At 43.1% G+C, this 288358-nt stretch overlaps 1 protein-coding gene across 3 annotated transcripts; it reads left to right on the plus strand.

The window, feature by feature from the left end:
* Window positions 1-44036: 44036 nt before the first annotated feature.
* RPRD1A (regulation of nuclear pre-mRNA domain containing 1A) lies at window positions 44037-234033 on the plus strand. 3 transcript variants are annotated; one of them, XM_073630775.1, is made up of 8 exons: window positions 44037-44370; window positions 118729-118858; window positions 144051-144157; window positions 164427-164548; window positions 165888-166014; window positions 166103-166278; window positions 166483-166565; window positions 233610-233636. In XM_073630775.1, the coding sequence occupies exons 1-7, from the start codon at window positions 44220-44222 to the stop codon at window positions 166546-166548; spliced, it is 879 nt and encodes a 292-aa protein (XP_073486876.1). In that variant the 5' UTR covers window positions 44037-44219; the 3' UTR covers window positions 166549-166565; window positions 233610-233636. The 3 variants fall into 3 exon arrangements, with proteins under 3 accessions (XP_073486876.1, XP_073486874.1, XP_073486875.1); XM_073630773.1 differs by lacking the exon at window positions 166483-166565 and having other exon boundaries at window positions 233610-234033; XM_073630774.1 differs by lacking the exons at window positions 166483-166565; window positions 233610-233636 and adding an exon at window positions 211486-211590.
* Window positions 234034-288358: the final 54325 nt, after the last annotated feature.

A 288358-nucleotide genomic window follows, 5' to 3' on the forward strand; every position in this document is an offset into this window, starting at 1 on the left:
TTGGGGGGAGGCATCAATTTTTTTTGGTATTTTTATCTATATTGCCGGCATCTGACAATACATTACAGCCACAAGCAGTTTTAAGTCACATTTTTTTCCTTTAGAAATGTCATTTTGTTGAAGCAAACATGGAAAAGATGCGCTACTTTACAGGCATACCAAGGACACCCCCAGGCACGATATTTAAAGGAATATTTCATTTTTATGGTTTCACTTTAAGCATTAAAAAAAATCACTGCTCCCGAAAAAACAGCTCTTGATGTGGTGTAATCTTTTTTTTTAATCTGGTAAATAACATTTTCTGTCCCTTCATAACTACACATATTTCTCCATTGTATCTATGAAAGGAGTCATGGCTGTCACGCAGACTAGCCTTTAAACATGTCTGCCTTTATTCTTCTCACTTACATGTATAGTTAAAAACCTCCCATATACACAATCCTATAACCACAGTTGATTCAGGAGGTAAGCAAACACCTCCCCCACACCCCACAACCACCACCACCAAAAAGCATGATTCAACTTGCAATTGGCTATTCCATGGTTCAACTACCCCTGGTGTTACTACCTTTAAATGTTAGTATCCATTTTTGTGCTTTTAGGAAAGCATCCAGCTCTTTTTAAAAGCAATCTACTACGCAAGGTAGAACTATTTTTTAAGGAAGTCCTTTTCTCCAAACATAAATTGCGAATTGGATGAGAGTTTCTTCGCATCCAATTTGCATGTCAGGAGATTGTGACCTGCTCTCTATGGAGCCGGTTCACACATCTCCGAAGCGGCTCCAGTGCAAATTGCACAGGAGTGTCCCCTTGTCCTCTGTAATGACCTGAAAATGAATAAGGCTGGGTTCACACAATTCCGAATTGGATGGTGGTTTCCCTACCTAACCCAGTGTGAACCCAGCCTAACTCAATATCAAGCTCACTATATGGACCACTTATGTGTTTGTACATTGTGATCATATGCCCCCTTAACCACTTGCCATCTGTGTGAATTTTGACATTTTTAACATATATGTTAAAATCAGGATTTTTTGCTGGAACATTACTGGAACCCACAAACATTATATATTTTCTGAAAACAGGGGCCCTGTGGAATAACATAGTGGCTGTGGCAATTGTTTGTTTGTTTGTTTTTTGCAGCTGTTTATCAAATGCTATTTGTTAGGAAAAATACACTTAAATGTATTTCATGACAGTGTAGTACATATGCATGTTGAACCTATGTTCGTGGTTTCATTTGTCCAAGAGCAAGGGAGGACAACGGTGCTTTAAATCTTTTTTTTTATATTTTATTTAAATGTATTTTTCCATTTTTTTTTAATTTAAGTTTATTCCTATCACAAGGGGTGAACAACATCCCTTGTGATAACTTTGGGCAATGACAGATACTCTTCATGTAGAGATCTGGGGTCTACACTCCAAACATCACTATTAGGCCCCATGCACACTGCTGCTGTTAAACTCAGTTTTGTGAGTTTGGGCATTTTTATAACTGCCCTTAAACTCCCCTCTATGTTATCCTATGTGTCCATGCACACATGGACGTTTTTGTAGCAGTGTGCGTTTGCGCAAACTTATTCTCACGTTCTTCTTCAGCAGATTGTAAATAATGCCTATTAGCGCAATCGCGCGTATTTGCACGCACTTATGCGCATATAGGAGTAATTTACTGACCAAAAATGCCGATTTTTAGATATTTCTTTTTACTGAAGAATACATGGCGCTTGTTTATGTGCCTGTGTGCATAGGCACATTACAATGAATGGGCTGTATTTTAGCTCAGTAAAAAAACAAGCTGCAGTGTGCAAGAGGCCAAACAATCCAGGCACATTTAGCACTTCAGCGTTTATTTCTTTTAATGGCCAGAATAAATTAAAATTCTGACCAATGAAATAAATAAACCCAAACTCTGTTAAACTCATCTAAATTGTTTGGAAAAAAAATGCACCTTAGGTAAGTTTATAATGCCGATTATCTCCTGTCAGGATCAACAGCATTTACAAGAAACCAGTGTGCATGAGGCCTTAGCTGCATCCTCAACTCTGTCCCCTACTCCACCCCCATTCTCAGGAATTCTGATTTTCAAAAGTTTCTGGGTATGGAAACTCACCTCTAAAATTTAAAGGGAGATGTTTTGTAGTCCAACAAAGAAGACACGTGCAGCAGAGAACCATCGTCAAAAAACAAAAGACTACTCCACTTTTGTTGGAAAGAAAATATTGCAAATGAAAAAAATATTGCATATACAATAGCGACACAAGCCACGTAGTAAAATAACATTATTAACGCCCCCCAGAAATCTCATTCCTTGCTTGTGTGATTGGCCCACTGATTTTCCCAGAAGTCTGCAGTAAGATACTTGTATACTTGTACACTGTGAGCACCCCCTGCAACAAAAATGTAATTTTTGGTGAGATACTCCCAAAGGGAAATCACATCTAAAGAGATTCAGACTTTCTTCATTAGAACCCTGCAGGTGCAGCCACTGATTGACAATTATAAAGTCACTCCCATTCACATTCACTTTGCACATGGTCCAGTGGCTAGGTGAGGAAAACATGAAGAATGAATCATACTGTATATTACATGCTTACGAGCGCTGACATCAACTCTGCATCTCAGGGTATAAAATTTAATAGTGAGAAAAAGCATTGTATTAGGGTTTTTAAGGATGGAAAGCGAAGATGCCTTGACTAAAACCACAATTTCTCTCAGACTAATGCCACGTACACACGGTTGGAATTTCCAACAACAAATGTTCGATGTGAGCTTGTTGTCAGAAATTCCGACCGTGTGTAGGCTCCATCGGACATTTGTTTTGGAATTTTCGACAACAAAAATTTGAGAGCTGGGTCTCAAATTTTCTGACAACAAAATCCATTGTCGTAAATTCCGATCATGTGTACACAATTCCAACGTACAAAATTCCACGCATGCTCGGAATCAAGCAGAAGAGCCGCACTGGCTATTGAACTTCATTTTTCTCAGCTCGTCGTGTGTGTTGTACGTCACCGCGTTCTTGGCAATCGGAATTTCCGACAACATTTGTGCGACCGTGTGAATGCAAGACAAGTTTGAGCCAATATCCGTCGGAAATAAATCCAGGATTTTGTTGTCGGAATGTCCGATTGTCTGTACACGGCATAAGGCCTAACTCCAGGCTAAATACACTGTTGAAATACATAAATTGGGCATGCTTACCCTGTCAAAGGGTTTGTAATTCTGAAAAAATTAAAAATAAACAAATGCAGTGCTATGTTTTATATCACTCACTCAGGTTAAAATATATATAATTGCTGTGGGTAATGCACGACTGAATGTTGGAGCTATTTGAATTCCCAAACAAAGAATATAAATGGTGAAAAAATATGTATAAATGAAATAATTGTTGTCAAACAAGTGCACACTGAAAGAAATATAAAAATATTGAAGTAAACATCAAAAATTCTTATTTTCAGCAAGTCCACAGTGAAAAAAAAAAATATAATCTAATGTCCCATAAAGTGACTCTGTGATGATGATCCAAATAATATTAACCGTGACTTCACACATATGCTCTCCCCCCCCGTGTGACTGCGCTCACCTTCAATTGTGTGACAGCTAGGGATGGGCGGACGGTTCGGTCTGAGCATAAGTTTGGGCCGAACATTGGTTGTTCGTATTTTATGCAAATATTGAACAATATTCGAAAGCCACAGAACACCGTTAAAGTCTATGGGACACTAACATGAAAAATCAAAAGTGTTCATTTTAAAAGCTTGCAGTCAGGTCCATAACTATTGGCACATCAACACAATTCTAATGGCTCTTTTTGGCTCTATTATCCCTCATTATCCCATTTACAAGGAGCAGATAAAAGGTCCAGAGTTCATTTCAAGTGTGCTATTTGCATTTGGAATCTGTTGCTGTCAACTCTCAAGATGAGATCCAAAGAGCTGTCACTATCAGTGAAGCAAGCCATCATTAAGCTGAAAAAACAAAACAAACCCATGAGAGAGATAGCAAAAACATTAGGTGTGGCCAAATCAACTGTTTGGAACATCCTTAAAAAGAAAGAATGCACCGGTGAGCTCAGCAACACCAAAAGACCCGAAAGACCATGGAAAACAACTGTGGTGGATGACCGAAAAATTCTTTCCCTGGTGAAGAAAACACCCTTCACAACAGTTGGCAAAATCAAGAACACTCTCCAAGAGGTAGGTGTATGTGTGTCAAAGTCAACAATCAAGAGAAGACTTCACCAGAGTGAATACAGAGGGTTCACCACAAGATGTAAACCATTAGTGAGACTCAAAAACAGGAAGGCCAGATTACAGTTTGCCAAACAACATCTAAAAAAGCCTTCACAGTTCTGGAACAACATCCTATGGACAGATGAGACCAAGATCAACTTGTACCAGAGTGATGGGAAGAGAAGAGTATGGAGAAGGAAAGGAACTGCTCATAATCCAAAGCATACCATCTCATCAGTGAAGCATGGTGGTGGTGGTAGTGTCATGACGTGGGCATGTATGGCTGCCAATGGAACTGGTTCTCTTGTATTTATTGATGATGTGACTGCTGACAAAAGCAGCAGGATGAATTCTGAAGTGTTTTGGGCAGTATTATCTGCTCATATTCAGCAAAATGCTTCAGAACTCATTGGACGGCGCTTCACAGTGCAGATGGACAATGACCAGAAACCTACTGCAAAAGCAACCAAAGAGTTTTTTAAGGGAAAGAAGTGGAATGTTATGCAATGGCCAAGTCAATCACCTGACCTGAATCCGATTGAGCATGCATTTCACTTGCTGAAGACAAAACTGAAGGGAAAATGCCCCAAGAATGAGCAGGAACTGAAGTCAGTTGCAGTAGAGGCCTGGCAGAGCATCACCAGGGATGAAACCCAGCATCTGGTGATGTCTATGCGTTCCAGACTTAAGGCTGTAATTGGCTGCAAAGGATTTGCAACTAAGTATAAAAAAGTGAAAGTTTGATGGATGATTGTTAATCTGTCCCATTACTTTTGGTCCCTTAAAAAGTGGGAGGCACATATACAAACTGTTGTAATTCCTACACCATTCACCTGATTTGGATGTAAATACCCTCAAATTAAAGCTGAAAGTCTGCAGTTAAAGCACATCTTGTTCGTTTCATTTCAAATCCATTGTGGTGGTGTATAGAGCCAAAAAGATTAGAATTGTGTAGATGTCCCAATATTTATGGACCTGACTGTATATGCAAGTTATTGTCATAAAAAGTGTTTGGGGACCTGGGTCCTGCCCCAGGGGACATGTATCAATGAAATTTTTTTTTTTAAAACGGCCGTTTTTTCAGGAGCAGTGTTTTTTTTAATGCTCAAAGTGAAACAATAAAAATTAAATATTCCTTTAAATATTGCCTGTGGGTGTCTATAGCATGCCTGTAAAGTGTCGCATTTTTCCCGTGTTTAGAACAGTACCACAGCAAAATGACATTTCTAAAGGAAAAATTGTCATTTAAAACTGATCGTTGTAATGAATTGTCGGGTCTCGGCAATATAGATAAAAGTCATTGAAAAAAAAGCATGGGATTCCCCCCAGTCCATTACCAGGCCCTTTGGGTTGGGTATGAATATTAAGGGGAACCCCGATCCAAAATTAAAAAAAAAAATTTGTGTGGGGGTACCCGTAAAATCCATACCAGACCCCTCAGGTCTGGTATGGATTTTAAGGGAACCCTGCGAAAAAATAAAAAAAAATGGTGTAGGGGTCCCCCAAAAACCATACCAGACCCTTATCCGAGCAAGCAACCTGGCAGGCCGCAGGAAAAGAGGGGGGACGAGAGAGCGCCCCCCCTCCTGAACCATACCAGGCCACATGCCCTCAACATGGGGAGGGTGCTTTGGGCCTCATCCCCACAACCCTTGCCGGTGGTTGTGGGGGTCTGCAGGTGGGGGGCTTATTGGAATCTGGAAGCCCCCTTTAACAAGGGGACCCCCAGATCCCGGCCTCCCCCCCCGTGTGAAATGGTAACGGGGTACAAGTACCCCTACCATTTCACAAAAAAAGTGTCAAAATGTTAAAAACGACAAGACACAGCTTGGGGACAAGTCCTTTATTAAAAAATAAAAAATAAAAATGTCCCAGGTTGTCCATTCATCTTCTTCTATCTTGCTGCAAAGGACCGAAAAAGAGAAAAGAAATCTGCAACCTATCCTCCTCTATGGGAGTCTCCCGCCATGTGGCGCTTCTTCGCTGATGACAGTTCTTATATAACTGAGGGCGAGGTCACCCAATGACGTACCTGGGTGGCCCCGCCCCCTCTGACGCCATGACGACTTCCCTATGGCTTCCCCGTGGTGTCAGAGAGGGGCGGGGTCACCCAGGTAGGTCACCAGGTGGCCCCGCCCTCAGTTATATAAGAACTGTCAAAGGCGTGAAGAAAAAGATGAATGGACATCGTTGGACATTTTTATTTTTTTATTCTTTAATAAAGGCCTTGTCCCCAAGCTGTGTCTTGTCGTTTTTAACATTTTGACACTTTTTTTGTGAAATGGTAGGGGTACATTTGTACCCCGTTACCATTTCACACATGGGGGGAGGCTGGGATCTTGGGGTCCCCTTGTTAAAGGGGGCTTCCAGATTCCGATAAGCCCCCCACCCGCAGACCACCACAACCACCTGGCAAGGGTTGTGGGGATGAGGCCCTTGTCCCCATCAACATGGGGATAAGGTGCTTTGGGGGACTACCCCAAAGCACCCTCCCCATGTTGAGGGCATGTGGCCTGGCACGGTTCGGGGGGGGGGGCACTCTCTCGTCCCCCTCTTTTCCTGCAACCTGCAAGGTTGCGTGCTCGGTTAAGGGTCTGGTATGGATTTTGGGGGGAACCCCTACGCCTTTTTTTTTTTAAATTGTGGCGCAGGGTTCCCCTTAAAATCCATACCAGACCTGAAGGGTCTGGTATGGATTTTGGGGGGACCCCATCCCATTTTTCTTTTAAATTTGGCGCAGGGTTCCCCTTAATTTCCATATCAGACCCAAAGGGCCTGGTATGGATTTTAGGGGAACCCCCACGCAATTTTTTTTTTAAATTTTGGTTTGGGGTTCCCCTTAATATTCATACCAGACCCACAGGGACTGGTAATGGACTGGGGGGAACCCCATGCTCTTTTTTTCAATGAGTTTTATTTATATTGCCGAGATCCGACAATTCATTACAGCCGCGATCAGTTTTAAATGACAATTTTTCCTTTAAAAAATTTCATTTTGCTGTGGTACTGTTCTAAACATGGGAAAAATTAGCCACTTTACAGGCATACTATAGACACCCCCAGGCACAATATTTAAAGGAATATTTAATTTTTATTGTTTCACTTTAAGCATTAAAAAAAACTGAAAAAACGGACGTTTTTGTTTTTTTTAATTTCATTGATACATGTCCCCTCATTGATACATGTCCCCTTAGAAATTTATTGTAAGTAAACATCAGGGTACTCACACTTTATGGGTGCTTGCAGGCTATAGAAAACATACAATGTTAAAATCCTCTTCAAATGGTTTGCAGGCTTGTGTGAATCAGCAGCTAGTTCAGAGAGCAAGCGACTGTCTCCTCCACCATCCTGGCCTCTCCCCTATGCGTGACAACATAGGGCAATCATGTGTCTTCCTCAGGGGGATCTGGTTGGATGGTGGAAGCTGCTGAAATATATATTGCATCAGCAGCCATTAAAATGAAGCCATGATGCGTGCCATTTTGTTGTGGGCCTGTCTATAGGAAAACCCCAGCTGCGGCCATGATATTGGAGTCGTTCATGCCAATAGTAACACTGGTCACAGGCTCCAAGTGTATATCACGGCGACCATGATAGTGAAGCCCCAGCATGCACCATATTACTGTGGGCAAAAGAAAACCCTAAACAAACTACTATTCATTTCTTTAATGAATGCAGGATGGGGAGGACACACAAGAGCAAAAACCCTTCGGAGAGAGAGCACATATATATACAAACATATATTTACACAACCTGCACACTGTAAAGATGTTCTAAAAAATAAAATTAAAATTAAGCAGTGTACACCTAACATCTGATATTCATCAATGAGAGCAACAATGGATACCGAATCTCATATTATATAAAAAGTATATATAAAAGAGTAGTATATATAAAAAAGAAGTGTAAAAACAAATTATAAAAATAATATATACAGTACCTCACAAAAATGTGTACACCCCTCACATTTTTGTAAATATTTTATTATATATTTTCATGTGACAACACTGAAGAATGACACTTTGCTACAATGTAAAGTAGCGAGTGTACAATTTCTATAACAGTGTAAATTTGCAGTCCCCTCAAAATAACTCAACACACAGTCATTAATGTCTAAACCACTGGCAACAAAAGTGAGTACACCCCTAAGTGAAAATGTCCAAATTGGGCCCAACGTGTCAATATTTTGCGTGGCCACCATTATTTTCCAGCACTGCCTTAACCCTCTTGGGCATGGAGTTCACCAGAGCTTCACAGGTTGCCACTGGAGTCCTCTTCCACTCCTCCATGATGACATCATGGAGCTGGTGGATGTTAGGGACCTTGCGCTTATCCACATTCCATTTGAGGATGCCCCACAGATGCTCAATAGGGTTTATGTCTGGAGACATGCTTGGCCAGTCCTTTACCCTCAGCTTCTTTAGCAAGGCAGTGGTTGTCTTGTAGGTGTGTTTGGGGTTGTTATCATGTTGGAATACTGCCCTGCGGCCCAGTCTCTGAAGGGAGGGGATCATCCTCTGCTTCAGTATGTCCCAGTACTTGTTGGCATTCATGGTTCCCTCAATGAACTGTAGCTCCCCGGTGCCGTCAGCACTCATGCAGCCCCAGACCATGACACTCCCACCACCATGCTTGACTGTAGGCAAGACACACTTGTCTTTGTACTCCTCACTAGGGATGAGCCGAACACCCCCCGGTTTGCGGCAGAACATGCGAACAGACCAAAAATTTGTGCGAATACGCGAACCCCGTTAAAGCCTATGGGACTCGAACGTGAAATATCAAAAGTGCTAATTTTAAAGTCTAATATGCAAGTTATTGTCATAAAAAGTGTTTGGGGACCAGGGTCCTACCCCAGGGGACATGAATCAACGCAAAAAAAAGTTTTAAAAACTGACATTTTTTCGGGAGCAGTGATTTTAATAATGCTTAAAGTGAAAAAATATTATATAAATAATATTATATTCATATAAATATTCCTTTAAATATCGTGCCTGGAGGGTGTCTATAGTATGCCTGTAAAGTGGCGCATTTTTCCCATGTTTAGAACAGTCCCTTCACAAAATGACATTTCTAAAGGAATAAAAGTCATTTAAAACTGCTTGTAATGTTGCCCCCACCCCCCCAGCCCATTACCAGGCCCTTTGGGTCTGGTATGGATATTAAGGTGAACCCCGCACCCAAATTAAAAAAAAAAAGGCGTGGGGGCCCCCAGGCCCTATATACTCTGAACAGCAGCATTATACAGGCGGTCCCCGGGTTACAAACAAGATAGGGACTGTAGGTTTGTTCTTAAGTTGAATCTGTTTGTAATTTGGAACAGGTACATTTTGTAAGTATAGCTCCAGCCAAAAAATCTATTTTTAAGCCTTTTGGATAACATAGGGAAGGGTTATCATTACCCCTGTAACATTTGTTTTGCTGTCTGTGCCCCTGTTCAGAAGATTTCACCTCACTTTCTGTCCCAATGACAATTGTATTTTGAAAATTTTGGGTTATTAGGGAAACAAGTATTGGTGATAAAGCATCAGTGGGGAGACACCTTTTTCCGATATTAATTCTTACAGGAGAGAATTTCACTTCCTAGGGGTAGATTTCCTCTCACTTCCTGTTGTCTCCCTCCGTTTGTAAGTAGGAGTCGTTTGTAAGTCGGATGTTTGAAAATAGGGGACCGCCTGTATATATTATATGGCCTGCCCTATACACTCTTTGGGGCTTTAGGTGTTGGTGGTACCAGAACACTGTAAGCCCTCACAGTTACTTTCGTTGAGAGCAGGAACAGGCTCTGTCATGAAATATTGGATCAAAAATTGTAATTATGCGCCCCTGTTAAACAGGGGCAGAAAAATTGGGCCTTAGGCAGTGGTGGTGGTGGGGGTGGTGGTGGCACAACACTGTAAAGCCTCACAAATACTTTTGTTGCGCGCCGGAACAGGCCCTGCTGTGAAATATTGGATCGAAAATTTTAATTACACACCCCTGTTAAACAGGGGCAGAAAAATTGGGCCTCAGGCAGTGGTGGTGGTGCCACAACACTGCAACCCCTCACAGATACTCTTGTTGAAGGCAGGAACGAGCCCTGCTGTTAAATATTTGATCAAAAATTGTAATTACACGCCCCTGTTAAACTGGGGCAGAAAAATTGGGCCTTAGGTAGTGGTGGTGGTGCCCTGAACCTAAAACGTTCTTAGAAGCTATCATCATGAAAATTGAGGAGGAATAGGATAGTCACTCAGCATAATAGGATAGTCACTCAGCATATTTAGTCTTCAAGGAATCCCACATCCATAGAAAAAATCAATCTGTTACATCAGCATCAGGTGCTTGGTAGCTGGTGATCCAAGACTGATTCATTTTTATGAATGTGAGCTGATCAACAGAGTCTGTGGACAGGCGCACTCTGTGATTGGTTACAAAGCCTCCAGCAGCACTGAATGTGCGTTCAGAAAGAACACTGGATGCAGGACAGGCCAGTAGCTCAATTGCATATTGAGCAAGCTCTGGCCAGTGGTCCATCCTCAAGACCCAGTAACCCAGTGGATATTCTTGGTGGAAAGGTCTCCAAGTCTGATCTTGCCCCTTGATATTCCTGCACCATGTAATAGAGACGCTGGCGATGGTTGCTGGAACCGATCAGACCTGGGCGCTGAGGACTGAAGAATTGCCTGAGGGCATCGGTCAGCCGGCCACCTTCTCCGCCGCTCTTCCTCTGACTGAACTAAGCCTCAGCAACACGTTGTCCAGCACCAGGAAATTATAACCTCCCAGGCTCTGGAAACGCACTGCACAAACCTTTCTACAAGGCCTCCCAAAGATGTTTCATCCTCTGCTCCCTCTGCGAAGGCTGGATAAATTCTGCAACCTTACCCTTGTGACGTGGATCAAGAAGGGTTGCCAGCCAGTAATGATCCCTCTCCTTAATACCACGAATCCTAGGGTTCTTTCGCAGGCTTTGCAGGATCAGGGAGGCCATGCAGCGTAGGTTTGCAGAGGCATTCGATCCTGAGTCCTCTGGGTCACTAAGGATCACATGATCCTCAACCACCTCCTCCCAGCCACGTACAACTCCATGGGTTTCTGGGGACTGCAAACGATCCCTTGAAGACTGCAGCTGATGCTGAGTATTATCCTCCACCTCCATGCTGACACAATCCTCCTCCTCCGCTTGATAGCTTTTCATAGGGATCAGTGTGGAAAGGTAGAAAATGAAAAAACACCCAGCGTAGTGATCCTCCACCACCTAAAATGCGCGCTTACCAAATAGCAAGCTCAACAGGCTCTTCGGTAAACCAGAGGCCGGATGGACAGTGGGTGTTCAAGCATCCCTCTATGCACTATAGCAGGTGGCAGGCAAGCTGGGTACAAGTGGGACCTTGGTATCAAATATCCAACCAGCGTTAGGGCATCCCTCTAGCGGCGTAGCCGCGAGCATATATGGGGGGGTACCAATGCCCAAACCACAGACAGAGGAATAAAGAAAAGATGTCCATAGTGTAACTCCATAAAACAGATTCATTAGGATAAAGTAGAAAACTTACAATTTTGCAGTTTAAAAAAGAGCGAAATCGCTGGCCGGCTGGCGAGCGCCCGTCCAAGTTGAAAAGCGATGACGTCAGAACATCACCCTCCCATGGGAAATTACCACAGACTTTCCTGGCCTGCCTCAGGAGATCCTGTAAGCCCGGGTAGCTGCTCAAGAACCACTGCACCACCAAATTCAGGACGTGAGCCAAACAGAGAACATGGGTCAAGTGTCCCTGTCAGAGGGCGTAGAGGAGGTTGGTGCCATTGTCTCATACAACCATTCTTGGCTAAAGCTGGAGTGACGTCAACCACCTCTGAGCCTGCCCCTACAGAGCTGACAGAATCTCTGCCCCAGTGTGGCTCCTGTCCCCTAAGCAGACCAACTCAAGCACTGTATGGCATCTTTTTGCCTGAGTGCTTGCATAGCCCCTTGAATGCCTATGGAGCACCGCTGGTTCAGAGGAGAAATCTGCAGAGGAAGAGGCCATAGGGGAAGAAGAAGAGGAGGGGGTGGAGGAGAGAGCTGTGGCAGAATCACCACTAGCATTTTGGAGGCGTGGTGGCGGAACAAGCTCCAACAATACTGAACCCTGTCCTGCATCCTTCCCAGCTGCAAGCAGAGTTACCCAGTGCACAGTGAAAGAAAGGTAATGTCCCTGTCCATGCCTGCTGGACCATGAGTCAGCAGTAATATGCACCTTACTGCTGACTGTCTTGTCCAAGGAGGCCAAGACATTGCCTTCCACATGCTGGTAGAGAGCCGGAATGGCCTTCCGTGAAAAGAAATGGTGAGGTACCGCACATTCCACAAATTCACAAAAGGGGGCAGAGTCTACCAGCTGAAAAGGCAGCAGTTGCAGTGCTAGCAATTTGGCCAAGCTAGCATTCAGAAACTGAGCATGTGGATGGCTGGGACCAAATTTTGTTTCGACGGTTTAGCAACTGGGGTAGGGAAATTTGCCTGCTAAAATCCGATGGAGGTGTACTCATAGCAGATTGGCTGCAAGTACTTGGGACACCTATTGCTATACTTTCATTCCTCTCAGGGCAGTTTTCTGAGAGGACTAGAGGTATAGTGGGGTTGGAGAACCCAGCTGATGAGGAGCAAGGAGAGGTCCGCCTTGTTCTTTGATGTGGGTCTCTTAAGTGCTGTTGCCAACAGACTGCATGGGAGGTCGTCATATGTCTGGTCAAGCATGTGGTGCCCAAGTGGCTGCTGTTTTGGCCACGCTTGATACACTTCAGACACATGTTGCAAACAGCAACGGTGCGATCTGCTGCACATGTGTCAAAAAAGGCCCACACCAAAGAACTTTTCAAAATATGTGGGCAGTCAGCAGCACCCTGCACCTGCTTAGCTCTGTTGTGTGATCCAGTAGGATGGCTGCCCTTAAGCTGCCTCCTGGAGGGCATCCTACCTCGTTGGAGATGTGCCTCCTCCACTCTTCTATCAGGCACCCAAGTTGAGTCAGTGACTACATCATTCCCTCCCTCCTCATCACTGGAGCAAACTTGGCAGTATGCTGCAGCTGGAGGAACATGATTGCCAGTTTCTTGACCTTCTTGGACACCCCCTCTCTCTAGGCTGATGTTACTCCCTTTCTCAACCTGGGTACCATCATCGGAGCCTTCAAATCACTGCGCATCCTCCTGCAGCATGTACCCAACACTGTGGTCGAATACTTCGGGGGACTCCTCCGTGCATGATGGTGGGGCTAGGGAAGGAGTGACTGTTGTCATGGAGCCGATGGAATAGGCTGCTTTGGCAGCTGCATTGGCAGGCAAACTACTCTGAGCCTGGGTGACAGAGGATGAGGAGGATGAGGACAGCTTTGTTATCCATTCCACCAACTCTTCTGCAGGTTGTGGCTCAATAACACGGCCAGCTGCAGGAAAAAAGGAAAAGCGTGCTCCACGGCCACGTGTTGAGGATGCACCGTGTCCACGACCAGCACTGTCGACTGTAGACACAGAGCCTGCTTGCCCTCTTTTAGTGGCCTGTGAGCGTCTGCCTCTCCTTGGTGGCCTTTCGGACATGCTGTAAATTTTTTTTAGCAAAAAAAGACTACACTCTATTGTGTACTGTGTACACCACCAGGAAAGTAGTAGCAACTGCACTAGGGGTGCACAGTACTGTGTACGCCAACAGAAGCGTAATAACAACTATGGGTGTACTGTATGTATTGTGTACTGTCAACACCACCAGAAAAGTAGTAGCAGTAGCAACTGCACTATGGGTGCACGGTACTGTTTAAACCAACAGAGGTTTAATAACAACTATGGGTGCACTGTATGTATTGTGTACACCACCAGGAAAGTAGTAGCAACTGCACTAGGGGTGCACGGTACTGTGTACACCAACTGAAGTGTAAGAACAACTATGGGTGCACTCTATGTATTGTGTACACCACCAGGAAAGTAGTAGCAACTGCATTAGGGGTGCACGGTAATGTGTACACCAACAGAAGTGTAAGAACAACTATGGGTGCACTGTATGTATTGTGTACACCACCAGGAAAGTAGTAGCAACTGCACTAGGGGTGCAGGGTACAGTGTACACCAACAGAAGTTCAATAACAACTGTGGGTGCACTGTATGTATTGTGTACACCACCAGGAAAGTAGTAGCAACTGCACTAGGGGTGCTCGTTACTGTGCACACCAATAGAAGTGTAATAACAACTATGGGTGCACTGTATGTATTGTGTACACCACCAGGAAAGTAGTAGCAACTGCACTACGGTGCACGGTACTGTGTACACCAACAGAAGTTTAATAACAACTATGGGTGCACTGTATGTATTGTGTACACCAGCAGGAAGGTAGTAGCAACTGCACTAGGGGTGCACGGTACTGTGTACACCAACAGAAGTTTAATAACAACTATGGGGAGAGCATACCACTGTTGTCCAACCAGCCTGGAACACAGATTCTCAATAGAAGAAACCATGGTGTGGCACTAAAACTAAGCATCAGCCTATCTACTCTGTAACTCAGTCCCAATAGTTTCAAATTTACCATGCAACTGGAACTCTAACTACCAGAAGTGGCTCTAGCCTATGATGGTTATTGAACCCTGAGCTAAAACTAGCTATAGAATCCCAGGCCAGAAGGCACAAGGTTAAATAACATAACAGGAGCTGTGTATAAACTCTATTGCAATAAACAGGTTTACCTACTAACATACAACCAGGTGACCACTACATACACATACCTTATCACAGACTTGATCTAGTATAGCGCATGTGATAACAAGGTGGCACATATACTCTTTCACCAGTCTTTAAATATATACACCTATACACCCAGAATCTATTAAACATAGGAACACTTGCCTAATAACCCCTGGTTCTGGCCTGGGTTAGTAGCTGATCCTGCATAGCAGGATATATGGTATCAGAATCTCTCTATTTACTTCCTCTATCTGGGATTTCTAACACACACCCAAACACCCAGAGACAGGAAGTGATATGCATAAAGATCTCTGTGAACATTAAGCAGCACAGCCACTTACAGACAGTAGAGGGCAGCAGATTCCTGCAATCATTTAGATTCAGCTCTGGCTCTCTTGTCCCTCATTATCATTACATGGTCTGTGTGTAACATAGTCATCCTTATTGGGTACTGTAGCAGGAATACCAGCACAACAATAGAGCATCTACAGCCAATCAAAAAACATCTTGGAAATATATAGATAGACATAAGGTACCAACAAACACTTATAAAAGTATACTAGCTGCTTCTCCTGAGTATGGGGATACTAAATGATATATTGCTCAAACATGCCATGGGCATATGTGGAATTACACCCTTAAAATACATTCTGCTACTTCTGAGTACAGGGATACCACATGTGTGGGTCTTTTTGGGAGCCTAGCCGCGTACGGGGCCCCGAAAACCAAGCACCGCCTTCAGGATTTCTAAGGGCGTAAATTTTTGATTTCACTCCTCACTACCTATCACAGTTTCGAAGGCCATAAAATGCCAAGATAGCACAAACCCCCCCCCCCCCCCCATGACCCCATTTTGTTAAGTAGACACCCCAAGCAATTTTCTGAGAGGCATGGTGAGTATTTTGCAGCTCTCATTTGTTTTTGAAAATGAAGAAAGACAAGAAAAATGTATTTTTTTTTCTTTTTTCAATTTTCAAAACTTTGTGACAAAAAGTAAGGTCTGCAAAATACTCACCATACCTCTTAGCAAATAGCTTTGGGTGTCTACTTTCGAAAATGGGGTCATTTGGGGGGGGGGTTGCCATCTGGGCATTCCATGGCCTCCAAAATTGTGATAGGCAGTGAAGAGTGAAATCAAAAACTTACACCCTTAGAAAGCCTGAAGGCGGTGCTTGGTTTTCGGGGTCCCGTACACGGATAGGCTCCCAAAAAGTCTCACACATGTGGTATCCCCATGCTCGGGAGAAGCAACAGAATGTATTTTGGGATGTAATTGCACATATTCCTATGGCATGTTTCAGCAATATATCATTTAGTAACAACTTTGTGCAAAAAAAAAAAAATTGTCTTTTTCCCGTAACTTGTGTCACAATATAAAATATTCCATGGACTCGACATGCTTCTCAGCAAATAGCTTGGGGTGTCTACTTTCCAAAATGGGGTAATTTGGGGGGGTTTTAAACTGTCCTGGCATTTTATGCACAACATTTAGAAGCTTATGTCACACATCACCCACTCTTCTAACCACTTGAAGACAAAGCCCTTTCTGACACTTTTTGTTTACATGAAAAAAATGTTTTTTTTTCAAGAAAATTACTTCGAAACCCCAAACATTATATATATTTTTTAAAAAAAAGGCTCTACAGATTAAAATGTTGAGGTGTTACATTTTTTTTTTCACACAGTATTTGCGCAGCGATTTTTCAAACGCATTTTTTGGGGAAAAAAAACACACTTTTTAAAATTTTAATGCACTAAAACACACTATATTGCCCAAATGTTTGATGGAATAAAAAACTAGATCTTAGGCCAAGTACATGGATACCAAACATGACATGATTTAAAATTGCGCACAAACGTGCAGTGGCGACAAACTAAATACATTTTTAAAAGCATTTAAAAGCCTTTACAGTTTACCACTTTAGATTTACAGAGGAGGTCTACTGCTAAAATTACTGCCCTCGATCTGACCTTCGTGTTGATACCTCACATGCATGGTGCAATTGCTGTTTACATTTGATGCAGGGGGGGACAGGGGTGCTTTTTTTTTTTTTTTTTTTGTTATCTCAGGGAATGTAAATGTCCCCTATGATAGCAGTAGGTAGTGACAGGTACTTTTTTTTGAAAAAAATGGGGTCTATTAGACCCTAGATCTCTCCTCTGCCCTCAAAGCATCTGACCACACCAAGATCGGTTTGATAAAATGCTTTCCCAATTTCCCAATGGCGCTGTTTACATCCAGCGAAATCTAAGTCATAAAATGCTCGTAGTTTCCGGTTTCTTAGGCCATAGAGATGATTTGAGCCATTCTGGTCTCTGATCAGCTCTATGGTCAACTGGCAGAATCACCGGCTGCATTCTCAGGTTCCCTGTTGGGACAGGAGAGCCAGAGAAAAACATGGAAGACGGTGGGGGGAAGAATTCCCTCCCACTGCTTGTAAAAGAAGTCTAGAGGCTAATTAGCTGCTAGGATTGCTTTTACATGAAAGCTGACCGCTGGCTGAAAAGAATGATACCAAGATGATACCTAAACCTGCAGGCATCATTCTGGTATAACCACTCAAAGTCCAGCGACATACCAGTACGTTGCTGGTCCTTGTTGGGCATATATTGTAAACTTTTTTTTCATGCAGCCTGTGGGCTGAACGAAAAAAAGAGATTGATCGGTGAGTATGCCCACCATTAGAATACCTCCCTTCATCCACCCACTTCCAATGATGGGCATACATGCACGTATAAAAAAATTGCATACCTGAAAAGCAAACATGATAAAACATAATAACAATAAAACATTGCAGAATAGAATACAGTAAAAAAGAGCAGAACAATAGAGAGAGAATAGAGAGAGAACAATAAAACGACAACTATTTTTGTATTTTTATATTATATATATTTTTTTGTGTTTTTTTTTTTTTTTTTACACTTTTTTTTGTAACTGTAACTTTTGTAACTGTAACCGGTTCCAGGTTCGGGTCTCTCAAAATGCGATGGCATCTTGGGAGACCCTGTGAAAGTGTGCCTAGTCTGTGTAGTGCTGTACCCTACGCTAATACTCAACTAGTGTATGGTAGCGTTCAAAACATTCCAATGCAAAGACCAGGATTGTCAGGACAGAAGGGACAATAATAGCGAGTGTCACGCCTATATCCGCGCTTGCTGCAGAAACAACATCTTTTTTGGGGGGTTGGTTGGGTAGGGGTACTTGGGAGGACATAAAGAAAATGCCTCTCATGCAGCCGGCTTACTGCATTTGGTTGGGGACGGTGAGGTGGAGCACCGTCTGGAAATAGAAGGGCTCTGACGATCTCTTCCTGGAATTTAAGGAAGGATCCAGTCCGTCCTGAAGCTCTGTATAGCACATGAGCATTCAGCAAAGCCAATTGAAATACATAAACAGACACTTTCTTGTACCAGCCTCTGGCCTTATGGGCAACTAGGTACGGCACCAACAACTGGTCGTTGAGGTCCACCCCTCCCATATTTTGGTTATATTCGTGGACACAGAGGGGTTTCTGCACAACACCAGTCGCCGTAGTAATTTGGACCGTCGTGTCTGCATGAAGGGAAATAAGAACAAAAACATTCTTATTATCCCTCCACTTCATAGCGAGCATTATTACACTTGAAGCAGGCTCTCTCCCCCAGCCTAAGACGGGAATCTACAAGCCGCTGGGGAAAGCCCCGGTGATTAGGTCGCACGGTGCCACATGCTCCAATCTGCTGATCAAACAAGTAACTAAAAAGTGGCACGCTCGTGTAATAATTGTCCACGTACAAGTGGTACCCCTTTCCGAATAAGGGTGACACCAAGTCCCACACAATCTTGCCAGCGCTTCCTATGTAGTCAGGGCAGTTTGTCGGCTCTACGTGGCTATCTTTTCCCTCGTAAACCATAAAACTACATGTATAGCCTGTGGCCCTGTCACAGAGCTTATACATCTTGACACCGTATCTGGCACGCTTGCTGGGAAAGTACTGTTTGAATGACAAGCGGCCAGAAAACTTAATCAGGGACTCATCAACGCAGACAACTTGATGGGGAGTAAACAAGTCTGCAAAACGTTGGCTGAAGTGGTTTACGAGGGGCCGAATTTTGTAGAGCCGATCGTATCCAGGGTCTCCACAAGGACGACAGAGTTCATTGTCATTGAAGTGCATGAACCACAAGATCTGCTCATATCGTGCCCTGGTCATGGAGGCAGAGAACAAGGGCATATGGTGAATTGGGTCAGTGGACCAATATGACCGCAACTGACTCTTTTTAGTTATGCCCATGTTGAGGGAAAGGCCCAGAAAGAGCTTAAATTCAGAAATTGTAATTGGTCTTCAATCTCTGGCAAGGGAGGACTGGGGAATAGTGGCGATGTGTTGACCAGCGTACAAATTGCTTTGGTCCACAATAGATCTATAGAGATCTTCGGTGAAAAACAGCAAATAAAAATCAACTGTTTCCACGTGAATGCCGGGTTGGCCAGTGAATGGGGGAAGTACAGGTACTGCAGAAGTGGTGGGTTCCCAATTAGGATTGGCGAATGCAGCAGGAAGGGCACTATAGGGACGATGGGCCTGTGTTCGTCTTCTTGGTGGTAGCAGGACACTACTTGTGCTTGCCACCTCACCAGCTTGAACTGCACTTATGGGACTCGCCACGTCACCAAGTGTTACTGCAATGCTGGATGTATGACCAGGATGTACTAGGCCATTGGTGCTTGCCAGTTCACCAGAAGGATGAGCGGCACTAGTACTGCTCTGCTTCATATGAGGGACCTGCGGTTCTTGCACATCAACGACAGAAGAAGAAATTCCGGGTCTGTTACGTCTGGTGAGCCGCTGTGCTTTACAGGATCGTATTCTGAGCCTGAATCTGACAGAGTGACTTCCTTTTCACTATCTGTCATGCTCAGAAACATGTAGGCCTCTTCACTAGTGTACCATTTTGGGCTCTAAATTTAGTGGTACACTAGTGAGACTCACAGGTAAAAAAAGCTCCTGACTGTTTGCGACTATATAAAAACGCTACCAAAAAAACTGTTAGCGATCGCAGGGATCAGGCCTGACTCTGTGAACGCTGCAGTTCTGTGTTTTTAGTGTTTTGTAAGTGACAGTGACCGATCGATACTGCACTTGGGTGGGCTGGGCTGGGCTGAGGGGCAAAAGGCAGGTGCTAGCAGGTATCTGGGCTGATCCCGCTAACACTGCGTTTTTGGGAACCGATCAGATCAGATCAGATATTGATCCGTTCAGATACTATACCACTAAGGGAGGTGTATGCTGCGTGCGTGGGTGTTAGCGGTACTGGCACTAACCTGACGCTGCCTGGGGCAGACCCTATCTGACCCTAAAACCCAACTTGTTTCACCCGCCGGGGGATCAGGGGGTTAAACCTTTATTAGGTAATAAACTGACACTATGAAAAATAAACTAACCAGCGTCACCCGTAACAGTTATACGGTGATCACTGGTGAAAGGGTTAACTAGGGGGCAATCAGGGGGTTAAAACCTTTACTAGTTAGTATATGGAGGTCCCTGATGCTATAAAACACTGACGGCGAACCTAAATACTTACCTCCCTAACTAGCATCACCTGTGACACTAATACAGCGATCAGAAAAACGATCGCTTAGTGACACTGGCGATGGGGGGGGGGGGTGATCACAGGGTTAAACCTTTATTAGGGGGGTACCCTAGACCTAAAGGGGCCTACCACTAACTGCCCTACCACTTATAACTGTCACAAATGACACCAATGCAGTAATCAGTAAAAAAAAACAAAAAAAAACTGCTATTGGTGTCACTGTGACAGGGGGTGCAGGGGAGGTGATCGGGGGGTGATTGGAGGGTGAAAATTGTGCCTAGAGTGTTCTACTGTTCGTGTGGTGTTTGGTGCACTTACTTGGATGTCTTCTCTTCTCTGCGCCGGAACAAAAAGACCTACACGAGGAGAGATGACATAATTTCCTCTGCCGCTGCTCACATTACAGCAGCAGAGGAAGATTGTCATTCGTTGGGAGCGATCGCGAGAGGGGTGGCCACGAATGAGTGGCCTCCCCCTGAGCACGGATCACTCCCCTAACGATGCCGACCGCCTCGGGCACCGGGGGGGGTGGCGCGATGTGCCCACCGCCCGCGGGAGGCAAATCACATATCAGATACGTGATTTTGCCTGCCCGTGCCATTCTGCCGAAGTATATCTGCGTTAGGTGGTCAGCAAGTAGTTAATTTAGGCTTCAGTTTGGTAATCGATTATTTATTGTCCATCTAAATCTACTAGTCTATCTAACATTACCTTCTTCACAGGTTGACAGTGCTGGGAATGTTTAATCTAGTGCAGCATGGTTGCATACTAGATATTACAGTATACAGTAAACATTTCAAAGGAGAAGTGCAGCCAAACTTTGTTTGGCTGTACTTCTCCTGTTGATCACAGGAGTGCTGTCTGCTCTGCGCTCCTGTGACCCATTTTCAGCAGACAGACGGTCTAGGCTGGTCAGACACAGAGCCGGTCCAGGCTGGGAAAAAAATACTGCGACCACATGGTCGGGATCCACCAAGACACTTGGACCGAGTACCCGGCTCAACTTCTCAGTGAGCCGCTGAGAGCCTAAGCCAGCCGCTCCCGCCTCTTCCACAGCCCAGCGTGGAGGGCAGAGAAGAGAGCTGTGACAACAGTCACCGGCTTTCTGCTCCCGTAGCACTGAGAACCGAGCAATCAGTGGTGTTTGATCACTCGGTTCTCAGTCTTAGAGCTGGCAGGGGGCAGATGCAGCACCGCACTGATGCTGCATCCACCTAGGTGAGTATTAAAGTTTTTTTTTTTAATCCTTCTCTTCTCTTTTAATCTTCAGCTGGGCTTTAAAGCTTAGTTCTTCAAGTGATTTCAAGAACAACAAAAAAAAGTCTCTTTTAAAGTAACATTTATCCTACCTAATATACCTCCTTGCACTACATCAGATGGAGCCGAGGAATGGGGGGGGGGGGGTGGACAGCATGTTTGTTTTATGTTGCACATATACCCCTGTAATTAGGGGTGCTGAAATGAATCGCATCGATGCATGGCGATTCGGGTGTCCCCGGTGTGGCATCGATGCATACGACCGGAAAAATCGATTGGAGTCATGCCGTCTTGCCCGGCCCCTCCCAGAAGAGCACTCTGAGCGTATTGTTGTTAAAATAACTGTGTTTCAATAAATCCTGTGTTACAATCCATTAAGTGCCTCACTATATGTGCTTTTTAAAAAATATGGAGCTTTATACCGCATTTCTCAGTGTGTGTATTGTAATGTTTGGGGGACCAGCTAGATCGCAGGACACAGGCTTTTCACTCAAAAGGAGATTTATTGAACTTAAATAGCTTTACAGCAGCAAAAACAAAAGAAAAAGGTTTTAGTCTCACCGACTTGCAAAGTCCAGAACTGCTATCGCAGTTAAACAGTCCTTAATTTCTGTTGCAGGTAGCTTCCCCTGGCAGGAGACTTCCAGGCAGGACACTGCTATTCACTTTTGTTGCTGCACAACAAACACCATCCACCATCCACATTCTCCTTTACACTCCTCCACACCCTCTCCAACTTCCTGTCTTGTTTTAAACCCACTTCCTCTGACAGGTGAGTTAACCCTTTTTGTTCCCTTAAAGGGACCACAGTCCAAACAGAGGGGAAACATAGCGTCCTTCCAGGACCCAGCCACGGCGTCCTGTACATATCCCCCCCCTGTGCCCCAACGCCATGGAGGTGGAGGCAACAGTGGAGCTCAAACAATGGACTCGGGAGAGGGCATCTGCATTTTGATGCAGTCTCCCGGGCCTATGCTCCACTACAAATTTAAATTCCTGGAGTGCCAGGAACCACCGAGTAACCCTGGCATTATTCCCTTTACCCTGTCTCAACCATGTTAAAGGGGCATGGTCAGAAATCAGCCTAAACTTCCTCCCCAAAAGGTAATATCTGAGGGATTCCAGAGCCCACTTAATGGCCAGACACTCTCGTTCAATTATAGCGTAGTTTTTTTCCGCTGGTGTTAACTTCCTACTGAGGAAGACTACCGGGTGCTCCTCTCCATTAATAACCTGTGACAACACCGCTCCCAATCCTACATCAGAAGCATCAGTTTGGACAACAAACTCTTTTGAAAAATTGGGTGCTACCAGGACAGGGTGTTGGCACAGTGCCGACTTGAGCTCCAAAAAGGCCTTCTCAGCGTCTGCATTCCACTCCACCATGACCGATTTCCGACCCTTAGTCAGATCGGTCAATGGAGCCGCCAACGTGGCAAAGTTGGGTACAAACCTCCTGTAGTATCCCACCATGCCCAAGAATGCACGTACCTGCTTTTTTGTGAGGGGACGGGGCCAACTCTGTATAGCCTCTACCTTGCTGACCTGAGGTTTCACCACCCCTCTACCCACGATATAGCCCAGGTATTTCACCTCCTCCATTCCCAAAGCACATTTTTCAGGGTTTATTGTAAACCCCTCCTTCCAAAGAGAGTCCAGCACTGCCTGGACTTTGGGCAAGTGTGATTCCCAGTCTCGGCTAAAAATGACTATGTCGTCCAAGTACACTGAGGCATATTTCTGGTGAGGTCGTAAAATCCTATCCATTGCTCGCTGGAATGTGGCTGGAGCAGTTTGCAATCCAAAAGGCATCCTTTTGTACTGAAAACTCCCCTCTGGGGTAGAAAAAGCAGTTTTCTCTCTAGCAGCCTTAGTCAACGGAATTTGCCAATATCCCTTGGTAAGGTCTAATGTAGTGATATACCTGGCTGGACCTAGTCTCTCAATAAGCTCATCTACCCGGGGCATGGGGTAGGCATCAAACCGTGAAACTTCATTAAGTTTCCGAAAATCATTGCAGAATCGCAGAGTCTCGTTGGGCTTCGGTACCAACACAATCGGGCTCGACCACTCACTCTGCGATTCCTCAATAATCTCCAGGTCTAACATCTTCTTCACTTCCTCTGAAACAGCCTTCCTTTGGGCCTCTGGGATGCGGTAGGGCCGGACAAAAACTTTGACTCCTGATTCCGTGATGATATCATGCTCTATGGTACTCGTGAGCCCTGGCAAGTCTGAAAATTTTTCTTTATTTCTCTGCAAGAACTCCTTTGCCTGCTGGCTTTGGGTTTTAGACAGGGTATTTGCTACTTGGACACTCTCCACCCCAACCCGAGGCTCCAATCTTGCACTAGCCAGGGAGGTCACTGGTTCCCTCTCTGTCCAGGGCTTTAACAAGTTTACATGATATATTTGATAGGGTTTCCTCTTACCCGGTTGGTGGATTTTATAATTCACCTCTCCCACTTTTTCTACAACTTCAAAGGGGCCTTGCCACCTGGCTAAGAATTTACTTTACACAGTGGGAATCAACACCGCTACTCGATCCCCCACTTGGAAATTCCTTATTTTAGCAGCCCTATTATAGACTCGTCGTTGAGCCTCCTGAGCTTTTTGTAAATGTTCCTTGACTAGTGGCAACACAGTTCGGATCCTCTCCTGCATTTGGGAAACATATTCAAGAACACTCTTATGCTGACTAGGTTCACTTTCCCATTCCTCCTTAACAAAATCCAGTAGTCCGCGAGGTCTCCGCCCATATACCAACTCGAAGGGCGAAAACCCAGTGGAGGCCTGGGGCACTTCCCGGATAGCAAACAGGAGAGCTGGTAACAGACAGTCCCAGTCTTTCCCATCCTTTTGTACAACTCTCTTAAGCATAGATTTAAGGGTCTTATTAAAGCGTTCCACTAACCCATCCGTTTGGGGATGGTAGACCGATGTGCGCAGCTGTTTAATCCGGAAGAGCTTACACACGTCGGCCATAACTCTCGACATAAACGGGGTGCCCTGGTCCGTTAGTATTTCCTTGGGAAAACCAGTCCGTGTAAACAACTGGAATAATTCCCGGGCAATAGCCTTAGAGGAGGTATTTCGCAGGGGTAGCGCCTCAGGATATCGGGTGGCATAGTCGAGAATCACCAGTATGTAGGAGTGACCTCGAGCCGACTTCACCAAGGGACCTACTATATCCATGGCTATCCTTTCAAATGGGACCTCAATTATGGGCAGAGGGACCAAAGGATTCCGGAAGTGGGTCACCGGAGCGGTCAACTGACAGGTGGGACAAGAGGTACAGTATCTCCTTACCTCTGCTTTCAGACCTGGCCAGTAAAACCGGTCGGTGATCCGTGCCTCCGTCTTTTCAACTCCCAGGTGTCCCCCTAAAACATCATCATGGGCCAGGTCCAGGACCTTGCGTCTATACTGTTGGGGTACCAATAATTGCTCTACTACATTTTCTCTCACTTTGGTAACCCGATAAAGCAATTCATTACATATTGCAAAGTGTGGCCACCGCTCATTCGCACCTGGCTCTTGGGGAACCCCATTTAATACTACCACCTGTTCCCGTGCATGGGCCAAAGTGGGGTCCTGCATCTGGGCAGTACCAAATGCCCCCTGCGGAACACCCAAATCCGGCAGGGCAGGGGTAACGGCCACTTCCTCATCCTCTTCCCCCAGCATTACCTGAAGTGGGAAAGGTTCCCCCCCCTCTTCAGTGTTCAGGTAGGTCTGTGAACCACACATTTTGACACCCTTAATAACATCAGCACTACTTTCATCACCATTAACCAAATCATTAGCATTTTCAAGAACATTCGGCATTTCAGGGTTATTTCTCTCAACCGCAGGAACAGAGGGACTAGATTCTCCCCAGTCTCTGGACCGTTCAGGTAGTTCTCCTTGTCCCCACAGTTTTGCAAATAACGGACAGTCTCGTCCTATGATAACATCATGTACCAAGTTTTTTACCACCCCCACCTCTTGAGTACCAGTGCCACATGCTGCGGAGATGGTCACCGAGATGAGAGGGTACTCTCTAGTGTCCCCGTGAATGCACACCACCCGTAAAGTTTTTCTTACCGGACCGATCTTCCCAATTACCCTAGGATGGATCAGGGTTACCATGCTTCCGGAGTCCAGCAAAGCCCGGGCAGGGAGGTGGTTCACTTGGACTTCACATTCGAATTTCTCTTCTCCAAGATCGATATGTGTTGTACATGCTTTATGGGCATAAAAAGACCCCCTCCGAAGAACCCCGCATTCCATGGGCTCCTCTTGCAGTGGGCAGTGGGCCCGGGTATGGCCCCAGGAATGACATCGCCAACATTGTACATCCCCTCCTCTCCGAACAGGAACAGGTCGCTGAGAAGGTATCGGGAGTGACTCTTGACCTTCTGGGGTGTTGGTTCCAGGGCTCCGGGGAACGTCCTTTCGAAGTGCAGCAGTCGAACGAATAGGCCGTGGCAGACTGGGTCCTTGGCGCTTGGTAGGGCCAAGCAGATCCTCCACCACTGTGTATCGTTCTACCATCTCGACAAGGAGGTTCACTGTTTTGGGGTCTCCATGGCTGACCCACCGTTGAAGGTCGTCTGGCAGTGACCTTAGGTATCGGTCCAGCACGACCCGCTCCACCATTTGGAGGCCAGACAACATTTCGGGCTGCAGCCATTTTTTTACCAGTTGCACCAGGTCATGCATTTGAGACCGTGGTGGACGATCTGGACGATACTTCCATTGGTGCACTCGTTGGGCCCGAACAGCTGTAGTTACCCCCAAACGAGCCAATATTTCTGCCTTTAATTTTTGATAGTCTTTAGCGTGATCTGGTGGCAGGTCGAAGTAGGCTTTTTGCGGATCTCCGGTTAGGAAAGGAGCAATTAGGCCGGCCCACTGGTCCTGGGGCCACCCTTCTCTCTCTGCCGTCCTCTCAAATGTAGCAAGAAATGCCTCTACATCATCACTCAGGGACAATTTCTGCAAAAAATGGCTTGCCCTCACGGTCACCTGGTTGCCAGGGGCAACAGCCGCTTGCTCACGGCCCTGAGAAAGCTGCTGCACTACTTCTTTTAAGGCAGTCACTTGAGCCTGCATAACCTCTTGCTGGGTCGCTTGCTGGGCTGCCAACTGGGCCACCAACAGGCGAGTGTTTTCTTGCTGTACCTCATGGCGAGTCTGCGCTTGTATATTAGCCAAGGACAGCTGTTTAATTAGCTCCTCCATTGCTTCAGCTTTCAGGGTTTGTGCGGCTTTAACCCAGGACATAAATCCACTGTACTGTCCCTTTAAATGTCAGTTTTAAGTCCAATACACAAAAAAAAAAAAAAAAACAGCAAGAAAAATGCCTGTTACTCTGTCCTGCCCGCATTCGAGCACCACTTGTAATGTTTGGGGGACCAGCTAGATCGCAGGACACAGGCTTTTCACTCAAAAGGAGATTTATTGAACTTAAATAGCTTTACAGCAGCAAAAACAAAAGAAAAAGGTTTTAGTCTCACCGACTTGCAAAGTCCAGAACTGCTATCGCAGTTAAACAGTCCTTAATTTCTGTTGCAGGTAGCTTCCCCTGGCAGGAGACTTCCAGGCAGGACACTGCTATTCACTTTTGTTGCTGCACAACAAACACCATCCACCATCCACATTCTCCTTTACACTCCTCCACACCCTCTCCAACTTCCTGTCTTGTTTTAAACCCACTTCCTCTGACAGGTGAGTTAACCCTTTTTGTTCCCTTAAAGGGACCACAGTCCAAACAGAGGGGAAACATAGCGTCCTTCCAGGACCCAGCCACGGCGTCCTGTACAGTATACACTGCTCATGTGACTGCCCGGCCTGCCTCTCTCCTCTCACGTCTCTCCTGACGTCAGCGGGGAATTCTTAGCCCCGCACGGTGACTGTAGCTATCAAATCAAAAGAGAGGCGGGCGGGGCTGAGAATTCCCCCGCTGATGTCAGGAGAGATGTGAGAGGAGAGAGGAGAGAGGCGGGCCGGGCAGTCACATGAGTGCCGTGTACACACACTGATAAATGCGGTATGTAGCTCCATATTTTTTTAAAAAGCACATACAGTGAGACACTTAATGGATTGTAACACGGGATTTATTAAAACACAGTTATTTTAACAGCAGTAAGTAGAGTACATATGAGTTTGTACTCTACTTACACCTCTACACACTCCTGCAGACAGTTCCTCATTTGCACATTCCACTGTGTTAACTCCTAGTGTGCTTGAAGGTGCATACAGGAAAGCCCAAGGGAACTGTCAGCACAGAGAAAGTACAGGGAACTTCACAGGGCTGTTTGTCAGCTGTGGATTCTAATCCCTCCTGACCTACCAGCAGCAGTGTGTGTAAATGCCTGTACCCTGTAGTGCACCGTATTAGTGCACTTTTTAAGTGAGTGAGGTTATTTCTTATTCAAAGTAGAGTTCTAATCGATTTTTGTAGCTGCTGACTTTTAATAAACACACACTCACCTGTCCCACAATGCATCGACGTTGCCGCCCAAACCCTCCATTCTCTCCCCTGCCTGTCCACGGAGCTGGCAATACTATTGTGGGCAGTGGCACCCAGCTGTGACAGCTTGCAGCTTCACAGCCGGGTGCGCATGTCTCACGGCGCTGTCCTGATTGGCTGGGCAATCTTCTGGGACCTGTGACGTGTCCCAGAATGCAGGGAGGGAGGGAGAGGCCGCCTAGGCGGCCTGAGCGGAAGTGGAAGCTGGGTACCTGTTAAAACTAGGTACCCACTCCCCACCAAAAAATGACATGCCAGTTGTGGCATGTAAGTGGGTCAGGACTCCTTAAAGTAGAAGTTTCACTTTTGGGTGGAACTCCACTTTAATAAAATATGTGTATACAGAAAGTACTATGACATCCCCAACCCTGGACTCCAGGAGGAGACCATCACACCCCAACCCTGCCATGTACACAGTAGGGATGGGCCTAACGGACCCCTGTTCGGTTTGCACCAGAACTTTCGAACACCGCAAAAGTTCGGACCCGAATAACGAACCCCATTAAAGTCAATGGGACCCAAACATCAAAAATCAAAAGTGCCCATTTTGAAGGCCTATATGCAAGTAATTGGGCATACAATGGTTATAGGACCCTGGGGGGCCTGTAAATAAAAAAAAGTTTGTGAAAAACATCATTTTTAAATAAGCAGTGATTTTTTTATTTTTAAAGTGAAAGCATAAAAATGAAAAATTCCTTCCAATATAGTGCCCAGGGGGTCCCCATGGTCTACCTGTAAAGTGACAGATCTATACCATGTCTAGAATCTGCTGCAGCAATAATTGCATTTATAAAGCCAAAGAAAATGACATTTTCCCTGCAAGCTGCCTTTATTTTGCTCAGAAACAGCCAGTGTGTATGATGAGGCCACAATGTAGTGCACTGGGAACATGATTAGAGATTTTTTGGATACATCCTGGTGTCACTTATACTTTGGGTAGAAGTAACGGGTGCGTAAAAATTGGTCTTTGGGTGTCGGTGGCGCCTTCCCACGGTAACCCTATAGAGGTAATCTTGATGAAAGCTTTGAAAGGATTGGCCTTGCTGTAAAAATTGCAATGATATGCACCTGTCAAACAGGTGCAGAAAAATTGGTCTTTAGGTGTCATTGTGCCCATACCAAAAACATTCTTCCAGATGAAATGATTGAACACCCTCAAAGTTAGGCAGCCTCGAAGTCCTGCAGAGACTCCACATCCCAAAAAGCTTCATAGCTGGTAATCCAGGACTGATTCATTTTTATAAAAGTCAAACAGTCCACAGAGTCTGTGGACAGACGCGTTCTATGATAAGCAACGAAACCTCCTGCAGCACTGAATGCCCGATCTGAAAGCACGCTGGATGCAGGGCAGCCCAACAACTCAATAACATACTGGGCAAGTTCTGGCCAGTGGTCTATTCTCATGACTTCACAATGCCCCTACTGGGCTGACCCAGAGTATTTGAGGGGGCCTGCCCCCTGCCAACCCTTCTGTTGGGGGTTGGTCAGCTATCTCCTCCTGGACTCCTCCTATCTGCTTCTGGAACCTTCTCCAAGTTTCCAGCTAGTAGGGAGGAGTTCACAAGAGAAGCTGCTGATGAGTCATCCAGCCTACCTGAGTCACTCAAACCCTGACCCAGAAAAACACACAGGCTTGGCTGAAATTTACCTACACTAAGGGCTCTTTCACACAGGCGGTCCGCCCAATGGACTCCGCTTTGCTCAGCGGGGGATCGATCCATGGATCCCCACTGAACAGGCGGATGACAGGTCCATCTCCACTCACTGTGATGAGACAGACCTGTCAGGGCCCTGCTCTCCTCTATGGGGAGATCGGATGAAAACGGACCGCCGGTCTGTTTTTATTCGATCCTATCCGATCCGTGAAACGGATGGAAAATAGGGTTTTGATCCATCTGGATTTTATAGACAAGATCGGCTGGCAGCGGGTGTCAGCGGACATGTCACCGCTGACATCAGCTGCCCCATAGAGGTGAATAGAGCGTCCAAACAGGTTAGGCTTGCCATCTGTCTGGTTTTGACCCGGACAGGCCTGGTTTTGACACATGTGCCTGAGTTTCCACCCGCCGGAAACCTGGGCACAGGTTTCCTGTGGCCAGTGGCAGCGGATCTCTGGCCCCAGCCGCAACATCTAGAGAGGCGCCGCGCATCCCGTGCCTGCTATCACTGTCACACATTGCCGGAACATCGGTTCGCTCTGAACCCAGCAGGTGCCCTGTGATTGGCCAAAAGGGTCATGTGCGGGGCGGCAGACATGAGGGTCTGTGATTGGTCCAGCGGAGCTGGTCACATGTGGAGGCGGGGCTGGACTGTGGATAATCATGCCTGCTTGCTCCCGGGGTCCTGCCTCACGCTGTGTGTCTCCTGAGGTTGCTCCCATCTGCTGTGTCAGCCCCCCTCCTGTCAATCACCCTCCTCTGTCAGCCCCCCTCATTTCTGTCAGCCCCCTACCTCTCTGTCAGCCCCCCTCCTCTCTGTCAGACCCCCCTCCTCTCTGTCAGCCACCCTCTTCTCTGTCAGCCCCCCTCTTCTCTGTCAGCCCCCCTCCTCTCTGTCAGCCCCCCTCCTCTCTGTCAGCCCCCCTCCTCTGCCAGCCCCCCATCAGTCCCCCTCCTCTCTGTCAGCCCCCCTCCTCTCTGTCAGCCCCCCTCTCTGTCACCTCCCTTCTCTCTCAGGCACCCTCTCTCTCAGTCCCTCGCTCACCCACTCTCTCGCACCACATTTCTTTCTCTCATCCCCCACTCTCTCACCCCCACTCTCTCACCCCCCTCTCTCTCTCTCACTTACCCGCCTCTCTCTCTCTCTCTCTCACACCCCTCTCTCTCTCTCTCACCCCCCTCTCTCTCCTGCCTCCTCCCCCCTTTACCTCACCCCTCACCTCCTCCTCTCACCTCCTCCTCTCTCTCACCCCCCCACCACTGCCTCTCTCACTTCCCCCTTTCTCACCTCCCTCCCCCCACCTCTTTCCCACCTTAGGAGGTGGGGGCCCCATGAGGTAAGCTGTATGGGGCCCCAATAATTGCTAACAGCAGCCCGATGAGTGCACCCGTTTGGATGTCTTGATTCCTGTGTCACACTTCTCCCCAAGGCCCCCCACACAATGGAAGGAAGGAAAATAGCACTACAGTAGAGGAGCTCCACCCCCAAACTCCGGCTCCCACATTTCCTGGTTCAAAGCTAATGGGAGATTTTCGGGGGAAGGGGACACTGATGGGTGGGTTCCTTGATCTAATCGAGGGGGGGGACCGATATAAGGGAAGGGGAGTCTGTGGGAAGGGGGGGGTGCTGACTGCCGGTGACCAATTGGATCAGCAGTCAGCACCCCCCTTAGAGACCGCCTATTATTTCAGCAACCCCCCCCCCACTCAGAGACCTCTATTTGATAAGGGGAACTCTCCTTATATCAGCACCCCCCTTAGAGACAAATGGCTGGTCTCTAAAGAGAATCGGATATAGGGGGCTCTGATCTAAAAAACAAAACACAAAAAAACAAAACAAAAAATGAAAAAAAAAAACGAAAAAATGCAGTGCAACCTCCTCCTATAATTATAATAATTCAAATGTGAAAAAAATAATTGTGAATGATGGTGGAAACCCCAAAGGATAATCCACGTATTAATACAATCTTCTTTAAACATACAGTATATACTGTGCAATCTCCATGCACATATAATACTGTATGAATAGTGGTGCAAATCCATTCCAAAATGTGCTGTGTTAATATACAACGTATCCTACTCAAAAGGAGTTTATAAATTGGATATTAGCACATTTAACACATTTTGAAGTGGATTTACACCAATATTCATACAGTATTATTTGTGTTTGATATATAGATATAGATTGAACAGTATATATGTTTAAATAAGATTGGAGTGTATTAATACTTGGATTATCCTTCGCGGGTTTCCACCATCATTCACAATGATTTTTTCACATATGAATTAATATAATTATAGGGGGAGGTTGTGCTGCTTTTTTTTAATTTTTATTTTTTTTGGGTCTCTAAGGGGAGCACTGATATAAGGGATTCTGATCTAATGGGGGTCCTCTATTTGGGCCCCTGTATTATGGAGGGCATAACACTGACCCCTATATTATGAAGGGGGTGAAACTGACCCCTGTGTTATGGGGGGGGGGGTAACACTGACCCCTGTATTACAAAGGGGGGGCAACACTGACCCCTGTATTACAAAGGGGGGTGACACTGACCCCTGTATTATGACACGTAGGATTGCCACCTGTCTGGGATTCCCCTGAACAGCTCAGGTTTTAAATCATGTGTCTGCGTTTCATTCTGCCTAAAACCCAGAGACATTATTCAGACCAGACTGTGGCTCCCCAAGTAACCAAGATAGTCACACACCAATCTGTTGCCACCTGTTAAGGCAAATTGGTCACACCCACTGCCAATGTGCGCTAAGCGTGATGCATTTTTGCTCTCCTCCAGGTCTTTAAAATCCTATAGTGTATACCACAAAAAAATTTGCCATGCACCGCTAAAGTGTTCGGGTTTGGCTTGAAGAAAAGGTGGCAACCCTTCTCGCCTGAAAAACTGACAGGCAGACCTGATCGGAAAGCCTGTGTGAAACAAAACAACAATCCTAGCACTCTAGCAACACAGCTAGGGGGTGCTACATAAAGATGGGAGGTTATTGCAAGTTAAGATGTCCAAGTCTTCATAAATGTATAATGAGAATCAGTGCGAGTGCTAGAGAGCTGTTCAGTAATCAGAAATCCAATCCTTCTGTGCATAAACTCTCTTTATAAACAGGATAAATGGAGCTTTTTTCCATAAATAGGCTTTATTTATTTATTATTTATTTCACCAGCAATATGAAACCAGCTCATTTCAATGATCTTATTGAGCTTGTTTAGTACATAATAATGCATGCCAGGGATCATTGAAAACCTGAGCATGGAATAGCTTTGTCCAAAATCGGATCACAGGACAAATTATTTTATGATACTGATTATGTGGACAAACACTATATTGCCCAAAGTATTGGGACACCTGCCTTTACATGAACTTTAGTGGCATCGCAATCTTAGTCCGTAGGGTTCATTGACCCACCCTTTGCAGCTATAACAGCTTCAACTCTTCTGGAAAGGCTGTCCACAAGGTTTAGGAGTGTGTCTATGGGAATGTTTGGCCATTCTTCCAGAAGCGCATTTGTGAGGTCAGGCACTGATGTTGGACGAAAAGGCCTGGCTCGCAGTTCTATCGGGTTGAGGACAGTGTAGGCCAGTCAAGTTCCTCCACTCCAAACTCATTCATCCATGTCTTTATGGACTTTGCTTTGTGCACTGGTCCAAATCATTTGGTGGAGGGGGGTTATAGTGTGGGGTTGTTTTTTCAGGGGTTGGCACTATACAATCTCTTTGTGGGATTTAATCATGTGGTAAGGAGCCTATTTAACTCTTTGTTGGAGTGATCTGGTGGCACCTTCCTTTCTCAAAAAAGAAAATTCTATTCAAGTATGTATTGTATTCTTAACTCAAAAAGTACCCTCTGTTGTTCTCAGCCTCCTGCAAATTCCTTTTTTTTTTTTGGTGTTGTGATCTGACTTCCTGTTAGGGTGTGGTGACATTCAGTCACCATGGTCCCATTGTATGCGGGAGCATAGCCACCTTCTCTTGTTCATTCCTGAGGTGGCCCAGGGACTTTGGACTATGGGACATGTAGTGAGTGCATAGAGCAGTGCACATGACCGTAACTAATGGAGTGGAGTGGGATAAGGAGAGGTTTGGGAGCTCACAAAGAACATTAGAAAGAAACAAAAAAATGATTACAGGGTCAATAAGTAGTGGATGTGCATGGATTATTATTTGTAAAAACAAGGATATGATTTAATATCAATGTATAATAATGTCATTTTAATAAATGCACATTTTTTGTGGACTGGTATATGGAGGACTACCAGTACATCCTACAGGAACTACAATATGCACACTACAAATCCCATATTCCCTAGTCAGCAGCGAGCAAGAGAGGGTGGCTACGTTCCTACATACAGGACAATGGAGAATGAGCGTAACCACCCTCTAGTTGGATTACAGCAGCAAAAAAAAAAAAAATGGAGATTTGGGCAGGGTGAGAGCAATAGAAGGTACTTTTGAAGTCAAAGTGAAAGAAAGCCTTATGCCGCGTACACACAAGCGGACTTTTCAGCATCAAAGGTCTGACGGTCTTTCCGACGGACTTTCGACAGAGTTACGACGGACTTTCGAACGACCGGACTTGCCCAAACATGAACGGACTAAAGTTCATTTGAAAGTCCGTTGGTTTGAATGTGATGATGTACGAAGGGACTAGAATAAGGAAGTTCGTAGCCAGTAGCCAATAGCTGCCCTTGCATCCTTTTTTGTCTGTCGGACTAGCATACAGATGAATGGATTTTTCGACCGGACTCGAGTCCGTCGGAAAGATTTGAAACATGTTCCAAATCTAAAGTCCATTTGATTTTCAACAGAAAAAGTCCGCTGAAGGTCCGATGAAGCCCACACATGGTTGGATTGTCCGACGGATTCGTTCTGTCGGACCAGTCCGGTCGAAAAGTCTGGACGTGTGTACACGGCTTAAGTCTAATGCCCCGTACACACGGTCGGATTTTCCGATGGAAAATGTCCGATCGGAGCGTGTTGTCGGACATTCCGACCGTGTGTGGGCTCCATCGGACATTTTCCATCGGATTTTCCGACACACAAAGTTTGAGAGCAGGCTATAAAATTTTCTGACAACAAAATCTGATCGCGTCAATTCCGACCGCGTGTGGCCATTTCCGACGCACAAAGTGCCACGCATGCTCAGAAGAAATTCCAAGACGGAACAGCTCGGTCTGGTAAGATTAGCGTTCGGAATGGATACAGCACTTTCGTCAGGCTGCAATGTAAAAAATAGTTTAATACAGCGCACTCTCTTCTTCTTCTTTATAATGTGAAAAGAATGAAATAGTTTTGCTGCTCATATTTACACAGACTTCTCACAAACTTCTTTCTTTATTATTTATCGGGATTCCCTCAATATATTTAGATTTGTCACATCTGCCCAAATTTGTTTTGGTTTGTTTTTAATTTTTTTTGGTTTTCTTCCAGGCTGGTTTTGTATTTTTTGGGGGATTTGTTTTTTTTTCAAGGCTGTGTTTTTATTGTTGTTTTTGTTGTGTTTTACTCTATAATATTTTTGTGTGTGTTTTGTGTGTCAAGTTACCACAACACCGTTATTATCTTGTATTATTGAATCTCAATGAGATTGTTTGGTGTTGGTGTCCCTTGTTAATTTCACATTGTATTTTGAAATGTACCTGAATCCTCACAAACAAACTGTCCTTTTTGAAGGAAAACACACATAGGCGAGTATAATTGATCAAAAAATTCCTTTATTAAGGGCTCACAACTAAACAAAGAGGGAGGCAACGCTGGAGAAACAGCTGAAATGTGTGAAGCCTTTGGCCCCCAGGGCACACATCAACTATTTTCAAGCAAAATTGGTGGCCTGAGGAGTCCATATATAAGGGAGTGCAGTCTGGTCCAGAAGTCCCAGAGATCCGGAAAGCAGCAGATGACATCTGTGTCCCCAGGCTGTGGTCATACAAGAGACTGCATCTTTTGTCAGACCAGACTGAACCCTGGGTCATAACTCTCTGGTCTTCCTTCCACGCTTCCTTCCACGCTGTGGCTCTGGTGGTGGAGTTGTGGCAGCAGGAGGAGGAGGGGCCAACTCACTCAGGTGGGTATTGGGTGTTAGTTCCCCACTCACCCCCTTACTTAGGACTTTATAAAGCAGGTCCTCACATAGCTTGCGTTGACCCTCCTGCATGCCCTGCAGTTTTGTGGCAGCCATGCAGGCAAAGGCCTCTTCAGGAGTGGGTAAGGCTCTGAGGGATGCAGAAGCCTCCTGAATGAGCCTGAGCGCTGAATCCTGCATGTGAGTTGCCTTTCTCGCTCTTTGGTATGGAAGGCGGAGGGGAGGAACCTGCTATTCTGTCAGGCTGCGACTGGTCCCAGGCTTCTCCTGGCTGACACTTAGCCCCCCTCCTCCCGGCTGCCACATTCCAGAGCCTCCTCCTGGCTGAGGTCTTCCTGTGTATGAAAAAGGGACATAGTTTTAGTTTTTTATTCATCAATCACACACAATTTTCACCTCCTGACTGTTGCAACTTGAATGTTAACAAATATAACAGACTATCATTCTAAGCCCAGCATTTTTCATTCTTGTCCCAATTTTTTGTGCCCACTACTGTCTATTGATATGTAAAACACTTTTTTCAATCAGCAATTAGTGATCAATAATAACATCTAGTAAACATCATTTATTTATTGACCAGAAATCTGTAGAAGAATGCTATACCTGACTCAAGCTGGGCTCCTCCACTTCTTCCTGACTGGAAGGCCCAGGTTGGACATCGGAAGCCTCAGCTGGGGTGGAAGGAAGAGTGGAAGGAAGGGTTGAGAGGAATTCCCTGACTTCAGTGTGGTCTGACAGAAATCGCAGTCTCTCATAGTACCAGAGCCTGGGGACATAAACGTCATCTGCTGCAGCTCCGGATCTCTGGGAATCTGTGACCTTCTTGCGCTCCCTTAGATAAGTGCTCCTCAGGCCACCAATTTTGGTTTTTAAATAAGGGATGGTTGCTGTGGGGACCACCGGCGTCACCAACTCCAGCAGTTTCTCCAGCGCTGCCTGCCTCTTTTGTTTATTATTATAATGAGGATGTCTCACCTGCCACAGACAGGGCAGCTCCCTGTATTTGTCTATGAACAGGGGCAGGAAATTGTGGTCGTTGAAGCCATCCATTTTCTCTGCAAGACACAACACAAGACAAACCCTAATGTCAGGCTAAACTCTCCTAATCTTGTTACAATATAGGCATCAATTTAGAAGCGGTATAGGCCCAAGTTTAGATCTTACCTACGTTTTCACGATCGGCGCCTCCGATACTCCTTCCCCCGCTCACAGACTGTACGTACTACGCACGCGTGTTACGCTTTATAGACACTGCGCATGCGTGTAACTCTGCCCGCCCCTGACGTTCTTTCTAGTCTATTCCCCGCCCCTTTTCATTCGACGCAGTGGGGGAAGAATTACAGCAACAAGGAGGAGGAGGAGGAAAGCCCGGATCCGGAAACGTCTGGATCAAGAAGGAGAAGATTTAAGGCCTCAAATATGTCCTTTGGGGAGATGTTGGAGATGGTTGACATCCTGAAGAAGGCCGACTATGATGGAAAGTATGGACCTTACCCCAACCCCAATATCAGAAAGGCCAAGATAATGGTGAAAGTGGTCAAGAGCTTGCACCAGAATTTCGGGGTACGACGATCGAAAGATCAGCTCAGGAAGCAGTGGTCGGACCTCAAATTAAGAGAACACGAGCAGTACAGAAAGATCCGGAGAGTGCTGCAAAAAAGTGAGTAGTTGTCCAGTGTTCCTATTCTTTTTGTGTTTATTACGTTCGTGCTGCTCCATGTGCTTTTAGGAACTGTTGTACAGTTTAAAATGGCAACTTTCATGTTCATGGGCACATTATTCGTTCGTATCAAACATTTTTCTTTCGGCCTATAAAACACCATTGTTTTTGCCATATGCATTTGACCACATTTTTTAGGGCCTACTTGTATGAAACTAATTTGGTTGTGTAGATGTGTTTGTTACTAGAATGAAGTGAAAACTAGATTCTGTGTAAGGAGAGGACACTCAGCAGCAGTTTTCACATCTGGACGCTGGAGCACTAGTGTGGGACACAAGAACACCCTTTTTATTAGGGGGCCCACACAGGTGCTCCAGTGTATACTATAGGGGGGTCTCCATCTGTGAAGCTTGTGCAAGACAGGTGAAGTTTTGAAGCTTGACAAAGGACAATAAAAATTCTACATCTTGGAACTCAAAATAGACAATTGTACCCCACTTCCAAGCAATGTTTCATATTTATAGTTCTGCCATCAAATATCTGTGTGCTAAGTATACCTTTTTTGTTTCACATAGGGGAGAAAAGACTCGGAGGACACCCCTCATCCGAGGAGACCAGAGACCCCCCAACTCTGGAAGAAGGGGAAATACCCCAAACACAAGAAGAGCAGGAGGAAGAAGACGTGGTGAAACTAGTCACCACAACAGGTGAGTGTCTGCGACCACAGGCTCAGGTAAGAGATGGATGACGTCATATTTATAATACATGGTTTTTTTTTTTGTTTCTCTCTTTTTAGGGGATCGTGATGTTGTGGATCCAGATCCTTTCACCTCGAAAAGTGCCCAGATCCTGATTGGGGAGATCATGGGGTGTAATGTTGCCTTGGAAAACATCACGAAAAACATCAATGATGTTATTCAAAAAAATAAGAACATTATTGATGTTTTGGGGTGAGTTTAAAACCCCTCCAAAGCCCTTTCTTTTATGGTGTACTACAATTTTTATTTTTTTTCCAGAATTGGAGAAAAGCCAAATTTTGAGGATGCACACAGTGTGCCAACATGTGCTATCTGCCATAACGGGAGATCAATGGACGCGTTTTGGGGTGCAACCCCTTCCTCAATAATAAAGTAGCTGTGAGGAAGGGGTTGCACCCCAAAAACACGTCCCTTGATCCCCTGTGATGGCAGCTAGCACATGTTGATATTCCTAAATTGGTGTGCATCTTCAAAATGTGGCTTTTCCTGGGGTGACTTCACCCCATCTGAACGCAATATCAAACACAGTTCCTAAATACTCATGTCTGATATTGCCTTCAAGTTCTACCAAATGTGAACTTTGTAAGTTCAAGATTTGTGTCTTTCTTGTTGGTTTGAAACATGCCTGTTTTATCTTAAATGGACATTTCTACTTTTTCTAATGCCACCCCAAAAATTGGTATACCACAAACATGTTGTTTTGTTTTAAAAACCTTTTCTAAATGCACATGTGATTGTGCTGGTATTAAAAAGATTGTTAATCAAGATTGTGTGGATTATTGTCTCAACGCTACAACACTTTTGTGGTGCTCCAATTGCTGCTTTATGTGACAATGGGGATTATTTAATAAGGGCAAATCCACTTTGCACTACAAGTGCAGTTTCAATGGAGGTGGCAAGTCCAAGCTGCCATTCTGGAGACGCCTGTAAAACTCAGTCTGGGCGCCCCTCCGCAGTTAGGAAAGTCCCACCGCTGGGCAAAGTGGGAGGCCACAGTCTGCCATTCATGTGGCGTGGAAGGAAACTGTTGAGGAAAACAAAAAAAAATTAGTCTTTTTGCACATAAACATGGAAAGCAGATTAGACACAAAACTTCTTGGCCAACATCAAGATAACATTTATTAATGGGAATTTTTAAAGACCAAAGTATAAGGTACACCTATCAGATTCCCCCCCCCCCCCCCCCCTGTCATGGGCCATTTCTAACTTTATAGGGGGGGAGTTCTTGGACAGGTAACCCTCTCCACTTCATTGAGAGATGAATGCCTAAATAATGGGTATTACTTTGAACAGCCCCTCCTTAGTTACACTATTGGCAGCCCACTGGACAGGTAAGAAGTGTCATAATACAAAGATATAAATACACATTGTACACATTTGAGCACATTTGGACATTCTGATATTACCTAGCAAGATAATAATAGGATACAAAAACTTTAAACAGTACCATTTAAAAGTATACAGGCAAGCCCTTGCACTACATGCTTTGGTGAATTCATCCATAAATCTGACCAGTAAAGAGATTGGTATAGTGTGTATGGGTTTGGCAAAGTCAGCAGATAGATGATTGAGGATAGATAGAGAATTGGTATCAGCTGACTTAGCAGTTGGGGGGAGGGAGGGTTCCAAATGATTTGGGAACCCCCAAAAAAAGCCTCTGGCACTCTGCCTGAATTTAAAGCACCAATTACATTTAAAAACATTTTAGGGGGTGTTTGGAGTAAAGCACTACTATGGAGCTGATAAAATACATTGTTAAGTGACTACATGAGGTGAATATAGGGCCAGGAGAGCATGCTGGGGAGATAAGTGAAGGCAAATATGTATGAAGGAAAAAACAAAATAATTACATAAAAATCCAGCATGCATGAGAACAAAGGGGACATTCACAGCATATTACAATCATGGTAATTAGGGAATGAGGAAAGAAATACAATATATTATCAAACATTCAATACAATAAAAGGTGATATTAAAGGATAAAAATCTTACCTTAATATACTCCTTCTGCAGGACCTGTATGATGGCAGAACAGGTCTCTGGGATAATGATCCCCAGAGCCTGGGGGAAGATGCCTGTCGAGAACTTGAGGTCCTGCGGGCTTCTCCCCGTCGCCAAGTACCGCAGGGTGGCGACGAGCCTCTGCTCTGGAGTGAGGGCTTGCCTCATGCAGGTATCCTGCCTGCTAATATAAGGGGTCAGCGAAGCCAACAAACGGTGAAATACGGGGTTCATCATCCAGAGAAAGTTCCTGAAATCATCAGGATTATTCTCACGGATCTCACGGAGCAAAGGCATATGACAGAACTGGTCACGCTGAAGCAACCAATTCTTGGTCCATGAACTCCTCCCCACCCTGTTCATGGACTGGGCTTGTGTCAAGGTCAGGACCCCAACACCAAGCCCCCGCACAGCACAAACTCTACGAGGAGTACATATACGCAACATGGCTAGAAAACGGTCGGCTGCTCAGAACAAAGTAACAGAACGCACTGAAGAACAGCAAGGCCTGTGAAGAGCGACCTGAAAAACAGTTTACGAACGAACAAGAACACAATGACAAGTCACGCGTAGCTTGCTGCATGCACTGAAGAGCAGATACAAACCCACAAGCACAAACTGAACAGCAGAAAACGATCTGAAAACCACGAGTCTGAAAAAACGCGAATCGTCTCTCACAAAACTTTTACTAACACGAGGTTAGCAAAAGGAGCCCAAAGGGTGCCGTGCTTGGTTCTGAACTGGCCTTTTCTAGTCTCGTCGTACGTGGTTGACGTCACCGCGTTCTTGGCAATCGGAAATTCCGACAACTTTGTACGACCGTGTGTACGCAAAACAAGTTTGAGCAAACATCCATCGGAAAAAATCCTAGGATTTTGTTGTCGTAATGTCAGATCAATGTCCGACCGTGTGTACGGGGCATAACTATTCCTAAAAATGTTCTCTCCCCGCTCCTCCTACTGATCCTACCTAACCTGTATAAAAAAAAATATATATATATACTTTTTTTTACACATTGTTGTAAATATTTTATTATATCTTTTCATGTGACAACACTGAAGAAATGACGCTTTGCTACAATGTAAAATAGTAAGTGTACAGCTTGTATAACAGTCTAAATTTGCTGTCCCCTCAAAATAACTCATTACACAGCCATTATTGTCTAAACCGCTGGTAACAAAAGTGAGTACACCTCTAAGTGAAAATGTTCAAATTGGTCAAAAATTAGCCATTTTCCCTCCCCAGTGTCATGTGACTCGTTAGTGTTACAAGGTCTCAGATGTGAATGGGGAGCAGGTATGTTGAATTTAAATTTGGTGTTATCGCTCTCACTCTCTCATACTGGTCACTGGAAGTTCAACATGGCACCTCATGGCAAAGAACTCTCTGAAGATCTGAAAAAAAGAATTGCTGCTCTACATAAAGATGGCCTAGGCTATAAAAAGATTGCCAAGACCCTGAAACTGATCTGCAGCACGGTGGCTAAGATGATACAGCGGTTTAACAGGACAGGTTCCACTCAGAACAGGCCTCGCCATGGTCGACCAAAGAAGTTGAGCGCACATGCTCAGCGACATATCCAGAGGTTGTCTTTGGGAAATAGACGTATGAATGCTGCCAGCATTGCTGCAGAGGTTGAAGGGGTGGGGGGGTCAGCCTGTCAGTGCTCAGACCATACGCCGCACACTGCATCAAATTGGTCTGCATGGCTGTCATCCCAGAAGGAAGCCTCTTCTAAAGATAATGCACAAGAAAGCCTGCAAACAGATTGTTGAAGACAAGCAGACTAGGGACATGGATTACTGGAACCATATCCTGTGGTCTGATGAGACCAAGATAAACTTACTTGGTTCATTTGGTGTCAAGCGTGTGTGGCGGCAATCAAGTGAGGAGTACAAAGACAAGTGTGTCTTGCCTACAGTCAAGTATGGTGGTGGGAGTGTCATGGTCTGGGTCTGCATGACTGCTGCCGGAACTAGGGAGCTACAGTTCATTGAAGGAACCATGAATGCCAACATGTACTGTGACATACTGAAGCAGAATATGATCCCCTCCCTTCAGAGACTGGGCCGCAGGGCTTTATTTCAACATGATAATGACCCCAAACACACCTCCAAGACAACCACTGCCTTACTAAAGAAGCTGAGGGTAAAGATGATGGACTGGCCAAGCATGTCTCCAGACCTAAACCCACAAGCTCCGTGATGTCGTCATGGAGGAGTGGAAGAGGACTCCAGTGGCAACCTGTGACGCTCTGGTGAAAAATAATGGTGGCCACACAAAATAGTGACACTTTGGGCCCAATTTGGACATTTTCACTTAGGGGTGTACTCACTTCTGTTGCTAGCGGTTTAGACAATAATGGCTGTGTTTTGAGTTATTTTAAGGGGATAGCAAATTTACACTGTTATACAAGCTGTACACTCACTACTTTACATTGTAGAAAAGTGTCATTTCTTCGGTGTTGTCACATGAAAGCATATAATAAAATATTTACAACAATATGAGGGGTGTACTCACTTTTGTAAGCTACTGTATATCTATTTTAAAGCATTCTTTTGCACAGTACTGTACCTTAACCAGTTCTATATGCTATAGGCCAGGAGGGACTCTCCCCCTTCTGGGCAGACGTTATATGATGTCCTCCCAGTCATGCTGATTGTGCACGAAGTGTGGCGATCAATGGTAAGCCGTGTCCCACAGACACAATGCATCACCGATCAGGGTAAAGAGCAAATTACATTGGGTCTTTACCATGTGATCAGCTGCGTCCCATCACAACTGATCCCATGTAAACAAATGCCCAGTTAGCAGCATTTTTTTCCCTCATCGCTGTCACTGAGTGAGGAAAAGAAAGCCAATAACTGGCTTTCCAGTGACAGTAGACATTTACACTGATAATCAGGGCATTGATGATCAGTGCAACCCCATCAGTGCCCATCAGTGCAGTATATCAGTGGCGTCTATCGGTGCCCATCAGTGCAGCGTATCAGTGGCGTCTATCAGTGCAGCATATCAGTGGCATCTATCAGTGCAGCCTCATCAACACACATCAGTTAAGAAAAATGATAAATTTACCAAATTTTATAATGAAACCTAGGAAAAAGTTTTTTTTTTTTTTTAATTCAAAATTTTTGGTTTGTTTAGCAAAAAAAAAAAAAAAAAAAAACAGTGGTAATTAAAATACCACCAGAAGAAAGTTCTATCTGTCTCAAAAAAATGATAACATTTTGAATTGGTTACATACAGTGTTGCATGACCGTCAAAGCTGAAAATTGGCCTGGGCAGGAATGGGGAGAAAGTGCCAAGTAATTAAGTGATTAAACTTCTTTTGCTTTTGTTTGTTTATAAACTATTTTATTCAGAGAAAATGGTGGTACAAGTAAATACAGATCATCAAACAAAAATGCTTTGTACAAAAAAAAAGAGGGGCTTGAATGTCAACGGAGGGAGCAGTGCATTACATAACACTGATCACTAGGTGGCAGGGGTGCTCTTTAGAATCCGGATTCCATGGGTGTACCAACATGGCTGTTAACCTCTTCCTGGCAAAAACAACACTCAACACATGTCCCAACGTCATTTCTGCCTTTTCTCGACGTCATTTCCGCCCTTTCCCCGCATACTGTTTCCTGCCTTTGGTGAGATAGCAGCGTTAGTGTTCAGTAGATATGTTTGGTTATTAGTTAGAAGGCAGCACGGCCAAGTATCTGTCATCCGCTGTGTGTGAAGGTCCAGCGGTGCAGGCAGTGAGTGGGGAGCAGCTGGCCGGCATGTCTGCGTTCTCTGAGGCGGCCCTGGAGAAAAAGCTGTCGGAGCTGAGTAACTCCCAGCAGAGTGTGCAGACCCTGTCTCTGTGGCTGATTCACCATAGAAAACACTCCAGGGTTATTGTCGCCGTGTGGGATAGGGAGCTGCGGAAAGGTAAGGAGGGGTGGGGGGCTGGGAGGAATGTACTACCATAGAGCGAGGAATGTACTACCATAGAGCGAGCAGCATGCCAAGCACATGATTTCATTGCTGTGACAGGTGCTTCATGTGTCTGGAATGCCTAGCTTGCCTTTTGTTTCCCCCAGGTCTTAAGCACTGTACACTGGATACATGTGTGTTGTAGAGAGTATTTATTAGGCTTCATTTACACAGGTGGTGGAGGAAATCAAGCGTTTTGAGCGAAACTCTGGACAACCTCTCCATTTTTTTTAAATTCATTTTTTCCTCCGCTTACCTAATGGCGGTATCTGGACATTTCAGATACTCGCCCATCCGTTGGCACTAGCAATGACCCACTTAGATCATCTCATGCCCAGCCACAGCGTCATCCCGTGCCGCCATGTTTTCTCTGATGTCATCGAGCGGCCCACCAGCTCTTCCGGGTTCGGCGGACGGGCCTCTTGATGATGCACTGATAGGCCCGCCCCCTCCTGTTTTTGAATTAAAGGCGTATGTGACGTACATATCCAGGGAGGTACAGCGGGCAGTGTGCGTATTTGCCTAAGGCGAGTGACATGCATGGGGAGGCAGGGTGGACTTTACATTAAAAAAAAAAAATTAAAAACGTAAACTAAAGAAGACAAAAAAACTATGCCCTATTCCTGCAGAGGTGGAGAGGCGGGATCGACCTCAGGAGGGTGAAGACCAGCTTTAAGCTGCAGTATTAGACCCCATTTGCACTTTGCAATTTGGAATTAATTCCAAATCGTGTAGAATCAGCGCAGAACGTGTGTTTGGGTTCCATTCATTTTATCTGGTACCCCACGTGCAGTACGATTTTGCAGCAACATCCAGAGGTTCCAATTGCCTTTTATTAAACACTGTGATGACACCAACATACAGTCACGTAGACACGTTTCACAAATACTTCTTGTGCTTAATCATTACCCATATTTTGCAGCAATTGTCACATGACAGAATCATGCCACAATCATGGCAAAACATGACTTTAAAAACTGCGCAAAGCTTATTGCCTAAAAAGGAATAGGAGCGTCTTTTGGGGGACAAATGCTCATAGGGCAGCTGACTAACGTGAATGGGCTGCCTTATGTGTGACACGCCAAATCACGTGAAAATCACTCATGCAAAATCATGAGCAGGAACGTGAAGTGTGAATGGGGACTTACCGCCCCTCCGCAACTTAACATAGCCAGTGGCCATGTTAGTACACAATGCCACGGTTGCAACACAAAACGATACCACCTATTGTTATTTGGCAGGCAGAACTGCCACCATGCCCGACCTATTCAAATACACAGGACTGGTGCTGCGGGCTGTCTATAGTTAGGCAGCCCATAGGTTAGTGTGTGTGTTTTTTTTTTTTTTTTTTTTTTTTTTCTCCAACCAGCGGGTTGAATGAAAAAAAAAAAGCGACTCAGTTCCCCATCCACACACTCAATGTGAATCTGAGAATCTTCCCTGCTGAGTTATTGCATTCTGTTGGCTGGGAGCCTTCCCCACCTTTAGAATACACTGATCAGTGTTGCAGGCTATAGCATACAGCACTAATTAGGCAGGGAAAATCAAGGTGGCTGCACTTCTGTACAACCCCCCCGCCCAGACATGGATCAAAACTCGTCCGGTCCTTGCTGAACTGGACAAATTTCAGTATACGTATGGCCAGCTTTAAGGGCTCATGTACACTTGCAGCTATCATTGCTGCTCCTTTTGAAAAGCAATGTTTTCTCACCTCGCCTTCCAGGACAGCACCTGGAGAGCACTTCCCAGGAAACACTGCAGTCATTCCTTTAAAGCCTGGACACTTCCACCATGGCCTCAGTTGTAGTGTTTCCTCCAGCCATGGTGCTGCAGTGGACCAGGGGTGTGCTGCTGCTCTCTCCAGGTGGAGTATGGTAGGAGCATACCTGATTGTGTTTTTGTTTTTTTCTGATCCTACGGCCAGCCCAACCCCCCCCCCCCACCCCCGACGGGTGGGGGGTATTCCGGTGTCTTCCCACTTCTCGAGCCCGGCGAGGGCAGAGACTGACAGGGGTCCTGCGCCGATAGACTGGCGGGCGCGGGCTGAGGGAATCTGCATGGTGCGGAGTCTCTGGAGTCTGCACTGGTCCGGTCCAAGTGGCAAGTGACATAGCTGCTGGACGGGGCGGGACTTCCGTCAGTGCGCGGCGGCTCCCAGTTCCGGCCGCTGGAACGCAGAAGGGGGAGGCGGCCTCGGTGGTTGATTTTCCAGTCCACGCAATGGCGAATGGACCAGGAAAAATTGAAATTAGAAGCTGCCGGACGGCTGCTGAACACTGGGAGAATGGAGCCAGAGGAACCAGCAGCGGTGGTGGGAGCAGGAGCCACGAGGTAGGCGAGGCAGTGGTATCTGTTAAATTACCTGTGCTATATATTTTTTCTGTCCCTCTCTTTCTCCCCTGTAGTGGGAGGGAGCCTGCCTCACACTACACAGGTGACTTCTCTGGGGAGTGTGCGTTTTTTTGCAGCAGTGCTTTTGTGGGGTATGTTTGTTGCACTGACTGTTGTTTGGGGATCTGCTGGGGAGGAGATCCAATGCACAGTATATTTTTTCCAGGTCTCTTAAAAGGAGATTCCCTTTTGATGAAGATAGCGCGCAAGTTTGGAACAAGAGACTTAAACTTGACTCAGCTTTCTCGCAAGTTTCGCAAAACACTGACTTAGCTTTTGAGGACATGGGGATCTTAAAGGACACTATGGACAAGAGAGCTGATTCTTTGTTAAAAAAGGCTTGGGATTCTACACTGGCTAATCTCAAACCGGCGATGGCATCTACAGTGGTAGCCAGGAATTTAGAACATTGGTTGGAACAACTAAAGGGCCATATTGAGGGAGGAACTTCTCACAAAGATTTGCTGGACACTCTTCCAGTCCTACAAAAGGCAGTAGGTTACATGGTGGCTGAGTCGGTGAAGATGTCCGCAAGATCTTCAGCATTAATTCAGCTAGAAGAGCTTTGTGGGTAAAGACCTGGTCAGGCGATTCAGCCTCTAAAGTGAAGCTGTGTGGTCTACCCTTTGAGGGGGATGTGGTATTTATTCCCGATCTTGACGCTGTTCTGGACAGAACAGCAGATAAGAAGAAAGCATTTCCGGCCAAAAAGAAAGTTGCACCACAACCAAAAAAGAATTTTCGTCCTTTTTACCAGACCTGGGACTCAAAGGAAACAGGACAAAAGAGACCTTGGCAGTCCCAGAGGGGTCGGGGCAAGTCGGGGGGGTTGTTTCGTCCCCCCAGCCAACCCGCAAAGACCTAGTGGTGGTCTCCCGACTGTGGGAGAAAGGCTCCAGTCCTTTTTCCTGCAGTGAGAGGGGGCGACGTCCAGTGCGTTTGTTCTCAAAGTAATCTCGGAGGGCTACGCACTTGGAAAGTCTGCTGTCTCGATTTTATGTGACATAGCTCCCCAGAGATCAAGAGAAGTCTTTTGGCGATGACATCACTCTTGCAAGAATTCCTTCAACAGAAGGTAATCATCCCAGTACCCCAGGAAGAGGAAGGAATGGGGTGTTATTCGTATGGTTTTTCTAGTGAAAAAGCTGTCAAAGTTCAGGTTAATACTGAATTTTAAAGATCTTAAACCGGTCCATTCGATACAAAAACTTTTGTATGTACACAATTTATTTGGTGAGACAACTTCTTCCCGTGGGGTGCTTTCTAGCCTCCATAGATCTCAGGGACGCATACTTGCATTTTCCCATAACACAGACGTCACAGAGATATCTGTATCTGGCAATCGGAGCAGGGGGAGTCGTGTCGCACTTTCAGTTCAGGGCTCTCCCGTTCGGTCTCTCCGCTTCCCCCAAGGATCTTCACGAAGATCATGGCAGAAGCATTGGCACAGCTTAGGTTTAAGGGGGTATCTGTAGTACCATATCTGGACAACCTCATTTTGTTCGCCAGCTCAAAAGACCTATTATGCAGGGACTTGAAAAGGGCGCAGAGCCATTTAGAAAATTTGGGTTGGATTCTGAACAAAGAATAATCAAACCTAATTCCTTCTCAGGTGATCATTTTCCTTGGCTATGTCATCGACTCGGTACAGAAAAATATTTTCCTCCCAGAGGAAAATATGAAAATATGATAAAGGTGCAGGCTGCAGTAAAGAAAGTGCAGACAAATCTATCTGTTACAGTTTGGGCAGCCATGTCCACGCTGGGGTTTCTCGCAGCCTCAATCCCAGCTGTTCAGTGGGTTGGCCTCCATGCGAGAGACCACCAACAGGCGATTTAACAGAGTTGGGCCTACGGGAGAGTCTTTGGAGAAACAGATCAGGATCCCATCTCCAGTTAAAAGAAAGTTATGGTGATGGAGGAGGCAAACGAATTTGAGCAAGGGTTTGTTCTGGACCTTTCCCGCAGCAAAAATCTTAACAGATGCGAGCTCCTGGGGGTGGGGTGCACATCTTGAAAACCAGATGACCCAGGGGTCCTGGTCAGTAGAGGAAACCAGGAGAGAACTGGAGGGAACTAACAGCCATTTTCCTGGGGTTGTGGGCCTTCCGATAGATGATCAGGGGCCAACACATCCAGGTGTTGTCAGACAATGCCACGGCAGTGACTTACATCTCAAGACGGGGTCACAAGAAGCAGGTGTCTTCTAAACTTGGCCCTACAGACTCTGACTTGGGCAGAGGACAATGTGGCATCCTTAACAGAAGTGCATCTGAAGGGCAACCTAAACCAGATAGCGGACTTTTTAGGCTTCATTCGGACTCTAGCACCCTTCTTCTACTTAAGTCCGAAGGTTTTTCAGAGGATAGTAGACAGATGGGGAGCTCCCCAGGTAGACCTTTTTGCACCATAAACAAATGCAAAGGTTCCGGTCTACTTTTCTCTGAACAGGCAGGACCAAGCGGAGGGTCTGGACGCACTGGCTCAGAGCTGGACCTTCCACTTGTGTTACGCTTTTCCCCCTGTGGAAATGATCCCTTTAGTGCTCAGGAAGCTACAGGGAGAAAAGACAACTCTAATTCTACTGGCCCCGTATTGGACCAAGAGGCCTTGGTTTTCAGTCCTACTAAAGTTAGCAGTAGAGTCCCATTGGTCTCTTCTGGTCCGAAAGGACATGCTGACTCGTTGTCCCCTTCTGCATCCCAACGTAGGTCATCTCAGGCTGGCAGCTTGGTTACTGAGGAGCAAATCCTGAGGAATAAGGATTTGTCCAATAGTTTAATTTGTGCCCTGCTATTTAGCAGGAAGAAGGTCACAGGGGCCATTTATTTTAAAACCTGGAAATGCTTCAATTCCTAATGCGTTTTCAAAAAATTACTCTCCACAGGAGAACCTTTCCGTTCTGGAATTTCTCCATGACGAAATGTTTGGCAGCAAGCACCTTGAAAGTTCAGGTAGCTGCACTATCTGTTTTTCTAGAGAGAAGATTATCTCTAGACCCTTGGATCATCAGGTTTTTCAAGGCACTAGCTAGGGCTAGACCAGTTCCAGTGTTTTCCTAAATGGGATTTATTGATTGTTTTTCAGGGTCTGACTAGAAGACCTTTTGAACCACCAGAAGAAGCCACAATTAAATTTTGGTTGTTAAAACTAACACTGTTGATAGCAGTCACCTCGGCTAGAAGGGTCAGTGAACTTCAGGCGTTATCTATCATTGAGCCTTTCTTGACAGTTTTCTCAGATAGTTAGTGGGTAATTCTAAGGACAGATCTGGGTTTTTTGCCGAAGGTTGCTTCAGTTTTTCACAGATCCCAAGAGATAATTCTACCAACGTTCTGTCAGGTTCCAACATGCTCTAAGGAAAGAGATTTTCATAGTCTGGACGTAAAGAGATGTGTTTTATGCTCTCTGGAGGTAACAAAGTATTTGTTTTATTTTCTGGGTCTCGTAGGGGTTACAGAGCTTCTAAAAGCACGATTGGTAGGTGGCTTCGGATGGCTATCCACGAAGCTTATAGGGCTGCGGAAATAGAACCTCCCACAGGGGTAGTGGCCCATTCAACCTGGGCTGTAGCAACATCCTGGGCGGAACGACCTGGGGCTTTGCCAGGGCGAATCTGCAAGGCGGCCAAATGGACGAGTTATTCCACCTTTACTCGTAACTATAGGAAGGACCTGCACTAGGCAGCAGAGCAATCGTTTGGTAGGAAGGTCCTGCAGGCGGTAATCCCACCCTAAGAGTAAGTACTCGTTTATCATCTCCAGGTGCTGTCCTGAAAGACGAGGTGAGAAAACCTTAGCTAGACTTGCCGGTAACAGTATTTCTACGAGTCTTTCAGGACAGCGCTGTTGACCCTCCCTTGTTTATAAATGTTAAAGTGTTGTGGTTGCTATGTTCTGCTTATATAATTTCAGCATGGCTGGAGGTACTCGGTAACAACTGAGGCCATGGTGGAAGTGTCCAGGCTTTAAAGGAATGACTTCAGTGTTTCCTTGGGAAGTGAGTGGAGATGCACTCTCTCCAGGTGCTGTCCTGAAAGACTCGTAGAAATGCAGTCACCGGTAAGTCTAACTAAGGTTTTTGCTTTTCAGAGGCATTTGGCGAGCAGCTTAGAAGTGATATGTCACCCTTGGGACACCTGTTTTAACGCTTGAAAGCCAATAGCACCACATCTGTGTGCAGTACATTACAGTTTCAGTGCAGCCCCATTCTCTTAAATAGGTTGTGTTTGGCAGAAGTACTACCCACAGAACATGACCCGTGGCATGACTATTACTGCAGCCGCAAAGTAAATCATTGCGGCCTGTGTGAACCCTCCCCTTCAGCAACCATGTTAGGTTAGGCAGGGTTCATATCATCTGTGCGGTTTTTCCACATTGCAATTTACACGCATATAGGAGTGATTCCATTAAACTCTATTAGAATGCATGTTTAATGATAGCATACCAAAGATGCAGCATGCAGGACGAAGATATGCTTTCATCATAATCGCGTTTACAGGCAGTGCACCGAAAAACACTACATAATGGGCTAGTATGCATGTGCCCGCGATGTCCCCGCTGGTGGCCGCACCCATCTTCACCTCTCTTCCTTCCGGGGCCGTGGACTCCAGCTCTTTGATTGGCCGGAGTCGCGTGACGTCACTCTTGCGCATGCGCACGGGAGCTGACAGTCATGGCATGGGCCCTTTCTTCAGTGCGCATGCGCCAATGACGGCGCAAGCGTATATGGTAAATATCTCCTAAACTGCAGGTTTAGGAGATATTTCCAGTACCTACAAGTCAGACTTATTATAGCCTTACCTGTAGGTTAAAGTTTACAACCACTTTAAGGGCCAGAACACAGTGTGCCACAACTCAGTTTTCAAAATGAATAGGCTGTCAGGATATTCACGTTTCAATGCAGAAAAAAATAGTTCCTGCTGCATCTTGTTTTTTTTATGTAATGTTGTGTGGCCTCTGATGCAGCCACATTTTGGGATGGCATTCTAATGCAAATCATTGTAATATCACACATTGTGGTAACACTCATGTTTTACTTTATCTTACAGCAATGCAATGGGGTAGATTTACTAAAACTGGTGCAGCTGAACATGGTAGCCAATCGGCTTCTAAGCTCAGCTTGTTCTATTAAGCTTTGACAATAAAACCTGATTGGTTTCTATTCAGAGCTGCACCAGAGTTTCCACTTTTCCAGCTTTAGTAAATGTTTTGCAATGTATTAAGCCATAAAGAGGTGCTGTTTCCTCAAAAAAAAAAAATTCAAAAAGTAAACACAGTAGTTAATGGCCAGCGTAAGGGGACACACAGTAGTGTAGTGGCTGTGGGGGAGCCAGAGAACTCAGCAAGGTGAAAGTGTCAGATGCTGAAGATTTGTTTTAAAAACTCTATTTGAATTGATTAGGATACTTGCCAGTGCAGCATGAGGGACTTTTTGCAGTGCATTGGTGTGGACAGACTCTAGGGGAAACAAATATATGTTTTGTCTTTGCTGCAAAATACATGACAATGCACCTGGTGTGACTAAGCTCTAAGAAAAAACATATTTCCATTGTGTGGGTGTTTTAAAATGGAAAAATCTGTAATTCCTTTGGCGCTGCAAAGGGTTTATTGCTTATTTTTGTGTAAGGTACCTTAAAAAAACAAAAAACATTTTTACTTACCTTCTTCCTCGCTCTCGCAGGCTCCTCCTTTCAACATGACAGAGCACCAAAGAAAAGCAGCTTTGGGTGACCAGTCTTTCGGTCACACTCTGACATCAACATGTACAATGGAGGACCATTAGTCCTGCATTGTAAGTGAGGACACCAAGGGCCCCACCCACAACCCAGAGCATCGGAGGGGAGAGGAAAGGCTGCCAGAGACGCAAGAGGTAAGGTAAGTAAAACTGGTTGTTGTGTTTGTTTTTTTTTTTTTTTTTTTTAATGTACCCTAGACAAAAACAAACATTTAACCCTTGCAGTACATGGGGAGCTTTAAAGGAGGGGAAGATTTGTAATTTTCCCAGCTTTCAGTGATTTTGTCACTACATGGTCACAACATAAAAAAAAAAAAAAAGCCTATAAGACTTCCTATACTTGGCCTTTGTGTGTCTCTGGCAGCTACAGGTAACTCATACTTTGGGATGTGTCAAATACCTGCTCCCCAGCTGATTGCTGTGGTTTGCCTTGCTTGTACATCAATTAGTGATAGAAAAACCGTGTCACGTGGCAGGGGAGGGGGAACAGGTATTCACCACACCCTTGTTGGATACATGAAGAGGCCAGAGAACAGCAACACATCAGTATTTTAGTTGGCACCTTGCAGTGACAAGTAAGGTGTATTTTAAATCCCAACTCCAGCCAAAACTTTTTTTTTTGTTTTAGACAGATTGGAGAAGGCGGAGAAGGCTGAAAACCTCTTTCGTGACTATTGCTTTTTTGTCCTGTTGGAGATATTTTTCTTTAATTCTTGTCGAGACAAGGCGTAATGGGAGACACGGCATGCAAAACAACACTTTTATGTAAAATGGGGAAATGATAGAATCTCTGAGGTTATTACTGATACTTTCTCAAATCATCTTTCAGAACAGCACCTGAGAGTGTAGCTCCACCCACTTCCCTGGAAACCCTGCAGCACCAGTTCTTTAACCACTTGCTGCCCGCCATATAGCACTATGATGGCGGCAAAGTGGTTCAGTTATCCTGATCGGACGTCATATGACGTGATCAGGATAACAAGCCTGCATGCAGCGCGGCAATCAGAGGCGCTGTGTGTCAGTCTGACACACCGCAACTCCGATCGTGGTATGGAGCCCCTGACAGAGGCTTCTTACCACGTGATCAGCTGTGACCAATCACAGCTGATCATCGCGTGAACCAGGAAATGCTGGTAAATGGCTTTTCTCGGTTCACGTTGACAGGGAGATCCGATAGGCAGATCTCCCTGTCAGAGGGGGAGTCTGCCCTGATAATCGGCCCCCATCGCCTGCCAGCCTGTGCCCCATAATAAACGCCTGTCAGTTCCCATAGGAATGGCAATCGGTGCCCCATCAGTAATGCCTGTCAGTGCCGTTCAAATGCCACTCAGTCATGCCTGTCAGTAGCTCCTCATCAGTGCTGCTTATACAGTGCCACCCATCACTTTTTGTTTTTTTTCAAAATTGTCGTTTTTTTGTTTATAGCACAAAAAATAAAACAGCAGAGGTGATCAAATGCCACCAAAAGAAAGCTCTATTTGTGGAAAGAAAATTATAAAAATTTTGTATGGGTACAGTGTTGCATGACCATGCAATTGTCATTCAAAATGTGACAGCGCTGAAAGCTGAAAATTGTCCTGGGCAGGAAGGGGGGAAAGTGCCTGGTATTGAAGAGGTTAAAAAGGGAGGACGCTCCACCTAGGCATAAGTTTGTGTTTTTTCCTCAATGGTGGGAGCACTGGGCTAGGAGCCATAGGTGGCTTTGTGTTCTCCCTGGGTAGCTGGTTGAGGGTCAAACCAGGCCATACCTTTTTTCGTTCGTTCCCCTCTTGACCACCCAAATGCTGGATTACTGATCGAAAAAGTCAAAGTCCAGTCAACCATGGTACTTCAGTGCAACCAGAAATTATCGATAAGATCAACAATGTCAACACTAGGCCTACTGACTTTGTCCGACAGTTCAGTGGGCACAGTTGCACATCTTTCCACTCCCACAGATTATTATTCGAACTGGAAGCGACATCAACAATCCCTAGAAGATGCCTTCAAATTCTTCAGCCAAGTGAAAATATCCCTTTGGTGGTGGAGGAAATGAGACAACCGGTCAATGGGGGTGGTTCTGGTTCTTTCCAAGTTTCAAAAGGCTCATGAGAGATGCAAGGGTATGGGGCTGGGACATGCATCTGAATGGGGAGATTAATCAGAGTACCTGGGCAAAGGAGGAGTCCGCAAGACCCTCCAGTTGGAGGGAACTGAGAGCAGTAGCTCTAGCCCTCCTATCCTTTCAACGGTTGCTTCAGGGACAGCATGTTCAGGTCCTTTCAGGCAATGCCTCAGCAAGAGCATATATCACAAAGCAATGGGGGACCAGGAGCTCTCCTATTTCTAGTGGGAGTGATTCTAAAGTGGTCTGAACAAAATCGGGGATTCTTAATGGCAGTGAACCTACAAGGGAATTCAAACCTTGTAGCAGATTTTCTCAGCAAGCATCGAGAATTGGAATCAGAATGAACAAAGCAAACTTGGAGGTGCCAAAATTCCTTTCCCTGTTCAGAGATCAAGCCTTTGGGAGTCGATGCTTCAGCATATCCTTGGGAATTCCAGCTGGATTACGCCCCCTCTCCCCTTTTTAGCTTATCTGGGTTCTAATAAAGTTCCAGGCAAAGAGGATCTCTACTCTCCTGAGCCTCTCAGACCTTTCTCATTGATACTTGGAGCTCCTGTTCCAGGGTCCCTTGTTCTACCTGAATGTCAATTTCCTAAAGTCTTGCAGAGGATCCATTGATTGCAGGCTTTGGCCAAAGAGACTTTTGAAGATGCAGTGTTCAGATTGCCCATGTTTAAGACAGTACGTTTGATAGCAGTTCAGCCTAGAGAATCTGTGAACTTCAGGCTTTATCAATCTGTGAATCATTTTTGACCATCTTTCCGAATCGGATAGTTTAAGACCGATCCTGGGTTTTTGACTAAAGTCCTCAACTTTCCATCGTGCGCCTTTGATGTCAGGAGTTGCGCGATTCATTATCTCAAGATCACTATAGGATTCAGGAAGTCTAATTCGTTGTTTGTGCTGTTTCCAGAAATCCATAAAGGGCAAAAAGCCTCTAAGAATACCATAGGCAGGTGGCTTAATTTAGCTATTAAACAAGCCTACGCTGTCATAAATCTGGGAGCTACCGCAGGGATTGGAGCCCATTATACCAGGGCTGTGGTTATGCCTTGGACAGAAAGGGCTGGGGTCAGTTCAGATTAGATTTGCATAGTAGTTACTTTCATCCGACCTTACAGGATGGATTTGTTATTGGTTAGGGATCAGTCATTTGGCAGGAACGTCCTGCAGGCTGTTGCCTTTCCCCACCCCCCTTGATGATTATCCTCTCAGATGCTGTACTGAAGGACAAATTTGGAACATCTAAGTTAGTCTTTCAGGACAGCAGCTACTGCCCACCCTTTTTTTTCTTGTTATTTATGACTTCTAGTATGCCTTTAGGTACTCTTCTACAGCTGACACATAGGCAGAGGCTCCCATTTAGTGTTTTTCCCAATTTTTTAATAATTTCAGTTACTTTTATGGGTTCACACTGGAGTATTTTTCTTTTTTGGTCACACTGCTTGACTGCATGAGAAACTCGTCTTGTTGGTCACATCTGCAAAATGTCTATCTAAGCCAGCCATTGGACGGAGGGATCATCTTCTACTTTGGTCAGAAGTACAAGCGTGGATGTCCCATGTATTGGTGTTTACACCATAAGCTTTGTTGACTCATTGAGCGTATGCCCATTTGAGTCTATTCACCCCAGTAAGCCTTCTCACAACTGGTGGTGGTTGCTTTGTATATTCACTCAACATTGATGTCACAAGGAACACGTTTTTTTTCTTCACTTGATCCAGTTCATTTCTTTTCACCATTATCTATTTATTCACTTTATGGACTTATTAATTTCAGGACACTATATGAACTCATTTCGTGTTTAATATAAAATTTGTGTTTGCATTTATTTATATTGATTTTGAACACATTATTTTTACACACATGATTTTTTAGTACAGAATCTTTAGCGCTACACTTATTTTTATTTCTAGTTAGATTTGCATTTGTCTATTTCTGTGCTGGTTGCTGTTTGAAGCTTTTTGGTGTCAGCGCGATATATACATAATTTTCCATTCTACAGCTGACACCTAGGTGGGAAGGTCCTCCCTTTTAAACGGTTGGTGCTCAGGGTTTCCTGTAAAAAGTGGGTGGAGCTACATGCTATCAGACGCTGTCCTGCAGAACTGGAAATACCATTACCAGTAAGTCTAACTTTGATTTTTTTTTTTGGCCTAGTGACAACCAACCCCCTTATTTCTTGTGCTCATATCATAGGGACAGAGGAAGTTACAATCTTCCAGGTGCGCTCATAGTACAAAAGCTTGTCTGAACTATTTCATCTTCCCAAACCACTCTAAAATATAAACAAAATTGTGGCAGTATGCTGCATTAACTACAGCTAATCATCAGGCCTGGGTGTTGTCATGGTTTAGGTGGTGGATGGGCCTGATGGTGTGCATGAATCCGCTTTGAAGAAAAGTGAATTTTTGACAATCTTTGCAGGGGCTTCAACAAGGATCTGGACAGTCAGCAGGATTGGTGACAGTATACACAGTTGGACAGTATTTTTCTTACCTTTTATCCATAGCATGTGAACTTTATTCCAGGAAGCTAACCATAAAATTCCTTTCCCCCTAGAAAATGCATGAAAAAAAATGATCTCAAAATGGTATCATTGCCCATCAAAAATGCAATTTTTTATACTGACATACGTTTTCAAATGATCTGAGAATGCAGTGTAAAAATGTTGCAATGTATCTTATACAGCAGCATGCATTTGCATATTTTGTTGGTTTTTGCCATAAATTGCATCATTTTTTTTCCTCCATACAAATCATTGTGAGTGAACTTGTACATGACATGTACCTAGAAAGATTTGAAAACAATCTCAGATTAATCTAAATTGCAAATATTTTTATTTTTTTTTGTTTTGTGAAAGCTAGTTTGACTTCTAAGGCTACTTTCACACTGAGGCGCTTTACAGGTGTTTTAGTGCTAAAAATAGCGCCTCTCCTGTCACTCCAGTGCCCAAGTGCTTTCACACTGGAGCTGTGCGCTTGCGAGGCATTAAAAAAAAAAAAAAAAAAAAAGTCCTGCAAGCAGGATCTTTAGAGCGCTTTAGGAGTGATGCATACATTAGGAGCGATGTATACACCGCTCCTAAAGTGCCTCTGCCCACTGAAATCAATGGGCAGTGCCTGCAAAGCGCTTTGGCAGCGGCGCTACATGGGCTACATTAACCCCTTAATCGTCCGCTAGCGGGGGTTAATAGTAAAGCACTGCTAAGAATAGCGGCGCTTTACCGCCAACGCCCCCACCGCCTCATTGTGAAAGTGTCCTAAGGGTGTGTACACAAACCCTTAAAAGATAATTGTAGTTTTAGAGCAGTTACCTTTTTTTTTAAATATGCACCTTTTCCCCCCGTTCTTATACTTGCTCTAAGATCTTTGCTGTGCAGCCTGCTTAGAACCACACATCATCCTCACCCAGAGTCTCTGCCAGGCTCTGCATGCACAGAAGAATCTCCATGCATTGGAAAGGTCTTCAGCTGGTGGAAAAATTATCTTCCCAAAGTACTGCCAAAGGTAGAGCCTGACTGGGAGCCTTACATCAGCCATCTGAGAGTAGTGAGGATGGCTAAGTGTAAGACTTAGTAGGCAGTGCATCTGTGTTCTATATCCAGCACAGTATGTCATGCTGGACAAAACCATTCATTTATAGTTCTTCCCAAACCATTGAGTTTTGAGTATTTCTTCTCCATAAGCTGTGACAGAAACAAAATCTGGGAACAATCTGTGCCGCGGGGGGGAGACAACACGCCCATCTATTAAGGTACGTATATAAAAGAGGTGTGGGAGTGTGGATCAACAGATTCCAGGGTAAATGCACACAGTATAATGTAGGAGTATTCTGTGCGAAGCAGGTACAATATGTTAGCTGCTTGCCAACCAGCCACCGCAGTTTTACCTTACATCGATTGGCCTTTTGGCCAATAGGGCCGTGCGCCCGCAGCATGTGGCCAGAGCCGATGCGAGTGCCCGGAGGGCGCAATCGCTCGTGACAGAGCGAGAACCGGGATCTGTGTGTGTGTAAACACACAAATTCCGGTTCTTTCAGGGGAGAGGAGACAGATCGTGTGTTCATGCTAAGTATGAACACCGATCTTTCTCGCTGCTCCTAGACAGTCCCATCCCCTCTACAGTTAGAACACACCTAGGGAACACAGTTAACCCCTTGATTGCCCCCTAGTGTTAACCCTTTCCCTGCCAGTGACATTTATACAGTAATCAATGCATTTTTATAGCACCATTTGCTGTATAATTGTCAATGGTCCCAAAAATGTCAAGTGTCCAATTTGTCTGCTGCAATATCGCAGTCCCGAGATAAAAATCACAGATCACCTCCATTACTAGTAAAAAAAAAAAAAAAAATGCCATACATCTATCCCCTATTTTGTAGACGCTATAACTTTTGCGCAAACCAATCAGTATAAGCTGATTGCGATATTTTTGTTTTTTAAAAAAATACATATCGGTCTAAACTGAGGAAAAATTATTTATTTTTTTAAAATGTGGGATATTTATCATAGCAAAAAATAAGATATTGTGTTTTTTTTTTTTTTTCAAAATTGTTGCTCCTCTATTTGTGGGAAAAAAAAGGACGTCAATTTTGTATGTGTACAGCGTCGCACGACCGTGCAATTGTCAGTTAAAGCGATGCAGTGCTGTATTGCAAAAAATGGCCTGGTCATTGAGCAGCCAAATCTTCCGGGACTGAAGTGGTTAGTGGATAAAATTCAGTATGGATCATGGGGGGCCGAGTGGCCTTTCAAGAAATGAAACTGAAGTTGGGGGGTGGGTAGGGGTGGGGCTGGCGGCTCAGAGAGTAGTTCTACAGAAGCAAGTTGCTTCAGTTATGGGCGCAATAATGTTTTATCAAAACCAGGGGGTAATAAGTGGGTTACCCAAGGGTTCCCAGAGTCTTATTTACTTTTCCATTGTCCCTTTTTAAAAAAAAAAAAAAAAAAAAAAAAATTTTTTTTATCACTTTTATTTATATTACAAAGAAAATGTAAACATCCCTTGTAATAGGAATAAGGCATGACAGGTCTTTTTTCTGGAGTTCATAAGACCCCATATATCTCCACTGGAAAGCAAAGAAAAACACCGATCTCTGCTTTCCAGTGGAAAAAAATACCAGTGTTTACATCTTCCTGAGCCAGAAATTACGTCATTTCTGGTCTCCCAGGATCTATGATAACCCGCCACCGGATCACATCTCCGGCTCCCTGATCGCATGGGAGTGCCCGAAGAAGTGCCATTGGGAGGGACGTCACCTCCCGCTGCCTGCAATCCCAGTGGCTAATCATCCATTAGGATGGATTTTTACAAGAGAGGGAATCGCCAGCTGAAGACAAAGATGTCTGGATAATGCCTGTAGCTGCAGGCATCATCCAGATATTTCCACTTCAATGCTAGGGTATCGTATGACGTCCTGCAGTCAGGAAATGGTAACTGAGTAGGGACTGCTGCGTCACACATTTCATAGAGACTGCCTACTGTACAGATGTGCTGAAAGGAGATGTTTCAGGAGGCGGAGTCAATGCAGGAATAACTGCTTGCAGGTAGCAAGGTACCATGGGATTTGTAATTCTTCGAACTTTAAAGTAAGCCAAAGCAATGAACAGAGAAGCTGAAAAGCATGCAGGGAAATCCAGGAAGTTGTCAAAAGAGATGGCCAGCAGACAGGCAGCAATCACAACATGAAAGGAGATTTTTCAAGTAAGCTCATATTGGATTGTTAAAAAAAAAAACAAAAAAAACTATTGTCTGCAGTGCAGTTCCAATGCTGTTACAAAATAAGTGTATGCTGTGACTACAGAACTCTAATTCCCCGTACACACGGTCGGATTTTCCGACGGAAAATGTGTGATAGGACCTTGTTGTCGGAAATTCCGACCGTGTGTAGGCTCCATCACACATTTTCCATCGGATTTTCCGACACACAAAGTTTGAGAGCAGGATATAAAATTTTCCGACAACAAAATCTGTTGTCGGAATTTCAGATCGTGTGTACACAAATCCGAAGCACAAAGTGCCACGCATGCTCAGAATAAATAAAGAGATGAAAGCTATTGGCTACTGCCCCGTTTATAGTCCCGACGTACGTGTTTTACGTCACCGCGTTCAGAATGATCGGATTTTCCGACAACTTCGTGTGTATGCAAGACAAGTTTGAGCCAACATCCGTCGGAAAAAATCCTAGGATTTTGTTGTCGGAATGTCCGATCAATGTCTGACCGTGTGTACGGGGCATAAGACAAAAAAAAACATTCCATCTTGCAAGCAAAATTAGCTTCATACCCAGAGAGCAATTCAACTTTTGTAAATGGAAGGCCAGGCATATTTATAAAACAAGGTGTTTAATATGAAAAAGTAACCAGTCTGCTCAGAAAATCACTTCATAAAGTGTTGCTATCACAATATTTCTTTTAGAGTAAAGGACTGAAAATCTCAGAAAAAAAACTTTTTACAACTAATAAAGCATTTAGATCACATTAACGCAATTCACTAAGCAGTAACAGGCACTATATAACCTATTTTCAGTAGTGATCGACAATGAGAATTGAGTTAAAGCTTGCTGACTTGAGCCCTTTCTTTTCAAAGAAAATGAAAGAAAACACATTTTCTATGGTACTGTATATATCCTATATTTTTATTGAATGGTTCTACAAGCTTTTTATATTTATAACATTGAATACCTGCAGTTGGAGCTTTTTTTGCTATGAATGAACATCAAGCAGGATCCCAGGAAAGAATACAGAAGAAGAGGTTATTGGCACCAGGCCAAGGGAAGCTCATGGTTTGAAGTTCATATTTATTAGTATAAACAGCAAAAACACAATTGATATGGAATACATTGCAAAGTTTTGAATTACAAATGTTGGCTTTTACTTCTTACAGGAGGCTACAGCACACCTAACTTAAAGTGGAACTTCAGTAATTTTTTCATCTTTCCATCTATTAAACCTTCTGCCCTTGTTTCAGCTTTGAATAGTAAACATTTTTTTTCTGACAGTAAATACCTTATACAGCCTACTTCCTTTCTTTGTCTGTTAAAATGCTTAGGCGTATGACATCATGCACAGCTCTCTCTCGCTTGTGATAGTTTGCTAGGAAGGGAGGGGGGGATGAGTCATAAGAGGGCTAATGTGAGCTGGAGCTGTCTGAATCCAGAAGTGAACAGGCAGCAGCTTCAGCTGCCCACAGTTACAATGATTGCAGCCAGACTCAGTGGAGGGAGATTTCTGCAGCATATTTGGCAAGTAAAGAATCACAGTATATATAAAACAATATGCAAAATGGTTGGAGGGAAGCTTCGGAATGGCAAAGATGTTTTTATTACAAATTATGTGAGCAGACTGCAGTTCCTCTTTAAACAAAGGTTTCTCACCTGAGGTTAACTTTGAAAAAGCAAGAAAATTTGCTAGTTTGTATATGTATCTAGGCAGAAAAAAAACACATTTGTTCCTTGGATGTATTGGGAAAGTGTCATCTACTGCGAGATCTCTAAACCCTCTCCCATTGCTGTCATGAAAGACTATGCAAAGCCTTGCAGTCAAGCTTTTGTAGTGTCACTAGCCAAGGGGAATTTATGCTATACACACATTTCAGTTCGGTTAAAGTGTAACTGCATCTTTGTAGCTTGTACTCCAGAATGAATGAGTGTGTAGAGCCCATTCAAGTGTCAAGCCAGAAAAATGTTGACCAACAGCTGTGCTGCCTCATCTGGATCAGAAAAAGGTAAGTAGAAGACTAGAGGAGCAAGAGTACCACACAACATTATTCTTTTCCTGGAGTGGATAAAGGCTGAACGTTTGCTTGATCTAGAAACCCCCAAAAAGTTGCTCTTGCAACTCCTCTACAGTGATGATGACTGAGAAAATAGCTCCAAAGAACAAACTGTAAATCCTTGGCCTGTGATTTTTCATATAGTGCTATAGAGAGTCTACTAGACATGATATGATATACTGCGTCTGTGCCATGTGCTTTCAGTTGAACTCTTTCTAGGAATATATGGAAAACGTGTTCAAGTCTGTTGCATCCCTGTTTCTATAAACCAATCTCCTCCTTCCCAGAAAATGCTGTGACAGGCAGAGGCCTGCAGGGCTACATGCTGAGCTATTGCTGTCTCTGACCTAAATAATTTTCACATACTTTTAGAGAGAATCCAATAAGAAGGCATAGGACACATAAATACTGTATAAATTACTATGAAGATAGGAATGGAGAGAGCATGTCAAATGGGTATCTCAGCAGATGATCTGAGCTCTCATCCTGTTACCAAAGAGTAACCAGATTGATTTAACCAGAAAAACTGTCTGGGGTGGTATTGCCATTTCAAGGCAGTACCCAACTACTAATTTGAGCATGGATGATTTGTGCATTAAGATGCTTTTTTTTTTTTTTTTTTTTTTTTTTTTTTTTTTAAATGGTAACTCTCATAATGAATTTTAAGACTGAGATGACTTTAATATGAAAATCGCCCACATCTCCATACTGTCCTATGGTCTTGCATTGTTCTGTTGTCCTATAATTTTTGTTTGATCTTCAATACATTATATATCAAACTAGAAATGAGAAGCATAGACTTTTCCTCGTGAAAAAGGTTGGTTGCTTAGCTGTCATTAACCATCTTGCTTCAATAACCTGCTAGTTCAACGCTTGACTGACAGATAAACACGCGAGACTCCTGATTTTCTTTTCACTTTCTTGATAAGTGCGCTTATTCTGGGTCATTAACTCAATGTAGTGAAGCAAAATGGTCAGCATAGCAGCCATGCAGCTGGCTTTATAATAAATAAATTGTAGGCAGGCAGGATTTTTAAACTGATTGCTCAAGTCAAACTCAAAGGCCCAAGTGTTTCTTACCTTCATGCATTCTGTGCCTCAGCGATGTGCATGAGAGCAGCGACGCTCCTGGGTCTCTCTCTTATTGGCTGAGACAAGCGGGAGCACGCTACTGTCAATCACAACTAGTGAGCCAATGAGAGAGCGGAGGAGCTGGGCCGAGCCACGCTCTGTATGTGAATGGGCGCTCACACACAGCAGCAGTTTGGGGGCCTCCATAGGAAGCTGCTTGCTGTGGGGTCACTTGGCAGGAGGGAGGGGACAGGAGTGCCGGCGGAGGACCCGAGAATTGCGGCTGCTATGTGCAAAACCATGCCTTGTCTCTTCTGCATTAAAGTTGTATACCTGCCTGTCTGCACTGTACACCGAGCTGCACACTTGTATAGGAATTTTGGCAAGGCTGAAGTCCCACGGGAGTGACATCATCTCGGGCAATCCAATGGAAACTACCACCGGGCTGAACATGTCAGTGGCCGGTGGGGTGCTCAGTGGAATTGCAACACTGGAGAACAAGGTGAGTAAAGTTCTGCTTTAAGGTAAAAAAAAACGTCCACTTGCTGTTCCTTTCTGCCCCCATTTATCCGTCATTCTCCATTCCAAATGTATGCTTGCCTCAATTCTGCAGTTTGCCACAAATACAGTACATCATTTGTGAAAATGTTCTTTACACTGGCTGCTCCTAATCAGACAGTCCCCATAGACTTCTTTAGAGCTGTCTCCCATGGCTCGGAGAATCTGCAAATAGCATTCTACAAAACCAATACCATTATTGGCTGAATTTTTTCAAAATGTACTCGTTCTTTCAGTTCACGTAGCTTTACTTCTATGAAATCTTGTATGATTGCGAATATATCCCTCTGCACTATGGTGGAGATTTTAGTTTTTAAAAGAGTATAATTCATTGCTTTTTAAATAGACTGCCTAAAGCAACACTCCAAACTACTTTATCGAACTACCAATAACAAAGTTTAATAATGCTGGTATAACAAATCTGCCAGAGTTGAAAGGTATTGTTCTGGTCAGATAAAGTGTACTCATAATCAAAACTTTATTTTAGTTTTGGATAGAGTAGGAAAAAGAAAAATTCTTTCAGGATTTACTGCAACCTGGGGCTGCATTTATAGAGATTTCCCCTCCCTTTCTGTTATGATGAGAACATTTTACCAACAAGAAGATAGGGTAGAAATTGCACAAAGGAAACGGACAATAATAAGAAGCTGTCCCTACTTGAAGTAAAAAACTTTTTTTTTTTAATTGTAAATATAGTTGGGAAGCAATGGAACGCCTGTTGGGTTTTACTGCAGTCTTGGGCTCCATTAGAGAAGCTTCCTGTCCTCCTGACAAAGGTTTCCCCAGACAGGAAATAAGAAAAAATCTGTAACAGGCAGAAATAAAAATGTGGAAGGGGTTTCTTTCTTTCCCCCCCAAAAAAAATGATTTATATATATATTTATTTCTGTCTGTTTTGCAGTTCAAGATACACCTTCACATCCTGTCTAGTAAAACTAGGACATGAACTGAGAGTACATTTCTCTAACGGAGGCCCTGATATAAGTAAAAACATGATGGGTTCTAATGCTTCTCCCCTGTATCCAAAACATTAAATTATTTGCTGGACATTTGGTATTGGCAGTTTATCAGCCAGTAGTGCCAGTGCTGTTGCTTTGTGTGCATGGATACAGTACATTGATTTCTTTGTCAGCAAACAATTGTTGCTGCCTTGACTCCTAAGAGCTTGCCCACATGCAATGTGTAGGGAAAGGACTCTTAAAGGTGTAGGTCTGGGGGGCAGAACTACATTGATAGGAAGTGACCTGGCGCCCCAGTGATTCATCCTCCCAGGTTGCTGTTCCTTATGAATTTTACATGGCTGCTAATGATATCACAAAGTAATCAAACATGTTTCTTGCTACACAAAAAGGTAAAAAATAATGCTATGAAATACTTGCCTTCAGCCCTTGGAATTAAAAGTATCAGCTTTGCTGTACACATGTGCCATCCATGCATTGTGATGAGCCAGGCTCTGAAAGGTTTCATCTGATACTCATTTGCAAGCCTCTAAGCATATAAAATTTAAGATTTTATAAAATCATTCTATTGACCAGGTTATTACACTGTATCTGAATCTGCAGGATGCTTATCTTCACCTTCCCTTTCATTTTGACCCTTTCCCAAGCTCACAAAGATATCTTTTTCTAGCCACACTTCTGAAGAGAAGGGTACAATATTTGCAGTGCTGGAACTGACAGCTGTAGCAAACCTAAAACAAGGAGGTGACGTCATTCAGAAAATCTTCCAATTTTACTACAGAGCACTCTAGCTGAGCAAGACCACACACTGTATGCAAAGATGAAGTGTCAGGACATCACTTCCAGTTAACCTAGGGGAGTCTTCGCTCTGCCCAGGTTAACGGAGTAGAGCTATGCAGCAACAGATTACTGATAACCTCCTCCATGAAAAAAGAGTACACCTTGTGAACATAGGGGGATATCTATCGCAGTGGTAGCTGCATTTTCAGTGAGCTAACAGCAAAGAGGAACTTCAGTTTTAGGACGTGGTAGCCCACTTTTTTTAAAAGTAACAAAATGAAAGTTCATACACGCATGGATTGCCCACGCAGGGGTTCTTCTCCAGCAGAAATACAACAAATGAAAAATGCCAAGCCACCTGGCTCTCAAGGCTCACTCAGCCTTTGGTCGCAGTACCATGCTGTGCAGGTCCACTCCTGGCCTCTAGGAAGGGGTGCTGACATTCCAAGCTTTCTCATTCCTCCGAGACTCACAATTTTCTCTGGTCCCTAGGACTCTCTCTCAGTTGTCTCAGCTATGGTCTCCCAGACTCAGCTGGCCCAACTCTTTGTCCACTGACCTGGAACCTTTCCCACACAGTGCCATCTCAATGTAACTGCCTTGGTTCCTAAACAGGAGTACACTTCCCTCCTGGTTGCAGTAACTTCTCTAACACCAACTCCTACTCTACCTCCCCTGAGCTAAGCTCAGATCTGCCTTTTAATGAGTATGTTCACCTGGACATGAGGCTGAAGACTCTATCCAACCCAATGCTCTTTGGAGTCTTCAAGTTTCCATCCCCGATCCAGACTTACAAAATCCAGAGAAAAGAAAACATAATTTTCTCTGCTCACAAAACTTCTGCTGGTGCCTCTGAAACTGATTCTTTGAGAGCCCTGTGTCCATTTTAAACCCATTTTCCCAGAGACACTCACTATCACAACATTAAGAAAAATTTATATATTTTTTTTTAGTCCTAGCAGTTTATGCGCACACACTTTTTTTCCCTGCATCCATTGCAATCTATTGTCAAAAGCTCTTACATTTAACCACTTCCCGCCCAAGGCCGGCATATGACATCCTGGACTTTGAGTGGAGATCTCTGAATGATTGCTGCAGTTACAGGCCTCATTCAGATATTCTTTTCTGCCAGCAATTCCCTGGACTGTAAAAACAATCATAGCGGCTGTTTACATGCGTCCGGCCCAGCAGATGTAAACACGGCCGTGTACTTGGCTGAAAAGGCCGAGATCTTTTTTTTTTTTTTAATCTCCAGTCTTTCCTGACTAGAGGAGAGATGTGGGGTCTTTATAGACCTTGCATCTCTCCATAAAGAGGACCTGTCATGCCTTATTCCTATTACAAGGGATGTTTACCATCCTTGTAATAGGAATAAAAGTGATCCAAAACAAAATGAAAGGGGAAAAAAATTAAACAAAAAAATAAAGTGCCCCCTACCCCACGTGCTCGCCTGCAGAAGCAAACGAATACGTACGTTGAGCCAACATATGTAAACGACGTTCAAACCACACATGCGGTATCGCCGCGAACGTTAGAGCGAGAGCAACAATTCTACTCTAACTCTAAACTGATAACCTGTTAAAAAAAAAGTAAAGCGTCTATGGAGATTTTTAAGTACCAAGGTTTGGCGCTATTCCACGAGTGCACAATTTTAAACGTGACATGTTAAGTATCTATTTACTTGGCGTAACACCATCTTTCACATTATACAAACAAATTGGGCTAACTATTGTTTTGATTTTTTTTTTTAATTTGCGTTTGAAAAATGTGACATAAAAAGTTGCAGCGACCGCCATTTTATTCCCTAGGGTCTCTGCTAAAAAAAAACCTGCCAGAATAGGCGTGGTATGGAAGTGGTTAAATGCAAATTGAGCTTTACCATTCTACTATGTTACATTAACCACTTACCGACCGGCCACTGTATATATACTTCATTACTTTGTAGTCGCTGCCACAACCGAGGTATCCATCTTTAGGGCTGGCGGTTCTGTGTATAATAATGTTGGTCTCTGCGGTGGGTGCGCCGCGAGATCACAGTTTTCGGCGGCGGGAGAGGTGCCACCCTCTCCCGCACCCTGCGCCGTCTACCGGAGCCGTCGGTAGCGGCGGAGGCGATCGGGTCCTCTCACTTCCTAGGGATGGGGACGAGTGAGGCTAAGATGGCCCCCACCCGTCTCCATACCATAGGAGGGCGGAAGCGACGTCATGACGTCCCTTTTTTTTTGGTCATTTTTTCGAACGACTTTTTTTTTTTTTCATTAAAGTCCAAATATGTGATCTGAGGACTTTTTGACCCCAGATCTCATATTTAAGAGGACCTGTCATGCTTTTTTTCTATTACAAGGGATGTTTACAATAGGAATAAAAGTGATCCAATTTTTTTTTTAAAACAGTGAAAAAATAAATAGAATAAATAAGAAAAAAAAAAATTTAAAGCGCCCTGTCCCGACGAACTCGCGCGCAGAAGCGAGCGCATAGGTGAGTAGCGCCCGCATATGAAAACTGTGGTCAAACCACACATGTGAGGTGTCGCCGCGACCGGTAAAGCAAGAGCAATAATTCTAGCTCTAGACCTCCTCTGTAACACAAAACATGCAACCTGTAGAATTTTTTAAACGTCGCCTATGGAGATTTTTAAAGGTAAAAGTTTGACGCCATTCCACGAGCGGGCGCAATTTTGAAGCTTGACATGTTGGGTATCAATTTACTTGGCGTAACATTATATTTCACAATATAAAAAAAATTGGGCTAACTTTACTGTTGTGAATTTTTTCCAAAAAAAGTGCACTTATAAGATGCAAATACGGTGCAAAAAAAAAGTATTGCATTGACCACCATTTTATTCTCTAGGGTGTTAGAAAAAAAACAATATATAATGTTTGGGGGTTCTAAGTAATTTAATGTTTTAAACATGTAAACACCTAAAATCCAAAACAAGGCTAGTCCTTAAGTGGTTAAACTCCCCACACTTATGTGTGAAATTCTTAGGAAGCACAAAGAAGAAAAAATATTACCCCAAAAAAGCAATACTCTGCAACACTAATATTGTAATAATACACCTTTTTTTTGCCTTTCCAGTTACCCAGGGGAGGCAACAGGTCACCGCTTATTCAGGCCATCATTTAGACTCTGGGTGACCATAAATGGTATATCATGAATGTTTGTTCCAACATGACCTGCTCCATTTGATCTCTGTTATCTTCTTTTGGCTGATTTATATTTGTGTATACTCTCTGACCCAGGTCAGTTCAGCTGGGGCTCATGTTGAACCCTCTCAACTGCTGATTATATGGCTTTTCAGCAAACTGGTATTGGCTTCTATTATGGGGGGGGGGGGGGAGGCATTTTAGGTCGTTTTATTGGGGTATGGAATATGTGCTCATTGTGGTTTTTTTTTTTTTTTGCAATTTATAACAAAGGATATGTATTATTACAATATTAATGTTACAGAATGTGTATTTTTTTGGAAATCTATTTTCCTTCTTGTACTTTATTTTGTTCTTTCCACTTCTTGCACACACATTGGTGTTGGTTGCCATATGTATTTTTTATTTTTGGGTATCTATCATAGATGCATAAACTATGTAAAATTTGCCCTGAGTAAAGTGAAAGTGAAACATACCTTACAAAAGGTTGAAGTGATACTAAAGTCTCGTTATGTTTATTATTTTTAAAGAAAAAAAGTTATACTTTCCTGCTCTGTGCAGTGATTGTGCACAGAGCAGCCCAGATCCTCTTCTCGGGTACCTCGTTGGTGCTCCTGGCCCCTCCCTCCTGTCGAGTGCCCCCACAGCAAACAGCTTGCTACGGGGATAACCGAGCCGCAGCTCCGTGTGTCCTTTCTCCTGATTGCCTAACTGACTTTAATTTACAGTTTGACAATGGTGCCACTGCTGTGTCTCAGCCAGTCAGGAGGGGAGTCCTGGACAGCCGAGGCACTCGTGCACATCACTGGAGGAAGTATGGGCTCAGGTAAGTATTAAGGGGGCTGCTACACACACAAGGTTTTTAGATAAAAAAACCTTTTGACTTTACAACTACTTTAAATGTATAAAGTGTGTCCAAAAAAAACTTGAATTCAAGGTGGGTTGGGAAAGGCTCAGAGACTAAAGGAAAGAAGGGAGGGTTAGTGAGCAAAAGCTTCAGCGCTAAAGTATGTATGTCGTGTGTGTGTGCACACAGTGCCTTGCAAACATATTTACCCCCCTTGGCTTTTTACCTATTTTGTTACATTACAGCCTTTACTTCAAAGTTTTTTAAATCTGAATTATATGTGATGGATCACAACACAATTGCCTAAATTGGTAAAGTAAAATTAGAAAAATATATGCATAAAACTATTTTTCAGAAATAAACTGATAATTGGCGTGTGCGTATGTATTCACTCCCTTTGTTATGAAGCCCATAAAAAGCTCTGGTGCAACCAATTACCTTCAGAAGTCACATAATTCGTGAAATGATGTCTACCTGTTTGCAATCTAAGTGTCATACGATCTATCATTACATATACACACCTTTTTGAAAGGCCCCAGAGGCTGCAACCCCTAAGCAAGAGGCACCACTAACCAAACACTGCCATGAAGACCAAGGAACTCTCCAAACGTAAAGGGACAATGTTGTTGAGAAGTACAAGTCAGGGTTAGGTTATAAAAAGAATATCCAAATCTTTGATGATCCCTAGGAGCACCATCAAATCTATCATATCCAAATGGAAAGAACATGGCACAACAGCAAACCTGCCAAGAGATGGCTGCACACCAAAACTCACCGACCGGGCAAGGAGGGCATTAATCAGAGAAGCAGCACAGAGACCTAAGGTAACCCTGGAATAGCTGCAGAGTTCCACAGCAGAGACTGGAGTATCTGTACATAGGATGACAATAAGCCATACGCTCCATAGAGTTGGGCTTTATGGTAGTGAAAGCCATTACTTTGATCAAAAAACAAAATGGTACGTTTTGAGTTTGTGAAAAGGCATGTGGGAGACTCCCAAAATGCATGGAGGAAGGTGCTCTGGTCTGATGAGACTAAAATTGAACTTTTTGGCCATCAAAGAAAACACTGGTGCAAACCTAACACGTCACATCACCCAAAGAACACCATCCCCACAGTGAAACATAGTGGCAGCATCATGCTGTGGGGATGTTTTTCAGCAGCCGGGACTGGGAAACTGGTCAGAGTTGAGGAAAAGATGGATGGTGCTAAATACAGGGATATTCTTGAGCAAAGCCTGTACCACTCTGTGTGTGATTTGAGGTTAGGACAGAACCTTCCAGCAGGACAATGACCCCAAACACACTGCTAAAGAAACACTTGAGTGGTTTAAGGGGAAACATGTAAATGTGTTGGAAAGGCCTATTCAAAGCCCAGACCTCAATCCAATAGAAAATCTGTGGACAGACTTAAAGATTGCTGTTCACAAGCGCAAACCATCCAACTTGAAGGAGCTGGAGCAGTTTTGCAATGAGGAATGGGCAAAAATCCCACTTGTAAGATGTGGCAAGCTCATAGAGACTTATCCAAAGTGACTTGGAGCTGCAAAAGGTGGCTCTACAAAGTATTGACTTTAGGGGTGTGAATAGTTATGCACATTGACTTTTTCTGTTATTTGTCCTATTTGTTTTTTGCTTCACAATAAAAAAAAAAATCTTAAAAGTTGTGGGCATGTTCTGTTAATTCAAAATGCCAAGGGGGTGAATACTTTTGCAAGGCACTGTATGGTATGGGAAGGAAAGGCTCTGGATCTAAAATGATTTCTTTTATATTGAGGTAAGAAACATTAGTGAGTTTAATGTTACAGAAATAATAATTAGCCCCTGAGGACTAGCCTCTAAGGAATTGTGACTGATTCCATGGTTTCCTTCCCTAGTTTGCTTTCAAATTAAGCTAATTAACTGATATGTGTAATAAATATATTATATATATATATATATATATATATATATATATATATATATATATATATATATATATATATATATATATATAGGAAACATTTCCCTGGATTTATTTACTTAATATGTTGAGTGTAAATCTGTATAATTAACATTTAGTGCACATCAGATATAAGGGAAGCATTATATTCTAGATAAAGTTATGACTTATGAGGATTGTTAGGCAGTTTATTTTATTTTATTTTTTTTTTTTTGCATATGTTCCATTTATAATTTCTAGGTTGAATAATATAATCCTATAGGTAAGCCTGTTTGAAAAGTGTACTTTCCCAAGTCATCCTCCAGGATGGTCACATGAGAGACTCCACCTCCTACAGGAAACACAAATACAGAGAAGTTTAAAAGGCTGCACTCTGGCTGCCCCTTATGCTAAAACAAAGGAGGGGGACATCGCTTGTGGATCTGGTCACCACAGCAACGAACAGGAAAATGAAAAGGGTTTTTTTTTTTCTCTCTTGCAAGAGAAGGAAGCACTGGGGACAGATTCCCTCAGGGTTTCCATGGAGCTTCAGAACGGCTTATGCCTTTCGACCTCCACAACTACTTATACCTCTATAGCTGAGTCTGGTTCTCACTATTGAAAATGTTAGCAGAAGAGTCACCTTGGATTCTACCAATCAGAAAAGATCTGTTGGTGCAATCAGAGAACTTACATCCAAAGGTTAAATGCGTTAAGGCTGGGTTCACACTATTGCGAATTGGATGCGGTTTTCTCCACATCCAATTTGCATGTCAGGAGATTGTGACTGGCTCTCTATGGAGCCGGTTCACACATCTCCGCAGTGGCTCTGGTGTGAATTGCACAGGAGCCCTGTGCGTCTTTTGGCCCATTTTTCAGGTCTGAATTCAGCCCAAAATTCAGGCTGAAATTGGACCTGAAATGGTGAATGGAGACGCACTAGACTCCTGCTGTGAGCCACTGCGATCTCCAGTGTGAACTCAGCCTGGGAGTGTCAGAATAGATACTGAATGGTTGTTATCAACCGCTTAAGGACCGCCCCATGTACATATACTGCAGCAGGGCGGCCCGAAATGACGAACTTACTTTCTTCCTGGTCTGGGGTGCACCACCAGCCAATCATCAGGTTCGGCATACCCGCCAATCATTCCTGAGGCAGACAGAACGGCGGTTTGCCTATGTAAACAAGGCAGATCGCCATTCTGTGACAGTTTGAAAGCACCCCCTAGGGACACATTTAACTTTTTCATTGCCCCTGATGTTAACCCCTTCCCTGCCAGTATCATTAGTACAATGAAAAGTGGCACTTGGTGTCCGATTTTTCTACCGCAATGTTGCAGTCCCGCTATAAGTCACTGATCACTCCCATTACTAGTAAAAAAAAATCAATAAAAATATTCCATAGTTTGTAGACGCTATAACTTTTGTGCAAACCATTCCATAAAATGCTTACTGGGATTTTTTTAACCAAAAATATAAAGTCTACACACCCCTGTTAAAATGTCAGGTTTCTGTGATGTAAAAAAAGCAGACAAAGATAAATCCTTTTAGAACTTTTTTCACCTTTAACCACTTCAGCCCCGGAAAATTTTACCCCCTTCCTGACCAGAGCACTTTTTGCGATTCGGCACTGCGTCGCTTTACCTGCCAATTGCACAGTCGTGCGACGTTGTACCCAAACACAATTGACGTCCTTTTTCTTCCCACAAATAGAGCTTTCTTTTCGTGGTATTTGATCACCGCTGCAGTTTTTATTTTTTGCGCTATAAACTAAGAAAGCAACAATTAAAAAAAAAAAAACGCAATATTTTTTACTTTTTGCTATAATAAAAATCCCCCAAAAATACGTAAACAAAATAATTTTTTCCTCAATTTAGGCCAATATGTATTCTTCTACATCTTTTTGGTAAAAAAAATCGCAATAAGCGTATATTGATTGGTTTGCACAAAAGTTATAGCGTCTACAAAATAGGGGATAGTTTTATGGCATTTTTATTATACATTTTTTTATTAGTAATAGTGGTGATCTGCGATTTTTATCCTGACTGCGACATTATGGCGGACACATTGGACACTATTTTGGGACCATTGTCATTTATACAGCGATCAGTACTATAAAAAATGCACTGATTACTGTGTAAATGACACTGGCAGGGAAGGGGTTAACCACTAGTGGGCGATGAAGGGGTTAAGTGTGTCCTAGGGAGTGATTCTAACTGTGGGGGGGGCTACCTAGGACATGACAGCGATCACTGCTCCCGATGACAGGGAGCAGTAGATCTCTCATGACACAAGGCAGAACGGGGAAATGCCTTGTCTTGTTTAGAAAGGCATCTCCCTGTTTTTCCGCTCCGTGACACGATCGCGGGCCCCCAGCGGACATCGAGTCCACAGGACGCACGGTCACGGAGTACACGGCGGGTGCGTGACCACAATGCCGCGATGTAAAGGGGACGCAGCTCCCTGTTTGACCTCTCCACACCGCAATCGCGGGCCGCCGAAGAACATCGAGTTCCCGGGACATGCTTGTGCGGTGGGTGTGCCGGTGGCGAGCGCGTGCCCGAAAGACGGCAAATTTAAAGGGACGTACCTGTATGCCCATTTGCCTACCTGTGCCATTCTGCCGACGTACATCTGTGTGCAGCGGTAGGCAAGCAAGTTAATGTGACCTATAAACTGAACAACTCAATTGAAAAACAAACTGAAATCTTTTTTGGGGGTGGGGGGAGTAAAAATAAAAAACTAAAATAATGCGGTTGCATTGCATAATGCGGTTGCATAAAGGTGCACACCCACACCCAAGGTAGAGAAAATTATGAACAGTTCCAAATTCCAGTCAATATTGGCACAAAACCGTCAGGCTTCTGCTAGAAAGCTGAACATGAAGAAGAACTTCATCTTTCAGCCTGACAATGACCCCAAGCATGCATCCAAATCAACAAAGTAATGGCTTCACCAGAAGAAGAATAAAGTTTTGGAATGGCCCAGCCAGAGCTCAGACCTGAATCCGATTGAAAATCTGTGGGGTGATCTGAAGAGGGCTGTGCACGGTGATGCTCTCGTAATCTGACAGATTTGAAGTATTTTTGCAAAGAAGAGTGGGCAGATATTGCCAAGTTAAGATGTGCCATGCTGAGACTCATACCTAAAAAGACTGAGTGTTATAATAAAATCAAAAGATGCTTCCACAAATTATTAGTTTAAGGGTGTGCACATTTATTCAACCATATTATTTTTAACCCTTTCATGACTAAGCCTATTTTTGAAATTTGGTGTTTACAAGTTAAAATCCATATTTTTTGCTAGAAAATTACTTAGAACCCCCAAACATTATATATATATTTTTTAGCAGAGAATCTAGAGAATAAAATGAAGATTGTTGCAATATTTTATATCAACGGTATTTGTGCAGCGGTGTTTTAAACGCAAATTTTTGGGAAAAGGGACACTTCCATGAATTTTAAAAAATCCAAACAGTAAAGGTACCCCAATTTTTTTGTATAATGTGAAAGATGATGTTACGCCGAGTAAATAGATACCAAACATGTCACGCTTTATAATTGCACGCACTCGTGGAATGGCGACAAACTATGGTAGCTATGAATTTCCATAGGCGACGCTTTACATTTTTTTTACGGTTACCAGGTTAGAGTTACAGAGAAGGTCTAGGGCTAGAATTATTGCTCTCGCTCTGACGATCGCGGCGATACCTCACATGTGTGATTTGAACACCGTTTACATATGCGGGTGCGACTTCCGTATACGTTTTCTTCGCTGCGCCATTGGCAGCCGAGTAAACGGGAAGTGATGTTATGACGTCGCTTCCGCGTTTACATTGAGAAGGCTGGAACGAAGCCGCCCACGGCTTCGTTCCAGCCCGCCCACAGCCGCCGGAGGCAGCCGATTGGACACCGGCCCTCCCGATCGCACGGGAGGCCCGGTAAGAGCGGTGGGAGGGGGGATGTCCCCTCCCGCTCCTCCGGTATAACAGCCGAGCGGCTTTTATACTCGGGTAGCCGATCGCCCGCTGTGAACAACGGTACCAGGATGATGCCTGCAGCTGCGGGCATCATCCCGGTATAACCCCAGAAAGCCGAGTACGCATATCTGCATACGGTCGGCGGGAAGGGGTTAATATTTACTTCCCTCCAAAATTTCAGTTTGTTGTTCAACAGTTGTACAGTTTATAGGTCACATTAAAAGTGGAAAAAGTTCTAAAATTATTTTTTTTTACATCACAGATACCTGACATTTTAACGGGTGTGTAGACTTTTTATATCCACTGTAGCAGAATACATATTGGCCTGAATTGATAAAGAAATTTAGATTTTTTTTATTATTATTATTTATTGGGTATGTTTTATAGGAGAAAGGTAAAACATATATATATTTTTTTTTTCAAAATTGTTTGTCTTGTTTTGTTTATATCACAAAAAATAAAAACCACAGAGGTGATCAAATACCACCAAAAAAGCTCTATTTGTGAGAAAAAAAGGACATCAATTTTATTTGGGTACAGCTCGCACGACCACGCAATTGTCTGTTAAAATAACGCAGTGCCGTATCGCAAAAAATGGCCTGTTCATGAAGGGGGTAAAGCCTTCCAGGACTGAAGTGGTTAAAGCGGAACCTTTTTTCATTTTTCCATCTATTAAATCTTCTGCCCTTGTTGTTTTACCTTTTGGATAGTAAAACATATTTTTTCTGCCAGTAAATACCTTATACAGCCCACTTCCTGTTTTTTGTCTGGTAAAAAGCCTAGGCTTATGATATCATGCACAGCTCTCTCTCACTCTTGTGAGAGTTTGCCAGGAAGGGAGGGGGGATGAGTCCTAAGAGGGCCAATGAGAGCTGCAGGACTGGAGGTGTGCCTCTGTGTGTGTCTGTAAATCCAGCAAGTGAACAGGCAGCAACTTCAGCTGCCCACAGTTAAAATGGTTGCAGCCAGACCTAGCGGAGGGAGATTTCTGCAGCATATTTGACAAGTACAGAATCACAGTATATATAAAATATGCAAAGTGGTTGGAGGGAAGCTTCAAAATGGCAAAGATGTTTTTATTACAAATTAAGTGAGCAGACTGCAGTTCCTCTTTAACCCCTTCCCACCGAGCGTACGCAGATGTGCGTACTCGGCTTTCCGGGGTTATACCGGGATGATGCCCATAGCTGCAGGCATCATCCCGGTACCGTTGTTTAGAGCGGGTGATCGGCTATCTGAGTATAACAACTGATGCAGCTAAAAGCCGCTCGGCTGTTATACCGGAGGAGCGGGAGGGGACGTCCCCCCCCCTCCCGCCGCTCTTACCGAGCCTCCCGTTAGAGGCCCGGTGACCAGTCGCCTGCCTCCGGCAGGCTGGGGGCGGACTGGAACGAGCCGCGGGCAGCTTCTTTCCAGCCTCCTAATCATACGCATGGAAGCGACGTCACTTCCCGTTTACTCGGCTGCCAATGGCGCTGGTTTTAAAAAAATACACAGTATTTAGAATCGCCGTTTTCGGCGATCTGAATACTTTGAAGTGCAAAGGAGGGTTTTTTAGACCCCCGATCCCTCCATAAAGAGTACCTGTCACCACCTATTACTGTCACAAGGGATGTTTACATTCCTTGTGACAGCAATAAAAGTGATCAAAATTTTTTTTTTTAACACAATTTATAAATATATAATTAAATAAAATAAATAAATTTTTTTAAAGCGCCCCCGTCCCCGCGAGCTCGTGCAGCAAAGAAAACGCATACGGAAGTTGTGCCCGCATATTTAAACGGTGTTCAAATCACACATGTGAGGTATCGCCGCGATCGTCAGAGCGAGAGCAATAATTCTAGCACTAGACCTCCTCTGTAACTCTAACCTGGTAACTGTAAAAAAAAATTTAAAGCGTCGCCTATGGAAATTCTTAGGTACCGTAGCATGTCGCCATTCCACGAGTGCATGCAATTATAAAGCGTGACATGTTTGGTATCTATTTACTCGGTGTAACATCATCTTTCACATTATATAAGAAATTAGGGTAACTTTACTGTTTGGATTTTTTAAAATTCATGAAAATGTCGCTTTTCCCAAAAATTTGCGTTTAAAATACCGCTGCACAAATACCGTGTGATATGAAATATTGCAACAATCTCCATTTTATTCTCTAGGTTCTCTGCTAAATATATATATATATATATATATATATATATATATATATATATATATATATATATATATATATTATATATAATGTTTGGGGGTTCTAAGTAATTTTCTAGCAAAAAATACGGATTTTAAGTTGTAAACACCAAATTTCAAAAATAGGCTCAGTCATGAAAGGGTTTTAAAGGATTCTTACCTGAGGTTGTCAATATTCAGTTGAAGATTAGGATGGTTATAAGAAAGATTTATGCCAAAGTTTGAAAAAAATAATTCTTCCGGGGGGGGGGGGGGTGGAATTGGGTCTGTCCACTAGTACTTTGTTCACTCCTGCAGCTTTGTCAGATTGCTTGGACTTATCACTGGGTGGGCATCCAAGAGTATGGAGATTCTTCACTCCACTCAATACTGGGCACTTTCAACCCCTTCCTGCCCAGGCCAATATTCAGGTTTCTGTTGTGTCGCACTTTGAATGACAATTATGCGGTCATGCAACACTGTCCCCATATTTTTTGAGACAGAGCTTTCTTTGGATGGTTTTATAACAACTTTAAAAACCACCAAAAAAAACCTGCAAGACAAAGGCATAATGAGCTAGTATACATCGCATACTAGCTCATTATAAAATACTTACCTTAGATCGAAGCTGGTGCAACGGTCCCCGTACACCGCTGCGACCGGCAACATGTCTCTGGAATGTTACTTCCAGGTTCGCGGGCTCCATCGCTGTGATTGGCTGGAGCCACGATGATGTCACTCCCGTGCATGCACGCGGGAGTTTCCAGTCACGGCACATCAGCGGAACGACACGAACGAAACGTTTCTTCAATGCTCATGTGCCGATGACGTTGGCACATGGTGATACAGTAGATATCTCCTAAACCATGAAGGTTTAGGAAATAACCATGGTACCTACAGGTAAGCCTATATTATAGGCTTACCTGTAGTGAAAAGTGGTTTGTAAGGGTCTACAACCACTTTAATACCACTGTTTGTTTGTTTTTTTTGCATGTGATGCAAGTGACATGGCTGGGCTCTCGGCCCTTCCTTCTCTGTGCTCAGGTTGCTCAGCTGTCGGTTAATTGCCAGTACTCATCGTTCCACTGTGGCTCACCTGTTGATTATCTCCTGCTCATCAGTCAAGCCCGCAGCCAGCCCCCTTCTGGCTATTTAAACTGCCTGATTCATTTCTTCATTGCCTTCGCCTTGGTCAACATATCTAGAGACACTCTGCTGTGTTCCTGTTGAAGACATGCCTGGCTGACATCCCTCCTGATCCTGTCTGCTGCCTCTGACTATGCTGATATCTGGCTTCCTGATTTTCTGGCTTGTCCTGACTACCTGATTTGGCTACCGAACCCTGGCTTGACTACATTTACTAGTTGTACAATTTTTACCATTTTATTAAAAAGTGTGATTTTTTTTTTACTGCCTTTTCTGTCTCCACCTGTTTCATGATACCGCAATGGAGAATCCCCCTAGGGGTGGGACTTTGAAGGCACTACCAAAACATTAAATATATATGTCAAAATATAAAGTTTATTGAGTACATGAAAGACATATAATAAAAGTATGATAAAAACAGGATGCATCATGTGGTACAAACATTTTAGCAAAATGACAAGGTACACAATCCCAAAGCCCTTGGGGGTTTGGGATTGTCTTTTATGTACTCAAAAAACTTTATATTTTGACATATATATTTAACGTTTTGGTAGTGCCTTCAAAGTCCCGCCCCTAGGGGGATTCTCCATTTCCATATTTACTTGGGATGTGGCACGCCCTTTTTCTACAGTTTATCCTGGACATCCCTTTTCATTTCTGTTTCATGATACCAGTCAGTAAGCAGTAATTTCAGAAGATGCAGGCATCCCACCTACTGGTGATATTTTTTCCGGGTTGAATGAGCAGGATCACCACATGGATCAATTTGCCATAGCGTTAGATGCTCCTGATTCACACTGCTCACCTGGATCCTCCCACTCTGGCTGTTCTGGTACAATCTGTGTTGCAGGCTGTCCCTGCTGCTGCCCCAGTCTCTGTGCAGGCACCCGCCTTGAATATTACCTCTGTAAGAGGCATGTCTGCTCCGCTTCCCCAGCGATTTGGGGACGATCCAGTTTAATGCAGAGGGTTTCTCAACCAGGTTGGGATATACTTTGAGTTTCTGCCCTAGGCGTTCCTCACGAACAGAAGCAAAGTAGGCTTCATTATTTCTTTGCTTTCTGATAGAGTCTTGGCAAACCCTCTATGGGAGACGCAAAAACCCATTATCCTGAGTTACCCAGAGTTTGTGGTTTCCTTTAAAAGGGTATTTGATGTTCCTGCACGCTCCACTTCTGGACTCCACTTCCAAGAGCCTCTTGTTCATCAGTGTACAAGAACAGTTGCTTATTACGCCATTGAATTCCGTACTTTGGCAGAGGTCGCTTGGAACAATGAGGCCCTCCTGGCTGCTTTTTCTCATGGTCTTTTAGATAACATCAGAGATGAGATGGCAGCCCGAGACGTACCTACAGATCTGGAGACGTTGATCACGTTTGCCATTCTCATTGACTCCAGACTCCAAGAGACCTTCCTTTAAGGAGCAGTTGCGGAATCCTCCTGTACGTTTTGGCTCGGAGCTTTGCAGTCCCAGCCTTGCCTCCCTCATCTCCCATGCCTCCTGGTACAGGGTCTGCCAGTGAAGTAGAACCCATGCAGTTTGGCTTCACATGTCTCTCTGCAGATTAGACACCCTTTAGGAGGAGGGAGATATTGTGGCCAGGCAGGTCACTTCTTGAAGTCCAGTCCTACCCATCTGGGAAACGCTTGCACCTGAGGTCCTGTAGGGGACAGACTTTAGGTGGTGGTGTTACGTCCCCAGTTACCTTGAAGGATAAGCCTCTAGTTTTGATTACCCTTTCGTGGTCTGAGTCGTCTATCGATACACAGGCTCTAATTGACTCGGGCTAAAAGCCTGTTGTAGACAGTGCCTTTGTGTCTAAGCACTTGATTCTGCTGCAGCTTTCTGCCACTCCACTTGCCATTGAGGCTATTGATGGGAGACCTCTACAGCCTGCCCATGTGACTCATGAGACTGCTCGGTTGACCATGGCCATAGGGGCTCTTCACCATAAGACAATCCAAAGTCATTTCCTCTCCTCATTATCCGGTGGTTATTGGTTATCCTTGGTTACAGAGGCACAACCCCTCTTTTGATTGGCTTTGTGCTGAGGTACTTTCCTGGTCTCCACAATGCAGTAAGACAGCGGTCCACAACTGTTTTGGCACCAGGGACCGGCTGCGTGATAGAAAATTATGCCAAGGCCCTGGGGGGGGGCAGCGATGCGGTTTTCGATGGCAATTTGTCGAGGCAATGGCTGGTGTTAGCGCTTCAATCATCACGGCGCCAAGGTTGATATGGTGTCAGGATGACTGAAGTGCATTATTTCTTGTATTACATTGTAATATAAAATTAAATAGTTCAACTCCCCATAATGCAAAATCTGTGGGAGCCCACGTCACCTGCCACCAGATGCAGCTTGTCACTTACCACGTCACTTGCCACGTCACCTGCCTTCAGATGCATCTTGTCACTTGCCACGTCACCTACCTGCCACTAGATGCAGCTTGTCACGTCACCTACCTGCCACCAGATGCAGCTTGTCACTTGCCACGTTACCTACCTGCCACCAGATGCAGCATGTCACTTGCCATGTCACCCGCCTTCAGGTGCAGCTTGTCACTTGCCACGTCGCCTGCCACCAGATGCGGATTGTCACTTGCCATGTTGCCTTCCACCCAGATGCGAATTATCACTTGCCACCAAATGCAGCTTGTCACATCGCCTGCCACCAGGCAACAGTGACAACAGGGAAAGAGACTTCTCTTTCCAGCTTTTTAGTACATGATGTGCATTGGCTGTGTCCCAAAGTGAGGGCGGGTAGTGAGAGATGATGTAATCTCTCTGCTGCCCGCCGAGGTTACTTGAGAGACACAAAACAGCCACTCAATAAACTTCAACATTTCCAATGGAAAAATAATTATAGGTGGATCAGCTGTGATGTCACCAGCCTATATTCTAGTATTCCACATCATCTGGGTCTCCAGGCAGTTGCCTGATCTCTCAAGAAATCGGGTAGATTCTCATTAATGTTGCAGGATTTCATTTTACAAGCCCTTGAGTACTTACTCATAATTTTTTTTATGTTTGACGGGGGCTATTATCTCCAGAGATGTGGGGCCTCTATGGGGGCGAAATTTTCACCCTCACTTGCCAACATTTTCATGGGTTGGTGGGAGAGGTCTCACATCTTTGGACATGATAGCCCCCGCCGATTGGATACAGTTTTTTACTGTCGTTTTATTGACGACCTCCTGTTCATCACATCTGACGAAAATGCTGACCTCAGTGTTTGGCTTTCATATTTTAATAACAACAACCTTAATTTGAATTTCACGGGCACCATACAATCTCGTAGCATAGAATTTTTGGATGTCAAACTTACAGGAACAGGGGAATCTATACATACCACCCTCTATAGGAAACCAACTGCAGGTAATACCCTTCTTAGAGCAGATTCCACACATCCAAAACTCACTATTCGAGGCGTACCTTATGGACAATTCCTGAGGTTAAAACGCCTATTCAGTACATCCGAGAGTTTCCAAATGGAAGCCAACAACATGGCCCAGCGTTTTAAAGACCGAGGATATGGAGAAGCCCTGGTTAATAGAGCACTTACCACTGCTAGCGCTGTCCCCAGACAGTTGCTTTTAAAGGACAAACGCCAACCAAACTCTTCTCCTAAAAATATCCCAGTCTTTTCGACACCATTTAGTGCAGAGTTTAAAAAAATAAAAAACATAGTCACTAGATATCTCCCGATCTTATCTAATGATCCTGCATATGACAATATTCTTTCCAAGGGTAATAAGGTGGTCTCTTGTAGAGCGCCCACTCTAGGGAGTTCCCTTTCACCCAGTTTAGTATTGACAGAACGATCTAAGTCAAACTGGGTAAACTTTGTGGGCAACTTCAAATGTGGTAAAAAAGGCTGCAATTATTGCAGCCACATTAAAAAGGGCAAACAGATACAATCCTGCACTAATGGTAAAATCTTTAACATTTCCTCGTTCATAAACTGCAATACTCAGTTTATAGTATATGTTATCACTTGCCATATTTGCCAGATCCAGTATGTAGGACGTACGACATCTTAGAGATCGTTTATTTGATCACCTGCACGATATAGAAAAAAGACAGATTAACCAACGTGGCCAAACATTGGATCTTTGTGCATCACAATGATGTATCGAGCCTTTTCATCCAAGGCATAGAAAAAGTCGTGACACCCATCAGAGGGGGTGACAGATTCCAATTATTATGCAAACGCGAGGTATACTGAATATTTTCTTTAAACACCAGAATCCCGCTAGGTTTAAACTTTGAATGGGATGTCTCCTACTATTATGAATAGTTTCGGTTCCTCATTCCATTTTTCATTACTAATGTACCTTTTCTATATCCATACAGACATTAAGGTCTAGAGAGATATCAATATCTCTCCGAAGCATATATATCGTAATGCCCATGAATACATTAATGTTTCTCTCATCCTCTCATCCGTCTCTTGCTCTTCCAGCATACTGTGCAAATTCTCCCACTTAAAAAGATGAGAGTGGCCTGTAATTATCATCATAGGTATACCTCAACTATGTGAGACAAAATGTGGAACAAATCCAGACAATCACATTGTCTGATTTTTGAAAGAATTTATTTGCAAATTATGGTGGAAAATAAGTATTTGGTCACCTACAAACAAGCAAGATTTCTGGCTCTCACAGACCTGTATCTTCTTCTTTAAGAGGCTCCTATGTCCTCCACTCATTACCTGTATTAATGGCACCTGTTTGAACTTGTTATCAGTATAAAAGACACCTGTCCACAACCTCAAACAGTCACACTCCAAACTCCACTATGGTGAAGACCAAAGAGCTGTTAAAGGACACCAGAAACAAAATTGTAGACCTGCACCAGGCTGGGAAGACTGAATCTGCAATAGGCAAGCAGCTTGGTTTGAAGAAATCAACTGTGGGAGCAACAATTAGAAAATGGAAGACATACAAGACCACTGATAATCTCCCTTGATCTGGGGATCCACGCAAGATCTCACCCCATGGGGTCAAAATGATCACAAGAACGGTGAGCAAAAATCCCAGAACCACTAGGGACCTAGTGAATGACCTGCATCAGTAACACACTACGCCACCAGGGACTCAGATCCTGCAGTGCCAGACGTGTCCCCCTGCCTAAGCCAGTACATGTCCGGGCCCGTCTGAGGTTTGCTAGAGAGCATTTGGAAGATCCAGAAGAGGATTGGGAGAATGTCATATGTTCAGATGAAACCAAAGTAGTACTGTTTAGTAGAAACACAACTCATCGTGTTTGAAGGAGAGAGAATGCTGAGTTGCAACCAAAGAACACCATACTTACTGTGAAGCATGGGGGTGGCAACATCATGCTTTGGGGCTGTTTCTCTGCAAAGGGAACAGGACGACTGATCCGTGTACATGAAAGAATGAATGAGGCCATGTATCGTGAGATTTTGAGTGCAAACCTCCTCCCATCAGCAAGGGCATTGAAGATGAAACGTGGCTGGGTCTTTCAGCATGACAATGATCCCAAACACACCGCCCCGGCAACGAAGGAGTGGCTTCGTAAGAAGCATTTCAAGGTCCTGGAGTGGCCTAGCCAGTCTCCAGATCTCAACCCCATAGAAAATCTTTGGAGGGAGTTGAAAGTCCGTGTTGCCCAGCAACAGCCCCAAAACATCACTGCTCTAGAGGAGATCTGCATGAAGGAATGGGCCAACATACCAGCAACAGTGTGTGACAACCTTGTAAAGACTTACAGAACACGTTTGACCTTGTCATGGGCCTTGTCATTGCCAACAAAGGATATGAACTTTTGATATTGACCAAATACTTATTTTCCACCATAATTTGCAAATGAATTCTTTCAAAAATCAGACAATGTGATTGTCTGGATTTGTTTCCACATTTTGTCTCTCATAGTTGAGGTACACCTATGATGACAATTACAGGCCTCTCTCATCTTTTTAAGTGGGAGAACTTGCACAATTGGTGGCTGACTAAATACTTTTTTCCCCACTGTATATGGGTTTCCCTTACAGCCTTGTCACTTTATGTGTTTTGGATGTATTTCAACCAATATAAAATCATATATAAAGTTTTTTACATACAACTAAAAAGTTTTTTACATATAACTTACAACCTTCTGAGAGTATTCCATGGAGTCCATTTTTTGTTTTAACAAAACATATTTGCTTTTTTTTTGGATCTCCACATAAATCCTTTTTCTTAGGTCGGGACAGGCATTTCCAGTTTATCCCAAATATTAACATATCCTTAAACAATTACTTTGTTATGTGATTACATTGATGCTGGAAATTCATTCACTGTCCTGATAAGCGCAGTCCATATTCCTGTGCATAACATACTTTTAAATGTTGTTGTAACTATGTGTTTGTTATACATATTTTTTCTACTATAGTCGTACAATAGTTTTCTCACTTTATTGTCATCACCATTATAATTTTTTATTTATAGACTGCATCAACACCTTGTTTCAAACGCCTGCCTATGTCAATGTATCAAATTGTTTCATCTCTTGTATCACAAACTATATTGTCATTGATTTTTAGAATTTTATGATAGTTACAGCTTATGCTTTATAGAAGCAAGAGATGGAAGTTGCTCCCTTTCGCTGGGGTCTCAGCACCGCTGACATTTATTTATACACTTATTTATATATTTTTATTTTTTGTATTTGATATATATATATATATATATATATATATATAAATGGGTCCCTTACCAGCAACAGCTAATATAATATAATAAATATCTTCTCTTATATTGTGACATATACATTTAAAATACACCTTAACGGCCTCACAGAAATGTTGGCCGACATTATACTATTATCTTGTACCCAGCCCAGAGCCCAATAATTTTACGTTGACGTTTATACACAAACAAGCCAACTTCGGCACACTTTATTCTGACTTTTTTGGCAGAAACATTTTTATTCATTTCATTCTAACAGCTCTCTACAAACCCTGGCTGATATATTACTATCGACATCATGTCATTGCACTCTACACCTGGGCTTGAACTCAAATCGCCCATGATCGTACATACACAGGTCGACTTCGGTTTATATCTAATTATTTTGGTTTTTAAACACGTGTTTACAACATCATTATGTTAATTTAGTCACCTTTATTCCATCTCATATTATTTTACTTTAACACCATTTGTGTTTCATTTCTGCACACACACATTTTTTCACTCTCACCATCACTTGACGGCACATATATTTTGTCCATATTGTGTTCTTTTTATTTACTCCGCACCATTTATTTTACACATAGGTGACTTTTTTTTGTTTGCACAAGCAATATATATATATTCATATTTTTATCTTTGATCTTTCATATTTTTACATATATACTATCACTAGTGATATACTCATACTCATTATAGTTTTGCCATTTATTGCACCACATTTTACTTTATTTTGTCATGTCCTCTTTATTCCTTATTTTATGTCTATCAGGACAATTATTTTTCACCATATATCACTTGTTCTCACTTTCAACTTATTAATTTTCAAATACATTTTCACACACACATATATAATATCATCCATTATATACATATTTTTTTACTTTTTTATATATTTTTTTTTCTTTTTTCCTTTTTATTCTGTTGCTTATATATTATCAACATGGGAGTTTTCATTCTAAAGCCTGTTCACCTGACAGCAGGTGCTGAGACCTCACACAGTCGGTTTTCAGCTGTTATTGATTACTCACTTAATCATGTGGTCACATGGTTTGTAATTTAGGCTTTATATATGATTTCTATTCCCATGTTTGTCAGCTATGAGTAGGCACCCGTTATGAGTGCAAAACGCGTCAGCTGATTGCTGTACATTCCTGCTGTAATGTCTTGTACATCCTGTGATCCAACTTTTTAATAATGGCACCTATTATTCAGTCCAGTGTGCGGCATCCAGATCACTTTGTCTATTCCTGCCCGCCGAGGGCGGAACAGTGGTGATGCAGGGCGGGCGGTGAGAGATGATGTCATCTCTCTGCTCTCTCATCTGCCCACCCATTCGGCTCTCTCATCTGCCCGCCCACTCGGCTCTCTCACCTGCCCGCACGTTCGGCTCTCTCACCTGCCCGCACGTTCGGCTCTCTCACCTGCCCGCACGTTCGGCTCTCTCACCTGCCCGCACGTTCGGCTCTCTCACCTGCCCGCACGTTCGGCTCTCTCACCTGCCCGCACGTTCGGCTCTCTCACCTGCCCGCACGCTCGACTCTCTCACTTGCCCGCCCACTCGGCTCTCACTTGCCCGCCCACTCGGCTCTCACCTGCCCACCTAACTCTTCTCTCATGCCATCCGCCCGCTTTCACCCATGGCCCAGCTGCAGAGGCCACAGGTTGGTAACGGGCTGCGGCCCGGTGGTTCTACAGTAAGACATGTTTTCGGAAAGTGGCTAAGGTCTTGTGCACCTCTTCCCTCTCCTCCTTGCCAGAGGAGTACCGCAAATTTAGTGATGTCTTTGACAAGGGTCAAGCCGGTAGTTTGCCTCCACACCGATCGTATGATTGTGGAATTGAGCTTCAACCTGGTGCTATGCCTCCCCGTGGCCGGGTTTACCCTTTGTCTCTGAGGATAAAGCTATGGAGGACTATGTTGCTGACGCACTTTCTCAAGGGTTCATCTGCAAATCCTCATCTCCTGCTGGTGCTGGCTTCTTTGTGAGAAAGAAGAGTGGTGAACTGAGACCTTGTATCGATTACAGGGGTCTCAATCACATCATGATTAACTACGCCTACCCAATTCCATTGATTATGGAATTATTTGACTGTCTCAAGGGAGCAATGGCTTTCACGAAGCGTTTAGCACCAGGACAGGATATTACAAATACCACATAATGCCGTTTGGTCTTTGCATTGCTCCTGCAGCATTCTAGGAGTTCATCAACGATGTCCTCCGAGATATGTTGCAGCAATGTGTGGTGGTTTATCTTGACGATATCCTCATATTCTAAATCCCTAGAGAGCCACCACACAGATGTCTCCCATGTGCTACAGAGGTTGAGAGATAATAACCTGCATTGTAAGTTGGAGAAGTGCAAGTTCCATCGTGAACAGGTTAATTTTCTGGGTTACGACATTTCTACTGCCGGTTTTTCGATGGACCCAGAGAAATTATCTGCAGTTCTACAGTGGCCTCGACCCGTAGGTCTACGTCCATTGCAACATTTTCTTGGCTTTGCCAATTATTATTGGAAATTTAATCGGAACTTCTCTTCTCTGGTCAAACCCCTGACTGATACAGTGCCTTGCAAAAGTATTCACCCCCTTGGCATTTTTCGTGTTTTGTTGCCTCACAACCTGGAATTAACATGGATTGTTTTTGGATTTGAATCATTTAATTTACAGAATATGCCCACAACTTTGAAGATGTTTTTTTTATTGTGAAGCAAACAACAAATAGGACAAATAACAGAAAAAGTCAATGTGCATAACTATTCACCCCCCTAAAGTCAATACTTTGTAGAGCCACCTTTTACAGCTATTGCAGCTCCAAGTCGATTTGGATAAGTCTCTATGAGCTTGCCACATCTTACCAGTGGGTTTTTTGCCCATTCCTCTTTGCAAAACTGCTCCAGCTCCTTCAAGTTGGATGGTTTGCACTTGTGATCAGTATTTTTTATGTCTGACCACAGATTTTCTATTGGATTGAGGTCTGGGCTTTGACTAAGCCATTCCAACACATTTACATGTTTCCCCTTAAACCACTCAAGTGTTGCTTTAGCAGTGTGTTTGTCCTGCTGGAAGGTGAACCTCCGTCCTAGCCTCAAATCACATACAGAGTGGTAAAGGTTTTGCTCAAGAATATCCCTGTATTTAGCACCATCCATCTTTCCCTCAACTCTGACCAGTTTCCCAGTCCCGACTGCTGAAAAACATCCCCACAGCATGATGCTGCCACCACCATGTTTCACTGTGGGGATGGTGTTCTTTGGGTGATGTGATGTGTTGGGTTTGCGCCAGACATAGCATTTTCTTTGATGGCCAAAAAGTTAAATTTTAGTCTCATCAGACCAGAGCACCTTCCTCCATACATTTTGGGAGTCTCCCACATGCCTTTTCGCAAACTCAAAACGTGCCATTTTGTTTTTTGCTGAAAGTAATGACTTTCTTCTGGCCATTCTGCCATAAAGCCCAACTCTATGGAGCGTACGGCTTATTGTCATCCTATGTACAGACACTTCAGTCTCTGCTGTGGAACTCTGCAGCTCCTCCAGGGTTACCTTAGGTCTCTGTGCTGACTCTCTCATTAATGCCCTCCTTGCCCACTCCATGAGTTTTGGTGTGCAGCCGTCTCTTGACAGGTTTGCTGTTGTGCCATGTTCTTTCCATTTTGTTATGATAGATTTGATGGTGCTCCTAGGGATCATCAAAGATTTGGATATATTTTTTATAACCTAACCCTGACTTGTACTTCTCAACAACATTGTCTGAGAAGGATCCGGGGGTTTTGGTACATAATAAGCTCAATAATAGCATGCAATGCCAAGCTGCGGTTTCCAAATCGAGCAAAGTCCTTTCTTGTATTAAGAGAGGTATGGACTCCAGAGAGAGATATATAATTTTGCCCCTGTTCAAATCATTAGTAAGACATCATCTGGAATATGCAGTTCAGTTTTGGGCACCAGTTTTCAAAAAGGATATCGGGAAACTGGAGATAGTGCAGAGAAGGGCAGCCAAACTGATAAGAGGCATGGAGGAGCTCAGCTATGAGGAAAGATTAGAGTAACTGAATGTATTCACTCTTGAGAAGAGGAGAATAAGGGGGGATATGATCAACATGTTCAAATATGTAAGGGGTCCATTTAAGGAACTTGGTGTTGAGTTATTCTCTTTACGGTCAACCCAGAGGACACGGGGGCACTCTTTACGTCTAGAGGAAAAGAGATTTCAATTCCAAATACGGAAAGGTTTCTTCAATGTAAGAGCTGTGAAAATGTGGAATAGACTCCCGTCAGAGGTGGTTCTGGCCAGCTCAGTAGATTGCTTTAAGAAAGGCCTGGATACTTTCCAAAATGTACATAGTTTAACTGGGTACTAACATTTATAGGTAAAGTTGATCCAAGGAAAATCCAATTGTTTCTTGGGGGATCAAGAAGGAATTTCTTCCCCTGCTGTAGCAAATTGGAGCATGCTCTGCTGGGTTTTTTTTTGCCTTCCTCTGGAACAACTGTGGGTATAAAATTGGGTATATTGGATTGTATGATATTTTTTATTTTATTTATTTATTGTTTTTTAAGGTTGAACTGGATGGACTTGTGTCTTTTTTCAACCCGACTAACTATGTAACTAAATTATGAAATCTCGAAATGCAGCGCACATTCTCTTCTTCTTTAATGGGATAATAATGAAGCTGCTTTGCTGGTGATACTGATGGAGTTATTGCAAACTAATTTTCAAAGGCTTTTTTTTTTCTAGTGATATCAAGAATATTATTTTGCTTTTTTTTTTTATTTGGGCAAGTTACCACAACACCATTATCCCATAGTTTTTAAGATCAAAGATATAACTATGTTGGTGTCCCTTGTCAGTTTTACATTGTATTTTTTTAAAAGTAACTGCCTACTCTCAAACTGTCATTTGAAGTAAAACACATAGTCAAGTATTATTCTCCACATTTTTTTTATTGTTAAAAAAAAGAAAACAAATACAATCAGACATGCTATCTGCTAATAGAACTTAACCAAAAAGTGCATTCTATGCATCCAAAAATATAGAAAATATACCAAATCAAATCATTATTCAACCAAAAAAAAAAGTCAAAGCAATAACTCCAAGGCCAATAATAAATAACACATTATCTCCTCCGATTCTGCAACATGGCTGGTTGATGAACGGCCATTTAGAAACTAACTGAAAAGCAAAAAATGAAAAGTATGAAATGAAAAGTGCAAATCAACACTCACCAAACTTCTACTAACACGAAATTAGCAGAGGGAGCCCAAAGGGTGGCGCTAAAGAGCTGAAAAACAACATAGTACGTCACTACGTTCATATTTGTTGGCCAACAATTGTGTGGCCATGTGTATGCAAGACAAGTTTGGGCCAACGCCCTTCGGACAAAAGTCCACGGTTTTGGTGGCCAACAATCTGATTGTGTGTACGAGGCTTTAGGTTGCACACAGGTGGACATCATTTCACTAATTATGTGACTTCTAAAGGTATTTGGTTGCACCAGAGCTTTTTATGAGCTTCATAACAAAGGGGGTGAATACATACGCACGTGCCAATTATCAGTTTTTTATTTCTGAAAAATAGTTTTATGTATTTATTTTTCTAATTTTACTTCACCAACTTAGACTATTGTGTTCTGATCCATCACAGATTAAAAAAACATTGAACTAAAGGCTGTAATGTAACAAAATAGGTAAAAAGCCAAAGGGGTGCATACTTTTGCAAGGCACTGTATGACGAGAAAGGACGGTAACCCACAGAATTGATCTGCGGATTCCATTAAAGCATTTGAGTCTCTCAAGGCTGCCTTTGTTTCAGCTCCTGTGCTGGCACATCCTGATCCTACGCTACCCTTCATTCTTGAGGTGGATTCATCTGAGACTGGAGTGGGCGCCCTACTTTCTCAACGTCCTATCTCTAAGAACGCTATGCATCCTTGTAGCTACTTTTCTAAGAAATTGTCTCCTGCAGAATGCAATTATGAGATTAAGGATAGAGAAATGTTAGCTACCCTTCATTCTTGAGGTTGATTCATCTAAAACTGGAGTGGGCGCCCTTCTGTCTCAACGTCCTATCTCTAATGCCGTGTACACATGGCCAGACTTTTCGTCCAAACTTGTCCGATGGAACAAATCTGTCGGACAATTCGACCATGTGTGGGCTTCATCGGACCTGCAGCGGACCTTTTCTGTCGAAAATGTGACAGACTTTAGATTTAGAACATGTTTCAAATCTATCCTCAAGGAAAATATATTTTTTGCATACATTCATATACACGTTTCTTTACATCAATACTGAATATACCCATTTTTCTCTCCTAGTAAAAACGCCTCTGAAGAAGGGTTATCGTCCTGAAACATGTTAGGCTTATGGAGAAATCTGGATTCAGTTTGGAATTCATAGAATATTGATTATATGCAAACTGTGATAAATATACAACTGTTATGTACAGATTGTCACCATGTTTTACTGATCATTCCCTTTTTTAAAATAATTTTTTCTAAATAAACAATATGGTTTTATAATCTTTGACTGTTCGCCTTTAAAGTCCCAAGTACCGGGGGGTACAAGTTACTCTTTTGAGGGTTCCTTCTATAAATACAATTTGGGATGTTGGCAACAACTTTGAGAATTTAATTTTTTCTCTTTATGGTTCAGCACCTTATTCAAATCTTTCCGACGGACTCGAGTTCAGTCGAAAAATACATTTGTCTGTATGCTAGTCCGACGGACGAAAACTGATGTTAGGGCAGCTATTGGCTACTGGCTATGAACTTCCTTATTCTAGCCTGGTCTTACGTCATCACGGTTAAATCCGTCAGACTTTGGTGTGATTGTGTGTAGACAAGTCCGATTCGACGGAAGTCCATCAAAGTCCGTTAAAAAGACCGACGTGATTCAGTCCGTCGAAAGTCCGGTTGTGTGTACACAGCATAAGAACACTATGCATCCTTGTAGCTACTTTTCTAAGAAATTGTCTCCTGCAGAATGCAATTACGAGATTGAGGACAGAGAAATGTTAGCTATCATTTTAGCTCTTAAAGAATAGCGGCATCTCCTCGAAGGTACCACTGTGTCAGTCTTCATTTTGACCGACCATAAGAATCTCACACTCTTGTCTGAGGCTAAACGCTTATCTCCCAAAAGAGCACAGTGGGCTCTTTTTCTGTCAAGCTTCAATTACATAGTCTCATTCTTACCCAGTACTAAGAATGTAAAGACTGATGCATTGTCACAACAGTTTTCCTCCACTTCTAAGATTGAGTCGGTGTTCCTGTAATACCTCCCGATCACATTCTGGCTTCTGCACCAGTCTCACCCCACCTTTGGGCGACAGAATTTGTGCCGCTCAGATCCAGTCTCCTCCCCAGAAACCTGGTGACCGCTGCTGTGTCCCTGAGAATCTCTGTACTGCTTTGCTCCAGACTTACCATTCTCCCAAGGAGGCTGGCCACCCAGGGAAGAATCAACTAATTTGGGCTATTTCTCAACAATTCTGGTGGCCTAGTCTCCCGCTGATGTAATCGCCTTTTGTAGCCGCTTGTTCCGTGTGTGGACAGAGTAAGACACCACGACACCTTCCAATGGGCCTCCTACAACCCATACCCAATGGAGAGAGGCCTTGGACCCACCTGTCTATGGGTTTTATTGTGGAGTTATCCAGCTCCCAGGGCAACACAGTTATTCTTATGGTGGTTGAGTGGTTCTCGAAAATGTCACAATGTATTCCACTAAAGAATTTGCCCACATCCAAAGAACTGGCATCCATTTTTGCTAGGGAGATCTTTCGGTTACATGGGCTACCCAAGGTTATCTCTGACAGGGGTATGCAGTTTGTCTCCAGGTTTTGGTGAGCCTTTTGTGCACAGTTAGGAATTCAGCTTTCCTTCTCCTCTGTGTATCACCTGCAGTCCAATGGGGCAGCAGAATGAGCCAACCAAACCTTGGAGCAGTTTCTACGCTGCTAAATTTCTGACTACCATAACTGGTCAGACCTCCTACCTTGGGCGGAGTTGCTCACAATAGTACCTTCAATACCGCTTCCCGATTGTCTCCGTTTATGTCGAATTATGGTTTACAACCATCCATGTTGCCTGACTCATTTGTTCCTCAAAGAATTCCTGCATTAGAGGATCATCTCTGCTATCTTCGTTCCACTTGGATGCAGGTCCAAGAGTCATTGCAACGTGCCAGTGAAAGGTACAGACTCCATACTGACCACTGACGCCTACCTGTGCCTTCCTTCTAGGTTGGGGAGAGGGTCTAGCTGTCATCTCGTAACCTCCGATGCCATGTTTCCTCGCTGAAACTGGCACCACAGTTTATTGGGCCTATCTGTATTCTCCGTAGAATCAACCCAGTGGCTTACACATTAGACCTTCCTTCTAACATGCGTATTTTGAACGTTTTTCTTGTCTCCTTATTAAAACCTTAGGTGTGCAACTGCTTCACCACCTCAGTACCACGTCCTCACCCAGTGCAGGTACAGAACCATGAGGAGCATGACATGCACTCGATCATTGACCCCCGTACGTTCCGTGGGTGCATACAGTATCTGGTTCATTGGAAAGGATACGGACTGGAGGAACGCTTTTGGGTCTCATCCTCGGATGTACATGCTCCTGTCCTCCTCCATGCTTTCCATAGACGTTTTCCCCTCAAACCTGGTGGTCCTCCGCGGGGGAGGGGTCATTGAGGAGCAGGTACTGTCAGGGTTGGGCTCTCAGCCCTTCCTTCTCTGTGCTCAGGTGTCGGTTAAATGCCAGTACTCATCGTTCCACAGTGGCTCATCTGTTAATCATCTCCTGCTCGTCAGTCAAGCCCACAGCCAGCCCCTTCTGGCTATTTCAACTGCCTGGTATATTTCTTCAATGCCTTCGCCTTGTTCAACATATCTAGAGACTCTGCTGTGTTCCTGTTGAAGACTTGCCTGGCTAACGTCCCTTCTGGTTCCTGATCATGTCTACTGCCTCTGACCACATTGATCTCTGGCTTCCTGATTTCCTGGCTTGTTCTGTCTACCCGATTTGGCTACTGAATCCTGGCTATGTTTTTACTATGTTTACCAGTTGTACCATTTTTACCATTTTATTAAAAGGTGTGATTTTTTTACTGCCTTTTCTGTCTCTGTTTCATGGTTCCTGACAGCAAGTTTATTGCAAAGGAGACATAGGGGATATTTACTAAGGGTCCATGCACATGAGGCTTAAAAAAACGCTGCTTTTACAGGAGTTTTGCAGCTCAATGTTATCCTATGTGTCCATGCACATTAGGGAGTTTTATTTCAAAAGGAGACTTTAGAGGCATAAAAAAAACCCTTCAGTGTGATTTTTAGCTGAGTTTTCAGGCAGAAAAAGGAAATTTTATGTAAAAAAAACTTGTAAAAGTAAATGCCCATAAGCTCTCCTAAACTTTTGTGCAATGCACGCTCCTATGAGCATTTTAATGTTGCTTTTCTGCCAGAGGTTCTGGCTTATTTTTTTTTTCTGCTACTACTGTGCATTGATCCTAAACCTGCAGCACAAGTGCAGCTGTGCATGGTAGCCAATCAGCTTCTAACTTCAGCTTGTTCAATTAAGCATTGACAATAAAACCTGGAAGCTAATTCATTTCTATGCAGAGCTGCATCAGATTGTGCATGTTACAGTTTTATAGTATGGTACATTTTCGTTTACATTTTTCTGATTTCCCATATGGCAAGCAGTGGGTGTAGGCAGAAAATGAATGTTTGAATAGAAACCTCTAGTTATCTATGCAGACTGCTGGTTTCTTTTTTTCCCTTCAGCCCCAAGACTGCTACTGGGTGCTTGGATGTGGTGTCAGCAGACTCAGAGCTGTCATTAATGTGACACTGTAGTATTCTTCTTCCTCTCCCCCCTGGCAGCTACATAGGAAGTTATGTAGTGAGTTTAAGAGGGGGGAGAAGAGGACTATGAAAGAGGGGGCTGAACAAAGCCACAGAGAGCCCCTGTGCAAGAACAATTTTTGGGCCAAGCACTAATTCACTGTGTATAAATAGGTAGAGAGGTAGCTAGATTTACAGTATGGATAAATAGATGCAGATAAAGGGAAGCCTTTGCAAATACCCAGGATTCGCAATGAGGAAAAATATGCTGGAGCAAAGTAGAAGCAACATTACAGCATCACCACAGCATCCTGCTTTTCATTTACCCTATAAGGAATCAATGTCGAGGTCAATTCCTGCATCCCCTTTGTTAAAATGGGCCTATAAGACTCAGAGAGCTTTTATTCAGCTGCGCAGTATGTTTAAATGGTATGTCCAACCTTTCTGTGGACACAAAGTATCTGCGAATGTGAACTTTGGCAGATGTCTTGCAAGAACCTATGACATAATTGAACACTTTTCCCTACCTTTGCTTCTATGATGGGACAGGAAAATAGCCGTGCTTCATGCAAAGCTTTGGGATCTCTGTACTAGGGAGAAGGATTTAGGGACTACAAAAAAAAAGTTGACTTCTCAAATGAAGTGAACTTTTGGGGCCTGTTTACATTTGTGCATTGCATTAATGCAGTTGATTAAAATTAATGGGCTTCTGAGGCACAAACAATTTCCCCCTTTTTGAATGTTACAAAATGTTTGCTGTAATGCGCTATAGCGCATGTGTATTGCCTTAGTGTGATGGAGCTCTAGTATAAATAACATGCGTTTCCATGCATTGCAGTAGTGAGCATGTTGCACAATGCATTGATGTAAATTAGCCCTAAAAATTCTTTTTCCCAAACCTTTCATTTTCTAACCCGTCACCTCTGTTTTGTTTGGAATGAGCGTGCATGTTAGTCCCTAATCCATCTTGAGAGCAAGAAGAGAGGGTAGATAAGTTCCTACATATAGTGGTACCGTGAAGAAAGACCGTTTGCCGCCTTCTAACAGCAAGTTGTATCACTGCAGCCAAAAAAAAGTAGAATTTGAAGGAGGCTGAGAGCAGTAGAAGGTACATTTTGAGTTAAGAATACATATTTAAATAGGGTAAAGAGTATTTAGAACCTATTCAACCGCTTCCCTGACAGCCCATTAATTTTAATGGGTTGCATGAATGCACAAAATATACGGCAGGCGGGACTTTTAAAAACATGCCACACCCAACTGCATGGTACTGCAGTGCTATGCATTTTGGTGGCTGCAAAATGCACATGTTCTCTAGATCCATATAGCGATGGCACCTGCATGAGTCTAAAGAGAACAGTGTGTTCCTGTGCGTTGTGGGAAACGCACACAGAAACACAGGCTTCCTTCACTGCAATTGGTGGGAAAAGGCCCTTAAATCAGAATTTAGTGGGACTTTAACTCTGTTCACTACCTTAAATTAATTTCTCTTCTTGTTGTGTCTTGCATGTCTGCATACATAGCATCTACTGCAGGAATAAAAAAAATTTTCCCTCAAAAATTTTAACTTTTTTCTCCTCTGGAGGGTCAGTTATATTTTTACCTATTTTGTCTCTTAACAACAGGGTTCTTTTGTAAATAATCTTCATTTTTTCAGGAAGAACATTTCTCAAGTGTTTGTCTTTTTGAGTATATTCCTGTTTATTGATGATATGCTCTACTTTTTGTGTTGTACATTATAATCTAGAACTCTGCTCTCCTATTTTACTTTTTGTCTACCAATATTAGATCCATCCAATATTAGATCCATAACTCATGAGGAATATGTCTTCCATAGAACAATTTCTTTGTATTATCACAAATTGACCTTTCAGGGTATTACATAGCCATTAAGGAAAATAGCAGCTTGAAAGGGTTATGTAACTATTGTAGTTCATTTTTATCTTGTACAAACACCTTAAAGGGGTTGTAAACCCTTGTGGATACTTCATCTTAATGCATTCTATGCATTAAGGTGAAAAACCTTTCATAGAGCAGCAGCCCCCCTTTTACTTACCTGAACCAGATCGTTCCATCGACGGGGACGAGCACAACAGCTCCAGCTGCTGTCTCGGGTCCTCATTGGATAGAGCCAGGAACACCGCTGGGGGACCCTAGAAGAGGAGAATCGGGGCCACTCTGTGCACAACCCTTGCACAGAGGAGGTACGTATAACATGTTTGTTATTTAAACAAAACAAAAAGGTAATGACCATCTTATAGTATTGCCAAGACTATTACTATACAAAACCTCTTAAGCAGCAGCAGTTTGTGCAGCGGTTTACAAAATAAAGGGAGACATGAACTCCAGTAGTCACTGTGTTCCCTTGGGTATTTTTAACAGGGATTAGAAACACAATTTTCAACCACTTCAGCCCCGGAAGGTTTTACCCCCTTCCTGACCAGAGCAATTTTTACAATTTGTCACTGTGCTGCTTTAACTGGTAATTGCGCGGTCATGCAATGCTGTACTCGAACGAAATTTGCATCCTTTTTTTCTCACAAATAGAGCTTTCTTTTGATGGTATTTGATCACCTCTGCAGTTTTTATTTTTTGCGATATAAACAAAAAAAAGACCGAAAATTTTGAAAAAAAAATATATATTTTCTACTTTTTGTTAAAAAAAAAAAAATACAATAAACTAAATTTTAGTCATACATTTAGGCCAAAAAGCATTCAGCCACATGTCTTGGGTAAAAAAAAAAATTCAATAAGCATATTTTTTTGGTTTACGCAAAAGTTTTATAGCGTCTACAAACTAGGGTACATTTTCTGGAATTTACGCAGCTTTTAGTTTGACTGCCTATCTAATTTCTTGAGGTGCTAAAATGGCAGGGAAGTACAACCCCCTCCCCCCCCATTTTGGAAAGTAGACACCCCAAGGAATTTGCTGAAAGGCTTGTTGAGCACATTGAATATTTTATTATTTTGTCATAAGTGATTGAAAAATGAAAATAAATAAATAATTTACACAAAGTTCTCACTGAAATGATATACCTGTATTGCTCAAACATGCCATGGGCATATGTGAAATTACACTCCAAAATACATTCTGCTGCTTCTCAGTACGGTGATACCACATGTGTGACTTCTGGGCAGTCTGGTCGCGTACAGGACCCCGAAAACTAAGCACTGCTTTCAGGCTGTCTGGGGGCGTTAATTTTTGATTTCACTCCTCACTACCTATTTCAGTTTCAGAGGCCATGAAATGCCCAGATAGCACAACCCCCCCCCAAATGAACCCATTTTGGAAAGTAGACACCCCAAGCTATTTGCTGAGAGGCATGTTGAGTATTTTGCAGATCTCACTTTTTGTCACAAAGTTTTGAAAATTGAAAAAAGAAAAAAATATATACATTTTCCTTTTCTTTCTTAATTTTTAAAAACAAAAGAGAGCTGCAAAATATTCAACATGCCTCTTAGCAAATACCTTGGGGTTTTGTGCTATCTTGACATTTCAGGGCCTCTGAAACGTTGATAGGTAGGTAGTGAGGAGTGAAATCACCATTTTATGCCCTTAGAAAGCCTGAAGGCAGTGCTTGGTTTTCGGGGTCCTGTACGCGGCTATGCTCCCACACATTTGGTATCCCCGTACTCGGGAAAAGCAGCAGAAAATATTTTGGGGTGTTATTTTACATATGCCCATGGCATGTTTGAGCAATATATCATTTAGTGACAACTTTGCAAAAAAAATACAATAAATAAATGTATTGTAGTTTTCCTGAAACTTGTGGCAAAATATATTCCATGGACTCAACATGCCTCTCAGCAAATAGCTTGGGGTGTCTACTTTCCAAAATGGGGTCATTTGGGGGGGGGGGGGGGTTGTGCTATCTGGGCATTTCATGGCCTCCGAAACTGTGTAAGGTAGTGGGGAGTGAAATCAAAAATATATGCCCTTAGCCTGAAGGAAGTGCTTGGTTTTTGGGGTCCTGTATGTGGCTAGACTGACACAAAGTCCCACATGTGGTATCCCATGGACTCAAAATGCCTATCAGCAAATAGCTTGGGGTGTCTACATTCCAAAAAGGGGTCATTTGGGGAGTTTTGACCTATCCTGGTATTTTATGCACAACATTAGAAAGCTTGAAGACAAAGCTCTTTCTGACACTTTTTGTTTACATGAAAAAATATTTTTCTTTTGCTAGAAAATTACTTTGAACCCCCAAACATTATATATTTTTTTTAAAGCAAAGGCACTACAGAGTAAAATGGTGGCTGTTGCAATTTTTTTTTCACACATTATTTGCAAAGCGATATTTCAAACGCAAATTTCTTGGGAAAAAAAAAACTTTTTTGAATCTTAATGCTTTAAAACACACTATATTGCCCAAATGTTTGGTGAAATATAAATGATTATCTTATGCCGAGTACATAGATACCAAACACGACATGCTTTAAAATTGCACACAACCGTGCTGCGGCGACAAACTACATACATTTTTAAAAGCCTTTACAGCTTACCACTTTAGATTTACAGAGGAGGTCTACTGCTAAAATGACTGCCCTCAATCTGACGTTCGCGGTGATACCTCACATGCATGGTGCAATTGCTGTTTACATATGACACAAGACCGATTCCTGCGTTCACCACAGGGGGGTGCTTTTTAATTTATTTTGCTTTTTTATTTTATTTTTACCCTGTTCCTTTCATTTTTATTTATTTTTTAATAATTTTAATTGTTATCACAGGGAATGTAAATATCCCCTATGATAGCAATAGGTAGTCACAGGTACTCTTTTTAAAAAAGAATAAATAAAATTGGAGTCTATTAGACTTTAGATTTCTCCTCTGATCGTGGGTGATAAGATGTGAGATCTCTCCCCAAGATCGGTGTGATAAGGTGACTCAGAGATATGACCTTTCAGGGCAGACTTGCCTTCTCCTCACTCACAACTTACAATACAGATAAGTATAAACACATCCCCCAATAGTTTGCTAGGAGACAAATGTGTGTTAATGAGCAATAAACTATTGGGTGAAAGACCCGGGCTTTCCAGATCTCATTAATCAGCATTCCTTTCACATACATCTGTCCACTGAGTCCCAAGTAGGCAGAAACCATCATGGCCTCCTTAACAATGTCCTTTTGCATTACATAACAGAACATCTTCCTAAATGCTTGTAGCTCCCTCAAATGCCAGGGCCCATAGTCGGTAGGCAAGAGGCTAGCATTCATTCCCATCCAAAAGCCTCTGTCCTGGATGAGTCTGTCACATTTCTCCCCCATCAAAAGTCAACTAACAAGGTCCCAGACCTCCACCTGGTCTGGACATGCGTTAGTTGGGCAGAGTGAACTCACATAGTCTGTCCGCATGATCTCCATTCTTGGCTGCAAGGAATAGTTGACCTCAGTAGGTGTGGGGCAGTGGTTATTGATTCTCTGGCCGGCTGCCAGCGCTTCAGCTGGGTGGTTTTTAACATTCCAGGGCTCAGTCTGCTGCTGGGCAGAGGGGCGGAACGCCCCAGCTTCCTGAAGCTGTAGAGACACTGTAGGTGCTAGGCAGAGGCTAGTGGCGCTCTGCCCTGTTGTCAGTGATTGATTCAGCTGGGAGTAGAAGCTTTACTACATCAGCTTGTCGCTGGAGAGAGGGGCCGACTGCCCTAGCTCCCTGGAACTCCACAGTTGTTGCCGGTGCTGGGCAGAGGTTGGTAGCACTCTGCACTGTTGCCAGCACTTCTGCTGAGCACTCCACATCATCCGCTCCGGCTAACCATTGGGGCAGGTGAGCCGGCTGCTTCCTTTTCCGTTCCCTCATCTGGCTGCTGGGATGACATGTCTGTGGTACTGTCTCCCAGGTGCACGGATCTTTGCTGGGGAGGAAAGATCGCTTCCTCCACCCTGGTCGACTGTTGGGGAAGGACGACGAACACCTCCTTTCCCTTCTCCCCCTGTATCCTGATCTGCTGCTGGGAATTGACCGCCACCTTCTCACCCTGAGCCTCTGGAACTGCCACAGGTGTGGGGCAGAGGTCTTGGACCCTCTGGTGGCCAGCACTTCAGCTGGAGGAGTCTCTTGTAACTCTACAGATGCTGCTGTTGGTGCTGGGCAGAGCTCAGTGAAGTTTGGCCCTATCAAATTCCCTGTCTCTGCAACTGATGTCTGGGGATAGAGGCACCCCAGGCTGTGCCATGGCCCTGGACCTGGAAGGCGCTCCACAGTAGAAAGTGCCACAATGCAAAGCCCAGTGGGAGCAGCCTCCAAACCTACTAGCCTACTGCTGAGAACATGCTGCTCTAGATAGTGGCTATGTAGAGACCAGCTCAAGCAGTGGGGTGGTAAACCTGATTGAAGTCACAGAGGAATAAAATACCAGTGGTGTAACGGGTATTTTAAGGTGTTTGTTCACCTTTACAGCAAAAATATAAAGACGATCTAACACTGGACGTACTAGATGAAATAACTAACATATATATATATATATATATATATATATATATATATATATATATATATATATATATATATATATATATATATATATATATATTGCACACATCTACTAAAAAATATATTAAATTAATAATAAATATATCCTATAAAACAAATCCAAAAACATGCAAATAATATTAAATTATTTATAATGTCCAAAATAAAGTCCAAGTGCTCCGTGTGCTGCACAATATCCTTAATATATATATATATATATATATATATATATATATATATATATATATATATACTGAATCAAATTCTATAACAGTCCATCATAAAACTATAAAAGTGATGCTGGTGCCTTCATGCAGTGCGCACACAATCCTCGTGTACCCCTCCACCAGATGTACCCTCACCTTAAGGGCTTTGTATAAAAGCCTGTAGAAAATGTTAACAGCTTTAAAAGATCCTCCTGTGATTCCTCCCTGTGGTAACTAGTTGGCTTAAAGTGCAGATCAAGAACAACTCCTTCCTCCTGGTTACCAGCAACCTCCTCTCATATATGCCACGTGTAGAAACAATAGAGGCTTGCAATAGTGTGATATCATTTTAAAAAGATTTATTACAACTTAAACTCCACGAGAATTACACTCACATTTCATGATAAAAAAACACGCCTTAGTAAACTCATGTGTGGTTGGGTGATAGTGTAACCTGAAGCCAGATCTGCATTCCTGATTCCTTTCACGTCAGCCGATCAAGCTCCTCCTACCGATTTTGTCACAATCTCATGACTTCCTCTGGGATTTGTGATTGGCTGACGTCCCATGTTATTTATAGCAGCGATCGCTGCCATTTTCTCGTAGATCGTCAATTACATATGAATTGCGGCAATTTCCTAATAAGTATCTTATGCTCATAATGTCTATATGCTAGTATGTGTTATAAATATTTGTTATCTGATAAGTGGGTTGCTGTACTCCCATATATAGGCCTATTCCAACCTAGTGCCAAAACGGACCCTAGTGGTGAGTTACTATGTAATGTACTGGCTAGGGAGTGCACATATAACTGTGGCAATATTGTAATTAATGGTGGCTGTGTGCACTACTATAACACATACAAAGGGATCGTCATAGCAGTAGAGTCACTGTGAGTGTAAACACCGCTACAAGAAAATGGTCTCTGCTCAGTTATCAATGTGGGCTAAAGAAAAAATGGCGACAACCAGTACATTACTAATTTTAGCAGCTCACAAGGTTTCCACCTACTAACACTGGACCTGCTTGCCACCCCTACGGTGCCCACCATACTTTCCTCCAGGGTGGCTGAGGAGTCAATACTCCTGCAGTTAGTCCAGAGGTTTGAAATTTGGGGATTTTCTCCGTGCAGCACTTCTGGGACAGACAAGATCAATTCTGATTGGTGTCATCACAGAAGCGCTGCATGGAGAAGAGGATGGATTGCTTTTACATGCAGCTGGAGGAGAGGGGGGAGTCCCGAGTCCCATGTCCCATTCTCCCATGCTGCTTTCCAGGCTCTCCTGCGCCACCAGGGAGCCAGGAACTGAAGCAGGTGGTTCTGCCGGCTTATCATAGAGAGAATCGAGGACTGGAACTTCCCTGGTCATCTCTATGGTATAGAACAGTGTTTCTCAACTCCAGTCCTCAAGGCACCCCAACAGGTCATGTTTTCAGAATGTCCATTATTTTGCACAGGTGATTTGATCAGTTTCACTGCCTTAGTAATTACCACAGCCATTTCATCTGAGGGAAATCCTGAAAACATGACCTGTTGGGGCGCCTTGAGGACTGGAGTTGAGAAACACTGGTATAGAAAAACTGGAAGCGATAGGGATTTTGTCACTCCTGGTTTCGCTCAGTTTGATCAGATTTGTAAGAAGGAGGGGGGGGGCTGTTACTGGTAGGCAGCAGTCAGCTTGTCAGATATACACACACACTCCCGCTGGCTGCTGCAGCCAGCGGGAGTGTGTGTAAAATCCTACCCGTACAGACCTGGCAGTAAAAGGTTTAAATGGACCCTATTGCTACACTACACTACACTACTACAAGCTGTACCTGTAAAAGAACCATGTAAATACCTTTCCTTCTGCTCACGCTGCTTTGATGTGGAAAACTGACATTTTTCAGGAGTGTTGATCTGGGTCCCCCTCAGCTCTTGCTATTTTCTACTTCTTTTTTTTATATTCTTTATTTTTCAAAAGTTTTATCGTACACACACAATATAAAAAAAAGGAGGGTTTGAGGAGAAACAGACAACATATTTTACCCTTAACAAAAGGATAAAAAGTACTAATTAAACAAAGTTTTATTACAGTACTAAGCCTCCTACTTCCCTTCCCTCTCCACCCCTACTGGAGCCCCCCGCCCTTCCCTCCCTTACTCACTCTTATTATTTCCTTCCAGTAAACTTTAATTTTAGGGCAACCCCACCAGACATGGGCCATAGTCCCTGTTTGTTTACAACCCCTCCAGCATTCCTTTGCTAGCTCTGTTTAATATTTCGCTACTATGTCCGGGGTTCTATACCACCTAGTTATGCACTTATAGTTCATTACCGCAACTCTGATATTTACTGATGATCCGTGTACCAGTCTCAGAATTTTCCCCACCTCTTGGTTCTTTCCCCGTTGTCCTATTTCCCTCTCCCATCTTTTAATTAATGACGGGGCTTTCAGCTCTTTTCTCTCAATAAGAGTTTTATAAATCCGCAAAGTACCCCCCGTACTGTTTCCATGTCACATAGATGCTCCATAGGTGTCAGGTCATCCCCTCCTCTCACCGGGCGTGGTAACGCCGCTACAAAGTGCTTAAGCTGGAAGTAAATTCATATAAAATAAATCTTTTTTCATTTTTAAATCCTGCAGTGAACAAATTTCCCCCCTGTGTGTTATGTGTCTCAGTTTTTTATCCAATTTCCCCCTATCGAACTTTCACCTGGTGCAAAATAATTATTATCTTTTAATGCCATTATTGGGGAATTATATTCCCATTTATTTTGTTTGTGAATCCAGTCCCAAACCCTGATTACATTCTTTGTCATTATGTGTGTCTTAACTCCTATTGACCTATATTGTGGTGGTGTCCAAATATTCCTCCCTAAATTTGTGTCTGCCATTGTGTGCTCTATTTTTACCCATCTTTTTTCACTCTCCGTCTTAGCCCATTCAACCAAACGCGAAAAAAGAACCGTTTCATAATACTTTTTGAAGTCTGGTACTCCTAATCCTCCCTGGACTTTCCCTTTTTGAAGAATTACAAGTGCTATTCTCGGTTTCTTGTTTTGCCAAATTAATTTCACCATTAAGGATTTCATGACTATAAAATAAACTGGGGGTATGTAAACAGGAAGCATCTGAAACATATAAAAGTTTGAGCAAAATAGTCATCTTTAGGGCGTTAATCCTACCCATCTAGGACAAGGGTCAGGCTGCTATTTTCCTAAATTCTATTTTTAATTCCTCCAATAGTGGTATATCGTTTGCCTGATATATTTTCCCTAGGACTGGTGCCCAAGTACTTAATTTCCTTCTTCCTCCACAGAAACTGAAATTCCTGCTGTAAGTTCTGTTCTTCTTTTGAGTTTATATTTATAGTTAATATTTCTGATTTGCCTGGGTTCATCTTGAAGTTGGACAGGTCCCCATATTCCTTGAGTACTTTCAAAAGGTTGGGCATAGAGATGCGAGGGTTAGAGACATAGAATAAAATATCATCTGCAAACGCAGCCAATTTGTGTGTCTACCCTCCCACCTCTATGCCCCCTATGTCCACATTTTCCCCCACCGTCACCAATAGTGGTTCCAATGCCAACCCAAATACTAACGGTGATAACGGTCAACCCTGTCTCATCCTGTTATGCATCCTAAAGGGGGTAGACAGTGTTCTGTTGACCCTTACAGATGCCGTGGGTCTTTTATAGAGCACCTGTATCCATTCCATCATCCTTGGGCCTATCCCCATTCCCTCCAGGGCTCCCATCATGAATCCCCAGTCTACCCTGTCGAAAGCTTTTTCAGCATCAATCGACAGCAGTAGACTGGGGGTTCCTCCCTCTCTTATTTTCTGAAGCAGCAGGAGCGTTCTTACCCCATTGTCCTTCCCTTTCTGGAACGAAACTCACCTGGTCGGGATGAACCAGTACAGACATCAATTCTTTAATCCTTGTGGCCAGCACCTTTGCGAACACCTTAGTGTCTGTATTCAGCAATGATATCGGTCTATAATTTGTGCTCTCTTTACCTTCTTTCAGGATAGTTGTTATTGTGGCTGTTAAAGCCTCCATACGCATCCCATACCTCACTCCCAGCCCATTGAAGTATTTACATAGTTTAGGGCTTAATATTTCTCAAAATTTTTTTAGGTACTCCAACGTGAAACCGTCCTCCTGCGATGACTCCTTTAACACCTGATTTATCTCTTCTACTGTTATTGGTCTCTCGAGTGCCTGTACTAATTCCTCTGATAACCAGGGGATATTTGCTTTTTGTACATATTCTTTGATTTTTTTTTTTAATTTTTACAGACCTCCGGTTGTCCTACCTGCTTCTGTGTAATCGAATATAGTTGCTCATAGAAATCTCTAAACACCCTCGCTATGTCTTTTGTGTTGTGTACCATTTCCCTTTTTTTGTTTTGTATCTTCTCTATATAGTTGATTGATCTTTTTTTCCTTAACATCCTTGCTAGGCACTTACTGTTTTTGTTCCTCCATTGATATCTTTCTTTTGCAATTCTGTTAAAGGTTTTCCTCATTTCCATCTCTAGAAGTTCTTTTAATTCGTCCCCTTTAATTACCAACTCATGCCACAAGCCCAAATCCTGCCTTCTATTAGTGTTATTCTTTTTTAGGCCTTGTTCTAATATATAGATTTCCTCTCTTAATTCCTCCCTCTTCTTTGTCCTTTCCTTCTTCCTCCTTGCTCCTATTGAGATCAAGAACCCCCTGATGTAGGCTTTGTGGGCCTCCCACAGAGTATTCTCTGCGTTCTCTTCTATTTCATTAAAAAGAAAGAAAGAATTGCTCCAACTCCTTTTTTTTTACTATTTCTTCCCCCTGTTTATCTAGGAGGTCCTTATTGAGCTTCCATGAGAACGGTTGTTTCTGCATGTCTGGGATCTTAATTTTCATAGTCATTGGGGCGTGGTCCGACAGTGATGTTATTTCTATAATTATAGATATTACCAAGTCGAGCATCCTATGTTCAATCAACCAATAGTCGATCCTCGTGTATGTCCCATGCACAGGGGAATAGAATGTAAAATCTCGTGACTTAGGATGCTGTATCCTCCATGCATCCAACAACTGGAACTGGTGCATTTGATGCTTTGTTGCTTTTAACTGGGCATTCCTTATGCCCTGTGCATGGGACGTACTATCTTGTTCAGGAGCCATACAAAAGTTTAGGTCCCCTCCAATCATAACCCATCCTTTCTCAAACTCTAATAGCTTTCCCAGAATTTTACCTAAGTAATTAGTTGGACCTCTATTTGGGCAGTAAATATTCACTAAGGTACACTCCATTCACCATAGCTTCCCCTTTAGAAAGAGAAACCTTCCCACAGGGTCAAGTAATCTATCCTCCAGAGAGAAATGAACCCCTCTGTCAAAACCAATAGCAACCCCCTTTGCCTTGTTAGTCATCGAGTCACCGTAGTAACACGCTTAGTACCTTGGAGAGTACAGTTTCACTCTTGTTTCATGTGACAGGTGTTTCTCCTGAAGGAAGACCACACCTGCCCCATTATGCTCAATCTCTGAGGATTTTGTGTCTCTTTGTTCGCGTATTTAACCCTCTAACATTGTAAGGTAAAAAATTGATTGTTGTCATATTAGACTAAAGGAAAACAAAAAAAAGAGAAAAGAGCACCCCCTATTTTCCTGTGGAAGGAATCTGTATCCATGTTTGAAGCTGTATTTTGCGAGGTCTAGGTTGTATCCTCCCTCCCTCTGGCCTTTTACTCCCCCTCCCCCCGGTCACAATTCGGCCTTAGTACTGCAATCAGGGACCCAATCGGATCTCATCCTGCGCACTCCACCATCTAGGGTGTGACTCCAACCACGGCCTCCTGTGTCCAAACCCCTCCCACCCCTCAATCACTCCGAGGGGGTAAAGAGGCCGAAGCGAGCCCATGGAGAAGACTCGAGGTTCCCCAAGAACCTCAGGCCTCCCCACCTCCTCCAATCATTGTTGAAGTCCCTCCCCCCCTCTCCCCACCCCCTCAGTCTCATTACTTCCTCTTTTTTTGATTTTTAACAGTCTTTTAGACTCTCTGCCAATGTCCCTCTTCTCCGGTCATTCTTTTTCTTGCCTACCAGGGAAATTTGGGACTGGAATATCGAGTCTTTTACAGAATTCCTGAAGGTCTTCCAAAAATTTTAGTCTCACTGTCCTTCCTTCTTTCTGCACTACAAGTGAAGCTGGAAACCCCCAGCTATATTTGAAGTTGGCTGCTCTTAGTTGTTCTAAAAGAGGTTTTAGTTGTCGTCTTCGCGCCAAAGTTCCTGCCAATAAGTCTGTGAACACCTGAAGATCCACTCTCTCATATTGCAATGGGGGCAATCCTCTCAGTTTGCTCCATATTTTGGCTTTTGCCTCATACTGGCGGAATTTAACAATGACATCTCGGGGTACCTCCTCATTCAGACCTGGGGGTTTCCTTACTCTATGTACGTGGTCAATCTTCAACTCATCCCCTTCTCCTCTGGATCTTCCCCATTCTGTTCTGGTAGTGCTCGGATCCTTACATTTTGACATCTATTGTGGTTCTCTTGGTCTTCCAGCTTATATAAAAAACCCTGTGATCCGTTTTCAGTTTTCTTACTTGTGCTTTTAATTCAGATATCTTTTGGGCTTGTTTTCCTATTTTTTCCTCAGCTTCTTCGACTCTCCTCAGCAGGTGGCCCATATCCGCCCTTAAACTAGTAATCTCACTTTTAATGGACTTTTCCAATTTAGCAAACATTTCCATCATTTCCATTTTGGTTGGAATTTGGGCTAAGTTCCCCTGTTCTTCCATTTTACTTGAAATCAGTTCTATTTCAGTTCCAATATCTTCCCTATACTTGTCTCCCTGGGCCCCTTTTTGTTTCACCACCACTTTCTTTTTTTCTTTTACACCCTGCTGCTTTTCTCCACTCCTGGGCTTTGGGGACTCCCCTCTTTTGCTGTTAGGTATTTCTGAATTGTGCTAGAGTTTAAACTCTCTTTGGGGGTCTTAGGTTCTGTCACTCTCTGAGTCTGCCCTCTCATATTTATTTTTAAAGTTTTCTTTCTCCCCAGGTAGATCTCTTCTTATATAGACCCCGGGGTATGTATGGCTTTACCCAATGTTTATTGGCGGGGTAATCTCTTTAAGCGTATACCTTATTTCCTTTCCTCCCAATTTTCCCACCTTCAAAAGTATTCGCATCGACCGAACTATCCCAGATACCTCCGTGGAGTCTCAGAGTCCACTATTCGTATAAAGTCGGAGGAGGGACAGTAGCAGAGGTAAATTGGTCACCAGGAATGCATTAAACACAGTCTTTCAAAACTCTTAACCATCCCTTCAAGACATTTGCCGTTTTTTTAATTACTCCCAACAGGGATCCTGCTGACATATAAAAAGGACAAAACGGACATTTCTAGTGCTTTATCCTCTCTTTTAGCAACATTCAGCAACCGGTCAGGGTTATACGCTTCATCCCTTCATCAAGATCCTTATTTGTGTAAAAAGAAAATACATGCGATTTATTTTGCACTGGAGAGGCACTAGCTAATTGCGGACAGTTTGGAGATCTATTACCTGGGGAGAGATGATCTTCTGCAGCTTCGCCATCCGGTCATTGTCTCCAATTCACAGGATGGGATCCCGCTCCAGCTCCTACTCCGGATGCTTCCTGGAGTGAATGGATGGCTCCCAGAGCATCCTGGTCTGTTCACGCTTTCATTCGCCACACATCTCCGGTATTCTCCACTGTCCTTCTTTATCTGCTCAGGGCTTATGGCATAGAGGGGGTAAGCTGGGGAGGGGGAGGGAGGGCATTAGGTTCAAGCCGGTCCAGAGGACACCCGGTGCACTTCTCACTCTAATCCCATACACTGCTCCCCTTTCCGGCCCACTCCTGGTCCACCCTTCACAGTGAACAAGTCCGGAGTCCCGCTCTGCTCCCGGAGGTTCACCAGGGCCTCCTCCATGAACTCACACAGGACTGACTTCCACTCGCTACACGAGACATGGAGGGGTTGATTTACTAAAACTGGAGTGTGCTAGATCTTCTGCAGCTGTGCTTAGTAACCAATCAGCTTCTAGGTTTTATTGTCAAAGCTTAAGGCCTGAGTCACTCCTGTGCTTTTTGCATTTTGCAGATTTGCACTACAGTCCATTTAACAAGGTTTCCTATGGAAAACGTTCTGTAGTGCAAATCTGCAAAATGCACTAAAAATGCATAGGTGTGAATCAGGCCTAATTGAAGGAGCTGAAGTTACAAGCAGATTGGTTACTATGCACAGCTGCACCTCAATCATTTTAGGCCTGACTATTGCATAAAACCCCCAAAACATTACATATTCTCTAAAAGCAGTCACCCTAGAGCAGGGGTGTCCAACTCAATTTAATTGCGGGCCGCATCAGCATTATGGTTCTCCTTAAATGGCCGGTTGTATCTGTAAGACTATATAAAGTCCCCCACCAAACCGCACTGAATGATGGAAGTGGCCAAATTGCACTAACAGTGGGAGGATCTTAAAGGGGCAATAAATATCAGGAGTGCTTTATGTGCAGAGCTCAGGGATGCACTACGTACAGATGTCAGAGGTGTGCTGTGTACAGAGTGCAGAGCTCAGGGCTGTGCTGTGTACAGAGTGTTGTTATGAGGAGTGTGCTACATACAGAGTATGCAAGAATCAGCTGTCTTTCACAGGCTGTTCACATCTCAGTTCCATGTCAGGGCCACATTAGATGGCCTGAAGAGCCGGATTCCGCCTGTGGGGATTTGTTTGACACATGTGCCCTAGAAAATAAAATAATGGTAGTTTAAATTTTTTATGTTACATAATATTATCACAAAGGTCTAGGAAAAGCAAAATGTCTTTCAAAAATACACTAAATTTAATTTTAGGGCACACAAACGCAATAAATTACCCAATTTTTTGTAGAATATAAAAGATGAGGTTGCACTGAGTAAATAGATACACAACATGTCAAACCTTAAATTAGCATGTGCCCGTGCAATGGGGACAAACTTCTGTACCCTATCTTTTTATCTTTTCTATAGGCAATGTTTAAAAGTCCTATATAGGTCATCAGTTTAGCATTACAGAGGAGGTCTGATGTTAGAAATATTGCTCTCACTCTGGCGTGCGTGGCACTATGTAACATGGGTTTTTATGGGTAGACACCGCCGATGCACTTGTTTACATTCGTACATTCGTATATGTGGGGGTGGGCCTCAAACTTTTTTTAGTTAACTTTTTTTTTTTTTTTTGGTGACATGTTCTGTTTAATGAGATATCCAAGGTATAAAAGACCCTACATGTCTCCCCTGTGCTTCATTGAGTATGATACAATGTAGATTGCATTGCATCACATTCTTTCCTGCCATGCTGGCTGGGGAAACTGACAAGGCAACCCGAGAGTGACATCAAACACATCGCTTCCAGGTCACCAATGAGAAGGGCAGGAGAGTGGATGTGTGGCAAGGGGGGCAAGCGGGATATTTGGTGTGGGCGCCGGGGGGGGGGGAAATGTAGAAGTAATCAGGCGGCAGTGTAGTCGCCAGACTGCTTCCATCTGACAGGCAGGAGTCTCCTGGTCCTCCCAGACCTGGCAGCAAAAGGGTCTGTACTAGATCTGTCTTTGGGTGTAATAGATAGTAAGAGGGAAAGAGAGTAATTGGAACCTATACAAAGTCTTCAGGATAAAAATACGTTTGAAAAGCTAGGTTAGGGGTTGGAGCCTCTGTTGGGTTTTTATTGCTGTCTGTGTACCCTTTTGCAAGATTCACTTTCTATTTTAGTCCCAGTGACCATTGAAAAAGACAATATTTTGAGTTGTCACCAGAACATGGCTAGAGGGGCAATCTTCCAATAGGAATATTTGTGATAGGGGCACATGCCCACACATGCCACACACAGCCTTACTTATCACTATTACAACAGCCAAATGTGCTAAGATCCCGACCCCCTTTCGGCCCAAAAGAAGTGGCTTAAAAACTCCTGTGTTGCGGCGCTTCCGAATTGCTTTTCAGGCGCTTCTGAAGCACTGCCCATTCATTCCAATGAGCAGGGCGTTTTGGGAGAGCTAAATATAGCGTTCCCAAACCGCCCCAAAGATGCTGCTTGCAGGACTTTTCGGGAAACGTCCCGCAGGCGCACCGCCCCAGTGTGAAAAGTCACACTTGTTTTCAGGCGCTTAGCAGAGGCTATTTCCAGCGCTAAAGCACCTGAAAACCTCCCCAGTGTGAAAGGGGTCTTAGGCTTGCACCAATCTTCTGATCCTATTTCTTGATTTCTTGCTGCAATCTTAAAAACAGAAGAAAATAGGATTTTTATAATAGCTTACCTGTAAAATCCTTTTCTTCAAGTACATCCCAGGACACAGAGCCACAGTATTTACTGAATGGGTTATATAGGTACCTCTAGGTGATGCACTGGCACACCCTAGACAGGAAGTTTAGCTCCCTATATAACCCATCCCCTTACTGGGAGTACCTCAGTTTGGTAGCAAAGCAATATACGTGTATTAGAAGAGGGGAGGGACCTCTGTGCCAGTGATGTACTCGAAGAAAAGGATTTTGCAGGTAAGCTGTTATAAAACTCCTATTTACTTTTTCGTACACAGAGCCACAGTATTTACTGAATGGGATGTCCCAGAGCAATGCTATCTGAGGGGAGGGAGACACAAACAAAAAGTAGGGTGCAATCAGACCTGAGGACCTTATACTACTGCCTGCAGCACACTGCGCCCAAAGGCGATAGCCTCATGCCTTCTCACATCCACCTGATAGAATCTGGTGAATGTATGGACTGAAGACCAAGTTGTGGCCTTGCAGATTTGAGCCATTGAGGCCTGGTGATGCACTGCCCATGAAGCACTAACAGCCCTGGTGGAATGCGCTTTGATTTGAAAAGGTGGAACTTTCCTCTTCAAACCATAAGCTTGAATAATTACTTGCCGAATCCACTTAGCAATAGTACATTTCGATGCTGCCTGTCCTTTTTTAGGACCTTCAGGCAACCCAAACAAAACATCCGTTTTCCGAATCTGAGCAGTCGCCTCCAAATAGGATTTGACTGCTCTCACTACATCCAGAGAATGTAGTGACTTTTCTTCCATAGAACAGGGTTCTGGAAAAAATGAAGGCAGAACAATATCCTGGTTTAAATGAAAACCTGAAACCACCTTTGGTAGAAAGCTAGGATGAGGATGCAATACTACTCTATCCTTGTGAATAAATAAATATGGCTCTTTACAAGAAAGAGCCGCCAATTCTGATACCCTTCTTGCAGAAAAAATGGCTACCAGAAAAATTAGCTTCCTTGTCAAAAGGACCAAGGCAATATGTTGTATTGGCTCAAAAGGCTGTTTCTGTAATGCCGACAGAAATAAATTCAAGTCCCAAGGGTTCAGGGGTGCTCTAACCGGTGGATTAAGCCACGTTACCCCCTGTATAAAGCTTCAGACCAAAGAATGTGAAGCAAGCGGACATTGAAACAATACCGATAAGGCCGAGATCTGGCCCTTGATAGTACTCAAGGCCAGCTTCATCTCTAACCCCATTTGCAGAAAAGCAAGGATTTCCCCATGACATACTTTCTGGGATGCCAACCCCTGGATTCACACCAGGAAACATGTGCCTTCCAGAGTAAATAATAATAAATGGAAGCTGGATCCCTTGCATTAATCAAGGTAGATATTACTGAGCCTGAAAGCCTGTGATTCTTCAGAATGTGGGTTTCAATAGGCAAACTATTAAATTTAGCGTTTGTAAGGTAGTATGGAACACTGGTCCCTGCGATAGTAGGTCTGGACGTGGTGGTAGTCCATGGGGGCCCTACCACCATCTTTACTATTTCTGCATACCAAGATCTTCTGGGCCATGCTGGGGCCACCAGAAGTACCGACTTCTTTTCCTGCTTGATCCTGCGAAGAAGTCGTGGTAGCAGCAGAATAGGAGGGAATGCATAAATCAGTGAGAACTGATCCCACAGGCTCACCAACGCATCTGTTCCGCATGCGAGTGGATACCTTGTTCTTGACACAAAGTTGTCGATCTTGTTGTTGAACCTGGACACAAACAGATCTACGTCCAGGATCCCCCATCTTTGGCATATAGCTAGGAAGATGTCGGGGTGAAGAGACCATTCCCCCGGGAACAATTGCTGTTGACTTCAGTAGTGCGCCTGCCAGTTCTCTACCACTGGAATGAAGATTGCCAATATGCACGGCACATGCTTTTCTGCCCAGGTTAGGATCTGGTTTACTTCTCCCTGGGCTGCAAGACTCCTGGTGCCCCCTTGGTGATTGATATAAGCCACTGCTGTGGCATTGTCGGATTGAATCCTGAGAGGACAACCCTGCAACCTGAATGTCCAGGCCTTTAGGGCTAGGTACGCTGCCCGAATCTCTAGAATGTTGATGGGTAAGGTCCTCTCGGTTTTGGACCATTTCCCTTGGACAGTTGTCTCTTCCAGAACTGCTCCGAAAGGCTGGCATCTGTTACCACCTTCCAGGTAACTGGTAAAAAGGATTTCCCTTTCCGCAGATTCTTGGGTACCAACCACCAACTCAGGCTCTGATGCACTATTGGCGACAAACACATCAGAAAATCTAACGCCTGGACTTTTTTGTTCCAGGCAGACAGGATACTGTTTTGCAGCAGCCTCGAATAAAACTGAGCATAGGGAACTGCTTCAAATGAAGCCACCATCTTTCCCAACAACCTCATACAAAGGTGAATAGAGGGACCCTTCTTCGCCCTGACTACCTGAACCAGTTCCTTTATGGCGCTAATTTTTGCCTGGGGCAAAAACACCCTCTTCTGGGTTGTAACTATAACCAGACCCAAGTACTCTAGTCTTCTTACTGGTTTTAAAAAAGACTTCTCTAGGTTGAGGACCCAACCTAGGTATTCCAGGTAGTTGACTGTGGTGATCAAGCTTTGGTCTAAGCGGGCTACCAACCGGTCTATTAAGAGCAGGTCGTCTAGGTACGCTATAATCGTTATAACCACTTCAGCCCCGGACCATTTGGCTGGCCAAAGACCAGAGCACTTTTTGCGATTCGGCACTGCGTCACTTTAACTGACAATTGCGTGGTTGTGCGACGTGGCTCCCAAACAAAATTGATGTCCTTTTTTTCCCACAAATATAGCTTTCGTTTGGTGATATTTGATCACCTCTGCGTTTTTTTTTTGCGCTATAAACAAAAAAATAGCGACAAATTTGAAAAAACGCATTATTTTTTACTTTTTGCTATAATAAATATCCCCAAAAATATATATATAAAAACATTTTTTTTCCTCAGTTTAGGCTGATACGTATTCTTCTACATATTTCTGGTAAAAAGATATGCAATAAGCGTTTGATTGGTTGGCGCAAAAGTTATAGCGTCTACAAAATAGGTGATAGTTTTATGGCATTTTTATTAATCATTTTTTTTTTTTACTAGTAATGGCGGCAATCAGCCATTTTTATCATGACTGTGACATTATGTCGGACACATTGGACAATTTTGACACATTTTTGGGACCATTCACATTTATACAGCAATCAGTACGTCCATTTGTGCAGCCGTGCCATTCTGTCGACGTACATATACAGGCGGCATTCGGGAACTGGTTAATCTGGCTAGAGGAGGGGCCAGGACCTTTGTAAACACCCGAGGTGCAGAAGCTAGACCGAAAAGTAGAGCTACAAACTGAAAATGAAGTTTTTCCACTTCAAAACGCAGATATTTCTGATGAGCGGGGAAAAAAGGCACATGCAGGTATGCATCCTTGATGTCCATTGATGCCAAAAGTTCTCCTCCTTGTAGGGTGGAGACTACTGATCGGATTGATTTCATGCGAAAAGACCGAATTTTTAGGAACCAGTTTAGATCTTTGAGATCTAGAATGGGTCTGACATCTCCATTTGGCTTTGGCACCGTGAAAAGGTTTGAATAAAACCCCAACCCCTGCTCTTCCATGGGAACCACCATGATTACTTTTTGCAACAAAAGTCGCTCCAACGCTTGAAAGAGAGACTTCTTTTTCTCTGGGTCTTTGGGAGCATTTGATCTGAGGAAACGAGGAGACGGAAAATCACGGAACTCTAGTTTGTAACCTAGAGTTATTGTGGAGACCACCCATCTGTCCTGAAAATCCTCCTGCCAGACCCCTGAGAACTGTAGCAGTCTTCCCCCCACTCGAACGAGCGGGGGCGCTCCTTCATAAAGAGGCTTTAGCGATCTGTTTTGTAGATTTCCTCCCCCAGAACTTCTTTTGTCCCTGGGGTCGACTCTGAGTTTTACCACTTGAGCCTGACGGTGGAGGCCGTCACGACTGCCTGGAGGCTGATGCACCTGGCACTGGAGAAAGAGCCAGTTTAAGAATGTTTACTCCTTTTCTTAACTGGCAAAAGGATACTTTTCCCACTTAAGATTTTTTGGATATAATTGTCCAAATCATCCCCAAACAGCCTTACACCATGGAAGAGAAAACCAGCCAGGAGCTTTTTGCATGATGCTTTGGCTGACCAATTTTTCAACCATAAGATTTTACGCATATGCACCAACCCAAGTGTAAGGTCTGAAGGATAGAATCTCTGATTGCGTCAACTGCAAAACACAAAGCCGCTGGCAGCTCGGCTAACTCCTGGGCCTGCTGTTCAGGGAAAACCTTGAGCACCTGTTTCAAGTGATCTCTCAAGGAGTGACATACCCCAATTGCCGCCACTGCAGGTTGAGCTGCTGAACCTGCCAAGGAAAAAATGTTTTTTAACAGGAATTCCAATTTTTTATCAGTTGGACCCCTAAGCATTTGAGCGTTGTCAAGAGGACAGGACAAACTTTTATCTACAGAGGATATAGCAGCGTCAATTGCTGGTATACCCCACATCTTTGTAAATATTTCCTCCATAGGATAAAGTGTTGAAAACTTTTTAGGAGAGAAAAAATGTTTATCTGGGTGATCCCACTCAGAATATATAAGCTTTGCCAGCAATGAATGAACAGGAAAAGCATGCACAGCTTGAGAAGGCTTCAGTGAACCCAAAGAAGAAGTGGGCTTTTCAACCGACTCAGTTACGGGTAACTTAAACGTGGAGTGGACCATTTCAGTAAGAGAATGCACCAGCAATTTCTCAGCCTGTGAACCTGAAGAGGGTCCTTCTCCACTTGATTCCTCAGAAGGAGTCATCAGTCTCTTCCTGGTCCTCTGAGGGGGATTCGTCTGCCCTTTCCCAGAGTTCTTCTGTTTGAGGGTCCTGGGTCATAGAAAGGGACCTAATGTGTTTTTTTCCACTTTGTGAAGATACGATTAAGGCCACTAATCTTTCCTCTAATCCACTTATGGCTGAGGAAAAAACCTCCTGAGTAAGGGTTTTGTGGTAAACCAAACAGACCCAATCTTCACCACTCATAGTGGGCTCCATTAAAAAACCTTCAGGAACTGGGGCCCCTTGTTATCGGGGGATCCACACTCCTGGGTCTGTAAATCACCCTGCCAGGAAAATATGGCTGAAAAAAACAAACACTGGATCCCAGGGTCCAGCTCTCTAGAAAGGGAAGCATTAAAGGCAAAACCTTGTTTCTTCGGACATGAGGCCTGGGTACCATTCAATTTGGCCTGGAAAAGACACTTTGAATGGATCCAGTTGCATGGCCTGCCCCAGCAAAAATTTCCAGCAGAGCTCAGCACAGCACGTCTTTACTCTGGACCAACACCTTAGACACTGGCGAAAAAACAGAGGTACTCCCAGTAAGGGGAGGGGTTATATAGGGAGCTAAACTTCCTGTCTAGGGTGTGCCAGCGTCCATCACCTAGAGGTGTCTATATAACCCATTCAGTAAATACTGTGGCTCTGTGTCTCATGATGTACTAAAAAGAAACTGAATTGGCTTGATGTTACTTGCTGTCTTCATAAATGTTTGGGAGCATTTTTTTTTAAATGGGCATGGCGTAAAGCCTTTATTCATTGCTAGGTGCATCTGGCTTACTATCCTGCAGCTCAATAGTCTGGGGGACAAGCCACCCTGTGAGAAAGTAAAGGCTAATTTTAGTAAGATTTTTGACCCCTTCATTAGCTAGGTGGGTAGAAGCTACAACTGAACAAGAGTTGAGTGAATGAGTCGTTGGCTTGTCCCTCCATTTGATTCCTCATGCTTATGTTCTCAGGAGTTCTATACTAAGGATGTCTGGTTAAAAATGAATTAACTGGTACTGACTTTTCTGTTATGCTTTATGAGGAGCAATACTGTATCTATCCTTTTAATGAACATGTTTAGAATGCTTGGTCTGCTTTTTTTTGCACAGCTGGTTGCTGATATGTTTATAAACCATTTTGTATTAATATGTTCATGCAGATTATAATGAGAGAGATTATCTCTCCAAAGTTCTGATCTGCAAGCTTCTTGGAATTGATCTTACTTAAAAGCCTAACTTGTTTTTTTGACAGGTGACATGGGTAAAACAGAACAATGGAAGAAAAAAGTATATTGATGAAAATGTATTTGTGTTCAAATATTTTTTGATACATTATTCACTGTTTTTGTTTTTTTTTCCTTGGTCTTACAGCAAAGCCTAGTAGAAAGTTAACATTTCTGTACCTGGCGAATGATGTGATTCAAAACAGCAAGAGAAAAGGACCAGAATTTACAAAAGATTTTGCACCTGTTATTGTGGATGCATTTAAACATGTTGCAAGGTAGGTTCCTAATTAGATTCTTCTTTTCATTTGTTTGTAGTCTTGGGCCTGTTTATTACAATCAACAAAAAGATGACTTTTCAGTTAGCTACTGTACATCTTCTATATTTAAAAGTTGTGTTGTTGACATTGCATGGACAAAATGGTAGGTTGGTGGAAAGAAACTACAGATTGTGAAAAGTTGAGAAAAAAAAACCCCATCATTCCATGAAGACGTATATATATTTTTTTAAATCTTCATTATTTATTAAAGCTTTCAAACATTACAGCTGATCAACAAGACAAATTGCATTATCTGCAGGTTATACATATTACTACACAATACCTCTCTCTAATTTCAGATAATCTCCAGGATACCAATTTAACATTCCTAACAAAACAAACAACAAACAGACAACACACAAAAAGGGAAACAACAAAATAAATAAATAATAAAAAAAAATTTAAAAAAAAAAGGAACCCCCACTCACTCCCATCTCCTCCGCCTCTCCCCACCATCACTATTGGCCCTCCCTTAAACTATAAGGCATCTTGTCCATCCCGTTTCTGCCCACGAATTATAAATTAGATCATTACTATGATATTCTGGGGGGGGGGGGCGCAAAGAGAAAAAGGCCAATCCTGGAGCTGTTACCCAAGGTCCCCATAACTTGGCTAGTATATCTATTCTACCCCTGTTCTTATACACTTGTTGATCCATTAATATTGTTGCATTTACCTTAGAACGCCATTCCTCGAATACTGGTCTATTAGAAGACATCCATTTTCTAGCAATTATCTTACGAGCCATGAATATTATTATATTATTATTATTATTATAATACAAGATTTATATAGCACCAACAGTTTACGCAGCGCTTTACAATATAAAAGGGAAACAATACAGTTATAATACAATACGATACAGGAGGATTAAGAGGGCCCTGCTCAGAAGAGCTTACAATCTAATAGGGGGGGGCAGGTGGTACAAAAGGTTGTAACTGTGGGGAATGAGCTGATGGAAGTGGTAAAAGATTAGTTAATGAGTTTTCAGGGACTGCCTGAAGGTAGTAAGAGTAGGGGATAGCCAGACAGGTGGAGGTAGCGAGTTCCAGAGGATGGGAGAGGCTCTGGAGAAATCCTGGAGACGAGCAGGAGATGAGAGAGCTTGAGAGTAGGAGGTCTTGAGAAGAGCGGAGAGGATGATTTGGATGATATTTGGAGACAAGATTGGTGATGTAGCTTGGGGCAGAGTTGTGAATGCTTTGTATGTTGTGGTTAGTATTTTGAATTTAATTCGCTATGTGATTGGGAGCCAGTGTAGGGATTGGAGGAGAGGGTTGGCAGACACTGAGCGGTTATTAAGGTGGATAAGTCTGGAAGCAGCATTCATGACAGACTGAAGAGGGGATAGCCTATGGAGAGGCAGGCCAGTGAGAAGGGAGTTGCAATAGTCAAGGCGAGAGATAACAAGGGAGTGAATGAGGAGCTTGGTGGTTTCATTTGTTAAAAAGGGGCAAATTTTAGAGATGTTACGGAGCTAAATTCTACAAACTTTTGACAACGATTGGATTTGAGGCTGAAATGACAAGTCAGAGTCTAGGATTATACCTAGTACCCTGGCGTGAAGGGAGGGACTGATGGTTGCATTGTTGATTTTGATGGAAAAGTCATGGAGGGGGGCACAGGTGCGGGGGGAATAATAATAGCTCAGTTTTAGAGAGATTTAGTTTAAGGAAGTGGTGCGACATCCATGCTGATATGTCAGTTAGTAATGCGAGAGGAGACTGAAGTAGTGAGGTGAGGAGTAGACAGATAGATAGATTTGGGTGTCATCAGCGTATAATTGCTATTGGAAGCCGTGGGCGGTTATCAAGTGACCAAGGGAGGAGGTGTAGATAGAGAAGAGAAGGGGTCCAAGAACAGAGCCTTGGGGGACCCCAACAGAAAGGGGCAATGGAAAGGAGGAGACAGAGTTGTAGGTGACACTGAAGGAGCGCTGTGATAAATAGGCAGAGAACCAGGATAGAGCAGAATCTCGGAGGCCAGGGGAATGTAGTTTATTGAGAAAGAGCTGGTGGTCAACAGTATCAAAGGCCGCAGAGAGGTCAAGTAGTAGGAGTATGGAGTACTGGCTGTTGGTTTTAGCAGTTAGTAAATCGTTAGTGAGTTTTAGTAAGGCAGTTTCTGTGGAGTGCTGTGAGCGAAAGCCAGACTGTAAAGGGTCAAGAAGGTTATTTTCACTGAGGTAGGAGCTAAGACGGTTGTAGACTAAGCGTTCTAGAAGTTTAGAGGTGAATGGGAGCAATGAGATGGGTCTTAAGTTGTTCAGGTTGGTAGGGTCCAGTGAGGGCTTTTTAAGTATGGGAGTGATCTGCGCATGTTTTAGAGGGGAGGAGAAGGTGCCACTAGAGAGGGAGGGATTGAAGATGTGAGTGAGGGAGCATAGGATAGAAGAAAAGGATGACCGTAGTAGTTGTGAGGGAACAGGATCCAGGGGACAATTGGTTAAGTGGGCATCTGAGAAGTTTTGTAACCTCTTCAGTAGTAGCCAATTAAAAAGAGGAGAGTGTTGAATGTGCTGTTAGGCAAGGTATGTTGGGTGGGGAAGATGTACGCACAGTGGAGGTATCCTCACAAATTGCATCAATCTTGTCTTGAATAGTAATCTGCCAATTGGTATTAACTTGTCCCATGGATATAGCTCTTCACTAACATAGCCCAGTAGACAAGTCTTTGGTTCCATTTCTATATTGGTATTATAAGCCTAATTAATTGTGGATACCACCTCTCGCCAATATCTAACCAGCTTGGGGCAGTTCCACAACATATGGATCAGATCAGCTGGGGCCTGCTTACACCTCAGACAATCCGGGGTTTCCCTCCTCCTCCACTTATATAGTTTTTCCGGCGACCTATATGTCCTATATAATAAATAATTGAAATAGGCATTGTGTATGTGATATGGATACCAATGGGGCCCTCTTAAAAATATTTTGCCATTCGTCCTCTGTTATACCCCCCAGGTCTGTCTCCCACCCCTTTCTACCTGGAGTATTCTTAAAATCTTGATATTTCATCATAAGTTGGTTATAAGCTAATGCAATTAGACCTTTCTTTTTCTCCTTAGCCCCCGACAATAAAGACATCAATGGCATGGACCTTGTATTCATCCCGACACCCTTAAACTGCGAGTTAGCTGCATGACGCAGTTGTAAATATTTATAGAGGTTATTATGATGTAGTTGGTACGACTCCTGTAGCTCCCGAAATGAACACATAACATTTTGAACATAAAGATGCGAGATATATTGTATTCCTTTAGAACCCCAGTGCTCAAACCCTTCCAGTTTACATAACTCTTTATAATGCCTGTTCCCCCAAATTGGTGAAAATTCTGACACCCCTACATATTCCATTATACGTCTCATTTCTTGCCATATTTTATTCATAAGGACCAATGTTGGTCTAGATTGAATACTCGCAAATGATCCCGATTCTAACTGAGCTATAAGATTATAATACGAGCAGTGACTCAGAAGCACAGCTTGTATGGGGTCTCTCCAATCTATCATCCCCCATCCAGCAAAGTGCTGCAATTGAGAGGCGTTAAAATACAATCTCGGCTGTGGTACCGCTAGACCCCCCTCCCCCCATATTTAAAAGGATGTGACATGACATGCACCCAAAAACCACCTAAAATCCCCTGGTTTCCTGTACATTTACCTGGTGAAAAATGCATCCACTGAAATTTAACAATATCCGTTCCTAAAAAAGATGCTTACTGTAACAGCCTGTTGATACATGCCATGTAAACAGTTAACTCCTGAACTAGAACAAAAAAAATAAGGAGTTTTTCACAGTGACATCACTGACTCTAAGACCATCTGTTTAGCATTAGTCTATAGCCACTTTGGCTCTCTCACCTGTTTACCCCCTATGGACCAGACCATATTTCACATTTCTGCTATGTGTCTGTTCATGAGGCTATACCTTTGTAATTACTTATGATAAAGAACTGATACATATATTGTTTTTTGGGGGACAAACAGGGCATTCTCATGACCCTAAAGTCCTCTTGGAATTGTTTTAATTTATTTGCATTTTAAGGGGGAAAATAGTAATTATCTTAAAAAAAAGTATTTTTTCAAGTTTGATCAGTAATATTTTGAACACAAGTACCATTAATGTCAGGAAAACATACATTCTATTCTTCTGCTTGTTCTATTTACTGCTACATTAACATTACATTTTTGGTACAAAGCATGTTAAAGTTATTTACAAAAGAAATAAAGTGGTTTTTTTTTTTTGCATACATTTAATTTTTCTCACAATGCATCAGTAATTTATAGTTCTTACTGATTTAAAATAAAACAGATATACCCTAAACCATGTATTTTAACAGTAAATCCTTAACCGGTTCAATACAGGGCATTTTCACCCCCTTCCTTCCCAGGCCAATTTTTAGTTTTCAGCGCTGTCGCACTTGAAACGACAATTGCGCGGTCGTGCGACGTTGTACCCAAAAAAAATTGATGTCCTTTTTTTCCCCACAAATAGAGCTTTCTTTTGTTGGTATTTGATCACCTCTGCGGTTTTTATTTTTTACGCTATAAACAAAAGAAGAGCGACAATTTTGAAAAAAACACAATATTATTTACTTTTTGCTATAATAAATATCCCAATTTTTTTTTAAATAAACAAATTTTTTCCTCAGTTTCGGCCGATACGTATTCTTCTACATATTTTTGGTAAAAAAAAAATCGCAATAAGCGTATATTGATTGGTTTGCGCAGAAGTTATAGCGTCTACAAAATACGGGATAGATTTATGGCATTTAAAAAAAAAAAAATGTATTTATTTTTTTAGCGGCGATTGCGATTTTTTTTCGTGACTGCGACATTATGGCGGACACATCGGACACTTTTGACACATTTTTGGGACCATTCACATTTATACAGCGATCAATGCTATAAAATTGCATTGATTACTGTGTAAATGTAACAGGCAGTGAAGGGGTTAACCACTAGGGGGCGGGGAGGGGTTAGGTATGTTTCCTAGGGAATGATTCTAACTGTAGGGGGAGGGGACGCACAAGGGGAGGAGACCGATCAGTGTTCCTCCGTTCTGGGAACACAGATCGCTCTCCTCTCACCTGACAGGCTGTGGATCTGTGTGTTTACACACACAGATCCACGGTCCGGCCCGGTTAACGGGCAATCGCATGTGCCCGGCGGACATCGCGGCTGCCGGGCACACGCACCGGGTCCTGAGCAACGCGGTGGGCGTGCGCGCGCCCCCTAGACGGCCAGGTTTCCCAGGACGTCATATGACATCCACCCAGGATGGGAGATCCCATCCCAGGACTTCATATGACTATAGCTGGGTATTGAAGTGGTTAAAGATAACAATGTATATATGTGCTTTATAAAAAAAGTTTCCAGCAAATAATTTAAAATAGAAACCTGGAACAGGAGATGAAAGTGTTAAATAGTGATTATACAGGAAATAAAAGGGTTAGGTAGTAAAAAAAAAAAAGAGCATGCCCTGGTTTAATTAAATTCCCTGTGCATAAAATAAAAACTTTTCTCTGTCAGCTGCAACTCTTTCACTAACAAATCTGTCTAACAGGAACTGCAGGAGATAAAATAGCTACTGTGTTACTGTGTTGTTTTGGCTTAAAATGTTACACTGATCACTGTGATTGTCTGTCAGAGTGATCATTCAGTGAGGAAGACTTCAGACTAGCTCCCAGTTATAGAATCTCACAGGCTGTGCACAGTAGCTGAGCAGAAGGAGATAAGAAAGCGCAGGGCGCCTGTGTACAGAGGGGGGGTTTATGGACATTTGTAAGACGCAGGGCCAGATTAAGAGCAACATGGGCCTGGTGCTAAGGATTTTGGTGGGCCTTTTTATGAAAATAAATAAAATGAAAACGCAAACAATTTTTTGTTGAATTAAATTAAATTAAAGAGAGAGAGGGGTGTGAGAGAGTGGTTGAGAGAGAGGAGGGGGGGGGGGGGGTGATAGCGAGATAGGGGGCTGAAAGAGAGGGGATGAGAGGGAGGGGAAAAGAGAGAGAAAGGCGTTGAATGAGAGAGATGGGGACGAGAGAGAGGGGGTGAGAAAAAGGGGAATAGAGAGAGGGTGAAAGAGAGAGAGGGTGGTAGGAAAGAGGGGGTTGAAGGGGGCAAGAGAGAGAGAATGGGGGATGAAGGGGGTGAGAGAGAGAACAGGGTGAAAGAGGGGATGAGAGAGAGAGAGAGAGGGGGTGAAAGAGAGAGAGAGAGGGGGGTGAGAGTGAGGGGGTGAGTCTGTGGGGGGCACTGCATAGTACATTACACGGGGGGGGGGGGGATAGCACAGTACATTACATGGTTGGCACTACACATTACATGGTGGATGCATGGATACAGCACATTTAATGGTGGGCGAAGCACAGCACATTACATGGTGGGCACAGCACATTACACTGTTGGCACTGCCCAATACAGCACATTACAAGGTAGGCACAGTACATTATATGGTGGGCACAGCACATGACATGGTTGGTACTGCACAACACAGCACATTGCATGGTGGGCACAACACAGCACATGCACACGGTGGGCACAGGACCTTATATGGTGGGCACAGCACATGACATGGCGGGCACAGCTGAGCACATTACATGGTGGGCACTGCACATTACATTATATGGTGGGCACAGCATATTATATGGTGGGTACTGCACATGGCATGGTGGGCACTGCATGACACCACATGATATGGTGGGCACTGCATGACACAGCACAGCACATTACATTGTGAGCACAGCGCATTAATTGGTGGACACCGCACATGACATGGTGAGCCCTGCATACAACATTCCATTGTGGGTACTGCACGGCACATGCCATGGTGGACAATGTACAGCACATTACATGCTGGGTACAGCACATTACATGGTAAGCACTGCATGGCGCAGCACATGACATGGTGGGCACAACACAGCACGACAGGGTGGGCACTGCACAGTAATTTACATGGTGGGCACTGCACATGACACGGTTGGCACTGCATGGCACAGCACATTACATGGTGGGTACAGCGCATTACATGGTGGGCACTGCATGACACAGCACATGACGTGGTGGGCACAGCGCATTACATGGTGGGCACTGAATGGCACAACACATTACATGGTGGGCACTGCATGGCATAGCACATTTCATGGTGGGCAATGCAACTGCACATTACATGTTAGGAACTGCACATGACATGGGCACTGCTGAACAGCCCAGCACATTGCACAGTGGGCACAGCACACTACATGCTGGGCACAACACATGGCAGGGTGGGCACAGCACATGGCATGGTGGGAACTGCACATGACATGGTGGGCACTGCATGGCACATCACATTACATGGTGGGCACTGTACATTACTTGGTGGGATCACTGCATGGCACAGCACATTACATGGTGGGCACTGCAATGTACAGCACATGACATGGTGGGCACTGCAATGTACAGAACATGACATGGTGGGCACTGCACATTACATAGTGAGCACTGCAATGCACAGCAAATTACATACTGGGCACAGCACATTACATGGGGGGCACTGCAATGCACAGCACATGACATAGTGGGCACAGCACATTACATGGGGGGCACTGCAATGCAAAGCACATTACATGGGGGGCACTGCAATGCACAGCACATGACATGGTGGGCACAGCACATTACATGGGGGCACTGCAATGCACATGACATGACATGGTGGGCACAGCACATTACATGGGGGGCACTGCAATGCACAGCACATTACATGGGGGCACTGCAATGCACAGCACATGACATGGTGGGCACAGCACATTACATGGGGGCACTGCAATGCACATGACATGACATGGTGGGCACAGCACATTACATGGGGGGCACTGCAATGCACAGCACATTACTGGGGGGCACTGCAATGCACAGCACATTACATGGGGGGCACAGCACATTACATGGGGGCACTGCAATGCACATGACATGACATGGTGGGCACAGCACATTACATGGGGGCACTGCAATGCACATGACATGGTGGGCACAGCACATTACATGGGAGCACCGCAATGCACATGACATGGTGGGCACAGCACATTACATGGGGGCACTGCAATGCACATGACATGGTGGGCACAGCACATTACATGGGGGCACTGCAATGCACATGACATGACATGGTGGGCACAGCACATTACATGGGGGCACTGCAATACACATGACATGACATGGTGGGCACAGCACATTACATGGGGGCACTGCAATGCACATGACATGATGGGCACAGCACATTACATGGGGGGCACTGCAATGCACATGACATGGTGGGCACAGCACATTACATGGGGGGCACTGCAATGCACATGACATGGTGGGCACTGGGCACAAGAGAGCACATTACATGGGGGGAAGCAGCAGTCTTTCCCCTAGCACAATAAAACACCTCCCTAACAAATGTACTAACCTTATCTCAACAACAGTATGGGAGATGTCCTTCCTCCCGGGCTTCTGCTGGTTAGAACATCAGCGCCCCTCCCCCAGACAGCTCCCAGACACTGAGGAGGATCTGTGTGAGTGAACAGATCCTGTGATAGGGGTCAGGCATCGGCAGAGACAAGACTTGGCTGCACTGACTTGTCTCCTCCATGTGTGCACAGAGGCCTCCTCTTCCTTCAGGAAGGCACACAGGAATTGACAAGCCACTGCCATGGGCCTATATTGAGGGAGGGGCCTGGAGCTGCAGCTCCACCAGCCCCTATGTTAATCCGGCCCTGGTAAGACGCCCAAGGTAGGCAACTGGTTAGAAAAAGGGTATCTCTCCATGAAAACACTGCAGTAAAACGGAACTCTTTGGGTAAGGACAAATTTGGCCCATTTGCTGTGTAAAAATACATCGTGCATACGGTACAGTATTTGCTCATTTTACACCAATTCAGAAAAGCTTTGTTTTCTTTTCACTCATTGCAAAGCTTTCTGGGATTGGAGGAGGGGAGGCTGAACATCAGTCTCACTCTTTCAGTCATCAAACGGAGCAGCAGCCAAAGCTGGGACAGTCATCAACAGAGGTTATTTTTTAGCGTTAAAGTTATCTGTGGTATTTAAAATTATTGTGGTGACAGGACCCCTCTCAGTTTTCAATCCAATGGTTTTGAGAAGTGAGGGAGGAGGTACTCTCTTCTGACTCAGGCAACAATATAATTATTTTTTTTTTAACTTTGTGGTTTGTTTTTAACATTACTGTGCTGCACTTATGATAGTTACATAGTAGGCGAGGTAAAAAAAAGTCCATCAAGTCCAACCTATGTGTGTGATTATATGTCCGTATTACATTGTATATCCCTGTATGTTGTGGTCGTTCAGGTACTTATCTAATAGTTTCTTGAAACTATTGATGCCCCCCCGCTGAGACCACCGCCTGTGGAAGGGAATTCCACATCCTTGCTGCTCTTACAGTAAAGAACCCTCTACGTAGTTGAAGGTTAAACCTCTTTTCTTCTAATTTTAATGAGTGGCCACGAGTCTTGTTAAACTCCCTTCCGCAAAAAAGTTTTATCCCTATTGTGGGGTCACCAGTACGGTATTTGTAAATTGAAATCATATCCCTTTTCAAGCAACTCTTCTCCAGAAAGAATAAGTTCAGTGCTCGCAACCTTTTCTCATAACTAATATCCTCCAGAACCTTTATTAGCTTTGTTGCCTTTCTTTGTACTCGCTCCATTTCCAGTACATCCTTCCTGAGGACTGGTTCCCAGAACTGGACAGCATACTCTAGGTGCGGCCAGACCAGAGTCTTGTAGAGCGTGAGAATTATCGTTATATCTCTGGAATTAATCCCCTTTTTAATGCATGCCAATATTCTGTTTGCTTTGTTAGCAGCAGCTTGGCATTGCATGCCATTGCTGAGCCTGTCATCTACTAGGACCCCCAGGTCCTTTTCCATCCTAGATGATGAACTGGTTAGAGTGATAATGCAGATTTGTATCCTGAACCTGCATGCGTTTAAATGTTTTTTTCTCTGTGGACTTAGGCCAGAATAATAGAGCTTGAGGCAAAAGCTCTGCTGTGACCTTGCAGTGTACTGATGGGTTCAGTTCAATACATCCTTTTAATAGTCCGAAGACCTTGGGATCATATGCTTAGTGCACCTTTTTAACACCCGTGCAAAATAGCCTAAAGTGTTTGTTCACCTAAAACTGGTATTTCAGTTTTAGGTAAAATGGGGTTTTCCACAACTCCCCCCCCCCAACCTAAAGCTCAGATACATGCAGCACTGCTTGCTCAAAAACAGTATACAAACACATTACGTGCAAATATAAAGTAAAAGATCTTTTAGTGAACATATATTTTAGTTCATTGAACTTCCAGGTAGGCTATGCCACCAGTGCCTTCCAGGGAGATCTTGTATGTAAATTGTGAGATCTCATTAGATCTTGTAAGTACAGCATGTGCGCAAGATTAGGCGCCAATGTCATTAGTGGGCTTGCACAGAAAATGTGAAAGGGGATGCCAGACTTCAGTGACATCCACTTTCAAAATGGAAAGTCTGCTTTAAACACTTGCCAACCATAGGACATCCATGGATACATCCTTAGGTTGCAGTGGTTATACCGGGACAAGTCTTGCATCTGCAGGCCTCATCCCGGTATCAAAATTTACAGCTGAAGTTTCCCTTTAAGGCAGAAGTGATCAGCCACTCGGTCACTTCTGCGGGTGGCAGAAAGAGTGCCCCCCCTCCCGTCAGCGCCTTTCCCCAGGCGATCACATGCCTGACGAAGGGGCCCTGCGCGGCTGCGAAACATTGCAACTATTTCTGTGATGTGATCTTACTCAATAAAAGAAACCTCTGGACGGTGATTATTGATCCATGGTGTGCTGGCGAATATGTACACTTCTTTGATATTTCCAGGACCCAGCTGGTAATCGCTGCAGCACCCACCATTTGAAGAGCCATATTTGCCAGGTACGTGTGTGATAGGAATATTGACAAGACTTTCACCCAGGCTGTGCCATCCAATCGTGGAGCCCGGGAGCGATGCGATTGGCGGCGGCACTATACAGAGAGCGAGGAACTGACATTGTTCCTTCCTCTCTGTGACCCCGAAAACCAAAAGCGACAAGGATTTTGTCACTTTCAGTTTCAGCTACTTACCTCCGTTAATGGCCAGGGAATCTGTGTCTGATCGGCTGCACTGGAGGCCAGAAGAGAGATTTGGGGTCTAATAGACCCCAGATCTCGCCATAAAGATGACCTGTCATGGCCCATGCTGTCGCAAGGGATGTTGTTCATCCCTTATATAAAAAAAGAGACAATGTAAAAAAAAGTTTTGGATAAAATAAATAATATTATTAAAAAAATGTAAAGTGCCCCCATGCTTATGTGCAAATGTGAACGCATACTCAAGTCCTGCACGCATGTATAAACGGTAATCGCACCACACATGAGGTATTGTCGAGCACGTCAGAGAGCAGCAATTTTAGCACCAGACCTCCTTTGTATCTCTAAACTGGTAATCTGTAAAGGCGCTTAAAGCGTTGCCTATGGAGAATTTTACCACTTAAATATAGGGCACTTTTACCTCATTCCTGCAGGGGCGTAGATAAGGGGGAGTCAAGGGTGTTCAACCCCCCCCCCCCCCCCCCCGAGCATCTTGGCAAAATGCACAGTGTCCCTGCTGTTTAGCCCCAGCATCAGCACAGTAGAAGCAATCAGTTTCAGAGTGCAGAAGCCAGCCCCCCTTCTATTGTGCCCCACCCCCTCAGTTTAATAAGGGGTCCCCCTGTAAAACATGAAATTATTGCAAGGTCTCAGATGCCGGTGTTCTGTCAAGGTGCCCCCCATCGAATAGTGCCCGTGCATGCGCAGGACGGAGCCGCACTTTTGGCGATCAGCTGGAGAGACGTGACCAGGGCGCAAGCGCACATCGTAGGTGGCATCTCTCAATGGGAGATACCATTTCAGGGCCACCATTGAAACCTATACAAACAGCGGGGGGAGACCGCAGTCCTCACATTGTGCCTCGTTGTTGCGGGGCGGCTTTACGGTGTGCTGATGGTCCGGTTTTGTCTGTGTTGCAGGGTGGGTTTGCTGTGTTTTGCCTGTGTGACAGGGCGGGTTGCAACACAGACAAAGCCAGGCCTTCAACACAGACACTAGCCGTCCTCCAGCAGCAGCGATGCACAAACTGAGAACTACGGTCTCCCCCGCTGTTTGTATAGGTTTAAATTGTGCCTGTGAAATGGTATCTCCCATCGAGAGATCACTCCTATGATGTACGCATGCTCCCTGGTTATGTCAGCCCAGCTGATCACCAAATCAGCTGTTGTGCTGTTCCGTACGGCACATGCGCAGTACAATACCGGGCACTTCTCGATAGCACACCGGCAATTGACAGTGCATGGTTGAGGGAACTCCTAGATTCCTCCTCAAAGTATCATATAACACAGCTGAAGGGAGACTGGGGATGCAGAAGTTTTCCTACTTCTGTGCCGTGCTGAATCTGAGGTCTGGTAAGTGGGGAGGCGTCAATTTTCTGTTTTGGGAAGGAGGAAGTGAGAATTCCAGCCTGGGGGAGTTTCTTTTGGTGGTGGGGGGTTAAGGAAAGGGAGGTGGGTTTGCTTTTGGAGAAGGGGGGAGTTTCTTGTAAAGAAGTTTACAGGGAGTGGTTAATGTCAGGGATTTTGCTTCTGGGAGGGAGTTTGATTGGATGAAGGGAGATTTTCTTCATAATTAGGAATCTTTGCTGGGGGAGAGGGTGTTGACTGTGGGAGATATTTTTGCTTTGGGGGGGTCGGTTTAGAGACAGGAGGGTTTAATTTTTGGGGGGATATTTGAGGAAGGGAGATATTTTACAGTGGGAATCTTTGCTTGGGGAGGGAGGGTTCTTAGGAGGGAGAGGGGGATTTTTTTCCTTTTAAAAGAGATTTTTTTTTTTTAATTATACTTACCCAGGTGGATGGAGCATTGATCCAATGTTGCATCTGTCCCCAGCTGCTTCTAAGACAAACAACAGAGCGATCAAAGACCGCTGATCACTTAGTTCTTAGCCTTCAGTGAGCAAAGAGTGGTGACTGTCAGTCCCTGGCTCTGCCCCCCCCCCAAAGCTCACTGGAATGCCAGGCTGTGGAGGGGGCAGGGCATCTGGGTAAATCCTGACTTTAAAGTTAGGATCTTTCCACAGCCTGGACCTGCTGAGCGATGTCAGCTGACAGCGGGCTATAGCTGGCTGTCGGCTAAAAATGGGTCACCAAAGTGCAGAACGAATTGCACTCCCCTCCAGAAGAAGTACCACCAAGCGGTATGCCGTCCCTTCAGAGCGCATGCATCAGTGACATCACAGCTGCTTTCCATGTGAATATCTCCTAAACACCACAAGCTTAGGAGATATTCACTGTACTTACAGGTAAGTGTTATTAGAGGCTTACTTGTAGGTACAAGTTCAAAAGCTGGGTTTACTGCAGTTTAAGACTGAATAAAAGCCAACCATATTGACCAGGTGCAAAGGGCACCATCCTGTGGTAGGCAGTGCACAATATATATATTTTTTTCATTTCTTAAAACATTTCATAAAATTTCTTAGGACACAGTTTTTTAAGGTTTAAATAAATCACTGAATTTACTGCCTACCACAATATGTTGCCCCTTGCACCTGCTCAACTTGCACAGTAAGGTTAGCTAAAATCCAGTCTTGGGTCTCATTCATAAATCCTACATTGACCATGGTGCAGCAAGTATACTGCAAATACCTGCACCCGGGATCTCAGATGTTCCAGTATCTGCTCAGCCTGTACACCTGAGTGATGGGCTGAAAAGAGCCAAGGCTGTCTGCTGCTGTAAACATGTATCCACATGTATCTACACATCCAGGAGGATACAGGTAGGGATACATTTTTGCCCTTGGATAAAATCTTTCTGCATCCAGGGTCAGAAATTTGTCCCTAACAGGTAACCACTGTGACCCACGGTTTGTTAGTGTGTCGCTCATGCTCAATTGATGTGGGGAGTAATGTAGATGATACTGAATGTGCTGCAGGAGTGCCGCTGGCAAGGGATGGAGCTCATCCCAGCTCCTGTAGTCACTAAAGGGAAGAGAGAAAAAAAAAACCTGGTACCGCATATCCACGGACCTATGGTAATGTAGTAGTGATGGGAAAGACTACCTCAGCCCGAGTTTCCGCCAGGCCAAACCCCAACATGTTTTACTTTGTCCCCAGGAGCTTAAACATGGGGACCACTGGATATGCAGATACATGTTAACAGCAGTGGCTCTTTTCAGCCCATCACTCAGGTTAACAGGCTGAGCAGCTGACAAAAATTGGAACATCTGGGATCTTGGCTGTAGGTATTCATGGTATATTTGCCATTCCATTTCCATTAAGAACATATGAATGAGACATAAAGCCTGGTTCATACGCTAAGTTTTTTTTAGTTCAACCCAGCGGGCTGAATGAAAAAAAAAACTAGGGAGCTTAGGAGGAGCTTGCTGTACTAATGAGTACACTACCGCACCACAACTGCGTGCATTGCGTTTTATTCAGTTGAATGGGGATAATTTTTGCTGCGCTGCATTGCAAAGTCTCATGGCCCCACTCTGCTGTCACATGTTTTTGCCGTACCTCCCCCAACATTAAAGTGTAAATGATGCCTTTAGGTTTGAAAGACCAGAACCCCCCAGGAAAAAAATTATCTACTGCCCTGCATTCCTGCCCAGGCAAATTTTCAGGCTTCAGTGCTGTTGCACTTTGACAATTGCGCAGTCATGCAATACTGTACCTAAACTAAATTTTTATCAGTTTGTTCACACAAGTATAGCCTTCTTTTGGTGGTATTTAGGGCTGCAACTAACGATTGTTTTCATAATCGATTAGTGGGCCGATTATTGTTTCGATTAATCGGATAATAACCTCAAAAAAAGTGTGGTGTGTAATTTAGTTAACGGGGTTGTAAAGGGTTTTTTTTCAAAAAAATAACACTTACCTCCTCTGCAAGGGTTTTGCACAGAGTGGCCCCAATCCTCCTCTTCTTGGGTCCCCCAGTGGTGCTCCTGGCTCCTCTCCACATTGAGTGCCCCCTTGGAGACCCGCATTCCAAGGGGAAACTCGTGCGGGAACCCTCCCGAGTCCTGCTGCTGCATCCATTGACACAGAAAGCAGCGCTCAGCCCTGCCCCCCCAGCTCCCGTGTTACTGGATTTGATTGACAGCAGCGGGAGCCAATGGCTGCTGCTATCAATCTATTCAATCAGGACTGAGGCGGTGGCTGGAGCTGCTGGGCTTGTTCTCGTCACTGGAAAGATCGGGGTCAGGTAAGTAAAAGGGGGGCTCTGGGGAGCTGCTGTACTACAGAAGGTTTTTCACTTTAATGCATCAATGCATTCATTTTTCGTAATGAATATTTCGTAATGAGTATTGTCATCTGTAAATCACTAAGTGTATGGCCAGCATAAGGCTTGGTTCACACCTATGTAGTTTGCTTTTGATCTGTTTCTGTAGTGCTTTTTATTGTGCAGTTTGCATTTTTGCACCAGCGACTTTCCTGCGATTTGCGTGTTTTGCATTTTTTTTGCCTAATTTGTTGTTGGGCAGATAAAAAAACACAAATCGCAGCAACAACAAACTACATGTTTTTTTACATCTTCTCTATTGAAGTCTATTGAACCAAAAAAAGCACCTTTTTGCATTGAAAAAAGTCCTTACACCCTTTCCAAATATGCAGCAGCTGTAAAAAACATAGATGTGAACATGTCCTATAGGAAAACATATTAAACGAACTGTAGTGCGTTTCTGAAAAAAACACCAAAAAAAACGCTTAGGTGTGAACCAGGCCTAAGACGTTTAGTAGCAGCGTGCTTTTTTTGTATCGCCTGTCATCATGGGGTTGAAAAAACTAAAATTAGCCCTTTATAGTACAACAAAAAGAGCAGATAACCACTACTATAAGGGGTTCTCATTTATTCTGTGAAACAGTGAGTGAAAGTAATAAATAAAAAAAAAAAATAATTATTTATATATATATATATATATATATATATATATATATATATATATATATATATATATATATATATATATATATATATATGGGACGGAAAGTATTCAGACCCCCCTTAAATTTTTCACTCTTTGTTATATTGCAGCCATTTGCTCAAATCGTTTAAGTTCATTTTTTTTCCTCATTAATGTACACACAGCACCCCATATTGACAGAAAAACACAGAATTGTTGAAATTTTTGCAGATTTATTAAATAAAAAAAACTGAAATATCACATGGTCCTAAGTATTCAGACCCTTTGCTGTGACACTCATATATTTAACTCAGGTGCTGTCCATTTCTTCTGATCATCCTTGAGATGGTTCTGCACCTTCATTTGAGTCCAGCTGTGTTTGATTATACTGATTGGACTTGATTAGGAAAGCCACACACCTGTCTATATAAGACCTTACAGCTCACAGTGCATATCAGAGCAAATGAGAGTCATGAGGTCAAAGGAACTGCCTGAAGAGCTCAGAGACAGAATTGTGGCAAGGCACAGATCTGGCCAAGGTTACAAAAAAAATTCTGCTGCACTTAATGTTACTAACAGTACAGTGGCCTCCATAATCCTTAAATGGAAGAAGTTTGGGTCGACCAGAACCCTTCATAGAGCTGGCCGTCCGGCCAAACTGAGCTATTGGGGGAGAAGTGCCTTGGTGGGAGAGGTAAAGAAGAACCCAAAGATCACTGTGGCTGAGCTCCAGAGATGCAATCGGGAGATGGGAGAAAGTTGTATAAAGTCAACCATCACTGCAGCCCTCCACCAGTCGGGGCTTTATGGCAGAGTGGCCCGACAGAAGCCTCTCCTCAGTGCAAGACACATGAAAGCCCACATGGAGTTTGCTAAAAAAACACCTGAAGGACTCCAAGTTGATGAGAAATAAGATTCTTTGGTCTGATGAGACCAAGATAGAACTTTTTGGCCTTAATTCTAAGCAGTATGTGTGGAGAAAACCAGGCACTGCTCATCATCTGTCCAATACAGTCCCAACAGTGAAGCATGGTGGTGGCAGCATCGTGCTGTGGGGGTGTTTTTCAGCTGCAGGGACAGGACGACTGGTTGCAATCGAGGGAAAGATGAATGCGGCCAAGTACAGGCATATCCTGGATGAAAACCTTCTCCAGAGTGCTCAGGACCTCAGACTGGGCCGAAGGTTTACCTTCCAACAAGACAATGACCCTAAGCACACAGCTAAAATAACGAAGGAGTGGCTTCACAACAACTCCGTGATTGTTCTTGAATGGCCCAGCCAGAGCCCTGACTTAAACCCAATTGAGCATCTCTGGAGAGACCTAAAAATGGCTGTCCACCAACGTTTATCATCCAACCTGACAGAACTGGAGAGGATCTGCAAGGAAGAATGGCAGAGGATCCCCACATCCAGGTGTTAAAAACTTGTTGCATCTTTCCCAAAAAGTCTCATGGCTGTATTAGATCAAAAGGGTGCTTCTACTAAATACTGAGCAAAGGGTCTGAATACTTAGGACCATGTGATATTTCAGTTTTTCTTTTCTAATAAATCTGCAAAAATGTCAGCAATTCTGTGTTTTTCTGTCAATATGGGGTGCTGTGTGTACATTAATGAGGAAAAAAAATGAACTTAAATGATTTTAGCAAATGGCTGCAAAATAACAAAGAGTGAAAAATGTAAGGGGGTCTGAATACTTTCCGTCCCTACTGTGTGTGTGTGTGTGTGTGTGTGTGTGTGTGTGTATATATATATATATATATATATATATATACCGGCATATACACACAGGCGTATAACACGCACATTCATTTTAAGAGGGAAGTTTTAGGAAAAAAACTTAAATTTTAAATAAGGAACTTTGAAGCAATATAAGGGTCAGTGCCCATCTGCAGCCTCACCATTGCCATCAATGCAGCCTGATCAATGCCCATCTGCAGCCTCACAAGTGCCATCAATGCAGCCTCACCAGTCCACATCAATGCAGCAGCCTCACCATTGCCATCAGTGCAGCCTGATCGATGCCCATCTGCAGCCTAGAGGGGACAGGGAGGGGGGCGGGACGAGCGCCGACAGATTACAGTGAGAATCTCCTATGATAGACAGAACAGTGGTCCAATGGCGGCCCAGGAGACGGTACTTCCTATTACAGAGGCCACTAAGTAAACAGGAGTTTCTCACTGTGTGCAATCTGATGGCGCTCGTCCCGCCTCCTTCCCTGTCTCCTCCGAGGCAGCTAAAATTGAAGTATTGGCGTATAACACGCACCCAATTTTCATGGTGAAAAAGTGAGTGTTATACGCCAATAAATACAGTATATATATTCTAGAATAAATACACTCAGAAGTAAGCATTATAACTAGGAGATATGAAGGGTGGAGGGGAGATCTAAATCTTTTTTATTAAAGTAGTACTAAAAGCTGAAACTTTTTTTTTAATGGATATAATAATTTTAAATATAATGCACAATACTGGTAAACTTTTACTTAATGTAATTGTAATGCCTTCTATTACCTCCAGTCTTTCAGCCTCCACCTTCTCTGGGTTCAGATGCTGATCTTCCCTGCATAGAGTCTTTAAAGTGATTTTTTTTTTTTTTAACCCCTTCCAGACTAGTCGCCTCAGTTATACTGTGGCAGGTTGGCTCCCCTGTGCGAGCCGCCATAGCTGTACATCAGCTCTTTAAGACGCTGTAGCAGGCGCACCCGCAGAGTGTCCCCGGAGCCGATACGTGTGCCCGGTGGGCGCGATGACCGTCGAGCATCAGCGATCGCTCGTGACAGAGCGAGAACCGGGATCTGTGTGCGTGAACACACAAATCCCCGTTCTGTCAGGGGAGAGGAGACCGATCGTGTGTTCCTACTAAGTAGGAACGATCGGTCTCCTCCTCTAGTCAGCCACATTCCCCCCCCACTGTTAGAACACACATAGGGAACACATTTAACCCCTTGATCGCCTCCTATTGTTAACCCCTTCCCTGCCAGTGACATTTATACAGTAATCAGTGGCTATTTATAGTACTGATCACTGTATAAATGTCAATGGTCCCAAAAAAGTTTACGATTTGTCGGCCGCCATGTCTCAGTCCCGATAAAAATCTCAGATCACCGCCATTACTAGTGAAAAAAAAATAATAATAAAAATTCCATAAATCTATCCTTATTTTGTAGATGCTATAACTTTTGTGCAAACCAATCAATATATGCTTATTGCGATTTCTTTTTTTTTTTAACCAAAAATATGTAGAAGAACATATATCGGCCTAAACTGATGAAGAAATTTTTTTTTTGGATACTTATTATAGCAAAAAGTAAAAAATATTGTGTTTTTTTTTTTCAAAATTGTTGCTCTTTTTTTGTTTATACCGCAAAAAATAAAAACCGCAGAGGTGAGCAAATACCACCAAAAGAAAGCTCTATTTGTGGGGAAAAAAGGACATACATTTTGTTTGGGTACAACATTGTACGACTGCGCAATTGTCAGTTAAAGCGACGCAGTGCCGTATTTCAAAAAATGGCCTGGTCATTAAGGGGGAAAATCTTTCGGGGCTTAAGTGGTTAAACAACAAACATGTTAAACTTACCTGCTCTGTGTAATGGTTTTGCACAGAGCAGTCCTGATTCTCCTCTTCTGTGGTCCCCCACCGATGCTCCTGGCTCCTCCTGCCTTCAGAGTGCCCCAATAGCAAGCTTCAAAGTATAGTATAGAGTGCCCTGATAGCAAGGTAAAAAAAAAACTTCTGCTTTTAGAACCACACACTTCCTGCCCAGGACTACATGTCCCTTGAGACATTGCTCCTCACACATTCATATTCACAAGTTCTCAGGCACTTACTGACATGTATGGATGGTGTACTGAGTTGTATGTGTGTTGCACTGTATTTCCTGATATGTAAACAAATAATGCATTATTTATGCAGGCCAACTAATCGGCTGGCCGATTAATCGATTATGAAAACAGTTGACAACTATTTTCATAATCGATTAGTTGTTGATTAATCGATTAGATGTTTCAGCCCTAGTGGTATTTAATCACCACTGTTTTTTTTATTTTTTGTTACATAAATGCATTTTTCTTTGTTTCCGTTATGAAATTTTGCAAATAAATAATTGTTCTTCATAAATTTAGGCCAAAATGTATAGTGGGGAAATGAACTATTTGATCCCCTGCAGATTTTGTAAGTTTGCCCTCTTACAAAGAAATGAAGGATCTATAATTGTTATCAAAGGTGTATTTTCAATGATAGAGACAGAATATGAACCAAAAATCCAGAAAAAACACATGATACAAATGTTATAAATTGAGTTGCAATTCAGTGAGTAAAATAAGTATTTATCCCCTACCAACCAACAATAATTGTGGCTCCCACAGACTGGCTACAGTATGTGCTCATGTGGTACACAGATTAGTCCTGTCATTTTAAAAAGGTGCTCCTAATGACAACTTGTGTGTATAAAAGACACCTGTCCACAGAATCTCTTTCTTCCATTCTCAAACCTCACCATCATGGGAAAGATCAAAGAGCTATCAAAGGATTTCAGGGACAAGATTGTAGACCTGTACAAGGCTGGAATGGGCTACAAGACCATCAGCAAGAAGCCTGGTGAGAGGGAGACAACTGTTGGAGCAATTATTCGCAAATGGAAGAAATACAAAATAAGCATAAATTTAATTAGCAGTCCAAATGTAGAACCAAAACACTGTGGTAGTAAGTTGCCCTTGCCAGAACAGCAAGCAATATAGGCGGATGGCTTATACCCAGCCAGGGCCTTTGAGGTAGAAAGTATTCGGCTCCTTCCAGGCTCAGGTTACCGTTCCCTCAGTTCATATACACCGGAAAAGGGAGAAAAGCAGAGACTGGCCATGGTGTAGTATTTCTATATATCATATGCAGACCCTCAATAGTGACCAACACCCTGATGTGCACATAAACCAAAAGGTGATATACCCACCACCGTAGCTGTAGAGTATGCTTACCAACTCACAAGCTTTAGAACGCACTATGAATTGATTGAATGGTAATAGGGAAATAAATTATTCACCCCCTGGCAGCCAGAAGATCCGTATCCTCAGTATGTGACCCAAAAAGGAGATAAACTGACCATAGTGTAATACATCTAAGAGACACTTTAATAGATAAAGTAATGCACTTACAATTAAAAGATGAATTCGCGTAAAGGTATATAAAAGACGCCGGCCGGCATAACAAACACAAAGCGGAGCCCGTCCTTCTCTGGTCACGTGGTAGCATCACTGAATGCATACCCAGACGCGTTTCGTCATCAAGCGGACGTTCTCAATGGGGACGGGCAGCGCAGTGAACTACCACCTTTATATAGGCGACCAAACCTCGCTCTGAGATACGAGCACAAGGACGCCATCTTAAATATGGGCAAATACCCAAACTCAAACGGAATACATTTAGTATTTAAGAGTACATAAGCCAGAAAAATTCCTAGCAAATTAGATGTAAAAATTATAAAAATAAGTTGAGTTGTCAAGTGACAGCCAAGAAACATTAGGGATTTAGAGAAGATCTGTAAAGAAGAGTGGACCAAAATCCCTCCTCAGATGTGTGCAAACCTGGTAACCAACTACAAGAAATGTCTTACCTCTGTGCTTGCCAAAAAGGGTTTCTCCAGAAAGTACTAAGTCACGTTTTGCTTGGGGATTAAATATTTATTTTACTCACTGAACTGCAACTCAATTTATAACATTTGTATCGTGTTTTTTCTGGATTTTTGGTTGATATTCTGTCTCTATCACTATCACACCTATGATAAAAATTATAGACTCTTAATTTCTTTGTAAATGGGCAAACTTACAAAATCTGCAGGGGATCAAATAAATATTCTACCACTGTATTCTGCTACATTTCTTTGGTGAAAATAACCCAAATCAGTGTTTATTATTTTGTCTGTAGGAAGGTTATAGAGTCCACAATCTATGGTATACATATCTGAAAATTGATCAGTCCTTATGTATTGATGGCCTATCTAATTTCTGAAAATGTCAGGACAGTACAAATATCCCCCAAATGACCTCTTTTTGGAATGTAGATAGAGTCCAAAGTATTTATGAAGAGGCATGACAAGATCGTTTTTTTTGGAAAAGGAAGAAATTAAAAAAAAAAAAAAATGTTTATCATTTTTTTTTTTTTACCGTCACTAGTGCAGTACAACATCATCATATAACTGGTGTGGTGGTGATCAGGGACACTGACTGGTGACAGTATGAAAAAAAAATAACAAATCATTTTTTTTTTCAATTTTTTTTTTTTTTATTACATTTTTTTTCAATTTTTGTTTTTTTTTAACACACTGTGACCAGCGCAATAAAATGTTACTATAGTAACGTAATACTATGGGGAAGTGTTCAGGGTTTCTTTTTTACACATTATGATTGCTTGAAGCAATGACTTTCATTGTTATAAGCAAGCATTTTACTGAATGAAATCGATTTATCAAGTTTGTTCAAACAATGGATGAAAGCCATCCATTGTTTACAACTGTCATGTGATCTGCTGTGATTGGTCACAACGGTTACATGCTGGCAGCGAGCAGGTACACTGATCAAGTCGGCTGGGTGACAGATTGCGCCGCTGTGTGGCACTTTCTGGGAGGACATCATATGACACCCACTCCAAAGGACCAAAGGCCCGCCTGACTGTCAATGTGCCATAAACCGGATGGGAAGGTGTTAAGTACCATAGTTTTGTAGTTTGGCACCATTCCACAGGCAGACGCAGTTTTAAAGCGTGACATGTTAGGTATCTATTAACTCAGTGTGACATGATCACCATAACATCATCTTTCATAATATACAAAATTAGGGGTATTATATTGTGTCTGTGTGCAATAAAATTGATTAAAGTGTATTATTTTGAAAAATCGCTGCTCAAATACTGTGTGACATAACAAATTGTAACACCCATCATATTATTCCATAGGCCCGCTGCTAAAAATATATATATGTTTGGGGTTCTAAGTAATTTTCTAGCAAAAAAAAGTAGATTTTTACGTGTATGTGAGAAGTGTCAGAACTGGCCTGGTAAGTAAGTGGTTAATATTGGCAATGCAGATACTTCACCAAACTTTGTCTTGAGATTTCTAGCAGGAAGGTCATTGCACTGGCATTCCCAGGCTTGCTCACCTTCCATTACAAGGGGGGCACAAAACTGGTAGATCTTAGTGCAAGGCTTAATAGCAATAATGTAGATGGGCAGCGTGTAAAAAAAAAAAAAAAAAAAAAAAAAAAAACACCACACCTCCTACACTAAAGCACCCCCCCAGTCCCCCAACACATCCCTTACCTATTTAAACATTAATCATCTCCTAAAGGGGACCCTTAACAATTGCAATGACTGTTAGGCTGGCCATACATTATACGTTTTTCTTGTACAATTTTCATTTAGATTTACTAAAACCATATAATATGAGGTCAAACCAAAACACTTTCAATTTGTATGCAATCAGGCAAGTCCTTGCACTGCATAGCTGAAGGTACTGTAAAGCTAAAGGAAATTGAAAAGGGAAATTGTATACTGTATGGCCAGCTTTAATGACTGAAAGTTGGCAGGTATAAACTGAATGCAGCAGCTTTTATTGCCTCCTGTACAACTGAATGGCAGACAGTTCTGGATGAGCAAAACTCGACACTCCTCTCATACATTCCTGTTGGCCAGCTACTATGGTGGGCTGCCTCCCTGGGGATTAAGAATGTAAGTGTTGGGTGGAAAGGGGGGCATGCAAGCTCAGGTCAAGAAGTGGCAGAGCTTTGCTAGATCACAATGGGCATACAGGTGTAAACGGAATAATGAAAGCTGCTGTAGGTATGTGCATGCACCTGCATTGCATGCCTACTAGCAGATTTCATTATATATTCTAGAGAGGAGCTCCACTCGCTTTTGTGTTTATTAAAAGTGTAGCTGCTGACTTTTAATAAATGCACTAACCTGTCCCAGGATCCAAAGATGTGGTCACCTGAATGGTCGCTTTTCTCCCTCTCCGTTTCCTGGAGCTGGCATTTCAACTGTGGCAGCTTGGGGCTTCACAGCCCGGTGTGCACTGTGCATGCGGAATGGTCCGGCAGTCTTCTGGGACCTCTGTGTCCAAGAAGAATGTAAGGAGGGAGGGGGAGAGGAGAACTTCCACTCAAACTTTCCTGTCAAAACTAGGTACCCACCCCCCCTCAAAAAAAAAAAAAATGACATGCCAAATGTGGCAGGGGAGGGGGAGAAGTGCTTAACGTGGAACTTCTCTTTTTGGGTGGAGCTTCGCTTTAAGCAACAGAGTCACTTTTATCTCCCCCTAAAATGTAACTGGTAAACCCTTCCATTTGGTCCTAACATTTAACCTAACCCTTAGAGTGGACTTTGTACTAACCTAGCCTCTAAAACAAGGCCCAAACACTAGCCCCTCTCCATCTACTATGCAGCTTCTAGAGTGAAACTACATGTTGGCAGTTTGGAATGGGGACTAACAACTTCAGCTAGCTGATCTTGCTAATAGTCTCTTACAACTTTAAGAATTACGTCATTGAGTCAGCCTAACAGTATTCATTTTGTAACTGAAATTCTATATTAGTTTAGGTATACATATGTAGCTAGCCCCTTAAAGTGGTTGTAAAGCTTCAATTTTTTTTTTCAAAAAAAAAAATTACAAACATGCCTATACCTACTTGCTCTTTGCAATGGTTTTGCACAGAGCAGCCCCAATCCTCCTCTTCTGGGTTCCCCCTGGTGCCCCTGGCTTTGTTTGCCCCTGGCTTTGTTTGCCCCCACGGAAAGCTGCTTTCCATGGGGGCACCCATGTGGGCTCGTTCCTGAGTCCTGCGGCTGCGTCCTTTGATACAGACTGCGGGGCTCAGCCCCGCCCCCTGCTCCCCTGTCACAGCTTTTGATTGACAGCAGCGGGAGCCAATGGCTGCTGCTGCTATCAATTTGTCCAATGGGGAGAGCGACAGCGGCTAGAGCCGCTGCGCTCGTGCTCATTGCTGGATCGGATCAGGCTCAGGTAAGAAAAGAGGGGGGGGGGAGCTGCAGCACAGAAGGTTTTTACCTTAATGCATGGAATACATTAAGGTGAAAAACCTTGAGACGCTACAACCACTTTAACTTATTTTTTTTTACTTTCTAGTTTTGCCTTTCTATTAATATCTTAATTATTTTGCCGTAGTGAAACAGATGAGAGCTGTAAGAAGCATTTGGCTAGGGTCCTCTCTATATGGGAAGAGAGGGCTGTGTATGAAAACGATATACTGGATCATCTGAAGACCGCTTTATGTAAGTTATCTGCTCAATAAGCCATATTTTTTAAGAGTGTATGCATTTTACAGACAATAGTTTTATGATGTTTTGGAAAGTCTTCCCTAAAGTTGAATTTTTTAAAAAATTTGCCTTGAAATATTTTTTATCTATTACATTATTTATACTTGTAAGAAAGCCCTCTTCATGATTTCAAAAGGCAGAAATGATTTACAGTATTTCCCGTATGGTATTTATTTTTAGTCTTACATTATGTTAAACAGGTTAGTATTCTGAAATACTGGGTTAACCTGCTACTTTCAGTCGAATTGGACTCTGGCAAAGCTGTAAGGACAGCCCAGTAAAACCACTCCCATGCATGCTAGTTCCTTTCAGAGCAGGGATAGGATGTCTATTCTCCTAGAATGGCAAACCCTATTCCATTTTTTTTTTTGTGCTACCATTAGGTTTTTTTTCTAGCAAAATTCCACGGCTACTGCACAAAAACTGGGGCTCAATTTTGCAACTGTATCTGCTACTCTTTTACTTTGCCCTAGGGGAGCTGTACGTGGACCTTGCAATAAGGATGATGCAATAAGGATGATTCGACTACGCAAATGGATGCTCTACAGGTCTAGGGCCGAGGTACATACAGTATCTTGCTTACACTTTGCTACAATGTTAAGTAGTAAATGTACAGCTTGTATAACAGTGTAAATTTGCTGTCCTCTCAAAATAACTTAACACGCAGCCATTAATGTTTAAACCATTGGCAACAAAGTGAGTACACCCTTAAGTGAAAATGTCCAAATTGGGCCCAAAGTGTCAATATTTTGTGTGACCACCATTATTTTCCAGCACTGCCTTAACCCTCTTGGGCATGGAGTTTACCAGAGCTTCACAGGTTGCCACTGGAGTCTTCTTCCACTTCTCCATGATGACATCACAGTGCTGTGGATGTTAAAGACCTTGCGCTCCTCCACCTTCCATTTGAGGATGCCCCACAGATGCTTAATAGGGTTTAGGTCTGGAGACATGCTTGGCCAGTCCATCGCCTTTACCCTCAGCTTCTTTACACACAGCCATTAATGTCTAAACTACTGGCAGCAAAGGTGAGTACACCCCTAAGTGAAAAAGTCGAAATTGAGCCCAGTTAGCCATTCCCCCTCCCCCCCCTGGTGTCATGTGACTCGTTAGTGTTACAAGGTCTCAGGTGTGAATAGGGAGCAGGTGTGTTAAATTTGGTGTTAACGCTCTCACTCTCGCATACTGGTCACAACATGGCACCTCATGGCAAAGAACTCTCTGAGGATCTGAAAAAAATAATTGTTGCACTACATAAAGATGGCCTAGGCCAGTGATGGCGAACCTTTTTGAGCCCGAGTGCCCAAACTGAAATAAATACGTTGGTTTTGTGTTGCAAAGTGCCAACACGGCAATTCGCGAGAGAGGGGTGCTGAGGGAAAGAAAGGGGGTGTGTGAGAGAGATGGGGGGGTGTGTGTAAAAGAGAGAGAGAGAGGCGGTTGTGAGAGAGAGAGAGAGAGAGAGGTTATGTGTGTGAGAGAGGGAGGGGACACAGAGAGAAAGAGGGGGGACACAGAGAGAGAGGAGACAGAGAGACACAGAGAGAGAGGGATGTGAGAGATGCTGAGAGGGAGGGGGGACAGAGGGGGGACACACACAGAGAGGGGACACACACACACAGAGGGGGGACACACAGAGAGAGGGGACACACAGAGAGGGGGGACACACACAGGGGGGACACACAGAGAGAGGGGGGGCACACAGAGAGAGGGGGACAGAGAGAGAGAGGGGACACGCACACACAGAGAGGGGACACGCACAGAGAGAGAGAGGGGACACGCACACAGAGAGAGGGGGGACGCACAGAGAGAGAGGAGGGACACAGAGAGAGAGAGGGGGGACAGCGAGGGGGAGCAGAAAGAGGGGGACACGGAGGTGGGACTGAAAAAGAGGGGAGCTGAGAGAAAGGGAGACCTATAGCTCTGTCCCTATCTGCAATCCCTGGTCTGCCTCCATGCCCCAGTCTTTGTATGCAGGTATTCAGTGTAAAATTGTGCCCAGTACCTGTCTCCATCCTTGATCCGGGAGAGCCCTCTGCTCTGTCCCATCCATCGGCTCCCTCACAGCCTGCGCCTCTCCGCCTGTCCTCGTCTTCCGGTCCCACAGTCAGTCTGTTCTCCGGGCCTCGCTGTTGGAGGTTTGAGGAGTCCAGGCTCTGGAAGGCACCAGGAATGCCATAAAATTAAGCAGTGAAGTTCTTCTCTTCTCTCCCTCCCGTGCTGTCAGGCCTGTAGCCTACCACGCGGAGGATGTGGGGCCGCCCACTCACTTGTGCAGACAGTTTCCTGCTCCTCGCCGCTGTTTGCTTCTCTCCCCCACAGCTGTTAGGCCTGTAGCATTCCACATGGAGGCTGTGGAGCCGCCCACTCACTCATGCAGAAAATTTCCTTCACCTTGCCGCTGCTTGCTGCCGTGTTCTCCCCGCCATGAACCTGGACCCTCTCGCGTGCCCGCAGAGATGGCTCTACATGCCAGCTGTGGCACGCGTGCCATAGGTTTGCCATCACTGGCCTAGGCTATAAGAAGATTACCAAGACCCTGAAACTGAGCTGCAGCATGGTGGTCAAGACAATACAGCAGTTTACTAGGACAGGCTCCACTCGGAACAGGCCTCGCCATGGTCGACTAAAGAAGTTGAGTACATGTGCTCAGCATCATATCCAGAGGTTGTCTTTATGAAATTGACGTATGAGTGCTGCCGGCATTACTGCAGAGGTTGAAGGGGTGGGGGGTCAGGCTGCCAGTGATCAGACCATATGCCGCACACTGCATCAAACTGGTCTGCATGGCTGTTATCCCAGAAGGAAGCCTCTTCTGAAGATGATGGTTTGATGAGACCAAGATAAACATATTTGGTTCAGATGGTGTCAAGCATGTGTGACGGAAACCAGGTGAGGAGTACAAAGACAAGTGTGTCTTGCTTACAGTCAAGCTGCTGGCACTGGCGAGCTACAGTTCATTGAGGGAACCATGAATGCCAACATGTACTGTGACATACTGATGCGGAGCATGATCCCCTCCCTTCGGAGACTGGGCCACAGGGGCACTATTCCAACATAACGACCCCTACACACCTACAAGATGACCACTGCCTTGCTAAAGAAGCTGAGGGTAAAGGTTATGGACTGGCCAAGCATGTCTCCAGACCTAAACCCTATTGAGCATCTGTGGGGCATCCTAGAATGGAAGGTGGAGGAGCGCAAGGTCTTTCCAGTGGCAACCTGTGAAGCTCTGGTGAACTCCATGCCCAAGAGGTTTAAAGCAGTGCTGGAAAATAATGGTGGCCACACAAAATATTGACACTTTGGGCCCAATTTGGACATTTTCACTTAGGGGTGTACTCACTTTTGTTGCCAGCGGTTTCGACATGAATGGCTGTATGTTGAATTATTTTGAGGGGACAGCAAATTTACATTGTTATACAAGCTGTACACTCACTACTTTACATTGTAGCAAAGTGAGGGGTGTACTCACTCCTGTGAGATACTGTATGCTTGGTGGAACCAAGTCCCTGAAGACTCCTTAGGCAGTATGCCCACCGGAAGGCAAAGACTGTCTTAATTGGGTATACCTCACTAAAGGTTTTGCACAGGAGCTTTCCAGTACCTAGTTGCTGTGACTGTTAATCACAGACCGCACCCAGACTGCCGCTGCACTGGTACTTTGACTTGGTCACAGTAGTTGGTGGGCTAGCACTGAGCTGGTCTTATGGTGATCTCTGGTTATTTCCACTCTGGGGTTGCGTGCTTGACTGCCGCAGCTTGAGTACATTGATGTGACATGTCCTCAACTCTTTTTACATTTGTTGCAGGCCAGAGTACATGGCTGCGACACATTTTTTTATTGCATTGCACAGTAAGTGCATGTTTTTGACACTTAAAAAATTGTGTCGTGCATGGCTTTCCTAGTGCACTTGTGCTGCAACACAAGTGCCTTGTGTGCATGCCTGCTTTTTCTCTGCCTCTTCTGCAATCAGCCTGCACAGGACACAATGCTGACTCCACATGAGAATTCACTTTCAGTAATCCTCACGTTTACCTATTGTAACTTGGCCACTGAAGGTTTCCCAATCCATTCTACTTTTTGCAGTTGGGTGTCTTCGAGTACGCCTATTTGCGAAAGCACCGGTCCTGTAAGGCTCCATGCACACAGAACACTCAAAAAAGTCGCTCTGGATGTTGGGTTGCTGGCAGGAAAACGCTACTTTAAAAACGCAATTTTATCAGCGTTTTGCATTGACGTCAATGCGCGTTTAGCCTCGCTGGCTTTTAGCTGTGTTTCTCTGCCTCTATTCAAAATCAATGGTTCCCTATGGGAGCGCCCCCCCCCCCCTCTTCTTGGACCATACCAGGCCACATGTCCCCATGTTGATGAGGACAAGGGCCTCTTCCGGACAACCCTGGCCGGTGGTTGTCAGGGTCTGCGGGCGGGGGCTTATGGGAATCTTGGAGCCACTTTTAAGAAGAGGCCCCCCAGATCCCGGCCCCCACCCTATGTGAATGAGTATGGGGCACATTATACCCCTACCCATTCACCTAAAAAAAAATGTCAAAAATAAACACAGTACACAGGTTTTTTCAAAGTATTTTATTAAGGCAGCTCTGGCGTCTTTTCCGATTTCTTCTCCCCTCTCCAGCTCTTCTCCCTCCTCCGGTCCTTCACCCTCCTCTGGTCCTTCACCCTCCTCCGGTTCTTCTCCCCTCTCCGGTTCTTCTCCCCTCTGCGCTGTCTTCTCTCTCTTCTGCTGGGTCTTCTCCCTCCACTGTCTTCTCGCTCTTTTGCCGGATCTTCTCTGCTGTCTTCTCCCTTTGTTGTTGTTCCGATGTTAACTCAACGTGATTTCTCGGTGTAATGCTGGGTCCACCGTGTGCAATGACTCATATTGGCCTGGGGAGGGGCCAACCACTGATTTAATCCGGAGGCCCCACCTCCTTATAACATCACCACCTGAGGCATGATGGGACGATGACATCACAAGGGGTGGGGCCTCCAGTTGACGCCCATGCCAATAAAAGTCATTGCACACGGTGAATCCAGCATTACACCGGGCGATCGCGTGTCAAGGTCGGAAGAAGAGCAGAGGGAGAAGACAGCAGAGAAGATCCAACAAAAGAGCGAGAAGAAAGCGCGGAGAGGAGAAGAACCAGAGAGGGGAGAAGGAATCGTAAGATGCCGGAAATGCCTTAATAAAATACTTTATAAACCTGTGTACTAAGGACAAGTCCGTTTGTTTACTTATTCCAGGATGCCGATAAAATATCAACTAACTGTGCTTCTAAGGTTATTAGCAATGTATGTATATCATACATACATTGCTAATAACGACTTCTCATTGTACTTTCTGCTTTTGATTATTGTAATGCTGGAAAATTTCAATAAAATCTTTTGGAAAAAAAAAAAAAACCTGTGTACTGTGTTTGCTTTTGACAATTTTTTTTTAGGTGAATGTGTGTACCCCATACTCATTCACATAGGGTGGGGGCTGGGATCTGGGGGCCCTCTTCTTAAAGGGGGCTTCCAGATTCCGATAAGCCCCCACGTCCGCAGACCCCGACAACCACCGGTCAGGGTTGTCGGGAAGAGGCCCTTGTCCTCATCAACATGGGCACAAGGTGCTTTGGGGTGGGGGGCCATTGATATTTTTTTTTTAACAAAAGAAAAGGGGGGGGGCATTGATTTTGAATAGAGGCAGAGAAACGCCCGACCAGGCTTAACGCTATACAGCGTTAAGCCACGTTTAACAGCTTTTACTGGCATCTGGCGTTTTCAGGATTGCTCTTGAACACGATTTTAGGGCGTTTTAGGGACAACAGCTCATAAACTGCTGATAAATGTCCTTAAACGTCCATGTGTGCAAGAATGCATAGGATAACATAGAGGGGAGTTCATGGGCTGTTAAAAAAAAAAAGGCCAAACTCCCAAAAACATCCCTTTATGAGCTTCAGTGTGCATGGAGCCTCAAGCCCCGTACACACGATCGGATTTTCCGATGGGAAATGTTTGATGTCAGGCTGTTGGCGGAAAATCCGACCCTGTGTATACTCGGACAATTGTTGTCGGACTTTCCGCCAACAAATGTTGGCTAGCATGTCTTCTAATTTTCTGCCAACAAATGTGCGTTGTCGGATTTTCCGATTGTGTGTACACAAGTTCGTCGGACAAAAGTCCAAAGTACAAACACACATGCTCGGAAGCAAGGATGAGCCACAAGTGGTCGGTCTTGTAAACTAGCGTTCGTAATAGAGAATTAACATTTGTGACATGGCAAGTTATGAAATCTCCAAATGCAGCGCACAATTCTCTTCTTCTTTAATGGGATAACAATGAAGCTGCTTTGCTGGTGATACTGATGGAGTTATTGCAAACATATTTTCAAAGGCTTTTTTTTTATAGTGATATCAAGAATAATATTATTTATTTATTTTTTTTTTTATTTGGGCAAGTTACCACAACACCATTATCCTGTAGTTTTTAAGATCAAAGATACAACTATGTTGGTGTCCCTTGTCAATTTTACATTGTATTTTTAAAAATGTATTTGCCTACTCCCAAAATGTCATTTGAAGTAAAATACATAGCCAAGTATTATTCTCCACAATTTTTTTATTGTGCATTAAAAAAAGAAAATAAATACAATTAGACATGCTATCTGCCAATAGAATTTAACCAAAAAGTGCATTCTATGCATCCAAAAATATAGAAAATATAACAAATCAAATCATTATTCTACCAAAAAAATAATGTCAAAGCAATAACACGAAGGCCAATAATAAATAACGCGTTATTTCCTCCGATTCTGCAACATGTCTGGTTGACGAACGGCTGTTCAGAAACTAACTGAAAAGCACAAAATGAAAAGCGCAAACTGAAAAGCGCTAAATAAAAAACGCAAGAAGAAAAGGGCGAATCAACACTCACCAAACTTCTACTAACACAAAATTAGCAGAAGGAGCCCAAAGGGTGGCGCTAAAGAGCTGAAAAACCACGTAGTGCCTCACTACGTTCATAATTGTTGGCCAACATTTGTGTAACCATGTGTATGCAAGACAAGTTTGAGCCAACGCCCTTCAGACAAAATTCCACGGTTTTGTTGGCGGAAAGTCCAATCGTGTATACGAGGCATTCGTCTTGCCTGCTCAAGATTCATTACCAGCTTCAGGACACCATGCAGCATCCCTTTTTTGGACCCAGCACCAACAGTCTGGAGTCCCTGCTTGAGTCTATCTGCTCCTTGGAGTATTCCTTAGCTCCATTCGGTATAACACCCTCCTTTGTCCACTGGGGAGGAAGTTTTCCCAACTCTGTCAAAGCTTAGGCAAAAAAAATCTGTTGTTTGCTCACTCAGTATGCAAGAGCTGCAAGTATTTTTAACTTTCAATAATATTTCAATAAAACGATACACACATTATAGCAGCCAGAACCCTGGCACAGGCTTACAAAAAACAGTGAATTGTAAACATAGACACGTATAAGGCATTGCCAAAAAACCTAGTGACCGAGTATCAGAAGACATTGCAATCATCTCACCGTATTCATAGGAACATCAAAGAACTAAGAGTCTGTCTAAAATTATCTCACGGGAGAGAAATTGCATATACCATACATCTTGAACGTATCAGAGAAGAAAGAAGCAAGGAAAGCAAAGAGAGTGTAGAGAGTGTGGAGAGAAAAGAGGGGAAACCCAGAGAAAGGACAAGAAAGTGATGCTACTCGGGGACAAGCTAAACATGGACAAGTCCCCTAGAGCCTCACATGTACATAGTCAGCCCAAGGCCTCCAGATGGTCTCAAACCTTTTTACAGTATTGTTAAATACACTAGCGATTTGCTCATTTAGCATTATCCAAGAAAACTTTGTTCTGTACAACAATATGCTCACAGAGGCCTTCTTCCATGACCTGGCTATAGAAAGCTTACCTGCTAAAAGCATAAAGAAAATGAATCGTTGTTTGGAGCGAGGCAGATGTGCAATAGGTTCATTTAACAAAGCCAAACATGGTCGCAGGGGGGATAGGAACCCCTGAAACTTTCTTTATCAAGGCAAAAACTTTGTTCCAGAAGCTCCGCAACTTTGGACACTCCCACCATATATGATAGATCCTACCTACTGCTTGGCATCCTTGGAAGCACAGAGCCGAAGAAGATGGATAAAGCCTCGACAAGCGAAGAGGGACCATGTACCATAGTGACAGAACCTTGGCATTAACCTCCTCTAGAGAAATGTCCTTCCACTCAGCCTACAAGGGTGTGATGAACGAGTGCCAGTGGTCAACATCCCTGTCAGAGGCCAGATCCGAATCCCACGCCCGCATGTAAAGGAATTTTTCTGGGGAGTCAGGCAGCAGCCTGTAGATAATAGATATGCCGCCCCTGTGCCCAGCCTCCTGTGCACACATGTCTCATAAGGAGTAACCTTAAGATCTTTAGTCACTGACAGGCCTAAAGAATGCAAACAATTATTTCGGATGGCGGCATTTTAAGCTTGGAGCCACCAATGAAAAGCCTCAGGATATAGATCCTTCCCACATGTTTATCACTCCACAAACTGCAACGCCAAATCCAGAGGGGTGTCGATTTTAATCTCTAATAGGCTGCCTTGGCGATTCCAAGAAATGCTAGCAGACCCCGAGGGACGCTATTTGTTTCTAAAGGGACGCTTGGGGGAGGCCCAGTTCACGCTGGCCACTCTTTACGCTCCTAATGAGCAGCAAGCAAGCTTTATCAAGTGTACAATAAGGAAACTGATGGAATACAGGGAAGGCCAGCTGATCTTGGGGGGAGACTTTAATGTACCCCTGGATCCCTTAGTGGACACGTCTTCTGGCACCTCCTCTTTGTCGCAGACTCACCGAAAATGTATTAGACAATCTATGCACAATGCCAATCTAATTGATATCTGGAGACTCCAACATTCGGGAGAGAGGGATTATACTTTCTTCTTTTCCCCTCATAAAGTATACTCCAGAATAGATCTTTTCCTGATGCCACATGACCAGCTACATCTGGTGGAAACGTCCACAATTGGTCAGATCACATGGTCAGACCATGCACCAATCCACCTCACGTACACACTTACTGAGAGACCCTCACCTAGGTCTCTCTTCTGGCGACTGAATGAGAGCTTGCTGCAGATTCCGGAGGTGCTGGAGGATGTGTCCAACGCCATAGATGCATATTTTCAGGAAAATTATACCCAGGACTGTGACCCCGGTATTTTGTGGGAAGCTCACAAGTGTGTGTTACGGGGTGTACTTATTAAACATGGGGCCGCTATTAAAAAAGAGAGGAATGCACAGCTTACCGGGTTGCTCTCTGACCTATCTACAATAGAATTGCAACATAAACAGTTGCCTACTCGAGATCTTGAGCTGAAGTTGGGGACCTTGTGCGCACAAATTACAGATTTACTCCTCTATAAAGCAAAGGCCGCTTTGCAGTTCTGCCGCAAGATGTCTTACGAGTCGGGAGAGAAATGTGGTAAGCTGTTGGCCAGGTCGGTGAAGGAAATTAAAGCAGCCTCGTACATTCCATAGGTAACATTACCAGATGGTAAGAAGGCCACCCTCGCGAAGCAAATTGCAAAGGGTTTTGAAGCCTTCTACTCTGACCTATACAATCTCCCCTCCCCCCCTCTAGTCTAGCAGATATCGACAAATATGTCTCGGAAGCCCAAATCCCCTCACTGCCTGAAGAAACTAAGTGTCTGTTAGATGAACCAATCACGTTAGAAGAACTACAAATAGCAATAAAATCCATGAAAATAGGTAAAGCACCAGGACCGTCCGGTTATACAATTCAATATTATAAGACTTTCCTAACAGTGTTAGGCCCACGACTTGTGACATTTTTCAACACACTAGGGGTGAGCTCTAGCTTTCCTAATGAAACTCTCAAAGCTCATATCTCTTTAATCCACAAGGAGGGGAAAGACCCATGCTCATGTGGGAGCTATCGTCCCATATCTCTTTTAAATGTTGACCTCAAAATATTTTCTAGAATCATAGCAACTAGGTTAGCGGCACATCTCAATTCCCTGATCCACTTAGATCAAGTGGGGTTCATCCCTACCAGAGAAGCCAGGGATAATACCATTAAAGTCCTCAACCTTGTCCACGTAGCAAAGACTAAGAAAATCCCCAGCATTTTTATTAGCACCGACGCGGAGAAGGCCTTCGACAGGGTGCATTGGAACTATATGTTCTCGGTGCTCCGTCATGTCGGCCTAGGTGACAGAATGATGAAATGGATTGGTAGCATCTACTCGATTCCATCGGCACAGGTGAAGGTCAATGGTATACTCTCAAGTCCTTTTCTCATCAGGAATGGCACGAGACAGCGGTGCCCTTTGTCCCCCCTGCTTTTTGCCCTTTCCCTTGAGCCCTTCCTTTGTAAGATCAGATCGCACACGGACATAGCAGGTCTTCAAGTAGGTAACACGCACTGCAAAATCTCAGCATACGCTGACAATCTTCTGTTCTCCCTTACAAACCCTAAAATCTCCCTCCCAAATCTAATTCGAGAGTTCAAAACATTGGGAAAAATCTCGAATTTAAAAATAAACTTCACTAAGTCTGAAGCAATGGGTGTATCGTTCCCCCCAATATTCTATCTGAGCTCCAGTCAAGCTTTAAATTTAAATGGACCTCATCAGCACTTAAGTACTTGGGCACGTTTATCCCCCCAGATGTAACACGAACGTTTGACCTAAACTTCCCTCCACTATTGACAAAGACCTGGACATTGTTAGACAGATGGCACACAGGCTTCCACTCCTGGTTTGGGAGATGTATTTTACCGAAAATTCATCTACCGAAATTCATCTACCTTATTCAAGCTTTACCGATTCATATCCCACCCTCTTTCTTTAAACAGACTCATGCACTCTTCACCAGATTCATCTGGGCACACAAAAGACCGCGCTTACGCCGTTTACAGCTGACCCTACCCAAACATTGTGGGGGATTGGCAATGCCCGATATTCGCTTGTACTACATGGCCTCGCACCTGGGGCGTATACTCGATTGGAGGAGAAATGGTACTTCCAAACTATGGATAAAACTTGAACAATCACAGTCGAGTGTACCTCTGGGGGGGGCGCTGTGATGTGTTGGTGACCTTCCAAGCACTCTGAAAACTCACGCTCTTATAGGGACCACCCTGAGGAATAGCCACCAAATCACCTTTCACACAACTCTCACATCAAAGACTTCACCCCTATTCCCCATTTTGGGCAACCCAAAATTTGAACCAGGCATAGAAGCAGCGAAATTAACGTCTCTTAGAGAGACAGGAAGGGATTGCGCAATAAAGTTTATCAGCGGGGGGAAGTGACTAACCTTAGCAGATCTTTGCAATCCAGCGGGTATGTACCGACTCTTTTTGGAAAGCATTACACCTACACCACTTTTTCCACTCACTTCCAGAACCACATAACTTTACTCGAGAACTAACGCCGTTCGAGGCACTTTGTTCTGAGGACACCCCATTAGCCCACATCTTATCACAAACGTACTCATTGCTGAATACACCAACGACGCAACCTCATCTGGCTTGTCTAGCCAGTTGGGAAAAAGATCTACACCGCACCTTCTCACCCTCACAAAGGGCTCGGATCATTACCCTCTCCCTCAAATCCTCGCTCTGCGCTAAAATACAAGAATCCAATTTTAAACTGTTCATTAGGTGGTACATGACACCATCTAGACTAAGAAAATGCTTCTCGGACTCCTCCGGGCTATGCCGGCGATGTGAAGAGGAGGAGGGAACTCTGATCCATGTCTTTTGGACATGCCCTAAGATACAGATCTTCTGGGGCGAAGTTAGGGGAATTACACAAAAATTCACTGATTACGTGGTGCCAGAGGACCCCGCGTTTTTTCTTCTCCACCTCTCCTCGGTATCTATTAAGACATATAAAAAATCACTTGTTCGACATCTACTCAATGCAGCGAAGGGGTGCATCCCCATTTTTTTGGAAACAGACCCTCCCTCCTCCTATAAAATTCTGTCTCCAAAGAGTAGAGGAAATTAAGCGGATGGAGGATTTGATACTGACAGCACAACATAAGCAAGAGACGTTTAAGCAGACTTGGGACAATTGGAATATGTTCATATTTTCTGATGAGGGTCAAGGACTTTTGAGCTGACTCGGTGGGTCACGACCTCTTAGCCGGATATAGTGAGTGGACCTATCTGCCGCCGTGTCTTCCTCCCGCCCCCCCTCTTCTTCCCTTCTACTCCTTTGTACTCCCCCCCCCCCTACCCTTCCCCACACATTTCTCCTTTTTCCTTCTTCCTATATCTCTTCGCTACCCTTCTGTTTCTTTTTAGAGTAAAGTGGAAAATTGGGTGAGGACCACCATAAATAGATAATTCCGATACGAGATGAGGATTGCCACAGAATATACCTTAACGGTAGACAATACATATGTTTATGAACCTTATGTTTGCAAGCTTGTTCTGTTCTATAATGTATACTTCTTCTTTACGAATTACAATTGTAACACGGTTTTTCTCAGTGTAATTGTATGTATTGGTGGGTTCCCCGCCCATGTTTGGAGTTTAATAAACTTTATATTTGAAAAAAAAAGAAAAGCCTCAGGATCCTGGCCAGGTGGGGAGTTAGAATTGTTGAAGAGGTGATTTAGCAGATAAAAGGGTGAAATGTCATTGCCAAACAATGCACACTTGTGTATTTGCCCATCGCAATACATGGATATTAGAGTCCGACCTGATTGCAATTGTGATGGCAAATATTAGGGAGGAGAGGGGACACCCCTGCTTAGTACCTCTGGTGATCGAAACAGGCTCGGAGTGAAAGCCCTGGAGTCTCACTTTCGCTATCGTGTTCTTAAGTGCTCGCAAGCCCATACCTCCAGCAACCCGAATAGATATGGCCAAGAGACCGAGTTGAAAACTTTTTGGAGATCAATGGACAATAGCATACCAGTTTGAGATTGACCCCCTGTCCACCCCGACTGCAATATAGAGATAAGATCAATGGCACAGCGTACTTGGTCAGGTCCCTGTCTACCCGGGTTAAATCCTACTTGATCTTTATGAATATAGGTATTTATGAAGGAAGCCAATCTATTGGCCTAGATTTTCGTAAGTAGCTTGAGATTATTGTTGATTAAAGAGATTGGTCTGTAATTTACGAGTCCTTCCCAGGCTTAGGGATTATGGAAATAAATATCCGCGTCCAGTTTGTGTCCTGCTCGCAGGGAGTTAAAGAACCTCTCCAGATAAGGGGCCAATGTGTTGGCAAATTTTTGGCAATAGACTGCCAAAAAACCCATCTGGGCCAGGCACCGAGGCCCGTTTCATCAGCTTGATGGCCTGGAGGACTTCCGTAACTGTAACAGATGACGCCATCATTTCCATGTGGGTATCAGCAAGTTTCAAATCGGCCAGGGAAACAGACTGGTAACATTTCAAATAAAATCTATGGAATTCAGTTAGTGCTTTCTGCGGATCCTGGGTGTAGACTCCTGACAAGCAACAAATTTTAAGGGGAGCCGAAAAGCACCCTTTAGGGCTAAGTTTTGCAGCCAACATAGATCTTTTTGCATGTAAGATTTTGCCGCCGATCAACGCAGGCTTTTTTCTACTCTCAAGGTGAGTAACAAATTAACCACTTGCCGACTGCTTCACGCACATATACTGCGGCAGAAGGGCACGTACAGGCATGCTAACGTACCTGTACGTTGCCCTTTAAGAAGCGGCTTGTGCCCGCCGTGAGCTCCGTGAGTGTGATCACGGGTCCCGCGGACTGGATGTCCGCGGGGATACCTGCGATCGTCTCACGGAGAGGGAGAACGGGGAAATGCTGACGTAAACAAGCATTTCCCATTTCTGCCTAATGACACTGACACTGATCACAGCTCCCTGTAATCGGGAGCGGTGATTAGTGTGATGTCACATGTAGCCCCTCCTTTTAATTGCACTGATCGCTCTATAAATGTGAATGGTCCCAAAATAGTGCCAAAAGTGTCCGATCTGTTCGCCATAATGTCGCAGTCACAATAAAAATCGCTGATCGTCGCCATTGCTAGTAAAAAAAATAAATAATAATTAAAAATGCCTTAGAACTATCCCCTATTTTGTAGACGCTATAACTTTTGCGCAAACCAATCAAACGCTTACTGAGATTTTTTTTTTTACCAAAAATATGTAGAAGAATACGTATCGGCCTAAACTGAGGGAAAAAAAATGTTTTTTTATATATTTTTGGGGGATATTTATTATAGCAAAAAGTAAAAAATAATGTGTTTTTTTCAAAATTGACGCTATTTTTTTGTTTATAGCGCAAAAAATAAAAACCGCAGAGGTGATCAAATACCACCAAAATAAAGCTCAGTATTGTTTGGGAGCCACGTCGCATGACGGCGCAGTTGTCAGTTAAAGTGATGCAGTGCCGAATAGCAAAAAGTGCTCTGGTCTTTGGCCAGCCAAATGGTCCGGGGCTTAAGTGGTTAAGGGCAAGTCTAATAGATTCTCCAGACGCAATCTGGATAAATTTACCCCAAAGTGTCGCCTTGTGGCCAGCCCACAAGGTGACTGGTGAGACGAGTCTGATTGATTTAAAAGAAAATATTCCACTATATTTTTCTTTATTTCAGCACACTGGACCAGATCACTCAGGAGGGCTTTATTAAGACACCAGGTGAAGGGTCTGTTGCCAGACGCTACACGCAGAATAGAAATTGAGACAATTGCGTGATCGGGCCATGCAGTCCTCTTTACTGCTAGCTTGAGAGATAGAAGGGATAAGGGCAGGGCGAGCAAACACATGATCTATCCTGGCATAATGTTTATGAGCGTGAGACAAATGTGTAAAATCCCTAGTAGTTGGGTGGTTATCCCGCCAGACATCCATAAAACCCAAAGAGTGGAGCAGTTTGGCAACTCGAAGGCTTGCCATTGTTGGCCGATGCAATTGGGCACCTAAAGGCCTGGATTTATCTAGACTGAGATCCAAGGCAAGGTTTTAATCGCCTCCACAAACCTAATTGCCTTCAAAATGTTGGGATAGAGTGCGGAACATGACCCGGCCAGTGTTGGGGGCATAGTAGTAGAGAAAAGTATATAGTGTAGTGTCAATATAACCTTTGAGTAAAAGAGAGCGTCCATCAGGGTCTTTCACTTTTTGGATCAAAGAAAAGGGAGCCTGTTTAGAGAAGAGAATGGCTACTCCCCTAGTTTTATTATCTGCATTGGCGATGTAAAATTGTGAAAAATGTTTATGGAGGAAAGATGGTTTGTAGGAGGCAGGAAAGTGGGTTTTCTGCAGAAAAACAATATCTGCTTTTTCGAGAATGATAGTACTGGAATGCTTTACGCCGCCTTACTGGTGAATTTAGGCTCTGGGCGTTGTGAGAGCGTAATCTCAATAATGGAGGTCTATTTGGAGCCATGGTGTACAGGGGAAAAATGGCAAAAAGGCTGCCAGGCAACTGCTTACTTCCTGCTTAGGGCCATTAGACTGTTCATCACCAGTGTGCCACCCAGGTCTCCAGATCATAAACATCAGAAAGGTCATCTCTCTGGGTCTCCAAAGGGACAGGAAAAGGGAAGAAAAAGGACAAAGTTTGTAGAAAAAGACCAAGGACCAAATAAGAAGTTTCATAAAACAGTACAGTTGCATTTGTCAAAAAACAAAAAAAAAGAAAGGAAGAAAAAAGGTCCACAAGGGACACCAAAATCTGCCATAAGGCAGACAAAACCTGAGTCAGAGTACAAAATGAGCCTATATCATGAGTCAATGGAGGCGCACCTGAACTGGGGCTCGCTTTAACCGGCCTGATCTTAAAAAAACAAAAGAGGTTAATCAGTAGCAAGAAAATAAACTGCTCCTCAGTTAATGGGTAGTACCATAAGCCAAATGTCCAGAAACCAGAAACATATCACTGTGCAATATTGAAAAACATCAATGTCATTAACGTCTATAGTATAGAATTGAACACATAAACAGTGCGATAAGAAATATCAGACATTCAAACGTAGTGACCAATCAAGATCGTGTTGGAATAAACAGCACCAGCAGGGAACCACAGGACTTCAAGGGGGTGGGCATTCCTGGAGGAGTGTTGGCTTTGTGATTTCCAGGGTGGAGAAATTGGGCATGGAGGTGGTGTGTCACTACCAGGCAGAGATGAGGGACCTTGCGAGGATCCGGCAGAGGGTTCCAGATTTATGATCCCAAGATGGAGCAGCATTTTCTCCTCTTCTTAAATTGTAGAAAAATCATAAGACTTATTCTGATAGGAGAAATGTAGGCGTAGTGGGAAAGTCCACCAGTATTTTACATCTTTGCGAGCAAGTGCTTGTAAGAGAGGTTTTAAGACACGTCGCTTCTGTATGGTATAAGCGAAATGTCAATGAAAACTTGAATCTTATGACCCCGGATGAGCATGGTCTTTCGTGGATCAGGATCCTTTCATGACCTTCTCTTTGGTAGCATAATAGTGCGGTTTCACAATGATGTCACTTGGTAAACCATCAGAGCGAGGTCAATGGTCAGGAAGGTCAGGCAGCAGGAGAAAGGAGCGGACAACAGATTCGGTATCTTTTCCTGACTCTAATACGAAAATTATAGCTCCTGGATTGGTTCTCCAGATCATCAATTTTAGAGAGCGCAGTATAAAACTGATCTTGCAGATCCTGAATGCCTTGCATATGTTGATTGGTACATGCAATAGTGGTTTGCAGCTTTCTTCCACTACTTCCACCCTGGTGCCTAGCCCCTGGATATCCGCTTTAATATCTGCAGTTATTTGAGCCGCCATGTGTGCCAAACCCCATTCCAGCAATTCAGAAAATATGGCTAATAAAACTTGTTGCCCCGGATCCACCTCTGGTAAGTGATGGAGAGGCATGTCTTCTATGACTGGGCTGGGTGGCTGTAAGCTGGGCTGAGAGTCCAAAAGATCCTCCAGGATATGGGCAATTAGGAACTTTGTGGAGGCTGGTGATTCCCTGGGAGGCACAGGGGTTCTGGAAGGAGGAGAGTGTGCAATGCAGGGATCTGTAGTATGCTCATCCCCTCCTATGAGATTTGATGGCTGTCCTCCTCTTGGCTGGGCCTGAGCTGGGGCAGCCATCTTGGATTCCTGCTGTGCAGGGCGGCTTGCTGGCGGCAGCCTGGACCCGAGTTCAGTGACCCACTCCACCAGCCATTTATGGAGCAGGGAGGTCTGAAAGGCTGATCAGCCCAGTGGGAGGCGAGGAGAGCTTGCTGAGGAGGCTGGAGCATGCGGTGATCAGCAGCCGCAGGGCGGAGCTACTCAGCTAAGCGGCCATCTTGCTGGGGCCTGCGCATGTGCCCTCCAGGTGCATCCAGAGTTATCTTTGATGCTCCTGCAGCTGCTTCTGCACACAGTAAAGGACAAAGAAGAATGTTGCCTATCCTTCATGGGTTATTTTGTGGCTGAGGAGGTTTAGGCCTCTGAAATCATTCCTTGGTAGACTTAACCCTTTTCAGTATTCATGGACACAGTACTACATGCCTAGAGTGGAGCAACCTGAATCTCAAGTTCCCAAAGTTACTGGTCTGGCCTTATTTGCCCCCAACCAAATCCTTGCCAGTACATGTGCTACTGCAATTGGTTTGTATGCTGACTGGGCATCTCCAGGTAAGCTATTTTTTCCTCCTAAGTGTTTTGCCATACAATATCCTATGAAGGAAACCTTACTTTAGAAGTGGGCCTACCCTGTGCTGGACCCAGCCCTTTCTTTTCTTAAACACCTGACCATCCTTGTCAAGGACATTCCAGTGTTTAAGGACCTGGTGGATAAACTGCTTGAAGTCCTTTCCAAGCCTCAACAGGTCAAGCATTTATTTTATAGTGCACAGACCACTTATCCAGTGATCTGAAACAGATATCTATATTGAGCACTTCTGCTCATTGGACTTTCATGCTGGGGGAGTGATCTCCAGGTTGTCACTCCAAATCCTCTTCCTCCCCACCAGCGTATGTTGAGCATTGGTCTGCTGATCTGAGTTCAAAGTTAGAAGCAGAAGACTTCATGGAAATCTGGCAAGTCACACATATGGCCTCAGAGAACATATCACTTCTTGAAACCACCCACAAAGTCCTAGCACGGTGGCACTTAGTACCAGCAAGGATAGTTAAGTATGTCCTCAACTTTCCTGCAACCTGCTTTCATAACTGCAGGGGTCTGGGAACATGAATTATCATGCCTGCTGGACCTATCCGATGGTTAACTCATTCTGGTCTGATATCTTCAGCCTCCTCTCACAGTTGTTCGATTTTGAGATCCCACCAGATCCCTTGGGTTACTCTGTTAAACAAGTGCCCACCAGAGCTGACCAAAAAATTCTGAATGAACCCTCTGCACACTCCTATATACCCTTTCTTACAAACCTTGCAATAAGAAAACAGGGTTTTTTTAGTTCACACATATTGTAATACAGGTTTAAGTTGGCCAACTGTGTCAAAGTAATCCCTTCATGGCCAGTCGATAACCTTCTCTGCAAGATGCAAAGATACTTACCCCCCCAAAAAGCATTTAGCAGTCTCTGAATTCTAGATGCCATAGTCTATACCAGTGTTTCTCAACTACAGTCTTCAAGACACCCTAACAGGTCATGTTTTCAGGATTTCCCTCAGATGAAACGGCTGTGGTAATTACTAAGGCAGTGAAACTGATCAAATTGCCTGTGCAAAATAATGGTAGACCTGAAAACATGACCTGTTGGGGCGCCTGGAGAACTGGAGTTGAGAAACACTGCTCTATACCTCTTTCCCACCCTTATACTTTATGATACCATTATGTATCCGCAGTCATAAAACCACTATTTTAGCAGAAAAATGAACCTACTTTGCCAAATATATCATTGATCTGTCAAAACCTTTATTCCATGTTTATATATGACTTGCTTAGCCTCTGAGTGAAGGGTTGACCTCTTGATAACTGATTTGGGGGTGTGTGTTCCCCTTATACATGCCATGCCCAAAGACTCCTGCAATCAATGACATAGATATCCCAGGAGATAATGCGCCGGGGCTAGTGATGTAATCTCCTAGGTGGCCGTGATGGGAAGTCATAGGGGAAGTCCATTAAAAAAAGGTACTTTCTGCAGAAATTACAACATATCAGTTTCCAAACTTTAATTCACAAGCGACGCACATTACAATGTGGTTAACTCTTAAAAATTAGTGGAACTCCGCTTTAACCTGTATAGAACACTTTCTTTTGCTACACAAGCAGAAGGTTGTTTTGAGGCCCAAGGCCTCTTTTCTTCCCAAGGTGGACTCTTTGTTGTTTCTGGAGGCCCCTGTAGGTGACAGCCTGCTTTTCATTCAAGCTTATGACCTCAGGGGTAAAGGGAGCAGCTGCAGGGGGTGAGGTTTGGGATGTAAGAGATGCATACTGAAAACTTTGAATTTTTGGCACAGGTTTTTAGAACACATGCCTAATGTTCAAAATCCCTAAGTGGTTAAGTTTTATTTGATAACAGGTTTAGTTTAAATGGACCTTGCCACATCAGGGTCCAAAGTAATAAAAGCGCATTCTGTAAATGAAGATGCTTTGTACCTACCTTTTCTTACAGCTTGTGTCTTCAAACTCAGCCGCTTCTCTGATACCTGGCTGCTATTCAACACTTCTAAGTGAATCAAATACCTGCTCACCTACCACCATGCCCCCAACCCCCTTCCTGCAAGACGCTGTTAATCCTTCTGACTCCTATGTTACTGAAGTCACTGGGAATCAGCAAAGCGGCAGAGTTTGAAGACACAGGCCGCTGAAAAGGTAAGTATACAATATCTCCTTTTACAGCCTGGGCCTTATTTGCTTTGGATACTGTAATGTTTCGTATTGTTCTTTTATAAATCCATTTAACATTCAGAACCTAGTTTGGTTATTAGAACTGAATCGGACACTACATGATGTATGGCCTAATTTCTTGCATTTCACTATAGTTCATTTTCTCTTTTAATTTTGTTGTGCTTTACCATATACAACTCATCTTTTGCTAGTTTACTTTGTAGTGATATATAGTAAACTGACCAGTGATAGTGGTGTATCAGTGATTTTAATGGAGCACTTTAGGAAAAAAAATCACCTGCAAGTTTAGTTTAAGTAATATTAGACCAAGTCAACTTTGTGTGTCTGTATATATATATATATATATATATATATATATATATATATATATATATATATAGATCTATTTTAAATATGAATTTTTATTTTGAAGATGGTGAGAAAAAAAACAAAAAGCGACCATATGAAGAAATAAAAATAAACAAAGATGACGACGACGATGATGACGATGATGATAATGCTTCTTCAAAAAGTTCTCCTGAAGATCCACCTCAGGTGCTTCATGATATAAAAAAAATCTGAGATTGTTTTTGAACTTGAGTAATTATTAGTAGTTACTTTCAACTGGGAAAAAAGAGAGAGACTTGGTGGTCCCATACCTAGTTAGATATACCATGAAGAAAATACCCCCTAAATGGGACTTTGATAGACCACCAAACACTGGATAAATGTAAACAAAGTTTATTGCACAAATATGGAACAATAAGACAGGTGAGTATATATACATATAAAAAGACGTATAACGTCTAGTAGTGCACTACTAGACGTTATACGTCTTTTTATATGTGTATATACTCACCTGTCTTATTGTTCCATATTTGTGCAATAAACTTTGTTTACATTTATCCAGTGTTTGGTGGTCTATCAAAGTCCCATTTAGGGGGTATTTTCTTCATGGTATTACTTTCAACTGGAATCAGGTTATTTTAATTAAAAAGTCAAAGAAAGGCATTCTATTTGAAAGAAAGATTGTTTTAAACCTTCTTTGTTAATTCTTCTCGTGTATTGGCTGCCACTATAGCCTACTACAAAGGCTGCTAGGTGTCTGCTGGTATGGAAGATTTAGTCATACAAGGGCTCTCACAACTTTGTTCTTTTTTTTTTTTTTTTTTTTTTTTGTTCCTCGTGATGCAGATATTTCCCACTGTCGTTAAATTGCGTGTTCTTACTGGTCAATGCTGTCTTCTGGGACCTGTGTGTCTCCCAGAAGACAGCAGGGGGGGACGGAGGAGGGGGGCGGACATGGCAAAGATCGCCACGGATACTGCAACGATCTTTCACCGGAAGTGGGAGCAAATACCTGTATTAGACAGGTATCTGCTCCCCTATCCCCCCTGAAAGGTGCCAAATGTGACACCGGAGTGGGGAGGAACCAGATAAGCGGAAGTCACATTTCTGCGTGGAACTCCGTTTTAAGTTTCCTTATGTTCTTGTTTAAATAGGAACCAAAGATTATACACTGCATTCTAGGTGTGGTTAGTAACTATATACAGTGTTAAATTGCGTTCACGTTCCTGTTCATGCAACCTTTTAACAGCTATTGCTGATTTGGTTCAGTTTTGTAAGTGCTAGTATTTCCAAATGTTTATCCCTTTCTGACTTTCTTACTTCAGCAAAGTTATTGCAGTTAGGCTGTATGTGTTAATAAACCCTAGATGTGTGCAGGTTACTACACTGTAAATCATACAGTTTTTGTTAATGTGCTGCTTGATTTTATCTTATATACACCTTTATTTAGTATATAAAATTATATTGGTTTTAATACTGCTTTAGAATCTAAAACCTACTGTATATGGTGTATTTTAAAAGCTGAACATGCAGCTTTTTCTTCCAGACTACAGATCTTATACGGGCGCTGCAGGAACTGGAAAATGCAGCTTCAGGAGATGCAGCTGTGCATCAGAGGATAGGCTCATTGCCAATAGAAGTACAAGATGTGTCACTTCTGAACAAGATTACTGGTGAGCATTTGATTATTTCAGCACTAAGTATTCTTTAAAGACTCTTCCTGTATTTATGCAAAATGTTTCTTTTTTTTTTACTATTTAGATAAAGCTTCTGGAGATCAGCTTTCAAAGATGGTGGATGATGCTTGCATGCTTCTTGCAGATTATAGTGGTAGACTAGCAGCAGAAATAGATGACCGTAAACAGTTGACCAAAATGTTGTCAGATTTCCTGCAATGTCAGAAGGAGGTCCTCGATGAGAAGGAACACCAACTAGAAGTGCGTACCTTTTTATCATTTTTTTTTTTTTTTGTTTCTGTTACAATATATTGTTGACAAGCTTTTAGCCTTTGATTGGAAGAAGAAACTTTCATAGTCAAATAACTTAAAAGTAAATAGTAGATTCGTGCTACATAGAAAATTTTAACCTGTAATTGGTTAAAGTATAACTAAAAGCAAAACTTTTTTTTTTTTTTTTTTTAGTTTTGGATTGAGTGGAAAGGAATTAGAACACCTGACAGTTTTTATTGCTGTCTGCGACCCTGTTAGTGAGATTATTATTACAGGTATTTCACTCTCTATTTGTCCTGTTTACTTTTATCATTGAAAGTAGAAGTAAAAGAAAATCCCACATTTTGGAATGACATAAGAACACTAATAGAGGGGAAATCTTCCAATAGGGAGACTAGTTTTGGTGACACACCGGAATTCCCTCACTTTGGAGGGATTTCCCCTCACTTCTTCTTTTGGCTATGGAACAGGAAGTGAAATCTCCCAAATGGGACACAGATGGCAAAAAAAAAAAAATCTGACAGGGGTTATAACCCTCCCTTACGCTAAAATGTAAAAAAATAATACCTTTAGTTAATTAATTTGCCCGGGCTAAATGTTCATGCAGTTTCACAGGACAAAAAAATTCTGAATTTTTTTTAGAAACGCGCCCCTTTGTCAAGGGAAAGTGACCTTTCATAGTTCAATAGGGGTAGGCCAATCTTATTTGTATGGTCAAATCTAACAGTTTGTTGTGCTTCTGTAATTTGGTCCTGACCTATTTCCATCTCACATGTTAGATAGCTAAGTAGATTCTGATTAGACATGGTAGTTTGTTCCTTCGTATGCATAGCACAGTTGTAAACTAATATGTACTAAAGAAAATAACTGATCTGTAACACAAAAAAAAAAAAACATTTTCACAAGTAGATTAAGGCTGTAACTCTAAAAACAAAGGTATAATTTCATGCAAGACTATTAAATGGTAAGCTTTCAAACAAAATGAACTCCCATGCCCCTGCCCCTTCCAAAACACTCGGGAGACGGTCCCACAGAAGTCTGTGGGCATCTATTGTATGAATGTTTACTTGGCCTTTAAGAAAATAACCATTTTTAACATCACAGATAATATTAGAAAGTAGTATTATAATTTAAATAGATGCTTGCAACCAGCATGCAGCAAGTATTTTGTTAACCATTAAAAACAACTGAGAATAATTATGTTTGTGATAAGCACAGGTCATTGTTTACTAAAGCAAGTACAAGCAATATGCAAATACGATGGACAATTTTCTTAACAAGTTATTATTCTTAGCTGACATGTCACAAATCACCCATGTATAAAACAGAAGAAAAAAAAGTAATTCTATCACCATTCTCTCTCTCTCTCTCTCTCTCTCTCTCTCTCTCTTCCCCTCCCCCTCTCTCCCCCCCCCCCTCTCTTTCCCCCACCTCTCTCTCTCTCTCTCTCTCTCTCTCTCTCTCTCTCTCTCTCTCTCTCTCTCTCTCTCTCTCTCCTCTCTTTCCCTCATCCTCTCTTTCCTCTCTCTCTCCCTCTCCCTCTCCCTCTCTCTCCCTCCCTCTCCCTCCCTCTCTCTCCCTCTCCCTCCCTCTCCCTCCCTCTCCCTCCCTCTCCCTCCCTCTCTCTCCCCCTCTCTCCCCCTCTCCCTCTCTCTCTCTCTCTCTCCCTCTCCCTCTCTCTCTCCCTCTCTCTCCCTCTCCCTCTCCCCCCCTCTCTCTCTCTCTCTCTCTCTCTCTCTCTCTCCCCTCTCCTCTCCTCTCTCTCTCTCTCTTCTTTATCTCTCTCTCTCTCTCTCTCTTCTTTATCTCTCATCTTTATCTCCTCCTTTTCTGTACTTGCTAAGAATTACAGTGTGATGACCAGCAAAAACTTTTTTTAACTTATTCGTTTTATCTGTACATTTTCTGTCCCTGAAGGACTAATATACTGTACCTATGGCGTGAGAGCTATTTAAGAATACTAAGCACCCAACACATTTTTAAGTAGGTTAGTGAATACTCAGGGAGTGGTGTTTTATAAAAAAGTAATACTCTATGGGATCAGCATCCATGGAGTGGTCTTTATTAGATTCAGCCAGTTGTCTTTTAGCAGGAGTGGAATCAGTCTGCTAGATTTCTGCATATACTTCCAGCTCAGGGATGGTGCATGTTGAAATGTTTTCCTCCCCCAAGTGGTTAAAATGCTTGACAGTCTGTATTAGCCCTGGTTCACACCAGTGCAATTTGTCATGCGATTTAACAGTTACAAATCGCATAACAAGTTGCACCCTATTGCTGGCTTTGGCCTATGCTTGGATCAGGCCAGGAGTACAGTGGGAGATGAACTATCTGGTATGTTGACTTTTAAGTACTGTAAAGTGATCAAGGTAACATATATTTACATGTCAACTTGGCAAAATCTCTGTGCAGAAGGTGGGCTTTAACCACTTCAATACCAGGCTCTTATACACCTTCCTGCCCAAGCCAATTTTCAGCGCTGTCGCAAATTGAATACAATTGCGCGGTCATGCTACACTGTACCCAAACAAATTTTTTATAATTTTGTTCCCACAATTAGAGCTTTCTTTTGGTGGTATTTGATCACCTCTGCGATTTTTATTTTTTGCGCAACAAATAAAAAAGAATGAAAATTTTGAAAAAAAAAAAGTTTTTCTTTGTTTCTGTTAATTTTTTGTAAATAAGTATGTTTTCTTCTTCAATGACGGGCACTGATATGGCTGCACTGATGAGCACTGATAAGGCGGCACTGATGAGCACCAATGAGGTGGCACTGATGATGGGCACTGATAGGCAGCACTGATAGGTGGCACTGTTATGCGGCACTCGTAGGCGACACTTATGGGTACTTATGGGTGGCACTGATGGGTACTTATGGGTGGCACTGATAGGTGGGCACTGATGGGCACTGATAGGTGGGCACTGATGGACACTGATAGGTGGCACTGATGGACACTGATGGGTGGCACTGATGACACTGACGGGTGGCCTTGCTGGGCATCACTAATTTTTATTGTGCCATAGAGGTGCCAGTCAGTGCCCATTTGTGGGCACTGATTGGCATATGTTGCGCATTGATTTTCACATGTGGATGGCCATGGGGGGGTTGTACCTGGCCATCCACATGTTAGGAGCTTCCCTGGTGGTCCAGTGTGGGCATCCAATGGGGGGCTGTGCTGATAAACAATCAGCGCAGACCCTCCCTGTCAGGAGAGCCGCCGATCGGGTCTCCTCTACTCGTGTCTGTCAGACGGGAGTGAGGAAAAGCCGATCAACAGCTCTTCCTGTTTACATCGTGATCAGCTGTGATTGGACATGGCTGATCACATGGTAAAGAGCCTCCGAATGTGTACGGAACCCCCCCGATCTGTAATTGTTGCTTTTGTTATTGGGCTACGGATTTTCCCAGAAGTCTGCACTAAGATGCAAATCAGATTTTGAGCATTACCTGCAACAAAAATTTATTTTTTGGTCAGATACACTTAGAGGGAAATTACGTTTAAAGGAATGCAGACCCTGCAAGTTTCCTCAGTGAAGCCCTGCAGGTGCAGCAACTGATTGATAATTATAAAACCACTCCCGAGCACATGGCTATGTTGCCAACCGTCAGTATTTTTACTGGTAGCCAGTGACAGGAAAAGGTTGCCAGTAAAAAACATGGCTGTGATGCTTGGCTCAGAACTGCACAAGCGCAGTTCTGGTCCGAAGTCGGTCAAGACCATCTGGGTGTCTTATAGTGTGTTCTGGCGGTGCCAGTGGGTCTCGCGGAGGCAGTGCCTGAGCGTGTCTTGTAATGTCATGGTGCAAGGGAGCAGAGCGTGCGGGACAAGCAGGACATGCTGGGAGCAGGACTGTCAGTGGTGTTTGGACTGGAGTGGACTGAAGGGACCACCTGGCTTGGTGAGAGACTGTCACTGTGAATCAGGAGGGGATGTGTCATGTCGGTGACGTGTCATCATTATCTGTGCTGCTGCACACTGCTGTCAGTGTCACTGTGAGAGTCAATGTCATGTGTGTGCCTGTCCATTCTAATTTATTGCCCTCCTGAGGCCTGTCCCTTAGCCACCTACTTACTATATTGAAAATAAAATAAGAAATATGTTTTTTGCCTTAATATCTACCTTAAGACCCCTTTTACACTGGGGCGTTTTTCAAGTGCTTTTGGGCTAAAAATAGCACCTGTAAAGTGCCTGAAAAACACCTCCCCTGCAGCCCCAGTGTGAGAGCCTGAGACGGTGCACTTGCAGGACGTTAGAAAAAGTCCTGCAAGCAGCATCTTTGGGGCGGTGGAGGAGAGGTGTTGTCAGAAACCATGAAATCAGACCGAGACAGAAGTACTGTTAAATCACACTTGTTTAATAAAAAAGTAAAAAGAACAAACGTAGTCAAAACATAGCCAAAGCTCAGTAACTGGAACGGATAGTCAGCCAAGCCAAAAGTCAGGGATGAATGTAGTGGAACAGCAAGCAGGATCTGGAGCCAGAAGGGATGTTAGCAAAGCCAGTCTTAAAACAGGAAACGCAGGAGATAGTTTCTTGTGATGTGACCAAGGCAAAGGCAGAGCTCCTCTGGACTGGACGGCTTAAGTAGGCAGGACTGACGAGCAGGATCATCAACAGCTGAGTAACTGTGGAGAGAGATGGGAGCTGGCAATTAGCCGACAGCTGAGCGGCCAGCTCAGAGAAGGAAGGGCTGAGTCCAGCCCTGACAGGTGTATACAGTGCTCCTCCACCCCCCCTGCCCACTGAAATGAATGGGCACCGCTGCTGAAGCTCCTGCAAAGCGGTTCGCAGCTGCGCTTTTCACGTACTATTAACCCTTTCTTCAGCCGCTAGCCTGGGTAAAAAGCGCCCTGCTTGCAGCCGAAAAGTGACGCTAAAATGGTGGTAAAGCGCCACTTCAACTAGCGGCACTTTACCGCTGATGCAGCCCATTGTCAGCGTGAAAGGGGTCTTAATCTCATTGCTACTTGCATATTGTACTTGTTTGTATCCTAAATACTGAAATTTGCACCTAAAACTGTCATTTTGTAACTTTTGGAAATGCCAGTAAAAACTTGGCTGTGCCAGTAAATTTTAGGTTTCGTGTCAGTAAATTTAAATCTGATAGGTTGGCAACACTGACACATGGACACAGACAAACAGATATTCCTTCAGAATAACAAAAGTTAGGAATCTGCAACAAAGGTTGTTAAAATCCTTGCAATGTACATAGATCACATAGAGGGTAAAGTTTTTTTTCTCAACAAAAGTGGAGTTACTCTTTAAAATAAACCTGTAAACATAAGTTCAAAAGCCACTTGTGTGGGATAGCTGATGCTTCTGGGTGCCTGCCTATCAGATTAAAGCTTTACACTACCTTGTTTTTTTTCTGTGCATTGTTGCACATTTTTTCAGGCGTATTCAGGCTCTAGTGTTTTTGTTTTTGCTGATGAAAAGCTAGTTACTAGGAGGTGGAGATGGTTGATAAGGCTTACGATTTGCTCATGTTCAGGTGCTTTTATTGAAGTCTATGGAGCCAAAAATGCCCCATTCTGCTTCAAAAGTAGCTTGTGTACCTTTTTGAGCTACAGGCACAATTTAAACGCACAGGATTTTGGTTGTTGAGTGTTCTGGAGCTTTGAGTTTAATAGAACAAAATGCTCAGGTCTGGCTTCTTTTGCACCCATAAAAGCTGAATGTTATTTGCAACTTCTAAAACACCTAATTTTTAGGGCTCTGAAAAGGCGAGAAGGCACCTGGTGGATCCATTGACTATTTTTTGCACATCAGAGCTTCTTGGTTTACAGGGCTTTCATGGAACTACAAGAAATTCAACTTGTTCTGCAAGCACATTGAATGCCTGCCATTCAAAATATATAAAAATTTTACATTATTAGGCTTACTTTAAAGTGTATGAAAACATCTATAAATCTATTTTAACCACTTTGGCATAATTTCTCACAGTATACAGTTTTCTTTAGTAAACTGTTTTGTGTGAATCTGTTGCAGAGTTTCCTATTTAAAGATCTTACCAGTAACAGTGCTTCCTGATGCAGGCTGACAATGCTTAGCCGCTGCCTGATAATGCTGCTCCTAAAGCTTAGAGTTCTATTTTTGACAAGCTCTCTAGGTAAGATCAGGTAAGTCAAACTGGTCTCCTAGAAATAAGTGTAGAGGCACCCCCGTAGGGGCTGCTAAGTGTTGTGGCCCACCTGTCACCCTGCCCAGCCCGGCGTTCAGCTCTCAGACACTCCAAGACAGAAAACAGTCCATGTGCTTGTTTTTATGTTTTATTGAGGGATTTGAAATTGGATGGGGTATAGGAAGTATGGGATGCCCAATGGAATTTTGAAGAATTTGCAGGGACAAACTATATACACGCTGGTATATACACTCCATTTCTCCTGCACATCGCTTCCTCTTCAGTGTTCACTCCTCTCTCCTCCTACACATCGCTTCCTCTCTAATGTTCCAGGCACAGCTAGCACAAGGTGGTAAGGCCTGATACTGGCTCAGCCAGGCCTCAGTAATTGCCTTTTGCGGGCAGGGGCCGCGGGCCCCTATAGTGTAGCAGAAATATAAAGTTAGTGCTAGCTGTCCTACATGTGGCTACTGAGCCCAGTAACCCATTTTCAGGCCCTGACAGCCCTCCTGGGTGCAGCTGCCCTTCTCCACTGCCCATGACACCACAGTCCACACCACTGGCTCTGCACCCAGACTGCATGCTCCCAGTCCTCTCAGGCGTGCCTCCCCAGTCCTCCTAACTGTGCATGTCACTCACCAGCCCTCTCCTGGCTGCAACCAGTTGTTCCTCTCCCTGGAGACTTGCCCGATATGCTCTCTCCTGCTGTCCTCTTGCATCTCCTGTGTCTCCTGTTCGGAGCTTGGAGATGGAATGCTAGGCTGTCGGGGCCTTTGAGGGAGCCCCCCCCCCAACTGGGGGGCTCCCTCAAAGGCTCCGGGGAGAAGAAGAGAAGAAGATGAAGAGATGAGTGGGAGTCTCCCTCCATGCCATCATGGATGTGGAGCGGCCCGAGGAGAAGAAGGGAAGAAGACGCCGACGAGAACACTGGAGGAAGAACCAGAAGAAGAAGAAGATGGAGGAAGAAACTGAAGGAAGATAGAAGAAAGAAGAAGCATTTAAATAAAGAAATTGTCAAAAACTGTGTCTTGTCATTTTTGACATTTTTGACAGTTTTTTAGTGAAATAGTAGGGGTACTTTTGTACCCCCTTACCATTTCACACGGGGGAGGGCCGGGATCTGGGGGTCCCCTTGTTAAAGGGGGCTTCCAGATTCCGATAAGCCCCCTGCCCGCAGACCCCCACAACCACCGGCCAGGGTTGTGGGCATGAGGCCCTTGTCCTCATCAACATGGGGACAAGGTGTTTTGGGGGGCTACCCCAAAGCACCCTCCCCATGTTGAGGGCATGTGGCCTGGTACGGTTCGGGGGGGGCACTCTCTCCCCCCCCCCTCTTTTTCTGCAGCCTGCCAGGTTGCGAGCTCGGATAAGGGTCTGGCCTGGATTTTTAGGGGGACCCCACACCGCTTTTTTTTTTTTTTTTTTTTATTTTGGCACGGGGTTCCCCTTTAAAATCCATACCAGACCTGAAGGGTCTGGTATAAATTTTGAGGGGGATCCCACGCCTTTTTTTTTTTTTTATTAATTTTGGCCGGGGTTCCCCTTAATATCGAAACCAGACATGAAGGGCCTGGTATGGAATTTAGGGGGACCCCCCACGTCATTTTTTAAAAAATTTTGGTTCTGGGTTCCCCTGTGGGGAATTCCCATGCCGTTTTTATCAATGAACTTCTATGTGTATTGTAGGACCGGCAATTCATTAAAAGCCGCAAGTTTTAAATGACTTTTTTTTCCTTTGAAATGTCATTTTGCTGTCAGACTGTTCTAAACACAGGAAACATGCACCCCTTTACAGGCATACTATAGACACCCCCCAGGTACGAAATTTAAAGGGATATTACACTTTTATTGTTTCACTTTAAGCATTATTAAAATCACTGCTCCCAAAAAAACGTCCGTTTTTAAAACTTTTTTTTGCATTGATCCATGTCACCTGGGGCAGGACCCAGGTCCCCAAACACTTTTTATTACAATAACTTGCATATAAGCCTTTAAAATTAGCACTTTTGATTATTCATGTTCGTGTCCCATAGACTTTAACTGTGTTCACGTGTTCGAATGAATTTTTTTGCCTGTTCGCACGTTCTGGTGCGAACCGAACAGGAGGGTGTTCGGCTCATCCCTACTCATTTATAGGCTTTAAGAAAACTGTGAGACACAATGCTAATGAGTAAGTTCACCCCATTTTTTTTTTAATGTAGATCTTTGTTTGTCCCAAGCATGTTTGAATCCATATACTGTTGACTTTCTTGCTACCTCTGCTGGAAGTCTATTCCAAGCATCAATTGCTCTTTCTGCAAAAATAAAAAACAATACTTTCTAATATTAGTTTTGAACTTTCCTCCTGTTTTTTTAAGATTATTCCCCCATGTTCTTGATCTTTGCTTCATATTAAAAATACTGCCACCCTGAACCATATTCACACTCTTAATTTATTTAAAGGTTTCAGCATAGCTCCCAACTGTCCCTGATTTCGAGGGACTGTCCCTGATTTGGAGCAATGTCCCTCTGTCCTCTTTCCTCCTCATTTGTCCCTCATTTTGCTCTTATCTATATAGATGTATATAAACTGCTCAAAAATAGTTTTCCAGCACTAAACCTTTCATCTGATTTCTAAATTGCTGCATTTGTAAATTTCTAAAGCCAATATAAAGGAAAAGTAGTGGTAAAAAAAAACACTTGTGGGTTTAACCAATCTTGTTATTTTGTACAATTCTCCTTTCAAGTGGGCGTGTCAAGGGGTGTGCCCTATGCCTGCATACTTTTGCTGAGAGGTGTCCCTCATTCCCATCTCAAAAAGTTGGGAGGTATGGTTTCAGTTATGTCCCCCCTTCCCTTCTAACTTAGAGACTATTTGTAGTAAGTTCTCAAAGTCTCTCCTGATGTTTTATTGCCCAGACCTTTAACCATTTTTGTTGCCCTTGTCTGAACTTCTTCTGTCTTTATCAATATCTTGTAAGTGAAGTCTCCAGAACCAGACACAGTATTCTAAATGAAGTCTAACTAAGGCTCTAACAGCATCTCTTTCTTCCTGCTGGTGATCTCTCTAGTTCTACATCCTAGAATTCTATTCGCTTTTCCATCTGCCTAAACCACGCTGTTTGCTCATTTTGCAGTCATCTGAAAAAAGGACCCACAAGTCTTTTTCCTCTGTAGTTCTGGTCAAAACTGTATCCCCAATATTGTACTTTATCAAGGGATTATTTTTCCTATCCGTGCATTATTTTACATTTAGAATCACTGAACTTCAGTTTCTACTGCTTTGACTAATCTTCTAGTGATGCCAAATTGTGTTTCATGTTAAATGCACCTCCTAAACTATCAACACTATTGCACACCTTTGCGTTATCAACAAAAAGACATACCGTACATGGTACATAACCGAATACATTATACACAGGGGCTTTCAAGTCTTTACAAAGATTAGCACTCATTTAAAAAATAGCAGTTACTTAAGCCATTTGAGGCTAATAATTTTGGTTAGAATTGAAGATAATAGTGTACATACATTGTGTGTGTGCGTGTGTGCGTGTGTAGTAGTAGTATAATATTGACTACTGCTATAAGATGTCTATGTAAGATTTTCATACTTGTTACTCCAGTAGTCTCCATTGGTCTGCACTCCTCTCCTTGATTTGTATCTCACATGATTTTGCAGTAGAATTGGTAAGTATTATGAACATAATAATCTTAAACTTTTGGATTTTTAACCTTCTCTAGATTTTATTACAGGATATGGACATATCTTCCAAAAGGATGTCATGATTACCACGCCAACCCTGCTGTAAAACAATAAAACATAACATCCAAAACTATTGTACTGTCTCTCGTTTATAAAATTTGATCTAAAACATTTTACATGCTGCCTACTTTACCTCATGTTTCAGAGATAGGAATGAAATGACCCACTGATAAAATAAGTCTTTGCCCTGCATTTTCACCTCAAACTGTCTTGCTGCCTTTTGCTGTGTGCAGAACATTTTTTGCATGTGAAATCTTATCTTTAGAGTACAGGGCAGGAAGCTGGCTTCAGGACTGAAGGGGAAAAAATGCTTTTCTTCAGATGGTATTTTGCAAAATCAGGACTTTCAATGTACCCAGTCTTTCACCCTACATTCCAGTGAAAAGCATTTTATGATATACCACAATCTAACCCAATGATTCTACCCCACCTCACGGTGTAAAATAAATGTAAACATATATTATCACTGTTAAAGTTTTACATATATTTACATTTTTTGTACCTGAGTCAGGAGTTTGTCAATAAAAGCCAGTACAGTGCATCCAGAAAGTATTCACACCGATTCAGTTTTTCCACATTTTGTTATGTTGCAGCCTTATTCTAAAATGGATTAAATTCATTATTTTCCTCACAATTCTACAAACACTTCCCCATAATGACAAGGTGAAAGAAGCTTGTTTAAAATCTTTGTACATTTATAAAAAAAAAAATCACATGTACATAGGTATTTACAGACTTTGCTCAATACTTTGTTGAAGCACCTTTGGCACCAATTACAGCCTCAAGTCTTTTTGAGTATGATGCTACAAGCTTGGCACACCTATTTAGGGCAGTTTCTCCCATTCTTCTTTGCAGGACTTCGCAAGCTCCATCAGGTTGGATAGGGAGCATTGGTGCACAACCATTTTCAGATTTCTCCAGAGATGTCTGATCAGGTTCAAGTCTGGGCTCTGGCTGAGTCACTCAAGGACATTCACAGAGTTGTCCTGTAGCCACTCCTTTGATATCTTGGCTGTGTGCTTAGGGTCGTTGTTCTGTTGGAAGATGAACCGTCACCCCAGTCTGAGGTCCAGAGCGCTCTGGAGCAGGTGTCCTTCAAAGATGTCTCTGTACATTGCTCCATTCATCTTTCTCTTGATCCTGACTAGTCTCCTAGTTCCTGCTGCTAAAAAACTTTCCCACAGCATGATGCTGCCACCACCATGCTTCACTGTAGGGATGGTATTGGCCAGGTGATGAGCAGTGCCTGGTTTCCTCCAGACATGACGCTTGGCATTCAGACCAAAGAGTTTAATCTTTGTTTCATCAGACTAGACAATTGTGTTTCTCATGGTCTGAGAGTCCTTCAGGTGCCTTTTGGAAAACTCCAGGTGGGCTGTCAAGTGCCTTTTACTGAGGAGTGGCTTCCGTCTGGCCACTCTACCATGCAGGCATGGTTGGTGGAGTGCTGTACACTGAAGCTCTGTCAGAGTAACCATGGGGTTCTTGACCACCTCCCTGACTAAGGTCCTTCTCCCCCAATCCCTCAGTTTGGCTGGGCAGTCCGCTCTAGGAAGAGTCCTGGTGTGGTTCTTCTATTTACAGATGATGGAGGCCACTGTGCTCATTGAGACCTTCAATGCTGCAGACATTTTTCTGTACCCTTCCCCCGATCTGTGCCTTGATATAATTCTGTCTCAGAGGTCTACAGACAATTCCTTGGACTTCATGGCTTGGTTTGTGCTCAGACATTCAATGTTAACTGTGAGACCTTATATATAGACATGTGTGTGCCTTTCCAAATCATGTCCAATCAACTGAATTTACCACAGGTGGACTCCAATCAAGTTGTAGAAACATCTCAAGGATTATCAGTGGAAACAGGAGTCACCTGAGCTAAAATGTAAGTGTCATGGCAAAGGCTGTGAATACTTATGTACATGTGTTTTTTTCATTTTTTTATATTGAATACATTTGCAAAGATTTCAAACAAACTCCTTTCACCTTGTCTTTATGGTGTATTGTTTGTAAAATTTTGAGGAAAATATTGAATTTAATCCATTTTGGAATAAGGCTGTAACATAACAAAATGTGGAAAAAGTGAAACGATGTGAATACTTTCCGGATGCACTGTACATATTGATAAAACCAATCCATTGAGGTGTATAAGCTCTCATTTAAAGTAACATGAGGGAACAACAACAGTTGTTATGCTTGCTTTCTGTTTATAGAATGGCAATATAGTGTTTTGCCACCTAAGATTACACAAAAGAGGAGGTGCTTAGTTTTGTGTGTGAAATATCTTCTGATGCATATCACCGCTACAACAAAAATAGGATTTTTAAAACAGCTTACCTTTAAAATCCTTTTCTTTGAAGTACATCAGGGGACACAGAGCCATAGTAGTTACTATGTGGTTATAGGCCACCTTCAGGTGATGAACACTGGCACACCCTAAGACAAAAAGTGCACTCCCTATATAACCCCTCCCACTACTAGGAGTAGCTCAGTTTTGTAGCAAAGCAATGCACGTGTATGCCAATAAGGGAGGAACCTCTGTGTCCCCTGATGTACTTCAAAGAAAAGGATTTTACAGGTAAGCTGTTTTAAAAATCCTATTTTCTTTTCATACATCTGGGGACACAGAGCCATAGTAGTTACTATGTGGGATGTCCCATAGCAATGCCAACTGAAGGGAGGCACAACAAAAGTAGGGCACCAAGAGACTAGAGGACTTATACTGCAGCCTGTAGTACACTGCGCCCAAAGACAATATCCTCATGATCTTTTACATCTACTTGATAGAATCTGGTAAATGTTTGGATTGGAGACCGAGTTGCAGCCTTGCAGATCTGAGCCATGGAGGCTTGGTGATGCACTGCCCAAGAAGCACTAACATCCCTGGTGGAGTGCGCTTTACTATGGAAAGGAGGAATTTTACCCTTTAAACCATAAGTTTGAACAATCACTTGACGAATCCATTTAGAAATGGTAGATTTTGACACCACCTGTCATCTTTTAGGACCGTCTGGCAACACAAACAAAACATCTGTTTTACGAATCTGAGCAGTCGCTTTTAAATAGACCTTGACCGCTCTCACCACATCAAGAGAATGTAGTGACTTTTCTTCCACAGAACGGGGTTCTGGAAAAAATGAAGGTAGAACAATATCCTGGTTTAAATGAAAACCTGACACTACCTTCTGTAGAAAATTAGGATGAGGCCGCAATACAACCTTATCCTTATGAATAATCAAATATGGCTCTTTACAGGAAAGAGCAGCCAATTCTGATACTGTTCTTGCAGAAGATATGGCAACCAAGAAAACTATTTTCCTCATCAAGAGGATCAAAGGGCTGTTTTTGTAAAGCCGACAGGACTAAATTTAAGTCACAAGGGTTCAGGGTTGACTTGAATAGGGCATTAATCCACGTTACCCCTTGAATAAGGTTATGAACCAGAGAGTGTGAAGAAAGTGGTCATTGAAAAAACACCGATAAGGCTGGCACCTGGCTCTTGATAGTGCTCAAGGCCAGCTTAATTTCTAATCCCATCTGTAGGAACTCAAGTATCCCACCTATGATATATTTCCTGGGGTGCCAACCCCTGGATTCACACCAGGAGACATATGTCTTCCGGGCTCTAAATATATGATTCTGGAGGCCGGCTTCCTAGCATTAACCAAGGTAGAAACTACTGAAGCTGACAGCCCATGGTCCTTTAGAATGTGGGTTTCAATAGCCAAACCGTTAAATTTAGCGTTTGTAAGGTAGGATGGAACACCGGACCTTGCGAGAGAAGGTCTGGCCACAGGGGCAGGGTCCAAGGATCCCCTACTGCCATCCTTATGATCTCGGCAACCAAGATCTCCTGGGCCACGCTGGGGCCACCAGAATCACCTCCTTTCCCTCTTGCTTGATCCTGCGTAGGAGACACGGAAGCAGGAGAACAGGAGGGAATGCATAGATCAGTGAAAACTGATCCCATGGAAAGACCAAGGCATCTGTTCCCTATGCCATCGGATCCCTTGTCCTTGACACAAAGTTGTCGATCTTGTTATTGAACCTGGACGCAAACAGATCCACGTCCGGAACTCCCCATTTTTGGCATATTGACAGAAAGATGTCGGGGTGAAGAATATGATTCACCTCTCTCTGGGCCGCACGACTTCTCGTGCCCCCTTGGTGATTGATATAAGCCACAGTTGTGGCATTGTCGGATTGGATCCTGACAGGATAATTCCATAGTCTGAGCATCCAGGCCTTTAGGGCCAGGCCTACTGCCCGAATCTCTAGAATATTGATGGGCAAGGTCAACACTGATTTGGATCACTTCCCTTGGACAGACGCTTCTTCCAGGACTGCTCCCCAGCTCAAAAGGCTGACATCTGTTACTACTTTCCAGGTAACCGGTAGAAAGGATTTTTCTTTTTGAAGATTTTTGGATATTAAACACCAATTGAGGCTCTGGCACACTTTGGCGGATAAACGCATCAGGAAGTCCAGAGTTTGGACCTTTTTGTTCCAAGTTGACAGGATACTGTTTTGCAGCAGTCTTGAATGAAACTGCCGACTTTTGATATTGGCTCGTGTGTGAGGGAGGGATGGCGTGAAGGAGACCTGGAAGCCGCCCCGTGTAGGGACGGTGAAAGAAAACGGCATTGCCGACCGTTTTCAGTTCTCCCTTATACTCAGCCTCATGAAGAGGGGAAGAGTTCAGCCCAGGTGGGGGTCTCTGGAGGAAGCAAAATTCCCCCAAACTTACCGGAGGTCTGCCTGCTGGCTGGAGAAAAAGTCTGCTGTTTCTGTGACACAGCGTGATCTCTGAGCAAAGCATGAGAAGGTACGTGCTCCATACAGCCTCCAGTGGTGACACTTAGGCATAACAACATTTACTTTAAAGGAGACTATTCATAAGAACATTTTTAAAAATTTCTTAGAAAAACTCCACTTACCTTTCCCGCCGCAGGGTTTTCTGTGGTAAACCAACAGACCCAATCTTCACCCTTCACGGTGGGTTCCTTAAACCTTCAGGAGCTGGGAATCCTCGAGGAAGCCCACAATCCTGGACCTGCAATAGCATCACCGGCAGTAAAACTTTATGCCCCAATACCAAAAAGTACTGGATTCCGGGGTCCAGCTATCAAAAGAGAAGCGTTCACAGGCAAAAACCTTGTTTCTTCAGACACGAGGCCCGGGTACCATTCGATTCGGCCAGAAAGACACCTTGAATGGATCCGTCTGCATAGCTAGCCCTAGCAAGGATTTACCATGTGACCAACACCTAGACACTGGCGAAAAAAACTGAGGTACTCCCAGTAGTGGGAGGGGTTATATAGGGAGTGCACTTTTTGTCTTAGGGTGTGCCAGTGTCCATCACCTGAAGGTGGCCTATAACCACATAGTAACTACTATGGCTCTGTGTCTCCTGATGTATGAAAAGAAAGGCTGTTGTAGTGTAGTAGCACAAAGAATTGCCATTTCATACATATCTGCATGTTGGAAGGTGCCCAGTTGAGTGAAAGCAAGGGTCAAAATTATTTGTTGTTAATGGATTCCTTTAGACTAGGTTCACATCTGTGCAGGTTGTTCCCGTTGTGGGTTGGCACCTGTTCCTGCAGCTGCAATCACCTGCATACAAAAACACGCTGGATGTGTGCGGGTGCCATTAATCCTAATGCACGCCACACACACTGGAAATTGCACCTGCACTGGGAACTGCACTGCATTTGCGGTTCCCATGCGTTTGTGCAATTTGTAAAATTCTGCTGGACCTTTTCCCTGCATTTCAGGAGGCACGGCAGCCTATTCCAACAAATGGGCTGCCATGCCCGCGCAAAATGTGGCTGCATATATGTGAACCTAGCCTAAAATCAAATGTTGAGCAAGTGTTCTAAATAAAACTTTTCTAAGAGAACAAAAAAGACCATTGCTGACTTAGCATTTTGCAAATTCTAGTAGCCCGGTTGTCATTGCATGCCTCAGACTAACCCTCTTTGTCACTACCAAGAAGGACTGAAATTCAATGACAGTCATTGTTATTTCTCTTAGGAAAGATTTTGTTTCTTATCAAAACTCCAGATTTGTTGAAAATAAAAATCCCCTCCACCCAGGTCAGATTTTATATATATATTTCTGAATGTGACTGGAAAGGTATTAATGTCTGTATTAATCATATCCTCAGTTCCTCTTTTGTATTAAGAAACCTTTAATCCCCTAATATCTTTTTAGATGTGTAATTCTCAAAGTTCTGTGGCTTGTGAACCATGTTCACCAAGTCACAGAGTATATAGACCACCTTGTACATCTTCTGGCCCTATAAAATAAAACAATTATGATACAACACTGTGTCACTAGCTGGGTATCCTAGAGTAGAACCTCCTCTATATTTTGATCATTTATCTTTGCTTTACACTTCTTTATTCTCAATTTATTCATGTGGCCATTGTTCAAACTGCTTTGTTGCAGCTGCCTCTGCAGGACTAGTCAAATCTACTGCCCATCATTCCGCTCTCCCCAGAGATTCTATAGGTCACTCTACCCAGTCTGGATGAAGGCACTGGCAAAATGTTGCCAATAACCCACTGTTAAGGTCACTTGCAATCCACACTGGGTACCCCTAACTATTGGCAAAAAGTTTAATTGATAACTAAAGTGGTGGTCTGGCTACTAGCAGTGGAGTGATTTAGCAATTTAGGGGTTTTTTTTTCAGTTTTGGTTTCCATGATGTCATCTATTTGCATAGGTAATTATGTTGAAAATAACACCCTTGCTAGAAAATATAAATTGGGATAAAATCTTAGAAACAAAGAGCACGGAGGAGAGATGGGTTTGCTTTAAAAGCATATTAAATAAGGGCATTAGTCACTGCATACCGTTGGGAAATAAATTTAAAAGAGCAAACAAAAGTCCTGGATGGGTTAACTCCAATGTAAAAAATGCATATAAAAGCAAAGGAGAAGGTCTTCAAAAAAATACAAAGCTGAGGGCTCATCATCAGCATTCAGACTTTATAAAGAATGCAATAAGAAATGTAAAGGTGCAATAAGGACAGCTAAGACAGAACATGAAAGACACATAGCGGAGGAGAGCAAAAAAAATCCCAAGAAATTCTTTAAGTATGTAAACAATAAAAAAGGGAGGACAGACCATATTGGGCCCCATAAAGAATGAGGAAGGACACCTGGTTACAAAGGATGGGGAGATGGTGAAGGTATTGAATTTATTCTTCTCAGTCTTCACAAGGAAATCGGGGGGGCTTCAGTAACCAATACTGCAGTGTTTGTCCTCATGACACATCACAGGAAGCATCCTCATGGCTAACAGAGGACAGAATCAGAAATAGACTTGGGGAACTTAACATTATTAAATCACCAGGACCAGATGGCTTGCACCCGAGGGTATTTAGGGAACTCAGTCAAGTATTTGCCAGACCATTGTTCCTAATTTTTGCTGACAGTTTACTGACTGGAATGGTACTAGCTGATTGAAGAAAAACCAATGTAGCACCAATATTTAAAAAAAGGGCCAAAATACATCCCTGGGAATTACAGACCAGTTAGCCTAACATCAATAGTACGCAAGCTCTTGGAGGGGATGATAAGGGACTATATACAAGATTTTAGTAATGAAAATGGGTATCATTAGCAGTAATCAGCATGGATTCATGAACAATCGTTCTTGCCAAAGTAGATCTTGCCAATCTATTAACCTTCTATGAGGAGGTGAGCTGCCATCTAGATAAAGGAAGGCCCGTAGACGTGGTGTATCTGGATTTTGCAAAAGCATTTGACAGAGTTTCCCATAAACGTTTACTGTACAAAGTAAGGTTTGTTGTCATGGACCATAGGGTGAGTACATGGATTGAAAACTGGCTACAAAGGGGAAGTTCAGAGGGTGATGATAAATGGGGATTACTCAGAATGGTCAGGGGTGGGGTCCCCCAGGGTTCTGTGCTGGGACCAGTTCTGTTTAATTTGTTCATAAATGACCTGGAGGATGGGGTAAACAGTTCAATCTCTGTATTTGCGGATGTTACTAAGCTATGCAGGGCAATAACTTCACCGCAGGATGTGGAAACCTTGCAAAAAGATCTAAACAAATTAATGGGGTGGGCAACTACATGGCAAATGAGGTTCAATGTAGAAAAATGTAAAATAATGCATTTGGATGGCAAAAATATGAATGCAATCTACTCACTAGGGGGTGAACCTCTGTGGGAATCTAGGATGGCAAATGACCTGGGGGTCCTAGTAGATGATAGGCTCAGCAATGGTATGCAATGCCAAGCTGCTGCTGACAAAGCAAACAGAATATTGGCATGCATTAAAAAGGGGATTAAGTCCAGGGATAAAGCGATAATTCTCCCACTCTACAAGACTTTGGTCTGGCCTCACCTGGAGTATGTAAATCACACAAATAGGAAACATAAGGGGAATACAAGGACACTGAATTTCAAAAGAGCCAACTTCCCTAAACTACAAATCTTGCTAGAAGGCATAAATTGGGATAAAATCTTAGGAACAAAGAACATGGAGGAGAGATGGGTTTGCTTTAAGAGCATATTAAATAAGGGCATTAGCCAATGCATCCCATTGGGTAATACATTTAAAAGAGCGAACAAAAGTCCTGGATGGCTTAACTCCAATGTAAAACTGCATATAAAAGCAAAGGAGAAGGCCTTCAAAAAAATACAAGGCTGAGGGATCATCATCAGCATTCAGACTTTATAAAGAATGCAACAAGAAATGTAAGGGTGCAATAAGGACGGCTAAGATAAAACATGAAGACACATAGCGGAGGAGAGAAAAAAAAATCCCAAGAAATTCTTTAAGTATGTAAACAGTAAAAAAGGGAGGACAGACCATATTGGACCCCAAGTTGCTGCTAACAAAGCAAACAGAATATTGGCATGTATTAAAAAGGGGATTAAGTCCAGGGATAAAGCGATAATTCTCCCACTCTACAAGACTTTGGTCCGGCCTCACTTGAAGTATGCTGTCCAGTTCTGGGCACCAGCCCTCAGGAAGGATGTGCTGGAAATGGAGCAAGTACAGAGAAGGGCAACAAAGCTAATAAAGGGTCTGGAGGATATTGGTTATGAAGAAAGGTTGCGAGCACTGAACTTATTCCCTCTGGAGAGGGGATATGATTTCAATTGACAAATACCATAATGGTGGCCCCACAATAGGGATAAATCTTTTTCGCGGAAGGGAGTTTAATAAGACACGTGGTCACACTTAAAATTAGAAGAAAAGAGGTTTAACCTTAAACTGCGTAGAGGGCTCTTTACTGTAAGAGCGGCAAGGATGTGGAATTCCCTTTTCACAGGTGGTGGTTTCAGCGGGGGGGGCATCGATAGTTTAAAAAAACCAATAGATAAGCACCTGAATGACCGCAACATACAGGGATATACAATGTAATACTGACATATATTCATACACATAGGTTGGACTTGATGGACTTGTGTCTTTTTTCAACCTCACCTACTATGTAACACAAATCATCCTGAAGTGTAACTTCTCATGTCATAAGCATGCAAGTTAGTGTGGCACCATGCTTAGTCCTGGTGGTATCAGCATTATGCCAAAGTAGCAAGCACTTTACTCAGCAGGCACAACATCTACTGCAGTGTGTAGATAGTCGGCTAGGAAAACCTGACTCATGCATGTGAAGTACTATCTCAGATGTGCAGCATTAGCAACTAGCATTAGCAGCCATTAAAGCTTGTTAGGGATGCCTTTATTTTGACAGTAAGATATTGGGAGCTAATTACAAGAATGTGGAAAACCTACTCTCATAGAATATCTACCTTGGAGGGGTACCACAGAGGTTCAAATATATGAAAAAAGGAAACAAAGAAAAAAACATATAACTCTTATGCAACCAATTGCTTAAAGTGGTAGTAAAATCTTGAATTCAAAATACTGTCACTGCCGCCAGGGCTTCCATCTTCAGCTGGTCTCCTTTCTGGGTTCATAGGCTCTGCCCGTTTAAAAGGCTAAACCGCCATGATGTCACTACTGGAAGTCACGAGTGTGGCACAGCACTCTGAAGGGATAGCATACGGAGTTGTCCCTTCAGGACACACTGCGCATTCACCAGTAATATCACGGTTACAGAAGTAGTGAATATTCCTTGTACCTACAGCTAAGCTTTAATGCAAGCCTATTTGTAGGTACTAGTGATAAAGCGGTGTTTAATATTTCTTGTCAGTAGATTTCAGCCAATGATTTTGGCTGAAATGCGCTGATCGTCTGTGACCAATCACAGCACAGAGTTCTGTGTTGACAAACACACAGAACTCTGTACATGGACAGCGATCTGTCTGTTTCTTCTCCCTGATATAAACTCTGAGTTCAGGGAGAAAAAGCAGCCAGATCTGTTAGTAAAAGCAGCACACATGACACTTGTTAGGCACATAGTTAACCCCTTTATTACCCCTTGATGGTAACACCTTCCCAGCCAGTGTCATAATACAGTATTATCACTGATCACTGTATTAGTGTAACCAGCGACGTCCGTGTCAGTTTTAGTGTCCCTCTCAGCCAGTGTTTATCGCCAGATTGCCTGCCACACTATCAGTCACACTATAAGTCGCTGATCACCACCATTACTAGTATAGTGTCTGTACAGATCAGTATCTTGATCAAGATCAGAACTATACTAGTGCCCCCTAAAACACAGTTTAGTTTTTAGCAAAGACATATTTATTTCAATTTATGAAGAAATTCAATTTTATTGGATGTTTTATAACAGAAAGTAGAAAATATTTGTTTTCCAAAATTTTCTGTATTTTTTTTGTTAATATACCCAGTGGTGATCAAATACCACCAAAATAAAGCTACAGTGTTGCATGACTGCGCAATTGCCAGTTAAAGCAGCAAAGTGGTGAATAACAAAAAATGCCCTGGTCACAAAGGGAAAAAAACCTTCCAGGGGTCATGTGGTTAAATAAAGGGATAATGTAAATATGTATATAAACTTAATAAAAGAGAACATATTAAAGATGTAGTAATCATATAGGAATAGTGGTGGTACTCTCTACCAAAGCTCCGGAAATGCTTACAAAAATAAGATAAGTCCTCGAGTGAATAAAACAACTGTAGAACAATCAATCAAAAGTAAACTAGGTCATCAACATCGGGGAAATAAGTGTTTCCCGTGAATTTCCTATAAAAGGGCGTTCATGGTAGATGGGGATTTTAATTGCCCAGATAATAGTAATTGCCCAGAAATAGTCCATATAAAATCCAATGCAATTTATTTGTACAAAACCTTCAAATCAATAGAGGTACAAATCCTCTGGAAAGCATATTATGTTTTACACTTTGGCATAGAGTACAGAAATCCCACATAGGGATAAATCCAAGGAGGTGTATGGATCTGAATCAACACATTTGGCCCAAGATTAGGACTTCTTCAGGATTCAGTTTTCAAAAATGTTAAAAGCCAATAGCTTATAAAAAAAAGAAAAATCAATGTGATGGGTATAAAAATGCACACTCAGAATAGGCTCCCAGACGTAATAGTACTACCATTACATCTGGGAGCCTATGCTGGGTGGTTCTATCTGGGCCTTTCTCCTGTCCAACTTAGAGTTAGTTTGTTTTCTGGATTGGCTGATCTTTATTATATTGGCGGTTTTTCAGCCTATATTGGGTATTTTCCCTAGAAAGGGCGTTCAGACTTTATATACCTCCTCCCATTTTTGTCTTTGGCTTACATTTCACTTTGATCACATATTCATTTGATGGCTTCCATTCGATGGTCACCCCTCTGTTTCTTCTGACCCCCACAATTTATCTGTTGTGGATCGCAGCACACTTTAGACTATATAGGTTGTGTGCATTTTTATACCTATTACATTGTTTTCTTTCTTTTATAAGCTATTAGCTTTTAAAATATTTGAAAAAAGAATCCTAAAGAAGCCCTCATCTTGGGCGAAACGCATTGATACAGAGCCATACACCTCCTGGGATTTATCCCTCTGCTGAATTTGTGTACTGTATGTCAAAGTGTAAAACATAATATGCTTTTCAGAGGATTTGTACCTCCATTGTTTTTAAGGTTTTGTACAAATAAAATGTATTGATTTTATATGGACTATTTCTGAGTAACTACTATTATCTGGGCACATTAAAATCCCCATCAACCATGAACCACCCTTTTAGAGGAGATTCATGGGAAACATTTCTCTTCCCACTGTGCTTTTATAGGGGATTGTGCCAGAGTTGCATGAGCAGGTTCCCCCACCCAATACTCCCCTAGGTCATCAACATCATCCATTAGGATATGGACAATGAGGTTGTAGCTCCTCCAGACCAACTTCAAGTAGACAAAGAGAGGGCTCTTAGCTGGTAGAATTTTCCAAGCATAATGAATAAGTGCTGAAATCAGCACGTTGGGGTGACATAGCAGATATGTAGGCGCTATATTGTATAGATGTTATACAAAAACTGTAAACATTCTAAATATAAAGGAAATCCCAAGGAGGATTAAGCCTGTAATCTGTGAAAAAAAAGGAAACATGCATAGACTTCTACAGCAGCCACCGTGTCTGTAGGTCTCCAGGTGGATTTAACCTGTGATGAATAATACAGAAATAGTCATACAACAATTTATCCAGGGACCACTGAGAAAGTGTATATATGATTTCAAAAGATCCTCAGGTCTCCAGCTGGGTTTAACATATGGTTGCCTTGGCCGTGTGTTTTGGGTCATTGTCTTGCTGGAATACCCATCCACGACCCATTTTCAATGCCGTGGCTGAGGGAAGGAGGTTCTTGCCCAAGAATTAACGGTACAAGTTGTCCTGTCCCCTTAGAACAAAAAAAACCCCCCGAAGCATACATTTTCCACCCCCATGTTTGACAGTGGGGATGGTGTTCTTGGGGTCATAGGCAGCATTCCTTCTTCTCCAAGCACGGCAATTTGAGTTAATGCCAAAGGGCTCGATTTTGGTCTCAACTGACCACAACAGTTTCATCCAGTTCTCCTCTCAATCATTCAGATGTTCATTAGCAAACTTTAGAGGGCCTGTACATGTGCTTTCTTGAGCAGGGGTGCCTTGCAGGTGCTTCAGCAATTCAGTCCTTCACGGAGTAGTGTGTTACTAATTGTTTTCTTGGTGACTATGGTCCCAGCTGCCTTGAGATCATTGACAAGATTCTCCCATGTAGTTCTGGGCTGATTCCTTACCTTTCTCATGATCATTGAAACTCCATGAAGTGAGATCTTGCATGGAGCCCCAGACTGAGGGAGATTAACAGTAATTTTGTGTTTCTTCCATTTGGGAATAATCGCACCAACTGTTGTCACCCTCTCACCAAGCTGCTTGGTGATGGTCTTGTAGCCCATTCAGGCCTTGTGTAGGTCTACAATCTTGTCCCTGATATCCTTGGACAGCTCTTTGGTCTTAGCCATGGTGGAGAGATTGGAATCTGATTTATTGCTTCTGTGGACAGGTGTCTTTTATACAAAAAACAAGCTGAGATTAGGAGCACTCCCTTTAAGAGAGTGCTCCTAATCTCAGCTCATTACCTGTATAGAAGACACCTGGGAGCCAGAAATCTTGCTGATTGATTAGGGATCAAATACTTATTACACTCATTAAAATGCAAATCAATTTATAACTTTTTTGAAATGCGTTCTTCTGAATTTTTTGTTGTTATTCTGTCTCTCACTGTTAAAATCAACCTACCATTAAAATATTAGACTGAGCATTTCTTTGTGAGTGGGCCAAACGTACAAAATCAGAAGGGGATCAAATACCTTTTTCCCTCACTGTATATAGGAAAAAAGCACAGATTGGGGTGCTGGAGTTAGTAGAATCACATATAAACACTATTAAAATAAAGCATAGTTACTGTAAATATAAAATAATTTTGTCCATCTTCAGATGGATGATGGATCACCATGAAGAAGCCTAGATGTGTAAGGACATGGAAATCTGGCTGATCAAGCAGCTTGACAAAGGGGGTGGGACCCCTGAAACGCATAGTGTCCCACCCACTCTGCCAAGTCCTGACATCATTGTGCATCTTTGACAGCCAGCCACTCTGATTGTGGCTATAGATGCCACCAGTCTGCCTGCCATTTGGCTCGCGACTACATTACTTTGGCGGTGCGCCATTTTCATTTCCATTTACTGCTGCTCTGGCCAGATTTCCATGTTATGCACCTATGCTTCTTCATGGTGACCCATTATCAATCCAAACATAGAGACAGTTGTTTTTACATGTAAGTGTGCTTTATTTTTATAAAGTGTTTTTTTTTTGTGATTCTACTAACTCCAGCACCCCAATCTATGCTTTTCCCTGACATATGAGTGTATCCTTCCCAGACTGACCAAGGGAGCTGCAGGTGTTGACCATACAAAAGAAAGACAAATGAATGTCTACTCACTCTGATAAGGTTTGAAGTAGACTTCATTCCGGATGTAGAGTCCAAGAGTCCATCCACTATATAAGGGTATAGTGAGCACCATCACAGGAACAAATAGGGGAAGACTTGCATCTGCCCAGTTTCGTTGGTATTCCAACTGCCTCAGGATACCAACGAAACTGGTTAGATGTCAGTCTTCCCCATTTGAGCCTGTGGTGGTGCTCTCTATACACTTCTACAATGGATGGACTCTTGCCTCTACATCTGAGAAAGAAGTACTGTATTTATCGGCGTATAACACGCACCCAAGTTAAGGAGGGAATTTTAAGGAAAAAAACTTTTAGGAGTAAAGTTTAAGGAAGAAAAACTTACATTAAAATGCCCATCAATGCAGCGTTATCGGTGTCCATCTGCAGCCTTGTCAGTGTCAGTGCAGCCTTGCCCCAGTGTCCATTGCAGCCTTGTCAGTGCAGCTTTGCCCCAGTGCAGAATTGTCAGTGCAGCCTTGCCCCAGTGTCCATTGCAGCCTTGTCAGTGCAGCTTTGCCCCAGTGCAGCCTTGTCAGTGCAGATATGTCAGTGCAGCCTTGTCAGTGCAGATATGTCAGTGCAGCCATGTCAGTGCAGCCTTGTCAGTGCAGCTTTTCTCCAGTGCAGCCTTGCCCCAGTGCAGCTTTGCCCCCATGCAGCCTTGCCCCAGTGCAGCCTTGCCCCCCCGTGCAGCCTTGCCCCGTGCAGCTTTGTGGGATCGCCGCAATCCCTGCCGTCATACACAGCCCTGTGTAAATTTAAATATGGCGCCGAGACTGCAGGGACTCGGCGGAGCGCTGATACACATAGCCGAGAGTCCTCGGGTTTTCTCGGCGCCGCTTACAGTCCCGCCCAGTTCCGCCCTATGGGCGGGACTGTAAGCGGCGCCGAGAAAACCCGAGGACTCTCGGCTATGTGTAGCTCCGCTCCGCCGAGTCCCTGCAGTCTCGGCGCCGTATTTGAATTTCCACACAGCTGTGTATGTCGGCGCCGATCGCGGCAATTGCCGCGGTTGCTCCGATCACACACAATTGGGGGGGGATCGGCCTATAACACGCACCCACGATTTTCCCCTGATTTTCAGGGGAAAAAAGTGCGTGTTATATGCCGATAAATACGGTATTTACCACCTCAAACCACCTTTACCACCTCAAACCTTATCAGAGGGGCAGTGTCTGAGGAAGTTGGGAAACCAGACTTAAGTCTTCCCCCAGTTGATCATGTAGTGGTGCGCTCTGTGTATATTCAGGAATTACATTTTCTAGATCTCCAGGCTAATAAATATATATCAATCAGGAAAAATAGAAACCGAAACAGTGGGGGTTATTTAATAAAGGCAAATCCACTTTGCACTACAAGTGCACTTGAAAGTGCACTGAAAGTGCACTTGGAAGTGTAGTCACTGTAAATCCAAGGGGGACATGCAAGGAAAATAAAAAACAGCATTTTAGCTTGCACATAATTGAATGATAAAATCAACAGAGCTTCCCCTCATTTTAGATCTACCCCTCAGATTTAAAGCCACTGCACTTCCAAGTGCACTTCCAAGTGCACTTTCAAGTGCACTTGTTGTGCCAAGTGGATTTGCCTTTAATAAATAAACCCCACTATATGTTCTTCCCTGTTTTACATGTCCGGATATTGTTGAAGAGATTGGAGTATATTACCATATATGTGATCTTTTCTTTTCCTGCCACCATATGTACTTATCTATGCTAATTGTTAAAATTCAATAAACAAATTTGACAAGAAGAGAGTAAATACCCATTATTAAAAATAGTACAATAAAATAGTCAGGTTAGGTCCTTAAAATATATGTAAATACAGTCACTAACAGTTCATTCAAGCTTTTGCATGTGAGATCATTTTCAAAAGTGATTTTCAATATTTTAAATTTGCGTGATGGGAAAGGCCATGCAGCCATCTCTGGAGTGTAAGCAGCCAGGAAGTGGCAGCAAGAGATCATCAGCAATAAGATGCAAGAAGAGGTGAAAAAAAGTGAATTTTTATTTATTTATTCATTTTTTTTTAATAAAATGATGGGACGATGGATGGAGCATAACATAGTAATAGTACTGTGCTGTTTTAGACAGTAATTCTTTGTCTTTTTCATTAGTGTGTCAATAGAAAAGAGCAAATGTTAGAGTTCCGAGCATTCATTTGCAAAAGGTGAGATAATAAAATAAAAATTCTGAATTTGCTTAAAGCCCAACACTGTGAGAATAAATTCAGGATGAGGCAAGTAGGTAAGGCTGCAGTGTCTTACCTTGTACTGATTTGCTGAAGCATACACAGCCAAAGTTTGAAGCCTGTCCCTGGCCAGCAGGCTACGGAGTACTGCTACTCTCTGTGTGGAAGCAACACCTAGAGCTTTCTAATTAGCAAAGCTCACAATCCCCGTGGATTGCGGAGCTACAGTATAGCTATGACTCAGCATATTAGACAGCTGCTTCCACACAGAGAGCAGTAGTTCTTCGCTGCAACCTGCCAGTGAAGGACAGGCTTTTCTACTCTAGCTCAGGCTGCCATATACAAAATATAAAAAAGGTAAGACCCTGCAACATTAATTTTGCTACATCACAAAGTTCTAACATTTTTACCTTAAAGTGTAAGCAAACCTAAAATCTACTTTTCTGTATGTTTAGCAATTTGTCTGCAGTTTTTCAAAAACATTTTTTCTTTGTCATCGAGTGAGGGACACAGGAAGTCTTTGACATTTGGGTTATACTGCTGCCTACATGAGCACTGAACACTAACAAACCAAAAAACTTATAGGCCAGCCAAGATAACTGCATATCATCAGTATGCATCAGCTTTTTTTGCTAGTGCTGTATGAATTACTTTTTTACAGCTCTGCTGTTAAAAGACTAAGTTTTGCCAGCATTTTGCTTTTATTTGTCTTGAATTAAAGGAGAAGTCCAGTCTGAGCTTTTTAGGTTGGGCTTCTCCTCTGGGTCACAGAAGTGCAATTCGTTTTGCACTCCTGTGACCAGTTTTCAGCAGGGAGCGGTCTGAAGTCCGCTCTCTGCTGATGTCACTGTAATCGGTTGAGACAGCGCGTCATCCCGACTTCCGAAGTCTGGATCCACCAGCTGCCTTGACTGATGGCTGTGTCAGCACCTCAGCGAGACGCTGAGACAGCCGCTCCCTGCCCCTCCACAGCTCTGTGCTCCAATGAGTGTGGAAGAGCAGAGCAGGAGAGATGTTGACTGACAGTCACCAGCTCTCCGCTCAGGAAGGAGTGAGAACCGAGCTAACGGCGATGTTCGGTGGATCGGTTCTCAGTGCAGAGACGCCGGGGGACAGCTGCAGCATCGGTCTGATGCTGCATCCACCGAGGTAAGTATGAATATAAAAAACTAAACAAAAACCCATACTTCTCTTTTAAGACCCTTCCCTACATCACTGCAAGAGCTGATCTCTACAATTCTTGCTTTCTGGTACGGGTCCCTCAACCTTTTGAATTGCCATGTCTGGACCCTACTGGATTGTACATTATGGGGCTAACCTGGAGTTGACCTTTGAACACTTGTGTTTCAAGTAAGGCTCTTTACAGACTATGTTCTGATAACAAGTTTGCCACAAAGCATTTTACAGGTTCACAGCCCCTGGCATTGCCTCAATGCTTTCACTTTATCTGAAGACTTGCTTGGTAATTAGGCAAGTCAGCCTGACCACTTGCAGCTACCTCATTTGCATAGATTGCTGGGTGCCTTTTAAATTCCCTATTTCCTGCAGGTTTTCGTCATTGAATGCGTGAACCAGGTGGAACTGAGCTGATGTCATATGCAGGGTGGAATGTCCCACCTTAGAGCATACAGGAAGCATCTCTCCGCTGCTGCTCCTGCTTGCGAGATCCTCAATTTATTTCTACTGCCTGCCCACAGTGACCCAGTCACCTGCAGTCATCTGTCCCTTATGTGCTACCAGCTGTATGGATTTTGTGAGTACCTGAGGCCTTGCCTCAAACCTTGAGAATAAGTTGTCTTACCACTACTCGTCGCGACATGTCTTTTTAGACACAGAGTCCCCACTGCAAAGGGTAACCCAGCTCTCATGCCACTAACACAAACTACGTTTGTTCCATGCCCTTTGATGGTGCCAACATCTGCAACCTGGAATCCTGTTATCCTCGGTTCATAAAGTCTAACTCGTCATCAGAGTTTTCCCTAGCTTCTGGGACCAGGGTCCCTTGTGCTGTTGGCCAGGGTGTCTGCTCCTATCACACAAGACTTTGTGGTCCAATTTGCTTAGTTCCTGGCTGGCTCTGGCCTCAGAAGCTATAAGCGTGCTCCCCCGTCTTCCCTCGCATATTCTATGGCTGATCTGCCCATAGTCCTAGTGGCTTTTGAGCCATCAGTTGCAGTGGCCACATCTGATTTTGAGTCACTCCAACCTTTACCCAATCAGATCATCCTTGAGGAGTCACAGTTTTATGCTATTACTCCAGGATTAAGAGACTGTTTGGGCTCCTATTGATGTGATGCATTCTACACTAAAACTGGAGCAACAGTCTGCTGTCACCAGTCTTGGGTCTTGCAGACCCTGCAGGTGTAAAGATCTTTCAGTTGCACCTGATATTTGAGGTCTTTGTCTGTGGGCTTTGGAAATATCTCATCATACCCTTGACATCTTTCAAACAGCTACTAATGCCGTGTACACACGATCTAAATTTCGGCCCGCAAAAGACCGATGAGAGTTTTTCGGCAGAAGATGCGACCGTGTGTATGCTCCATCGGACTTTTGCTAGCCGAATTCCAGCCAGCAAAAGATTGAGAGCATGTTCTTAATTTTTCGATCGGAAAAAGTTCCTATCCGAAAATGCGATCGTCTGTGGCAATTCCAACGCGCAAATTTCCTACGCATGCTCAGAAACAATTTGACGCATGCTCGGAAGCATTGAACTTCACCCTATGTGCACGTGTGCTTTGGTGTGTATACACAAGGCAAAGGAGGTGTTCTTTTCAATATTTTTTTTTTATAATTGTATTTTTTACTTTTTTTTTACATCTAACCTTATTGCTATTTCTAAGGGGTTAACAAGCCCCCTAGTACAAGCAGGTGATAGGTTCCCTTTTTGAAGATATGAGTCTGTTAGGCCCTGTCTGTCTCCTCTGCCCTCCTGTACAGTTAAACAAGCACAGACCATGCTTAATTAGCTGCTTACCTAGCCACATTATCCTGGGGAATCACAGCTCTGAACCCAGGACTGACAAAATGCTTGTAACTTCTGGGTTCATTAGTCACAGAGGAGATTTGGAAATGGATGTTCCCCATGCTTCTACTGCTCTCCATCCTGAACACATTTACCACAGTCCTGGGATCTCCAGAGGAACAGGAGAGCCCGGCAACTGTGGGAGGGAGGCGTCCCAGCCGTGAGTATATTTGACCTCCATGTCTATAGACATGAAGTGGTAAAACTTAGTTCTCACTGGCGTGCCTCATCCCTTTTCTTTTATTTATAGAAGAGCTTGCAAAGCATTGTATCTGCGATAAGTTGATCATGTGTGCAAAGTCAGGCCGGTTCCTGTACACCAGTGGTTCTCAACCTGGGGGTCGAATGATGATTTGCCAGGGGTCACTGAATCTTGGGCTGACCTGAAGTCCGCATCGCTCTCCCAGCCTTTTTTGCGGCCTCCCAGCAGGGCTATCCCTGGAGCCTTGGGCTGCCCAGTGGGCTGTACCTGGAGCCCGCGGCCACCCACTCAGCCTTTTCACAGCCACCCATTCAGTTCACGGCATGGCTGGGGAGGTCAGAGACTAGAGGTCAGCTGACTGGTGAGGAATGTGAAATGAGAGGGGCTGAAGGAGACCCTATCTCCTGATTTCAGCATAGGTGTCACTGCTACGAAACACCACAAAGTCAGAGACACAGTGAAACTGGAGACACAGTGAGCAACACTACCTGTGATTATAGATGCCATTAAAAGTCCCCACTACAGTTCTCAGATCAGCAGATGACCTCGATCAAGAGCACTTAAGATCCTAAAATGTACCATAAGGGGTTTTAATACTGTACGAGTGGAAAGGACTCAAGGAGCGCTAAATGTCCATGGGTTACGGGAGCAAATTACTTGTCTTGCCTTGCATGCTGACAACCCATGCTACGAAAAGAATTTTAATGTTAGGGGTCCCCACAACTTGGGAAATTTTATCAAGGGGTCATGGCACTAGCAAGGTTGAGAACCACTGCTGTAAACTCTTCCTTCAGATTTCTGCCCTTATCTTAGTATGGGTTATAGTTTGAAACCTGGAGGAAGAATGAGTGGACTACAAGTGTGCTGATCAGTGGTGGCAGAAGGTACTTGCAATTTACTCGCTCACAAATCCCTGTGAATGTATGACATGGCTGTGCCAGCAGCCGCCACTTTAAATGTGACAGCAGCTGCTGGGGAGAGGTACCTCTGTCTGTTGTCACAGTGGGGAGGGGGGTGCTTAGGAACATGTTATATGTTATACCTTAAATACGAGTGTAACATGCTGCTAACAGTAAACTTAGCCTTTAAAGAAATTTCTCCACTGCGGCAGTAGATCCTTCACTGAGCATGTAAACCTGGCTGGAGCTTTACACTTCAGTGATGGTCTGCTGGAAGGATCTTGGCTTGTCTTCGAGGAACACCTGATTTGCATGGTCTTCAAATGACAATGTCCCTTCAGACTAACCTTTTATCTTGTTATTAAGGATGTCAATGGAGGCAAGAGTACCCACCTGTCTCAGCAAAAGAAGCCTAGGGAAAGGTCTATAAAGTCTCCTCTGTTTAATTTTTCTCCTGGAGTATGCACATCTAGGCCTCCCACACTTGGCACTCTAGCCACCTGCAAAGTCTAGGATAAGAAATCTGATAAATCTTCAGAAAAGCCTTCATCAGCATAGAGGCACACTCCCACATTTAGGGGGGGGGGGGATTGTTAATCTTTGCAGACTCCTGAATAGCTTGCCGTTCAGATGCTTTAGTTGCAGAGAGTAATATTCCAGTTATAAGTAAACCTCTGCCTCCAGATGCCTCTTTACCTCCTCATCTTCAGCCTTCCTCTGTCACTGCACAAATTAACAGACCTATCACTTCGCTGTGCATCATTGTCCAAACTAATGGGTTAGATTGGTCTCGGGAGTTGAATTCCAACACGGTCACCGTTCTCTTCCTCAAAGAGAACATCTGCCTCTTTTCGGGGCCTGCAAGTCCAGACAATTTGCAGAGTATCCACCAGAGCTACCATTCTTTTTCTTTCCCACTGGAACGTTCTGGCTTCTGTGGTCAGCTAGGATGCATTCTTATGGGTTCCTGTTCTCTAAATTTTAAGTCTCACCCCTGCACTTCCAGGGTTCTCCAGGGTGCTTTCCACAGCGTTAGCCCTAGTTCTTCAGTGACATCCTGTGGAGAAAACAGCCGGTGCAGGATCAATTGGACAATGTGTCCCTGATTGTCCAGATGTCTCAACCAATCATTTGGATTCTGAAACTTCGGAAATTGGCACTGGAATTCTTTCATTGTCTGCAGGAAACTTAGACCAGAATGTTTCAGCCATAATAAAATCTTGTCCTTGGTATTATATCAGGGAGTTGCCTGTCTCTCAGTTTTTGCAAGTTGTGAATCTTTGAGTAACTCTGAGTGGTACTTTGCATACCTGATAAGGCTTCTGACTATTGCTTTGTTGGCTCTAACATCAATGTATTTGAGGAGTCAGGAGCATGTCTAAATCTGTGATTTGTACAATGCTCAAGTATAGGAAGGATATTCTAGCAAGGTCTATTAAAATATTTTATACAAGGGTTTTTTTCCCTTATTGCAGATAAGTTGGGCTACAGTGTAACTCTAAACACTATCAATCAAGGAATCGTCTTTGCTACTCTTTTGTTAAGTATGTTAACCGTATATAAAGTCCTTGTATGGGGAGTTCCCATTTACCTTCCCCCTGTGCGTCCATTTAGACTCCTTGGAGGCAATTCTACTCTAATTCACTCACAAAGGGTCGTTTCCTGGTAGTCCTCATCTCTGCAAGGTGAGTGTCTGACCCAACAGCCTTTCCATGCATGGAACTCCATTTCTGTTGGACCTCTAATGGGATCAGGTGAGCCTAAGCCGTTCTTATGACCTGGGGCTGTTTCTCATCTTATCCTTCAGTCCTTTTCCTGCTCTAGTTCTCATAAGAGGACATCCTTTTACTTGATTGACTGTGCTGTAATTTCTTACTGTAAGTCTCTATCTTTTAGCTATTGTCTCTTTTTTGGTCATTCCAGATAGAAGGATGTAGAAGGATTTTGCTTCTTGTTCTACCTTCTGAGTGGTTCAGGTAAACTATCTTACAAATCAGGGACAGTCGGGAGCTATGGGATTGATTGTTTTCTTTCTTTTCCCTATAAAGACATGCTTTACTGGTTATGTGAGTGTTTCTTGATCTTTCTGCCATCAGTTTCTCAATGCAAAGCTATCATCTGTGCTCACATTTTTTCTACTAACAGGAGGTGGCAGCCCAATTAGATGCCACCTTTGGGTGTAAGGATCTTTGGGTGTCTCTTTGAGCCGCAAGCAGGCCCCAATTTTTCTGTGTTCACTTTGGGCCTATTAGCCCACCCCCTAGTTTGAGTGCTTTTGGACATCCCAAAAGAGACTTTTTTTGTCAGAGGACTCGGAAAAAGAAGATTTTATGGTGAGTATAAAAAGCCTATACTTTAATTGTACAGTGCAGGCTACCTTCAGGACACTGGCAAAAACTTGCTAGGGCTGCCCCTACAGAGTATTCATATAACCTCACCCTCTCCTTGTGGCTCATGTTTTTTGCTAATGTCTTTTGATGATGGACCTGTTCTCCTCTGGAGAAGTATATTTTTATTTACAGTACCTTGAAAAAGTATCCATACCCCTGGAGATTTTACACATTTTGTTGTTACAGCCAAAAAAGGTAAATGTATTTTATTGGGATTTTATGTGATAGACCAACACATAGTGGAAGGAAAATGATAAATGGTTTCCAAAATGTATTACAAATAAATATCTGAAAAGTGTGGTGTGCATTTGTATTCAGCCCCCCCTGAGTCAATATTTTGTAAAACCACCTTTCGCTGCAATTACAGCTGCAAGTCTATTTGGGTATGTATCTACCAACTTTGCACATCTAGAGAGTGAAATTTTTGCCCATTCTTCTTTGCAGAATAGCTCAAGCTCTGTCAGATGGGATGGAGAGCGTCTGTGAACATCCATTTTCAAGTCTTGCAACAGATTCTCAATTGGATTTAGGTCTGGACTTTGACTAGGCCATTTTAACACATGAATATGCTTTGATCTAAACCATTACATTGTAGCTCTGGTTGTATGTTTAGGGTCGTTGTCCTGCTGGAAGGTGAACCTCTGCCCCAGTCTTAAGTCTTTTGCAGACTCTACCAGGTTTTCTTCTAAGATTGCCCTGTATTTGGCTCTATCCATCTTCCCATCAACTCTGACCAGCTTCCCTGTCCCTGCTGAAGAAAAGCATCCCCATAACATGATGCTGCCACCACCATGTTTCACAGTGTGGATGGTGCGTTCAGGGTGATGTGCAGTGTTAGTCTTCCACCACACAGCGTTCTGCTTTTAAGCTAAAAATGTAAATTTTGGTTTCATCTGAACAGAGCACCCCTCTTCCACGTTTTCTGTGTCCCCCACATGGCTTCTCACAAACTGCAAATGGGACTTCTTATGGCTTTCTTTCAACAATAGCTTTCTTCTTGCCACTCTTCCATAAAGGCCAGATTTGTGGAGTAAGAAACAGGGAGGGGTTGTGATTGGGAAGGTGAAAGTGAAAAAATGAAAAACAAAAAGCATGAAGAAGCAAGCTGCTGGCAATTACACAACAGAACAAATTGTGTCAAAATACATATAAACCAACAATTGCCACGCTAAATACAAAAATGATAATATAACATGCAAAATTAAATAAAGTGACAGTAGTCAGTCCATAAGATTTCCATATAGGTCCATACAGAAATAAAGTGATATATTGTTGCAACACGTGTCCAAATGATAGTGAGCGACCATACACCCAAGTGCGCCTTCCACCATATAGATACAAAATGTGCCCTTACCAGATAGCTAGAACGAACATTATAGGAGTCTAATCAGGCATGAAATCACACATCATAAAGGATCCATCCACTGAAGGTAGAGACGTGTAGAGTCACGGCCGTTGGTGCTGGTTAATCACTCTTTCTCATGGAGGTTTATGTAAAAAAAGGCAAAAATGTCGCTACTTAGCGTAAAACCAGGGTGGTTTTATTGAAAAAAATGTCATTAAAAGTGACCACAGATCCAATACAATGTAACAAGTGGATACAAAGGTTCTCACATAAAAATCTGCAGATCAGAGTAACGTGGTATCGCTAGACATAAACTCCGCCCTACTAGTTTCATCATACATTTTGTCATCAGGGGCATGTGGAGTGCATGGCTAATAATTGTCCTGTGGACATATTCTCCCACCTTAGCTGTGGATCTCTGCAGCTCCTCCAGAGTTACCATGAGCCCCTTGGCTGCTTCTCTGATTAATGCTCTCCTTGTCTGGCCTGTCAGTTTAGGTGGACGGCCATGTCTTGGTAGGTTTGCAGTTGTGCCATACTCTTTCCCTTTTGGATGATGGATTAAACAGTGCTCCGTGAGATATTCAAAGCTTGGAATACTTTTTTATAACCTAACCCTGCTTTAAACTTTTCCACAACTTTATCCCTGACCTGTCTGGCGTGTTCCTTGGCCTTCATGATGCTGTTTGTTCACTAAGGTTCTTTAACAAATCTCTGAGGGCTTCACAGAACAGCTGTATTTATACTGAGATTAAATTACACACATGTGGACTCTATTTACTAATTAGGTGACTTCTGAAGGCAATTGGTTTCACTAGATTTTTGTTAGGGGTATCAAAGTAAAGGGGACTGAATACAAATGCACGCCACACTTTTCAGATATTAATTTGTAAAAAATTTTGAAAACCATTTATCATTTTCTTTCCACTTCACAATTATGTGCCACTTTGTGTTGGTCTATCACATACAATCCCAATAAAATACATGTACAGTTTTTGTTGTAACGACAAAATGTGGAAAATTTTAAGGGGTATGAGAACTTTTTCAAGGCACTGTAAGTAATTGAATTTTCTTCTTTGAAGCTACTATCAATATCTGACTGCTTATTTACATGGGCTATCTTTACTGCCCTACTGCCCTGGTCAGTTTCCGGATCAGTTACACTTGGTGTGTACCTTGAAGACTGTACCTGGACCCCACTGTGTTTTTCTTCCCTGCAATGTTTGCTTAGGCCGCTGGATCCTACGCTAGGCACTCATCTATGTCTGGAGGAAAAGAGATTTAAATTTTACATACAGAAAGTCTTCTTCACAGTATGAGCTGTGAAAATGTGGAAAAGACCCCCTCAAGAACTAGTTCTGGCCAGTTCAGTAGATTGTTTTAAAAAGGAGCTGGATGCATTCCAAAATACACAAAATATAACTGGATATTGATCTTTATATGTTATAAACGATGTGCTAAACTTTGGTTCTTCAAGCATTTAAAGAAACGCCCAAACATTTACTCATTTTGGCTAGAGCCAAATCTAATGTAAAATAGCAATATTACTTATGCTATTATATGACAGCTTCCCGCTATCAGTGGTTAAGGGCACTGGTAGGTGTAGGCATCGCCAAGTCCTTAACAACCAGTAACATCGCCGGCCCCATTTACTTACATTTCCAGGAATAGTTTAAAAAAAAAAAATGAAATGGGACAGGAATAGTTTAATAAAAACAGCATGGGGTTCCCCTATTTTATACCAAGCCCTTGGATAAATCACACGCATGCTCCACTTTACAAGCAGGGTCACCCCCCAGGCATATTATTTCATGGGGTATTGTAATTTCAATGTTTTATTTTAAGCATTACTGAAACTGCTGCTCCCCACCAAATGGAATTTAAAGTGGTTGTAAAAGTAAAACATTTTTTTTTTACCTTATTGCATTCTCTGTATTAGGGTAAAAAAAACCTTTTAATGGCAGCTCCCTTGTACCACTGCCCTAAATACTTACCTGATCCCGATCTCGATCCAGCGCCATACATGTCTGCAGCAGCTCTTCTTCCCTCTCCCCGCTCCCACAGGCTTGGCTGAGAGCAGCAGGAGGCATTGGCTCCTGCTGACGTCAGTCAAAACTTGTGAGCAGGGGGCGAAGCCAAGCCGGGCTATTTGTCTGAATGGACACAAACAGCTTGGCTCAGGATTGAGTGCGAATGAGTGCCCCCACAGGAATCGGCTTCTTATGGTGTGCACTCAGTGGGGGGGGGGGAGCCATGACTGCCAACAGGAGACCCCAGAAGAAGAGGATTGGGGCCACTCTGTGTAACACTATTTCACAGAGCAAGTATGACGTTTATTATTTTAATTTAAAAAAATTATATGTTTACAATACCTTTAAACAATGCTCAACCCCCCCATGTTATTTGTTTAACAGTCGCAGTCTTTTTCTGATATTTGGCTCTCATTGACTTCAATAGGGTTTGGATTTGGCACCAAAACTTTAGTAATGTTCACCAAACCCTGCTCAAACTGAACCTAGATATGTTCAGCTCATCACTATTTATGACTCTGGTCTCTTAGAAGAATTTCTACGCTCAGCTTTATTGTTTTGTGTTGAAGCTCTTGAGAATGTAATTTGCCAAGTCTCAAAAATGTCCATTGCACTTATGAGTAAATGTTTATGGCTAATAGCTTGGTCTGCTGAACCTGCTTGTAAAAAGCATATTCTACACTTGCCTTTGATGGTGAATACTTGTTTTGGGAATCCCTTGATAAATTCATCAAGCAAGTTACTGGGGAAAGCTACTCAAACGCCACAGGAAAAAGCCTAAATCTTCTACTCCTACGGGTTACTACATCAACCCTTAAAACCAAAGCTTAACGCTTCCTTTTAGTTCCACCAAGCCTACCAAAAAGCCCTCCTCACAATGAAGGAGCGCTCACACTCTTTGGAATGGGGGAATGTCTGTTAGCTTTCGCACTAATCTGGATCTGAGACGTCCCCGACCTCAGAGTCCAGTCTGTCTTTTCAAAGGCGTACAAAATAGAACTGCTAACTCTGCCTCCGCTTTACTTTTTACCTTCCAATCTGCCAGCCTCAGAACAAAAGAAGGGAAATTTAATGACTGCCTTGCACCAACTTCATACACAAGGGGTGGTTGTACCAGTTTCTTTCTTCAGAAAAACTGTTTCAAGATTTCAAATCTGTTCAGACAATAGACTTAAAACCTCTAATAAACCTTCTTTTTCTACCAAAATGTTGAATTGAATGAATGAGATCTGTCATTTTTTTTCTCAGACAAATGGAATTTCTCACATCAGTAGATTTACAAGATGCCTATCTTTACATCCCAATCTTCCCCTCAAATTAATGCTTCTGCATATGGCAGACTGCTTCCAATTTCTAGCACTACCATTCAGGCTCTCCTTTGCACCCCGTGTGCTCACAAAAGTGCTTGCCTTGCTTCAGGCTCTTCTACAAACCCAGGGCATTCATGTACCAGGCTACCTGATTCACCTATTAAAAGTCTCCTTAGCCATAAATTCATCTGCCAACATTCATGGGATAATTCAGTTCCTTCAAAATCTTTGGCTGAATATTCCAACTTTCAAAAGTCTACTCTGTAGCCCTCAGTTTGTCTGGAGTACCTGGGTCTAATCTTGGACACAGCCCATGCTGGCATTTTCCTTCCTCAAGAGAAAATTGCTTCCTTCAGGTAAAAACAGTACCCACATACATATGTGGCGCAAAAACTACGGTAGATCCTGCTGCATTAAACTCTATGTAGTCCTTGGCACCTGCATTCTTTTCTTCAAAACAGTACCCCACCGTTTATTTTTGCATGAGGATTTTGGGCCTCATGGTGGCCTCCTTTGAGGCAGTTCCCTTTGCCCAGTTTCACTCCAGATCTCTTTAATCCAACATACTCATGAAGTGAAACAAGCAGATCCAATCCTCTGAACGCTCAATACTTACAGCCAAACAAAGCTCTCCCTGGCATGTTGAATTTCCAATCCTGCCTTGGTTCTTGGTTATTCCTTTTGACTCACTTTCAACTGGTTTAAGCTTTCATTTTTATGAAGATCCCCCCTCGACTGCAGTGCAAAAGAGAAAAGGGTCCCAGTGATTTTCATCTCACCAAATTGGCCCAGAAGATGTGTTACACAGACATACTGAGACTTCTGTCTGTGAGCCTTAGCCTATAATAAACAAACCAGACTTACTTCCCAAGGCCCTTGTTAAATCCTGTTACTCAGTCACTGGATTTAACAACATGGCTGTTGAAACCCAATTCTCAAAGGATAGAGGTATTCCTGACTCTATTATTCCTATCTTACTTATAGCAAGGAAATCTAACTCCAGCAGGATTTACGACTTTCTTTGATTGATGCAAGCATAAGTGGCTGAACCCTAGGGAATATTCTATCATATATTTTGGCCTTTCGGCAGTCTGGTCTGAAGACAGGTTTTCAGCCTTATCGATTCTCTTTCAGAAGCCTCTTGCTTTACAATCTCTAATCAAGGCTTAACATGTTTGTAAACGATTACCTTGTAAAACAACCCGTTCAGTTAAAAATAGAAATAGTCAAAAAGTCAAAATATTTTTGTATACAGCCGTGGCCTAAAGTTTTGAGAATGACACAAATATTCATTTTCACAAAGTCTGCTGCTTCAGTGTTTTTTGATCTTTTTGTCAGATGTTACTATGGTATACTGAAGTATAATTACAAGCATTTCATAAGTGTCAAAGGATTTTATTGACAATTACATTAGGCTTTTGCAAAGAGTCAATATTTGCAGTGTTGACCCTTCTTTTTCAAGACCTCTGCAATTCGCCCCGGAATGTTGTCAATCATCTTCTGGGCCACATCCTGACTGATGGCAGCCCATTCTTGCATAATCAATGCTTGCAGTTTGTCAGAATTTGTGGGGTTTTTTTTGTTTACCCGCCTCTTGAGTATTGACCTGAAGTTCTCAATGGGATTAAGGTCTGGGGATTTTCCTGGCCATGGACTCAAACATTTGATGTTTTGTTCCTCAAGCCTCTTAGTTATCACTTTGGCCTTATTGCAAAGTGATCCATCCTGCTGAAAAAGGCATTATTCGCCATTAAAATGTTGGATGGTTGGGGGAAGTTGCTCTCGGAATCAACTGTAGGAGACATTCCTGGCGCTTTCTGGACTTTCTCGGGCGCCCTGAAGCCTTCTTAACAACATTTGAACCTCTCTCCTTGAAGTTCTTGGTGAACTGATAAAATATTGATTTAGGGGCAATCTTAGTAGCAGCAATATCCTTGCCAGTGAATCCCTTTTTGTGCCAGGCAATGATGAGTTTTGTGGCAGGGCTGAAGTGCAGTGGAAATGTCTTTTTTTGGGAATTAAGTTCATTTTCAGGGCAAAGAGGGACTTTGAAATTATTTGCAATTCATCTGATCACTCTTCATAACATTCTGGAGTATATGCAAATTGCCATCATAATTGCAGCAGACTTTGTGAAAAAAAATATTTGTATCATTCTCAAAACTTTTCGCCAGGGCTGTAGATTTAAAAAAAAAAAAAAACATTACAAATACCTTTTTTCCCTTTTTTATAAGTAATCACATTTCTTATGTTCTCTATGTTCTCCGCTGCATAAGAGCTGGGGGGAGGAGAAGCAGCAGTACACTGAGCCTGCCAGTGAATGGCTGTGCAGGGGGGCATGTCAGAACAAGAGAACAAGTACGATTATTGGAGGGGAGAGTACACTTAGTTCCCAGCACAGCTAGAGAACTGACCACAGTGTGCTCTAATGATTAGTGTGGTCAGTTTTTAATAGGAAAGCAGAGGGATTGGCATGAACACCAGGGATTTCACATAAAGGAAGCAATACAGAGAGAACAGGATACTTTCTCATACAAGTACATGGTACAGCAGGCACATATCAGGAATATGAAGTGTTGGGGTAACAAACGCTTTAAGGGAGTTGCTCATACAAAATTCCCCAATTAGATCTCCTGTGTCACCTTGTGATCTCAACATGGTGTAGACATGTGCAGTTTATTTAGTTTCAAATAAAAATGTGTTCAAATTTTTCAATATTCGGAAATTCAGATGTATCCAAATTTCCAAATCACAATAAGAATGAATTTAAACAAATCCAAAATAAGTTATACAAAACTTAATTTTGTTGAAATCCGAATCAAATTAGAAATCGAAACAAATTTAAAATGTATACATATTGCTGAATATTGCTGGTTTTCTTCAAAAACTGTATGCAAGTGTACCTAAAAGAATTGATGCTGTTTTGAAGCCAAAGGGTATTCAAATATTGATTTTAATTTAGATTTTTATTATGTTCGCTCATTTTTTAAATTGATAAAAATAAACAAGTAAAATATATATAGAAACAGCAATATGTTGAAGTCGGATATTTATTTTATAACTTAGAATACATATTCTGAATAAACCTTATTAGTACAAAGATTAACTTTAATTAACTTAAGATTAACTTAAAAATCAAACTGTCAGTACTTCTGGTGAATGAATAATTTTGGCATCATTTGTGTCCAGATGAACTTATATATCTTTTATAACCTAGGACCTTTCAATTTTTTCTGTTTCAATCCTTTTTCTAAAGGATTAAGCCTGCTATAGATGGTGTGATTTTCTTTTCTGCAGCCATGGGTTCCAGGAAAGAAATTAGCTTGATTCCCCCATTAACACTCCTCCCGCAAAACTATTGTGTTCCCCCAGTGGGAGGGCACAGGGAGCCATCCTTACCAGGAGAACACAGTGATTATTGCTAAAAGCTATAGCCGCTGGAAATAATCGCATGAAAGATCAAACATTCTGGTTGTACTATAGATTGCTGATTACCTATAGATTGTTTGAATATCAGCTGGTCCCTTCAAACCGATTTTAGACTTTAGACCACCTTTGTAATATTGCCTTCCTGGTCACCATCACATCTATTAGGCATGTTTTTAAGTTGGCAGCTCTTTCTTGTAAAGAGTCTTTTCTTGTTTTGACAAGGACATGCTGGTTTTGAGAACAAAACCCTTCCTTTTTACCTAAGGGGGGTTTCTTTTTTCCACCTTAATGATAACATTTTCCTCTCCTCCCTCTGCTCTGCTCCAAAACATGACAAGAACATTTTATTACACTGTTTGCATGTGGTAAGGGCTGTCAGGGTATACTTGGTGGCCTTTGTTAGGAAATATTTTTGTTCTCCTTGGAGGTTCCCATAGAGTAGAAATCATAACATTGCTTTAAGTAGTGGAAGTGTTTGCAAACACTCTGGCAACCAGCCTCACATCCTTATTTGTCACTAAATGCATTATTATTGTTTTACATAGTTAGTAAGGTTGAATAAAGACACAAGTCCACCCCGTTCAAACTGAGTGTGTCTTTGTGTGTTTATTACACTACCATTTTCAATATCCCTGTACGTTGTGTACCTCCTTCCCCTTCCCATTGCACCCGGTTCTGCTAACCTGGAGTCCAGCGATCTCCTGTTCTGACAGATCACATCGCCACTGTACCGGTTTGGGTATTTGAAATCCCTGCAGCTTTCTCTCCTCTTCGCCTGCGGTGATAGGACAACTACGCAGGTTCTGATTGGTCAAGGCTGACCAATTAGAATGCTCCTAAATATACCTCCTGATGAGGTACGTTTTGGAGATTAAGCTGCTGGGGATTTCTAAGCCCCGGAAGGTGAGGCGGCGACCCGATGTTTCCTAGCGTGTGAACGCCGCGCTCCAGGTCAGCGGGACTGAGGGGTCATGTGTAAGTTCACCCTACAGATTTTTCTGTAAAGGTGAACTTACCCTTTAAGAGTTTTTTGTTTTTTTTTAATTTATCAACACTCCCTGCTGACACCACCAACTGTTACATAGTTACATAGTAGGTGAGGTTGAAAACTTTTTTGAAACTATCGATGCTCCCCACTGAGACCACCACCTGTGAAAGTGAATTCCACATCCTTGCCATTCTTACACTAAAAAAACCCTCTACGTAGTTTAAGGTTAAACCTCTTTTCTTCTAATTTTAATGAGTGGTCACGCGTCTTGTTAAACTCCCTTCCACGAAAAAGTTTTATCCCTATTTTGGGGTCACCAGTACGGTATTTATAAATTGAAATCATATCCCCTCTCAAGCGTCTCTTCTAAGTTTAGTGCTCGCAACCTTTCCCCATAACTAATATCCTCCAGATCCTTTATTAGCTTTGTTGCCCTTCTTTGCACTCGCTCCATTTCCAGTACATCCTTCCTGAGGACTGGTGCCCAGAACTGGACAGCATACTCCAGGTGAGGCCGGACCAGAGTCTTGTAGAGCGGGAGAATTATCATTTTATCTCTGGAGTTGATCCCCTTTTTAATGCATGCCAGCATTATGTTTGTTTTGTTAGCAGCAGCTTGGCATTGCATGCCATTGCTGAGCCTATCATCTACTAGGACCCCCAGGTCCTTTTCCATCTTAGATTCCCCCCAGAGGTTCTCCCCCCAGTGTATAGATTGCATTAATATTTTGCCATTGCCATGTATTATTTTAAATTTTTCTACATTAAACCTCATTTGCCATGTAGTTGCCCACCCCATTCATTTGTTCAGATCTTTTTGCAAGGTTTCCACATCCTGCGGATAATCATTGCCCTGCTTAGCTTATTTTTGTTCTGCAAATACAGAGATTGAACTGTTTACCCCATCCTCCAGGTTGTTTATGAACAAAATAAATAGGATTGGTCCCAGCACAGAACCCTGGGGGACGCCACTACCACCCCTTCTGAGTACTCCCCATTTATCACCCCCTCCAAGAGCTTGCATACTATTGATGTTAGGCCCCACAATCCACATCCTTACTACTTTAACAGTAAAGAACCACTTATGCAGTTTAAGATTGAATCGCTTCTTGGCCAACTTCATTGTATGGCCACATGTCTTCTTTAGCGACCTTAGGTTTAATAGTTTCATCCCAATGCTAGGGTCCCTATTTGAAATTTGTATGTTGGGATCATATCTCCTCCTAAGCGGTGGTAAAATGATAGTCTGCTGCAGCTTGGCATTGCATGCTTTTGCTGAGTCTGTGTTTTACTAGGACCCCCAGATCCTCTTCCATCCTCGTTTCCCTCAGAGATTCTGCTCCCAGTGAGCTCTCAAGTGCATTACTTTACATTTTTCAGCATTAAACCTCATATAGCTACCCACCCATTTATTTTACCTAGGTATTCTTGTAAAGTGGCTCCTGATACGAAGTTGTTGCCCTGTTACTGTATCATCAGCAAACACTGAGATGGAACTATTTATTTCAACCTCTATATCATTTATGATCAAATTAAACAGAATTGGTTCCAGGAAAGAGCCCTGCTCTTCAAACCTTCTAAACAGAGGGCCGTATACAGAGCTTTAGGCTTTAGGGGGGGTCAGACTGTGGCCAGTGGGAGTAGAAAATGCACTGGCAGTGTAGTGGGAGTGTACAATTTCCCCATTATTAGTGCCCCGTCGTTGGTGTTAGTTGGAGGAATAGTGCCTCATCATTGGTGTCAGTGGAAGGAATAGTGCTCCATCATTATTAGTGTCAGTGGGAGGAATAGTGCCCCATCATTGGTGCCAGTGAGAGGAATAGTACCCTGTCCTGGCTGTTAGTGGGAGGAATTTTGCCCCATCATTTGATGTCAGAGAAATGAATGGTGCCCCATCGTTGTTGTCAGTGGAAAGAATAACGCCCCATTGTTGGTGTCAGTGAGAGGAATAGTGCCCCAAGGGCTGGACAAAGGCAAGCAAAGGGCTGCATTCAGCCCCCAGGCCACAGTTTGGAGACCACTGCTCTATACCATTCAGAATATATGCCACAAATCACCACCTTCTGAACGTGCTCCTGCAACCAGTTTTCTACCCAGGTACATACAATTTCATCAATTCCAAAAGACCTTAATTTGTAAATTAATAGTTCATGGGGTACTGTATCAAATTCCGTAGTGAAATCTATATACACTAGGTCTACAGTCTTTCCTCCAAATTACAGCTCATTACCTCATGTTAAAAGGTTGGTCTGGCAAGAATAGTCTGTCATAAATCTATGTTGGTTACTACTAATGATACTATTCTCATCAGCAAATTGTTGAACATGGTCCCTTATCAATCCTTCCAATAGTTTACATACCACTGTTAGGCTGACTGGTCTGTAGTTTCTACGTATATATCTCGCCCCTTTTTTGAATATTGGTACCATGTTTGCTTTTTGCCAATAAGCTGATAACATTTCAGTAAGCATGCTGTCCCTAAAAATTGTGAATAATAGCCTAGCTATAACATGTTCTCTGAGAACTCTCAGGTGTCAGCCATATGTAAGCCATCCGGTCTTGGTGATTTGTTTACATTAGGTTTTACAAGTCTTTTTTTAATACTGGTCTCTATCAGCCACAAGGGGTACATTCAATATGTTATTAACATTTCTGTCTTGTTTATTATACCCCTTCTTTTCCTTCAAGTAAACTGAGAAGAAGAATGTATTTAATACAGTTGCCTTCTCACATGTGACCGACTTCCCCTGCTAATCCTTTATGCGGTTAATATGATCAGATTTTTTATTATTAATATATTTGAAAAACTGTTGGGGATTTTTTTAACTCTCCTCAACAATGTGTCTCTCGTAATCTATTTTAGCTGCCTTGATTGTGCTTTTGCATTTTTGTTTTAGAATGCCGATGATGACTCTTCTGCTCTATATTTTTTTAAAGAATACGTTTTTTCTTGTTAATATGCCATGTCTACATTACCCAGGTTTAACTTTTGCACTTTTATATCTGTTGCACATTGGAATGCAATGCCTTTGTTTAATATGTCTTTAAAGCGCTCCCACTTTTCTATAGTGTTCTTTGTTTCAAGAATTTAATCCCATTTAGTATTGTTCTTTTTTGTCTCTGCGCTTACAGGGAAAACACATTATATGGTCAGCACCGCAACTGAACACAATTTTGTGGTATAAAAAATCTTCTTCAGGGAACGTGGCGCTGTTCAAATAATTAATTGTATGTAAATCCACTGTACTACTTGAATATTACCATTTCTCCATATAAAGTGAATAGTGCTTCAAATAAATATGTATAAAACAAAAATTAAAGAAAAAAAAAAATTTTTATAGGTGTAGAGGAAAAATAGATACATGAAAAATATGAATCTATATATATGACGGTGATAATACAGCACATCACAAATAATAAAGTGTTGCGTGCTTAATAATGTGTGACTCGGTTGCTGAGAAATTATGTATCTGCGTGTGAGCTGGAATACACATATTTAAAAAATCAATAATTCCAAAACACATTTCCTGCTTCTAAATGCAATCAAAATATAAATAAACAGTAAAGTGACAGATGCTAATATCAAAGTGATAAGTCCCAACAAATGTATATAATCTATATGTGTATACGACTATACACTATTGAAAAACAGTCTGTGAGCGGTGATCCATGCACAAATTAAAAACAAAGGTGACTCTCCAGTGCTCCCTGCTTTCCTCTGCATCACCTACTTGTGCCTGCACTCACCAGAGCGCCTCACCCCTGCAGGGGTAACAGACGTAATAGCTGTATTCCAATGGCGGTGTCCCCTTTAGACAGGTTATCCCTCAGTTTGGTACAGCTGCATTCAACCTCTCAAAGGTATTTCTAGGAATCCCCAATGACGGGCGTCCACATAGATATAGGAAATATGAGCCTCATAGCATAAATCCGTAGAACCAAATTGTTTTTTTTTTTCTCATTCAAAAGTTTTATTGAGAGAAAATGAAAGTAATAAAATGCACATTTCGTAATTCGCAGATGCAACTGCGCATGTTTTTCCAGTACAGCTTAAGTAGGCATGAAGTAGCCTAAGAGTCTATTCTAAACAATTGCGACTGTGTGGTATACATTGTTGTTACATTAAGTGTACTTGGTCAATAAAACTCAAGTTTAAACATAGTACAGACCTGTTTGACCATTTTTCATTAATTTGACATTATTCATCATCCTAGACGATGGAGTATTTGTATCAGTGTCTTATGTTATACATTCTTAACATCTTCTGAAGTACTTTTATTAAGGTGTTTAGGTAAAGAGAAAGAAAAGGGAAGGAAAAGAGAAGTAGAGAGAGAAGAGTGGGGTGCACGTGAATCTAATGCCACGTACACACGAGCAGACTTTACGGCAGACTTTGCTCGGCGGACTTTTCGCCGGACTTTGTTGGCTCCTTGTGCCAGACTTAAAAACAGACGGACTTGGCCACACACGATCACTGCAAAAGTCCGCTGATTTGGAATGCGTTGACGTATAGCACGTACGACGGGACTATAAAAAGGAAGTTCAAGCCCCACTACGGCACCCTTTGGGCTCCTTCTGCTAATCTCGTGTTTATCTCGTGTTAGTAGAAGTTTGGTTAGAGACGATTCGCGCTTTTCACACTTCAGCTTATTTCGATCGTTTTCTGCGGTTCAGTTTGTGCTTGTGAGGTTTGTATCTGCTTTTCAATGCGTGTTGGTCAGTTCGTAACCTGCCTTGCAGGCCGTTCTGGTCCGCTCGTTCCTGATTTTCAGGTCGTTCTTCATAGGCCTTGCTGTTCTTCAGTGCATTTGTTATAAGTTTGTTTGTTTGACCAGCCGACCGTTTTGAAGCCATGTCGCGTGGACGTACTCGTTCTCGAGTTCGTGCTGCGTGGGGACTTGGTGTTGGGGTTAATACTTTGACCCGAGTCCAGTCCATGAACAGGGCGAGGAGGAGTTCATGGATGAAGAATTGGTTGCGCCAGCATGACCAATTCTCTCATATGCCTTTGCTCCGTGAGCTCCGTGAGAATAATCCTGAGGATTTCAGGAATTATCTCCGGATGACGGACCGTCTTTGAGCGTCTGCTGGCTATGCTGACCCCCTATATCAGCAGGCAGGATACCTGCATGAGGCAAGCCATCAGTGCGGAGCAGAGGCTAGTTGCCACGTTACGTTACTTGGCGAAAGGGAGAAGTCTTCAGGACTTGAAGTTCTCGACAGGCATCTCCCCCCAGGGGATAATAATCCCAGAGACTTGTTCTGCCATCATTCAGGTCCTGCAGAAGGACTATATGAAGGTAAGATTTATCCTTTAACATTACATGATATGTATTAAATGTTTTTTAATGTATTGTATAAATGTCCTCCTTACCTAGTTGCCATGCTTTCAATATGCTGTGAATGTCCCCTTTATCTTCATGCATGCCCGTTTTTGGACATTAATCATTTATTGCCCTACATGCATATTTACCTTCAATAACCTCCCCACCATGCAATCCTGGGTCCATTTATATCTCTAGCCTATAGTCGCTTGAACAATGTATATTGTCTGCTCCTTTGTCTTGTTTGATCCTCCCCCACCCCACAAATGTTTAAAACAGTCAGGTGTGTTTGTTAACCTAATTAGAACCCCACCCCCACCCCACAAATGTTTTAAAGCGGGGTTCCACCCAAATTTTGAACAATATCTGTATGTATTCTCTTCCTTGCCTAGATGCTGACATGCCGTTTAAAAAAATTTAAATCGCCGTAATTACCTTTTATTTTTCTATTCTTCTTTGCACTTCCTTGTTCTCCTCCCATGGAAGTGGGCATGTTTCTAGCCTCTCCCAGACTCCTGGGAGCTAGTCTCAGGCTTCCCAGGATGCCACTGAGCATGTGCGGGAACGAGCGGTGAATGCTGGGAGCACAGCATTCACCACATCCAGGAAATAAATGCTTGTGGGCTTCAAATGCCCACAATGAAGATGGAAACCGCCTGCAGTGAATAATATAAGTTATTCTTTCCAACGAAATCTGACACAGGCGGACATATTACACACAATATGTGAGTATGTAATGCTGAGAAGAAAAGTTTGTGAATGAACTAAAAAAAAAAAAAAAAATAACGATAGATAGGTGGACCCCCGCTTTAAACAGTCAGGTGTGTTTTGGGCCCTAATTAGAACCCCTCCCCCACCCCACAAATGTTTTAAACAGTCAGGTGTGTTTTGGGCCCTAATTAGAACCCCTCCCCCACCCCACAAATGTCTAAAAACAGTCAGGTGTGTTTGTTAACCTAATTAGAACCCCTCCCCCACCCCACAAATGTCTAAAAACAGTCAGGTGTGTTTGTTAACCTAATTAAAACCCCTCCCCCACCCCACAAATGTTTTAAATAGTCAGGTGTGTTTTGGGCCCTAATTAGAACCCCTCCCCCACCCCACAAATGTTTAAAACAGTCAGGTGTGTTTTGGGCCCTAATTAGAACACCTCCCCCCACATTCAAATAGATCAATGGGCCATCAGAGGGGGTGATTAATCTTATAAGTGGGCCTTATGTTTTTTACCATTTCAATTACAAACACACATATTAATAATGTTTGACTGCTGCTGTTCACTAATGTTTTTGTGTAATCTGATATACAAGTTAGGTTTCAAAGTCCTTATCTTAATTTTTTTTTGTTCACTCCACAGTTTCCTTCAAGTACACAGGAATGGCAGACTGTGGCCTCCCAGTTCGCTGACCGTTGGGACTTTCCCAACTGTGTCGGGGCAATTGACGGGAAGCATGTCCGGATTGTGCCACCACCGCATTCGGGGTCTTATTTCTATAACTACAAGGGGTTCCATAGTGTAGTTTTGATGGCGGTGGTCTCGGCACATTTGGACTTTCTGTTTGTGGATGTGGGGAAGAACGGCCGGATGTCTGATGGAGGAGTCTTTGCACAGACCGAGCTGTGCCAGCGTCTCCAGACTGGTGGCCTGGGATTGCCACCTGATGACCAGAATGTTGATGGACTCCCCTCAGTATTTATCGCTGATGAAGCGTTTGCTCTCGGTGAGCACTTGATGAGACCGTTCCCCCAAAGGACACTCACCCCTGAGAGGAGGGTATTTAATTACCGGCTTGCCAGAGCAAGAAGAGTTGTGGAGAATGCCTTTGGGATTCTGGCCAGCCGGTTCCGTTTATTCCTTTCTGCAATTAATCTGGACTATAAACTAAATTACGTCATACTTGCTTGCTGCATCCTACATAACTTTTTAAGGAGACATTCAGCGACATATATATCTTCTGTTGATGACAGGCCTAGAAATTGGCCGTATTGGCTTGGGCCCCCCGAACCGCACATCAAGTGCGTGAGCGTTATGTTAATTATTTTAATGGTCGGGGGGCCATTGCTATTCACAACAGCTTTAATTTTACCAAAAAAAATAAATAAAATTAATTGATCAAAAATATCTTGTTTTTATTCTTGTTTGCATTTAGTTATTTCTGTCTCCTAGTGCACTTGTAGTAGTGGCAAGTGCATTTACCTTTATTTAATCAGGCCCCCCAAAAAATTTAAAAATATTTGTCTGAAATAATCAGCCACACACATTGTATTAGTAAAAACTTTTTACTTTGTGCACATTGAAAGGTGCATTTTTGAATATTTTTTTTGTTTTTATTTTTTTTACTGATTTTTATTGGTGTAAAAATATATCTTTTTTTTACGTTATTAAAGGCATATTTTTGCAAAAATAGACCTTGATAAAGATATTTACATTCACAACAGTGTTTTTAAAAACATAACAAAACATTAAAGAACTTACAAAGTTCAACATTTAAAGAACGGTGCATGTGATGTCACCCTTGGAAATCGTTCCTTTTGAATATGCTCAAAATTGAGAATTACAAAAGGGTCAAGTCAACATGTGCTATCTCCCATCATGGGTGAGCAATGTACATGTTTTGTGTGTGCAATCCCTTTTTTTGTTCCTACCACCACAAAATAATTTTGAGGATGAAGGGGTTGCAAACACAAAACAAGTACATTGATAACCCATGATGGAAGATAGCACATGATGACACACCGTGTAGAAAAAACAAACTTCACAAGGAAATGAAGAACATGATTGATGTTTTTAGGCCAAACGTTATTATATTCTGCCCAAAACATCAATCATGTTCTTCATTTCCTGTTGCATGGAGTCCAAGCGAAGTTGCATGCTGTGAATTTGGTCATGCATTTTATCTATTTGGCCATTCCATAGCATTATCTGGCCAATCAGTCTTTGGGCACTGTCTGTGGTGAATGGCTCTGCCGCTTGGCCTTCCACAACCAGAAACTCACCTAAAATGAGTGAATAAAAACAAGGGTTAAAATATGCACGCCAAAATACATTACCTTAAGCTGGGATGTCAGTCACTCACTTGGTGGGCTTGAAACCTCGCACACTTCCTCCACCTCTCCTTGCTCCAGGTCGTCGGGTGGGCGTGGTCTTGGGCTGGGGCTTGGGGTATCTTCTGCCTCAGGCTGGTGACTTGGGGGGGTCCTGGGATCCTTGGACTGTTGTCTGAGTCTTTTCTCCCCTATGAGAATTGAACAAAAGGTATAGTTAAAACACAGTGATATTTTAGATTTAATTAAATAATCTTAAACGTTGGTTATTTATGGTCACATAGTACACTATAGTGCTCGTGAGTCCAGATGTGTAAACAGCTGCTGTGTCCTGTCCCTACATTACACTGAATCATTTTTGAAGAAGCATTATATTTTCCAACACATCTACACCACATCAACAAATTGTGGGAATTTGACAAATTATCAAGATATAAATGTATGTCCAACCCTGTACCATCGTATTTGGCGAAAAAATAACGTCATTTTCTAAAGTATCATATGTATTTTACAAAGAACGGTCTTTATGAACGATGCTGTATAAAGTCAAAAAATATGGATCAGCATGCAAGTTAAGTATCTCAATAGGAAAACACAACAAGTACTTACTTTTTTTAAGCAGCTTCTTTATTCGCCAATATTGTTCTGGCTCCCGACTTTTGATGTCAGACCACCGCTTCCTCAATTGTTCTTTCGACCGTTTTGTGCCAAATTTAGCTTCTAGAGCGGTGACAACTGAGGACATTATTTTGTCCTTACGCATATTCAGTCGTGTGTACGGTCCTTTTTTGCCATCGTAGTCCTCCCTTCACCAATATGGACACCATCTCCACCATCTCTTCAAAAGCCATGTTGGTGGCCTTATATCTCCTCCGGGATGTGGATGGTTGGAGCTCCGGGCTTTCCTCCGCGCTACTTACACTGATTCTCTCCGCCATCTTTAGCTATCTACTCCCACTGCGAAACGAAGAGTGAAGGGGCGGGGACAAATCGTACTAAAGAACGTCAGGGGCGGGCGACGCAGGCGAAGCATGACACGTGTGCAGTGTATATAAAGCTATTACGATAGCCTAAGTATGTCCGTGCGGAAGTAGCGAGCGTCAGAAACGAAGGTAAGATTAAAGTGTGGGTGTGTGTGTTTGGTGTGTGTGTGTATGTATGTGTCCCCTAGATTACAAACCAAAATAATCCTGTGATTTGTGACTGACATTAGTTTGGATCTTGTGTCTTGTCTTTCAGAAACAATGAACCCCTTTAAAGAGGAAGAATTTTTTTCACAATTTATTGAGCTCTATCAGGAAAAGAAAAACCTGTGGGAGGTCAAACACCCACTATATTATAATAGGGATGTAAGGAAGGCAACACTGGGCACACTTTTAGAGTTTGTGAAGACTCGAGTCCCCCAGGCAGACCTCAAGTTTGTGGACAAGAAAATTGGTATCTTGCGAAACATGTATAAGCGGGAACACAATAAAATCCAGGAGTCGCTCAGATCCAGTGCAGCAGCTGACCAAGTATATGTACCCAAGTTGTGGTACTACCACAAAATGCGATTCCTGGATGACCAGACCGAAGCCAGGCAATCACTTTCGATCCTTCCCCCCACCCTTCCCTCCAGCCTTCCCTCCACTCTTCCCTCCAGCCTTCCATCCACCTCCACCCCAGCTGAGGAGTCCCAGGATGAACTGGGCCTTTTCATCATTGATGAAGTTGATGTGCCCAGCTTCAGCCAGGTATCCTTTTTTGTGTAATTTGTGATTGTGTAAATGTTATTAATGATGTTAACGTGTTAATTTTTTAAGTGCTTCATAAAAAATGACTTCAGCACAAATATTAATATGTAGACATATCACTACACAGTAGTGGCCAAAAATATACTTCTGCATAGATGTGCGCAGCCTCTTGCATTAGGGTTTGCACCCCCAAGCTTAAATACATATGCATGTGTATATGTACTGATGGTGTCAGTAGGGCAGTGGACAGTGTAATTTAGTTAATTTTCTTTTCCCCAAATTTTTGGGCTTGTGTAACATTTTTTGGGGGGGATGAAATATCAGTGGTCAAAACGGGGGAATATGCAGCACACAAGGCAATTAGGGTGTGCCCAGGCACACCTGGCACACCCTGTGCGCATGCCTATGTACTTCAGATATTGTTGATCAGCTGAAATAATGGTGGTGTCAAATAGATAGCCTTTACTATTTTGTGTAAATTATATTTGAAAGTCATGAGCTGAAAATTGTGTGTGATTGCATAACACAAAATTACAACTATGTCCCTTTTTTTGACACAGGATGACCTCAGCCAGGAGGAGGCCTTGCCCAGTGGGAGAGAGGAGGAGGCCTTGCCCAGTGGGAGAGAGGAGGAGGCTGTGGGCCAAGTCGAAGCCGCACGGAGTGTCAGGTGCCTCCCCTCCGCATTCTCCACAAAGGCCCAGGAGAATGACACAAACTGAGCAGGAATCCCTAGCTCTCATACGGGAAGCAAGCCAGATCCTGAGCAAACCACCCAATGCAGAGGAGGCGTATGGCACCTATATAGCCAGCAGATTGCTGGAGTTGGAAAAGGGCCAACGCCTCCTCTGTGAGGGTCTAATTTTTAAGGCATTTGAGAAGGGCTTGAGAGGGGAGCTTACTGCTACCACATATCTGGCAGATGAAGCCACTCCTCCTCCTGCCCCAAGTACACCACCAGAGGCACAACCTCCGAGGAAGGCTGCAGAGAAGCGTGGAGGGAAGGCTGTAGAGAAGCGTGCAGGGAAGGCTCCACGGAAGACTCAAAAGTGATTGCCTGGCTTCTGTCTGGTCTGACTGTGCTCCCTGTGCTCCCTAGTCGCAAGATATCAATATTCTTGTCCTAAAACTTGATGTGTGTCCTGGGGGACGAAAGGCTTCCCAGATTCTAAAAGTGTCTCCAGTGTTGCCTTCCTAATTTTTTTTTCACAAAAATAAATGTATTTTTTGGTTACCTTACATTATTGCCTATGTGTTTTGATTCAAAAACGCCATTTTGTTTGGGAGTAGGCAGGTACAGGTCAAAAAGACTATGGGGTTGATTTAGGAAAAGCAAATAGACTGTGCACTTTGCAGAGGGCAGTTGCCCTCTGCAAGTGCAATTGCTCCAGAGCTTCAGAAATGAGTTAAAAGGCTTGACTTTGCAAAGAGTACCCAATCCTGTGCAAGGAAAATTCTAAAAACAGCATTTTTGCTTGCACATGATTGGATGATGGAAGTGAGCAGAGCTTCTGCTCATTTACTAAGCTCTGGAGCATTTGCTCTTGCAGAGGGCAACTGCACTTTGCAAAGTGCACAGCCTTTTTCCCTTTAGTAAATCAACCCCTATGTGTGTTTTTGACAAAAGGCTAAATCATTTCGAATATCAAGTGAAAAGTACTAGTGAAAAGTTCACTTTAGAAATTGCACAGCAAGTGCACTTGTTGGAAGTGCAGTCGCTGTAAATCTGAGGGGAAGAGCTGAAATTAGGGGAAGCTCTGCTGATTTTATATAAAATCATGTGCAATAAAAAGTTTTTTTTTTTTTGGGGGGGCTTCCTTGCATGTGCCCCTCGGATCCACAGCGAAGGCACTTCAAAATGCTCTTTCTGTGCAATTCCAGGTAGAATTAGCACTTGTAATGAAAAATGAATTTGCCTTTGTAAAATACACCCCCCTATGTCTAATGAACAAGGGACAACAACCTCATTAAGGTTCATTAAAACAACACAAAATATTAAGGTTATTGTGGTAACTTGAAAATACACACAAAAAACAAAAAAAACAATGTTGGTATAATTTAGCACACATTGTAAAATAGATAAGTGTTGAAATCAATAAAAAAAATAAAGATGAGTCCAAAATCTAATTAAAATTTTTTTATTTAGGGAGATCTGGCTTTTTACAAATATTATATTAGTCATGGCATGAGGATAAATCATGAAGAAAGTAGTTTGTGAGAACTCTGTGTGAATATAAAGCAGAAAAACAACTTAATTCCTCTCGCATTATCAATCCTACAAAAAGCGCTGTATTAAAAGATCACAGAAGAGGAATGTGCTAGCTTCAAGACAAAGGTTAGTTTTACCAGACCGAGCGCTTCCGTCTTGTAATTGCTTCAGAGCATGCGTCAGTTTGAGTTCGTCGGACTAGCACACAGACGACCGGTTTGTCCGCTAGAAAGAAGAGTCCGTCGGATAGATTTAAAACATGTTTCAAATCTAACTCCGTCCAACTTTTGAGCAAACAAAGTCCGCTGGAGCCCACACACGATCGAATTGTCAGACGAAATCCAGTCCGCCGGGCAAAGTCTGCCGTAAAGTCCGCTCGTGTGTACGCGGCATTAGATGTGTTTCTTATTGTCTTCACAAAGATTAAAGCACTCCGGCATCAAATATTATAATAATCAACATGGGGTGTGACGCTTCACTACTTCACCATAAGTCTGAGAATATTTAAAGCTAAACCATGGTTGCCATGTTTTATGGAATCTGTCCACATTGCCCCTGTCCTGGGCTAGGGTGTCCTCCATCTCGCATATGTCACGTACTCTGAGCAACCATTCCGAGATAGAGGGGACCTTGGGTGAATTCCAATGCAAAGGAATCAGTGATTTGGCTGCATTAAGCAGATGTTTGGTCAGAGAATGCTTATACCTTTTAAGTGAAAAATTATACACATGTAATAAACAACATGCCGCATTTAAATTTAGCTTAGTTTCTGTGATCAATTTAATTAAGTTCCGGACCCCAGTCCAGTAGCCTTTAATCAACTTGCAATGCCACCATATGTGTGTCTATTTCCTGCTGACACCTCCAGCACATCTCTGATTTTTGGTTATCCCATTTATGAAGCCTGTCAGGTGTATTGTACCAATGCATCAACAATTTGTAACTCCTTTCTTGTTGTTTTGTGTTCATAGAGCATTTATGTGCCAATATGTATGCATACCTCCATTGTTTCTCTGATATCTCTTCTTCCAAGTCCTCCGACCACCTCCTCCTGTGTGCATCCTCCTCCAGACTCTTCGGGTATTGTAGCCAAGTATAGGCAACTGAGGTGGCCCTATCAAGTGGGGATTTGCCGTGGCAGATCAACTCAAGTCCAGTTAGTGGTCTGTTCAAGTCTCGAGAGTTTCTAAATTTGCCTAGATAGCTTTGAATTTGGAAATATGTCCACTGACGCAAGAGAGGTAGATTTCTTTCTGATTTAATAGATCGCCAATCTTTGAATTTGTCCCCTTGGAAGCAGTCTCCTGCAAGTAGGGGGGTCTTGTCTGTTGGGGGTTGTAGGGTTGTGTTTTGCTCACCTGGTGTAAAGTCAGGATTGTCCTTCAGTGGTGTTAATGGACTGGGAAGTGTGGTAATGTCCTTTTGTTTAGCTAGAATATTTAATATTCCTAGAGTGGTTCCTGTAAGGGGGTGGCTTTTTAAAACGTGTGGGTATTTATTCCGCAGGATCCAAGGTGAGAATGTGAGTGGAATTGGGCTTAAGTCTGCTTCCAATGAAACCCAGTCTTTCGCATGTTCGTGGCAGTGCCAATCGATTACTCTAGCTATATGTGATGCGTAGTAGTAATGTTTGAAGTTCAGTAGTCCAATCCCACCTAGTTCCTTGGGATGCGTCAATTTGGCCAATTTTATCCTAGGATTCCTGTGCTGCCAGAGGAACTTCAGAACAATGGAATTCAGAGTTTTAAAATATTTCTGTGGTATTTTTATGGGTAAGGTACGCATAAGGTAAAGGAATCTGGGCAATATCACCATCTTGATGATCGCTGCCCTGCCAAACCACGAGAAGTAGCCTAAATTCCAGTCTCCCAGGTTCCTCTCCCAGCTCATGAGTAGCGGTGTGTAATTTTTCTCGAAAACAGATTGTAATTGGGGCGTTAACCATGTCCCCAGATACTTAAGTGCTAAAGGTTCCCACCTAAATGTCGAGTTGGTTTTAGTCTGTTCGAAAATCTTATCTGGAAGAGAGATATTTAGGGCCTCGGATTTGGTGTAATTAATCTTTAGGTTTGATAAGTATCCGTAATGGGAAAACTCCTTTAGTAAGTTCGGGAGAGATATTAATGGGTCTGTCAGAAAAAATAGGAGATCGTCAGCATATGCTGCAACTTTGTACTCCCTGTCCTTCACCTTAAATCCATGAACTGCCATATTTGATTGGATCCTTCTAATAAAAGGCTCCAACGAAAGGATGAACAATAGAGGCGACAACAGACACCCCTGTCTAGTCCCGTTCGTAATATGTACTTTCTTTGATAATGTGCCGTTTATTTTTAAGTGTGCCGACGGGTTTTGATATAATGCTGATATCCATGACATCATATGTGTGCCCATACCTACGTGTTTACACACAGCAAGCATATAATCCCATGCTACTCTATCGAAGATCTGTGGAAAGGAGAAGGCCCTCGATATTTCACGATTTCGCTGCATGGATCAGAAGTAAAGCTTTGGTGACATTGTCTTTAGCTTCTCTGCCTGGGACAAAGCCGACCTGTTCCAAACCTATCAGGCCTGGAAGGAGGGGACCCATCCTCAGTGCTAGAACTTTTGCGAATAGTTTGGCATCCAGGTTCAGTAAGGAAATGGGCCTGTAACTAGCACATTCCCCGGGATCTTTGCCTGCCTTCGGTATTATTGCAATGTGTGCCGATAGGAAATCAGGAGTCATCTCCCTTGGTGAGGACAAGGAGTCAAAGCATCTCTGAGAGGATCTGTTATAATATCGGTAAAGGTTTTGTAGTATATTGAGGAGAAGCCGTGTGGCCCTGGGCTCTTACCTGTCTTAAGTTTAGCGATAGCCTGTCTTAGTTCCAGGGATGATAGAGGTTCTTCTAATAAATTGGAGTCAGATTCGTTAAGGGTGGGTAGTCCACTTTGGGTCAGGTAGTCCTGAATAATTTGTGTCCTATTCCCTGTCATGTGTGATTGTCGGTGTTGTTGAGGTAAGTTGTATAGGCTTGTGTAAAAGTCATGGAAATGTTCTGCAATCGCCTCAGATGTCACATCAAGTTTTCCGTTCTTGTTTTTGATACCAGCAATGTGGTTGTTAGAGATATGTGCATGCAACGCTCTTGCCAGCAGTTTGCCGGCCTTGTTCCCCGATTCGTAGTATATATATTTTTTGAAAAATAACATACGTTTGGCACTTGAGTCTAATATCTGTTGTAATTCTTTTCTAGCATCCAAAAGTTTTATGGCTGAGTCCGTGGAGAGAGATTGTTTATGTAGTCTTTCTAACATGTTAATCTGTGTTATCAGTTTTTTTATGTTGGCTTCTCTCTCCTTTTTACGTCTGGAGCCCATTGCAATCAGTACACCTCTGATGGTGCATTTGTGCGCCTCCCACACCATCAGAGGGTCTGCACCTGGAGTGGCATTATTTTTAAAAAACTCTGTCAGACTGATGGTCAGTTCCTTAAGGAGTGAAGGGTCGGTTAGCAACAACGCGTTCAGTCTCCATGTCGGCTGTTGTTGTGTGGGGCCCAGTAGATTCATAGTAAGGGAAATAGGTGCGTGGTCCAAAATTGTCTGAATGCCCACGCTTGTTCCTGTCACTCGGGTAAGATCCCTTTGCGAGATAAATAGGTAGTCTAGTCGTGCATATCTTGAGTGTGGAACGAAAAAGTGTGTAAAGTCCCTACCGTCTGGGTTCAAGAAACGCCATGTGTCTATCAGCTGCAGGAATTGCAAGAGGGATATGATCTTTTTAAGAATTTTGTAGGAAATACATGTCTTTCCGTTTGAGGTATCGGTGAGTGGGTTCAATGGAATGTTGAAGTCCCCTCCCAAATTTAAGCATCCTGCTGCAAACCCCGCAAGCTTTCTGACAATGCGCTGGCAGAACGTTATGTGTCCTCTATTTGGAAAATAGACATTTGCTAAGGTTACCGGAGTACCTCCATAGGTTCCTTTTAAAAAAACAAACCTACCCTCAGGGTCACAGAGTTGTTCGGCTAGTTCAAAAGGGGCCTCTTTGCTGATCAAAATGGAGACTTAGAGTCTGGATTAGTGGCGTGGAATGCCCTTGTAAAGTATGAGTTTGTAAGTTTTGGTGTATGTCGTGTTTTAAAATGGGTCTCTTGTAGGTAAACAAAATGTGGCTTACCCTTCTTAAGCTCCCTCAAGATGGTGGAGCGACGTTCCGGTATGTTAAGGCCTCTAATGTTGTGCGATATCACTGATGGGCAGTTTCCTAGAGAGGAGTATGCCATGGCTGGAGGTAGACTGCAGAGGAAACACAACTTTGATACAGAGATTAGTATTTGATTCAGACACTTTAACAATAATCTTATAATACTGCTATAATGCACCGAGTAGAGGGTTGTGTAGTAAGAAATGTAGATATAGAAAGAAAAGGGAAAGATGAAGGAAGATATAGATAGTACAGAAATGAAGTGTTGGAAGTCTGTCTCCCGGAAGAGCAAAATGCTCTGTTCATGAACGGAGCCAACCAACTCTGTATGATGTATTCTGCGCCCTATTCAGGGGTCGCGAGACACTCTGTGGGGTTAGGGGGAGGCGTTAACAATCAGGTGTCAGCACACTTATTAATTCATTAAAATGTGTAAACGGAGTTATGGACTTAAAAAATCATCCTAATTGCTGCACACGCAGCCGAAACTGTTATAATTAAAACTAAAATTCAAAAATTCACACACCTGACAATGGTGTATATGTTACGCTAGTGTTGGCTGGGTAATATTTTCACTTAACACTGGTCTGCGACCACTGTAGGTGATCTAGGAATACCTTTTTATATATTAACATTCTAACTTAAGAATAAACAAGGAGAGTATATAGAGTGTCCTCAATTGCTTATACAGCACCTGAAACATAACAGGTTATAACATAGTGTGACCTAGTCCCAAGATTGATGGGTGGATTTTTACCCTCCCAGCCAATGCTGGGTATGTCCTGCCAGTCATTCTGGATGATCTTAAAGAAGAACATATATTTGTCAGTTCAGCCATTAAGGAAGCGGGACTAGGAATAGCTTCCAGTTCAAAGTTTAATTTGGCTGCAGAAACAAATAGAAATCTTGTACATCAAATCTATATGGACTGAAGGGTATCCTGGGTTCTGCTGTTCTCGTGGTAAACAAAAGCCCATTTGTTATTGTCAGGGATCTATAAGAAAATAGGACAAGGTAGTCTATGATCAATAGGGACAGTTCAAACGGAAATCAGTTTTGTTGAAAAGTCTGAGGAGACAAGTATTTGGTATTTAAGTGGGGAGGTATCCTATCGCTTAGCTGCAAGGCGTAGTATTGTGAAACAATGCCAGGTTAAAATTAAGATTAAGGAAGTAGGTTGTGCGAGTCAAAAAGGGTGTCATGGTGTTATATCAGTCCTCATCTTGCTCCCTGGCAGCCTCGTTTAGCCTCTTTGGGGTTCCTGATTTGAAGCTACTTCCACGATTGTGTTTGGGTTTTTTAGACTGTTGTCTGGTGAGGCAAAGGGTGAAGTCGGTGGGGTCCTTTCCAGTGGAGGCTGTAGAAAGTCGGCATACCACTCTGGTAGGTTGATCTGGTCCAATTCTAATGCTTCGCAAAAATCTGGAAGATCTGCTGGTGTGCGTAGTATATGCTGATGTCCATTGTAGGTGACCGTGAGGGCGAATGGGAAGCGCCATGTATATCGCAGGTCTTTTTCCTGGAATTTCTCTAATAGTGGATGCAAGGCACGTCTGTTTCTCAGTGTGATCTGGGATAAATCCTGGAAGAGCATTAACGTCGCTCCGTTAAAAATGATTTGATCATTCCTCCTCGCTTTGCGCATTATTTCCTCTTTCAGTACCAAGCTTTGTAAGCAACAGATTACATCCCTCGGGGATGCTGTGTCAGGCCCTTTAGGTCTGTGTGCCCTTACAAAATCAAATTCTATGTCTTCCTGCCTTTCAAGGAGGCTGTTAAACACTCTCCTTAGTGCTGGAACAATTTGGTCTGCCTCCACTGATTCAGGGATCCCCCTTACTCTGATATTGCACCTCCTTCCTTTATTGTCGAGGTCCTCAATATGTCTATTCATTTCTATGAAGTGCTGTGATTGTGTAACTGTGGACCGCTCCAGCTTGTGAATAGCCCGGTCTCTGCGTTTTCCTTCAGCTTCTGTCGCCGCCATTTTCTCATTGAGGACAAGCATGCTTGTTTTAAGGTCAGTGATAGCAGCTGAGAAAGTGGCTTTGATGTCAGCCGCAAACACTGACATATCAGAAAATGTTAGGGGGTGATCAGTTCTGGACTTACCCTTGTCCGTGCTCTCTGGGGCTGATTGAGAGTCCTCACTGCCATCGTCCTCCTGGTAAGTCGGCACAATTTTAGGCCTCGTCCCGCTGCAACGGGCTGCCAACTTAGATTTGAAGATATCCGCAATGTTTGGATTCACCAGAGATACCGAGTTGCGGTGCAGGCGAGACTGCGGTGTCGGGTGTAGCTTCCTGCCCGGCATCTGAGCGATGTGGCTCGGGTGTTTGTTCGTTAACAGCCACGTGTGTTGCAGAGCTCCTTCACTGTGCTGTCATCTCCATTGCGCGCCAAGCCACACCCAACCAAATTGTTTCACCTATTTAAAAACAAATTGATTAAAAAAATCGTCATATATATGTTAAAAAAGGGAGCTCCAATGCTCCGCTCAACAAGCAATGGATACTTCCGTAGTCCTGGCATGGTATCAGCGTGTGTTCCACGGTTGGGCTAACAAAAAACGGAAGTTCACAAACACGGAAATGACGTATTGCATACCACGTATGTCCTGCCTTACGCGTTTCGTCACACGGACATCATCTGAGGCGATTCCTAGAAATACCTTTGAGAGGTGGAATGCAGCTGTACCAAACTGAGGGGTTACCTGTCAAAAGGGGACACCGCCATTGGAATACAGCTATTACACCTGTTATCCCTGCAGGGGTGAGGCGCTCTGGTGAGTGCAGGCACAAGTGGGTGATGCAGAGGAAAGCAGGGAGCACTGGAGAGTCACCTTTGTTTTGAATTTGTGCACGGATCACTGCTCAGACTGTTTTGCAATAGTGTATAGTCGTATACACGTATAGATTATATACATTTGTTGGGGCTTATCACTTTGATATTAGCATCTGTCACTTTACTGTTTATTTATTTTTTGATTGCGTTTAGAAGCAGGAAATGTGTTTTGGAATTATTGATTTTTTTTAAATATGTGTATTCCAGCTTACATGCAGATACATAATTTCTCAGCAACTGAGTCACGCATTATTAAGCATGCAACACTTTATTATTTGTGATGTGCTGTATTAACACCATCATATATATAGATTCATATTTTTCATCTATCTATTTTTCCTCTACACCTATAAAAAAAATTTTTTTTCTTTAATTTTTGTTTTATACATATTTATTTGAAGCACTATTCAAATGCAATACAAGTGAAAACAAGGCGCAGTGCTAGTCCTTAAAAGCTATGTATAAACCATGTATAAAAACTGAAGAAAACTTTTAAGAAAACCCGTGCTTTCTTTATGTTATTATTTTATTCTTAAAAAATAATGAAAAAAAAAGCTTAAATACCCTCATTACCTCCTCATGACGTGTAATGCCCTGTAGATAGTATAGAGCAGGGATATGCAATTAGCAGACCTCCAGCTGTTGCAAAACTACAAGTCCCATCATGTCTCTGGGTGTCATGCTTGTGGCTGTCAGAGTCTTGCTATGCCTCATGGGACTTGTAGTTCTGCAACAGCTGAAGGTCCACTAATTGCATATCCCTGGTATAGAGCAATAATCCGTGGTTCTATATAGTATGGTTTAGCAGAGAAATTGAACACACAGTAAGTATTGAAGGTTATTTATATCTTTATTTCCATTATGTTTTCAGTATATTCAAAGAATGAAATCATAACATAAACAAATCATTGGTTTTATTTGGTATTATACATGGTTTATGCATAGGTTTTAAAGCTAAACCTACTCTCGGCCACATTCTAAGCCTTATATATTTAACCCTGTAAAAAAAAAAAAAAAAGACTTACCTATTCTGAAGTCACTCTGCTCTGATCTCCAGTGGCGGCATCTGTAGGGAGAGAAAGCTGACAATGGCTGGGAAGTGACGTCACTCATAGACTTACTATGGGGCTTCCATTGTCTGCTGTCCCTCCTCTACACAGCAGCTACTGCTGACATCTCAGCATGGGACCAGACCGGAGCAGCTTCAGAATAGGTAAGTATAGCAATCTTTTCTTTACAGGGTTAGATAGATTAGGCTTAGAATATGTCTGAGAGTAGGTTTAGCATTAGATAGATTTTGATTAAACTTCCACTTTAAGGCATAGCGCTGCACCTTTTTTTCGCCTTTTTTTTTCACTTGTGATCTCCTTTAGTGCCATGTAGTATGGAGCACAGTTTTGTAAAAAAAGTTGGCTCTTTTGAAATGTAGTGTTCTTGTCGTCCTACCCTTGTGTCTCCTTTCCCTATAATTAATGACAAGCGTAATTACAGTACTCTGTGATCACTGTTTCCTAAGTTATCAATTACTTCCACATCTTCAATCAGCTCTATGTTGTTTGTAATTATTAGGACCAGCAGAGCATTATTTTTAATTGGGGCTTCTAACATTTAACTGATGAAATTGTCCTGTATAGTGTTAAAGAAACAACAAGCCTGCGTAGTTCCATCTGCCCACTCAGTATCAGGATAGTTAAATGATTATAACATTACCCTGCCTCCCCGCCATCTCTAACTGCTCTGTGAAAGCAGATTGTTCTCTTTCTTCTCCTTAACACTAGGGGGCCTATAGCTTACACCCACAATTAATTTACCAATTGTTTCATCAATTTGAAGCTCCAGCTACAAAGACACCACCTCCTCACTAGCCCTGTTAGCTATGTCATCCTTCATATGCATCATCAAATCACTCTTGACATACAGGTACACGTGTTTATTATTTTATCCTTCCTTGCTCTTGGGATACAGCATGATTCATCCAGCCTAAAAGTATTGATCCTTGATACGTAAGTTGCTTTATCATCTGGTTTAAGGCCCCCTGCCCCATCTGTACACTCAGACCCTTGCTCACTACACTGTATACTTTTCACTGATCCACCCCCCCCCCTCCCATAACCTACTTTAAAAGTTCCTACAAACTTCTGGCCATTGTCTCCCAAACAGAAAACAAATCAACATGTAGAGTGCCCCCCTTACATCAGAGTTCCCCTTACATCAGAATCCACAGACTTCCTTTTTGCACAAAAGTCCCCAGAGTTCCCCCTTAGATCGGAGTCTGCAGTGTTCCCCTTTACAGTGCATAAATGAAATATTTCACTGTGGACTATCATGTAAAGGAGAACTCTATGTAGTCTGATGCAAAGGAGAACTATGAGGACTCTAATGTAAAGGGGAACTCTGATGTAAGGTGGTCTCTGGTCACCAGAGCCCCCCCCCCTCTTACATCAGAGTCTGCAGAGTTCCTCCTTATGTCACAGTCAGCAATCCCTTTTACATCAGGTTTCCCCTTAACAGTGAAAGGGGGAACTCTGTGAACTCTGATATAAAAGGGAACACTGTGGACTCTGATGTAACGGAGAACTCTGTGTAGTCTGATGTAAAGAAGAACTCTGAGGATTCTAATGTAAGAGGAATGCTGGGGAATGCTGATATAAGGTTGTCCCTGATCACCAGAGCCCCCTCCCCTTACATCAGGGTCTGCAGAGTTCCCCCTTGCATCACAGTCCTCAGCATTTCCCTTTGCAGCAGGGTTCCCCTTTACAGTGCAAGGGGGAACTCTGCAGACCCTGATATAAAAGGGAACACTGTGATGTAAAGGAGAACTCTGAGGACTCTGATGTAAGGGGGAATGCTGCAGACTCTGGTGTAATGGGAAACTTATGTAAGGTGGTCTCTGGTCATCAAAGCACCCTCCCTTACATCAGAGTCTGCAGAGTTGCCCCTTACATCACAGTCCTCAGGGTTCCCTTATGCATCAGCGTTCCCCCTTACATTAAGGTCTGCAATGTTCCCCTTTACATCAGGGTCCTCAGAGCTCCCCCTTGCACTGTAAGGGGGAATCCTGCAAACTCTGATGTAAAGCATAACTCTGAGGACACTGATTTAAGGGGGAACGCCAGGAGTTTTAGAATGCGTCATGGGACCTGTAGTTCTGCAACAGCTGGGGGGCCGTAGTTTGGAGATCCCTGCTTTAGAGTGTCTGTAAGTAGACCAGCATGGGATCTAAAGTTAACATAAGATACTCGTTTAGGCTGGGTTCACACTTCCGACATATGCGGCTCGCAGCATGGGTCCAGTGCGTCCCTGTTTTCCATTTCAGGGAGGAATCGGGGCTGAATTTTTGCGTGAATTTGACCCTGAAACTGAGCTAAAGATGCACAGCACTTCTGTGCAAGCCGCTCCACAGCTGCAATGGAGATATGTGAACCGGCTCCATAGTGAGGCGGTCACAATATCCTGTCATGCGAATTGGATGCGGAGAAAGCCGCATCCAATTTGCATAGATGTGAACCCAGCCTAAAGAGGCACTTTTCTCAGATAAGACAAAAGTAAAGTAAACTTGACTCCACCCCAACCGCATATACTCATCGTTGTTCACTTTAAAGCAAAATTCTAGCTATATTAAGGAAACAATCCCCTTTACATATACAGCAAGTTGAAAGCTTTTTAGCGCAATTTAATTCAAACTCTTATCTTTTGCTCTTTCTAAACATTCATGTGAACCTTACCATATTCTTTTGCAAACTGAATTCAACTTGCAAGGGGTCTGTGGACTGCTTTTCAGAGGGTGTTTTGACGTGCATGTTGCCTCCTGACCACTTACCTTCAGTACCACCCACCAAACACAACGGGGGATAATTTTTGCCACCACAATATATGTATACCCCTGTCCAGCTGCCTTTGCAGCTTGGTAGATGGTTTTTACCACCCAACCACATATGTAAATGAGACCCAAGAGTTACCCTCTTTATCAGCACCTACACAGTCTCAGCAGATGACATGGCTCCCCAAATCATCAGCGACTGTGGAAACTTCACACTGGACGTCATGCAACTTGGATTCTGTGCCTCTTCACGCTTCCTTCAGACTCTGGGACCTTGATTTCCAAATGAAATGCAAAATTTACTTTTATATGAAAAGATGACTTTGGACAACTGAGCAACAGCCCAGTCCTTTTTCTCCTTAGCCCAGATAAGACGCTTCTGATGTTGTCTTTGGTTCAGGAGTGGCTTAACACAAGGAATGCAACAGTTGTAGCCCATGTCCTGGATACATCTGTGTGGTGGCTCTTGAGCCCGGGTTCACACCTATGCGAATTAGAGGTGCGTTTCCGCACCTCTAATTCGCATAGCAGGAGAATGTGACTGGCTCCCTATGGAGCCAGTTCACATATCTCCGGGGCGGCTGCGGTGCGCACTGCACAAAAACGCTGTGCGTCTTTGGCTGCGTTTCAGGGCCGAATTCAGGCATAGAATCGGCCCTGATTCGTCCCTGAAACGGTGAACAGGGACGCACAGCGCTCCTGTGCGATCCGCAGCCCGTTGTGGTGTGAACCCGGGCTAAAGCACTGACATCAGCCGTAGTCCACTCCTTGTGAATCTCCCCCAAATTCTTGAATGGCCTTTACTTCAATCGTCTCAAGACTGCAGTTATCCCTGTTGCTTGTGCACCTTTTTCTACCACACTTTTTCCTTTCACTCAACCTTCCATTGATATGCTTGGATACAGCACTCAGTGTAACCTACTGAACCAGACTGAGAAACAATTTATAGGCTCAAAAAGCCTTTACAGGTGGTGTTTTGAGTTATTTACCTGTGATGAGTGTGACACCATGAGTTTACAATTTTAAACTTTTTCACAATATTCTAATTTTCTGAGATACTGAATATTGTGTTTTCACTAGCTATAATCCATAATCATCAAAAATGAAAGAAAACAATGTTTGAAATATATCACTCTGTGTGTAATCTATATAATATATGAGTTGCACTTTGAATTGAATTACTGAGTTATTTAACTTTTTGATGATATTCTAATTTTTTAGATGCACCTGTATACATACATGAATCTAAGAAAGTAACACTTACAGCAGGCAGAGTCTGCAGTTTTGTTTCTACCTCTGAGCAGACTTTTGCGAAAAGCAGTGAATCAATTACTAAGGCCTCTTTCACACGAGGGATCCGTATGTCCGTTTTTCATCCTTCCATTTTCGGATGAAAAACGGACATACATGTATCCCTATGGAGCGTCGGATGTCAGCGGTGACATGTCCGCTGACATCCGACCCGCTCCGATCCGAAAAGTGTAACGGAGGAAAACCCTACTTTTCCATCCGTTATCGGATCGGGTGACGACAGACACTACGGTCCGTCATCATCCGATCCCCCATAGGGGAGAGCGGTGCTCTGACAGGTCCGTCGCTGCACAGTGTGCAGCGATGGACCTGTCATCTTTCTGCTCAGCGGGGATCGGCGGAGCGATCCCCGCTGAGCAAGCGGGTGTTCACGGGGCGGATCATCACTGATCCGCCCCGTGTGAAAGAGCCCTTAAGGTGCAAATGAGATGTCTGGGGCATTCTATATGAAGAATGTCCTTAAGTTGTCTTATGGCAAGAAGTAACACTCTATCTTTGTGATCGTTTTAGAGAATCTTGGCACACAAAATGAAATGGAAAGGAAAATTTGAAAAATATATTATAAAATGGCTTGTATACCAAATACTGTATATAGATATATAAGTGTATACATAAATGATTTAGTTCTTTAAATTATCACCTCTTTTAAAGCACCAGTATACATGTGTGCAGAACAGTAGGCCTGTTTTGTGAATACGGATGCTGATGTTTATGGAAAAAACTTAAGCTTCAGATCTATGTGCATTGTTTTAAATTGATGTTTGTATTTGTTCTTCAGGAGTACAAGCGCAAATTGGCAAGAGTATCACAGGTCCGGAAAGAGCTGAGGCTGCGAATCCAAAATCTGCCAGATCTATCACGTCTTCCAAACGTTACAGGAAGTCGAGTCCGTTTGCCATATGCAAGTGACATCTACAGTGATGATTAACTGGAAGTTGTGAGGTCAAATTTCCATGATAGCCCCAGTTATCTCATTTAGCTATGGGAAGCTTATTAGTATTATTTTGTATATTGTTCAAATTGGATTGACTATATATATTGTTTAAATTGGTTTGACTCTGAATAAATTAACTGTTGTGTAAAACATTGATATTATGTGGATAGTAAACAGCACATATTTAACAAAAACATACTGATGGGCCTTGTACATTACTTGTCTTTCTGACTGTTCAATGTAAATTATTAAACTATTTTGTGACATAAACCGATTTATATGAGTACTTTGTCACTAAATTTTGGGTTACTGTGAATTACAGATGGCTACACATCAACACAGTAGACTGTCCAGTTTATTTTCATTATTTTCATTATTTTCATTTTACATTACAGGGCAAGGAATGATAACTCTGGACAGCTTGTCATTGCTATGCACAGGTATGCAAGCTAAATGCTGCATTCTATGGGACCGTAGGCGACATGCAAAAAAACAACCAACAAACATGCATATGAGAAATAAAAAACACCACACCATATATATATATTTTTTTTTTATTGGATTAAATTTTGGCCACGGACCGGTTTATTGGTTTTAATAAATACATAAATAAATATTTTAAATAAATAAAACTTATTTCATCAATTAAATTCATCAACCAAATACTGATGAATTAAACCACTCTCATTAGCTCAGCCACTGAGACTCAAGCTGACTCAAACTTTAATTTAACATTTCCTCACAAATCCCCTTTAGCTAGTCTGACTAAAGGGAACCCACCACGTAAACTGGCCGCGACGTCGGGGGGATTTGGGAGGGAGCTCCCTGCGGAATCCTCTTCTTTGGCGACTGGCCAGGAATCCTGTCAGTTGATTCCTTATATAACATTTGATCTCCTGCTTCTGGAAAATTTTGTTGTCACCTGACTAAACTGACCAATCCTAACCCTTAAATAATATCTAATCCTGCCAGCCCTAATCTGCAAATGGGGCCACCATAATAACCACTTCCCGACCGCCGCACGACTATATACGTCCTAAGTTTGAACGGGGATATCGTTGTTATGGCAGCAGCTAGCTGCCATAACCCCGGTATCCCCGTTTTCGTGCGGCGGCCAGCTTTCAGATAAAAGTGGTCCCTGCGGCGGATTCGCCGCGAGATCACTTTTATGGGTGGCGGGAGAGGGGCCCCCCCTCCCGCCGCGATCCGGTGCCCTCCGCCGCTTACCGGAGCCGTCTGTAGCGGCGGAGGCGATCGCGTCCTCTGCCGTGGTGTGTATAGAGATGAGTGAGGCCAAGATGGCGCTCACTCGTCTCCATGACACTGCTGGGCGGAAGCGACGTCAAAACGTCACTTCCGTCCACGCCTCTTAAAGGCATATTTTTTCAAATGTCATTTTTCTAAATTACTTTTTTTTTTTTTTTTTTTTTTTTTTATTGCATTTTAGTGTAAATATGAGATCTGAGGTCTTTTTGACCCCAGATCTCATATTTAAGAGGTCCTGCCATGCTTTTTTCTATTACAAGGGATGTTTACATTCCTTGTAATAGAAATAAAAGTGACACAATTTTTTTTTTTTTTTAAAAGTGTAAAAATAAATAAAATATTGTAAAATAAATAATAAAAATAAAAAAAAAAATTTTAAAAACCCCCCTGTCCCGACGAGCTCGCGCGCAGAAGCGAACGCATACGCGAGTAGCGCCCGCATATAAAAACGGTGGTCAAACCACACATGTGAGGTATCGCCGCGACCGGTGGAGCGAGAGCAATAATTCTAGCCCTAGACCTCCTCTGTAGCGCAAAATATGCAACCTGTAGAATTTTTTAAACGTCGCCTATGGAGATATTTGAGGGTAAAAGTTTGACGCCATTCCACGAGCGGGCGCAATTTTCAAGCATGACATGTTGGGTATCAATTTACTCGGCGTAACATTATATTTCACAATATAAAAAAAAATTGGGATAACTTTACTGTTGTTTTATTTTTTTATTCAAAAAAGTGAATTTTTTCCAAAAAAAGTGCGCTTATAAGACCGCTGCGCAAATACGGTGCAAAAAAAAGTATTGCAATGACCACCATTGTATTCTCTAGGGTGTTAGAAGAAAAACCATATATAATGTTTGGGGGTTCTAAGTAATTTTCTAGCAGAAAAACCTGTTTTAAACATGTAAACACCTAAAATCCAAAACGAGGCTGGTCTTAAAGTGGATAATAAACTTATCCCCTAAATTGATTAAATTGCCCTTGCCACAGCCCCATAGTGCAAAGAGGGGGCATATAAGGCTAACCCCCATTTTCCCTCATGGGACCGTAGGCGACATGCAAAAAAACAACCAACAAACATGCATATGAGAAATAAAAAACACCACACCATATATATTTTTTTTTTTATTGGATTAAATTTTGGCCACGGACCGGTTTATTGGTTTTAATAAATACATAAATAAATATTTTAAATAAATAAAACTTATTTCATCAATTAAATTCATCAACCAAATACTGATAAATTAAACCACTCTCAGCTCAGCCACTGAGACTCAAGCTGACTCAAACTTTAATTTAACATTTCCTTACAAATCCCAAATGACAGGAGGGGTGACACCACCAAACCTCCTGTTCACACCAACCCAACCCGCGGCCGTCTCAATGCATGTTTGAAGGTCACAATTGAAAATATCTAAACCAACGTCTGATAGGTGCACTCCATCATGCCTATAAATACCTGTAATACCTCCTTCCAGCTCAAAATGGCAAAAAGAAAATCCCAATTCCGGAACTAAAAATTTTTCCAAAAGTTTATTGATTCTCTTACAAACCTTTTCAAGTGGCTTAAAAGTGACCAATTGTAATCAACGTAACCTTGGGACAATTTCGGAAAATACTAGTACTGTATTAGGAGAATTTAAGTGAAGAAAGCGAAAAGTATCCTTCATGCTTGAAATTAAATCATATGTTTTTAATTTCCCTATGTCATTTCCTCCTAGGTGGACTATTATGATATTAGAAGGAGGGGAGCTGGCATAAAGCCTACCTAATTCAAAAATTAAATCACACCAAACTATACCCCTAAGTCCATGTCAATTAATGCAGAATAAAGATGGATCCAGGCCCAGATTCTCCGAGTATATCCTATCTGCTGCACAGAATATATATGAGTGGCCCACAATCCATACCATAATCCGGGTACCTGAAACCAAAATTTATGTTAATAAGAACGAATGTAAAGTTTATATGACTCTGAACGCCATCTACCTATTCTCTTAATTTCACTTCCTTCTAAACCCATCCGAGCAGCTTCTGTAGCCGCACCGATGCTAAAAGAATGGGTAGTTATCCTTACATATCCTAGCTTTAAATAACACACGTATTGTTTTTTTTTTTTTTTTTAACAGAAAATTTTATTAAACAAATCAGCATTACAATACAAAAAAAATAGTACAGTCATTGTGGTAATAATAATGATAGTAAGATCTATCTTCAACCGATAGCCACTATTTATCAGCTATTCCAGTGGTGTAAGTGTCAGAAGTTTCGCTTAACATTACTCCTATGGCATTACATCCTTATAAATTCCTAGATAATATAAAATAAATAACCAATATTCAATCAAGCCTGGTGGGGGCGGCGGGGAGGGGGGGGGAAGAAAAAAGGGGGGGGGCAGGAAGGAAGGGGAACTGGCATAAAAAAGAATAGACCTGAAGAATAGGATGTCCTCCACTGTGCTTCACGTCCTAATTATGGGGTAGGGGGTTCAGGGTCCCCGGAGGCGTCCACCCAGGAGGACCAGATTTTATCGAACTTCCCCGGGCATTGCCTACTTTCATACGTCAATCTATATAGGAGGAGTACCAACATATATTGTTTTAAAACCATTGAGAATTGATAACTTGTTAACGGTGAACCATTATTATGTATAAATAACACACTTTGAAAATTTGGCCTAACCTTCAAAAGGCCTTCAAACCTAAGGGGTCTGACTTACTGAAGCTATTGCCAAATATATTAACATTGGGAAATAAAATACCAGACTTTTTCTTTTTTGAAGGCAGCAATAATTCTGAGATTCTAAATGCTGCAAAAAACGCCAATGTAAAAACTGAATTAAACAGAACAGATTCAAAAATAGAATAGCATACCCAAGGAGTAACTTTACACAATTATAATAATTCCGGTGTGACAGGACATCTATTATCTTTATAAACTCTACTTCTTTTGTACCCTTTTAAAACCTGTCTGACTGAAAAGAAACTTTGACATGCTGGAAATCCATGAAGTTTCAAGAAAAAGGAAACACCTGATACCACTTTGTTAACATGCGACCAAGAATGACCTTCTCCTAATAATGAATGAAGGAAAATTAATACCAAACTTTCTGAGAATGCAGACATATACGTGTTTAAAGATGACAAAAAGTGGACTATAATAACCACGAAGCTGTATAATTTTTCCAAGAGGAAATAGCCGCTGAGTTTTGAATGTTCTTATAAATTAAATTAGATCCCATAAATGAGATGGGCAACGCACCCCTGCTACATCAGCTTCTGGCATTAACAAGAAAAACTGGTCCATCTGTTGACGAGAGAGAGAATCGGCAATTATATTACACTTACCTATAATATACTTTGCCTTGATCCAGACTTTCCATTTAAGGCACAGAAAAACCAAATGCCACAAGAAGACCACAATTTAAGGAGATTTTGCAGATAGGCAATTCACTGCAAAGGCTACCCCTTGATTATCAGTGCCAACCAAATCCTTCTATTTGCAAAAAACTCACCCCATATTTCTAAAGCTACAATAACCGGGAACAATTCTAGTAAAACAATATTTTTACAAAAACCCCTACTTGCCCACCTGGAAGGCCAGTCTGAAAAACACCAGTGAGTTTTCCAAATAACTCCGAAGCCTATAGAACCCGCTGCATCTGTGGCTAGACAAAATTCTGAATCTAGAATGAAATCCTGTTGCCATAAAGTCTTACCATTGAATGTCTCAAGAAAATTTAGCCATACTAAAAGATCTGCCTTCATCTCAGAATTCACCCTAACATGAGATGATGGATTTTTTTAAACCTGAAATTGAGCCATGTAGCCTCCTAGAAAAAATCCTACCCATCGGCAGGACTCTCACTGCAAAGGCTAACTGACCCAATAATGATTGCATTTCTTTTAATATAACTGTTTTCCTTCTGATGAATTTTAACAAAACCTGAGTCAACCTATATACCTTATCGTTAGGGAGACTAAATTCCATTTCTACAGTAGTCAAACCTATACCAAAAAATTCAATGTTAGTTGTTGGAAAAAAACGTTTTTTCTTCTGCCAAGGGGATGCCGAAAAATTACACACTAAAAAGACCGAAGTAAATTGATACAATCTTGTGTTCCTGAAGCTACCAGAAATAAAAAATCATCTAAATAATGAATGGAAAATTGAGACTTAGCTACCATATTCACTACCCACTCAATAAAGGATGAAAATGCTTCAAAATAGAAACAGGAAATCGAGCATCCCATCGGCAGACATTTGTCAAAATAAAATGTATTTTCAAAAACAATTCCTAAGGAATTAAAACAAGCAGGGTTTAGTGGTAATAATCCGAAAGCAGATTTAATATCCGCCTTAGCCATTAACGCGGTCCTAAAATGCGCAATTTATTCACTGCTGACTCAAAAGACGCATACGTCACTGTCGACGAATTTGAGTCTATCGTTCAATGAGTCTCCAATTGGGAATGACAAGTGATGTATCAGACGAAATTCCCCTGGCTCCTTTTTTGGCACTAAACCTAATGGAGAAACTCTAAAATCTTCAAATGGAGGGGAATTAAAAGGACCTTCAATCCTACCCGCATCCACTTCTTTTAAAAGTTTTTTTTTTTACTATATCAGGGGATTCTTGTACCGATTTTAAATTATTATTTATTAAGCAACCTGCTCCATTGAAGGAAGCTAGACTGAAACCATCTACAAAACCCTCAATTAGCAGCAAAGCCTTCTGTCTGTTTGGGTAAACCTGCAACCAAGGTAGCATTCTTTGTATACTCACTGGGGTTGCCGCTTTTTGGAAAATTGTCTTTTTTGTCCGGCCTGAAACTTAGGAAAACATTTTGCTATAGGGTGAGACCCAGCGCAAAACGCACATTTGTGCTTATATCTACATGCATTAGCCCATTTACACTGGCTGTCATTGAAAGCGAAACACAACCCTTTTTTATATGTATTCACTGATTGATTGATATTGGTAACAGTGGGTTGGCGGACAAAAGGTTGTCTTTGAGGCAAGAATAAATTAAGCCATAAACTAACATCCTTGGAACCCCATTGTAGAGAAGGTTGTACCGCTAACTTCTGGCGGAACGCCTCATCATATGTTAACCAAGAGAAACCACTAAAGCTTCAGAAAGCCGCCAGAATGATATCTAAATGTTGAAATAAAGCTGTGCTCCTTTCAGGAAATCTCTCACACAAAACACTTCAAAAAGTAACAAAAGCTTGTAACCATACATAAAAAGTTTTCATCTCTCATCCTCACTCTTATCTTCCTTTTTGTCATATTTGTGTGAAAATTCCCTAGAAGGAGGAAGCATCAAACTTAAAGTGTAAGTAAACCCCCCAATCGTTTTCAGCCAAGGAAGCTGCCATCTTTGCCTCTGTTTAATCTACAACTGCCATGATGCTGCACATGTGATCAGTTTAGACACTAGCCATTGGATGGTTTGACAGTTTGGTTGAGAGCACAACCAATGGGAGTGTGCCGGAAATGAAACAGTTTTATGGATGGGTTTACTTCCGCTTTAAATCAATATATTCTTCTCTCCATATTTTTTCTTTAATGGAAGCAGATAGATGAAAACCTAGGGGAGAGAGAACACACTGCATACATTCTTTACTGCTGTTATTCTGACTTTTATCCTGTGACAACGCAGTTTCTGTATTCTGTGCTGCCACTGGATGCTTGTTTACGAACACAGAGAACCAAACTCCTGTAACACATTTCTTTTCTTTTTGTTGCTTAAAACTATCATTGGACTGATTGTGCATAATTTGTATCAACTGTTCTAAAGAGGCAGAAATTACAGACAATTTATCTAAAGTGTTACACTTACCAATATCAGCATTGTTGCCACTACCCGTAGCCAACCAAGGGGGGGCACACCGCACAGGTATAGCACTGCAGGCTTGCTCAACCCCGACATGCTGAGAAAACTCAGCTAGCTGACTAGAATTATCTGAATTAAGCCCATGCCCGTTCTGAGGCGCTTGCATGGCTGACATTAATAATTGTTCATGACACGATTCCCCTGCTGAAAACGGCTGAGCACTCCTTATCTGACTCTGACCTTCAGCTTCACTGACATGCTGATGTATGCTCATTGAAGATACCGACCTCCCTCTACAGCTTCTATTACTAGCGGGAGGGACCGGGCTCACACTTCTCCGCTGCTGGCGCTTTCTCTTGCTCCTTCTCTGACATACTTCACCTCTGTCACGGCCGGAATTCTCATGCTGAGAGACTGAACTGGCGGCGTTCGCTTGAACATACTCTGCCATTTACTGCCTTGTCTGAGGTAAATTAACAACTCCACTCTTTTCTTCCAACTCCGGAGCTCCGCTGAGCATACCGCTTACACCCGCCGCTGCTTGGCTTTTCCAGTAATGATAAGCATTGCCTAATCCATTCCTCCCCTCCACCTGTTTCCGCTCTTTCTAATAATTGACGAAGAAGAGTTTTCATTATGCCAGAGCTGACAGGGGTTAATAAATTCAAAAACTCCCGCTCAGAGCTCCTTGCGGAATCCTCTTCTCTGGCGACTGGCCAGGAATCCTGTCAGTTGATTCCTTATATAGCCTTTGACCTTCTGCTTCTGGAAAATTCTATTGTCACCTAAACTGACCGATCCTAACCCTTAAATAATATCTAATCCTGCCAGCCTTAATCTGCAAATGGGGACACCATATTAATAAACGTATCCCCTAAATTGATTAAATTGCCCTCGCCACAGCCCCATAGTGCAAAGGGGGGGCCATATAAGGCTAACCCCCCTTTTCCCTCATCCCAGTGCACCAAAATAAGACTCTTGGGTATGAACATTTTGTAGAGAACAATTAGGTAGTCTTTCTAATGTGGCTACCACACAATCAGCCTTCCTTCCTAGTGTGTCTTCACATGGTAGCCATATAAAATAGACATTGATGTGTACTAAATTCTACTCCATGAAAATCTATATACATAATAGACAGGTATTATATTTTATATATTTAAAGCTGTGATTATTAACCACTTTAGCCCTCAGATCTGTATGCCCTTAATTAACCAGAGTCATTTTTACAGTGCTACTATGGGCCTGGTTTATCCAGAAATAAGTGTCATAAAAATTTTAATATATTGAATTTAATAATCATTTAAGGTAACAAAGTAATACATACATTGTTTTTTTTTTTATCAGAACAAATATGACTTTCTTTTAGTAATATTGTTTTGCAAAAAAAAATTATTTGATATACAATTTATAGCCATAGTCCAGTATTTAGTAGAAGTTTTAAAATAAGTAGTGTTACTGCAGACAAAACTATACATTTTATTCTATAATCACATTAATTACATTCTGATAAAGGCATGCCAAAGTTAATAAAAAGGGGTGCTCTTTTCGGTTTTGTGCATTTTAAAATTCAACTCTAAAAAAGTCACAAGATGGATGAAAACGAAAAGAAGTTGTAATGTGAACCTGATGTCTATGGTTTATGTACTTTAAAGTGATAAAACCCTTACCTATACTCAGTGAGGTGACTAGCCTCAGGTGATACACCGATATTAACCACTTCAGCCCCGGAAGGATTTACCCCCTTCCTGACCAGAGCACTTTTTACAATTTGGCACTGCGTCGCTTTAACTGCTAATTGCGCGGTCATGCAATGCTGTACCCAAACGAAATTTGCGTCCTTTTGTTCCCACAAATAGAGATTTCTTTTGATGGTATTTGATCACCTCTGCGGTTTTTATTTTTTGCGCTATAAACGGAAAAAGACCGAAAATTTTAAAAAAAAATGATATTTTCTACTTTTTGTAAAAAAAAAAAAAAATCCAATAAACTCAATTTTAGTCATACATTTAGTCCAAAATGTATTCAGCCACATGTCTTTGGTAAAAAAAATGTCAATAAGTGTATATTTATTAGTTTGTGCAAAAGTTATAGCATCTACAAACTAGGGTACATTTTCTGGAATTTACACAGCTTTTAGTTTATGACGGCCTATCTCATTTCTTGAGGTCCTAAAATGGCAGGACAGTACAAAACCCCTCCAAATGACCCCATTTTGGAAAGTAGACACCCCAAGGAAATTGCTGAGAGGCATGTTGAGCCCATTGAATATTAATTTTTTTTTGTCCCAAGTTATTGAATAATGACAAAAAAAAAAAAAATTACAAAAAGTTGTCACTAAATGATATATTGCTCACACAGACCATGGGCATATGTGGAATTGCACCCCAAAATACATTCTGCTGATTCTCCTGAGTACGGGGATACCAAATGTGTGGGACTTTTTGGGAACCTAGCTGCGTACGGGGCCCCGAAATCCAAGCACCGCCTTCAGGATTTCTAAGGGCGTAAATTTTTGATTTCACTCCTCACTACCAATCACAGTTTTGAAGGCCATACAATGCAAAGATGGCACAACCCCCACCCCAAATGACCCAATTTTGGAAAGTAGACACCCCAATCTATTTGCTGAGAGACATGTTGAGTCCATGGAATATTTTATAATTTGCTACAAGTTGCGGGAAAATTACAAACTTTTTTTTTTTTTTTTTTTGCACAAAGTTGTCACTAAATGATATATTGCTCAAACATTCCATGGGCATATGTGAAATTACATCCCAAAATACATTCTGCTGCTTCTCCTGAGTATGGGGATACCACATGTGTGGGACTTTTCGGGAGCCTTGCTGCGTACGGAGCCCCGAAAACCAATCACCGCCTTCAGGATTTCTAAGGGCGTAAATTTTTGATTTCACTCCTCACTACCTATCACAGTTTCGAAGGCCATAAAATGCCAAGATGGCACAAAACCCCCCCAAATGACCCAATTTTGGAAAGTAGACACCCCAAGCTATTTGCTGAGAGGCATGGTGAGTATTTTGCAGCTCTCATTTGTTTTTGAAAATGAAGAAAGAAAAGAAAAATTTATTTTTTTTTCTTTTTTCAATTTTCAAAACTCTGTGACAAAAAAGTGAGGTCTGCAAAATACTCACCATACCTCTTAGCAAATAGCTTGGGGTGTCTATTTTCCAAAGTGGGGTCATTTGTGGGGGTTTGTGCCATCTGGACATTACATGGCCACCGAAACTGTGATAGGCAGTGAGGAGTGAAATCAAAAATTTACACCCTTAGAAAGCCTGAAGGCGGTGCTTGGTTTTCGGGGTCCCGTACGCGACTAGGCTCCCAAAAAGTCTCACACATGTGGTATCCCCGTACTCAGGAGAAGCAACAGAATGTATTTTGGGGTGTAATTCCACATATGCCCATGGCATGTTTGAGCAATATATCATTTAGTGACAACTTTGTGCAAAAAAGAAAAAAAAAATTGTCTTTTTCCCGAAACTTGTGTCACAATATAAAATATTCCATGGACTCAACATGCCTCTTAGCAAATAGCTTGGGGTGTCTACTTTCCAAAATGGGGTCATTTGGGGGGGGGGGTTTGAACTGTCCTGGCATTGTATACACAACATTTAGAAGCTTATGTCACACATCACCCACTCTTCTAACCACTTGAAGACAAAGCCCTTTCTGATACTATTTGTTTACATGAAAAAATATTTTTTTCTTAAAGAAAGTTACTTTGAACCCCCAAACATTTATATATTTTTTTTAAAGCAAAGGCCCTAGAGATTTTTTTTTTTTTTCACACAGTATTTGCGCAGCGATTTTTCAAATGCATTTTTTGGGGAAAAAACACACTTTTTAAAATTTTAATGCACTAAAACACACTATATTGCTCAAATGTTGCAGTGGCGACAAACTACAAACATTTTTAAAAGCCTTTAATAGCCTTTACAGGTTACCACTTTAGATTTACAGAGGACGTCTACTGCTAAAATTACTGCCCTCGATCTGACCTTCGCGGTGATACCTCACATGCATGGTGCAATTGCTGTTTACATTTGACGCCAGAACAACGCTTGCATTCGCCTTTGCGCGAGAGCAGGGGGGGACAGGGGTGCTTTTTTTTTCTTTCTTTTTTTTGGCTTTTTTATCTTATTTTTAAACTCTTCCTTTCATTTTTTTTTTTTTTATCATTTTTATTGTTATGTCAGGGAATGTAAATATCCCCTATGGTAGCAATAGGTAGTGACAGGTACTCTTTTTTGAAAAAAATGGGGTCTATTAGACCCTAGATCTCTCCTCTGCCCTCAAAGCATCTGACCACACCAAGATCAGTATATTAAAATGCTTTCCCAATTTCCCAATGGCTCTGTTTACATCCGGGGAAATCTAAGTCATGAAATGCTCGTAGCTTCCGGTTTCTTAAGCCATAGAGATGATTGGAGCCATTCTGGTCTCTGATCAGCTCTATGGTCAGCTGGCCAAATCACCGGCTGCATTATCAGGTTCCCTGTTGAGACAGGAGAGCCAGAGAAAAACATGGAAGACGGTGGGGGGGGGGCATTCCCTCCCACTACTTGTAAAAACAGTCTAGAGGCTAATTAGCCACTAGGATTGCTTTTACATGGAAGCAGACTGCTGGCTGAAAAGAATGATACCAGGATAATACCTAAACCTGCAGGCATCATTCTGGTATAACCACTCAAAGTTCAGCAACATACCAGTACGTTGCTGGTCCTTGTTGGGCATATATTGTAATTTTTTTTATGCAGCCTCTGGGCTGAACGAAAAAAAGAGATTGATCGGTGGGTATGCCCACCATTAGAATACCTCCCTTCATCCACCCACTTCTAATGATGGGCATACATGCACCATTTATATATGCCGAAGCATGGGGGCATCCGCCCCAAAAGTTAGGAGCAAATCGCTCCTCCGCCCCTGCTGCCCCCATGCTTCGGCATATATCACCTCCGACAGCGCTGGAGTCACGGCTTTATGTATCGTGGGAGCAAACGCTGTTGCTGTCAAGATAAATAAGTCCGCGCTGCAGCTGAACGGCGTACCTGAAAACAAAAAAATTGTTAACAATAAAACACAGTAAACAGTAAAGTATAACAAAAATTACATAGCTGAAAAGCAAACAGGATAAAACATGATAACAATAAAACATTGCAGAATAGAATACAGTAAAAAAGAGCAGAACAATAGAGAGATAATTTTTTGTTTTTTTATTTTATATTTTTTTTGTTTTTTTACTTTTTTTTTTTACACTTTTTTTTGTAACTGTAACTTTTATAACTGTAACTGGTTCCAGGTTCGGGTCTCTCAAAATGCGATGGCATCTTGGGAGACCCTGTGAAAGTGTGCCTAGTCTGTGCAATGCTGTACCCTACGCTAATACTCAACTAGTGTATGGTAGCGTTCAAAACATTCACCAATGCAAAGACCAGTATTGTCAGGACAGGAGGGACAATAATAGCGAGTGTCACGCCTATATCCGCGCTTGCTGCAGACACATCTTTTTTTGGGGGGTTCGTTGGGTAGGGGTACTCGGGAGGACATAAAGAAAATGCCTCTCATGCAGCCGACTGCATTTGGTTGGGGATGTGAATGGGGGAAGTACGGGTGCTACAGAAGTGGTGGGTTCCCAATTAGGATTGGCGAATGCAGCAGGAAGGGCACTATGGGCACGACGGGCCTGTCTTTGTCTTCTTCTTGGTGGCAGCAGGACACTAGTTGTGCTTGCCGCCTCACCAGCTTGAACTGCACTTATGGGACTCACCACGTCACCAAGTGTTACTGCAGTGCTGGTTTGACTACGACCGGGGTGTACTAGGCCGCTGGTGCTTGCCAGTTCACCAGAAGGAATAGCGGCGCTAGTACTGCTCTGCTCCATACGAGGGACCTGCGGTTCCTGCACCTCAACAACAGCAGAAGAAGATTGGGGTCGTGTATGCCTGACCTTGGCAGGGACCACAACTCCGTAGTTAGAGCGATCTGTCATGGAGCCGCTGTCGTCTACAGGATCGTATTCTGAGCCTGAATCTGACAGATGAGTGACTTCCTCTTCACTATCTGTCATTCTCAGAAACGTGTAGGCCTCTTCACTACTGTACCTTCGATTTGCCATTTTGGGCTCTAAATTTAGTGGTACAGTAGTGAGACTCACAGGTAAAAAAGCTTCTGACTGTTAGCGACTGATTCAAATGCTACCAAAAAAACTGTTACCCTAGACCTAAAGGGGGCCTAACACTAACTGCCCTACCACTTATAACTGTCACAAACTGACACCAATGCAATAATCAGTAAATAATCAGTAACAAAATAAAAATAAACTGTTATTGGTGTCACTGTGACAGGGGGTGATTGGGGGGTGAAAAGTGTGCCTAGTGTGTTTTACTGTTAGTGTAGTGTTTGTGCACTTACTTGGATGTCTTCTCTCCTCGTCGCCGGAACGAAAAAGACAGACGCGAGGAGAGGTGACATCATTTCCTCTGCCGCTGTTTACTTAGAGCAGCAGAGGAAGATTTTCATTTGTTGGGAGCGATCGCGAGGGGGTGGCCATGAATGAGTGGCCTCCCCCTCAGCATTGATCACTCCCCTAACTATGCCGACTGCCTCGGGCCCTGGGGGGGGGGCGCAATGCACCCCCCGCCCGCAGGAAGCAGATCACGTACCAGGTACGTGATTTTGTCTGCCTGTGCCATTCTGCCACAGTATATCTGCGTTAGGCGGTCAGCAAGTGGTTAATGATAAAAATAAATTGAAATACAAAAATCAGCAGAAGAATAATAGTTAAGGGGAGAAGGGTTTGATCAGGACTGAGAAGGGTTAACTAAGGTTGCTTTATGGATGTCATAAGCAGATCAAATGTAACACTTTTAATCTACATATGAATAAAATAATACATAAATGTAAGTATTATTTGCTCAATGACACTTCCAGATATATTTGTGACTTCATTATGACAGCTGTTCCAGCTATGTGATACATAGCAATTCTAGGCTGTCAAAATGACACCCAGAATGCCAGTAATAGCAGAAGTTAAGCTGGGCACAGGAGATGTGTCCTAGAAACTCTGTTGACCTTTTTTAAAATGTATCTCCTATGTAAAAGGTACTCCAATGGTTAAATACCAATATTTTGTTTAGCATACTGATCATTCTTGTAAAAAGGTGAGTAATCAGATGAACAATATGTTCAGTATTTGCTTCAATCTTTATCTTTTGTGATAAATAGAGCAGTGGCATCCTGACATGTATGAACCTTTTTTTGACCAGAGGCCAATAATACCTAGATACTTGGTCCACATTATGCAGTGTCAGTATGCATCAGTTAAATTGACAGTAACTCTGACCAATTTGCAAATATATATAACGTTACAGTGTTTTTGGGTATCCTATGAGGCACTTATCTGGTACATAGTTTTAAAAAATTCCTTGTTTTTTACTTTTTAATCATGGGTTGACCAATTAACACATATTTCTAAAAATGTGTTTATCGTTCATCTGCAGGTGTTCTTAGAGGATGGACATCTTCTCTACTGGGAAAAGTTTACTAGCCATTTATAGTTTTTTTTTTTTTTTTTTTATCAAGATATTTTTTTCTTCAATCAAGCAGCTATCTATCTATGCAGCTGTCTTTATTGCTGAATCCTGGGCTGTGCCCTGAAAGCAGTACCCAGACCCCGCAAAGATTGTGGGGCCTGCTTGTGTATTTCAGGGAATGGGCTCTGCGAGTGTGTTGAAGATACATTTTGATACCACACATATCCACAGTAGCGGGCTGCAAATGTAGCAAACCGTGGGGCTATTCAGTATTCACCAGTGGAAGTGGTCATTACATCTTTAGATACATGGCCTGACCTGTATGATAGATGGGCCAACAGTTGAAACAATACCTTGGGGAGACACCATTTCTTACCAATGTTCCAAAGTCCATCCATCTGAGTTAGGGAATGCCTCCTCCTTTGTCCAAAGTCTCTTTCCCTTAACAGAAGCTTGGTGTTACAGCTTGATAAGCAAAGTAGCATCCAGCTGGGGCAGCTCTGGCATAGCAGAACTGCCAGGTCAGCCTGGGGGTTACCTCTGGCATATCAGGCATAACCCTCTCAACTACCCGCAAGGGCAGCAGGGCATCTCCCAGACGATTTCCTCTTGCTTCCTTTGTATCATTGTGGCTGTGGGCTTTTACTTTTAAAATGGCCACCTCCAGGGGTTCCAAGGAAGCCTTAAACAACCTTTCTATTAGGGTAGCATGTTTAACCCTTCTGCCAGAACTAGTCAGGACATTTCTAGTCCCCCAGATTGGGCAAAAATCTGATGCAATGCATACCTGCTGTCTGTGTGGATATTACCCCTTTTCCCTTTAAGATGTTTACAGGCTGCTTCCAGAGCATATAGCTCGGCCTCCTGTACTGACACCTTGGGGCTAAAACTTCCTTCACTATTATGTCAGTCTGTGTAGTTACCGCATACCCAGTATGGGGCACTCCATCCTCAGTGCAGTATCTAGACCCATCTACAAAAAGGTCTAACACCTCTGATCCCTCTAAAGGAGTTTATTTTACTTGGGTTATGGCCTGAGACTCTTCTTCCATCAAAGCAAGACAATTATGACCATGATAGGGGTCTGCTTCACAAAATTCATCACAAGAATAGTCTTTACGACATTTAGCAAAAGCCCTGTATTTGTATTAAACTGGTGGAACATCAAGCACTGAAACATCGTACTTGTCTGTGGCCCAAAATGATTCTGGCTAGTCAGGAAAAGCTTCTTAAGGGTTGCTGGTGGTCTGGACTATCATAACATGAAGACAAGCCGCGGCTTCAGCCAAAACTTCCTCAGTGAGTTTAGATGTCACTTTTACTCCATTGTCAGTATACTCTACAGATGCCCTAATGGCCACCAGTGCATCTGCCCCTAATAAATTGACAGGCACATCATCTGAAACTAAAACATGAAGACATAAGCAGTATCTCTCCCAAGGCGCAGTTTAAGGGGTCTAGTTTCCTTTAGGGGAATTGACCCTCCAGTCAGACCAACACTTGGAATCATTTTTTCATTGAGGCACCAAGGGGGCACTTCAGAAGCGTGAAGGACTGTGCGTGAGGCACTCATGTTAGGAAGACAATCAAAGCCTTTGTCCCCCTCGGGGAAGAGCATCTCATCTAAAAACAATTTTAACCTTGCCTCTGCCAGTTCCTTAGACACAGGCCTACCTGCCCGTTTCCTATGCTACAGCAACAGTAGTGGGTGTTACCATAAGGTTAGGGCAATTTTGGGCAATGTGTCCATAATTGTGACATGCATAGCATTAAATTTGCGACACATCAATTGGGGCAGACTTTTGATAACTCTGTTGATTCTTTCCAAGGCCCCTACCCCAACCACACCCTCTGCTCTGTTTCCGGACACCAGATCTGAAATGAGTGGAAGCTCTGCTGATTTTATCATCCAATCATGTACAAGCTAAAATGCTGTTTTTTTATTTTCCTTGCATGCCCCCCTCGGATCTACAGTGACTTTACTTCCAAGTGCACTTTCAGTGCACTTTCAAGTGCACTTGCAGTGCAAAGTGGATTCACCTTTAGTAAATAACCCCCCTTGTCTCACAGATACGTATTGCTGGCCAGCAAAAAAAATTATGGAGCAGACACAACAATTCTGGGAGAGCCTGAACACAAACTTCCACACTCACATATGCAGACTGGATGGGCTGTGCACAGCCCAGAAGGACACCGACAAAACCAACTGTCAACTGCAATCAGGGGCTTGAACTTAACGGTTACTCCAGCATTTCCTAAGCTGGCATCGGCCCCAAAAGCCCTTTCAGAGTCAATTTGGGAAACCGTGATGCCCTATTCTGTCTGGGTCTGATATTCTTTGTCGTTGTCCCCATTGAGATGGCTCGTCGGTGCTCCCCGACACGGAAAGGCCTTCGTTTTCACTTAGTGGGGACGTAGGCATATTGTTAACAGCACTGGTGCGCATGCGCCCAATCCAGTATCTCGCGCCGGCGCAATGGGGGGTTTCCATCTCCACCCTGCCCTCTTTCCGTGTCGGCGGCCTGTCGACGTCTGACGTCACTGCGCTCTCCAGCGCGCTGACGTTGGACGCCGCTCAGGCCGGGGAGCCGTGATTGGCTGGCGTCCTTTGTATACACAGCTGATTGCCTAAAGGGCTATTCGTCTGCCTTTAATTAAAGTTGATGATTTCCTCCTGGGCTCACACTCACCCTAAATGTCAATGATTGGCTGTTCTGTGCCTCCACCCTCTAAACATCAGGTATTTAGTCCAAACATAACACACACATATCCCTGCTACACAGCTGAGAGGAGCTTGTTTTCCTGCAGAGGGACCAGTGCAACCAAACAACAAAGGTCAGTTATTTAATCTATAATCCCTTTTTGTAATTATGTCCAGCCTATATCTAATCATTTAAAGTGAGATTCTCCCTATTTCTGATAGCACATTGGTTTTTACACTATATCTCACTTTAAAATGCATGGATAGTTCAGTTTGCAGACACATACAATGTCCCTTATCTTTTACCACTTTTTAGATGTGCGCCATTCATGCCTATCAGTGGCAGCTCTTGTGAGCCCTGGCCTGCCGTCTTTTCGTTAGGAGCTCATCTCCTAACATTTCTGTGTACATTATTTGCAATGAAGAAACAAATGTTTTGTGAGCATATACATATACATATATGCTTAGATTGGTATTTATTCCTATGATGTCCTTGTGCCCTGTTGGGAGAGAAAATCTCTAAACCCCTCAACCTATCTCATTATTCCCCTTATGGTATATGTAGGTGCTAAATATACTTACTTATATGTATATATATTCTTTTTTTTTTTTAGAAATACACCAAACTGCTTCTTTGAAAGCCCTGAGGAAGGAAGTACACATCATAAAAAGAATTGAGTCTTTTTATGCTATTCCGAAACATGTAGGGTGTTCTTGTTGTATCCCCACTCAATGTATTTGACCATTTTTGGCCTTTCAGGGTGGCTTACTACAGCAACATAGCAGTTGTATTTCAATCAAATACTGTTCTCTTCATATTTAATTTTATATTCACTATATGTTTTGTATATTTTGTATATCTTGTAATAATAAAAATTTTGCTAATTTTCTAAATATTTTTGTATTCTATCTGCATCTACAAAAAATTCTTTCCTGGTGACGTACTGCCCATAATATCCCTTTTGGGGCATATACAATTTTGGTCTTCTCTTTGATATGGGATGTGGCAGAAATCCCCAGGATTAGCCCAACACTAGTTCCTTCTTACCAATTTCCTTATTTCAATTTAATTGAGTAGTAGATACCCGCCTTGTCCCCAGCTTCTCTTGGAACTAAGCTTTGAGCATTATCATTACCCTACAATATTATTATTCTTTCCTCTGTATGCGATTAGAGATTCTTCCTCTCCCACGCTTCCTTTTCTTTTATCTTAGGAAAATGGCAGAACTATACAGTCAATCATGGGATGATTTTGTGGCCAAACTCCAACAGGATTATGGCCAGAATGAATCCCGTGACTTTGAATTAAGTTTTTTGTTTTCCAACCTGACTAAATGGCTGGAGAAAAAATCGCTTACTTATTGGCATATTCAAAGCTTCAAAGAATACATTAAAGATGACTTAAATCCCCTAGGACTACGTGTCCAAATCTTTCCTTCATTTGAAAATATAAGTTCTACATTTAAAACAGCCTGGGAACAAAATCTCAAGTCATGCTCTGTGGGGATGATGAAGTTACTCATGGAGGAGTATCAGAGATGTATGACGGATATAGATATAAATATAGACCTGATTTATTCAAAAATCAAACCCCTAGAAGCCCATCCTTCCTTCTCAAACCTCAATGATAAACTAAAAATACACATAGAACTCTTTAATAAGAATATTCTTTTGAAAAAATAAAACAAATTCCTCAGAGACAAACAAGCATTTGAAGAAGGAAAGGCTTATGAATGGTCTCAAAAATCAGGGGGAAGAAATCCCAAACGAAATCCAACACACTATCCTAAACATTCAGATGTATCTGATTCTTCCTCTACATCATCTAATATGTCACATTCTTCGTATAAACAACCTGGACATAACAGAAAACCCAAAAGACGTCAAGAGGGTGATCACCCTCTAGCTAATGACACCAAAAAAAGTTTCCCAAATCATACCCTCGGACCCCTCGAATTAGCGGTCAGAGTCCCATGACGCAGACGTCATTGCCTGTCAATGACGCTGCAGCACCAACACCAGCAGAAACCCCCTTACCAACACTCTCAGGCAAAAATCCATCAATCTTCTTCCCAAAAAACCAGGGGAACTCTCAGGCACCATCAAACCTATGATTACCCCAGATACATCATCTTCTTTGGATGTGGTGAATCTGTCATCACATATCCTCACTCCAGAGGAAACCTCAGTCCTCTCCAAGGGTCTCACTTTCTGTCCAAATAACAGACTGGACAAATTTGTAGCTATAAAGGATCTACATCTTTATACCCGCAAACTGCTATTAAAAAGCATGTTTGATAAACGCAAACAAGATTATGAGGGCTGACGCACATTTAGTGAATGACAAGCCCTCGATAACTTAAATTCTTTGCTACAAGAAAGTGAGCCCCAGGATCTGATTGATACTGTAGACCTGGAAGCTTTACTTAAAGAGGACGAGGACACATCCACCACATCAAAAAAATCCTCTCTTAAAAAGGCCTCCTCCATGTACCCTGCCCCCAGCTCCAACCATGGTGTGGCCACTTTTTTGAAGATGACGTCCCAGGAAATTAAATCACTCAAACCTACATCTCTCCATACTCCAAACCTGACTAAAAAAGAAAAAATAGCCTTACAGAATTTATCTAACAACCATAATATTACCATCAAACCGAGCGACAAAGGGGGAAACATTGTCCTAATGGACAATGAACACTACAAGAAAATGTGTTTCAAAATCCTTAGGAGTCGGGATTGGTACCGCCCAGTGGGCACTGATATAGTGGAGGCATTTAATAAGAAGTTCTATTCATTTGTAGACGATGCATTTCAAAATAACATTATCTCTAAACAAACATGGGAATTCATCCGAACTCCCTATCCACGCGTACCAACTTTCTACGTACTACCTAAACTACACAAAAACATTAATGACCCACCAGGGAGACCAATTCTCTCTGGGAATGGATCAATTATGGAAAATATGTTGAGACTTATAGATGAACACATTAGAGCTTTTGTTCTGGCCATCCCCTCATACATTCGTGATACAATCCATCTCCTACAAATTTTGCAAGATGTCCAAATTCCTGACCATTGTACTCTTGTAACCATCGATGTAGAGGCCCTCTACAGCTCAATTCCCCACTGTAGAGGGATAACCTGCATCCAGAAGGTTCACAAACCAGTCACCATGAGGCTCCATTCAACGAGTTCATAGTTCGTTCCCTAGACTATATACTTTACCACAACATTTTTTCATTTGATGGACGATTATTCCTCCAGGTACAGGGCGTAGCCAAGGGCACTTGCTGTGCCCCTGGCTACGCCAATCTGTACTTGGGGGAATGGGAAAAGACAATCTTTGGCGACGATGGTCTCTCTATGTACCTGTGCCACGTAGTTATGTGGCACAGGTACATAGACGACATCTTCGTCGTCTGCGATGGCCCTCAATCCCTTTTAAATGAATCATTGAGGCATTGAATAAAAAACAATTCAACCTCAAATTTACCATGCTATCCGATAAGTTCACTATCACTTTTCTAGACATTGAAATCTCAATCAATGAATCTAATATATTATCCTCCAAACTATTTAGGAAACCCACTGCAGGGAATACGGTACTGCATTCATCCAGTTTTCACCCCAAACCTTTAATTAATTCAATCCCCTACGGTGATTATCTGCGGATAAAACGTAATTGTTCAAACTATTCAGACTTTAAACACGAGGCCAACAAACTCAAGAATCGATTACTACAGCGTGGCTACAGCCACAAATGTCTCAAAAAAGTCTTTAAACATGCCAACTTGAAGGATAGACATGAACTATTAATCCCCAAGCAAACATCAACCATTGAGGCCAGTTCAAGAATAATTACCACTTATACCAATGATCACAATAAAGTCAGACAGATATGCCAAAAATATTGGCATTTATTAAATTCCGATCCAGTCATAGGCCCCTTTGTACATCCAAAGGCCCCTAGTCACCTACAGACGAGCCACCTCTGTGGGAGATTTACTAGTCCAGAGTGAATACAAGGGACAAGAGAGAGGTGATCCATGTACTACAGTGGGCACGTTCCAATGTGGATCTTGTTCCTACTGTAAGTACATGGACACAAGGAGGAACATATATTTGCCCAATGGCATGCACTTTGTGCCTAAACATTTTTCAAACTGCCAGACAACAGGAGTAGTGTATCTACTATTATGTAACTGTAACTGTTTTTATGTGGGGAAAACCCTACAAAAATTATGGCAGAGAGTTTATCGCCATTTCAGGGCCATGCAATCAGCTGACCCTGACCTCCCGTTGGGCAGACATGTAGCCCAAGTACATGGTGGCATCTGTCCCAAAATCTCCATCTTAGTATTAGATCGTCTACATCCAAGCTCCCGTGGCGGAGATTTTAATAAAGTTCTCCTACAGTGGGAACTCCGCTGGATATCAAAACTCGATGCGACAATGCCACCGGGCCTTAATGAAGCCTTTAATTTGAAACCGTTCCTCCTAGGATTTGCCACAGGGGGCTATGATAAGGAATTATAGAAAGACTAAATGCTCTTGTGTTGCTTAACATCCCCCCTTTTTGTGTTTTTTCTCTTTTTTTCTTTTTGTTCATTATTTCATTCTACATTTTATTCATCTCTTCCTAATTGGGTCTAATTTGATGTTTATCTTTGGCTTGCCAAATATATGAAAAATGTCTTTAGGTAAACCTTACACCAAATATTGGTGTCCCCAGTAGTTGAGGGTTCCCAAAAACGCGGCGTTGGGGGATCAGCACAGATACTTGCTAGCACCTGTGTTTAGCCCCTCAGCCCAGCCCACCCAAGTGCAGTATCAATCGATTGCTATCACTTACAAAACACAAAACACATAACTGCAGCATTCACAGAGTCAGGCTTGATCCATGCAAATGCTAACAGTTTTTTTGGTAGCTTTTGAAGCAGTCACTGACAATCAGGTTTTTTTTCCCTGCTAAGGTCAGGCGTACCCAACCCCGTTCTTCTGCTGTTGGTGAGGTGCAAGAACCGCAGGGCACTCTTATGGAGCAGAGAGCCAATACTAGTGCCGCTCATGCTTCTGGTGAACTGGCAAGCACCAATGGCCTAGTACATCCTGGTCATACATCCAGCACTGCAGTAACACTTGGTGACGTAGCGAGTCCCATAAGTGCAGTTCAAGCTGGTGCGTTGGCCAGCACAAGTAGTTTCCCGCAGCCAGCAAGAAGACAAAGACATACCAAGACAGACCCGTTGAGTCCATAGTGCCCTTCCTGCTGCATTTGCCAGTCCGAATTGGGAGCCCACCACTTCTGCAGCACCCATACTTCCCCCATTCACTGGCCAACCCGGAATTCAGGTGGAAACGTCACTTGATTTTTATTCACTGTTTTTCACGGAAGATCTCTATAGATCTATTGTGGACCAAAGCAATCTGTATGCTGGTCAATTCATCACCGCTAATCCCCAGTTGACCCTTGCCAGAGCTTGGAGACCTATTAAGGTCTATGAATTTAAAACCTTCCTGGGCCTATCCCTCCTCATTGGCATAACTAAAAAGAGTGAGTTGCGGTCACATTGGTCCACTGACCCAATTCACCATATGCCCGTGTTCTCTGCCTCCATGACCAGGACACAATACGAGCAGATCTTGTGGGTCATGCATTTTAATGACAATGAACTCTGTCATCCTCGGGGTGACCCGGAATAAGATCGGCTCTACAAAATTCGGCCCCTCGTAAACCACTTCAACCAACAGTTCGCAGCCTTGTTTACTCCCGATCAAGTTGTCTGCATTGATGAGTCCCTGATTAAGTTTTTTGGCCGCTTGTCATTCAAACAGTATCTTCCTAGCAAGTGTGCTAGATATGGGGTCAAGATGTATAAGCTCTGTGACAGGGCAACATATAGTTTTATGGTTTACAAGGGAAAAGATAGTCATGTGGATCCCGAGAACTGCCCAAACTACATAGGGAGTGCTGGTAAGATTGTGTGGGACTTGGTGTCACCTTTATTCCGAAAGTGGTACCACTTACACGAGCGTGCCACTTTTTAGTCACTCGTTTGATCATGGAATTGGTGCATGTGGCACCATGCGATCTAATCATCAGGGCTTACCCCAGCGGCTTGTAGATTCCTGTCTTAGGCTGGGGTAGAGAGCCTGCTCGAGATGTAATAATTTGCTCGCAGTGAAGTGGAGGGATAATCGGAATGTTTTTGTTCTGTCCTCCCTTCACGCAGACACGACAGTCCAAATTCCTACAGCGACTGGTGTGGAGAAACCCCTCTGTGTCCACGAATACAACCTTAACATGGGAGGGGTGGACCTCAACGACCAATTGCCCATAAAGCCAGACGCTGGTACATAAAAGTGTCTGTATACTTGTTCCAATTGGCTCTGCTGAACGCTTATGTGCTATACAAAGCGTCAGGACAAACTGGATCCTTCCTTAAATTACAGGAAGAGAATATCACAGCCCTTCTGTTTCCAGACGGTGCTGTGGCCCAGCTTCCTAATCCAAATGCAGTGAGCCGGCTGCATGGGAGGCATTTTCCGTATGCCTTCCCTGGTACCCCTACCAATCGATCACACCAAAGAAGATGTCGTGTCTGTGGCAAGCGCGGATATAGGCGTGACACCCGCTATTGTCCCTCCTGTCCTGGCCAACCTGGTCTTTGCATTGGTGAATGTTTCGAATGCTACCACACACTAGTGGAGTATCAGCGTAGGGTACAGCACTGACTAGGACACACTTTCACAGGGTCTCCAAAGATGCCATCGCATTTTGAGAGACCCAAACCTGGAACCGTTACAGTTATGCCCTGTACACACGGTCGGACATTGATCGGACATTCCGACAACAAAATCCATGGATTTTTTCCGACGGATGTTGGCTCAAACTTGTCTTGCGTACACACGGTCGCACAAAGTTGTCGGAATTTCCGATCGCCAAGAATGCGGTGACGTACACCATGTACGACGAGACTAGAAAAGGCCAGTTCAGAACCAAGCGCGGCACCCTTTGGGCTCCTTTTGCTAATCTCGTGTTAGTAAAAGTTTGGTGAGAGACGATTCGCGCTTTTTCAGACTCGTGGTTTTCAGATTCTTTTCTGCTGTTCAGTTTGTGCTTGTGGGTTTGTATCTGCTCTTCAGTGCGTGCAGCGAGTACCATTGATTTATCATTGTGTTCTTGTTCATTCGTTACTGTTTTTCAGGTCGCTCTTCACAGGTCTTGCTGTTTTTCAGTGCGTTCTGTTACTTCGTTCTAAGCAGCCAACCGTTTTCTAGCCATGTTGCGTATACGTACTCCTTGTAGAGTTCATGCTGTGAGGGGGCTTGGTGTTGGGGTCCTGACCTTGACACAAGTCCAGTCCATGAACAGGGTGGGGAGGAGTTCATGGACCAAGAATTGGTTGCTTCAGCGTGACCAGTTCTTTCATATGCCTTTGCTCCATGAGATCCGTGAGAATAATCCTGATGATTTCAGGAACTTTCTCCGGATGACGGACCCCGTATTTCACCATTTGTTGGTTTTGCTGACCCCTTATATTAGCAGGCAGGATACCTGCATGAGGCAAGCCATCACTCCGGAGCAGAGGCTAGTCACCACCCTGCGGTACTTGGCGACGGGGAGAAGCCTGCAGGACCTCAAGTTCTCGACAGGCATCTCCCCCCAGGCTCTGGGGATCATTATCCCAGAGACCTGTTCTGCCATCATCCAGTTCCTGCAGAAGGAGTATATGAAGGTAAGATTTTTATCCTTTAATGTCACCTTTTATAGTATTTAATGTTTGATAATATATTGTATTTCTTTCCTCATTCCCTAATTACCATGATTGTAATATGCTGTGAATGTCCCCTTTGTCCTCATGCATGCTGGATTTTTATGTAATTATTTTTTTGTCCTTCATACATATTTGCCTTCACTTACCTCCCCAGCATGGTCTCCTGGCCCTATATTCACCTCATGTAGTCACTTAACAATGTATTTTATCAGCTCCATAGTAGTGCTTTACCCCAAACACCCCCTAAAATGTGTAAAAATGTGATTTGTGCTTTAAATTCAGGCAGAGTGCCAGAGGCTTTTTTTGGGGGGTCCCCAAATCATTTGGAACCCTCCCTCCCCCCAACTGCTAAGTCAGCTGATACCAATTCTCTATCTATCCTCAATTATCTATCTGCTGACTTTGCCAAACCCATACACACTATACCCATCTCTTTTGTTGTCAGATGTATGGATGAATTCCCCAAAGCATGTAGTGCAAGGGCCTGCCTGTATACTTTCAAATGGTACTGTTTAAAGTTTTGGTATCCTATTATTATCTTGATAGGTAATAGCAGAATGTCCAAATGTGCTAAAATGTGTACAATGTGTATTTATATCTTTGTATTATGACACTTCTTACCTGTCCAGTGGGCTGCCAATAGTGTAACTAAGGAGGGGCTGGCCAAAGTAATACCCATTATTTAGGCATTCATCTCTCAATGAAGTGGAGAGGGTTACCTGTCCAAGAGTCCCCCCCCTATAATGTTAGAAATGGCCCATGAGAGGGGGTGGGGGAGGGGGAATCTGATAGTTGTACCTTATACTTTGGTCTTTAAAAACTCCCTCAAATAAATGTTATCTTGATGTTGGCCAAGAATGTTTCTGTCTAATCTGCTTTCCCTGTTTATGTGCAAAATGACTAATTTGTTTTTGTTGTTTGACTCCACAGTTTCCTCCTCTAATGTTCCACGATATTATAGGTACTCATATAAGACAACGGTATGCAATCGTCACTATGTTAAAATTAAGAGGCAGCCACGGGACCGCTTTCCATCAAGTTATCAGCCACTGGGTGGCAGCAGCTAAGGAGTCCCAACAGGTGGTACATAGCCAAAAGGAGTATATGTGGAGTATAGGGCGAAAAAAGGGAATGCAAGGATAGGGTACATGTTGGCACAAAGTCCTGGATAGAGTCAGAACATAGATTGCAAAATGAAAGGCGCAACTGCCCTGCAAAAACTGAGTACGCTAACACCAGCGGTAACACAGTAGGTGTGGAGGATGGTCATAGCACTGAACCATCCTAATCCATTCCGGGTGTGATGCGCACAAAAAGAAAACACAAAAACAATAACTGTTCTAACAGGTATATAGCCAAAGTAGTGATCGCACATAATTCAAGGTAATAGTAAACAAAAAAAGGTGTTGTAATCCTCTCGCTTTTCTTCAAATAAAGTAATAATTCCCCAGCCGGCATAGTAGTTGACAGGTGGAAGTATAAGGTATAAGGTGAGATCACCAAAGGCACGATAAAATGGGAGAAAAATGCCCCCAAAGATATAATTCCTTCTCTCCTGCCGCTTGTCGTTGATGCAAGTTATTCTCATTGCGATCAAGCCAGGAAGCCGCCTCAGCTGCCAATTCAAAAAATGGGTTTAGCTGCTGGGAGTGACTGAGTTTAGCAGGGTATACCATGGCATAGGAGAGTTGTAGACAGAACAGCCACACCTTGACATCGTTGAACTTGGATTGCTTGTGTTGGACTTCTGCAGAGAAGTCTGGGTAGAATGATATTAGCCGCAGGATAATTTATCAATCTTTATAATTGGGGAGACGCGCTAGTATAGGTCTCTGAGGGTACCCCTGTGGTAATGGGCGGGGTGGGGTGCAATGAGCCCTCTCAACTGCAAATAATGAAGTATATGCCCCTTTGCCAAAAGGTTTCCAGTAACCAGCGCTCTGCGAAGTCAGTGGGGTCTCTACCTTCTGATTTTTCGGGCAGCCCCACTATGCGTACATTGTTCTGGCGCAACCTGTTTTCAATATCATCTGTCTTATTATGGGAGGCAGCAGCAGCTGTTGGGCTGCAAGTTTTGTGTCCATAATCAAGGGAGGAAGTTAGCCTTCCAGATGGCTGATGCAACTTTCCAAAGTGGTGGTCTGCTCCCTGATCTTTTCCCGATCTTGACGCAAAAGGAAGACTTCCTTCTACAGACCACCATAATGTTTTTTAAGATCATCCACAGATGCAGTGCACTTATGCACTGCTCTTAGTATGTCACATAAGGAGGGTTGAGATGTGTCCTCCATGTCCTGGTCTGGGGCCGTCTCACTGGAGCCACATGGATCTGCAGGGAGATCATTGCTGCTGCAGGGATCATGCTGATCCAGCATGTCCTTTTCTGTGGTGAGGAAGGGGACAGGGTCGGCCTGTGTAGCTGGACAGCCCGAGAGTTTTTGAGCAAAAAATAACATGTCTCAGGGCTGCTCCTTCCATTGCTGCTTGGCAGAAGATCTACTCACTGGATCCCCGGATTTGTCCCTCAGTCTGCGCTGTGGCAGAGGGGTCTGGGCGCCATCTTGGGCATCCAAGGCCGCTGCTTCTTCCTGGATTTTGCACGGCATGTTGGCTGCTGGAAAAGGTACCGACAGGCTGTCAATGGTCTCCAGAATATCACTGACTGCTTTAACAAAGCACAGGTCATACAATCATATTTATTTGCATCTTCCTCTTTGGAAGAGTCTGAAGAGGGCTGTTTGCCTGGGAAGCAGATGGGCACCACCTTCTCTGGTGGCGCTGGTCTTTATTTGGGGTTGGCATTTTTTTTCTGCAGAAACAGAAGGCAGGCAAAAAACACTGAGCTTGTTCAATGACTATTAAGCAGCAGCGCAGTGCCTCATCCATAAGGAAGCTCAGTATCTCAGCAATAATAAGGCAAGTGTCCACTCCAGCCATGATATTGCACTGCTTGCCTATTGGGAATGATCTACACCTCATATGCCACCCCAGTGACCAGCATGGGGGCTGCCTGCTAGAAGATGCACCTCTCATGTGGTAAGGTTGCCCATGTGTCTTTTGCAAAAAACCTCTAGTACATTCTTTGATTGTCTAGCATGAACTGTATGTTTAAGATCCCTCCAAAGCAGATTTTTACATCAGGAGATTGTGAAGGCTACTCCAGAACCATCACTTTTTTTCTGCTGTGGCTATGCAGGGTCGACTTGGCCTTATGCTTCAGATCACTGTTACAGTATCTCACAAAAGTGAGTACACCCCTCACATTTTTGTAAATATTTTATTATATCTTTTCATGCGACAACACTGAAGAAATGACACTTTGCTACAATGTAAAGTAGTGAGAGTACAGCTTGTATAACAGTGCAATGTTGCTGTCCCCTCAAAATAACTCAAAATAAAGCCATTAATGTCTAAACCACTGGCAACAAAAGTAAGTACACCCCTAAGTGAAAATGTCCAAAGTGTCAATATTTTGTGTGGCCACCATTATTTTACTGCACTGCCTTAGCCCCCTTGGGCATGGAGTCCACCACAGCTTCACAGGTTGCCACTGGAGTCCTCTTCCTCTCCTCCATGACGACATCACAGAGCTGGTGAATGTTAGAGACCTTGCACTCATGCACCTTCCATTTGAGAATGTCTCACAGATGCTCAACAGTGTTTAGGTCTGGAGACATGCTTGGCCAGTCCATCACCTTTACCCTCAGCTTCTTTAGCAAGGCTTGGAGGTTTGTTTGGGGTTGTTATTATCTTGGAATACTGCCCTGTGGCCCAGTCTCCAAAGGGAGGGGATCATGCTCTGCTTCAGTATGTCACAGTACATGTTGGCATACATGGTTCCCTCAAAGAACTGTAGCTCCCCAGTGCCGGCAGCACTCATACAGCCCTGGACCATGACACTTCCGCAACCATACTTGACTGTAGGCAAGACATACTTGTTGTACTCCTCACCTGGTTGCCGCCACACATGCTTGACACCATCTGAACCAAATAAGTTTATCTTGGTCTCATCAGACCACGGGACATGGTTCCAGTAATCCATGTCCTTAGTTTGAAGAACAAAAGAATGTGTAGCGCTAATGTGAAACAACCATATGTTACATGCTGTGAAAGGCAATTGACTCCTCAAATACGGCAATCATAAACAAAAAACCTAAAGGTATTTGTTTGAAATTAAAATTGAATAAGTCCTAAAAGTCCTCAAGAAGTGAATCTTGCAAGGTGATAGTGATCCTCAATACACATATGACTTCATATTGCACTTATCCAAACGTGAAGGAAAAAATATTCAAAGGTGCATCCCCACCAACAATAAGAAGGCTTATCGGAACCTTTGGACCCAATAAACCTACGATCAATCGGATCAAGCAGGCTTGTGGTCATCAACAACCAGCTGATAAGCTTCGGTAGATGGAGAAAAGAAGGTCCGAGAGTGGTGTATGGAACAGTGGACCTCAAGGATGATGTCCTCAGTGTAGGTGGTTAAATAAACAAAGAAAAACAAAGAAAGGCCACATAGTGTAATCCCGTATGAAAAAATCCTTGACTATTTTATTGAAAAGGAAATACACTCACATGTAAAAGGATAAAAAACAGCGCTGTGTGGATAAAATGGCGGCAATGGTGTCCTACCGGATGCGTTTCGTCTACTTGGATGTCATCTGGGGGGTCACACCACTGCTGCCAGCAAGGTTTATATAAGAAATACAAGAATCCTTGATGAGAGTCCATTCATGTGCAATTTGGCTTGTAATCAATGGCACTTCCGGTATCGGCAGAAGATGGCCGCTTAGCGTGCATTCCATACCTCATTTTAAAACCGGAAATGCGTTCCATGCCTCGTTTTAAAACCGGAAGTGCGTGGGGTGATACAGCAATATATACACCCATCCGACCTATAAAGCACTAAATAGTGTGTGTAAAATCATTAATAAGTTGCTCACATAGAAAAGTGTGTGAAGTGCGGAAAGAAAAAGAGGGTGTCTTGGAAAGAGACCAGACGGAGAATGTGACGTCAGACGCATGCGCGTGAGGCTTGCTTTCATTTAATACGAGGTGCGCGAATGGAGGGAAGTGACGTAAAGGTTCACGACATAGTGGGAAGCGCCTCTAAGAGGAGGCGGTGCACAAGGATCAGAGACATCCTATGGTGCCATAGCAACAGAAAAAATATCACAGTGGGTGGCACCACAAAATAGTGTGCAGTGCGCAGGAGTGTGCAGCGTCATGGCAACAATGCGCCGCGTGCCACAATTAAACTCTAAAGACACCGTGATGACGTATATGAGTCACCTCGGAGGGTGAAATGAACATCGCACCAAACGAGAAAATATAGCGGATGAGAAGTAAATAAAAATAGAAAAAATAGAAAAATAGTTGTTTAGGGTTATGCAACTACATGGAATGGACAAAACACTCCATGCAGAAAGATATGGAAAGTAAATATGAAAATAAAAAATAAAAAATAAAAGAAAAATACAAATTTAAAGGAATATATATATATAAATATATATATATATATATATATATATATATATATATATATATATATATATATATATATATATATATATATATATATATATATATATATATATATATATATATATATATACACACTGTATTTATTGGCGTATAACACTCACTTTTTCACCATGAAAATCGGGTGCAAATAGCGTGTGCGTGTTATACGCCAATTCTTCAATTTCAGCTGCCTCGGAGGCAACGGGGGGGGGGGCGAGTGCCATCAGATTACATACAGTGAGAATCTCCGGCCTCTGTAATAGGAAGTCAATAGATGGCAATGGCGAGGCTGCTGCATTTATGGCAATGGCGAGCCTGCCGCATTGATGGCAATGGTGAGGCTGTTGCATTGATGGCAATGGTGGCAATGGTGAGGCTGTATTGATGTGGACTAATAAGGCTGCATTGATGGCACTTGTGAGGCTGCAGGTGGGCATTAATCAGGCTGCATTGATGGCAATGGTGAGGCTACAGATGGGCACTGACCCTTATTTTGCTTCAAAGTTCCTTATTTAAAATGTAAGTTTTTTCCTGAAACTTCCCTCTTAAAATGAATGTGCGTGTTATACGCCTGTGCGTGTTATATGCCGATAAATACAGTATATATATCTCCATGTTGGTGAATATACATGGTCTTAGCCCATGAATATATTACCAGATGTATATAGGAGTTTTTTAAAGTCAATAAAAATATATAAAATTAATTATGTGCCCAGCGGTTGTGTCGTCTGTAAAAAACAAAAATTAAATGACACAGAGTGGACTCTCAAAGGAGGTTCAGGTGTAACAATAATGAATATACATACATATGATGAAAATGTATATATAATAAAAAGAGACTCAAATCTCATATTGTGCATATCTCACTCAAAAAATATAAAACATTAATATGTAAAATACAGAGTTAGGGAAATATTCCCAAAACCAAAAAAACGATATGGAATACATATATGGTAGTAGATAAAAATAAGACACTAGAGAAAGGAGAAAGATAGACCTGGTGAGTCAGGACATCAGGCCTTATTAATAAAGGAGTTGATGGTGGGCGTGGCCAAGATGGCGCTGTAAGCGGCTGCTTTTCCAGAGAGCTCCGCTGATCCGTACAGAAATCCGGATCCATCGACTCTAAAAACTTACTAATTTCATTCCTGCTGCTTAGTGGGGGATAGGGGATCCTATTCCTGCCGAGAAGTGGGGAAAATTTCGATTCCTGGCGCGAGATTGGGGACCCGGCCTACCGCGGGCGACTGGGCCGAAGCCGCGGCTTTTCCTGACGGGCCGCGCGGCGAGCCGGGAACCCCCTGCCACGATCGGACTGAATACCGGGCCTTGCTGGCTGCTGCGGACCACAGGTGAGGGCGGGAGAGGGTACCCTGGACTGTACTTAGGCCGTGTTCTGGGCCTGGACTCTCTTCTCCCCCGCGCGTGATTTACTAGGCCACGACCGCGGCCTTTCCTGGAGCCTCGGGGCCGCCGGATCGATAGGGGGAGTGCTGTATCTTGCTGGCCTAGTGGAGGGGGCCCTGTGACCGCTGGGAGATACTCCCAAGCCACAGGAACAGATCCTGGAGTGCCTACGTCCCTCTCACCCCGGTAGTGAAGTGAGGTGGCTGGGCTGACCATCCCTGTGGGCCTGTGTAGACCTGAAGTCAGCGGCTCCTGTGCCATTTGTTTTAAGATGAGGGGGGAAGACTGTTAAGGGGACACAAACTTTATCCTACCTGCTGCTTGAACACCCCTGACTTCGCAGACAGGCTCCCACTACCAATTGCTGAATACTGCCCGGATCTGGGCCCCCGCCACCTGAATGAGGCGCCGGAATTCCAGCGCAAAATATAGTAAAGGGGGTAAGAAGTTGACCTTCCCACCGCAGCCGGACTCCCCCCAGACGCCCACCGGTCCCCCTCCGGAGGCCCCTAAAGTACGCGGCACCCACAGAGTCCCACAGACAGACACTATGGAGTCGGATGACTCTCGTCCCCCCTGGTTGGCGGATGTCATGGCTGCCATTGCAACTTGCCAATCAACGCTAACAACAAAGATCGAAGCAGTTCAGTTGGACATGGGTCTAATCCGTCAAGATATAGATAAAATCAGATCACGAGTCACTGAGACAGAGCAAAGACTGAGTACCACCGAAGACACCATTGCGGAACATGGGGCGTCACTCCGTACTCTCCAAACTAAAGTAAAGGCCCTTGAATATAGAGCCAAGGACGCGGAGAACAGGAACCGGCGTAATAACCTTCACATTGTTGGTTTACCGGAGGGGGCGGAGGGGAATAACCCTACCTCCTTCATAGAGGGTAACCTTGGCTCAGGTCTGAGGTAATATATGTATTCCCACATGGATGACTTTCTTCATGCACAAGTTATGCCCAGTTCAATCCATGGTGTGGACAGTCTTGGGAGGAGAAGTTTATTACCCCTTCCAGGGAAATTCTAAGATAATGCCCCTGCCAAACAATTTGGTCAGGAGACCGTTGAAATATGAAGTTCCTTTACAACTGCTTGTTCTCTTGAGGGGTGTTGGGAACATTTTTGTTCGGTATCTTCACCCAACGATGGATAGACTTTACTGTGGGGTCGCACTATGGGATATTTCCCCTTCATCTGACTTTCTTAGTCCCCACAGCCTGTTGTATTACAAACTGAGCTCTCAACTGTATAAGCCGCTTAAAATGCTGTTTCCCCCCCCGTGTGAAGTTTCTGGGGGGTGAGTTCGCCTCTTCCACGGACCCTCTGTTGCAGCCGGCGAGCTGAATAAGTTCGGGATTGAAACCCGCCTCAGTTTTGGGGGGTCGGGTGGGTATTTTCATCTGCTTCGGTTATTGGGATCCTTTATCTGTTTTTGGTTTGGTTTTGTTTTTGTTTGTTATTTGTACCAAAATAATTGACTTATCAGCATTGCACTGTCTACAAATGTGTCCGGTTCGGGTCCCGGGGTCCAGTCCGAGAGCCACGATTTCCATTGATCCTAACATTCTTAACACTCTCGGTGGTCATGTCCTCACTTAACATCATCTCCTGGAACACCAGGGGACTGAATTCTCCGGTTAAACGCTCCCTGGTGTTCCAATTCATTAAATCTTATAACCCACACATATGTGTGCTCCAGGAAACGCACCTAACAGGTCGTATGGTTCTGGCCCTTAAAAAACCATGGGTGGGACACCACTACCACTCCACGCACTCCACATTCTCTAGGGGTGTAACTATACTGGTATTGAAGTCACTTCCCTTTCGACTCTTGGATTTGGCCCTGGACCCTGATGGACGGTATGTTATTATTCACGCTAAAATTTATTCTCTAACGTGGACTATTGTGGGCTTATATTTGCCTCCCCCGGCCTCCTTGCTGGTGCTCAATCAGATCACCGGTAAGCTGGCCGACTTTGCCTCTGATAACAATGTCATATTGGGGGATTTTAATCTGGTCCCTGACCCAGATTTAGACAGGCTAACTCCTGCGGGATATCATTGCTCTGGGTTGGCTGAGTGGGCGGATACCTATGGCCTGACTGATGTCTGGAGGTGGCGTCACCCCCAATCTAGGGCATACATATGTCACTCGGCCTCTCACAGAACGTTTTCCCGCATAGACTTGGTCTTCTCAGGGACTCAGGTCCTCCCACGGGTCACAGACATACGAATATTGCCTAGGGGAATTTCCGACCATGCACCCTTGTTGTTGTCTTTGGATCTCTCCCTAGGCTCAGTAGAAAGGATATGGAGGCTCTCCAGATTTTGGATTTCAGACACCGCAGTAGACTCCCAATTTAGAACGGAATTGCTTGACTTTTGGGCTGTAAATGTGGGCTCTGCTGACTCCACGGTGGTGCGGGATGCCTCCAAAGCCACGATGAGGGGGCGTTACCGGGCCATCATTGCCAGAGTCCGACGTGAGCGTAGAGCAGACTTAGTGAAGGCAGAGCGGGAGGTGAGTGGTGCGGAGGCTCTTTTTGTTCATACCCGGGACCCTGCGCACTATTTGCATCTACAACTGATGACGAAGGAGGTGGTTTGTCTTCGTACTTCTCTTACTCAGAAGAAAATGTTGGCTCAATCCCAACGGATTTTTGAGCAGGAAGAGCGGTCAGGCTGTTTGTTGGCCTGGCTCTCTAGGGAACAGGCGAGCGGGATGAGCATTTCACATATTAGAGACTCCTCGGGACAACTGATCCACACACCGGAAGGGATCAATTGTTGCTTCGCGGAGTTTTACGAATCCCTCTATAGGTCCAGGGTAGACTATAGAGGGGAGGATCTGGGGGCATACCTAGACGACATTGATATCCCAACCCTTACAGTAACGTATCGCGACAAGCTTGACGCTCCAATTACGTCCTTGGAGATACTACGGGCACTTAAATCAATGCAGACAGGGAAAACTCCGGGACCTGATGGCATCCCTGTGGAGTTTTATAAACAATATGCCACAGAACTAGTTGACAAACTACAGGTCCTCTTCTCTGAGTCATCACGCCTTGGGAAACTCCCGGACACGATGAGCGAAGCGATCATTGTAGTGATCCCCAAGCCAGGGAAAGACCCCACGTTGTGCTCCTCGTACCGCCCTATATCTCTTCTGAACGTGGATGCAAAAGTACTGGCAAAAGTATTGGCCAATAGGCTTAACCTGGTAATTACCGCTCTAATCCACAGGGATTGAACAGGCTTCATGCCCGGCAGAGGAACTGACATTAATATCAGACACCTCCATACTCACATAGACAGGGCGGACGAGGTGACTAACGGGATGGTGGCCTCACTCGACGCGGAGAAGGCCTTTGACTTCGTCGAGTGGGGCTACTTATGGGCAGTTCTCTCGCGATTCGGGTTTTTTCTTAATACACCCATACCCATCCCTAGGACCTTTTTCCGGAGGCTGGAGAGCCTGCTGATACACTTTGTCTGGGCTGGGAGGCCACCCAGGGTGGCCAAGCAGATCTTATATCTCCCTCTTTCGGGAGGGGGATTGGCGCTACCGAATTTCCAAATTTACTACTGGGCTGCAGCTCTAGTCACGATTCGGTGGTGGTTCTCCCAGCCCACGCAAAATCCCGCGATCACTCTGGAGGCAGCCATTCTGGGTTCCTTTGCTGCCTTGAGTAATCTCCCGTTTCGCGGTCTCAGGGCCAGTTTGTCCATGACGACCCCAATGCGAACCACTGTAAAGGTTTGGCAGGAGGCTAGGAAAATATATAGGAAACCTAATTACATTTCACCTCACATGCCCCTGTGGGGCAACCCTATGCTACCCCATTTTTACACTTTACCGGACCCCTCTCTCTGGGCAAAAAAGGGAATTCTTACATTAAAGCATATAGTCAAGGATGGCAGGCTCATGACTTTCCAAGCCCTTAGACAATCCTTTGCTATTCCTGCCTCCTTCCAGTTTAGATACTGGCAGCTGAAGCACGCCTTTGAGGCTCAGTTCCCTGCCCCCCTCATTCTGGAACCGGACTCTATTGAAAGGCTCTTGACTTCCAGCGTGATGGGGAAGCCCCTCTCCACACTATACCTATACCTGACAGTGGAGTACGATGCCAAACTAACTAAAACCTGGGAAAAATGGAGGGTTGATATTCCCTCGTTAGATGAGGAGGAATGGAAGGAATGTTTAATATCCTACATTCCTTCCATGATCGCTGCAAAAGATAGGTTCATATCAGAGATGCAGACAGGAAGTGGGTACTTTCTGGCATATAGTCTGGTCGTGTCCCAGTCTCTGACTCTTTTGGTCAGCAGTGGCATCCACACTGAGCAATGTCATAGGATCAGATTTGCAGGCGGATCCCCAAATACTACTGCTCAGTCATCTGGAAGATGTTGTGGGTGATAGGTATAGCAAATTGTGTCTAACCTTCGCATTGTACTATGCTAGGCGGGAAATTCTATTGCGGTGGAAAATGGTAGAGCCTCCTACCCTGGCCTCGTGGATAAGGTCTGTGAATAAGGTACTCCCTCTGTATAGATTAACGTATGAAAGTAGGCAATGCCCAGGGAAGTTTGATAAAATCTGGTCGTCCTGGGTCGACGCCTCCGGAGACCCTGATCCCCCTACCCCATAAACAGGACGGGAAACGTAATGGAAGACATCCTATATCTCACGTCTATTCTCCTTATGCCCGTTTTCTTTCATCCCATTCCTTGTCCTCCCTCCCCCCCTTCCTTTCTTCCTCTCCCCTTCTCCTTCCTTCCTTTTTCCTCCCCCCCCCACTTCCCTCCCCCCCACTGTCCCTACCAGGTTTGGTTGAATATTGGGCCACTCATTTTATACTATCAAAAAATGTATGAAGATTTGAGCTTTGAGAGGTATGATTGAGTGAAACTTCTGATGTTTGCACATCTGGAATATCTGATAAATAATGGCTGTTGTTTAAGGGTCAATTTTACTGTTTTTATTCTCACTGCAATGACTGTACTAAACTCTTGTATTGTACTGCTGATTTGTTCAATAAAAAATTTTCTGTTAAAAAAAAAAAATAAAGGAGTTGATGTCTAGCTCCACATTTAGGCCAAACGGAAAGAGTTCGGAGTTCATGGATCCAGAAGGTCTCCAAGCGGGAGACACCTGTGGTCATGGCACCGCCTCTCCAAGGGGGGACATACCTGTCTATTACTATGAACTGTGTGCCCTCAATAACACGATTATGATGCAGTTTGTAATGTCTGGGGACAGTATGTTTAGTGTCACCATTCTTAATGAGGGCAATATGCTCAGACACTCTTACTGAGAAAGAACGAATGGTGCGACCAATATATTGTTTCCCACAGTGTCAAGTGATTAAGTACACGACATAACTGGTGGAACAAGTACAAAATCTTTTAATGGAATATTGCTTGTGGGTCACAGAGGATGTAAATGAAAATGTTTTGCGTCCGATTCCAGAATTGTGCTGGCAGACTATACATTTTCTACATGAGTAGAAACCTTCCATCTCATGAAATAAAGGCTGACGTATGGGAGGGTTAATGATGTTTGGGGCTATTCTGCTCTGTAGGGTGGGGGCACCCCTATAGATGACTTTAGCATGGTCCGGTAGAGCAGTACTCAGGATGCGATCAGTTTTAAGAATGTCCCAATGTTTGGAAATAATGGCTCTGACTTGTCTATGTTGGATAGAAAAAGTCAACATAGACCACCTAAAAGTATCACCCTGTTCAACTTTGGGTTTTTCTTCCAACAAGGACTCCCTCCGGATGTTCAAGAAACTCTCGATCCACTAGGTCGGGATCATAGTTTTTATCTATAAAGCTAGCTCTCAATATACTCGATTGAGCTCTGAAAGAAGCAAGGTCGGAGCAATTGCGACGTAACCTAAGAAATTGGCTCCGTGGCACGGAATCTAGCCAGGATCGATGGTGGCAACTATCCGTCGGAATTAATCCATTACGATCTGTTGATTTAAAGTGTGTCTGAAAATGGAATCGTCCGTTACACATTTTAATTTCTAGATCCAAGAAGTTTATCTTGTCCTTACTAGCAACGTAGGACAAAGAAATGCCCCTATCATTATTGTTCAGAAATTGAAAGTATGTTTTCAATGATTCTGCGTCACCCTTCCACAGGAAGAGGATGTCGTCTATATAACGTGCCCACAGGACCAGGGAGGGGGTCCTGGCCGCATAGACGACATCCTCCTCCCATTTGGCCATAAAAAGATTGGCGAGGCTAGGGGCAAACTTAGCGCCCATAGCTACGCCACGTAACTGAAGAAAATATTTATGATTAAACTAAAAATAACTGTGCTGAGTAGCAAATTGTAATAATTCCATAATAAAAGCACACTGAAAGGGGGCAATGCTAGATTCTTTTTCGAGGAAGTAGTGAACCGCTTCAATGCCTTTATCTTGCGGTATGCAAGTGTATAGGGAGGCCATGTCTGCCGTGGCCATAATATAGTCACCCTGTAAGTCGAGACCTTCCAGTAAACGAATAGTTGCTCCAGTGTCTTTCAGGAAGGAAGGCATTCGTCTAACTAAGGGCTGAAGAAAAAAATCTATGTAACGGCCTATGCGTGAGGTGACTGAGTCTATCCCACTCACGATAGGCCGACCTGGGGGTTGTGTAGGATTTTTATGGACCTTGGGCAGGTAGTAAATAGTAGGAACCCTAGGTGCCAAGGGAACCAAAAAATCTTTCTCCTTTCTATTTAAAATATTTTGTTCATATCCCCTCTCTATAATCCTAGATAATTGTCTTTTGTACAGAGAGGTAGGGTTATTGGATAATTCTTTATATGTGTTTGGTTCATTAAGAATTCTGTGCATTTCTGACTCATAATCCTTCTTGTCCAGAATGACTATCTCACCACCCTTGTCGGCCGGGCGGATGACCAAGTCCTTCTGTTGACACAAGGGCTTAAACCCTGCACCAGACATAGGGTGGTGACGGATGCGCTTCTCTGGAAGTTCAGCCAAGTCCTTAAGGACAAGATCTCGAAATATACCAATAGCTGGTGGATTGAATAGCGAGGGATTAGACAATCAAGAATGGACTGTGCCAGATGTTGCAGCGCTACCCCCACTCCTAAAGGGATTGGAAATGAGGTAGCGTTGGATGTTCAGTTTTCGAATGTACTTATGGACATCAATGAAGGTGCCAAATCTATCTAGTTTTTTGGGGGGGCAAACTTGAGGCCCTTATCAAGAATGGAAAGTCCTTCTTTGGTAAATGTCTTGGTGCTTAAGTTAAAAACACCCTGGCCTCTCAGGTTCTCCTTCGTTTTTCTCCCCTGTAGTCTCCTCCCTCCTCTTGTACCTCTCTTAGGTCTGGACCTCTTTTTCGTAGTCTTGGGTCCTCGTGAAAAACCTGCCCGTTGTATTCATTGGCATTGGGTTGACTGTATCCCTGAGGGGATTGGTCATATGCATTTCTAGGTCCTGATCTATAATCAGTCCTGTAGTCAGTATTGCGTATATGTCTTAAAGGAGAAAATCTGTTTGAAGTGGTCAGAGGAGGACGACTGTAAAAATGGGAGTTAGGATAGTATGTATCGACATATTCTCTATGATCAGAGGGGGAAGTGTCCCTATAGTGATGGCGACCATCAGAATGCTGTGCACCTCCACCACGGTGACCTCTCCCCCCTCGTTTGCCTTTGTTATGTCCCCTGCTTCTATTATTATTGCGAGGAGTATGTGGACTGTAATGGTGTTCTCTCATATGGGAAGGTGTTTCATTTCCTCTAATGTCCCTACTCAAACTGCTTGTTGGAGTACGAATAGGTGGAACATCTGTATTTGTCGTTCCAGATATGGGAATGTTTGGAAGCCCCATTGGGATAGGGATGGTGGTGTTGGGGGCCGGATTGGATGGGTAAAGTTTTTGCCAACCAAACACTGTACCATTTTTGTAATCCCCCACATCCCTAGAATACTTTTTTTGCTTCTTATTTTTCTGATCTTTGTCCTCCTTTTCAAGAAAATTCTGAAGATTGAAGGAGAGGGTACTATATTCAGACGAATTTTTGTACAATAGAAGCTTATCCTTGATATCCTTAATCTCCCTGTCTAATGTAATTAATTTGTTTTGTTTCTTGGTAATGAGGACGCTAAGGAGATTAATCCCTGCGTCGTTAAAATATTTAAAACAAGACTCAATCTCAGGGTCCCCTTGTGGTGGGTAAATATCCCACCTAAGGCTTCTAGGTTCCATACGGTCAATAGTGTACTGTTCGAGGAAAGCCACGTCCCATTGTAGGTGGAGTTCCGAAGACATAACATTCTTAAGCCTCATGAACAAACCACCTATCTCAGTGTCGCCACCAGTGGCCATAAAAACTCCTTCAGTATTAACAGTACGAGAAGCTCTGTAATCGAAGATGTCCATATTCCTATGGAAAAAATTAGGCTGCAGCAGAATCTGGTCACCTAACCCTAAAGATAAAATATATACAGATGATTCTGCGCTACCCAAATAGCAAGCAGCTAACACAACAAATCGGATGTGAATAGAAATCGAAGAACAAAAAAATGTGTAGCGCTAATGTGAAACAACCATATGTTACATGCTGTGAAAGGCAATTGACTCCTCAAATACGGCAATCATAAACAAAAAACCTAAAGGTATTTGAAATTAAAATTGAATAAGTCCTAAAAGTCCTCAAGAAGTGAATCTTGCAAGGTGATAGTGATCCTTAATACACATATGACTTCATATTCCACTTATCCAAACGTGAAGGAAAAAATATTCAAAGGTGCATCCCCACCAACAATAAGAAGGCTTACCGGAACCTTTGGACCCAATAAACCTACATTCAATCGGGTCAAGCAGGCTTGTGGTTTCCCACTACGTTGTGAACCTTCACGTCACTTCCCTCCATTCGCGCACTTCGTATTAATTGAACGCAAGCCTCATGCGCATGCGTCTGACGTCACATTCTCCGTCTGGTCTCTTTCCAAGACACCCTCTTTTTCTTTCCGCACTTCACACACTTTTCTATGTTAGCAACTTATTAATGATTTTACACATACTATTGAACGTAGGTTTATTGGGTCCAAAGGTTCCGGTAAGCCTTCTTATTGTTGGTGGGGATGCACCTTTGAATATTTTTTCCTTCACGTTTGGATAAGTGCAATATGAAGTCATATGTGTATTGAGGATCACTTTCACCTTGCAAGATTCACTTCTTGAGGACTTTTAGGACTTATTCAATTTAAATTTCAAACAAATACCTTTAGGTTTTTTGTTTATGATTGCCGTATTTGAGGAGTCAATTGCCTTTCACAGCATGTAACATATGGTTGTTTCACATTAGCGCTACACATTTTTTGTTTTTCGATTTCTATTCGCATCCGATTTGTTGTGTTAGCTGCTTGATATTTGGGTAGCGCAGAATCATCTGTATATATCATGTCCTTAGTTTGCTTTTCTTCAGCAAACTGTTTGCGGGCTCTCTTGTGCATCCCCTTCTGGGACGACAGCCATGCAGCCCAGTTTGATGCAGCGTGCGGCGTATGGTCTGAGTACTGACAGGCTGACCCCCCACCCCTTCAACCTCTGCAGCAATGCTGGCAGCACTCATATGTCTATTTCCCAAAGACAACCTCTGGTTATGATGCTGAGCACGTGCACACAACTTCTTTGGTCAACCATTGCAATGCCTGTTCTGGGTGGAACCTGTCCTGTTAAACAGCGTTATGGCCCTGGCCACCATGCTGCACTCAGTTTCAGGGTCTTGGCAATCTTCTTATAGCCTAGGCCATCTTTATGCAGAGCAACAATTCTTTTTTTTCAGATACTAAGAGAGTTCTTTGCCATGAGGTGCCATGTTGAACTTCCAGTGACCTGTATGAGAGAGTGAGAGCGATAACACCAAATTTAACACAGCTGCTTATAACATAACACCGGGGAGGGAAATGGCTAATTGGGCCTAATTTGGACATTTTCACTGTACCCACTTTTGTTGTCAGCGGTTTAGACATTAATGGCTGTGTGTTGAGTTATTTTGAGGGGACAGCACATTTACACTGTTATACAAGCTGTACACTCACTAATTTACTTTGTAGCAAAGTGTCATTTCTTCAGTGTTGTCACATGAAAAGATAAATGTGAGGGGTGTACTCACTTTTGTGAGATACTGTATGTCAGAATGTGCACCACATTTTCCAATCAAGCCAAATTCAGCTTACCACCAATTTTGACAAAATTCTGTCAGCAGAGTTCCATCTTCATGCTTTACGAAAAGAATGGTGTGCTTCTCTTCATACACCTCGTTGACTCCTCTCCAAACTCAGCCATAAACATCAATAAAATTCATTTTTGGCAATTTGAGCTGCCTATGCAGGAAGTGCCACTTATCTTACAGAAATGACACTTCTTAGAATGTTGAATCCTTAGACTTCTGGGACACCCACAAATTGCTTACCCCACCTCTGCCCCCTACATCATCTCTGTATTTCTGCTACAGGTATAAAAATATAAAAATCTCACAAGAACAGTAGCTTATGCATGCTGTCAGAGTTTTCTATGAAGTCACTTTTACTCCTGATCATGTGATTTTCTAATTGCAGCAGAGACACACTGATGGCATAGGGCAGTGATGGTGAACCTTGGCACCCCAGATGTTTTGGAGCAACATTTCCCATTATGCTCAACTACACTGCAGAGTGCAGGAGCATCATGGGAAATGTATATGGATGGGGGGAAGTCTGGAAGTCTGAGGATCTGACACTATTTTCGATTAGCACCATTAGTAGTGCTAATATTTCTGCTTAGACAGCTCTAATTACTGCTGCAGAAAGTTCTTCTATAATAACATCTTGTACAGATTGCCAGGCTGTGCTTAGTGTACGAGGTACAATGCGGTAACGCGGTCTGTTTATTAGAAGGGCATTCAAACCTAAGTTTTACTATCCATACTGTGAGAAAAAGGGTGGCCAAGTTGTATCCTTATTCCTAAATGCTTTATTTGTTTATCCATTTAATCACTTTCCACCCAGGCCAATTCTGACATTTCTCCCCTACATGAAAAAATCATCATTCTTGTGCTAGAAAATTACATAGAACCCCCAAACATGATATATTTTTTTTAGCACAGACCCTAGAGAATACAGTGGCGGTCATTGCAACTTTTTATCTCGCACGGTATTTGTGCAGCAATTCTTTAAACGTTTTTATTTCATGCTTAAAAAAAAAACAGTGAAGTTAGCCCAATTTTTTTTGCATAATGTGAAAGATGAAGTTAAGCCGAGTAAATAGATACCCAACATGTCACGCTTCAAAATTGCACACGCTCGTGGAATAGCACCAAACTTCGGTACTTAAAATTCCCCATAGGCGACGCTATAAATTTTTTTACTGGTTACATGTTTTGATGTCCAGGTCAGTTACAGAGGAGGTCTAGGGCTAGAATTATTGTTCTCACTCTAACGTTCATGACGACACCTCACATGTGTGGCTTGAACAACGTTTTTATATGTGGGAGGGACTTGCGTATGCGTTCGCTTCTGCGTGCAAGCACACGGGGACAGGGGCACTTTAATTTTTTTTTTTATTGTTAATTTTACTACTAAATTTTTTAGTTTGACACTTTAAAAAAATGTAAATGTTTGATCACTTTTATTCCAATTACAAGGAATGTAAACATCCCTTGTAATAGGAATATGGCATGATCGGTCCTCCTTACAGTGAGATATGGGGTCAATAAGACCCCACATCTCACCTCTAGGCTGGGAAGCCTGAAATAAAAAAAAATAAACGATCTCAGCTTCCCAGCCGAGGCAGCGCTGTTTGTTTGAATGCAGAGGCCGCGCGTGACGTCATAACATCGTGCCCTTCCGATGATCATAGAGACTCTGGCGACCATGTGGTCCTCATGGAAATCTCTATGGTAAACATCCGGGGCCGGCGGATCCATTCTACGACTCACCGGTGGCAGCAGTGAGTCAGTAGAAGCAACGGAGGGCGGCAGGAGGGGGGGACGTCCCTTCTCGCCGCCCATAAGAACGATCAAGCGGCTGACCAGCTGCTATGATCATTCTTATGGTGTAGGGAATCGCCGGCTGAAAAATATCTGAATGATGTTTGTAGCTGCAGGTATCATTCAGATATACCCCCACAAAGACAAGGACTTCATATAAACACTTAACTACAAGCACCAATTCTGACATTTCCCACATACCATTTGCATTTTGTTGCTAGAAAATTCCTTAGAGCCCCCAAACATTAAGGAAAGCATGAAAGCAAAGGCCCTGGATAATAAAATGGTGGTTGTTGCAGTTTTGTATGTCACTCGATATGTATACACTTTCATAAATGTCAGTGCATACAAACAATATAATACACATTTTTTTGTTAGAATGTAAAAGATGATGTTACATATGATGTTACGCAAAGTAACTAGATACCACAGTGTAAAATTGAATACACCCATGGAATAGGGACTATTATGTTACATTAAATTATCCATAGGTGACACTTTAAAAGCCTTTTTACCAGTTTAGTTTCAGTTTATGTGAGGAGTGAGGAGCGATCATCATTTACATATGTATGCAGGACCTGTTCGCATTTGTGCGTGGCCACAGGGAGACAGGGGACGAGATCGGTTTGGTCAGATGCTGTACAAGCCAATAATGGCTTGTAAACAAACCAAAACCAGAAGTGAGAAAATCCTTGTCACTTCCAGTTTGTTTCATCACAGAGGGGAGGCAAGTACAACTTTATTGCTATCACAAGGGATGAACAACATCCCTTGTGATAGCTGGGGGAGTCATAGGTCCTCTTTACTGAGAGATCTGGGGTCCATTAGACCCCAGATCTCTCCTCTGCCCTCAAAAGCATCTAACCAAATGGCCTGTAAACAGCAAATCAAAACTCCTTTGGATTTTCCAAAACTAAATAAAATGACTACAAACCTAAAATATACTTTTAATTTGTATCCAATGTTTACTGACCCTCTCTTCTCCTCCACACACCCCAGTATATGCCTACTTCTGTACTTGCATTCTAGTGCACTGGGTGGCATGAACAAACTGAGTTAAACTTCTTGTCTGTGTACCTCAGCATTACCGACCGTCTGTGATTAGTGCTGTTTAAGGGTGAATACTAAGGACTCTGTTCAACTGTGCAGCCAGCTGGTGTCCTGCCACACTGTTGCTTTGCCTGCTCTCAAATGTCCGTATGATTTACGGGATACAACAAGCCCTGGCTGGTTTGTAAGGTAAAGACACCATTTGGATCTGCAGTTTTATGAACTGATACGTTGTTATTCTGCTGCTGTCAGTATCATCAATTCGGCCTTATGGTTCAGCTGTTACCGCTGTGCACACATGGACTATAAAGGAGATACCTACTGTTGCTTATGTTAAGTCAATTCCGCTAATCAAGCTGCTGTCTGTTACACTGTTAGCAATTTATGAGCCTGCTGCCTCTGTGCTGCTTATTGAGGACTATGTATAGCAATATTCGCTGTGAAAGTGTTGTGCATCCACCTTTATAATTGCATGTTGGTTAAGTTCCTGGGATAATCAGATGCAGTTTGTTTAGTATAATATCATTTACTGGTACCAGTGTGGTGATTATGTGTGTGAAATATCCGTTGGAGAATCAGATGACAACGTTTTCATATTAACTTTCACAGGGAGGCGTGTGTGTGTGTGTGTGTGTGTGTGTGTGTGTGTGTGTGTGTGGCGGGGGGGGGGCTATTTTTAATTGGGGGGCTGAGTTTACATGTAAGAGCACTAAATGTTTTTTTTGTATAGAATCAGTATTCTCATTTACTGGTTTCTTTCTTATTGGAGTTGTTGCTTTGCATAAGATTGCTGAGTACACTGCATTAATATATTAACTAAAAGCACTTACCAATGTTTTATTTGCTTGGGTATTCAATATCCTCTATCTAAGGTTAAAAGTCTTTACTAACTAATGAACATATGCTTAGTCATTGTGGGGAAATCCCTATATGCTTTTGTAGCACACCCCTGTATGAGCAGCTAGTTTGGTAATCCCTCTGAAAATCGATTTCTTTCACTAAACTTAAGCCCCCGTTTACACTCGTGCCATTTGTCATATGATTTGACCATTTCAAATTGCATGACAAGTCGCACCCCATTGCCAGCAATGGAACCGTTCATGTCGCAGAGATTATGAAAAAGGTGCCTGCACTACTTTTTTACGATTTCATTGCGACTTGCATAGACTTCTGTTAAATGAAGTCGTACGCTGCAAATAAATTGGCAGTGCAACTCACACTGACCTGCGGCTTTGAAATTGCACTGAAGTAGCGCAATTTCAAAGCCGCACCAGTGTACACCAGGGCAAAGTGGTGGAATACCTCTACCACTCCGACACACCCTTATGACAAAATATATCACACCAGGTTAAATTGACCTAGAATATATTATGAATCAAATTCGGTCAATAATGGTAAAGTTATACAAGCTTGCAATAATGAACTCCACTGCAATGACCTCTGAGAATAACACTAAACACTGGGCTCAGATTTCACCACATATACAATTTAATTTGAGCTATGACAAGACCACATAGAAAATAGACAAAGCAGCAGAAAAAAAAAATGTACTGTAAATATAAATTCAAGAGGCTAGGCTGTCCCTAATACTCTAAGGTGGTCCTATCAAGCCAAAATTTGCCTGCAGGGCTTTGTTGCAAGAAATAAAGCAACCCCCAATAATCTAAATGGTGTGACAAATACCAGTATTAATAGACAGGATGGAATAGTCTCCAGATATTTACTTTTGCTAGCTTAGTTGGGGCCCTTTCCGGTGGTACATTGTTGGTGAAGTTTGATTATCTCTGTCAGCTTTCAATACATAAGTAGCTTTTGAAAAGAAAGGGTGTTAAAAAAAAAAAAAAATGTTAAGAAAAAAAAAAAAAAGGATGACTATTGAACTGAGGTAAGTTAAAACAGGTTCGAGCAGGATGAGAAAGTAAAAAAAAAAAAAGACTTTATTCCAGCAAGTTGATCTAGGACTAGTGAATGGACAAATGTAATGTCAGTCTTTACCACTTGACCAAGGGCTCCATTGATGGGGAGGCTCCTTGTAAATTTATGACTTAAAGCAGAGTTCCAGCCCCCTCTCCAAAAATTTAGTCAGCAGCTACAAATACTGTTATTACACTTACCTGTCCAGAGATCACGCAATGTCGGCACACCAGCTCTCGGCTCTCGGGTTCTGCCGCTGCCAATCCTTGTAAGGGAAACTGGTAGTGAAGCCTTGTGGCTTCACAGCTGGTTCCCTGCTGCACATGCAAGAAGAGCGCTGCGCTTTTTTGAAAACCCCGGCGGCGGTGCAAGGAAGAGGGGGACCAAACTTCCGGGGAGCCGAACTAACCGGGGACCTCGCCGTAGCAGAGTCTCCTAGAAGTGGGGATGGGTACCTGTCAAAAACAGGTACCCGCTCCCCCCTGAAAGGTGCCAAATATGGCAGCAGATGGGGGGAGGAAGCAAACAAGTGGAGCTTTCCCTTTTTGGTGGAGCACCGCTTTTAGCTCTAGAGTTAAGGCTTAAACACCAGGAGGGTAAGATGGCCAGAGATGTTACTCTGATCTGCTAAGAAGTTTTGGGAGAATGCTGGTGCTGATAAACATACTCATTAATGTAAGCTACAGTAATGGCTGCCAACACTGCCATAGGATACTATAGACTGTTTTAAACGGCTGCCAGTAGCTGCAAACCATCTGAAGTGACTGGCAGAACCTGTCAAAGACTTGTCTGAGGTGACCAACGGAACATTTGTCTGAGGTAACCAGCCAAAGACTTGTCTTTGGTGACTGGCAGATATTATAGATCTTTCCAAACAACTGGCAGTTTCACTCAGAAGAGCTGAAGACTCCCTATTCAGAGAGTCAGGCCACACTGGAGGACAGAAGGTCCCCACAAATTCAGAGCTCCAGGTCTGCATGTCCTCTCCCTCCACTTGTCTCAAGCTCCACTCCAAACTTTCTAGAGCCGCTTGTTGTTTCCCTCCACCACCACCGTATAGCCGTATGAGAGCTGTAGTTTCCATTTGAGGGTGGAGCAGTTTGTCCATTAATCCAGGAACTGTGCCTCTCATCCAACTTCCCTCTGCAGTGTCTCCTCCCCACAATCCAACAGCATCCAATAAGGTGAGGTGACACAAACAGCTCACAGAGGTTGATCTAACAGTCTTGCTGAGACTTATTGTCCCACAAACATTTCTAGGGGAAAAACAATCAAAACAACTAGTACCTAGCTATATTTACATTTAGATGCAGCACCATTCTAGGTAGGTGCTAGGGTAGTTAGATGAGTGTTAAGAGTGTGTTTTTGATAGGTAAGTTTAGTTGCCAGACTGTAGGCGGTGTAGTTTTAAATGTTGGTTAAGGTAAAAGCATAGTCTGGCTCATTGTATGCAGTGAGCTGTGATTGTTTAGTTAGGCCTGACCTGTGTGCTGTGCTGCTGCCAGTTTGCTGGATAGCTTCCTCTGTATCCAGGCAACTTGAGAAGTTTCTGGATGATAGGTGTGGAGCTATGCAGATGGCAGCATAAATATTGATACAGCCCCAGCCTATCCAAAAAAGGCAGGCTCTGAAGGCATACTAAGAGACTGTATTTATTCTGGGAGCACAAAGAGCCCTGGGTTTTGTCCTAGAGTGGAGGAGTCCAGCCTGAGGGGGCAGGAATGCGGATACCCAGGTGCTTGAAAGAAGCTGACTGATGGGAGCTGTCTGCCATAGATTGGTCTGGTATCACTGAAGGGCATCGCTGAAGGGGGCTCCATCTGTCCTAGGGCCTTGTGAGTACAGACAAGGATCTTGGGGACCTTGTGCTTTAGCTATCCCTCTGATGTCTATTATAGCCAGTTGTGGGTCTGTTAAAGGGGACACAGGCTGGTGTTCTGAGGAGCTCTGTCCAGATAGTGGGGGAAATAACTATTTGATCCCCTGCAGATTTTGTAAGTTTTCCCACTTACAAAGAAATGAAGGGGCTATAACTTTTATCATGGGTGTATTTTAAATGATAGAGATACAATATCAATCAAAAAATAAAGAAAAAACAAGATACAAATGTTTTAAATTGAGTTGTAGTTCAGTGAGCAAAATAAATAAGCATTTGATCCCCAAGCAAAACATGACTTAGTACTTGGTGGAGAAACTGTTGTTGGCAAGCACAGAGGCAAGACGTTTCTTGTAGTTGGTTACTAGGTTTGCACACATCTCAGGAGGGATTTTGGTCCACACTTCTTTGCAGTTCCTCTAAGGATTTAGTGAAGATCTGTAGTCTGTTCACATAATTTGTAATAAAAACATCTTTGCCATTCTGAAGCTTCCCTCCAACCACTTTGCATATTATTTTATATACACTGTGATTCTGTACTTACCAAATACGCTGCAGAAATCTCCCTCCACAAAGTCTGGCTGCCTCCATTTTAACTGTGGGCAGCTGGAGCGGTCAGTGGGCAAACTTACAAAATCTGCAGAGGATCAAATAATTCTCCAAAAATAAAGACAACAAAAACGACATCCCCTAGACTGGTCCTTGGATAAAGAGTGAAGGAGCCTGTTGTGTACCTGGCTGTGGGGCAGAAGTTGGGAAGACCTGGACAGTAATTCCTGCAGCTTCTATGGAGGAAGCGCTGCATAAATAATTTATAGAGAGGCAGATAACTAGATACAGTATAAACACATATATAATGCAGGTATTACATCTTTGTTTATGGCATAGATATAGATAACGAGTATAATACAAATTCCCAGTACACAGTACTACAACTGCAGACTATTATGCCTGGACTATGACAGGGATTCAGGCTCTCTGTCCATCACAAAAAGGTGGACTCAGTCCTCAAGGTGGACTTTGGCCTTTAGTGCCTGCATTGCTCCTTTATCTGAGTGTGGATCCTATGAACATGTATTCAATGAAACCACAAGCTGTGTCCACTCCAAAATAGCGGCCGCAGTCCAGAGTTCTCAGTGGGACTTTGGCCTCTAGTGTGTTTAGGTGTGTGAGGAAGCACAATGAAAGCTAGGAAGAGGAAGGGAGGAGGATCAAGTCCATTTTGTAGACGATTGTTGAGTGGGGAGCATGGCAGGGAGGGGAGCTCTGCACTAATATTTCAACTAGCACCAAGCTATACTTTGAAATGACAGAAGTAGATTCATTGTTCATTAGAGGAATCAAAATTCATTCTGATACAAAACGATTACACTGCAACCTACAGGGGATTGGATACTAGCAAACAAAGCTGATAGCCCTCCTCTCCTATTCCCATCAATGGACTTTTTTTTTTACCAGTGTTATATCAGAGAGGATGTCTTTTTCTGTCTGAAAAAAAAAACACTTTCTACAAGACCTTCTACATCTATCAAGATCCCCTAAATGTTGGGCTGGCCTGTAAGGTGACCCTTATTTTAGGCTTACATATAAGTAAAAATCAACAAAGGGAGTTTTTATTCCAACTTTAAGACTTAGCCCTCATGCACACAGGCTGTTAAAAAAACGTTATGAAAACTCCAGTATCTTTGCAGTAATTTTTTTTTTACTTTTTTTAGTGTTTTTCAGCGTTTTTGCAATAGCGTTTTTTAGCGTTTTTGAGCGTTTTTGAGCGTTTTTCCGCGTTAGCGTTTTTGAGCGTTTTTTTTTTTTTTTCACATTTTTTTTTTTTTTTTCAATGGATCAAAAACGCTAAAAAACGTTGGTGAATGACGTTTTTGAGCGTTTTTGAGCGTTTTTCAGCGTTAGAGCATTTTTATAGCTGAAAAACGTCTCTCAGAACCCACTGGTCCTGGGTTTTTTTTACAGCTTAAAAACGCCTATGCCACTTGCAGCTCAAAAACGCCTAGGTGGGCATGAAGCCATAGACTAACATAGACAGGCCTTTTTAAGCTGCAAAAAAAACTCAAAAAAAGCAGCTGTAAAAACGTCCGTGTGCATGAGGACTTAAAGATATTAACAGGTTAAAATTCAGCCTTTTCTTCCTTTATATGGTGAGGTAAAAGGTTTAGAATTGTTGTAAAGAGACTACAAATGCCTAAACATTTGTTTGCTACATTACATAGTACTATTGTATACTCATTTCTGGACTCTCCCTGTACATATTAAATCAAATTGCTTTTCCAAGATATTCTAATAGTGTGAAGAGAGGAGGGAAAATGATTGAAGATTCCAGGCCTGTTGGCACCACTTTTGCTACTAATCTCTTCACCAGTCTTTACTTTGGGGAGGCAAACTCAAGTTTTTCATATTTGGAAAAAAGGGAGGTATAGTGAATCTACAGCATGTTTTGCATCCTGATGGTTCCATGTTCCCATTTTCTATACTTTGTCAGAGGTATGATATATCCTGGTTACATTTTTTATGATATGCACAATTTAGGGTTTCGTTATTTTTGTTCTGAGAAAATTCATTTTTGTTAAAATCTCCATTTGAATCTCATAAGTCTTTTGGATAAGCCATCTGAAAAGCAGGGACTATTGTGGTTCAATCATTTTTTAAAATGGGTTTGGATCCTCCACCAAACTCAAGATTTATAGCTAAATAGGCTGGGATTTATGACTGTATTATTGGAGGAACCTCGGTCCCATATCCAGCATGGTTGGAATTGTACTACTAACTGTCCATTACCTAAGAGCATGAGCTATAACCCTTTCATGACTAAGCCTAATTTTGAAATTTGGTGTTTACAAGTTAAAATCCGTATTTTTTGCTAGAAAATTACTTAGAGTTCCCAAACATTATATATATATTTTTTAGCAGAGAATCTAGAGAATAAAATGGAGATTATTGCAATATTTTATATCACACAGTATTTGTGCAGTGGTGTTTTAAACGCAAATTTTTGGAAAAGGGACACTTTCATGAATTTTAAAAAATCCAAACAGTAAAGTTACCCCAATTTTTTTGTATAATGTGAAAGATGATGTTACGCCGAGTAAATAGATACCAAACATGTCACCCCTTATAATTGCACGCACTCGTGGAATGGCGACAAACTATGGTACCTGTGAATTTCCATAGGCGACGCTTTAAATTTTTTTTACGGTTACCAGGTTTGAGTTACAGAGGAGGTCTAGGGCTAGAATTATTGCTCTCGCTCTGACGATCGCGGCGATACCTCACATGTGTGATTTGAACACTGTTTACATATACGGGCGCGAATTCCGTATGCATTTTCTTCGCTGCGCAAGCTCGCAGGGACGGGGGCGCTTTAACATTTTTTTTTTTATTTATTTTATTCATTTTTATACTTATAAATTGTGTTTAAAAACATTTTTTTTTTTTTTTTTTTTTTACTTTTATTGCTGTCACAAGGAATGTAAACATCCCTTCTGACAGTAATAGGTGGTGACAGGTACTCTTTATGGAGGGATCGGGGGTCTAAAAGACCCCCTTCAAAGTATTCAGATCGCCGAAAACAGCGATTCTGAACACTGTATATTTTTTTAAAACCGGCACCATTGGCAGCCGAGTAAACGGGAAGTGACGTCATGACGTCGCTTCCGTGTTTACAATGAGCAGGCTGGAACGAAGCCGCCCACAGCTTCGTTCCAGCCCGCCCTCAGCCGCTGAAGGCAGCCGATTGGACACCAGGCCTCCCGATCGCACGGGAGGCCCGGTAAGAGCGGCGGGAAAACAGCCGAGCAGCTTTTAGCCGCATCGGTTGTTATACTCAGATAGCCAATCGCCCGCTGTAAACAATGGTACCGGGATGATGCCTGCAGCTGCAGGCATCATCCCGGTATAACCCCAGAAAGCCGAGTACGCACATCTGCGTACGGTCGACGGGAAGGGGATAAACTGGGGTTTTAGAGTGGGTCAGGTTATATTATTGGGGTGCGTTGGTGCATCAGAGGAGCTCCTAGTAATGTATTTACCAGTGTCCATTCACCCAAAGATAGCCTGGTATTACCAAAGACATATCCCGTGTCCTGTACTATTAAGATATACCTGTTGATCATGTTAGAAATTCAGCGCTGCCTTGTGTCCTGTGCACAATTCTTCTCAATAAATCAAAATAGCACTCATAGTTGTTATTTTGAACTAGAAAATAATTATTAGTGTTTATGTTGTAGAAATGAGGAGAATAACAGGTTTGCATGATTTAGCAAAAGACAATTGGGCTGAGTGTTGTCAGTCTACAGCAGGACTTGAAGAGTCATTAAAGGAGAGGTATGACCAGAGCTCTTTTGACCATACTTTTTCTGTTGGTAACAGGAGTGCACTTAGTCCTGTTCTTCTGTGACCCAGATTCAGCTGACAGCACGCTAAAGTTCACAGTCGGCTGATGTCCCAGAGCCAGTCCAGGCTCTGCAGGAATCCTGACAGTGATGTCACGATCCGCCCAGATTCTGGCTCAGCCTCTCAGTGCACCGCTAAGAGCCTGAGCCAGCTGCTCCTGTCCCCTCCACAATCTGGTCCTCCAGTGAGCACTGGTGAGACAGAGTGCAAATCAGTCACTAAATGCCTCTTGCAAGTTAACCCTCTACTGTCACTTAAAGGGAACATAACCCAAATAGGGAACAATGGTATTGCTCATCCAAGACCCATCCTGTGCTCTGCCCTGACACAGATGCACTGTAGGTTGTAACAGCTGTTGTTACAGGGGTTGTGGTTGAGGGTAACTGAACCTCTGGAGCTGTTCAGTGCTGTAGTAGCCTGCAATTACACATTACTGCACCCAGGAAACCATAAAAATAGCACCCGCACTTGCACAGATATGCACAATGAAGTCACAGTGTACTCACACTGGTCTGCCCCTTTTGAACACCACTACTGTAGTGTATCACTCCGCATGTAAAAATCAGCCAACACTGCCCCTATGCACAGGGAGCACTGCTACGGAAAGAATGTCACATACTCCATCAGCGTGGCACTCTGCAGTTCATGCTGAAGGGTCAAAACGCCCAATCTTCACCCTTCCTGGTGAGCACACCCTGCAGGGCCTTCAGGGACTTAATCTGCTCCCCAGGGGGATCGATGTCCTGGATCTGCATATAACTCTGCCAGCACAGTCCCCTAATACATATGTACCCTGGAGACCACTGCCTGCGTGATCCAATGCTGATCGACAATATTACAGGCTATTCATGCTCTTATGTGAAGTTATAGTCTCTATTGGCCTTCTGGCCCTATGCAACTGATCCAGATGAAGCCCCTCTCTAACCCCTAGCAGGGGTGTTCAGAATAGGTCAGAAAAAAGGAGAAGAAATCCACAAAAGAGGATCTTCAGAGAGATATATGTAGACACTAGGACATGTAGGACACTAGCTAAAAAACTAAGGCTTAGTTGAGCTGGGAGGCGTTAATCAATTAGTCAATAATCCATTCACCTGATGGTGGCAGCATAACCCAAGTAATCATGAATATTAATTGCCCTATGTCCTGTGATGTGCAATTAAGAAACAGTTAGGGCAAGGGTGGTGATGTATCAGTCTGCTCCCAATCTTCTTATTTTCAACCATTGTAGAACAGGATAAGTGTTAAACCTAAATACTTTGTT

This window comes from Aquarana catesbeiana, linkage group LG05, assembly GCF_042186555.1.
Source record: "Aquarana catesbeiana isolate 2022-GZ linkage group LG05, ASM4218655v1, whole genome shotgun sequence".
Classification (NCBI taxonomy): Eukaryota; Metazoa; Chordata; class Amphibia; order Anura; family Ranidae; genus Aquarana; species Aquarana catesbeiana.

What these genes read in the sequence shown, in the direction of transcription:
- RPRD1A (XM_073630773.1), top strand. Translation starts at nt 44,220, where the DNA reads ATGTCTGCGTTCTCTGAGGCGGCCCTGGAGAAAAAGCTGTCGGAGCTG. An exon ending in GGATAGGGAGCTGCGGAAAG is followed by an intron (nt 44,371 to 118,728) that starts GTAAGGAGGGGT and finishes TTGGTCTTACAG; the next exon opens with CAAAGCCTAGTAGAAAGTTA. An exon ending in ACTTCTGAACAAGATTACTG is followed by an intron (nt 166,015 to 166,102) that starts GTGAGCATTTGA and finishes TTTACTATTTAG; the next exon opens with ATAAAGCTTCTGGAGATCAG.